At 39.9% G+C, this 257,976-nt stretch overlaps 2 protein-coding genes and 1 long non-coding RNA gene across 4 annotated transcripts; 1 reads left to right on the forward strand and 2 right to left on the reverse strand.

Moving 5' to 3' along the window:
- The first annotated feature begins 3,019 nt into the window (after nt 1-3,019).
- Nucleotides 3,020-158,188, forward strand: LOC145767597 (H(+)/Cl(-) exchange transporter 6-like). 2 transcript variants are annotated; one of them, XM_082579447.1, is made up of 21 exons: nt 3,020-3,175; nt 12,222-12,284; nt 47,540-47,620; nt 77,038-77,104; nt 79,216-79,325; nt 79,621-79,747; nt 108,545-108,671; nt 111,997-112,129; nt 116,079-116,192; nt 116,443-116,609; nt 125,200-125,284; nt 125,511-125,673; nt 127,042-127,195; nt 127,365-127,524; nt 144,737-144,843; nt 145,120-145,315; nt 149,647-149,753; nt 150,186-150,312; nt 150,589-150,696; nt 150,908-151,033; nt 152,884-158,188. In XM_082579447.1, exons 1-21 carry the CDS (start codon nt 3,068-3,070, stop codon nt 152,971-152,973), a joined length of 2,520 nt encoding a protein of 839 aa, XP_082435573.1. In that variant the 5' UTR covers nt 3,020-3,067; the 3' UTR covers nt 152,974-158,188. The 2 variants fall into 2 exon arrangements, with proteins under 2 accessions (XP_082435573.1, XP_082435574.1); XM_082579448.1 differs by lacking the exon at nt 127,042-127,195 and having other exon boundaries at nt 127,412-127,524.
- Nucleotides 103,218-104,637, reverse strand: LOC145766271 (uncharacterized). Its single transcript, XR_014288699.1, has 3 exons — nt 104,324-104,637; nt 103,585-103,791; nt 103,218-103,347 (listed from the first exon to the last, which is right to left on the reverse strand). It is a non-coding gene; the product is annotated as an uncharacterized LOC145766271 (long non-coding RNA).
- A 54,814-nt stretch (nt 158,189-213,002) lies between the features above and the next one.
- LOC145767384 (uncharacterized) lies at nt 213,003-214,996 on the reverse strand. Its single transcript, XM_082579194.1, has 2 exons — nt 214,745-214,996; nt 213,003-213,686 (listed from the first exon to the last, which is right to left on the reverse strand). Exons 1-2 carry the CDS (start codon nt 214,918-214,920, stop codon nt 213,443-213,445), a joined length of 420 nt encoding a protein of 139 aa, XP_082435320.1. The 5' UTR covers nt 214,921-214,996; the 3' UTR covers nt 213,003-213,442.
- Between the last annotated feature and the right edge of the window lie 42,980 nt (nt 214,997-257,976).

The following is a 257,976-nucleotide window of genomic DNA, read 5'->3' on the forward strand; positions in this document are numbered from 1 at the left end:
AGTTAGCCCAGTGAGTTCAGGCTATAAGTTTTACTCTTGTGTGTGTAGTTCATATAGCCACTGGCATTATAATTGCATTATTGCTTACAAAAAGTGTTCAAAAGTCCTGATACTGGATCCAGGAACATTCTATTTGTCTTAGTTTGTATTATGCCTTAGAACTTAGATGCATTGCTGATAAGAGAATATGATCTGGTTAGCCTGGCCAATTAGTGCACAACTGTATTGGTACTAGGTTACCAGTGATATGCCATGGATGCTTTTTCCTACAATTGACTTTCTAAACAATAACTCGTTAAAATATTTTTTTTAATTTTGTAATTTGCGGTGTGCGGTGCGGTGCAGTGTCAAAGTTCCAGATAAATTGCGGTGTGCGGTGCGGTGCGCGGATAGATGAGTCAGTTGCGGTGCGGTGTGCGGATAAAAATTTTGGGTTCGCTGCATCTCTAGTTTGTGTCACGTAATTTTTAGTTAACAGGCAAAAATGTTAAAAGTGTATCAAATTACCTTCCCTTCCTAACTTCTTTAGTGTTTCGTTGGTGATTTCGATAAATCAATGAATGCCGGATTGGATTTGGATGTTGGATGTTGCTGTTTTCGGGTTTGTTACTTTCCTAAAAGTGGAAGTAGACACGAAATCATTAACCGAATCAGCCGCGACATGTAATCAATCTCCTAAAAAGTTGTTATCATTATAGCCTACTATTATACAAGATACATTCTATAAATCTATAAGTTACAGTTATACGTTGGTCGTCGAGTTATTATATTACTGTAAAATTCGTGAATGTTACATAAATTGTCTTGTTTCTCTGAGTTTGTCCTGTTCAAAAAAACAGTTTGCGCTTCGGGGCAGAAAATGATGGTTCGGCACAGACTAAAAAATATTTGTTAGCAACAAGGCTAAGCTAAAACAAAGTTGAAATCAGAAACATAGTTTGACCACACTTCAGCAGAAAAACGTACGGCATTTTACCAGACTTAGGCTAGGCCTACTTGGAAGTGAGGGTACGTTGATAAGCCTTCAACGCCTCTTTTGCTAGCGGGCTGTGTTCTGAGACAATTTTGTCCGTTGAGACATTGCAATTCTTGTGAACAGAACCAATGTGTGCTTTTGATGTTGAAGTATTGAATCTTCCAAACCAAAATTTACTTTTGTTTTGCCCAAAGCAAACTAAGCAAAAGGACATCAACGTTTTTTCATGTCCGCTTTTCGTTCTTTTTTTACTTACTCCTCCAGAAATATCCTGTTTTGATCGCCGTTTAAGAATAAGTATTAAGTACGTCTGAAAAATATGAAAATCATTGAACAACGACACCAGTTTGTCAATGGGTAGCCATCATAGGCGTAAATCCCGGAGAGAGGAGAATTATTCCCCCTAAAAGTTTGGCGGAGGGATGCAAATATTCCCCAAAATTTTCTCTTTGTCGGCAACGTCTTCACAATGATCTGAGACTGGTGAAAAACTTCAAGATACTAGGCCTATTCATGATACTGACTCAGTCTGTGTACAGTATCTATGCTGTAGGCCTAGGCTATAGGCCTACACATACACAGCCTAGCTAGCTCTATTATTATGACAGCATAATAGGTTAGCATAGGCTAGGCTATAACTAACTTTTCTAAACCGGAAGGATACCACTAGCCTAAGCTTATCATGCCTAACTGTAGCCTACGTCGAAGCTCAGTGAACTTTGTCATTGCTACTCAAGTTCAACTGTAAATCAACGGATTACCTGATTTTAACTAAAAGAATTGAGAACTAACTCACTCCCTGCACTCACGTTCAATTTCCAAAATGGCGAAAATAGAAATCAAGCGACAGAAAGGCGAGAATGGGAAAGGGAGTGAGAGGGGGTTCCTGGTGGCGAGTGACGACGGAAACCAGCTGATCATCGTTATTCCAATCATTTTTAGAACTTTTGAAAGGGAATGTTAATAATATTTTCTTTAAAAGTGCTAAAAACAACAATTCCCTTTTTAAGACAAAATTTCCTTGTAAAATTGTTAAAAATCCTTAAAAAATCCTTCCGATCTTCATTTCCTTTTTTTATCCTTCGAAGCGTTGAAAAATCCCAATTTCGGGATAAAATCCTTCAAAGCACTGCGAGGATGGGCAATTTTCGTTGTTACGTCACATAAGGTGAAACAATGGAACATAAATTGTTGATTTTCTCGATTCAACAAAAACTCACGAGTGGTTTTTGCATAAAACGATAGAACTGTTGCGATTATTTAGTTGCATTCTCGCGGCTGGCCGAAGCGATTTTGCGCGGCTGAGGTTGTGATTTTTAGTGAATTGCGCGGCTGCGCTTGTGATTTTTCGTGAATTGCGCGGCTGACACCGCGGCTGGAAATTGAAGTGCGCGGGGGATTTATCCCCCGCGCAGGCCAAACTTTCCAATGTGGGTGTGAGCCCCTGCTGTGCTATTACTTATTGTGATGTCCTATTACTTCATAGATGGTTTTTGATAATATTGTGTCATGTGATTAATTTTGGTGTTGTGTCAGTTGCCACTTATGTTTGGTTGTTCACATGGTATGTTTGGCTATTCAATATTCATGCCAACTGCTTTTCTTATGTTGTGCAAAAATGAAAAAAAAAATGTTTTTGCTCAGATTGTTATGTTGATTTTTGCATTTTTGAATTAAAGTGGGGTATGGCAATAACTTTGATACCCAACAAGCCATGTCTATCTAAAGTGGTTTTTGAGTTATGGCGATTGGAGTAGGCAGAAATTTCGGAGTCGCGGTGGGGGGGGGGTAAACGAGGGGCCATGAAATTAAAAATTATTTCCAGGTTATTTTTTTCCGAAATGGAACAGAATTAACTTAGGGACAGATTAAAATTCAAATAAAGGGAGCAAATGAAACACCCTAACCCCTAGTTTATTAGATCTGTTATGATACCTGAAAATAGGAAGCGGAAGCATTTTTATGAAAATCTTGCTTAAAAAAAGAATTTAATTATGTATATATATATAATATGTCATATATTAAGCTTTCTTTTTTAGATTTGCCTGCTAGTTCTTGAAAAATTCCTTACAACTTTCTATGTAATTTATTATGACCTTGTGTGGCTGGTTCAAAACTTACTGTTGCCATCAACAAAGGTTTGGTGACCCATTGCTTTTGCCTAATTCTCACACTCATCATATTGGAAAGGATTTTGAGGTGCGTTTGTTTTGTCACTTTTGTGTCTTGTTTAATAGGGCTAAATGATTGATTGTGTTGAATTGGTTACATCTAGAAACCTTTGAAAAGACTTTTCGTTCTTAATTTTTTCACTTCTCTTTTCAAAATATCTGCAGAAAAAATCTTTGGAAAAAAATTCCATCACAAAATATCCACCCTGATAGTCATCATGATCATTTGCGGAGATTTTTATGAGCGGATGTTTTATAACAACCACACAAATATTTTTCTAGACTTAATTAAGTTGTCCATGAGCTGTAAAGTCATCAACGAGATTGCACACATGCAATCATGCATGATTAATGTGACTATGAACATGTGAAATAAGAGCATAGGGGTGTTCAATTTCGATTATTTCAATATTCGAAATTCAATTTATTTTCGATTTCCGAATTTCGATTTCGAATATCACAACTATTCACCAAACTGCAAAATGTGTTTTTATTGAAAGAAACGACATGAAAATTCGCTAGAAAACGCTAAAAAAAGCCATGAAAATTTGCAAAAAAAGAACACAAAATATTAAAATAATGTCTACAGCTCCAGGGCCAGGCCCAAGTTGGTGTTTATGAACACAAGCTGATCGACATGATTACCCGTCAGTCGGGATCTCAGCTTCGTGACGGTTAGGCCAGATTTTGAAAACGATCGCTCCGCTGGAGCCGAGGTCGCTGGGATCCCAAACACTTTAAGTTCATTTTCACAGCGAGCGATTCACTGCCGCGACATTTCACTGCAGAGTGCAGAGGTTTCGACTCGAAAGCGACATCGAGTATGTTTGCAAGCGCATAAAGCTAAGCGCACGCTCCGTCTACGTAAGCAAATTATGTTGTTTTTGGGTGCATTCAACATCTGATGACATTGAATCGACACAAAATGTTAGATTTTTGCTATGTCCCAGGAAGCAAAATCAGTCATTTTTACATTGATTCAACGTCTGGGCAGTTCCATCGTGACGGACGTAACATTCAGAGAGTTAAAGCAGTCCATAATTGTGGATGAAATAGAAATCTAGGCAATTCTACTACATAGCATGAAAGGGTACCCTACCACTATGAAATCACCCCAAAAATGATTTCCTAGCTGCTTCCTATAAAATGGATACAGCCCGTTTATCATGCGTGACGGACGTACGCAGAGAAACAGAAAATCATAAGTGCCTTTCGTAAGATACGAAACGCTCTGATTTGTACATGGGTAACTGCAATTTTTTAACTTGATCACTTTAATGAATGAATAAACTAACTCACAAAAGTTGTTGCACAAATTTATTGTATGAATTGAATACACTGTGCCCCAGAATGTAACGTGACGGACGTACAAAATTCTCGTGACGGACGTACGGCTCTGAATTTTAAGCAAGAAAGGTGCAAAAAATCTACTATCAAAGAATTGAAAAATTGCATACACAGTACAAAACTTAATGGAAGGGGTATAATATAAAAGTTTATTGTTCATTACCAGTATAATCACTTGTGTAGTGCCGTACACACATAGTTATAGGTCATATATAGAAAACAGCTTAATTTGAAATCACATTTTGGTAGTGAGTTTCAATTGTTATCAGTGCAGTAATTTCCAATTATTGTGACTGATGTACATTGTACAAGTGTTAAAATTCAGATGGTAGCCAGTGCCGGTATACATACAATAGATCCACGTAACAAGTGTATCTACATGATGCACATTGCACATACAAGATCACAATGCTACAAAATAGTATTTAATCGGCCACCCCCACTAGTGGGGAACAAACCGACGATGGATTATGATGATGACAAAACCCAGCGCTCATTTCCATACACTGAATACTGCGATAAGACAACTTTAACACATTTTGAGAAAAATGAATGAAGCACATACGGTATCACAGTTAAAGCACAGTCTAAACAACATACGTGCAGTTGTGCACAGAGAAACTAACAGAACAAGAAAAACTAACCATAAACAAACAAAAAAACAAACAATAATGACACAAGATGAATCCCACTAAACAATTTTCAAAAGAACTAGTTTGCAGTTTTAGTCAACATCTCTAAACTTCAAACTCCTTCAAATTTAAATTGTCCACGGTATCCAACCACCTCAGGTGGATTCAATTTCTTTGCAACTTTTTCATAAGTGTAAAAAATTTTGTCCTCAGGTGAAGGCCATCGCCACACACTTCCACTTTTGTGCATCACTGAAATTTCATAGTTTGTGCCGGCTACTTGTTGAACTTCACCAGGGTAATATTCACTATCATATTCAACAAGTACCCAATCACTTTTTTGATAGCAAACACTTTCTTCTGCTTCATTCATGTCTTCATTAGATTCTCCATAGTTGGAAGGTATAATAACAACAGTGTGCTGTTTATCATCGGATGTGTAAGCCACAGCGATGCTGTTGATGTCTATGACTGAGACGAAATGTATTTTCTGGGTGTTTGGCACAGACAAAGCATTCTCCCAGCGGTTCGCCATTGTTACTTCAGCCTCCACGTATTGTTTAGATATAAATTTTACATGGATGTTTGGATTGCGCTTAGAAGCCACAGCACTGTATGCTTCAGCATCTGCTATAGAAATACAAGCAGATTTCACATGCCGCCAAACTGACCTTTTCACGGTACCACCTAGTCCGTCAACAACACCCTTGCCATGGGAAGTAGCGAAAAAATGCCAAAGAATTTCAATCTGGAACTGTTCTTGCCACGGGTGAAGATTTGCAAACAAGTAGCGTTGTTTAAATTGAGATGCTGCTCCATCACTCCACACGTTTACAAATTTTATGGGTGGATATTTCTGCTTCAAGAATTTTAAAATGTAGGTAATAAAAGTATATGTATACAGCATCTTTTGTGTGGCTTAAATCATCTGATATAATCACGAAACTTTCTTTGTGTTCGGAATTAATCCATGCATGGGCTGTAAATAGTGTGACCTGGTTATGGTTCCAATGGGCAGATTGAATTTCATTCTGTGTGATCAGGCTTGCATTTTCAGAAAAATCCAATTGTAAAACAATGGATTCCGTGTTGCAGGATGAAATCAAAGTGTCAAATTTAGTGGCTTGTTGTCTTTTAACATACCGATGGATAAGAAATGGTTTGAGTTGCTGTTCTAATTCTCCAAAGACTTGTTTTGGTGTTCCTGTCAGCGCAACTTTCTCAGTTCTTTTATCTTGAGATCTCCATTGATAATATGAGATTTCAGACTCTTCTTCTGATGGGTTTGGTTCAAATTGTGAAAGCAGGTTTTTGCATTTGCTGCATGAACGGTTGATGCAATCCTTGTTACTTTCATCACATGTGATTTGGTTAACAAATTCACCAAAAGTTGTCATAAGTCCAGTATGCTTACTAAGTTCCAACAAAAGTAATCTTATATTTTCATGGTAAACACAAACGCAAACGTTATGTGGCATATTATCAAAAGTTTTGATGTTTTGAGGTCGCAGCTGGCAAAACTTGGATAAACCAACTTTCTCAAGATGCATTTCAATTTCTGTCAAAAACAATTGATGTGCTTCCTTCAGAGACATAGTTATATGCCGTACTTGTTGTGTTTTTTTTTCCACCGTATTTCCATCACCTCCTTTCTTTCTAATAATGATCCTATCTTTTCTTCCAGGAGCTTGCCAGGATACATCGTTTTGGTCATAAAACTCTTGAACTTTCTTGATGGTGTCCTGCGACAAGCCTTTGCGTTTTTTCCTAGTGTTGACAGGAAAATTTAATCCCTCTGCTTGTGCAGCTTTTAAAATTAAGAATCTTCGTTTCCTTGGTGAATGTGGCAAACACCTGGACATTTTGCGCAAAGCGTTTCCAGTTGCTTGATTTGACATATATGGCGACAGAACTCGCGATGTAGGCCTACTAGGTTCTGCAGAAGCAACTTTGTTTTCTTTTTTCTCTCGATATTTTCGGATGCGAATCCTTTCCTTAATTCTGTGTTCTTCAATTTCCTGTTGTGTCATTCGTTCTTTCATGGTTTTTCTTTCTTTCTGTTTTCTGAAACGATCCTTGTTCAAATGGTTCAGGTATAGCTGTGGAGTTTCCTTCAACTTTTTCCTTCTCTTGTCCTGCCGCTGCTTATCGGTTTTAGCCATTGCTAATCACCAATTTCAACTCAGCTATTGTAGTGAACAGAAATTCCTATGACTTACTGGCATCAAGTGCTGGAAAGAGTACAAAACCAGCAACATAATTAAGTTAAAAGCCATGTTTCTATCTAACTTACAGAGGTATCAACTATCATATGCTTAAAACTTCAATTTTTGCTATCACAGCTGTCAACTCCTATCATATTGTGTACATATTCAGTTCTCTTCTTCCTCTACCCTTGTGGTCTTGCTCTGCTGTCCTGCCCTTGTGCTCCTATCCTGCTCCCCAACTGATGTGCTCCTCCTATCCTTGTTCTTCTGAAGTGAAGCTTCACGGCCCTCTTGTGGACCATTGTTGTAACAAGGAGTTCAGTAGGTTACACTCAAGAGCTCATAAAATGTAGAAAGTGTAATTCAAACTTACAGGGTTAATAATAACTTAGATTTGTGGTACCTGGTTCAACTTTTTAAATCAGTGACAACATAAACATGATCCCTGCATTAAGCACCACAAAATAACTAAGTTGAAGTTAGTTAAACAGTATAAACCCCTGTGATTGACACATGTGACGGACGTACGTGATGGACGTTCCATTACAGTGTACATCCGTCACGCATTTTTACTTAGTTAAACAAAAAAATTTTGAAAACCATTTCGGTTGCAGGTTGGTATGTGGGAACTAAAAGAAAAAATGAAGTTTCAAAATTTTAATTCATCTGATAATTTAATAAAATAAAATAAAGGAAAAAATTTGTGACGGACGTACAGGACCCCCCGGTCGAAGTCCAACATGCTATAAGTCCAAGGTGACACCTTGTTAAAAAAAATTTTTTTTTAGAGATTAATCTTACACTCATTTCTGATTGTACAACTCCAGTATTGACGAAGTTTCTTGAACTATCAATCAGAAGCTTCAGAATTCAGTATAATGAGTATTTTTCATGATTTTTTTGACATTTGAAATGATGTTCGCTTACTGAAGCAGAACTTCCAACCGTTTTGGGTGGGGGCCAAATATTTTTATTTTCTAAAAACTAGAAAGAATAAGCTTTCCAGGGATACCATTTTTATTATTATCAGATAAAAAATATGTTTTGATGGGTTGGTTGTCCTTATCATGGAACTGCCCGTCTGCAGACATTAAATCAATGTAAAAATGACAGATTTTGTTGTCTGGTGTTGGATTGTAGCATCGCAACTCGTTCTAGTGATTATTTATCGCGAAGCTGTTGCGGTTTGCATTCAAAAAGTGTTTTCCTGCTGCCGATCGCTAGTTCATCTATTGTTTTATGTATCAATACAGCATAAAAATTTCCCCCCACACAGAAATATGCGCAGGCCCGTAGCCAGCCAGGGGTCAAGGGGGGCCTCCCTCCCTGAAAAAAATTTCGCACCCCCCTTCGCAAAATCTCAACATTCTCGGGCAACAGCTACAATGATAATGATTTTGCCCATTTAAATTTTTTCGCCTCCCCCCTAAAAAAAGTTGCGCCCCTTGCTTTGTGGTCTGGCTACCCCTTGCTCTGCGGTCTGGCTACGGCCCTGCCCCCACTGCTTAGGCGCCTATGGATTCAGTAAAAATGGATAAAACTGCGACAAAGCTCAGCCTACACTTTCTGCTATTGCACAACCTAGCTATCTTCATTCTTAAAGGTGCACTGCAACGAAAATACATAGCTTTTGTATTTGTAGATCTTTCTGAAATAAAACGTTTTTGAACAATTTTTTTATTTTTTGTGTTACCATTAATTAAAAAACCTAAAAAAACTTTTTTGAATTGAATGATTCTGATTGGTCAAAATTTTTGATGACGTCATTGGCTGGCAAAGCGGCATCCAAGATCTATTGTTTTGCGTACAAACACAAGGAACAAATCGCGTAGGCTACCGAAACAGCGAACAATTTTGTGCTAAGGGAGTTTTTACACCCTTAAAATGGTGGCTATACTTGTACGGCTCCCGGTTGTACTAACCGGAAAATCGTCAAATCTTTCATCGTTTACCTCTGAATAATGACGACAAGCTGAATAAATGGATCTCAGCGATGAAACTCAAAAACCCACCTGTAAACAAGCACTGCCGTGTGTGCACCAATCATTTTCTGGCCAGCGATTACCAACGCGATCTACAGGCAGAGCTACAAGGCACCAAGTCCAAACACCTGCTCATCCCTGAAGCTGTTTCTTCTGTCTTTGATTTTTCAAGATATGTGAAAGCCACTGTCAATACAGTACACTCAGTACAGTACCCACAAAACTCGATCGACCTAGGTACAGGTCTGTGAGTACGATCGGGCGTTTGGATCGAATAGCAAAGCGAGAAAACAAGTAAACAACAAGACTTTGAAACAGGTCAGTAGGACAGTAAAACATTGGCAGGGTAGGCAAAGGCATATTAGGCAACTCTGAATACATAGGCTACTTTTAGTTGATATAAACCACTTGGTTCAAGCAAATTATTTTCCTGCATTTTTTTCAATGCAAATTTTTCATCCGATTGCTGTCTGAACTGGTGTTGTCAGAGCACGAATCAGAATGATGTTCTTCGCTGTCAAGTCGCCATCTTTTTGGTTCAAAGAGAAATCCTTGTCTTGTTTCAGACAATCTTGTTTATGCTCAATATACAATGACCTATGCGACGTTTCTAAGGCAAATGCATGAAGCTGTTTACTTGGTTGCCAGCCGATGACGTCACAAGACACATAGCGCCATCAGGTGGCTGATTTTCATTTGGTTATATCTCCCAAACAAAAAGGCCTATCAAAAAAAATTTTTGAAAAATATAATACTTAAACACTAAAGAATCACCAAAAAAATTTTAATTTTTCATTTCAGGTCCCCTTTAAGAGAAATTTGGCATTAAAAATGCCAACCTGGCATCCCTGGTGCAGGACTGGCCGTTGGACCCGCGAGAGCGTGTGATAGTCACGTGATCGACGATACGCATGCGTCGAAGTCTATTTTCGCTTGCAAAATGCGACAAGACAGATGTCACGTGTGAGAGTCACGTGATCGACGATACGCATGCGTCGAAGTCTATTTTCGCTTGCACAATGCGCCTATAGGCGCCGGGTTTTGAAAATTGCCGGGGAGGCAAACTGTCTAGCGGACCGATTGCTTACATTCAAAATGCTGATGTTTGTTTGTCAGCATTGATGTTTGTTTGCGTCTATCTGCCATTGTATATCGCCAAGCTTTACAGTATAATGTAGGCCCAAGCCTCGAAATTCACAGCGGACATGTCTGCCGTCACAGCATGAGATGTCCTCGGGAAGTACCATCTAGATCGGTCATATTTGTCCGCCGAGAAATAACACAGGAACTAGCGATACAAATCGTCATTGCATAGCACGAACAATTGTTGCGATAATATATTTTCCAGCGCATTCTAACGCGCATCTAGAAAATGTGAATACTGTATCCCTTAGATTCCATTCAAGGAGGAAAACTTTCGATTTTTACGTTGCTTCAACAATTGATGACATTAAATCAGCGTAACAAAGGTGAATTCTTCGCTAAGAATCGATAGGAGTACAGGTACTTCTACACTAATCACGCGCAATTTAGTTCAAGGTTTACGTCACAATGTCTGGCTTTGATCTCCGAGTAATAATGATACGGCAAGGTTGGTTACGAAATTAGATTATACGAGTAGGCTATTACAGCAAGATGCAACAAAATTTGTTAAGTTTTGGTATTACAGTAAGAAAGAAAAGACCCAAGGAAAATTCACTTTCGCTCGCATGACACGCAAAAATAAACCTCAAGAAAAAAGCCTGTGAAACTTTGCACAGCGGAAAATAGCAGCGTTGTGTAGAAATTTTCCGACTCCTGCCCAGTATTGTGACGCAATAAGCCACACGACCTCGTTCGGTGGAAATTAATCAGTTATGTGACGTATTGACCAGCTACACGGCGCTTTGACGCTTCAAGCGCAAGTCGTTGGTCTGATGAAAGCCTTTCAGAGTGACTTTATGTACTGATTTTTTAAAAGGCCTTCTAAAACCGTAGTTAGAGTTCTGAAATGGCGAAGAATTATTACCAAGATAAAGTGATTATAAGCATGACGATCGACGGCTAAAACTGGTGTGTCCGCCGTGAGACTTGATTTGTCCGCCGAGATAGCTGCTCAGACCGGACACGTTTGTCCGCCGTCAACAAAAACGAATTTCGAGGCCTGTAGGCTACTTCGAATTATATGCTGGTCACTTTGAACTTTAGCTCTTAATACGCGTAGATACTAAACTGAGCAAACAGCAAACTGCACCTCGTTATTGACACTCCCAAGAAAAAACAAAGCGGAAGAAATCAAGAAAAACGTTTTTCAATCATTGTTACTATGCTTCAACGGCACCATGCTGGCGTTTATCAGCTACCGTACTTCTGTTTCTTTTGTTATCTTAGGAGCAGCGCTCTTGTTGCAACAAGTAGATCTTTTAATTGAGATCGATCCGCAATGAAGGTCAAACTAACGCAAATCTGAACTTAGAAACATTTGATTTAGGATTTTTTTTAAATAATCTGCGGGGGGGCAGCCACCCCGAGCTAAATACATGGGGGAGGCGCCGCCCCTCCGCCCCCCCCCCGGAGTCGGCGCCTATGTTTGCGCCACTCGCGTTACTTTCAACCGCGTTCAGCCGAAAGGGCGGCTATAATTTCGAATATGTCCGATACGAAAAACGAATTTCGAATATCACCTTAATCGAAATCGAATCGAAAATCGAAATTGAACACCCCTATAAGAGCATCATTGATATAAAAAGTTTTGCATGAAACAACTATATTTACAACGTTGTAAGGTTTTTTTTGGGAAAATATACTATGATGGAGTTTTTTGGAGGTAATATTTAATTTATTTACAATTCATATAATTGAAAAATGTTTCAGACAGCCAGCGACCAATCTTTCGTGTACATAACTGATGCTGTATTGTTTTTCAGAGTCTTGATTATGACAAGTGTTATAATAAGCCCTTTCGAAAACTACATCAAGACTTGATACAGGTTTGAATATATTTTAATTAAATTGATAAAGTTATGTAAAGATTTCATTGTTCAACACAATTTTCTATGCTGGAGAAATTTTATTGATTTTGGAGAAGATTTGGGGCACTGAATCTTAAAGGCATAGTAAATAAAATTTTCAAATGGGAATTAAGCATTAAAATGCGTAAACTGAACATTCAAGAATACATTTCAAAAAGAATTACCGAAAAAGAATTGTTTTCAATGGCACTGGCAAGGCCCAAAGTTCAATGTTTCATTTATTTTTAATTATTTTTCAAAATGACTAAAAAGTGCAAACACTGCTCGAGAATACGTCACTATCGACAGCAATAACAATTAAGCCACGTTAACACTAACATCAGATCTGATGTTTTGAGCAACCTGTCTGATGTTTTGTTGTTGAAATCTGCCGTTTTGATGTACATAGCCTACATACATAGCCTACAGTTAAATCGCCCGCAGTAACAACTATGGCGCGATCAACTGCAGGCCTCGAAACAACTTTTTTTTTCCGGCGGCCAAACGTGTCCGACTGAAGCAAGCTGTTCGGCGGCCATCGAAACTTCGACATTGCTGTGAACGTTTATTACGAAACAATTGTACCAAAACATGTAAAACGAGAAGCGAAAAATATACTAGAATAGTCTATCACGACCGCACTGTTTGATTTGTTGTGATGTAATAATGCCAAAAGTAGCGATAAAGCGAGCAACACGATACGCACGTCGCACGCTGTTACAGTAATTCACGTTAAATAACTCACGGGGGGGGAAAGTAAGTTAATTTTGGGTTGATTCAACGTTCGAGTCAGCACAGATCGATTTAATTTTCCGGCGGGTTATACTGCGTAACAACAATGCCCAATAAGAAATTTACGTTTGTTTTACATTAATTCGACATCTAGCAACGTTGAATTATCATAAAATAACCTTAATTGCTTGCTCAACCAGGTAGCCTACCGGTAACAAATTGATAGCTCCCTGCGAAAAGATTGCCTCGATTTACGCATACACTAACATAATTTCGGCACAATTGAGATACTGCGAACAACACTAAATCTGTTTGATAAAGAACTAGCTGTCAGAATCGGAATCATCAGATGCTGTATCGGAGCACGAGGTTGAGCGCCATCACTGGAATCGGACACATCAAGAGGCACATCGTTTGGCTGTAAATCTACAGCGTCTTCGCCGTTCGCAATCAAGCGACCACGTTTGATTGCGAACGGCGAAGCTTCGGCATTTTTATTGCCGTCGCTAGTTTCGAAGACTGAATATATCGCATCAATAAAGTGTATTGTGATGTCACTTGCATCCTGCTTATGTCAGACATCAGCTGCTTGGTCAATCAATAATGTTAACAATTCAAGCATAGACAGTGTGTATTGTGATTCATCGGGTGCTTTGACTGCTTTCTAATCCTTTGTGATTATAAGTGGCAAAGTACTTTATTCACAAGACCGCTTGCGTAAAATTTTCTCGGAACTACATGGCGGACAAAAGCGGCCGACGGAAGGTCGAGACCCGGCGGACAAAATGTCAGTTTTTGTAGGTTAATCGCGGCCATGGCCGCGATGGCCGCCTTCAGTTTCGAGGCTTGAACTGATTGCTCGCCTATAGCGACGTAGACTGTACAGTCGCACGCTTCACTGCTCACGCCCATTCTAGTTTTGAAAGCTCTGACAAAAGCGGGCGTGGAATGCTGATGAGACCGCAATGATGCAAAATTTTATTGAAAATTGTTTTATGGTAGCATGTTAAACACAAAGAACGTGGAAAATTGCCAAGTCAGGTTTTTCCTTTACTATCCCTTTTAAAAAGATTACTCAAAAGGCCATTTGCTACGATGTTGTTTCACATTTGTACTATTACTTCCAAACCATGAAAAGGTATTGTGACTTATGAAAGTTCAGGAAACTCCTCCGCATCCTTACAACCAAGCAGCTTCCATGCAATCAGAGGTCAAGTTTACCTGCTGTGTGAGCAGTATCATTCTCCATTGCTCCGAAACGTGGGAAGCACTAGCAAGCACCACCATGTGCATTGTGCAATGACAGACCACTGGTAACATGAACCTGTCTGGTCAAGTCTGAAGACACCATCTAGTTTGAAACTCTTTTATCTAGGCTTAAAATAAGAGACATTGGTGAAGTCCTCCAATTGAGCAGAATGAGATGGCTTGGGCACTGGGCACGTTGAGCGCAACACTAGCTGGATCTCTCAGATCAGGTGCGTCAAAGTTGCAGCACAACGGGGTCATGTGGTAGATCAAAACTTTCTTGGGAAGAACTTGTTAAGCATGACCTTTCAGCCCTGAACATGGATTTTGCCAACCCAACAGACCATGAGGTGTACACTTGTAGGGGTCTGCTACTATTCGGTGAGTCTGATTCGGTGAGACCGATTCGGTGAGTCCGATTCGGTGAGTTCCTAACCTCTAACCCTAAAACGGCAATGATAATTAGGCTACGGTACCCTATAATTTAAAAAAAAAAGAAAAAATCCCCTGTTAAGGGATCAGACTCACCGAATCGGACTCACCGAACCGGGCCATTCAGACACTGTAGAGAGGAAGACTTCACCCTCTACACACTTTCAACATGAGGATCATGACCTAAAAAATCAAAGCTGTTTGATGATGGTGATGATATATGTCACATGTTTCACTGTTTCAGGTCAAATACAACAAACAATAAACGGACTTAACCCAGCAACAACGGGAGCAAGTCTTTTAAGCGCAGACAGTTAGGCGCTGGTCAAATAGGCGCGCACACTATTTGACACTGTGGCATCAGGATATTTAGGCGTGGGGCACTGTGGCGCATGTATATTTTTAGGTGCTGTTCCTAGTAAAGTCTGCAGATCCCATATCAAGAATAAGTCCATAGTTTCTAAGGTTTACGTCAGCTCCAGCATTCAGTAGGCACAATAAGACCTTTTACTGATTGGTTCAGTGAGGATTAGTCGCCCCGTTGCTCTGATTTTTAGTGAATAGACTCGTTTTCAATTCATTCTTATAAGACATTATATACATAATGAAGTAATATGTGATAATACAATTTGGGTAGAGAGGTAACTCTTTTAAACCATAAACAGACATAACTAAGCAACAACACTACATTTAACATTATAAAAACAAAAAACAACAAGCGAACGTTTTCGGCTAGTCATATAGCCCTTTTCAAGCCTATAAGAAAAATACATTATTGAAAGAAATGCTAAAGAATCATATAGTATCACAGCAAAGTATCACCCGTTTATAAAACATTTAAAGCTGGTTATTATTTTCAGTTAAAGTCCAAAACTCCTTTCCGCTTATGTTCTAACGTCGTGTATAAGTTCACTTACTCGCATGATGCGAGATCGTCATACATTGGTATGACCACGCGACATTTGGTAACGAGAGTGGGAGAGCATTTGAATTTGGCTAATTTTAATAAAAACAGTGCAATTAAAGACCATATTAGAAACTGCCAATCGTGCTCAAATAATAAACCGTCATTGCAGTCTTTCAAAATTGTATGTAAGTGTTTGTCCGAATTCGAAACCAAAATTCATGAGGCATTGATCATCAAATCTTTAAACCCAGGGCTCAACAGGCAATTATTTGCTTGCGGAGCTTCTTACCTTTTAACAGTTTTGTGATTAAATTATCACGTCTTGTGCTTTTCGCATTACTTTGTTTTGTGCCACTATCTCTTGTGCTTCTGTCATTCTTGCGTAATCTGCCTGAGTCCTTGTCTGAACAATCAATTAATTTTACCTCTGAAATACTTGACCCGTTGCGCTGTGTAATTTTCAGTTATCATTTTGTGTGAGCGAGGCACTTTCTCAAATGTTTAGATTTGACCATATTTTTTGCTGTGATACTATATGATTCTTTAGCATTTCTTTCAATAATGTATTTTTCTTATAGGCTTGAAAAGGGCTATATGACTAGTCGAAAACGTTCGCTTGTTGTTTTTTGTTTTTATAATGTTAAATGTAGTGTTGTTGCTTAGTTAAATATGTGATAAGGTTGGAAGACATTACGTCATGTATTTTCAATACAAATTGAAGTTTAAAATTTATTCTTTTGTTCATAGTCGTAATCTGCCCAGACATGATTTAAGCTTGATGAGTTCATTACAATGAAAGGTGAAAATTAAATCACAAACTGATAGAACCAGCTGACTAAAACAACCAAGTTACATGGATTTTTTTGAACGTTTAGCAACGTGAAAGCATGCAAAATTATACATTTTTACTATCTGGGTAGTCTTGGCCTGGCAAAAGCTTCTCAATCAAACGACTATGAACCTTAGGTTGAACGGGGGATATCTAAAGAAGGGGATGCGAATTGCGAAGGCTCACAGTGATTGCCTTATTCTTATGACACTACCAGGGCGGTAGTTTGTAGCGTGTGAAACATGTGGTTCTTTTCCAAATTGCAGAAAGTTTTTTTCATACCAGTACAGTCGAAATCGTTTAAGCGCATAGTCAATTTGTCAAGCTTTTTTATGCGCTTAAACGGTATATGCGCTTAACCGTTTACATTGTTTGACAGTATCCTATACGTCAATACCGAACGTTTATCTAACGCAAAAGCGTGAAAACAGACCGCTGGACTTTTTCGATGAACGAAGGCATTGAGCCTTAATACGTAACCCGGAGTGTTAGGAGATTTACAGAATATTCTAGAATAGTACTGTACAACCGAATTCCAAATAACGGTACTACTTTGTTTGGCTGTTGGTCAGCGAAGTGTGACGCAGCAACAACTGTTCACACGCGTTCCTCGTGGCTTTCGGGTAGCTGCCGTGATCACCCAACCGTAACGAATTCGCTTCAGCGAGCAAGAAAGAAAATTCACTAATCATGCGATTTAGATTTTCCTTAGTCTTGTGGTTCTACAGTTCGTACTGCGACGTAATGATACTTGTTTATGATGTAACAATCCATAAATGAAATGTGGTCTTGTGATTCATACAGCACTGTACTCAAATCATAGAAGAGAAGGCCTTTTTTCGTGCGGTTTTACTTTATTGTTTAAATCATGTAGGCGCTAACTGTCTGTCTTGAGGTGTTATCTTGAGCAACTTTGCTTTGCCAAAGGAAATATGCGGTTAAGTGATAAAAGTCTACAAATCTATCAAGAATTCCTAGTCGCTTAGCCGATTTATGCGATTAATCATTATGCGATTAACCGTTGAATTTTCTTCACAAGTGAATGGGAATGGTTTGGGATTATGCAATGCTATGCTCTAAAGCGATTTATGCTCTTAACCGATATGCGACTAGCCGATTTCGACTGTATTACTTTTAGTATCGCAGCATTTTGATTGAACATCAGCCTATCTTGTTTCAACGTAATTTGTTTAAGTCTGTGGTCATGTAGCCAACGAGGTACTTTTTGTCTATTGTTGAATCTAGTTCGCTATGGTGCTAACTACTAATTTATTCATATTGCTTTGTACCGTAGACCACTATTTTCATAGTAGTAGTCCAGTTTTAATCCGGTGATGTCTCCGTTACTGAGGGTGGCCGGATTCATCTCCATGTGCCGCAATCACCTTCACACCCTGCCTCCACATCAATCTGTCTAGTATGCGTCTTCTCTTGTCAAGCCCACCTTGCTGCTTTCCTCTTCAACTTGCCTTTTCCACGTTTTCTTGGGTCTTTCTTGTTTTCTACAACCCTTCACTTGCAACTGCAGCACTCTTCTCAAAACATCATCTTCATCCCTTCTCAAAACATGCCCATACCACCTTACTCCATTCACTTTCGCCGTCTTATCAACATTCTCATTCAACCTAACCAAGCTCATAAATTCTTCAGTATTTTTTTTGTCCATCAGCTTCACACCACACATTGCTCTCACCATCGCTCTCTCAGTTCGTCTCAAAATTGCCAATTCGTTTTCCCGTAAGCACCATGTCTCACTTCCGTACAGCATTGCATATCTCACACAACTAGTATAAATTCTTACTCTCATTTTCAACGGAAATCTTCTACCACATAACAACTCTCGACACTCTCTGAATTTCACTAAACCTTACTCTTGCAGTCACTGCCGCTTCACAACCACCTCTGGCATTCAATCTATCTCCTAGATAGCAAAAGGCATTCACTGATTCAACTTCGTCATTCAGCTTTTCAACAGGACCAACCATTCCTTCTTTAATCTTCTTGCATCTTTCACATTCAAAACCATCTCCGGATCTGCATGCCACTCGCTTCATCTTTGTACATCTCCTAGAGCTCGACCGATATCACTTTTTCAGGTTGATACCGATATTTATAAAAATTTTAGGCCGATACCGATATATATCGGTCGATATATATCAGAGCTCGACGAAAAATTTGTTACCAACAAAGTTATTAGGCAACAAACCAGTCCAAGAAAGTTTGTGCATTAGTTGCTGTAATGGAAAAATCATTCTTAACACTAATCCAGGGGTCGATCTTAGCTTTTTTTTTCACTAGCCCACCGGACTAGTTGCTCCCCGTTTTCACTAGCCCGCACGATTTTTCACTAGTCCGACCAGTTCACTGACTTTTCTATTGTCTGATGACGTATTAACAATAGCGATAACTACCCAGCTAACACTCAGCGTTAGACACTTTGTAGTAACGTTGAATCAGTATTTGATCACAATATATCAACAACAAAAACGTTAATTTCGCTAACTGCTGCTTGCTGGGATGCTGGTTTCGTGCTGGTGACCTGCAAGGTTGTCAACCTGTCTTCACCAAAAAAAGCCAGACCTAGTCACAAAAAAAGCCTAAAAAAAAGCCAGCAAAAAACAGCTGAAAAAGCCAATTAGTATTCATTAAACATACACATATAAAAGTGCACAACCAAATAGTGTCCCACCGAACTTTGACTTCAGCGACAACGCAGAAACATAGTTAATGAAAAGACAAGCAACTAGAAAATTTTCTAGTTTCGGCTTCAAAACGAAATTCGGTTGGACACTATAACCAAATATAAGGTAGAAATCACTGTTCGAATTGACGCAGATCGAATTTTTTTCCTCAAAAAAATCGCAAAAGAGAAAATTAAGCCAAAAAAAGTCAAAATTATGTTGGCTTTTTATTAATTTGACAAAAAATCAAGGAAACATGAAAAAAGCCAAAAAAAGCCTAATTTTTCTGGCTCTTTTTTATTTAAAAAAAAATTAGCCAAGCGAGTTGAAAAACAGCCAGATTCTCAAAATCTGGCTTCAAAAAAGCCTAATTGGCAACTCTGGCGACCTGGCGTGCTCACTACTATCGTACCACGTGACGTGTCTAGAGAAAATGCGAGAAAAAAGTAGTCACGTGCTCAGTTGACCGACTTTGCAGCCTTCTTCGTGCAATTTCACCTCTGGCAAGCAAATTTCTGCAGTATTTCAGAGTGAGAGTGACGTCGCCAATCGCCATTTTGTAAACCAAAACTTTTCACCGGCGAATATTTTCACTAGCCAATCGGACTAGTACGGCAACATTTCTACTAGTCCGCGCAAATTTTCACTAGCCATTGGCTAGCGGTCTACCGCTAAGATCGAACCCTGTAATGACAACAAAACACCAAACAAAAAAGAAACAACCCAGGCCCCGAAATTCGTTTTTGCTGACGGCGGACAAATGTGTCCGGTCTGAATTCTTCGCCATTTAAGAGCTATGGCTACGGTTTGAAAGGCTTTTTAAAATTTCTGCAAAGGCTTTCATCAGATGAACGAGGTGCGCTTCGAGATTCAAAGCGCCGTGTAGCTGCAATATGCCGCATAACTAATTAACTTCCACCGAACGAGGTCATGTGGCTTCTTACGCCACAATGCTCTGGGCACGGGTCGGAAAACTTCTACAATGACGCTACTATTTTCTTCTGTGCAAAGTTTCACTAGGTTTTTTTTGGGTTTATTTTTGCAACTTTTACAATGACGTTACTATTTTTTTCTGTGCAAAGTTTCACTAGGTTTTTTTCTTTGGATTTATTTTTGCATGTCATGTGAGCGAAAGTTAATTTTCTCTGGGCCTTTTCTTTCTTACTGTAATACCAAAACTTGACAAATTTTGTTGCATCTTGCTGTGATAGTATGTATTATCGTATTGTATTATCTAATTTTGTAACGAATTTTGCCTTATCAATATCACTCGGAGATCAAAGCCAGACATTGTGACGTAAGACTTGAAATAAGTTGCGCGTGGTTAGTGTAGACTGTAGAAGTACGGTACACCGGTACTCCCATCGATTCTAAGCAAAAAATTCACCTTTGTTACACTGATTCAACGTCATCATTCGTTGAAGCAACGTAAAACTCGAAAGTTTTCCTGCTTGAATGGAAGCTAAGGGATATAGTATTAACATTTTTTAGATGCGCGCACTAGAATGGGCGGGATATTATATTCTAGCAACAGTTAATTGTTCATGCAAGCACGTTTGAGCAACTTGTGTTTCTTCTAAAGGCATGTATGGCTGGTTTTGAGTGTGCTTTTGCTGGCCGATGTTTATCGGTGAAAAATAGCCAATACCTGGGGGTTTTTTTTCGGTCATTTATCGGTCATTGACCGATTTTTTAGCAAAATGTCCAAAAAAATTATAGTCAATTCGGTCAAAATGTCCAAAAAATGTATAGTCAATTGACTATATATGACTAAAAATGACCGAATTTTTTCAAGTCATTTCGGACAAATGATCGAAAAGTCTCAGCGAAAAAATAAACCCAGGCCGATACAATATATCGGCTACACCTGATATCGGCCGATGCATACTGGCTGACCGATATATCGGTCGAGCTCTAACATCTCCCATGCACCCACTTCCTGCATTTTGTGCACTTAACAGAATTTTCCATCACTCTTCTTCCACATACACCACATGGGTCAAATTTGCTCATTGTGATTTCCCCTTCCGTTCCACTTATTACGACCTTTGTCTTTTTGATATTCACGCATATCTTTACACTGAAGCGACTCCTTCCACTTCTCAAATTTCTCTCTCAGATCTTCCATTGTGTCACTCAACAAAACCAAATCATCCATGTATAGTAGGGTGGCCCTTAAAAATCATTTTTCTGAAATTTACTGCTCCAAACCCTTAAAAAGTTTCGTCCTTACAAAAAATGAGGTCTTGCAAAAAAAATTTAAATTTGAAGATAATTTGGAGGGTGCACAAGACCCCTCAAGTTCCGCATCCCCCCAAAAATGCAAAATTTGGATATGTCGAAAACCGCTTGAGCTAGAGATGTGCTTTTGGTGTCTAAAGATGCGCAAGACAAGGTTTTCTATATGCTTTCTAAACATTGAATATGCCTATCTTGAGTAGAAAAGCAGTAATTTTGAAAAAATACTTTTTAGGAGTTTTGCGTGTAAGATTCATAGTTAAACAATAATGCAGACCAAAAACCACAATTTTACAATTTACCTTTCTAACCTGTTAAATTGTGATGTTACAAATAAACAAATAGAACATTGCAAACATGTGTTTTAGGGTAGTAGGGTGGTCCTCACACAAATAACAAGGTCGGGTAAGGTGGTCCTTACGAGAAAATGCATGTAAATTCTGAGATTCGGTAATTTGTTTTTGAAAAAGGCTACAAAAGCACTTCTTGTAATCAAAAATAGGAAAACAATGCGCAATGAACTATATGATACAAAGCATAAGCTTAGCATTATGACAAATTATTGGGCTTTATCAGAATATCAATCACTGACGGCAAAATTAACTAGTTTTTCGCATTGCCTTGGCATGAAAATCACATAGTTTTTCTGTCCGCATTGTTAATTGTTTGCCAACACATGCTTGTCAGCTAAAGTGGGTTTGGTTTGGGCCGATACAGAACGATCAAAAAAGGCAAGGGTAGCTAGTTCTTCAGACAGATACCACAGGTGGGAGGAAAACGTGGATAATACAGCATTCGACACTGCAGTGTTAATGTTGGAATATGTTTTAAAAGACTTCAAAAGATTTAGATCGTTATTCGGGGCTGCAGCAGGAGATTCTATCTATGCCTTAAGATACAATTTTGTAGCAAAAATACACGTTTGCAAGAGCCCACTCCTTTCTCTTTCTGCAAGTTTAAACTGGTCATAAAACATCCAAACTTTTAATGAGTACAAAATCTTCGACATCCTTCTAGCATGATGCATTGGGCCAGAAATTATAAAATGAACACCTCTCGGAGGAATAGCTCCCATAAAAATTAATGAGAGCTCTATAAATTCTCTGTATCATCATCATCACGTAAATCTTTTCTTTCCTTCAAAGATTTTTCAGCCCAAGCTATTGTAGATCCACATCGATGACTGTATCAGCTATTTCTTTGTTTTCAGCTATTGTGGTGAACCTCGTCTTGCCTATAAACTCCCAGCATGTTTGAAATCTTTTAAATACCAGAACATCTGGTGAAGCAGTGCTTCTCATGATTGTGGTAAAAGCTGTTTGTACTAGCAGCTCATGAATATGATGGCAGCATGCTAGATACAATAGATCTTTTTGCAGCTCTTGTTCAATGAGGACACATGAGCCAAGCTTTCACCCTGTGTTGGAAGCAGTAGTGTCAAATGATAATGCAATCACTTGTTCTATTAGGCCCCATTCATTGAGAGCTTCTACAGCAACTTTTGCTTGTTTTGATCCCGTTCCGTTTGGGTATTTTGCTTCTTGCAACAGCTGAGAAACCCCATTACCAGTTTCAATAATCGGCAAGCGGTTGACATGCTGTTTGGTTGTTAAGTCTCTGAGAAGCTTTCCATCCCAGTTGACAACCGCAGGAACATTAGGTCGGAACTCAGCTTTAAGTTTTACATGAATTTTATGAAGTTTTACATTAGGCTAATGTAAATTTTTCATTTTTTTTAAATTTACTCCTCCAAACCCTTAAAAAGTTTCGTCCTTACAAAAAATAGAGGTCTTGCAAAAAATTTTAAATTTGAAGATAATTTAGAGGGTGCTGAAGAATGTCTGAAGAAGAGCTGTCTGAAGAACTAGCTGCCCTTGCCTTTTTTGATCGTTCTGTATCGGCCCAAACCTAAAGACTCATGGTCAAAGCAATACAAGAGCGGGAAGAAACTGAGGATGCCCCTTAACGACGGACAATCAATTCTGCAATGACTGATCGACTGGAGTTTTCTGACCAGGTCATTAAGGGGTCATTGTCACTGTTCAAAAAACTGGACATATCAACTGAGTTTTTGGAACAGGATCCAGAAACCTGGGCGATCTGTGATGGTTACTGTGAGGCATCAAACATAGTAGACACTCTAACTGTCACAGATGACCACGCTGAGCGAGGTGTAGCTCTCATAGAGGACTAATAACCGCATCCTCACACACAATGAAGAGCTAATGTAAAACTTCATAAAATTGATGTGAAACTTAAAGCTGAGTTCCGAGCTAATGATTAGCTCGGAACTCAGCTAGACTTAGAGACATGAAAACAGTACTTACAGGTTGTTAAAGGTTATGAACATTGTGTATCTGATGCCCAGGTCGCTGGATTTCTAGTCACTTTAAACAGTGCTATTTGTTTACTTGTAACATCACAATTTAACAGGTTAGAAAGGTAAATTGTAAAATTGTGGTTTTTGGTCTGCACTATTGTTTAACTATGAATCTTACACGCAAAACTCCTAAAAAGTATTTTTTTTCAAAATTACTGCTTTTCTACTCAAGATAGGCATATGCAATGTTCAGAAAGCATATAGAAAACCTTGTCTTGCGCATCTTTTGACACCAAAAGCACATCTCTAACTCAAGCGGTTTTCGAGATATCCAAATTTTGCATTTTTGGGGGGATGCGGAACTTGAGGGGTCTTGTGCACCCTCTAAATTATGTTCAAATTTAAAATTATTTTGCAAGACCTCATTTTTTGTAAGGACGAAACTTTTTAAAGGTTTGGAGCAGTAAATTTCAGAAAAATGATTTTTAAGGGCCACCCTAATGTATAGTAATATAGTATCTTCATCAATGAATCTTCTCTTACATATTCGGTAATCACATTATCAATCACAATGTCAAAAATTAGAGGAGAGAGGACAAAACCCTGGTCCACCTTTATTGAAAACTCATCTGGGAGGGCAGATCCAACTTGAACTCTTGTCCTTGCACCGTCATAAAGACTAATTGTTGCTTGCACGAGTGGGGAGTGCCTCTGGTATTTCTCTGAAATCTCGTAACAGACGAAATAAAAATTTCTCGAAATAAAAAGGCCTGCTAGCGCTTTTCTGTGTTTGTGAATTATAGTCTATGTTATTGCGATGTAAGCTTATTTTTTACGGTGGTTGCACAATTTCATGGGCAAATACAGTTATTTCGCAATCTGAACCAACCAATCTCTCAAAACTCTTTAACATTCTAGTGTTCAACGATAGCAATTCAGTTTGCTTGTATTTCCGACCATCACAACACCACCAATAAGCTACCTGCCAAACATAACAGGGAGGGTAGAAAAAGTAGCCAACAGTAAGATAGTCTCCTACGAGGTTTGGTTTAACATTAAATTAAACGTGCCTGTTTACATCATACCAGTTACAATTACTTGTAAGTTAGAATTGCAACTGGATCCAGAGAAAGAACTTGAAGTACCGTACACCTTAAACACTCTTTATCTTCTCTGTATTTTCTTGTCGTGACTGGAATTTAGGAATTCCTTCACTTTTAAGATAAACATTTCAAGCTCGGCCTTGCAGCCAGTATTTTTTGGTTTGCACTTTCTTTAAAAGTGCTTGATCTTGGGATGGTGTTGTGCTGGCAACGTAAATCAATCTTTATAAAAAACATATTGCCAAATAAACTAGTTGCAGTTACATTTATTTTAGCCTCATAAAACAAGAGACTGGGTTAACATATTTGCATGGGTCTGAAAAAAAGTCCACATGGGTTTTTCACATAAAGAATTTCACCTTGTATTTAACCTTTGCCTTTTATTCGTCTATCTTGGAATATATGCGCAAAATACTGTAGGTCAGCGGCGCAACTAGAAAAAATCAAAGAGGGTCTGCAATGAGAGAGAAAACTAACAATTATTTGTAGAAGCGGATATATCGCAGTTAGATTGTTAAAATATTAGCCTAGTGTAAATTGAAAGAGCAATGATCCAATTCTGTGACGTGCGAAGCGACCTTTTTCGCTCTGTCTGCGCTTGCTACTCACTCTCAAAAAAAGTTTCACGCCCTTTCGAAATTAGGCAGAAAAGTTGTTTGCTCTCCAGGCCCACATTTTAAAACGTAGTCCACACAAGCTTAGGGCCTGGATACACGTCAAGATTGTAAAGAAAATTTAATTGCCGTCTTTTTAATACCAAAATCATAAAATTGGTTTAAGAATGTGTGAAGTTGCGACCATACAAAGATTACAAATCAGACTAGCCTAAAGCCAGCTGCAGTTTCGTTTTGTGGGTTAATAAGGTTGCATCCTAAGCTGTTTTTTTTTGCTGAGACTTTTCGGTCATTTGTCCAAAATGACTTGAAAAAATTCGTTAATTTTTTATTTATTTCGGTCATTTTTTCTGATGAAAATATTTCCTTTCAAATAGCTGATACCATGGCGATCTGTATACACAGGCCTTGACAACGTACGAACTGGAGGGTTGACTGAAGGCCGATGTATTTTCAATTTTGAAGTTTAAGCTAAATTCACTTTGTATTCCTTTTAAATGATAATTTAAACAATTTAAATTGCCAAAGTGTGATCACTGAACCCAAATCACTGCAAAACTCCTAAAATTATGTTGACAAAATGACAATATTTTCCGAAATACTGGTGTTGCCAGATGCTTTTTGGATTTCCAGTACAAGTGCCAAAATCTATTCCGTTATTTGAATGGTAAAAACAGCACAAAAGTAACTCAAACTCTCACAACATATAGACAAAGACTCTATTTATTAACTAATACTCAAACTATCAACTTATACTTGCGATTTTGGCTACTAACAGATCGGCCTTCAGTCAAATTTTAAGCTGCACGTTGCCATGGCCTGTGTATAAAGGTCGCCATGGCTGATACAAACCAAAATTTGCACTTCCTGACTAGCTACAACATTAAGTTTCGCTGAGAAACGTTGTCGTATTTTATCTGAGAAAAGTTAGAACAGACAAATGTTTCTTCAACGTTCATCAGCAAAACTCAACCTTGCAATTTTTTTCCGACATTTTGACCGAATTGACTATATTTTTTTTCCGACATTTTGCTAAAAAATCGGTCAATGACCGATGAATGACCGAAAAAAAACCCCAGATCCTAAGTTAACCAATTTACCAAATTTTAGAAACCAAATTCAAAGAAAGGAAAAGAAATCCTTTTAGTTTCTCCACTCTCATTCTCGTAATCCCAATCAAGACAAAGGATTAGCTATTTTAGCCTGGCCTTGATTGCCTTATCTGTACCCGGACGAAATTATTCATATTAAGCGATCGATACAAATTCAAGAAGAAAATTCTAATGTTTGCAATCTCTAATATTATTTCTAATGTTTACTGTATGTTTCGTCTATTTGTTATAATCTTTTAATGTTTGTTTGTGTAATTTATAGGCCTAACTAAATTGTTTTTTTTAAAGCTGAGCCGGTTTCCCGCACTTCAAGTTTTACTACCCTGGAAAGTCAAATGTACAATGTATTTACATTTGTTTTTCTTTGACCATTGACACAAGTTTGAGTGAATAAATGACGGTCTGTTAATATTTTGTATTACGGTTTATGCAACTTGAGCGTGAAACAAGTTTGGTATGCATAGAACGTAGCTTGAACTGACACACGTTAAATAGTACGTAAGTCTCTGTCTAGTTAGTCATCCCTCTTCTTGAAGTTGCAAATCTTAAAGGGGCCGTCATGCCGACTAAACAGCTCCCCTAGTTGCGCCCCTGCTATAGGGTACCCGGTCATTTGGTCGACAAGACGTTTGGTCGACAGACATTTGGTCGACAGGACGTTTGGTCGACAGGACGTTAGGTCGACAGAACGATTTATTTTAGAGTTAGGGTTAGTTAACTAACCATAACCCTAATCTAACCCTGACTCTAACCCTAACCCTAAAATAAATCGTTCTGTCGACCTAACGTCCTGTCGACCAAACGTCCTGTCGACCAAACGTCCTGTCGACCAAATGTCTGTCGACCAAACGACCGTGCACCTGCTATAGGTAGTACGGCTCATATCTTGGAAGTCTTTTAGCCACCGCTGTGTTTCTTCAGATGTTAACTCCAATTTCAGCTTGGCGGAAAACTTTCCTACTCCTTCCTTTACAGCAAAATTGCAAATGCAGGCCTTAAAGCTCGTGTTTTTTTCCGGCAGCCATCGTGGCCTACCCAGAGCTCCTTCTTGGCGGCCAAATCTGCACGCTTGGAGGCCAAATTACAAATAACGATAGCACACGTAAATAGAATTAAACTTGCAACAATGCCAAAATGATCACTTAATGTTGTTGAAGTCTGGGCGACGTCCTGCTATAAAATCGTTGTACCACGCAATGACTGCTTTATCGGGATTGTAATCCGGCATTGCGGGACCATCTAACGACACTAAGTTGTTTCGACTGCTCGCTGCTCAGTAAATTGTTTCAACTGCATCCGCATGCCGCCTTTCATAAAACCTGACCGTTTATACCATTATGATGTCACCATTTGGGGTGTGAAGTCGCCAACCCACAGCGGAAACAATTTTCAACCCTAAACACGTGTTTTCTCCTCGATGTCAACTAACCTACCCAGACAACAAAATCCGTCATTTTTACATTGATTCTACGTTTGCAGTTGTTAAATCAGGGTAATGACGAATTTTGTTGTCTGGGTATTTCTCCATTTAATCAACGATTCAACGTCCGACAACATTGAATCTACATAAAAATGACAATATGGCCAGCCAATGTAAATTAGCACTTCGGATCAACACTTTGTTAAAATACACCTCGGGAATTACAAACAAGACTTAATATGTTTGCTGGTGATTGCAGCTAGATATTTTCCATACAATAGCAAATGTTTTAGCACACTGCAACAGTGGTGATTATGACGCGCTGACATAATTCTGCATCATTCTTTGATGCTACATATTTTCGACAGTTAATCCACGATCATTCTATTGCAATATTAAACAATTGGCTAGAAGAAACCTGCGGCCAAATTGGCCGACTGAAAAGGTAGCACCGGCGGTCATTCAAGCACTACTTAGCGGCCATGGCTGCCGGCTGCTTCAAGGCTTGAAATGTGATGAAGATAATTAGGAGGAAGCGCAACCTGAAAAGTAAAAGAGGAATTTATCAAAACCTTTTATTTATACGACATTGCAAATGACTATATAAAAGTCTTTCCACATTTGCCTTGACTTTAAAAGAAAGTACACAAGCTATAAATTTAAAATTAAAAAAAAATCCCTTGGCACTCTGCAAACGCAGCCTAAAAACTGTAATGTGCACAAAACAATTTGCAAAAATTTTCTTAGAGGTTGCACTGCCAAAGGATAAAGTTTAAATTAAGCTTAACCACAATGAACTTACCGCTAACAGTTCATCAAACAGTGTTGACATGAAATGGGGATTGATACCTACAATCATCTGTCACTTCACTAATTTTTTTTTATGATAATAAGAAAGCCCAGTAACGTGATCAAGTTTAACATCTTTAAGTTTATTACATATAGAAACACAAAACTACGCAACATATTAAGTATTGAACGTTTTCGACATCACAAGATGTCCTCTTCAGGAATAATATACATACAACTTAACTACATCTGAATAAAATACAATGGTTAAACTAAATCTATAAACAGGAAAAGACAAAAAACTGCACAGTACTTCTGACTAGCTCAAACTCTACGATAGGCTTAACAAGATTCAAAGGTAACTGCATCAGAAGGTGTTAAACAGATCACATGATATGGTAGAAAGGCAAGGTGCGAAAAAACTAATTTTAAAATACAGAGAGCAAGAAAGACGAGCCGCAAGCATACAATTGTCTGTTCAAAAGTGGATTGTGACGTTTTATGTACAAGGCTTCCAAGATCTTAGTTTGATACTCAGACCTGCCTCTGGACATGATCTCAAATTGGTTGATAGAAACGTTATTTTGGCATTTTGTACATGAGAAAATGTGATCTTTAATGGCGCTTTTCTGTACAGATTTCAAATTCAGGTGTTCCCAGCTCTAGTCGATAAATGTCTTGTTCAGGCTTGCATCACGCAAACAACTGAATTTATAAACGACATTAGAACATAGAGCAAAGGGCGTAGGCGACTTCAGCTGGAAATATCTGCCTACTATGAACGTTCTATATACAGGGTAAATGTCACAATCAAATTTCTTTTTGACAATTTTAGCTAGGTTTTTTGAAAATCGTACCGAATCTTTTCCCAAGAATGGTAGGCTACTTCAAAAAAGTTGCTAAAATCGTCTTCTTCGGGTTTATCTTTCGGTTTACCTTTCTACCATATCATGTGATCTGTTTAACACCTTTTGATGCAGTTACCTTTGAATCTTGTTGAGCCTATCGTAGAGTTTGAGCTAGTCAGAAGTACTATGCAGTTTTTTTGTCTTTTCCTGTTTATAGATTTAGTTTAACCATTGTATTTTATTCAGATGTAGTTAAGTTGTATGTATATTATTCCTGAAGAGGACATCTTGTGATGTCGAAAACGTTCGATGCTTTATATGTTGAGTAGTTTTGTGTTTCTATAATATGTAGTAAACTTGAAGATGTTAAACTTGATCACGTTACTCGGCTTCGTATGCCTATGGTTCAACAAGACAAACTCTCTACCGAAGCTCTATAATGAGAAAGCTCGGTAACAGTGTTCTCACAAATGCATACATAAAATTTCCTGAATCTATGTTCAAATTTTTCTAAATTAAAAAAAAAACTTTTGCAAAAATCAAAAGAACTAGGTGTAGTGTTGCACTGTCGCAGCAACATCGATTAAAAGGCTACAAATTGTTTGTTTGCTTAAATGTGATATTGGTGCCTACAACATCTATGTTTTTTGCATCGCACCTAGGAAATTCTAGTTGCTAATAACTATCAAATTCGTTGTTGCAATCTTTCACATATTTCTACAGATGGGGTAACCCAGCATGGCTCAATATCATATTTTTCAGATTGAAAGCAATTCACAACTTTTGCAAATTGCTTTTGCAAGCTCTGGCTAATTTCTTAAGACTATATTATAAAACTTTATATGCCTAAACAATACATGCTCGACTCAACCAACGACTTTCTGGTCAAGCTGAAAGATTTTCAATGTGCTCCTAATCAAGTTATGGTCAGTTTTGATGCACAATCGTTATTCACTAACGTTCCTTTAAAAGAAACTGTCGACATTATCGCGGATTACATATTTGCAGAAGACCAGCCAAATCACGCGCTCATTAAAAAAGACATTTAAATTATCAAATTGGTGCATTTAGCCACAGAGGGCATCTTTCTATACAAAGATAAACTGTACAAGCAAATTGATGGAGTGGCTATGGGTTCGCCTCTGGGTTCCACTTTTGCCAATTTCTTTCTAGCACAACTTGAAAATAAGATTTTTTCTGAAACTACTTTTCAATTTTTTCCTAAGCTGTACTTACGTTATATTGACGACAATTTTGATGGGCAATCCAAAATTTTTTTCATAGTATGTTTTTTTTTTACACCCAGTGGCATAATTTTGGGGGTACTTAGAGTTGTAATCAAAATTCGTATTTTAACATACCCCCCTATTATTAACACCATGTTCAAAATTTGTGTCTGCACTTTTTTCCGATTCATATTTTGTTTGAGTACTTCGGCATACAAACTGCAGTTTTGAAACCAATTTGTTCTTAATGCAAAAAAGCAATGACAAGCTAAAAATATAATTGAGCATCCTCTGTCAATGTTTTGCATCAAATCACAAAGATTGAAGCAAACCCATGGCAATGCTTGTCTAGTAGCCTTATTTAAGCTATTTTGGCCTGTCTCACAGTAACCTTACGGTATGTCACAGCATGTGATATATTGGTGGTAAACGCAACATCAAATCTTCCACTTTTGGTAAACAATTATTTTTTGTTTCTCGGCAGTCGAGTGTGGCAAGAATTCACAGTGATAGACACCTGTTTCGACCATGAGACTGGGCTCATCAGTATTGCACCACTAATTCATGTCACATAGTTCTCAATTGCTATTCAATTCTTACTTTTGTGGAAAGAAAACAACTAAACTAACTATCGCCAACAATATGCACAGTTGAAAAAGAGCGATATGCAGTGCGCGCCAGGAAGATCGCCTTTCTCAACAAAAGTTATTTAAAAAAAAATATTACAAAATTACTTTTGTAATCATATCTCCAAAATTTTATGTGAAAGAACAACGTTTATTACAACTAAATCACAAACGGATCAAACCAGCTCACTAAGAACCATCAAATTTTATGCATGTTTTTTTAACATTTGACGACGTATAAGCGACACAAAAGTTATACATTTTTGCTGCCTGGGTAGTCTTATCAAGCCTGGCAAAAGCTTCAACCAAACTATAAGATTAAGCGATTAAGATTAAGGGTGCTTAATAGGGTGGTCCAAAAAAAATTTTTTTGTAAATGTTAATGTCTCACTCTAAAATATTGTTACCATTGATGAGAAAATGACATATTATGTAAATTTTCATAAAGATTGATTGATATTTAGAGGTTGTTACCGGGGTTCAAAGTTTTGTCGTTTGCCCCCATTTTAACGTTTCGAGGGGATATGATATGATACGGTACAGTAAAAAATATGGTACAGTGCCATGGTATATTGCAAGAAAAAATACAGTTTAATAATTACTCTATAGTCTGTTTATAAACTCATGTGTCTGTATTACGAATTATACTAACTGGTGTACATGTACGAAATGTGCGACTTTGTGTAAGGTAAAGGTGAGTCCCATACTTGAATACAAGCATCAAGGGATGAGGTTCTGATTATACTAAGCCTTTGGCACTAACGAGAGTATGGTGGCCAGTTCCTTTCTCTCGGCCGCCTTTACTTCAGCAACTACGCCCACCCAATATATTACACCCTGGGTAGAGGTGGGCGTGGGCGGTGTTTGTCAACAACCAGTATAAGCCAGGAGTCAAACCAGGATTGCATAATTGGAAAGCGAGCGCGTCACCGCTGCGACTTTATGTACTGTGTTTAAAATTCAGAGACTAAATTAGACATTCATTAACAACTTTAGAATACAACAAATAAAATACATGTACAAATGTACATGTAGTAGTAGAGTAGAGTAGGCATCCTTCCATCTTTTCAGATGATGGTAGCACTCTGGGTACGGCAGCTTCTCATATGGCTCTGAAGTCCAATCCTGGCGTGGCAGTCTCGTCCACAGTTTGGACATATGAAATCAGAGGGTTCTGAGGCTGCTGTCTCTCTTTTCTTCTTTGTCTTCCTTCCTCTAGTTGCTTCCTCCGCCTCGACTGACCCTTTGCTAGACCCGTACTGACTTCGTAGCGCCATCTGTTGCGATTTGCTGCGACCAGTTCCCAGCTGGCAGGGTCTATGTCAGTCTGCTTCAGGTCTCGTTTGCAAACGTCTCTGTAACGCAGTGCGGGTCGTCCTACTGGGCGTTTTCCTGTGGCAAGTTCACTGTACAGAATGTCCTTTGGAATGCGCCCATCCTTCATTCTGGATACATGCCCCAACCAGCATAGACGTCGCTGGCAGAGGAGAAGGTGTATGCTCAGGGAGCAAGAACGTTCCAGAACAGTGGTGTTGGGTATTCTGTCTTTCCAGGAAATACCAAGAATGCGCCTCAAGCAACGAAGGTGAAAGCTTTCAAGGCGGTTTTCTTGTCTGGCGTAAGTGGTCCAGGACTCACTACCGTACAGCAGAGTACTAAGAACACACGCACGGTACACTTTGAGTTTTGTGTTAAGTGTCAAAAGATTATTGTCCCACACTCTCCTCCCGAGTTGAGTCATCACTGCTGCAGCCCTGGCTATCCGTCTGTCGATTTCCTTATCTAAGTACAGGTTGCTGGTGACCGTTGAACCAAGGTAGGTGAAGTGGTCTGTCACTTCGAGCACTTCTGGTCCTATGGTGATGACAGGTGGCTTGGGGACATCTTGGCCCATGACTACTGTTTTCTTGATGCTGATGGTCAGTGCGAATTCCTTACAGGCGTGTGCAAACTGGTTGAGCAACTGCTGCAGCTCGTGCTCGGCGTGTGCTGACAGTGCTGCGTCGTCGGCAAACAGCAGTTCTCTGATCAGCACTGTGCGAACCTTCGTCTTGGCTCTCAGTCGGGCCAGGTTGAACAGTTTCCCATCACTGCGGGTGTGTAGGTGGACACCTTGTGTGGAGTGACCGAATGCAAACTTCAGTAACAGAGAGAAGAAAATCCCAAACAAAGTCGGCGCAAGGACACATCCTTGTTTCACACCAGACCGAATTGCGAAGGGTTCAGAGGTCTCCCCGTCGTAACTGACCACACCCTGCATGTCCTTGTGGAAGGAGATGATGATGCTAAGCAGCTGTGGGGGACAGCCAATCTTCTGCAGTAGCTGAAAAAGGCCTCTCCTGCTGACAAGGTCAAAAGCCTTCGTCAGGTCAATAAAGGCGATGTATAACGGCCTCTGCTGCTCACGGCACTTCTCTTGAAGCTGTCGTACGGAGAAAATCATGTCTGTTGTGGACCTCTGGGCGCGGAACCCGCACTGAGATTCAGGGTAGACCCTGTCGGCCAATACCTGAAGGCGCCTAAGGACCACCTTGGCAAAGACTTTTCCCACGATGCTAAGCAGAGAGATGCCTCTGTAGCTGTTACAATCAGTGCGATCCCCCTTGTTCTTGTACAGAGTAATGATCTTGGAGTTGCGCATGGACTGCGGTACTTGGCCCTCTTTCCAACAAAGACGCAGTAGCTCGTGCAGTGGTTTTAGCAGGACAGGTTTCCCACACTTTATGACCTCGGCTGGAATGTTATCCTCTCCCGGTGCTTTCCCACTTTGCATAGAGTCAATGGCTTTACTCAGTTCTTCTAAAGTAGGTTCTGCATCAAGCTCTGCTATAACAGGTAAATCTTCAATGTTGTCTAGCACTTCTTGAGAGACTGAGTTTTCTGTTGAATATAGTCCCAGGTAATGTTCCACCCAGCGTGCCATCTGCTTGTTCTTGTCTGTAAGGATCTCGCCAGTCGATGCTTTAAGGGAGACACACTTTTTGATTGGTTTGCCTGTTGCTTGCTGTAAACTTGATGTAAACTAATATACATAGTACACATGCATACATACAGGAATTATTGCGCGAGGGTCTTTCTACTGCAGTCTGGATATCGCTGACGGTGATCTGCCACGACACGCAAAAGATACTGTTTTTGTTCTTCGTCACATGTGTGTAGTGTGTTGTATTCCGTGATCAACGCCACTCCACGCTCGGCAATGTCATTTACAACCTTCAGTTCACTCACAATTGCTCTCACTTTTTGATACGCGTCATTGGTTTCCCAGTTATCTGGGTCCATCTCCAAAAATGATGAAGACAAATTCAGAGCCTTAAAAAATCTGTTTGTATTTGATGTAACAAAATCAATGAATGACCATTTTATTTGAAAACCAAAGACTTGTTGTATTTGGCCTGCCGTCATCATATTCACGAGATACTTCTCCAGGCAATATTTTCATGCGCGATGGGTCGCTCAACTAGTCCGGACATTCTACTCTTCAAGCGTTTTCAAATGAAATGGTCATTCATTGCTAAAGATGATGTACAATGTGCGTGAACTGACGACGAGGCTTTAAAGGATGTGACAGACGTAGCAGATGCCATAAGAACCTTCGCTAATGAAAATTGTTAATACAGCAACATTGTGACGACTACAGAGCTCTTTGAGTTGACCATCATATTCTGGGGTAGAGTTTCTCTTCGTGGCATCAAAATCATGGCTCCTGGTGCCCTTCATCGCGCCATGTGGATGGCGAAAGCCATTTATGCACTCAAAGTTGGGATGTACCGAAAATAGTACACGTTGACTAAAATGGACGATTTCGCTTTGTGCAATATCTATGTGTTTGTTGTGAGAGTGTACGTGAAAGCTTGGTTTCTCGCCGCATCGCCGATTCTTGCACTATCTCAGGATCTCGCATTTCTCAACAACTCGATCAGTACAAAGATATTCAATATCATTCAAAGATGGCAAAGGCCGCAGTGAACAAGATGTTGCGTCAATTGTGGTACCTGAGAGAGGAGCTTGTCGCGTTGGCATTCTTTGATAATTCTGTATCATCAGACACTAAACGGAAGATGGTGACTCCAATAAAGACATGTGACGAAGGAGTGCAGCCTAGTAAAAAAGCTGTAAGTGGCCACAAGGAAATTGCAGACAAAAGTTTGAAAGATTTTGCTACATCAAATACAAACCGATTTTAAGGCCGTGAATTTGTCTTCATTATTTTTGGAGATACACCCAGATAACTGGGAAACCAATGATGCGTATCAAAGAGCAAGAGCAATTGTGAGTGAAATGAAGGTTGTAAATGACATTGCCGAGTGTGGAGTGGCGTTGATCACGAAATACAACACACTACACAGTACACACACGCAGGGCTGCGATTTTTGCCTTTTTCGGTGACGAGGTCACTCGACACGCGCCATCACTATTCGACAAACGCCGTGCCTTACGAAAAAAAAACGAAAAAAAAAGGAAAATAAAAAGGAAAAAAAAAAACTGAGAAAGGACTAAACGTCGTCAGGTCGAGGAACAATCGGGGGGCATCACGTGATGCAATCATAAAAGTGCTGACTTACGTAAACTTTCTTGCGCCAGGTACTTCAAAGCAAGGTCTAAACGCGTCGCTTCACACGAGAAACTCCCAAGGCGTCAGCGCCGCCATTTTGAACACTGCAGGAGAATGCTTTGATCGAAGTTCCAACGCCTGGCATCAAACATTTCGCCACACACGTTTTGTGCTATTCGACACAACGGGTTTCTTTTATAGTCAAAATAACCGAAGTAGGCTACTTTAATTGTCAACGTGTTTGCAAGTTTGGATTTATGTCTGACTTATGCACTTGTTGTTCCAAGATTGCAGAAATGTTTTGCAATGTGAATAAAGAATAGTAGACAGATAAACACGGCTGCAACTTGACTTCCATCCACTAAAAGGGTTTCTGTGATTACGTAATGGGCGATTTTGCATTTGCATTCACAAAAGCACACAACCCAGCTGGCAAAACCCGTCGTTTTTACATTGATACAACGTCTGCAGACGTTGAATCGAAAAATCGAGAAGCGAAAAATATACTAGAGTAGTCTATCACGAGTCACAACTGCACTGTTTGATTTGTAGTGATGTAATAATACCAAAATTAGCGATACGCACGCTGTTACGTTGAATAACTCAGGGGGAAAAGTAAGTTAATTTTGGGTTGATTCAACGTTCGAGTCAGCACAAATCTATTCAATTTTCCTGGCGGGTTACATTGCGTACCCAGACAGCAAAAATCATCATTTTTACATTGATTCAACGTCTACAGACGTGAAGTCAATGCAAAAATAACGAATTTTCCTGCCTGCGTAACAATGCCCAAGAAGAAATTTACGTTTGTTTTACGTTAATTCGACATCTAGCGACTTTGAATTATCATAAAATAACGTTAATTGTTCAACCAGGTACCGGTAACAAATTAATATTTCACTGCGAGATGATTGCCTCAATTTACGTTTACACTAACATAATTTCGGCACAATTGAGATACTGCGAGCAAACACGAGTCTGTTTGATAAAGAACTAGCTGTCAGAATCGGAATCATAAGACGCTGTATGGGAGGATGAAGCTGGCGCATCGTCACTGGAATACTTGAAGACGCAAAACTGCCCGTTCATGAACGCGCAATGCCATATGATCAAAAGCATTATTTTTCTTTTCTGCCGAAGAACCGTTTATCCAATTTTGTACTACTTTTTTAACTTGACCCCGTAGCTTTTCTAATTCCGATTTGTTTCCGTCATAATATTCTTTACAAATTTTGCAAAATACCACACTAACTTTTCCTTCTGTTTGATAATCTATAGCAGGTAAATTCCACTTTTTAACTGTATCTTCTTTCACGATGATTTATATTCGCAACGACACCGGTAAACAATAAGCATTCGATGAAAGAATAACTTTTGCGTAACAATAAGCCGGTATTTATAAGGTTGCAAACTTTTTACAGTTCACAAGAGCATTGTCAGCGCATAAAATAGCTTGCGTGATGCTCTGGGCTACCGCCGTGTGACACGCGATGAAGAAGCGCATAAAATTTCGTTTGAGAAAACATTAAAGCATACGGCAATTGTCGCAGCAATCCAAGGTGTGTTGATTTGGCGACGGCAATGTTTTTGCCGTCGTAGATGGAATCACTTAACCAGCGTGCGATTAAAAACTTAAAGTAAGTGACTCTGATACCACACGACTTGTGCGGTAACTCGCGGCCAAACGCTTACAATCTGACTCTTGTGACGTCATATTACTATTCGACAAACAAGCGTAGAATTTTTGGTCGTTCGACAAGAAAGAAAAAATCGCAGCCCTGCACACATGTGACGAAGAACAATATGACGAAGACCTATATGTATGTACTAAACAATAAAAACTATTAATACTACAAAAAGTGCTCAATGCCAAGCAAAAAGCCAAGCAGAGCGAATGAAATCAAATATAGTTATTACTCTCTCAACCCTTGACAGCCTGTTTTAACCTTAAAGGAAGACCTTCTGATGATTACCCTTTTAGGGTGAAACAGGCTGTCAAGGGTTTAGACAGTGGTTCTCAATCTTTTCTGAGTCATGGCCCCCAGACTGTGGCTCTAGAAGACCATGCCCCCCTTGAGTGAAATAAAAATGTATTTGTTGAAAGAACAACGAAACGAAATCAATAAAAACAGTTAACGAGTGATTAAATGATTTAATGCTTTCTTTTTCGTAATAGACTACGCCAGTAAATCAAGCGTATCCTTAATTGTTACGTTACAATCACAAAAGATGATGCAACATGCAGTGAGATAGAACATACAATGAAAAAACATGCTTTTAGCTAGCTTTACGATACTAACACCCAGTGTTTTTTTAAGGTGTTTTGGGGGACCAAAATGGTCCCCCAAATTTCTCCAGCGGTTTCCCAAAATTTCACTTGCAACTACAGTAGAAAAGTAATGGTTGTTTCTCGCTATGTCTTAAGCAAATATGGCTATTTTTTGGTATTTAAATGAAATACTTGCGGTCTCTTAACACTACTTAGCGGTCACCCAAACCAAACCTTAAAAAAATACCTGCTCACACCTACATGAGTGTTTTTTCTGTCAATACATGTTATAATTCATTAATGAAGCCTTTAATTGTGGCTCCCCTGAGAACGCTCTGTGGCCCCTTTGGGGGGCCGAGGCCCGAGGGCCACGGTTGAGAACCCCTGGTCTAGAGGGTAATAACTATGTATGTAAAATGTATATTAGTTTACATCATGTACATGTAGTTTATTTACTGTCTTCTAAAGTTGTTATTGATTAACAAATGTAGTCTCTGAATTTTAAACACAAGTATACAAAGTCGCACATTTTGTATACGTAGACCAATTAGTATAATTCGTAATACAGACGTACGTCGTACATGAGTTTATAAACAGACTATAGAGTAGGCTGGTGCAAAATCTCAAAAAAAGTTTTTTTTTCTTTTAAATTTTTTGTCAGTTTGGAATATTGTTCCTTTTGGTAAATGTATCTCCTACACCAAATTTCACAAAAAAATATTAACGTTTGACCCTGGTTCACCTGGTTTGAATTTTTTCAAAATATCGAATTTTTGCTTATCCCTGAAACTGCTCACTCGCTATCTTCTAATGCACTCTAGCATCTTAATGGACACAAAAAGAGGCAGTAACACAAACTTGTAGCAACCAAAGTGGTTTAATTAGCAACTCCATGAACACTGACACATGTATTACTCTCAAAATGTCGAATTCTACCACATTTCAGACATGATTTTCTTTGTGCACCCTTCACGTAGTAAATATCTACTGCTTTCAGTTTCTTGAATCATTTGACGATGTTTATCGATTTTCACAGGCCAACAAAAAATTTTTTTATATAAAGGCAGGACATGTGAGAGTCATTTTAAGGTATTTCGAGCCCCCTGATTCTGAAAATGCACTAAGTTTTCTCGAATTGGCTTTAGTTTTTGCGTTACAGCAAAAATATTTTTTTCGCAATTTTGAGCCCCTATAGATTTAACGTCGTGTCGTTTACTACATAGACAAAACTAGAAGTAATCCCAGGCACATTTCTGAGTTTGTATAAACGCTATTTGGAACCAATCACGTTGATTACAACCCAAACAAACGGCTATTTAACGTTTACTGGCCTAGTAACAATCAAAATATGATGTGAAGTAAGCCTGAGGGGGGGATGTAGAATATATAACTTGCGTTTTGCATTAATATATTTGTTGATTTCAACAGTCTCAAACTTACTAAGTAAGCTACTAAGTATAAACAAAATGTAGCTAACTGCTCTTGGCTGATGCTGAGCTTCGTCGGAGTCTGCCTCGCTTTCTGACCTAGTCTTATTCTGAAACGATCCCTGTTCCATATCTAGAAAGCTAAAACCTCAATTGCTAAGGTAACAGGGATCAGTTGTCAGTAGATGTTACAGAAAATATTTTCTGTAACATCTACTGACAACTGATCCCTGTTACCTTAGCAATTGAGGTTTTAGCTTTATAAACAAAATGCATACATTGTTTTGCTTAACAAACTAGACATTAGACAAATAAGCAAAACAAAGCTATCGATGAACAAACGCAACTCTTTATTGTGATTGGCCTACTGAGCAACACCCCATCAAGGTACAAAGGCCATTTATATAATTACAGAATACAAAGTTATGTTTTTCAGTAAAGTAGCTGCTTAGAATTTTATCCTTGCTGCGGAAGAACGTAATCTTGGCCTTGGAGTCAAGAATGCCATGTTGATCGAGATGAGGAGCCAAGATTCCAGCTACCACTTTTGATAACTAAATCTTTAACTACTACAGTAGGTGGTAGAAATGGTTTTGAGAAAAAAACTTGACCTTGCTCCAAAACATTAGGCCTACTGAAGGTATTGAGGTTACTCTCAGTCATGCCCGTTTTCCTATTGTTTCAAGCAAATCACCACTTGAAACTAGAGAGGGCAAACAAAAAACAGAAATAGCAACGTCCATGCAATGACTGCCTTGCACACTCCATGTAAACATGATGTTCCAACTTCCTTCGAACATCCTCACCGTGCAAAAGTATCATTTTTCATGGTGATTCCACGGCTTTCTTTATGCCATGGCACTCTGAACTTCTTAGCCTTGAGCCCAGAAACGGGTTTGAGTGCAATGTTTGCATAGTTTAGGAGGAACCCAGGACTTATCTTGATTACCCAGCTTCATGTCAAAGTAATAATAATAATGCTTGTTTTTATGTAGCGCTGTATTTATCGCAGAATGCGTTGGTCCTCTGCGTTGCCTCATGCAGCAAAATATATCTGGGTTGTTTGTACAGCATCCTACTTGTCAAAGGTATATTTTATTAGCCTATATGCCATTTATTTAGCCTATAGACCAGAAAAAAAATTCTTGCAGCAAAGACTTGGCCTTAGCAAAGGCTTAGAATAAAACTTCATTTGTACAAGTATCCATTTCAGTAGGCCTACCTTTTCAATATAAAGCTGCATTCATAAACACATGACTTTCGGGATATTTTTCTTGTGATATAGGCCTACTGATTCACAACTGTTTTCATTGAGTATTTATGTCTTCCTTACGTTAAACACAGTTCATTTCAACCTTTGCTTGCGTTTTGAACTTTCGTGCAATATGAACCAATTGAACTAGACAAGTGCAGTTATGACATCATGATGGTAAACAGGGCTGAAAATAAGTAATTGGCTATTTGAAAGCTATTGAGAAACGATTTCAAAAATATTTTCATTGTCGAATATCTCGAAAACTAGAGCCAATTCGAAAAAACTAAGTGCATTTTCGGAATCAGGGGCCCTGAAATACTCTAAAATGACTCTCATCTTTTGTGCCAAAATTTTTTTGTTGGTCTATATGTCATAGAATAGATTCACTGACTGCGAAAAGGCTGTAAAATCAACTAAAATGACACTAAAAGCATGCACTATTAGTGACTCTCAGACTTGGAGTAGGGTGAAGATGTTCCACGTGGAAGTTAACAGAGGAAGTGACATCAAAATCATGTGGTCAAATTTTGAGAAATCCCCTCTTCAGATACCGGTACTGCTAAACCACTTCGAAATTTACTAATTTTTCAGAAAAATTCAGAATTTCTCCTTGGGTGAACCAGGGTCAAAGGTCAAAACCCAACAAAAATTTTTGGTTTACAAATATCAGTGAGCAAAATGGATCATTATTCCAAACTGACAAAAATTTTAAAGAACATCAAGAAAAATGAGCCACCCTACTATAGAGTAATTATTAAACTGTATTTTTCTTGCAATATACCATGGCACTGTACCATATTTTTTACTGTACCGTATCATACCATATCTGTATCATATCCTCTCAAAACGCTAAAATGGGGGCAAACGACAAAACTTTGAACCTCAGTAGCAACCTCTAAATATCAACCAATCTTTATAAAAATTCACATATGTCATTTTCTCATCAATGGTAACAATATTTTAGGGTGAGACATTAACATTTACAAAAAAATTTTTTTTTGGACCACTCTATTAAGCACCCTTACGTCAAACACTATTTGTCGAATAGTTTTTGTGTGATTACAAAAATGACCTGGTTTAAGTTTTCATTTTTTATACTTAATTATTATAGTTTATTTGGAGACTTTGTACAAATCCTTCATTAAATTTTCAGAAACCCCAAATATGATTATTGATTACCTGCTTCTTCCCTTTACACCGCAGTCCCCAATCATTGTGGCCTTTTATAACTAGACAGTAGAGTAGTAGACACTACTATTTAATTATGACACAACAATGCAGTTGAGATAGGTTTGAATGACTCGTTAAAGAGAGATGATGAATCTTTACAACTGAATTATACCTATTCAAAGCTTTTTTTAGTTGTTTTATGCATGGTTGCTGTGAGGATAATTTAGGCCCGGTAACCATGAGATCCTCGAGCCTCAAATCAAAACTTTTTTAAGAAACACGCATTATATCCAAAGCATACACTGTGGTTTCGTCAACTTCTTAGGCCTTTAAATTCATTTCGGACTAGAGTTCAAAAGTATCTCCCGGACTTCAATGTCAATGTTACCGTACTGATTTTATACAAATAAGATCAAACTTTGCATTTGATTTATCTTTTTACAAATACCAAAACTGCTTCTTTTTGCAACACTTAAGTAATAAGTATCAGCAAAAATATTGGTATCAGTATTGGCCTAATGCCTAAAACTGTGATATCGTTATCAGAATCAGTGAAAATATTGGTATGGGTACATCTCTAGGTCTGTGCAAAACTAAGTTAGAAGTGTCATTGTTTTGCAGTGTTTTAATGTTAAGGTGCTATACGAAGCACAAGTTGAGATTGATGAACAAGAATTTGTTAAAGTATCAGTTCTCAGTTTGGACTGGACGAGTGGACGTGTCAATTACATAAAATTGACTTTATTGACTTAAAATTGAAAAATTGTCCAAACGATAAAAAATTGACTTGTTGTTTACCTATCACATTAAGATTTTGGAACCTACTTCTTGTGTCCAGAACTCTTACTTAAAACCACACCGCAATAGTTACTAAAATAAACTTGACTTTATTGACTTTACTCACCCTAATCATTCGATACATTCATCATCATCATCATCATAATCCATCGTCGGTTTGTTCCCCACTAGTGGGGGTGGCCGATTGTTTCCGCGCAGCAATTGTTTTAATCCCTTTTCTCCATTTCACCCTGTCCCTTGCATCTTCCTCCTTCAGTCCGACTTTTTTAAATTCATCCTTCACTTGTTGTTTCCACGTTCTTCTTGGACGACCGCGTTTCCTCTTCCCATCCACCTTTAGATCTAGTGCCTTTCTAAGAAAACTTCCTTCCTCCCTCCTTATCACATGTCCATACCATCTTACTCCATTTGCCCTTGCCAGTTGGTCTATGGTCTCTCTCATCTCTAGCATATCCAACAATTCTTCAGTCCTTTTTTCCCTTCTCGTTTTCACCCCACACATTGCTCTCACCATTGACCTTTCCGTTCTTCTCAGGATTGCCAGTTCACTCTCTCTCAATATCCATGTCTCGCTACCATATAGCATTGCAGGCCGCACACAGCTCCGATATACTTTCCCTTTCATCCTTAGTGAGAATTTTCTGCCATACAACATTTCCCCACATTCCCTGAACTTTGCCCAGCCCAATCTTGCCCTTGTTGTCACCGCTGCTTCACATCCACCACTTCCATTTATCCGATCACCCAGATAACAGAAGTCTGTCACTGTTTCGATGCCATGGCAGAACTCATCATCATGGCCTTCCACTTCATTCCTTCCTTTACTGCATTTCCCACAAACAAAACACTTCGCCAATCTTGTTGCGGCTCTCTTGACATTAGCACATCTTGCATGTACCCACTTTCCACATTCCTTGCATTGCATTGAATTTCTCATCACTCTCTTGCCACATATTCCACAGGGATCTACTTTGCTCTCAACAACTGTTCCTTCTGCTCCACTCACCATCACTTTTGTTTTTTCAAGATTCACCTTCATACCCTTGGTTTCAAATGCTTCTTTCCATTTCTCAAACTTTCTCTCCAGTCCCTCCACACTATTACTTGTCAAGACCAGGTCGTCTGCATACAAAATTTCACTCAATAAGCCCTCCCTCACTCCTTCAGTTACAACGTCAACCACAATAGCAAATATCAGAGGTGACAAAACTGATCCTTGGTGTACACCAACCTTCACAAAAAACTCGTTTGAATAATTTGATCCAACTCTCACTTTTGTTCTTGCATCCTCATACATAGACATCACAGCTCTCACTAATACCTCCGGTATACCTCTTTTCCTCATTGCCCACTCCATCACTTTCCTTGGTACTCTGTCAAATGCCTTTTCTAAGTCGACGAAACACATATATAGTTTTCTCTGCTTCTCTCGGTATTCCTCCTGCATTCTTCTCAATATAAACAGAGCATCCACTGTACCTTTTCCTGGCATGAATCCAAACTGCATATCATTTAATTTCACCAATGTTCTCAACCTCTTTTCTAGTATTCGCTCCACAATTTTCATTCCATGCTCTAGTAGTTTTACACCTCTATATGCACTGCAACTTCTCACATCCCCTTTTCTCTTGAACAATGGAACAAGAGTACTATGCTTCCACTCCTCCGGCATTCCCTCTCCATCTAATACCCTTTGGCTAAGTTGTAGCATTACTTCAATTCCCAACTCTCCACTTGCTTTTATCATCTCTACGCTCACTTCTGATGGACCGGCTGCTTTACGCAGTTTCATTTGCCCCATTGCCTCCACCACTTCATCACGAGTAACCTTTCCCACTGGACCCTCCACCAGATCAACCTCTGTCATATGATCCCATACATTCTCCTTATTCATAACATTTTCCATGTGTTCCTTCCACACTTCTCCTCTGCTTTCCGGGCTGAAATGCAACTTCCCATCTCCACTCCTTATACATCTTCCCCCTACAATATCATTCCCATCCTTTTTCATTTGCTTTATGAGTCTGAATACTTTGTTTTGGCTTTCCCCCATTTTATTAAGTTCCTCCTCAGCACCATTCTTCATAGCTCTTGCAACAACCCTCTTTGCCTTCTTTTTCATACTCTTATACTTCTTTTTATTCTCTTCTGACCCATTTTTGCGCCACTGCTTGTATGCATCTCTTTTCTGTGAAATCGCATGCTTCACCTCTTCATCCCACCACCATGTGTCTCCACGATCCCTCCTCACTTTCTTTTTTCCACATACTTCATCACATGCTGCTAGGACACCTTTCTGAAATGAAGCCCACAAGTCCTGCGCACTCATGTTTACCAGCTCTTTTGCTCTTTTCATAAACTTAATTCTCGTTTCTTTTTCCTCCAGTTTCCACACATTTCTTACATTCATCTCAAAAACTTGATTTGATAGCATAAAACGGATGCAAGACTTGAATTCATCACCCTACAATTAGCTGCAGTTTGCATGTTCCTGCAAAGTTGAAAACAGCACTTCAGTGTTATGGTTGAGCTTGGGAAGCACTGAAAACTTTGCTGCAGTGAAGACTGTGAAGAGCTGTATTTTTGCTATCCAAAGGATATTTAGAACAGTTTTGTTTGAGGCCGCCTATTAAACAAACTACCAGTTATCATACCTCTTATCTGCCATAGCTACTGTAGGTTATGCTTTAGAGCACTTAGCAAAATTTCGCTTTTTTATAAGTTCTAAATTTTTTTTCTATGTCTAAATGAGATTAAGAAGGTGGTTGTCTTTGTAGTATAGTTAGGCTGCTTTGAGACTTGTTGCAGAAACTGTTAAGACTTGTTGGCTTAAAGCCAAGCACTTCATCAACGAGATCATTAAATAAAATTAGGCGAAAAACTGGTTGATTGATTGAATGTTTTTCCTCGGACTGGGAAACCTTTTTGCAGAGCTTAATCCTGGCAGTTTTGCATACTTGCTGGCAGGCTGTAGAGGCTTTGAATCACTGTCGCAGGCAGGGTTGGCTGATTTAAATCAAATGATTTAAATCATTGATTTAAATCATGATTTAAATCAAACAATAAAAATCAAAAAAATCAATTAAAAAAATCAAATGATTTTTTATTTGCTAAAATAAAAATAAATGCATCAACAAACGTTTTACTGCTTCTTTGTAATACAAAAGTTATATTTAAATACATAAGGCTATGGGCTATGCATGTTTTGAAAGGCAACTTAGTTTACTTGGCAGTTCACACTTGGGACTTGTATACCAGCTCCAACATAGTATATTAGGCTAGAGCTTTTTAGGTAAAAAAAATTACAATCAACGATTCAGAAAAATGATCTGTGACTTAGTAAGGATGGTACTATCATAATATATCTGTGATGTTAAGGACAATAACGTTAGTAGGTGGGAATAATTGCACATGGCCAGGGTGACTGCTCTTGTCATTTATGAGAAAGGATGAGCCTTGGTCTGAAGTTGCAGCAATGTAATAGCTCAAAGTATAGCTGTGATTTAAGATACTGATAATTAAGTATAATACGGAGTTTCAGTTGTGCATTTCAACTCAGACAAAAAATTGTTTCAGCATTTTAATACAAAAGAGGGTAAGCTGCACTATTCTGCATTGAGGCTCAGGGTTTTCAAATGTGAGAGTTTGAGCTAAAAGACACGGCACAGATTAATTTTTATTAGACCTTTTTTAAAATGCCTGTCCAGGTTAAAAACCGTTTTAAAAGATTGGTACTTTTTAGATCATAGAAGTATTTTGCAAAATGTGTTTCTTTCTTTTTTCAAAAACATGTTACCATTCCACAGCTATTGATATTTTGTAAAGCCATAAACTTTAGCGCGATTTTTTCCTTTTTATTCAACACAGATGTTGTCATGCAATGTGACGTCACGATGGGAGTTTTGCGCTCAAACGTAAGGAAAGATCTTAGTGTAGTGAGATGACAGTCTGAGACTCACCTCAATCTCGATATGCACAATTGTGATTTAGTATAAAGCAACATATCACACCTACTTAAAAATATGTGCAATAGACAGGCTAGCCTACAATATGATAATAAAAATGATTAAACACTTGCAAAGCAAAGCCTTTCAATCAATCAAGGGGTTAAAAATGATTCTGCTATCTTACTAAAATGATCTCTTCCCCCAAGTAGACTCGACGCTTTTTTATCTAAAAAAAATCAAAAAAATCTGATTTAAATCAAAAAAATCCGATTTAAATCAAAAAAATCCGATTTTTTTGATTTTTTAAAAAAAAATCATGATTTTTTTCCAACCCTGGTCGCAGGCCCAGTCACCGAGTTTGACAGAGTGAAGTTTTTTGATTGTTTAAGTCTTGTTGTCAGGGATTTATTCCATCCACTAGATGATGCTGAATAGAGACTGGAGAGCAGTTACTTAACGTGCATTGCTCAATCGCACACCTCGAGAGTCGAACCAGTGCCGCTTGATCTTGAAGCTTTGTTGTTCTAGAAGTCACACATTAACCAAGTGAGTTATCTGGATCTCAAACAGAAGTATATATTGTTGTTTCTTGCTTGTCTGGTCATTGGATTTATGTTTTTGTTGGCTGACTTCAGTCTTAGTTTTTTACATATTGCTGTCCAATGGCTGATAGTGTTGATGTCTTTAGGAACAAGGAAAATGGTACATCATAAAGAAAGAAGCATTGAGCTGGGTTTCTATATTCATCATTGGATTCTTGACTGCACTTGTAAGTTCACAAGATTTTTGTTCTAATTTGTTATTGGATATACTTTTTTCGATCCGAATTCTATTGTTTCAACTTTCAATACATCCATGCCATTGCGACCAATACGCAGTCAAATACAAGCCTTAACAATGTGCAAGCCCATAATAATGACTGTAGGCTGATTTAATTAATTGCAAACTCTTTACTAAATATACTTTATATATTTTTGAAGTTGTAGGTACAAGAAATAAAGTGTGATAACTGAATTTCAAATCACTTCAAAATTCCTAGTTGAAATGTCTATTTTACCATTTTTCATGATGCAGAATTCAAAAATGGTGTCAATTTTAGTCTACAAGCATTAGCTCAGGAGTTGTGGGCATCTAAAAAAAATTGGAGACCAAATGCCAACTGTCAAATTTCCATGTGGGTAACAAGATATCCCAATTTTTTTTTTGTTCTTGAAAGTTTCTTGCGTATACTTTATGATTATATTATCTTTTTATGAGACTTCATTTCGTTGTGACATCATCATGATTCCAACCTACATTCAAATTAATGCAATATTTGAACCGCTTGCTAACTTTCTCTGTTCTGGTACTGCACAGTGCACATCAGTTGATTACCAGCACTACAACAGCCTATAAAAACTAAAATTACCCAACAGGCCAGCATCATTAATTCCATTCTTTTTATCTTGAAATTAATCATAAAAGTTAACTAAACTTCTCAAACAATTGAACAACATTGAACTGCCACAATTTCTATAAAACATGAGTACTTGAGTAGGCTGGAATCACAATGATAACACAATGAAAAAAAAAAGTTTTTTGGGTAATATATGCTGTAATTTTTTTCTCGGCAGCAGATTGTAGCAAGAATTGACAGCGATAGACACAGTGTTTCGCCCAAGAGGCTGGGCTCGTCACTATCACACCAAATACAAAATTTCAAAATGCAATATCTCAAAAACCGCTTTCCGATTTTCAAATTTTTTTTTGCCTAAGTTCAAATTTTATAAACAACAAAACATATCAAAACCAACACCTTTTGAAACCTAGTGGTTACATTTCTTCCCAGAAATTGTTGAATTATAATGGAATGCCTCGGCCATTTATATACACCTGCCAATTTAATTTGAAAAAGGCAAAATGTTCAATGTTCATACATTTTAATGCTGGTTGTATTTTTATTGTCTATGTCATTGTCAATGTCAAAATAACATTTTTAAGTTGCATTAAAGATTTCTCATTTTTACTGTCAAAAATTTAAATGCTCTCAGAGTTATAGACCGCTCAATCAAGGCCTATTGAGCTATTATGACGTAAATGCTTACGTCACAGGTAGTAGATACACTAAGGTTGGTTAGCAGCCGGCAGGTATCTTGTTTTTTTACCTTAAATTATAATCACTAAAGTTGTTGCTCTAGTCATCTAATGTAAAAGTGATCTAATTTAAGTATCAAGCGTTCCTTTGACTTCAAATGTGAATACACAGAAAAGAGGAAAGGCATTCTTGTATAGTGCTTTGTCTTTCATGACAAATACTCTGATATGTTTGATATTCTCTGATTCTATTGAGCTATTGAGTATTATTTTTAATTGAGCTAACTGAGCTACGCCTATTGAACGAAAGTAAGGACGCAAGGTGCGTTGTTTTAACGAAAACAAATCAAAATACGCAACACCTCCCTAATAAGAATTATGACTCCCCCATAACAAAGGAGTGGTTGGCGTCTTCTCTGTGAACGCCTCAATGTGTCCTTGGTCCAAAACCAATGAGTCCTTGGTTGCGATCAGCGTCGGAGGATCCTCGGTTGAAATTGGCATCGATAGATCAGAAACCTTGTCGGCTGTCAATGAATCAGGAATCTCGTCGGCTGTCGATGACAACTTGAAGGCAGTCTCCCCTTGATCCCCATCTTCCGGTGAGATGTAACGTGGTTGGTTGATATGCTGGTTGCTGGTTTGATATAGCTGGTTGATATGGTGTTTCGTTATTGGACCTCGAGTCCACTCGAGGTCCACTCAAACCTGTAAACTACGACTCCCATGTCGTTTCACCACGACGGCAGGAACCCAACAAGGGCTTCGCCTTTGCCTCGAACGAAAGTACAAAGCATAACAAGGATCACCAACATTGAAATTAATTGTTTTCCGCTTTTGTTTCCCGGGTGGAGAACTTGTCGACGTCTTGGTGATTTGAGCGTAGGAAGGAAATAAGATATCTAATTTATTACGTAATTGGCGGTGGTTTAATAACACACTGGGAAAGTAACCACTGGCATTAGGCGTACAGCGAAACTGCATCAAGCATGGAGTGGTCACACTTCTAGGCGGTAACAACGAGTTTCTCAAAGCCTGCTTGAGAGTGAGCACCAAACGCTCGGCAACACCATTCGTGGCTGGATGGTATGGTGCTCCAGTGATGTGTATCATGTGTACTATGGTATTCCCCTAGTTTTACAATAATTATGGAATTCTTCTGAATAGACGTCACTACGGAAGAAGTTGGATGAATGGAAAGATACTTACTATAAGCATCGGTAACAATAAGACAATTAGAGCAGCCTTGCTTGGTGCAGCTTGATGCTCACCATAATGTAGTAGATGTTTGGTAGAGGTTAACAATGTCCGGATTGATATTGGGCCATTAAACTGCTGTCTTGGTCAGCTGTTTCGTGTGCTGCATGCCGAAATTACCTTCATGAAAAAGAAAAACGATATCATTGCGGAGTTTAAAAAGAATAACTACTCTTGAGCCATATAATAAACAACCATAACATGTTGTTAGAGAATCAGCCACTCTTTCTGTTCGATTGGATCTTTCACAGGCCATCCTTCTTGTGTGAAGCAAAATTGATGTCAGACCGAATCCTTAGAAGTTTCCTTGTGTAAAGTGGAAGAATCGGAATGACTCACTTGTGAGTCCAATGTATCAATTGCGTAAACAGTATCAATATCATCTGCGCTTTCCTCCCCATCAAAAATTGGGTCATCGGACAGAAGACGGCTTAAGGCATCTGTATTTTGGTGGTGCAGTGTTTTGCGATAATCTATAATATAACTAAATTGACTCAAAAACAACGTCCAACTTGCTAGCCGGTTAGCCGCCAGCAAAAGGGTAGGTTTATTTGGACCAATGAGTGAAAGCAAAGGCTTATGATCAGTTATCACAATAAAATTCCTACCGTAGAGGACTAGTGGTATCGGTAAAATTTCTTCAAAGCGAAGATGATGGAAGCAAAGCCTTCTTCTGGATTTGGCTGTAGTTTCTTTGAGATTTTGTCAAGATTTTTGACACAGTGGCTATTGGCCTCTTGCTTCCATCCTGGGAGCGGTGAAACAATGTGGAGCCAATGCTGATGCTTGATGCGTTGCATGCAATTTCTTGAGGAAGCAACGGGTTAAAGTGTACGATAACATCGTCTGTGGAAAGAAATATTTTCAATTTTGCAAAAGCACATCTTTCTTTGTGTTCCCATCTCCAAGGAATACCACTCTTGGTTAAATGATATAACGGTTGCGCTACTGTAGAGAAATCTGAAGTCATAAACTTAGAATAAAATTGAATCGAAAAGAACATAAGATGCCAACATTGGAAAGAGCAGGCATGTTTAGTACGTCATTGATTTCAGGACCCTTAGAAATCCCCTGTTTAGAAAGAATATGGTCTAGGTACTTGAGATTTGCCTGGAAAAATATATAAATTTTTCTTCCCCACATCTAAGACAGTGGTTCTCAACCTTTTTTCTTTTGTGGCCCATTTTGGTTGCACAAAAATTCTTATGCCCCACTAATTGTTTATGCAAAAAAAAAACTGCAAAATAGATTTAAAAACAAAAAAACAGCAAAAAATGTTCCAAAACAGATTATACCGTGCATCAATCTTCTTCATCGTGTGTCACACAGCCGTAGCCCAGAGCATCAGTCAGGCTCTTGCTCTATCGTTGAACTCGGCCAAATCCTGTTCAAAGCACCTTGCTTTTAGGTCAGGGCATTCGAGTAGATGTTGCATCGTTTGCTCCTGTCCGCATTTGCAACTTGTGCTCCCCATGGAATACCCCCAGTGTCTCATCAAGGTTTTACACCTGCCAATACCAGTTCTTAAGCGGTTGAGGCATCGCCAATACTTCCACGGTTTCTGTTTTCCGGGAGGAAGGCTCTCCATGGGTGTGAGCTCCATATTGGCCAATGTCGGTCCGGCTGCCAGTCCCTCCTGCCATAGTTGAACCCGCACATTGGCGACGACATCGTCTTGACCTAATGGGACAACTGAAGCAAGGAAACTTTTTCTTGACTTCAGACGCCTGTGTGCTGGAGTGTGGCCATACAGTGGGTGTCTCAAATCTATGTCCTGACAAGATCTTTCCTTTCTGCTGGTCACGCTTCTTCTGATGTTGGGGGGAGCAATTCCAGACAGAATGTGCAGCGACGAGATGTTGGTTGGTTTGAGACAATCTGTAATCAGATGGCAGCTTTGGTTCAATATGGGGTCAATTTCCTTGGCATGTGTTGAGCGTTCCCACACTGGACAAGCATATTCTGCAACTGAATAGCATAAGGCTAAAGCAGTTGACCGTATTGTGTCAGGGAAGGCACCCCAATGAGAGTTTCCGAGTTTCTGTAAGATTATTTCTAGAAGCCATCTTAGCTCTTATATTTCGATATGGGATTTGTATGTGAGGGACCTATCTAATTTGACACTGAGGTATGTGGGATTGATACAATGTGCCACTGTGCCAGTTTGGTTCCATTCCAGGAAATGTTTCGAGAAAGACGACAAAATCGAGAAAGACGACCACAGTTTAATCCATGGCAAGCGAAATCCCTAAGCTTAACTTATTAGGGCGTGATGCTATTCAAGCACTAGATATCTCGGTAGAAAAGTTCTTTTTTTTATCTTTACATGCTCTTCATCGTCACAACGACATACATTAAATTTGCCAGAACCGGAGTTTGAGAAAGCAAAGATCTTGTTTTTCAAAGACTATGCGGAAAATAGCGCTTCGGAATAGAATGAAAACAAGTCAATTTGCTGTGGAAAATGCTGGTGAAATGAAGTGGTAAAAAAAGTAAAAAGAGGTGCTAAGCATTGTGAGTCAACACTTCAAAGAGTTGGCTAACAATTAGGGATGCCCAAAGTAGAATAATTGCCTATTCTAGAATTATTCTAGAATTTATTTTCGGATCTAGAATTTCGAATCCTATTCTAGAATCCTCGGCGTAAATTTTAAACTTTTTTTTTTATTGAGAAAATACACATAACGGCATGAAAAAGAAGCTTTGCAAAGCTATCCTTTTAACAAGTTCTCAATCGTTCACAACAGTGATGAATTGCAATGTAGAACGTTTATCTCCTCCAGATGCTGCCCTGTCAGCCTTGTTTTGAGTTTTCCAACAGTCAGTCATGAAAAAGTCTGATCGAATTACAATATGTTGTGCTTCTACTTTGCAGTCCAGATTCGAAAAACATTATTGTCACACTTCTGGTTATCTCATGCAAACGAATTCGTGCTTAACTTTCAAAACAATCGATTTGATGGTAATTGTTTCAACTAGCTCTTTAGAAACGACAGTACTTTTTCATCTCTAGCTTTAATAACAAAGCAAATTTCCCTCTGACATTGATATTGTATGCAAATGGACATTTTTCTGTTTGAGTTGGTTTGATTGCTGTTTTATTCCAATTTTTGTCCTGAATACAAATCATATGCTAAAACCTTGCATTATGGTGCATAACGACAACTTTGGTGAACAAAACGTTACTAATATTCATTCTATTCACTACGATCTTTGGTTGCCGGTCCGGGAACATTTTTTTAAAATTTTGCCGGTCCCCACTGTTAAAAGGTTGAGAACCACTGGTGTGGAGGAAGTCTGAGTAGAGGCTTTTGCACTCCTTATCCCAGCACGGTATGTAGGTCTTTCGTCGGCCACGGCGGATGGCGTGTTTTCACAAAAGTCCTGGTAGGCTTCTTTCACGTTGTTGGTGTGTGGGGATGGGACATACTGTATGGCTTCGTAGGTGAGATAGTACTCCTGGTTAGCCATTCTGGAGTTCCATCGCTTAACAGGCTTGCTCGGACTTTTTTGTACTGAAGATATGGTACTGTTGGGAGTGATCACAAGAAGGTGCTTGTTCTTCCATGTTCTAGCTGTGACTGCATCAATTCTACGACTTTATCCATCTTGAGTAGTTAATTGTAAAGACTAAAACTTGCAGAGACTAAACTGATCGACTCTGCGTTGCATTGTAAGCTTCTCATTCAGTCGATCAGAAATCCCATCCTCGTCGCCAAATAACTCTGATTGTGTTTTTAACTCATTCAACAAGAGTCATACAAAGGTTTTCTTGTATTCAAAATGGCAAAGTAATAAAGAATAAAATGATCCATAGGCGTGCAACCAAAATAATATTGTGAAACAAAATGAGAAATGCTGATTAACAAAAACACAAAAAAGTAGACCCTAAGGAAGAGCGAAAGGTGCGTTGTTTTAACAAAAACAAACCAAAATGTGATGCAAAAAACACAACAGTGATGCATATCTTTAAGAGAATTAAAAGATGCAGTGCAATTCTCCGACGTATTGTTGGATACTATGTTACCACAATGAAATGACCGAAGACCTAAAAGTTAACCATTACATTTATGATTGACCTAATTATTTTATATACATTTCAAGATATGGACAGTGTCAAACATAAAGTATAAGGGTCTTGGTGTATCACTGGGATGAGGATGCCTACCAGAAACACAAGGAGAAGGGAAAAAGGATATTGCTTTGCCATTAATTGTATTGTTAACTGTCACAACACTAATCGTTCAAAATCCAATTACTTATAGAACCACAATAGGTTTTTTAATTAAAGTATTTATGAAGTCGGCTAAAGGCTTGCAAGTGGACAGTATGTGCAGTTGAGCACAGCTGTTTTGTAATTTGAAAGCACACTAATAATCATGAATGCAAAAGCTGATGTTGCACCACTTTGCGAAATCACTCTTTAACTACATTCCCATTCTTATAATCAAAGTAAACCTTTCGTCAACTAAAAGAGAACAGTGTTGTTGCAAGAGATCTTGAAACTTTTGTTTTATGCACGCAAAAAAGGTCTGTTTGACTGTTCAGCTTGAGGAGTCAATGAGTTTGATAAAATGTCTTTTTGAATGGTCGAATAGCATGGCATCATACAATATCCATGCTGCAGAAACGTAGTGCTGTCATGTTTAGATGTTGAAGCAGTATTTTGTAATACCACAAGAGTATCACAAATTTTGTGCACAACTTTAATGGAATCTACTTTTATGGGGAAAGAGAATTTTCCCAATTTTTTTGTTTTTGCTGAATTTAGAAAAACATTAATAAATTAATCTTCTGCTATTGACACAACTCTCTTGACTTGTGGGCGTTCATTTTCAGCATTACGTATAGTAACCATGACAAAATTCTCCCTGCCATTCAACAACTTCCATGGAAACGTTACCTTTAACATGTCTTTGATATTTTGTTATGCTGTGAATAGAGTCAAAAGCGATGCTTTGCTATTCTCTATAACCTTGGCGACATTTTTAATTAGAACTTTTCATTTCTATATGGCCTTGCTGAAGTGGATGGAGCAGGCAAGTACGACGGACAGTTTGGAAGTTGTGATAGTAGCCTACTGCACCTGCTATGAGTCCTTGATACTTTCAAATTATACCACAACAAACGAACACTTTTTTCATCCAATGCAGATGTAGTTCTTTCAATATCTTTTTAAGAAAGTATATTTCACAAACCCATGAAAACAAAAGCATGTAAAATTGTATCATAAATTATATAGCTACAGAGCATTAAACGGTAGCCTAACTATTCTTTAAAACAATATATAGCCTATTGTTAATTGTTATGCTATGCCTACAACCATAGGCGTCGATTTTTTCTTAGAAAAGAGGAATTCTGGGTGGGCGAGAGTTTTCAAACAGATTTCATTGAATGTGTTTTGTATATGTTTGCAAATTCGCAATGGTTCAGTCTTCGAAATTAGCATATTTTTCCTTGGGCAAAAACGTTGCCGAGGCCAAACGGCAAAAGTTGAAATTGCCGCGACAATTGCTGTGAACACTTAGTAGGAAAAGATTGTACTAAAACATGTAAAACGAGAAGCGAAAAAATATACTAGAGTAGTCTATCACGCACGCATTGTTTGATTTGTTGTGATGTAATAATACTAAAAGTAGTGATAAACCGAGTAACACGATACGCACGCTGTTACGGTAGTTCACGTTAAAAAACTCACGGGGAGGGGAAAAGTAAGTTAATTTAGGTTGATTCAACGTTCGAGTCAGCACAAATCGATTTAATTTTCCAGGCAGGTTATATTGCGTAACAACAATGCCCAATAAGAAATTTACGTTTGTTTTACATTAATTCGACATCTAGCGACGTTGAATTATCATAAAATAACGTTATAATAACTGCTCAACCAGGTACAGGTAGCATATCAAGAGCTACCTGCTAGAAGATTGCCTCGATTTACGTAAGCTTATAAGCCAAAATAATTTCGGCACAATTGGGACACTGCGAGCAATACAAAGTCTGTGTGATGAACTTGTCAGAATCGGTATCATCAGATGCTGTATCAGCTGGACGAAATAACCGAAAGCGAGGCACAACAAGGAGTAGATGCTTACAATCAATCAATCATTTCAATCAATCAATAATTTGACGTCTACTGGAGTTTAATCAATGCAAATAGGGTGATATTTCTATAAAAGATTCTCCCAACTGGGCACGTGTCTAAGCGCCGGTGAAGTAGAAAGTAACCAAGGCGATCTCTATAACAGGCTTGGACACCATGCGCTCCCAGTCAAAAACTGGAGGCGGATGGTATAAATACACGTTTCCTCAATAAGACTACATATTTTTGGAGTCAAGATATTTTCTGCTAAGCATGGGTCAATAGCAACTATTTGGGGGTAATGCAGGTTGTTTATGACATCAAAATGATATCATAGAAGATTATAATATTTTGTTTAATTGATGCATTTATACAATATATACTAGGGTGTACGGTTTCTAACCTTTTTTTCAAATTTTCCAACGAAACCAAATTTTTGTCGGGAAATAAGTAGTTATGACCACATGTGAAATATTTTTTCTCAACTCCATGGTTTCGAGGTCCCAACTGCCACTTTTCTACATTTAAACACACCTTATCTACAGTGTGTAACAAAAAAATAAACGCATCTCTTGATTTTCATTAACTGATATTTTTTTTGCTTCAGCTTCAAAGGCACCAAACCCAATATGTTAGCAAGTGCAACAATAACTTCTGTCCATTTTTTATTATTACAAGGACATGAGTACTGAGCACACAAAAAGGTAGATACATTTTTGGTACACACTGTATGAAACCATCAACACTACTACAATGTCCAATGTACTCCTTTGATGCTTGTCTACACCAAAATTTTGAAATATCAGTCGGAAAACAAACATTTTAAGCCATCAAGCATTCAGCCATCAAGCATTCATGCAATAGCTCGGGAGCTGCAAATTTTTAAAAAATTGCTCCAGCGCCGGCTCCATTAAGTATGTTTATTGTTTATGGCATTTACCACAGTAGGACACAACGGTTTAGTAACCCATTCAAATAGCTTTATTTCATGAACCAATCAACATAGTTACAAAAACTAAACTGAAATGGAAAGCTGAGATGTTAGCAATTCTGAAAAACAACATGCCTACAATGTAATACTACATCCACAGTAGTAATACAGCAGTTCATAAAACATGCTCCAGATGGCCACCGTTGCGCTGGAGGCATATTTGAGCACGGCGAGCGAAGTTGTCAATGACCCGAACACATTCTTCCTTTGGGATGGCCCTGATCTTTTGGGTGATGGCTTGTTTTAGTTCAGGGATGGTCTGAGGATTATCCTGGTACACATTGTCCTTCAGATAGCCCCACAGATAGAAGTCAGGGGGGTTGAGGTCCGGGGAATGGGGGACCACTCAGGGTCTCTGCGGTGGCTGATTAGGCGGTCTGGGAACTTCTCATCCAACCACGCCAGGGTGACATTAGCAGTGTGGGGGGTGGCACCATCTTGCTGGAACCATTGCTCTGCTCTTAGGAACGGGCTTCTTCCTCTGGCTCTGTTTCTACGCCCCAGAGCGGTCCAGAACTGCTGGAGGACCACAAGGTAACGCTCCTTGTTGACGGTGACTGCGTTCTCATTTTCATCTTTGAACCAGATTGGGCCAATGATGCCATGGTTTGAAATTGCAACCCAGGCAGTGCATCTGACTGAGTGCAGGGGCCTCTGTAGCACTTGATCAGGAGGAGAGGTGCCCCAGAACACATTGTTTTTACTGTTGACATACCCATACAGGGTGAAATGAGCCTCGTCAGAGAACCAGAGGTTGTCAAGGAAGTCAGGGTCCTCTTCGACGATGTCCATGAACCACTGGCACATGATAACTCGCTTAGCTTTGTTTGCATCAGTAAGTTTATGCTTTATCTGGATCCTGTATGGATAGAGTTTCAAATCTTCCTCCAGAATCCTCTGTACAGAGGACTGGGTCAGACCAAGCATTTGGGCCCGTTTACGGATCGATTTCTTTGGACTTCTCCCAACAGAGTCCCTAACTGCAGCAATGTTCTCTGGAGTCCTAGCTGTCTTTTTTCTCCCATTTTTTGGTGTTGTAGGCATTGTCTGGTTGTTGTGAAGTGATCCAGTAGCTTGAAACTTTTTGACCCAATAAAAAAGGGAGCAAGTCTTTTAGGCGCTGACAATTAGGCGCTGGTCTAATAGGCGCGCACACTGTGGCGTCTGGATATTTAGGTGCGGAGCACTGTGGCGCCCGGTCAGTTAGGTGCTATTCCTAGTAAAGTCTGTAGATTGTAACAGCTTGGCAGCTTGCCAGAAAATTATATCATGGCTTCCGTGAGTGAAGCTGCTTAAACCGGCAATGCTTTTCAACATAAAATGTTATATTGAACAGAAAAATATATTGTTGTTTTATTGATTTATTATTGTTTTATGTGTTGTTAGTCCAGGTTTGTGTTGGTGAAAGCTTTATCAATAAATTATTCAAGCTTCCGAACATTATTGGAAGTAATCCTACGGAAGTATCCCTACGTCATAAATCATGGCAGATCCATAGTCTTTGCCTGTCCTTTTTAGGCTACGGTAATAATATAATATTTTGTGTGAAAAAGCATTGCCGGTTTAAGCAGCTTCACTCACGGAAGCCATGACATATTTTTCTGTTCAATTTAACATTTTGTGTGAAAAAGCATTGCCGGTTTAAGCAACTTCACTCACTGAAGCCATGACCAACAACGCACACGCATTAACAAAACAACATATTTTTCTGTTCAATATAATATTTTGTGTGAAAAGCATTGCCCTACGCCCCTACCTGCCAAGCTGATACAATCTGCAGACTTTACTAGGAATAGCACCTAAATGACCGGGCGCCACAGTGCTCCGCACCTAAATATCCAGACGCCACAGTGTGCGCGCCTATTAGACCAGCGCCTAACTGTCAGCGCCTAATAGACGTGGACCCATAAAAAACGAGTGGTTTTGATGGAAATTTGTTGAAGTCATACTTTTGCCTGAATTTTGACTGCACTTTTTTGTACGATTTTGACTCCAAATACAAAGTCACACAGAAAATTTTCTCTTCCTTGGTGTACTTCATCCTTGCAGATCTAAATTTGTTATGGGCTAATTTAGTTAAATCTGAAAAAGAATGAAAAAAGCATTAAAATTGACAAAGTTATGCAAGGTTATACGGGTTAAAAGTTTTGTGAGACACCCTGTATATATATAAAATTCTGTTTAAAGGGGCAAGCACACTAAAGTAGTAATTTTGCAGCTTCATGTCATCAGTTTATCAGTATTACTACTTGATTTTAAGCTAATCAAGATTAGGCTACCCAACCCTGAAGCTGGAGCAGATAAAATTTTTGTAGCTCCGACTCCACAGACATTTAAAAAAAGGCTCCTGGGTCATTATTTGTCAGCTGTCCCAGCCAGTTAACCCACCATCTCAGATTGTTTTGACATTTTATCAGCAGATTAAGCTCAAAACACTGAACTCAACAAAAAAATTTTTTTTGAAATCCATTATTGTTTGGTGAAGTTATGCGAGTTTGAAATTTTGCATTTATTGTGATCACTCAACCAGAACGCTTGCCCCCATTTACTAGTACGAACACTAAAAATTCAATTTCTTATAATCTGATTATGTTATTACCTTTAAATTTAGCAAGGGCTGTGTCTAGGTCCTACTTGATAAGCTTATAAATGTTTAAGCACTTTTTGCATGTGGCCTGCATAGTTAAGGGGTAAAGATGGAGGTGTATCCATAATGTGCACTCATGCGTAACAACAATTTTAAACTGCTATATCTACATGAGCACACCAGCTAGAACTGCAAGAGTGGGCTCAAATGAAAGCTATTAAATAGCAGTTTATTGCTTCCAAAAATCTTGATTGCTTATTGTGCCTTATTCGTTTTGGAGACAAAATAATAATGAGATTATATTTCCAGATAACTTGCGCCAACAATAGGGTGCACACAACCCCCCTTTTGTTTACTTTTTGTACTATTGAATTGTAAATTTGTGAGAATGTGCCACTAACCAAGAAACTTTGCTGGACCAAAAATCAGTAAAATTGGGGCACTTTTAAGTGGGCCACCATCCCATTCAAACTTTTAGGGTTGCCATTTGGTTAATATTGAATTATTTTCACATTTCTTAGCAGAATTAGTGTGTTTCAACAACATAATATGCATCAAACTCATAAAAGTATGCCTGTGCGACTATTTATTCTACAGGGAATTAAAAGAATATGCTTGTCTGTACGAGATCTCTGTGAATTGACATTTTTAAACGCTGCAATAGCTAAAAATACAACTCCAGTGAGTGGAAGTGGTCTAAAATACTAATTTCGCACTGGAAATAGATCAAATACATATAGAAAGCTAACAATAATGAGTTTGCTACAAAAAAGCCTGGTATTGAATCTGTAGCCTATAACAGTAACTGCAAACTTTTACTAACATATTTTGTAACAGAAAGCAATGTGATCGACTAGCCTAATCTGTGCAAGAGGATATTAGTTTTTTCTCTTTCTCAAATTAGGTGCGTCTTTTCTGTTGGCTTCCACTATTTGTAAAGTGTTTTGATAGTATTTCTTGTTAACTCCACGTTCAGCCACATATTTTGTGACATTGATGGAACCAACAGCTTTCTAGTGAGACTCTGATTCAGACCAATTCTCTACGGGTTCATCATTTATCTCTAAAACAGAAAAAAAAACCGAGAGTCCTTTGTGATAAAATCTGTCAGTTTTGATTCCAGATTGATTTCTGATGGAAACGTGGTTTTCCGTAGCCAGTGCCAACCCGATCTGCTGGTGTAAAAACAGGATGTTTAGGTTTTACGCGTATAAGTTCATCAGCCATCTGATGTTTTTCCTCTTCCTGAAATTCAGAGCTGAACAGTGCGAGTGGTACCATCTCAGCAGAAAGATACCAAAAGTGATGTTTGAAGCTACATTCAACAGCATCTGATATTAACTTATGCACTGCTTCATATCTGAGAAAGTTCTTGTACATAGTCAAAGAGTACCAAAGATCATCTACAGCTACAGCAACTCATTTTACCTCATTACAAGGATAAGATTTTGCATTGCTTAAGTGTTACAATTCGAAAAGCACAGCCTTGGCTCTATAGAGTCTATACTAAATTATGGAAAACGACATTCAAATTTCATGCATCCTACATTCAGAAGACACCAAATAAGCATTGAGGATATTTTGCGACTGAGATCTTCTCAGCCATTGCTTTCCAATGATGTATTACACATGCCAATACCACCTGTGCTCTTCGAGTAAATAGTATTCAAAAATTGGGTCACGCATGAGTGATTTTGAGGACCACTTTCTTTCTTTACCCCCAAATTGGGGTAAGCACATGAATTTTTTGCAATTTTTCTTCATAAGTAAAGAAACGATAAAAGAGGTAACCTTTTTTCAAGATTTCATTATAATAAAACAATTACTAAGAAAGTAATTTGGTTTTGAAGTTAGTTAATAACTTTTATATTAATTGTTCCGCTTCATTGACCACAAAAGTAGCCATTTTATATTGGCTTTAACTTCGTCAAACCTCAACCATTTTCCAAAAAAATTAGTTCTCTGGAATCAGCACGAAAAGTTCTTCCTGCATATTAAATTTGTGCAAAATCTGAGATGTTGGGTTAAAATTTCCATTTTTTTGGGACAGTTGACATGGAATGACCCTCCAGAGAAAATGCTTGGCTCCACAGCCCTGAATGTTGCTGCAATAAATTTCAATCTTGTTGTTCGTTTTTGATGTGATTATGTGCTTTTTGTGTTATGGTAGTGTTTAAAATGTTTGTTTTCTGACTGATATTTCAAAATGTTGGTGTAGACAAGCATCAAAGGAGTACATTGGACATTGTAGTAGTGTTGATGGTTTCATACAGTGTGTACCAAAAATGTATCTACCTTTTTGTGTGCTCAGTACTCATGTCCTTGTAATAATAAAAAATGGACAGAAGTTATTGTTGCACATGCTAACATATTGGGTTTGGTTCCTTTGAAGCTGAAGCAAAAAAATATATCAGTTAATGAAAATCAAGAGATGCGTTTATTTTTTTGTTACACACTGTAGATAAGGTTTGTTTAAATGTAGAAAAGTGGCAGTTGGGACCTCGAAACCATGGAGTTGAGAAAAAATATTTCATATGTGGTATGTGGTCATAACTACTTATTTCCCGACAAAAAACAATGGTTTCACTATAGGTTGTAAAAAACCGTACACCCTAAATACCTTGTAAATGAATGTGCATTGCTTGTTGGCAGCACAAGAAAAACAGAGAATAACACAAAACCTTGAAACTACTGTAACTCAGCTTATTGCATTCCACACAGAACAGGAACAACCAAATTTTTCAGTACACAAGCACCTATTAATTAATGCAACAAACTTCGTACCTCAAACACCCAACATATATAACATTGCTTAATGCTTATTAACACATGTACTTGATATGCAGCTTCTGCCTTTTTAGGCCAAACTTGTACATTTGACATTACAATTCTCAAGGGAATCACTTAAATACAGTAGGTTGTGACAATATTGTTTAATGTTTATACATGTTGGGTGTAATTGAGCAATGATTCATGATATGCATTCAATTGGGTCCACACATATTAGGAGGTTGCTGTGTTAGTGAATATGAAACCAACATTAGAAGTTATATATGTGTTTTTACAATCACAAGTTTTCAGAATGAACAGTTTGTTAGTAGCGTACTGTATATTATGATTACTGCAACTTTAACAGTTTCTGAGATGGTTCTTTGCATGACAATGGAGTCATTGATTTGCAAACTTATTGAGCAAAATATTGGACAAAGTAGTACAATGTAATGAAGTCATATTCATAAAAATCACTTAAATATATATATACTGAAAAATTGTGCTAAGTGCCTTTTGGTAAACATTTAATTTTACAACCAAAAATAAGCTATAGCAAAAACTACACTACTGAAAATCTGACATGTTGCATCGTTTGGTACATTTAATCTTCCCCGATTCAAGTACTGGGTATAAGAGTCAAATTTTTCACAGTAAAAGAAAGTGTCGTCACTACAAATTTCCTCTTTCATTGTTACATATCCATATCCTATACTTGGCTTAATCAATCATTTTATTTTTTGTCATTAATGCATCCGAGACAAAAGAGATACTAAAATTCTACAAAAATTGATATAGACCTACCAGTATGTTAATGAACAGGAAAAGGTGGCAAAACCTTGAAAGGTTTAAAATGTGCCTGAATGTAAGATTATGCAGTAGGCTATATATCAGTAGTTAGCATGGCCACAAATTTCTTTTCTATACTTGGCATTCCCTCAAACACTTCCACTTCTGATAAAACCATTCTGTATGAGGATAGATTGCAAACATGCCTTGCTGGTGCACACACAGAAGAAATGTCAATTCCCTGATGCAAAGCTAGCTTGGTCTTGCATATTGACAGTTTTTCAGAGACCTGATGAACATTTATAAAAATATACCCCACTACCTTGCCAAATAATTTTTCAAGAGGATCTGTTGAAAATAGCCAAACTGTGTTAAAAAATTAGCCAACTGTGTTAAAATCTTCAGCTGAATATCATTGTCAGATCTTACAACATCTTTGACTGGATCCTCAAAGCACAAATTAGCTCCTAACCTTCTCACATTGATAATCTTCCAAAACTGAAGAAACTTTCTTATGAACTTATTTTTGTGTTTTGTCAACCAACGTTTGTTTGAAATTGTTTCAAAATGTTTGAAAAAATACCTATTGACTAGTGAAAAAATACCAATATGTGAACAGCACTGCTCAAGTTTATCGATAATAATAATGATTTGATCGTATTGAAAAGTCTGCTGTTAAATGATGAACTGGTATCATTTTCAATAAAAATTTGGGACCGCTAAAAAATAGCCTACTTAACCATAACTGCTAGAACAGTGGTTGCTAATTGTTTAGAATTATATTGCACTTTCCAAAAAATCTTTCCTCCGTGGTAAGACATACTAGGCTTGAAATAGGCCTATATTTTGTTTATCAAAAGAAATGCCGTATAATACTTGTTTCTGGTGACTCTGCAATGTATCTAAAATAGTTTTTAAGTTAAAACCTTGCATATTATTAACTTTTGATGCAATTCTAGTAAGAGCGCTCTCTCTTCACTATCTTTGGGTGATACATTAAATTTTGTTTATTTTTATCATAACCAGATATGCATCCAGTAACACAACATTTTCTGCCCATTATCACATTAGGGCTAGCGGTGTCTCTAAACTACAAAACATACATGCAATGTTACTTTCAAAAGCACACAATTTAGACTAATTAGCTTGGATTCAATTTTTACTCATGTACTAAACATATCTAACACACTAGCCTGCTGATGGCCTCTGCAGCTTTACTGCCAGGCTAATCTAGTTTCACACATGAAAACCTCAAATTCTCTGAAAAAACTACAGTGCCTAATTTAAATTTATTGTTAAGCATATTTAGCTCCCTGAATAACAATGCACTCGCAAAAATCAAAAGCATTTTGTGTGATAGCTAAAAACCTCGCTTGAACCATCCGCCTCCAGTTTTCGACTGGAGGCGCGCGGTGTCCAGGCCTGTTATAGAGATCGTCTTGGAAGAAACCCAAATATAACATCCAGCAACAGTATGTAAGATTGAATCAACATCCTAGTCTGGTGTAGTCTAAGAATATTAGTTTTTTCTTGTAATCTTGTGGTCCTTACAATCACCTCGGCAATTTCGAAGAGTGTGGTTAGTCTTTCTCACAAAGACTGCGTTTAATGTCGCTGCAGCAATTAAGCTTTAATAGGTTGGATGTTTTTTTTCTTGTACCTTGCGATCTTATGAGCGCTGCTAAACTAAACAAACTTATTTTATGTTTTCCTTTGTGACCTAAAAAGCGCGTGACTCGTGACCTGTTATCTTTAAAGTGGCTTTCGGATTTGCTGCATTTTGATTTGTAAAAGCGATTGTTTCAGTACGTCTTTAGTTTGTATCAGTTATTTTATTGTCATGTTCATTATGATGTCATATTCACATTCCCTTACGCTGACCGGGAACTGAAGATTGATTGTGACGTAACGAAAGTGAGACCATTCAGAGAAAAGATGAAACGTGGTTTTCTCTCACCAGGAGTTGCCAGCTGTGGCAGTTGCCGTAACAACAACAGCGCAGTGAGTAACCCTTTTTTTCCACGCAGCGTTGTTGCAGAATTGCTTTGTTCTCTAGGATACTTAGCGAGAGACATAACGTAAAACAAGAAGTTGCGCTGCAGTTGGTTGGATAATCCAGCGTTAAAGAAAAACGAAAATAATTGTAACGAACACTTCATAAGTGTCATGAAAACAGGGTGGGCGAAAGATATTTTGCCCACCCTCGTTTTACGGCAGGGTGGGCGTCGCCCACCCTATTTCGACGCCTATGCCTACAACCTAAATTGCAAAATTGGAGTAACCTACCTTACTGCTGTTGCTAACTACAAGGTTTTTTTCTCTTTAAATAGCATTAATTGATATTTTTTATAGCTTTTCATTTTTGGGAAATCCAAAAACATGAACCTTTGATCCATTTCTATAGTTGCCTTGACAGTTTGGCACATAACATGAAAAGGGCATATCTTAAGCATGAATTTTCACTCACAGTGTATCAATAAACTGTAGGTAAGCAATTAACTAATTATTATGTTAAACTTACGTTTATGTTTGGAAAATTACTCTGAAAAAAGGAATTTACAAAAAAACAAAAAAGGAATTTACTAAATTTTAAACAAGCTGAAAAATCGAGGCACATCAAAAGGTTTCATCTGATTTCTCTTTTTTTCTCTTAAATACCTTTTCTCCATTAATTACAACATTGATGCAGTCTTTCACTCCTAGTGATTGTCTTGAGATGTCATCACGCTGATAGAAATTACTTATATCCATTTTGTCTATTTCTGTTAGTTTTCTCTTCTTTGGATTGGTTATTTTGACTGCAAAGGTTTTTTTGGTCATTTCTTCCCAGGCAAGTTTTCGAACAACTGCACGCCTTTTGCTTGGGCTATATGGTAGATTTCTTTTCGCACGTGTTACAGCTTTACCGTAGCTTGATCTGCTCCGGAAGGCAGAGTCTGAGGGAGACACTGTAACAGTTTGGGAGGAAGAAGGAGCAGCTGAGTCAGAAATCTTCTGTGCTTCTCGGTACCGGTATAGAGATTTTCTCCGTTGCTCTTACATTCTTTTTGCTTCAACAACCTTATTTTTTTCAATGTTTGACATTTTTTGTGTAATTTCATGTTGTTTTGCCCTAAACTTTTTCATTTTTTCTTTCTGTTGCTTCAAGTAATTTTCATAGGTTCCCTTATGTTTCATTTTTTGAATCTGTTTCCTTTTTCTTTCAGCAGCAGATTTGGCCATCTTTATTACTGCTCCTGTTTTTTCCATGTTTTTAGATGCCTCTAAAGCTTTTGATAAAATTAATCATCACACTTTGTTTAGAAAAATGATTGAAAGAAGAGTGTCTATGCAATTTGTCCGTTTGTTACAGTATTGGTACAGTCAGTGGCGTACGCAGAGGGGGGCCATGGCCCCCCCCCCCTTAAAAATGTTTTAGTAGTTAACGACGTAGATTAAGGCATTTAATATGTTTTGCATTGCTCTGTCAAAGCAATTACTGTAACAATGTTGTTTTATAGACTAAGCCAATACGAAATTACGAAATACATGGCCCAACCTACCCCACCCCAGGTATGCCAATGTAGCATTGTGTTCTGTAAGCCTATTATAGTGATTAGTGAGAGAGAAATGGATAAAGTCTAAACTAAAACCATACTGGGATATCAATGGCCAGTGGCATAGCCAAAGGGGGGGGGGGTGGGCCTTGGGGGCTACAACCCCACTTTGGCACGCGTGTGACGTCACGATATTGAGAATGATGCTTTCAGTTTCTTTATGCTTGGGAATGATGGTTTCAGTCTAAAAAAAACTTGCCTAATTTTAAACAAAACTGCATTAAAGAGCGAGTTTTGCCAATACCAAACATCTCAGCCAGGAATTAACAACAAGAAAACATAGAGACTTAGCTTTATTTCCGAAAAATGCCGAAGAAAACATGATCTTATCCTTTTGCTATGCCACCTGACAGCACCATTTTACAGGAATATTCATACCCACATTTTTGTTGAAAATGCTCTCAGAATGCACCAAATTCAAAGTAATTTTCAAAAATTTCTGGGGGAGGACCCCCAGACCCCCCGCCGCTGGGTGTCGTCTTAAGCGAAAACGCCGTCGGGCTTCGCCCGCCGGTCGTCAAATCCCCCCCTTTCAAAATTCCTGGCTACGCTTCTCTCAATGGCCCCCCCCCTTGAGAAAATCCTACGTACGCCACTGGGTACAGTCATCAAACTATGCGTGTAAAATGGGGTGGCCACCTCTCTCAGCCTTTTCATATTTCAAATGGGGTGAGGCAGGGTGGGGTTTTGAGTCCATACCTCTTTGCCCTTTATGTTGATGATCTATCCAAAAAGCTTAACATGTCTAAAGTGGGTTGCTATGTAGGGAATGCATTTGTAAATCACATTATGTTTGCTGATGACATTTGCTGCTTTTGTCCCAGCCTTGTTGGTTTACGTAAATTGATTGAAATCTGCCAAGACTTTGCTAAGCAACATGACATTACATTTAACTGTAGAAAATTCTTTGAGGTGTTATTTAAGCCCAAACATTTCGATCTGTCTGCTTCCACAAAGATTATTGTTGACCAAGAACCGATTGAGTTTGTTGAAAATATTACGCATTTAGGTGCGTACATCACGTCCTCATTATCATACTGCGACAAGTTAAATGTGTTGTTTCGCTCTTACTGTACATCTCTTTATGCTCGTCAACTTTGGCACAATTATCGCTGCTCTACGATCATCGGATTAGAATTGCCTATAATAATGACTCATTTCGTATTCTACACAATATGCCTCACTTTACTAGTGCACGTGAATGTCAAGTTAATGCAAATGTTATAACTTTTGATGCTCTATTGCGGAAAACAGTTTATGCCTTTGTGCAACGTTGTTACAAATCTCTCAATTTTCTTATCATAGCATTAATGTTCTCAGACGCTTTTTATTAAACGACATTTTTTATGCACTACAATGATTTGTTGCACATGTCATCCAACTGACTCCTTACGTCTTGTCTTTTTGTGTTTTGGTTTTAATATGGACAACCTTGTCTGATACAAATAAATAATAATTACAAATTATTCATCATTAACAACAGATCAGGCTTTTTGAATAGTTATTAGTGTCACTGAAAGACAATATCTGAAAAACAATTTTTCACCACAACATACCAAACTTTTAGTTTATTGATAATAATCATACAAAAGATTGTTGTGGTTGTTTACTTTCAAGCTCTACCAGTGCATGATTACTTATCTAGCACACTCCCCAAGCCCTTAAAACAGTGGTTCCCAAACTTTTTTGAGCGCGACCCAAATATGAGTTTGGTGAACATCTCGCGACCCAAGACGCAGAAAATCTGTATAAACAATTTCAGCAGTCTATACTGTTTTTGCAATGTTTGCCTGCTTCTTCTTCTTCTTCTCTTCTCTCGTTTGACTTGTAGTAGCTTAGATTGGCAATGCCTCATCGTGCAGCCATGATACGGTAGTTGGGTCCGGTTGTCAAATATGGTACCGATGTTTTCACTTGGAGGCCGTAAGATGGGACATTCGTGGAGTATGTATTGCATTGTTTGTTCTACCGCTCCGCAGACACATATCGGCGTATTGTGCAACCCCCACCTAAACAGATTAGCTCCAGTGCAGCCAACGTCACATCTGATCCTGTTCAATGTGACCCATGCCTTTCTTGAGAGGTATGTTCCAGGAGGGATGGAGAGTGCTGGTATAACTGAAAACTGGGGAGGGATATGTGGCAGCTCGTTCCATTCCTGGGACCATGTCTCCATGCAGCTGAAGTTCTTATCCACAAGCTGTGTAGCATATCGATGAAATGGGCGCCTTGATGACAGGCATTGAAGTCTGACTGGTCCATATCTTCGGGAGTGACTGTGGAGAAGGTGTTGAGGATCGAGTCTTGCATGCAAAGCCAGTTTGTGAGAGGCATCTTCCCTACGGACATGAGCAGGAGCAATGCCAGCCAAAGTTGGTAGATAAGCAGTAGGTGTGGGGCGGAGACAGCCAGTGATGATGCGCAAGGTGTCATTAATGCATACATCCATCTTTTTTGTATTTCTGCTACGGTTCCACACAGCTGTGGCATATTCGGTTGAGCTGTAGACCAAGGCTAGTGCACTTGTACCCAAGGTTGATGCTCGGGCTCCCTATCCTGTTCCTGCAAGGCTTCTCAAGAGGTTATTTCTCGAGGTAACCTTGGCACGGAGTGACTCGATGTGGGGTCTGTAGGCCAACTGCCGGTCAAGTTTTACTCCAAGGTACGTTGGGTTTGCAGTATAATATGGTAAAGGATTTCCTTTTAGCGAGACAGACATTTGACGCTGGGATTCCCGATTATTTAAATGCCTGCTATAAACAAGACACAGACAACCAGTTGTAGAGTGGTGTACTGTAGCTCGTCTTGCTCAGAGGGTAAGTAAAAGTGCTGGATTCGTTGGAGAGTCAAACCGGCTTGGCTTCAGTGCCTCTTCTTGGTGCTAAAAAATAGCCTACGCTCATTTTTTTGCACATGTCGGATGTCTCTTCTTGTTCTTCTTTAAGTATTCGTTTGACAACATTTTATAACACAGCCTACGTAGCGGCTTCCCTGCAACCAGGGTCGCAGATAAAAATTAACTTCAAATTAAAAAAATAGTTCAGAAATCTTAAATTGTCAACTTAGAGAATAATCTACGTTTAACGTGATTTGTTGAAGGAAGTGACTTGAATGCCGGTAAAACTGTTGGCCATAATTGATTGATAGAAGAGAAGCCAAATAAAAGTGTAAGATGCAATAATACTGTCGATGTTGGGATTAAAACAACTCAATAGAAGAAAAAAAAGTTTCTTTATAAATTAATTTATAACAGTCCTATTTTGGCAGATTTAGATCGTCTCTGCACGACCCATTTTCTGACCCTTCGCGACCCATGTTTGGGTCGCGACCCATACTTTGGGAACCACTGCCTTAAAAGGTGTATTGTTGGTAGTATCTATTTAAAATGGTACCCACAATGCCTCTCTTTATGAGCATGTGGTAGACTTGAGGAAGCATTAGAGGATGAAATAGTGTGTCTGTTTGCCACTTGGACAGCCAGAGCAATTATTATACAAGTAATTTAGTATTATCTGTATAAACAAGCTATGTAGTATGTATTGTATACATTCGTTTTTGTTTTGTTTGGTACCATTGGACCAGCACCCGCTAAATTCCATATACAGTAGGTAAGCAGCCCTATGCTTCATAACCATACAGAAAATGAGATAAAGCATCAACATTGTCATGAAATAAAAGTGTCTTTCAACATCATATAAATGTATACCCAAATTGTATTAAAATAGATACTTTCTTATGGCATGAGATTTTGTGACTAACGGGACATATTGTGACTAACGGGACAGCGTGATTAACGGGACAAAACGTTTTTCACTAAAATATAGATACACAGTTATTTTTCTTTAAATTGTGAAAGATGTCTGTACAGTACTGTTGTAGTCTTTAATTAACCTGGAGTATGGCATTTGAGGGATTAGACAATTTGGTAAGAAAAAATGTTTTGTGAAAATATGTGACTAACAGGACATTGTCCTTCGGTCTGCTTTATATTGTCAAAAACAAACCATAAAACTATTTTTACATAACTTCACATAATGTTAATCTTTAGAAGAACAGTAATTTCGTTCAGAAAACTAATCAGATCACAAATATATGTTGTTCTATGCCAATTAGGGATTATTTGAAAATTTACTTATTATAGGCCGCCTTCTCGGGAAACGTGCTCGTGGCAGACAAAGAACAACATTTATATCCAATTTCAATACATCAATCAGCCAACCAAGAACACTTTGGGACACTGCGCGACAAAGGGAACACTGGAAAAATTTACGAACTGAGCATCTAGTTCATCAAAAGCCGCATCGGCTATGATACTGTTGATGATGATAAACTTTTTTTGTTTCTTCAAGGTAACTCAGTAGATGCACCAAAAAGACATATTTTCCAAGGTTAAAACTTGTAAAAACTTTTTTTCATGAAAGTTCGAGGTGTCCACTACAAGTTAAAACCTTTCAGTGTTCTATTTTTTTATTTTTATTTTTTTACCACTGGAGTACATTTAACGTGGAATTGCCCTAAATGTTATTGACGACGATTTACTCTTCCATACAATTGGAAGAAAAAAATCTGCACAGCGGTCATACACCAAAATTACAGGTAGTAAAGCAAAATATTTTTCGATCAAAGACCCGGCATTTGCCTACCCCCTGTTCAAAACACACAAACTCACACCGGACAATTTAAAAACCATTAATGTCACTGAAATTCCTGTACGATTGCTATAGGCATCTGGCCACATCACAACATCTCGAATCACCGCTTTAATTGAACATTTGCTTAAACCTGTCAGCATAACCTTTTGTCAAAGTAAAATAAATGAATTTTGTAGAGATAGCAAACACTATCTGGAAACACTCATGCAATGGCAATCTGACAAACAAACCCAAATCACAGAAAAGCTCAAAAGCAATCAATTACATTTAGTCGTGGCTGATGTCAAGGCTTTACATCCTAACGTTAAAAGGTCATTAATTGAAAAGGCACTGAAATATGCTTTGGATCAACACATGACATATCCTCGGATTGCAATAGAAACACTCACAGATTTGACGTTGTATTGTCTTGACAATGTTATCACGCAAAACTGTGAGAGTTTCTATAAGCAACCAGAGGGTATAATAACAGGTGACAACCATTCTGTATCGATCGCCAACATTGCCATGCACTACGTCATCAAAACAGCTTCCAACACACTGAAACAAGCAGAAATATTCAAACGCCTTATAGATGACATAATTTGGATATCATTTGGCCAAAAGACTACAGAATTGATAAAACATAGCTTGATTACAGCATTTCACGATCACGACTTGGAACTTACTTTCAGAGAAATCAACACCTCTCAAACCGATAAAAATGTTGAGTTTCTAGATGTTAACCACCGCATTTGCAAAACTTCGAACTTCAAATTTGTGACCACCAACTACACCAAACAAACAGCTATAGACCGCTTGTACCTCAATGGTAAATCACATCACCCCACATCCACATTCAAGGCAATCATACATGCAGAAGCATTACGACTCAGGATATTGAATGAAACACAACACGATTATACTGCAGCACTGGAACAACTTAAAAACAAAGCTTTGAAATCAAACTTTCCCCAGAAAATTACCAAAGAAAAAATTCAACTTGCTGAAAAATGGACAGAACGACTACCTAAACCCACAGAAAAAAATGCAACCAAAGCCAACAGAGTAATCTGGCCTACATCATTTCCTAGTTTACTCAAGACCACCAACGCAGAGAAAAAACTACAACCCAATCAAATGATTACATATAAAAAGCCAAGCACGCTAGGAAATTTACTTCCAAAATATAAAAAATTGCCCTGAATGCAGAAACACCAACCAACGGCTTCTCCAAACCATGTGGCAAATGTGCACTATGCGATAACCATGGAGCGCATAATAAGCCTATGATAAAAGAATGCACCTCTATTAAATGTAAACCCAACAAAAATTTCAGTCCTAAACAAAAAATAACTTGCCAAAATTACGGAATATACATTGCAACATGCACTATATGTCACGAACACTATGTAGGCCAAACCATCACAAAGTTTTCCACACGTTCGGCCACACACAGATCTATTTGGAACAGTTTTAATCACTCGGATAAATCCGGTGACGAAGCAGCATTATTGAAACATTATGCAAAATTCCACAACAGTGAACTAAAAAAGAAACCAGCTTTGGCAGACTGCTTTGTTGTTACTTTCACCGAACAACCCAGCAAACAATATTTAGACATCGCTGAAAATAAATGGCTACATAAACTTAAAGCCACCATAAACATACAAAAATTGATTCGACCAACCACTTAGTCTGCTTTGTTACTCCCATGTTATCAGCAACCTCCGACCCCTGTAGTGTAGATTATTCAACCATGCCCATCCACAAGTTATTCTTTTTGGCGTTATATCAGTGTAAACTTATGGCAGTGGATTGTAATCTAAATTGCGTTTTTCTTTGTATTCGTCTGGTTGAACGATTGTAATTTACTTGATGGATGATAATGTTCATGTGTTCTTGAATTTTGTACCAGTATAGTGTTGAAAATCGTGGCAGAACACCAGTTTGAGATTTAGGCTTGCAGGTTTTGATTTTAATTTTATGTAACCATCTATTTAGAATAGAATTTTATGCATGTTGATAATATCGGAGTTTGCTTTATTTGTTCGTTTTACGTATTTTCAAATTTTCTTTTTTACATGTGCTAGCTGAAGATGCTATTACTATAGCGATATCGATTCTTACTTAATAAATAACACTTAAGAGGTTAGATTGTTGTGCAAATGCCAGCATTTGATGAATGCAAAATAGCAGTAAATGTAAGTTTGACATATAATAAAAAGTTATAAAATATGATTTCATACAGCTGACTGTGTAACAATGTAACAACCATCTCATTATTGAATTTACTATAATCACCAGTGTGCAAACATATAGAAGCATAATAACACACATATTCCATTACTACCTTACACACTCCACAGCAACAAGCCTAAATTTATCAACAGCGAGACAATGACCATTGAACAAATGCTGAAGATTTTTTGTAGACACACTTTCCAGATTATTTTGTCTGTAACTTTGTAACATGCTGCAGATACGAGTTCCTTGGACAGCACAAACAATAAATAAACAAATTTGGACCAAATTAATCCGGACACATCCTTAGAAGTTCGAATAGGCAAACAGAAACTTTCATATTTTGGCTACATAATGAGAAGCACACCGCTTGAAAAAATACGTCATGCTTGGTTTGGTCAGTGGAGGAAGAGGGAAGGGTCGTCCCAAAACAAGATGGCTTGATACTGTGACGAATGACAGTGGGATGGGCATGGAAGAGCTAAAGGAGGTTGTGATCAGATATCACCAGACGTTCATCATCAGACGTAAACGTCATCACACATACGTTCCACATGCCCATACCTCCGCAAACGGTTCCTTCTAAGAAACTCACTGATGCTTTCTACTTCGGTCATCTCTCGAACACTCTCATTTCCAATTCTATCATTCAAGGTTTTTTTTTACACATCATTTGAACCATTCTTATTTTTGTTGTTTCCACCCTGTTTAAATCTTTAATCGTCATGGCACATTGTGCTTCTCACACATGCTTTATAGGCTATACAATGCCTTTCATTTTCTGGGAAAGCACTCTTTCACACAGAATCCCCGAAACTTTTTTCAATTTTTTCCAACCTGCTCTTATTTTTTATATTTTTGTATTTTGCACTCTTCCATGCATACTCAGGACATCTTCTAGGTAGCAGAACGTTTGGTGGCCGGTCGATTGGTCGAAATACATTTGGTCGACAGTCATTTGGTCGACAGACATTTGGTCGACAGGACGTTTGGTCGACAGACAATTGGTCGACAGACATTTGGTCGACAGGACATTTGGTCGACAAGACATTTGGTCGACAAGACATTTGGTCGACAAGACATTTGGTCGACAGACATTTGGTCGACAGACATTTGGTCGACAAGACATTTGGTCGACAGGACATTTGGGTTACAGTTAGGGTTAGGGTAGGGATGGGTTAGGGTTAGGGTTAGGGTTAGGGTTAGGGTTAGGGTTAGGGTTAGGTTAGGTTAGGTTAGAGTTAGGGCTAGGGTTAGGGTTAGGTTAGGATTAGGGTTAGGGTTAGGTTAGGGTTAGTTAACCCTAACCCTAAAATGAATCGTTCTGTCGACCAAATGTCCTGTCGACGAAATATCTTGTCGACCAAATGTCTGTCGACCAATTGTCTGTCGACCAAACGTCCTGTCGACCAAATGTCTGTCGACCAAATGTCCTGTCGACCAAATGTCCTGTCGACCAAATGTCTTGTCGACCAAATGTCTGTCGACCAAACGTCCTGTCGACCAAATGTCTGTCGACCAAATGACTGTCGACCAATTGTCTTTCGACCAATTGACCGGGTACCGAACGTTTCAACCACTTCCAGTTTATCCCCATCAAGAGTGACTGTCTCTTCATGTCTTTCGTTTATCTTCCCTTGATAATGTTTGCATTCAAAGTCTTTTATTCTTACCATGCTAATTTTTGTGAATCTTTTGTGAACCCATTCATTGCAGCAATTTCATCTCATGGAGTTGCTGCCAACTCCTTTCCCGCATACTAAGCAAGGATCAACCTTAGCTGGATGTACGGTCTTTTTACCAGTATGGAAGGCTTTTGTTTTCCTCACATTTGTCTTTAAGGCATCCTTCAATTTCACATATCGCTCTTCCACGTCCAGCCAGTTGTCTCCATGAAGTACCAGATCATCTGCATATATATATTTCTTTGTCAATCCTTCTCTGGCATCCTTTGTTTGCAGGAGCATCGCAAGGCACTGTACTGCAGCACCAATCTGTATTTCAACGTGTGATATCACAGTCTGACAAGAGGCCTGTTAGGTGATAACGGCTCAATACTTACGACCTGAATTCAACACAATCCCAACAAATTAATTATTTTACTGTATTTTCAAAATAGTAAGTAAATAAACTAAGTCAAGTTCTGAAACTTGTATGATTTATTGATAAAGTACTTGCTACTGTAAAGGCGGCTTTTTCAATATATGATTCAAATAGAATCATTTGGAAATTTTCTGAATGCATCACATTTGACTTATTTCTATTTAAAAGCTGCCTTTTTTTAGGCTTCAAAATGCACTGTACCCAACCCCAATCTTTTTCAAACCTTACCTGGCCAACACTGAGTAAGCTTCGTTAGACGTTCAGATTTTGTTAGATAAAAAGTTTATTGCACTTTACAAAGCAGACAGTGTTTGCCCAACCATATAGCACATTATTACTTTTAATCTACTCCTTTCTGTCCTCTACTCCCTACTCCTTTGAGCAGAAATAAGCTTCATTATCACTTTTGAAAGGGTTTTCGTATGACTGACACACTGACACTATAGCGTATCAAACCCATGTCGACTAAATTAAAGACAAACATCCTTACCACTATATCATCATGCTGGTTCAGTATCTTCATCAACCATTTGATCTACAGGTCATGAAATATTCCGTGTCTGTGTTTTAATAGTTTGATAATACAAGTATTTTTTGATATAAAATGATGTCAAATAAAAGTAGATTAAAATGACTTTTTCTTACGCACAGCATTGAATTAATCTTGAGAAATATTTTGTGTCATAAATGCGAAAGGAAACTTATGGAAAAAGAAGTAAAGTTAGACAAAGAATGATTTGAACAATAAACATCACAAAATGGACAAAACTGAATCATGAAAATTGAAAGTGTTACAAGAAAAGGTCATATTAGTGAACAATGGTGCATGGACTCCAATGCTTAGCATAACAAGGAAGAATGGTCATGACAATGTAGTGTAAAAACTGTGTATGCAGTTCATATGCAGCTCCTAGCGTTGTAGCATAGGCCATGACTGTTGAACTACTATTTGTACCATACACGTTAACTCAAGCAGAGATTATTTTAGGAGACCTTTATACAAAAGACGTTGGTTTTTATATGGTTTATTCACTTTTGCCAGTCATTAATATATCAATATTTTTCAGGTGGCTTTCTTCATCGATAGCGTGATCAAATTACTGACCACATGGAAACTGTCTACCGTTATTCAATGTATGTATATCTCTGTCAGATTTCATAAATACTGCGTTTGAAATCAGATGCATAATTAAAAGATAAAAACAAATGGTTCTAATAGAATTTGAAAAAGAATCCTTTTTTTGTAATACTTTTTTCTTCATTTTTTGTAAACGTTTGTCACAGAGCTCTAGGCTAAGTATTTCTTGGTTGTAGTTGTGACTTTGGTTACCTTGTAAATTTGAGAGAGCAGAACATTCTGACACGGTTGACTTGAAGCTAGACTATTGATCGCAGCCGATCTGTTACAAAGACGTCTCACCATATTGATCACTCGAAAGGGAAAGAAAGGAGAAGCTGTTGAGTTAGGCAAAATGTCGAGTTATTCAACTTCTTGAATTTTTTACTCAAACAAGCCAAATAGTTATATTTTTGGTCAGTAAACAAACGTTTGCCATTTACGTATAATAAGATGAGTTTGATAAGAGATTTGGATGCAATTATGAAAATCAATAGGCTACCCACTGTTAGGAACAAATCGTTGCGCAAACTTCATTCTTCAAAATATGGTATTGAATACCTGGAAGCATAATATTATGTTATTATACAAAACCAGATTTTTGGAACACTGTTCTGGGTGCGAACAAAGTCCTTGGACTAAAATTAAATTTTAATTTACTGTGTCCTTAAATAGATTCAGGAAGTGTTTGATATTTATAGTATTTATAGTATTTATAGCATATTTATAGTATCAAACTTTATCTTTCAGAATGTGTCATCAGTGTATCATAATTTAGCTTTATTTTCAAGTATGAGTGATAAACGTGCAGCTATCATTGAGCTTCATCGAGCAGGCAAGACCAATTCAGAGATAATAAAGCTTCTTGAAGCACCGAAATCAACAGTTTATCACACCGTTAACAGGCTTAATGTACTGAACAGTGCTGAAGATCGCCCTCGAAGTGGGAGACCAGGAACTTCTCGTACTCCAAAGTTCATTAATGCTGTTTGAGCCAGAATCCGCCGCAATCCCAAGAGATCCATGAGGAAAATAGCTCGTGAAATGGATGTAAATGAAAAAACGATGAGGAAGATCGTTAAAACCGATCTGAAGTTGTCCCCCATCAAAACGCAAACTTGCCAACACTTCACAGACCTTCAAAAAGAAAAAAGACTCGGTCGAGCTAAAATTCATTTGAACAAAATGAAGTCAGGTACGGACACAGGAGAGATCATTTTCTTAGATGAAAAATTGTTCAATGTGGAAGTAGTGTGTAACCGACAAAATGATCGTGTCCTTGCTAAGTCTTCTGCAGGCATTCCTGACTCCATGAAAAAAGTTTTTATGTTCCGGAAACCGTCTTCTGTCATGGTGTGGGCTGCTGTCTCCAAAACCTGGAGGTCTCCCCTCATTTTTGTTCCACAGGGCGCTAAAGTTAACACCAATTCGTACATTGAGACAAGTTTGACTCCTGCCCTTGCAGAGGCTAAGAAACACTTCAAAAGGAAGCCATTCACATTCCAACAAGACGGTGTGCCATCCCACACGTCCAAGAAAACCCAGGAATAGTGCCAGAACCATTTTCCTTGTATGTTAAAAGCGGTCAATAATTGCTTTGTTTTAGTTTATAGCCCAAACAGGTTATTTTTGTTACTGAAGACAACAGCTGTTTGCATTATAAAATGGGCTAAAAACTCGATCCATGGCACAGAAGACAACTTGCTGCGCAAAGCAAAAACACAATTTGTTGCGTCTCAAATTTAACACATCCAAGCAATCAGTGAGACACAGCAAAGGTTTTTTCTGCGGTTTACTGTTCTTCACACCGTAATAAGGGTAATGTGACATCATCTAACATTCAGTTGTGGATTAGCCTTTTTGGTTTTTTGTAGCTTGTATTTTCTTGCTTCAAATATTGGATAACATTTGCGTCACAAGTGTTTAGTAAAAAAAAATGTTATGAAAATGCAACACTGAAAATAAAGTTCAATGGATGAAATAGAATTAACACTAAGTAGTTTTGTGGTGAGTTTTTTTTTGATTAGTTGCTTGCAGTCAATTGTCTTACACCAAATGGGCCTCGCCAGAATGTCGTGTATATACTGTATAATATACTGTAAATTTAATAAAAAACCTTTGTTTTCAGCGATGCAAGATTGTTCTGATGGCAACTGCATTCCTGTATCTTTAGCCGAGCTGATTGCATTTAACTTATTTTTTGTTGGAATTGCTGCTGTTTTGGTAGTGTTTGGCGAGGTATGTACATTGCACTGGTTGTGTTGGCAATATGTATCTGTTGTGAGGAGTGGAGAGGGTACTTGTTGTGTTGTGGAGTATTTACTGCTACTATTTGTAGACCAGGGAGGTGTAAATTTTAAATGCAATTTATAAAATTGTTATTATTAAATATAGTTTGATAAAACTTAGACAATGTTTTTCACTACGAACTGCCTGAAAAAAGGTTAAAAAAAGAGAAACCAATGATGTAAACTGCATCATATTGACGAGATTTTATTTTGTCAAGTATATAATTTTCATTTTGTTTGTGTAGCCTTTAGCTGCTGGATCCGGAATTCCTGAAATTAAGTGTTACTTAAATGGAGTAAAAGTTCGTCATGTGACTCGGCTGTGGACGTTGGTCTGCAAGGCGGTCGGTGTTCTTTTTAGTGTATCCGGAGGTAAATTTTCTGAATTATAAAGTATCAAAAGTATGGGGTGTGGGCCTGTTAGGTCTCCAGTCACTTACATTGCACAATTCATGCACTTAAAACTTTTCTGTTGTGAAACTCGAATGCAAGACAAGAAATAAACAGTGACATTCCAAGAATACGTCATTGATAAAGTTGGTGTTTTTTAATCAGAAAGAAAACAAATCAATAGCTTTTTTTCCTAAAAGTCTGAACCTTAAAACATTTGACCAGGCTAACACTCACAATAGTATTTCAATAAATATAATTTATGTTGTGGAACATGTTTTCGTTCATTAGAACTCTTCAGCACAACTGGACCGAAACAAAATTATTCGAAACAAAATTAGCCTACAATATAAAAAGATTTCAGCACTACTGAACCAAAACCAACGAAAATTTACATACGGTATTAATTAGATAAAATGTTCATGTCTTCCATGTTCTTTACTTTTTTTCTTTCTTTTTTTCATTGTTTTAGCAAAACCGCAACTATCGAATACTATAATTTGACCAGGCTAGAGGAAGTAACGGCAAACAGTTGAAAACTCAAATAAAATTTACTAATCAGGAGGATACAGAAATGCTATTACGGTGAAATCTAGAACAAACGCTTCTATTACATCATCATGCTAATTGCTAACCTAGCATAAGCAAAAAGTTGAGCAATCAATGCGGCAGAAATAGGTGACAAGGGATGGGAAAACTAGAAAAAACCATATCTACATGTATGATCAAAAGTGGGAAAGACTAACCGGAAAAGGCGATCTGGTACTATGACACTTCCTCAAATGGGCGATCAACCTATTACAGAAAGTAATCACTAAGAAAACAAATCAATAGCTTTTTTCCCCTAAAAGTCTGAACCTTAAAACATTTGACCAGGCTAACACTCACAATAGTATTTCAATAAATATAATTTATGTTGTGGAACATGTTTTCGTTCATTAGAACTCTTCAGCACAACTGGACCGAAACGAAATTATTCGAAACAAAATTAGCCTACAATATAAATAGATTTCACTTTTGATGTTTTTTAATCATTGCTACCAACCAAGCATTTACAACTGCCTTTGTGACATCATTATCGTCTTTCGGTCACGTCAGAGTTTTGTTTGTTTTTCATTTTTTAGTTATCAACTGAAGTTACTAAGATCAAAACCAGTCAAGTAAGGATTTGCTGTTTTGGTACATGCAAACTTTTAAACTAATTTTAAGGAAAAAATCATTTCTATGCGTGCGTTTCTGCATTGCTAAAATCTTTATATTTGGTCGAAACTATCAACCAGTTTCATTGAGATGAATATCTTAACTTTTTTTTATCATTATGTTGCCATGACGGCTTTCTTTCATAATATATTATCTAATTTTATTAATCACTCATCAGCGCAAATTATCCAAATCACTTTGTCTACATTGAGGTTTAAAAAAGACATAAAGGATGGATAGATGATCATTTTATTTTTGTTGGGATGTGAAACGTACATAAAACAGAAATGTACAGTGTGCATCCCATCTAATGCAATATAAAGTTTCAGTTTGACTAGACCAACAGCAATTGCTTATAGTCTACTACCGTATTAAAAACCCAACAAAACAAAAAAATTAGTTTTAGTGAGAAATAATCAAGTCTCATTTTTATTTTAGACCGGGAGCCAGGTTGATTTATTTGACTGTCTGGGTCAGTAAGGTTTGACAAGCGTTTCTAAACTGAAATTTTGTGTAGATTTCGAAAATAAACCTCTTACTTGCACTGGTCTGACCGTTTTATCTGTAAAGAAAAGACCTGTTGTTATACTCTTATCAAGAAAAATGCTTATTTCATTGTGACATGATTAACACGCTGTGAAACTTCACTGATCTTCGAAATTAAATTCTAGCCTAGCTTGAAATATGATATTAATATTGTTTTCTCGTTGGGTTACTAAAAAAGTCATCAACTCCTGAATTAGTCTTTGTGCTACTCTATCTGGAGACATGGCCACTGTCGCTTGACATAGTGCATAGTTCATGGTCTGTGGTTGCGAGCGCAGTGATTGAAAGTATACTACAACGCTCAGCTTAAATAACTGCTTTTCTACTCAAGATAGGCACAATCACTGTTCAGAAAGCAGATAGGAAATCATGTTTTCTGCATCTTTTGACACAAAAATCATATCTCTAGCTCAAGCAGTTTTTGAGATATGCAGATGGTATTTTGGGGAGGGCGCAGAACTTTAGGGGGGGAGGGCCAATAGGATCATCCCTAAATCAATTTCAAGACTTTTGCAAGAGTTATTTTTTCTGACAACCTCACCATTTAAAAGGGTGTCTTCAGAAAATTTTTCATTTTTTGCCAAATAAGAGCCACCCTACCTCCCCCACCCCCGAGACTTTTGCATGTGATGATCAAGCTCATGATTTCACAGCTGCATTTACTATTAAAGGAGTTAAGTTACATATTTCAAACTTGAACTGTCTATAGCTTAGGCAAAGAAGATTTTTTCCTGAAAGTTTCGACTTTTGAATGACTGTCCACAGTGTCAAATATTAACGACAAGATGGCGCATTTTGAGTTTTTTTTTGCTTGGGCTTCATCTTTGCACCCTCCAAACTTCAATAATTTCACTTTTGTTTGGTGTCAGTCTCATGAGGGTTAATTACCAACTAGTATAGATTAATGATATGCAAAATGGTAGTTCTGTGACTATTGGTTTGGGAGATAGCGGACATCAAAAATTGCTAAAAAAATTTCAAATGTAAACAATTTCAATTTTTGAAACGTTCTATCTCTAAAACTAATTTGAAATTGGCAATTTTGATGGTTGATATGAAAACTAGGGCTGCTTCTTACTCAGAATACCAAATTTCAGTTTTGTAAATGCTTTAGATTAAAAGTTGTGAAGACCCAAACATGGAGGAAAATTAACATGCAAACACATTTACAAGTTTTACATTTACAAGAAAGTCAAATTCCAGTAGCATATTAGGCAACCAGTCATTTTAGGTTGAATGTTCTTTGCTTTCTTTGTACAATGTGCTGTAGTTGTTTATGTCATTTACGATACAACAAGTGCAATTGGCTAACTTAAAAGTGAATGTTCATGTTTTTCTCATTGCTTAAAATGGATATTAAGAGGGGTTAAACATCACTGCATCTCACCCCTTAATAGTTGCGGAACAAAGTTGAAACTCAAAAGATGAGTTCCTCATGAATATCTCTTTGAGATGAAAAAAAAATTTTTTTCAAAACAGTGTCTGACGGGGTCATTTTTTCACCACAAGAAGGCGTATTTTAGCAAAATTTGCTGCTGGTCCATATTTTGACGTGAAATAACTTTTTAATGAAAGCAGTGTTTCTTTCCAAATTCAATGTAGTTGTAATCCAGTAGGAGGGGAGCCTCCAGGATAAATTTGAGAGCAATGCTATGTTTTGTATGGAAGCTACAGCTTTTTTAATGGGCTGTTCCCCCACCCCAGCCTCTACGCTGGCGATTTTAACTGCCACCACACTGACTGGGGGTACAACTCCATCAACAACGACGGAGATAGTCTGGCCGCTTGGGCAACCAACAACAACCTCGCCCTCTTATACGATCCTAAGGGCGCACCGAGCTTCCACTCCGGTCGTTGGAACACTGGCACGAACCCACGACCTGGCTTTCGCAAGTGATGACCCCGATGATCGCCAGCCGGACAGACGTGTGTTAGAGAAGTTCCCAAGGTCTCAACACCGACCCTCGCTAATCACGGCCCCCTTGCTTGCCACACCTATTCCGAGCAAGCCTGTCAAGCGATGGAACTTCAGAAAGGCCGATTGGGAATACTACAGCTTCCTCACAAACGAAGCTACGCAGTACCTCCCACCCCCACACACCATCAAAGTGGATGAAGCCTACCAGGACTTCTGTGATGCAATCATATCTGCGGCAAAAGACTCCATCCCGCGAGGTCGACGGAAAAACTACATACCTTGCTGGGATGTGGAGTGCGACAGGCTTTACCGCGACTTCCTCCGTTCCCCCCAGGGTACTGCCACCACCAACTCAGCAACAGCCCTGCTGGCAAGATTGGATTCAAAGAGGAAGAAGCGCTGGACAGAAGCCATAGACTCAATCGACTTCACGCACTCCAGCCGCACAGCTTGGAGTACACTCAACAACCTCACTGGCAGATCACGTGCCTCTCGTCGCCAATGCCCCATTTCAGCAAATGCCATCGCCTCACAACTTGTGAAAAATGGAGTGCACAGAACGAGAGACCGTGAATCAGACAAGTCCGTCCTCAAGGAAATGACGGACCTCTGGAAGGTCCCAACACCTGTCGAGGGCAACATCTCTGGTGAGTTTACCCCAGAAGAATTTGCCTCCGCCCTCCAGCACCTAAAGCCAGGCAAATCCCCGGGCCTTGACCACCTATGCCCGGAACTAATACTCCAAGCTGCCCCCTGTATGAGGTCCTGGTTAAAAGACTTCCTTTCCTGCTGCTTGCGTCACCTGCGCATCCCAAAAATCTGGAGAAGAGCCCTAGTGGTTGCAGTCCCAAAGCCGAAGAAGCCCCCAGGGGATCCAAAGAGCTATCGCCCCATCTCTCTGCTCTGTATCCCCTTCAAGATACTCGAAAGACTTATCTACGCCCGTGTCGAACCGATAATAGACCCTCAGCTCCCTCGGGAACAAGCCGGCTTTCGCCACGGAAGATCAACTGTAGACCAGGTCACTCTGATGACCCAAGACATCGAGGACAGCTTCTCGGCAAAAAAGAAGGCTGGCGCCGTGTTTGTCGATCTCACGGCTGCCTACCACACTGTATGGCACAGCGGCCTTACCTGCAAACTACTCCGTCTCCTTCCTGACAGGCACATGGTCCATATGATTATGGAACTTGTGCAAAACCGCAGCTTTACCCTTTCCACCGGTAGCGGCCGACGAAGTAGACTACGTCGACTCAGGAACGGCGTCCCACAGGGCTCTGTCCTGGCTCCCCTCCTCTTTAACACTTACATCTATGACCTGCCTGACACCATCTCCAGGAAGTATGCTTATGCAGACGATCTGGCTCTCCTGCATCCAGCCGGAGATTGGCAGTCAATGGAGAGGAACCTAAGCCGGGACATGTCAACTATATCAACATATCTCCAAAAATGGAAGCTACAGCTCAGCAAGGCAAAGACAGTGTCGGCGGCCTTCCACCTAAACAACAAGGAAGCAAAACGTGAGATCAACATTACCACCGATGACGAACACCTACCCTACTGCGCCGAACCCACCTACCTAGGCGTAACCCTGGACAGGTCACTCACGTACCGACGACACCTGGAGTCACTGCGCAAAAAACTATCTGCGCACGTTGCACTTTTGAGGCGGCTGGCGGGTTCCGGCTGGGGAGCTGATGCGAAAACCCTTCGCACAGCCACCTTGGCCCTTATCCATTCTACCGCTGAGTACTGCGCACCGGTGTGGTGCCGCAGCTCTCACACCCGCCACATTGACACCGCCATCAATGACGCACTACGCACTGTGACTGGATGCCTGCGTCCCACTCCAACGGATTGCCTTCCCATCCTTGCAGGCATCCAACCTGCTGAGCTTCGTCGTAAAGGAGCCATGATTTCCCTTGCTCGTCGCGCACTGGACCCCGACCACCTCCTCCACAGTACATTCCAGCGCCTACCTGGAGGACAGCAGCGACTGAAATCAAGACGCCCATTTGTGCCCGCCGCACGACAGCTTCTGAACAACGTTGAAGATCTTGGAATAAGTGCGGCACACTGGACGAACTACACATGGAACATGGAGTGGCAAAACAACACTTCCCGACTCCGTGATTTCCTACCCGACGTCGATCCCCATCCTCCGGGAATGTCCCTCGCAAGACTTGCGTGGGTCCGGCTTAACCGCCTACGAACCGGCGTCGGTCGCTTTCGTTCAGACATGTGCAAATGGGGCCTGGCTCCCTCACCGGGATGCGAGTGTGGCGCCACAGACCAGACAGTAGATCATGTCGTCCATGACTGCCCAATCCATCAACCACCACATGGAGCGCCTGGACTGAAGGCCCTGGATGACGAGACTGTCGAGTGGCTGATGACATCATGCCCAAACATATAGTCCAGAAGAACAGCTCAGACGACGAAGAAGCTTTTTTAATATGGTCCAAAATTTGTCTTTGCATCAAAATGGGGACACTTTGGGCCTCCATATTTTCAAAATGCTTTGAGACAATATAATTTTGAAACTGGATTCATGTAATATACCTACAAGTGTCTCATTTTGCCAGAAATAAAGTATAAATAGATTAAATTTGCAATGAGAGATATATGCTTGTTTAAAAATGGCCGAAAATGACCGAGCGCCCATCAGCGCAGGGATGTACCCAATTTAAAAATGTCATAATTTGAAAAGTACAATAGATTTTGAGCTAAAATTTTCAATTTTTAGCTCAATCATGTTATCCAACCTTTTGTCCGATTTTCAGCAAATTTGGAGGGTCAAACTGGGAAGTTTCAAAATTTCAGGGCGTTTGGCATGGAATGACCCTTTTGTGTCTTTCTTTTTCGCCAACAAAACAAAAAATAAACTGAACTGAACTTTCTTTTCATTTAGTCTCCTTCAGTATGATGTAATAATTGACAATTTTCCACTTGAACCTCTCTTTCATAAAAACCGGCGGTATGTTTTGAAATAAATATCAAATATCGCAAATAGGAATTTTGCTACATCTGATGGACTACTCAATATTGCAAATTTATTATCCGGACTGGCTTCAATCAATCAATTGTTTACTTATCAAAAAACAAAACACAAAAGTGACATAAAACAGTAATATATAGGCTACAATACATACAATGTTTAGGTTTTGTTATTGATAGGGAGACAACAAAACAGCTTTTGACAATTATGATAAATTGACTGAAACATTGGATGTTACCGTTTCATTGGATGAAAGCACCTCTCTTCACGACACCCTCAGTATGGCTTATCAAAATGTTTGTAGGGAAAGAACTGGGACAGTGAAAGACAGAAAGCTGTCTGACAAAACAGAATGTGGTTCACACGCAGCTGAGGATGAAGGTGAATCTGTAACCACATTTGCATGCAACTCTGAAGACACAGATTTTCATTATCAAGCACCAGTAAAGAAGGAAAAAGGGACAAGATCATCTGCTGTTAAACAGAGTGGGATGCCATCAACTGCCAAGCTTGTCTGAAGCGTAGAACTCTATACGTTCAAGATTGTGATATTCCTTACCTTCCACATCAAGTTACCATATTTCAAGTGCTTGGGATACATCTATTCTGGTTCTGGTGGTGACCACATTCTAGTGGAAAGTGGAGTACCTGCATTAGGCTCACTAAATGGTCTTTTGAAAGGAATATTTTACAATCCAGCAAAGAGACTTCATCCCCTCTTTGCAGTCGCTTTCAGAATAATGCATCTGGAAATGTTCCTCTTTCAAGCTGACACATCCATTGTTCCTGTGATGAATCTTCTTCAGCTACTTCTCAACAACCCTTCACCTGGCCTGATGAACGAAACTGAGAGTCATGAAGCATACATAAACTTTCTCTCAGCCTATGAGAAATTCACAAATGATACATTGAATGGCAAACATGGAGCTACAGCTCTGTTTTGGATGCAGTATTGCAAGTTGATGGAGCTCTACCAAATGTTCACAAGAGCTGTGAGGATCAGTAACTGATTTGTTCACTTATTCTCTGACAAGATGATTCCCCTGTTCTTTGCAACTGGTCACCACAACTACGCCAAATGGATCACCCTGTATGTAATGAAGCTGCTAAACATTGAGAACACTCACCCTGGTTTGAAAGATCAGTTGCATCTTTAAGCATCAGACGAAGATCAAAAGCATTCAGTCGATGTTATGTTGATCTTACCTTGGAACAGACCGTAAATGCAGATGCTGCATCAACACTGACAGGGATAGCATCGATGACACTTAATTTTGGTGCATGTAAGAGATGGAATATTCTTAGAGCAACAAGAAGTGCTGTTGTTGGAAGCTTGATGATGAAAGCAGGATAAGCTCAACTTGAAGAACCTGCTCAAGAGCTGAAATCTTCAAGAGTCAAGAGAGATACATCAGATTTGAAAAAAAATCCTCAGTGTTGTGGACACAACTATGAATCCATTTGCAGATCCTGTTGAGAATGATGTTTTGTATTCTATTGGAAGTGGAAAATCTGCATCTGAGGAAGTCACAAGTTAGCTTCTGCAAGTGCAGAGGATTGGCGAGAAGATGTACTCTGAGTTCAAGATAAATTGCTTGATATCCACCTCCAGGTTTGAGTCACCAATCCACAGGAAAGTAGTCAAAAAACTTCTCTTATGATGTTGAAAAAGCAAAGGTGGTGATTAAGGAAAGAAAGAAAATAATAGAAGTGAAAGGGACAAGAGACCTGTTTGGGCGACTACTTTTTCTTGCTGTGACAACTCATATTGAGTTACCAATTGTCTTCAAGTATTCCTTCGGTCCCTTTGTGCCTTGGAAATGTCGATGATTTAATGAGTTCTACTTCAAAGTCTACACTTTTTCACAAATAGGAGGAAAGGTCGAAAGTAGGCTACAGCACCTAAGTCTGTGGATGTCTTAATTATTGATGCCATGTATTTTATCAGATGTTTGAGCAACCTACCTATTAAGTTCAAAGGAGTAGCTACATATATATATATTAACAAATGTATGTAGAACATCTGCTAGGGAGGTTCAGTTTTTCAGTGACACATACACAGGAACAAGTATTAAGGGGTTAGAGCGAGACATGCGTGTCAGAGGCTTCATTGATTGTGGTTCAATGGCTGGTTTCAAGTGTATGTCCCTGATTTAGCTTCTGTTCAGCTTTGGCATAAGTTGCAGTTCTAAGTAGCCTACAGCACAAACGAAATATTTTCTGTAAATACAAACTTTAATCGGTTTTCGTTAAAAGCTGTCGTTTGTAAGCAACTGTCCTATAAGAGGCTACAGTGCCTACAAGGTTCTGTGATAGATTTGTTTCAGGTCTTGGAAGTTTGCTAACGTTAACATTAGGCTGGCGCAAAATCTCGAAAAATTTTTTTCGTCAGTTTGTAATATTGTTCCTTTTGGTAAATGTATCTCCTATACCAAATTTCACAAAAAAATATTAACATTTGACCCTGGTTCACTTGGTTTGAATTTTTTCAAAATATCGAATTTTTGCTTATCCCTGAAACTGCTCACTCGCTATCTTCTAATGCACTCTAGCATCTTAATGGACACAATAAGAGGCAGTAACACAAACTTGTAGCAAGCAAAGTGGTTTAATTAGCAGCTCCATGAACACTGACACGTGTATTACTCTCAAAATGTCGAATTCTACCACATTTCAGACATGATTTTCTTTGTGCACCGTTCACTGTAGTAAATATCTACTGCTTTCAGTTTCTTGAATCATTTGACGATGTTTATCGATTTTCACAGGCCAACAAAAATTTTTTGTATAAAGGCAGGACATGTGAGAGTCATTTTAAGGTATTTCGAGGTCCCTGATTCTGAAAATGCACTAAGTTTTATCGAATTGGCTCTAGTTTTTGAGTTAGCCAAGATTTCAGCTATCACTTTTGATAACTAAATCTTTAACTACTACAGTAGGTGGTAAAAATGGTTTTGTGGAAAAAGCTTGACCTTGCTCAAAAACATTACTGAAGGTATGGAGGTTACTCTTAGTCATGCCCGTTGTCCTATTGTTTCAAGCAAATCACCACTTGAAACAAGAGAGGGCAAACAAAAAACAGAAATAGCAACGTCCACGCAATGACTGCCTTGCACACTCCATGTAAACATGATGTTCCAACTTCCTTCGAACATGCTCAATTGCTCACCGTACAGAAGTATCAATTTTAATGGTGATTCCACGGCTCTCTTTATGCCATGGCACTCTGAACTTCTTAGCCTTGAGCCCAGAAACGGGTTTGAGTGCAATGTTTGCATACTTTAGGAGGAACCCAGGACTTATCTTGATCACCCAGCTTCATGTCAAAGTAATAATAATAATAATGCTTGTTTTTATATAGCGCTGTGTCTATCGCAGAATGCGTTGGTCCTCTGTGTTGCCTCATGCAGTACAATATATCTGGATTGTTTGTGCAGCATCCTACTTGTCAAAGGCATATTTTATTAGCCTATATGCCATTTATTTAGCCTACAGACCAGAAAAAAACTTCTTGGAGCAAAGACTTGGCCTTAGCAAAGGCTTAGAATAAAATTTCATTTGTACAGTATCCATTTCAGTAGGCCTACCTTTTCAATATAAAGCTGCATTCATAAACACATGACTTTCGGGATATTTTTCTTGTGATGTAGGCTAGGGTGTTTTTAATTTTCTCATATCGTAAGTTTGATTTGTACAGGGCACCAGGTTGTTACAATTGGTAAGAAAACAATGTCTTTCAAACTTCAAGACATTATTTCAACATTTACAACTTGCGCAAGGGTACCCGGTCATTTGGTCGACAGGACGTTTGGTCGACAGACATTTGGTCGACAGGACGTTTGGTCGACAGGACGTTAGGTCGACAGAACGATTTATTTTAGGGTTAGGGTTAGTTAACTAACCATAACCCTAATCTAACCCTGACCCTAACCCTAACTCTAACCCAAAAATGAATCGTTCTGTCGACCTAACGTCCTGTCGACCAAATGTCTTGTCGACCAAACGTCCTGTCGACCAAATGTCTGTCGACCAAACGACCGTGCACCTTGCGCAAGGAAGTTGAAAAATTTGCAAAATCAATAAAACACGCAACTTTACAACACGCAACCAAATAACCAGCTTTATTCAGTAGGCTACTTTTAATATGGTGGGATGGTGCAACGGATAAGGCGTTGGCTTTCCAATTATGCAAACCTGGTTCGACTCTCGGCTTCAGCTGGTTGTTGAAAACACCGCTCACCTCTACCCAGGGTGTAATAAATTGGGTGGGCGTAGTTGCTGAAGTAAAGGTGGCCGAGAGAAAGGAACTGGCCACCCTACTCTCTTTAGTGCCGAAGGCTTAGTACAATGAGAACCTTATCTTCTCATACCCGACACTTGAATCAAGTATGGGACCCCCCTTTACCTTTTACTTTTAATATGCACGCATTTCAGGCACGTTTATAGGATAACAAAGCAAATATAGCAACAAAGCAACTATTCCTCTAACAAGCTTTACACCATGTTTCACCCATAACCGAGATGATCAGAAGCAGTGGCGTATTTAGAAAGCTTATTAGGGGGGGGGGGGGGGGGGCAATACATTGTGTCAGTCAGCCGTGTAGGCGTGTAGCGGTACAAGGGGCGGCATCAATGATGGTGTGAGCCGCAGTCAACGAATCAGGAAGGAGTCCATTGATTTTTGTGGACCAAGGAGTGAAGTTGAACCAAAAAAAATACCGACATGATATTCTTGAGGGTTCATTGTTGCCAGGCAAAGAATCACTTCAAATAACGTAATTGGTCATTCCAACAAGATTCTGCCCCTTCACATGGAGCTAAGAGAATGCAAAACTGGCTTTCACCCAATGTGCCGTTCTTTATTTCAAAAGAAGAATAGCTTCTTTCGTCCCAGACCTGAACCCCCTAGACTTTGGCATCTGGTCTTACCTGGAGGGTAAGGTTTCTACTAAACACCACCAAAGTTTGGAAGCGCTGAAGGCTAATCTGATAAAAGAATGGACCAAAATACCTCAAAAAATTATTCATGACTTTTGCAGGTCCTTTTTGAAGCGTCTTCGACTTGTTATCGACGCAAATGGCGGACACATTGAGTAAAACTTGTTTTTCCTAAATATTTATCTATTTGAGAATGATATTAATTATTTCCCTAACCACGAATATTTAGTGAAATAGCCCAAAACACAAAATTCAAAATAAACAGGCTGATGTTTGTTTAAACTCGAAAACTTAAATGGCACAGGTAAGAAGGTAGCTATCCTATTTCTGCACTAAAAATTAATCCAAAACTGCTTTTCAGATTTCAGCAATCAGCAAATGTTTGACCTAGGCCCAAAAAACTTTCCCAAATCAAATTGAAAAGTTTCTGATTGTCTGCACTAACTTTGCCGTAAATTCTCTTCTGATGATTCTATAATGACCAGTGAAACATCAATGGAATCAGGAAGTAATACTCTAGCGCAGTGTTTTTTAAATTTTTTTAGTCCATTGCCCCCTTTTCGTTATTAAAATAAAATTTTCCCCCCTAATTCTTTAAGGTAAAATGAACATTGATAGTAGAGTGATAGACAAATTTAGTGGGAGCAAGTCTTTTAGGCGCTGACAGTTAGGCGCTGGTCTAATAGGCGCGCACACTGTGGCGTCTGGATATTTAGGTGCGGAGCACTGTGGCGCCCGGTCATTTAGGTGCTATTTCTAGTAAAGTCTGTAGATTGTATCAGCTTGCCAGAAAATTATATCCTGACTTCAGTGAGTGAAGCTGCTTAAACCGGCAATGCTTTTCACACAAAATGTTATATTGAACAGAAAAATATATTGTTGTTTTATTGATTTATTACTGTTTTATTTGTTGTTAGTCCAGGTTTGCGTTGGTGAAAGCTTTATCAATAAATCATTCAAGCTTCCGAACATTATTGAGTTCATTTTTAGTTAACTCTTTCGCGACCACGGACGTATACACACGTCTTGGGATTTTTGCCATGATGACCAAGGAAGTATCCCCAAGTATCCCTACGTCCAAGGTTGAAAGGTAGCCTATTTCAAGCAAAAAAAAATGTAAATGATGGCAGATAAAAATTTTCTCATGTGCAGAATTGTTTTGGAATTCGATTAAACTACATATATTTTCATATTATTGTATCATGCTTGGGTAGTAAGGATTATAATGAAGTAGGCTACACTTTTCTGCCAATTTTTAATTTTTTTAGAAATTAGAAAAAATACCGTGTGGAAAGTTGCTAGTTGTACATTGAATGTTTTAAATTTTATTGCAAAGCTTTGCATCTTCGGATAGCTGAAGATGTATGCTTTCATTTGATGTCAAGATTGTGCGTCTATGTCGATCACATGAGATGTTTTTACGGCGTAAATACAACAGATTTGTGTGAAAAATGTCTGGTACTATGTAGATTAAACGTCTTGACCTTGGTGGTTGCGAAAGAGTCAAATAATAACTACACTAAACATCAGTAAAAAAAATATCATGCCGTGGCCTATATTGAAGCGGGTGGTTAAAATTTTATTACATGTAAACTAAAACATTACATGTAAACTAATAGGAAAATCTATCTAATAGTTTTTAATGTAGGCTACAGTTTTTCAGGCTATAGCTTAACCGCTTTGGACATCTCAAGTTTGTACACACTATAGCATTAATTAATCAAAGTTGTGCTCTTTTAAACATTTTGAAAGTCATTTAACAAACAAGCACTGGTTTACTATTGACCTAGTCAAGAAAAGCATTTATGTTGAAAAATAGTCTACCTGAATACACTATTACTCAGCGCTGCCACTCAGCATTACTCAGCAACTTCACTCACTGAAGCCATGACCAACCACGCACACGCATTAACAAAACAAATTTTTTTCCTGTTCAATATAATATTTTGTGTGAAAAGCATTGCCCTACGCCCCTACCTGCCAAGCTGATACAATCTACAGACTTTACTAGGAATAGCACCTAAATGACCGGGCGCCACAGTGCTCTGCACCTAAATATCCAGACGCCACAGTGTGCGCGCCTATTAGACCAGCGCCTAACTGTCAGCGCCTAAAAGACGTGCACCCAATTTAGTTTTGGGAATTTAAAATTGACATTAACATGATATGTTCAATGCGATGGATGAGTTTGGCGACTTTTACAAAGTTTTGAAATGTTTGGCTACATCTTTGTAAGATAGAGTCGAAGATCACCCCGTTTATGAACTAGCAAGCGATTTCTTTGCTTTGAAAGCATCAATGTCACAGCCGAAAACCCCTTTACAACCAGATATGAAGTAGGAAACGACAAAATCCACATTCTAGCTTCTTTCCAGATAAGCTCATATTTGCCAGCAACCTGGTACCAAAACAAATCGTATCGATCATTTCTGAATTTCACTCTTAACACATCATCTGGTTGCATATCAATGAACTGCTCTTGAAGTCCCACTTCTATGTCTGTTGGTTCGATAGAAAATGTTTGTACCACCCAGTTTGGAACATGTAGGTCCACGAGATCTACAAAGCGAAGTTTCATGTCTCGCAGTATTTTTGCCGAACTTGTTCTTCTGTAATAACATTCTCGCTCAAATTGGGAAACTGAGGAGACGTTTCGACTCAAATTTTGTGTGAATAAAGATAGCTTTGCAATGAATGAGGTAATTACGCTTTTGCACTTGATAAGTTAGCATTTTTCCCTGAAGCTTTTTGTTTACTTTGTTTATGGCATTGAAATTGTCTGCCACACCTTCAGCTAATGTAGCATCAGTGCTTGATAGGAATTCGATAACTGAAATAAAAAGGGCATGAAAGCGGCTCAAACAAGCACCTTTTGAAAGCCATCTTACTGCGGTATGCAATAAAAGACGTTCAAATTGTTCATCATTTTGGCAACAAAGTGAATGAAATAATATGCCGTTGAGAGCATGCGCTTTTATCTAGTTGACGCATTTTATCACAATATTCAGTAATTCATGCAGTTCTGGCCTGAGATTACGGGCAACCAAATGCTGACAGTGAATTACACAATGTATTGCAGTAAGTCCAGGAATTTCTCTTTTCTTCAGTGCATTAAACCCTCGATGCTTTCCAACCATTGCTGGAGCACCATCAGTTGCGCATTGTAGAATATTCTTCAGTGGAATCCCCTTCTCTTTGTAGACGTTTTTCAGTGCATTGAAGATGTTTGATGTCCGAATATCTGTAGGAAGACTGAGCGCAAAAATCATTTCTAACAAAACGCACATATCCAAGCAGCAGCGATACATTGTCAATCAAATTGGATTCATCCATTGGCAGTGAATGGCTTACGCGTTGGACTGTTATTGGTGGTTTGATAAATTTGCCCCTTCGAGTGTTTTCGCCCCCCGATCGCCCCCTTTGATTTTTTTGCCCACTTTGAGAAACGCTGCTCTAGCGCCATGTGACAAATAAAAGTTCAAAAAAAGCAACTGCTAGATAGAAATAATAAGTTTTGAGGTTCGGGATAGTTTAAGATTGCGCAAGATTTGTTAAGTGACCATGCTTTTAGCATATCGGGTTTCCTCAGGTCATGAAAAAGGTAAGTAAGTGTAATGAAGAGTGCTCTTTTCCTAGGATGCAGACATAATTCAGATATATGCATTGGAGAATGTAGAAACTTATTTAAACATGTATATTATACAGGCTTGTGTGGGGGTGTTCAGAGCTGGAGGCAAATTTACAAATGTCTGAATATTGAAAGCTGGTGTAAATTCGTTAGCAAGAGAGGTAGGCGAGTGGTTAGCTTTTTAAATTTGGCGTGAAAGACTTGGTTTCACATCTAAAGTTGTTTAAGCCTGGTAGAGTTAGTTAGTTTGATGAGTTTTAGTAACGCAGAGCGAATCAAGATATTGGAAGACTTTTGTCATATCATTTTAAATTTCTTTGTGTTTCTTCTGCTGTGTTGTTGATTTTAAATTGTTTAATAAATTTTGCATGTCAACTGCTGCGTTATGTAATGGCATTGATGAGTAATGTCATCACTGCTATTGTGTTCTAAAGTCTTTAAAATGTTTGGATTGATACTTCTTCACTAAATAAATAAGAATTAGGAAAATTGCGGATCCCGCAGTAATTTATTTTGTCCTTTGGGCCAACATCGTTTTTGGGATCCATTACGCCAAGTTTTTTTTTTTTTGAATGAAATCATCTGAAAATAATCAGTAGGTATGCAGGAGCTAACCATGCCAAATGTAAGTAAATTTGTTCCAAAATAAACAGGCAATTTGAAAGATTTGTTGTATCCACGAATTTCCCCAACTGCGCAATTACGCATTAGGGATTTTTCTGTAAACCGCAAAATCCTTTGCAAGAGGAGAAAAACAGCGGGTGGTTTGGGGGGGCTCCCCCACCAAAAAAAAGAAGAAAAATTACAATTAATTTGGTACACAGGGTTCCCACGCAGTCGGGAAAGTAGGGAAAAAGTAGGGAATTTGAAAACCTGTTTTCCAGACCGGGAAAAGGTAGGGAATTTCGTGAAACCTCCTCGTGGTATTGAAAAAGTATGGAAAACCTTGATGACTAAATTGTAGATAAAAAATCATGCGATATGGACTGGATTAAACCGGATACAATACCGTCCTTGTCAGCTGGATCAGCTGTTAAAATAAATCACTACTGCACCAAGTGTTTTTTCTGCGTTTGGGTTCAAAGGTCAATCCATCTAGCATGGTTTTACCATAGATATCTTATATATAGATATGCAACTCAGTGGTGCGTAACGATGTTTGAAGGCTAACAGCGTAGCTATGGCTGTATGCATTGACTTCAAACTTGGCACAGCAAAACAACTTTATTTTTAATATATTTTTTTGGTTTTTGTTTAAATAAAACTTTCTTCGTTTTCAAGTTGACGTATGGATTGCTTGTGATGACGTCACATTCTCGTTCCGCATGGACTGCTTTATGGAGATTCTGGCGATTGAAAACAAATCACAGTCACAGAGGGTACCTCTAAATACCCATTGTCTGGCATTGTAGGCATTGTCGGGCATTGTCGGCTTTTTGGGGGGTTGTGGAGCATTTTCAGGGGTTGTCGAACATTTTCAGGGGTTTCAGGTATTGTAGAGTAGGCTAACTACTTTCAGGCATTGTTGGGAATTTTTAGGCATTGTGTAGGATTTACAGGCATTGTCGATCATTATCAGTGGTTGACAGGCTTGTGAGGCATTGTCGAACATTTTCAGGCATTATCGAACATATTCAGGGGTTGTCGAGCATTTTCAGGGGTTGTCAGGCATTGTAGAGTAGCTACTTTCAGGCATTGTTGGGAATTTCCAGGCATTGTCTAGGATTTCCAGGCATTGTCGATCAATATCAGTGTTTGACAGGTTTAGCAGTCATTATGGAACATTTTCAGGCATTGCCGAACATTTTCAGGGGTTGTCAGGCATTGTAGAGTAGCTACTTTCAGACATTTGTTGGGAATTTTCAGGCATTGTCTAGGATTTCCAGGTATTGTCGATCATTATCAGTGTTTGACAGGTTTGGTAGTCATTATGGAACATTTTCAGGGATTGTCGAGCATTTTCAGGGGTTGTCAGGCATTGTAGAGTAGCTACTTTCAGGCATTGTTGGGAATTTCCAGGCATTGTCTAGGATTTCCAGGCATTGTTGATCATTATTAGTGGTTGATGGGTTTGTCAGGCATTGTCGAACATTTTCAGGGGTTGTCTAGCATTTTCAGGGGTATTCAGGCATTCTAGATTAAACTACTTTCAGGCATTGTTGGGCATTTCCTAGCATGTCTAGGATTTCCAGGCATTGTCGATCATTATTGGTTTTTGACACGTTTGTAAGGCATTGTCGAACATTTTCATGCATTTTTATTCCCAGCTCTGCATGCGCAGCAGAATGATCCCTTTCTATTTTGCGTAGGTTGTAAACGTATTTACGGTATACACAAACACAGCAGCGTTTAAATGACCTGGCTATCATTAGTATCGACAATGCCTGACAAACCTGTCAAAACCTGGTAATGATCGACAACCCAAGAAAACGTTCGACAATGCCTAACAAACCTATCAACCACTGAATATGTTCGACAATGCCTGGAAATCCTAGACAATGCCTGAAGATGTCCGACAATCAGTGGCGTAGCTAGGGGGAGAAGGAGGGGCGGACCGCCCCGGGCGGCACGTCTGGGGGCGGCACTTTCAGACTACGATATTTGATTTTGATTATAATCTGATAAAAAACGCCGGATTTAACTGATGGGGGGCCCGGGGCACTTTTAGATCAGGGGCCCCCGTGAAAAAAAATTCGCCTATGGCGCGAAACACCCCCTCGACGTCTACAGTAGCATCAATCCAGCACTGCACAGCATTTTGCAGAAACCACCAAAGCTAAAAGAAAAAAAATAACACAAAATTACATTTTTTTCACGTAGGGGGGCCCTTTAAAAGTCGGGGGTCCGGGGTACCTGCACCCTCTGCCTCCCCCTAAATCCTAGACAATGCCTTGAAATTACCGACAATGCCTGTAAGTAGCTACTCTACAATGCCTGACAACCTCTGAAAATGCCTGACAACCCCTGCAAATGTTCGACAATCCCTGAAAATGTTCGACAATGCCTGAAAATGTTCCATAATGACTACCAAACCTGTCAACTACTGATATTGATCAACAATGCCTGGAAATCCTTGACAATGCCTGGAAATTCCCAACAATGCTTGAAAGTAGCTACTCTACAATGCCTGACAACTCCTGAAAATCCTCGACAACCCCTGAAAATGTTTGGTAATGCCTGAAAATGTTCTATAATGCCTAACAAACCCGTCAACCACTGATAATGATCGACAATGCCTGGAAATCCTAAACAATGCCTAAAAGTAGCTACTATACAATGCCTGACAACCCCTGAAAATGCTTGAAAATTTCCGACAATGCCTAACAACAAGCCTGTCAACCATTGATAAGTAGGTAAAGACCTTTTTTGGAGCTGTAGTTCCAGGACAAGCTGAAGTTTTATTCAATTAATCTACTGAGTGTTACCAAAATGAAAGTTACTGCTGGCTACCGAAAGCTGTGCTATAGCATTTGGTAGCCTAGTTATGGTGTGTACCAAACATTAAAATTGTCTTGGTTTGGCGGTTGGATCCGTGATGCTAATGAAGCTGTCTCAGCAGGGGGGAGGATGCCCCCTGCCTTCAAATTTTCTCTGGATGGGGGGCAATGGTGCCCTTTTAAGGTCATGTAAGCTACTGCACATTTTGCAATATAGGCTAACAACTTCTGCTATTCGCTTTTAGCCAAATTATAGGGCCTATAGCCTACAGTAGGCCCACACAAATTATCCCGTGGACACATTTTATACTTAGCAGCAGATTGTGATGCTATGAATGTGAAATTTACCTTTCGTTTCTTGTTCAAGTTATTGCAATTATTTATCTGTCTCACATTTCGACTTTCATGGCTAATAGCGGGAAAACGAACGAGTTGCCCAGCATTATCGCTACCGTATATCTCACCCTAAAATCGTTCCGGCGCCCCTCTATCTCAGGTTTGTAAACTGCCTACAACAAGCTTTAATGAGTCACTGGAAATAAGCTTAAATGGTAGTTCCAACGATCATGAAACAGAAGTTGCATAACCTACGTGAAGAAAGATTATTGTCTTGATTTTTCATAGTAGGCTATTCTGTGAAAACTTGAAATATACGCCAAACAAAATATTCCAAAGGAGCTCAAAAGCCTCCACTCGCCAAGCCCAAACCGTACAATAATAGCCTACCATAGATACGCTAGCCAAGCTGGCAACCTTGATTGTTGATTGTGTCCATAAAGTCAGTCGAGCGTGACGATAATTCCACGATTGCTGAGTTGCATATCTATATTTAAGATATCTATGGTTTTACTGATTTGACTGATCACAATTAGAGAAGTGCCTGCCGTTGTTCAGACGTGGAGTGCTGGTAAGCTAGGCCTAGGTTATTAACTGATGTTCAGTGACTATGTGGTCAGATGGTAGGAGAACTAACCCAACTACGTGTAGACTAGTTCAGGGCTTCCCAAAGTTTTTTGCTCGGGACCCCTTCTTAAAAAATCCTAAATTCTAATCTGCCAAAATTTTCCACGACCCTTTACGGTTAAAAGGATAAACAATGCAAAATATACGTTTTTGATATTTATTGAAAGGCTTAATTTAAACAAAAACTAACAACAAGCTATCCGTAATCGAAGTCACTACTTGTAGCCTGCTGGAAACAAAACCAAAAAGTAAACACATTTATTCAGTGTGATGGGTGCGACTGTTCTCTGCTACAAAGCAAGCCCAGCCTTGGCTCGATGTTTGTCAATGCTGGTCTCAAGGCGGTTCCAATGTTACTTATGCTAGAACGGTATTTTATCAACGTTGAAAACACTGACACGCACATATACGTGGAGACAAATGGCAGGAGTGTGGTTACTGCTAAGCCATGTAATGGTGAATATTCCGCTCTAACGTTAGGCTAAGCCAAAATGTGTGAAACTTTTTTCCAGAAAATTCAAGCCACAACTTAGAATCAAAAGATAGATCTGCAAATTTTTCCAGAGATTTGAAAGAGAGGTGTTTGGTAGTTTGTTTTTGCATTGCAAATGAGTTTTGGATCCAATGTAAATTGGTATTGTCCAATTCTAGAAAAACATACTTTTTAAACTTCTTCAACAGTCTTGACAATAACCAGAGGAGTAGCCTAATAATGTTTGATTCCATGCAGTGGCGTATCCTGGTCAGTTGAGCAAGGGAAGCAATAGAACTCGTGGGGGGCTGGAGCGTGCCGAAGGCACGCGTATTCTAGGGGGGTCCGGGGGCATGCCCCCCCGGAATTTTTTTGCAAAATTACACTCAAATAATGGATTATAATGCTTTCTGGAGACACATTTAGGGCAATATTTGTATGAAATTTATTACCAAATAAACAGCTATTCATTGGTGGGCACCAGTTACTTTGCTCAAAAAGTAGCTAGTTACAGGTAACGTATTTTAAAAAGTAACTGGTTACAGTTACTTTTCAAGAAAGTGGGTGTGGACTGACCTACAACTACTCTTCTTCGCATGAAGTACATGTTGAAAAATACATGATAAAGGGCAAGATGATACTTTGTTCGTAGCTATTGCCAAACTACAAAACAGCGACCACTCTGCTAGCTGTCCAGTGTCCACTTACTAATAATGCTTCTAAAAATCCATAATCTACACCCAAAACGTCCGCCTACCGAATATAAAAAAACGACATGCACAGAACACTCCGCATATAAGCAGTAGGGCGTGTCAATATGTTTATACGGGTATCTAAAATGAACGAAGAGGCACAACATCAATTTTTTTTTACTTCGACCTAACGTCCTGTCGACCAAACGTCCTGTCGACCAAACGTCCTGTCAACCAAATGTCTGTCGACGAATTGTCCTGTCGACCAATTGACCGTACACCTTTCAACAGCAGCACTGGAGGGGATAGGGGTAATATATTGCAAGAGCATACACCTCTGTGGTTCTGTAATAGGTTAACCATTCTGAGATACAGAGCCGTCTTAATTTCTTCACCTTCGTCAAGCCAAGAAAGTCTGAATTGTGGGTGAAACGCAGCAGCTAGCTGGCAGCCACTATCACGAAAAAACATGACCAAATCTGTTTTCCAAAGATTCCAACAATCGGGCAAGTAATGGCAAGCAAACAGCGACCCTGTTGCTGTCCCGAAGTTCTTGTAGTCTTTTCCGCGTCATGCCCAAGGTTGGTAGTAGTATACCCTTCTCTTCTGATTGCAGAATGTCCAGATATTGGCATATTAGTCGCATTACCAAATGGTGTTCTTTCAGGAAAGCCACATCAACTGAAATAACAGACAAAAGAGTTTTAGTGAAACTGTCGAGCAATTACCCTAACTCACTTTCGTAGAAATTAAGATAATTGCAGTCTGCTTGACTTGTTTATTAACTATTATACGAGGTCCGGCTAAAAAGAAACGAGACTGGTGAATTTTAAAGTTTATTAAAACCCATAGCAAGTGAAGTTCACTTTGAATACGAAGTACAACTATAATGTGACCTCGAACGGTCACCTTCAAAATATTCGCCATCGGCTTCCACGCACTTTGTCATTCTTCTTGACCATGCCCTGAAGCATTCTTCAAATTCCCTTTTTTCTATTGATTTGATGTGTGCTGATTGGTGAATTCATAGTTTTCCATTGCTGGCTCTGTCTTTTTGTCTCAGGATCGTATTGAAAAATCCACGATTCATCTCCTGTGATGACCCTTTCTAATATTGTTTCATCTGCATCAATTTCTTCAAAAATGTCTTGACACACATTCAGACGACGAGCTTTCTACTCTTGTGCCAAGAGCCGTGGAACCATTTTGGCACACACTTTTCGCATGCCCAACTTTTCTACCAAAATGCTTCTGACTGTTTCTTTATCAAGTCCAAGTTCACCAGCCATAATTCGAATAGTGATCCGGCGGTCACTGCGAACCAACTGACGAATCTTTTCGATGTTTGCATCTGTCTTGGAAGTGGAAGGCCTTCCTGATTTGGGATCATCATCCACATCCTCCCTGCCCTCCACCAATCGCTTGTGCCATTAAAACACTCTTGCTCTCGACATGCAAGAATCACCATAACCCTCACGCAGCATCTTCAAAGTCTCTGTTGCAGTTTTTACAAGTTTAACACCAAATTTGATGTTGATTCTTTGTTCAGTTGTCATTTTGCAAAATTGAAAACAAAATCACTTTATTCAATAAAAAAGTTTAATGGAAATTGTTAACAGATACTTTACCACCTTCACTTAACTCTCCCTAAAAACAAACGCAACAATGTCATTGTGACAACACATCTGTCGAATACTCAACAGATGTTATGAAACTCTGTGAAAGCATTGATTCGAGTGAAACTTTTGTATTACGCAGTCTGTGGCGTCAGTCTCGTTTCTTTTTAGCCGGACCTCGTATGGTTATAGCCGTTAACTAAATTTGAAACTCTGGTTGCCAACCAGAGGTAGCTACCACAACATGCCTTTCCATGGGGGCCAGGGCACTAAACACATGACGCTCACTCGGAGGTGAACCGTAGACCAAACAAATTTTCACTTATAGCCAAGCTACTGAGATATGCCACTAACATTGCACATAGCGATAAATTTTTTTGCAAATACAGTAGCAATATCAGTAACGAATATTCATCACTCACTTTTGGCAAAAGCTATTAAACCAAGATTGTTGCATGCTCGTTGAAGCCCATCATGTTTTTCTCGGCTGTCAAATACTGTGAGCAAACCTGCTACAGCATCAAACACAGAGTTCCAGCGATTGATTGTAGGCACTTTGAGCAATATCCCAACTTCACTCTGAATCTCATCGCTACCTTGCTACTCCTGCAAAACAGGTAGGTCTACAGTAACAGTGGAACATTTCTTATTGAATTTCTCCAGTAAGCATACGGACGCACATTGAAACATCTGGTCAGTTTGTACGAGTGCACCAGCTTTTCAAACTATGTTTACAGCACATAAGAATGTTACAACTTAAGTTCGAGAATTATAGAAAAGTAAAGGCTTGCCTGGATTGTTCCACAAGTTTTGGGCTTTTGCAAAAGCACTACCTACGACATAGCTTTTTGTATATGCAGCATTTTCCCAGAGCTTTGTCAGCATCGACTGTCGCAACAAGCTTCAGTGTGTGAGCAGCACACCGCCAATGTTTTGGTAATGCAATTCCAACATCCTCACAACGACCCACTGCAAAACAGGAAGCTATAATACAGTACTGTACACTACCTTGAAGTGGTTAACTATACTATAGGCCTACTTGAAATGTGCAACAGTATTAATGTTCATACTTTTCAATGTGGATGTTATTTCTTCAACAACGTGATCTTCAGTAACTTTATCTGACACTTCAACTTCATCATCATCGTTGTTGCTTTCCAGCACTCCGAAAGCACTACAAAGATCAAATATCAATGCTTTTTCACCAGAGTCCTGACTGTCACGCAAGGATAAATAGTGTAGAATTGTACATTATATGATAATTCGATAAAGTACAATGGTATTAGTAGCAGATTGCAATGCTTCAAAAACTAGTTTTGGCCTCTCTCCAATTTTTATTGCAAGTTGTAACCAATATTTATATATATATATTCCTTATTTAGAAAAAATTTGATAAAAGCATGATATTTACTTGAATGCTTTTACGAAGTTGGAACCATTATCCGTTTTGGTTTTTGTAACTTTGTTTTCTATGTGGTAATTCCAGTGAATTTCAGACATCAAGCCGGCCAATATGTTGTAAGTGTGTGATCCGTTTAAACGCTTGCGGGCCGGTACCCCCTTCGTTCTCTGCAGAGTCACTTCATCAGTTCAGTGTACTGTCATACCCAAGTATGATCTAAAGATTTGGTTTAGAACAAGTGATAGTATCAATAGAACAGTATGTGTAAATGATTTTCTTCTATTTGGACTAGTTCAAATACACCTTGTGTGTGTTTGTGGAATATCTGAGTCTTTACAGCGTAAGAGGCTTCAGACAATATCATACAGGACATGGGAACACCAATCGATTTAGCAAAAGCTAATTAAGGCTTAGACGTAACAAGTCCTACAGATAACACACGTAGAGTGGACATGGAAACGCAGTATTAAATGTATACATACAATTTAATACAAAACACCTATCCATACCGAGATCTGCATGCCCACACATCTGCAGTGGTTGCCACCAACTTAACTTGTGAAAGTTTTTTCTTGCAGACCTGTGGATTGCCTTCTCATGGTATATAAATCATAGTACAACTGTTTTACAGAATGCAAGAAACAACTTCCAGTAATATTTTCTCATACTTGTTGTCTTTTAATGGTATTCATACTAACACTTACATATATATGTATATATTATATATAATATATTTATGATGACATACCGATCTTCAATTCGTCTTCAATGCATAGCTGGAATCTTTTGCAGGCATGTGGGTGACTAGACTGCACAAGTGCATATGTTACTTTAAATTATTTAAAGTTGTAATACTAGCAGACAGCTTCTTCAAATTCGGCAGATTAGGCATTAAAGGTAGCTCTTACACACAATTTATGGGCAAAAACGGCTAAAATTAGAGAACATCAACAGTGGTAACACACCCCTCAGCAATGACCTTTTCCTTCACTGATACTGCAACTCGACGACGCTTCCTGCAAAAAATCTCAGTAACACTGTTATAAAAAGTTTCAGATCTTGACATCATTTTTTTCAAAAGATCTTTTTCAATTGACATCAATGACAAGTTAGACAGCCTTTCTTGTCCTTGACTGTTTCTCAAATATGTTTTGATCCTCTTGAGAGCTGAAAACGATCTCTCGACTGATGAAGTAGAATATGACAAAGTTAGAATCAGCACTACCAATTTGTGAACTTCCTTAAATCCATGATATAATTGATTTTCAGTTAGAAACTTATGCATCTGCTCAACACTTTGCTTTCGGAAGTGTTCATGCGCATATAACACAGTGAGTTCAGATCGAAGACCAGAAAAATCAAATGTCCTAAAATTGTTACAAAAAAGTCTAACTTGTGCTGTACCAGTACTGGCTTAGCCTACCAAGAAGCAACATAACTGATCATTTGTTGTTGTGATTATTCGTTTTTTGCTTGTGTGCTTTTTTATTACTGTGTTACCTGCAACAGGCTAGGGTAGCAGCTGACATAGATGACCTCACAGGTCTTTCGTTGCCATCCTGTTGTGCTAATGGACACTCAATTTGTATGTACTTTTTGTTTGTTTATTGCCAGCAAAACAATAAACTGAACTAACTAAATTTGTATACCGCACAGACCTCAAAATAGGATTAACTTCCACTTTCATTGATTATTATTCAGCTGACTGAAATGTAATTTGTCATTTTAAGTTACAGCAATCACAAAAGCCTATAATAATACATAAAATTAACTGTTCAGCTACCTACTGCTGTAATAGCTTAAGTCAGTATTCATTTCAGTCAAGTCCAGCCTAGACCTCACATATCCTGTCTTATGCCAAAGTCTATCCTGCCAGGGTAACAGTGCAAAGCTAACATTAGGCTCAAACTTTTCCTTAGCAGGCTGATATGTGATAACAAACCCTGAAAGCGCCTTCGATTTTCTCATTTTAAATACCGTACCTGCGCAATACCCAACAGAGCAACGGAAGCGATTCAGAAATTGCATCCGCGGATTTGTTAAAAGAAACAAAAATCGCTTAAACTTTGCGCTGCTTTTTTCCTTTCTCTCTCACTTGTTTCTCCTTATAGCAAGAGCAAGGGAAGCGATACGAATCTCCGCTTCCCCAAGCTTCCAACTTTTTTTTTAAATTAAAACCAAGCTGAAATCATACGGGAACATGAGTTAGAAGCTATTTTAATTCGTATTCAAGTAAAGAAATTACGAAATCGTTTGACTGAAAAATATCATCTTCTCTTTTTTCAATTTTGACAAGGGAAGCAATGCTTCCCTTGCTTCCATTGAGGATACGCCCCTGATTCCATGCCATTGCTTGCCAAAAACGTGATTCATTGTTCAGTAGCTTTTTACTTATTTCATTTTTGCCAGTAGTGTGATTTTTAATTGTATAAAATAGAAATGTGATAGTTTATCCGGACTGGTTTCAGTTTAGGTCTTTTGAAAAAAAAAACAGTTTTTTGTTCCAGGGATATCTAGAGAAGGGGGTGTGAAGGCTCACAGCGATTGCCTTATTCTTATGACACTACCAGGGCGGTAGTTTGTAGCACGTGAAACATGCCATTCTTTTCAAGATTGCAGAAAGTTTTGCAGTGCAGCTGGTACAGTCAACTACCAAAGACAGTTAGTAAACGTTACATAGAGCATATTTAAAGAATACTTGTCGACAGTTGAAAAGTTACCAGTAAGCTGTTTTTCTTAACAAAGCCTTTGCAGTAGGCGAGATGTGAAGCAACTGTACGGGTACTTGAATTAACAAGTAACCATGAGCATGCAGTGAGCATCCAGGCTTGATGCTAATAGCGCAATGCAGGTTATAACAAGATTTATTAAACTACTATCGGTGCCAATTGCCATTTTATGATAAACACAGATTATTAACGATAAACAAAAGCCCTTCTATTGTCAGACGTATTAAAAGCCTTCGTATCCCCTTCTCTAGATATCCCTGTTTTGTTCAAACAGGAATCTTCTGACAATATTATTTTTTCATACCGATTCGGATGTAATAGAGTCCGGATATACAATTTTAAACCTATGCCTGATCGTGTTTAGAAATACAGTAATACAGCACAGAAATTTTCATTGATTTAGCACTGCTAATGCGCAATTTGGATCGAAATTAGGTAGGGAATTTTTAAAATTTAGTATTGAATTAGTATTGAAAAAGTAGGGAATTTGTTCATAAAAAATGTGTGGGAACCCTGGGTACATTCTAAACGCATTTTCAGCTCTAAATTGTGATGAAAAGTTCAGATAAAACTTTTACGGTTTGCACTTTAGAAGATTGGCTTTTTTTGCGAGCCAGATACCGTCGTCAATAGAGCCACGTTTGCCTCGCGAGCCATAGGTTCCCGACCCCTGCTATAAGTGATTACCACCAAAAATATATCTATTCAGAATTAAGAAGTGGGTGAAAAAATATTTCGTGTTTCATCATCATAATCCATCATCGGTTTGTTCCCCACTAGTGGGGGTGGCCGATTGTTTCCACGCAGCAATTGTTTTAATCCCTTTTCTCCATTTCACCCTGTCCCTTGCATCTTCCTCCTTCAGTCCGACTTTTTTAAGTTCATCCTTCACTTGTTGTTTCCATGTTCTTCTTGGACGACCGCGTTTCCTCTTCCCATCCACCTTTAGATTTAGTGCCTTTCTAAGAAAACTTCCTTCCTCGCTCCTTATCACATGTCCATACCATCTTACTCCATTTGCCCTTGCCAGTTGGTCTATGGTCTCTCTCATCTCTAGCATATCCAACAATTCTTCAGTCCTTTTTTCCTTCTCGTTTTCACCCCACACATTGCTCTCACCATTGACCTTTCCGTTCTTCTCAGGATTGCCAGTTCACTCTCTCTCAATACCCATATCTCGCTATCATATAGCATTGCAGGCCGCACACAGCTCCGATTTACTTTTCCTTTCATCCTTAGTGAAAATTTTCTGCCATGCAACATTTCCCCACATTCCCGGAACTTTGCCCAGCCCAATCTTGCCCTTGTTGTCACCGCTTTGCTTATTTTATGTTTTGCTTTGTTTATGATAAAATTTTGTGGTTAGGGAAATCACTATAATTATTATGTTTATTACTCAAAAATTGCCTACCATTTGTTAAATGCAGTTGTTTGAAGTTGTAACGTTTATTGGGGTCTGCTACTATTCCGTGAGTCTGATTCGGTGAGTTCCTAACCTCTAACCCCTAACCCTAACTCCAAACCCCTAACCCTAAAACGGCAATGATAACTAGGCTACGGTACCCGACAATTTAAAAAAAAAAATTGAAAAAATCCCCCGTTAAGGGATCGGACTCACCGAATCGGACCCACCAAATCGGACTCACCGAAACGGGCCATTCCGCGTTTATTGATGACTCTGTATTTAAATGCACTGCTTCTCAAGTAGGTGTAGAGCTAGTCATCGAGTTTTCATAGGTTGACAGTGACGCTCATACTTTGTCTTGTTGGTGAAAAAAAGATTCCGAATGCGAGGGAAGAGAAAAATGTTTCCAATACCAACGGAATGGAGAAATATTGGCTTGTGGAAGCCGGCAACCAAACATGGCCTACCGGTGTGGTAGTTTTTGGAGGCCATTTAATGACTTTAAATTTTAACATTTAACTTTAACGACGGAGATTAGAGGCCTGTTTGTTGCAGTATATACATTTAGTGAAGATATTGTTAAGTAATTTAGTAATTAGTTTGTAATTGTGCAAATGAAGTGAGTGAAACATCTTACACTACTTTAAACTAATATTTTTACAATTAATAATATTTGAATAACATTGATAAAAAAAGGAAGTCAGAGATAACTTTTCCCCACCGTCACATACAAGGAGTTGTTCCCTTAACACACGGGATCAACGACTATGTTGATATGATTTGTAGTTGATTCATGATATTTCAGACGTTGGTTTGACCATGCACTTTCACGCAGGGTTGCTGGTTGGCAAAGAAGGCCCTATGATCCACAGCGGGGGCGTGATCGGTGCCGGAGTTCCACAATTTGAATCACTTTCATTTAAAAAGTTAAAGCTGAAGATTCCTTTCTTTCGTTCTGACAGGTTATGATCTATTGTTTGTTGAATATTATTTTGGTATCTTCTGGCAACTTTAAAGTAGTCCTCGAGTATTGTCTTTGTTGCTTGCATGGTATGCTCCATATCGTCTGTATACTTGTGTTTGTAATGTTGCAGTAGAGCCGTATGTGGTGTACACTGTACACATTTCAGATAAAGGTTTTAGATGCTTTGGCCAGAGATTAAAAGTATATCCGCACATGTAAAATCGATTCACAACCACCATTGATTTCACCCAAAGTGTAATGAATCAAGTGAATCAAAGGTGGATATTTTAATCTACACATGTGACGATATTTTTAAGCTCTGTCAAACATCTAAAAGGACTTGTCTGAGATACGTGCACCATATGACTTTACTACTTTGCAGACCAAGTTGTGACAACTAGATGCGGTTGATTCGATGTCGCCGTTTCAAAGATGCTTTAGCGGATGACAGTAATCTTGCCATATCCTCCTACACCAACGGGCTGTCTTCACAGCCAGAAATAGAGCAATTGAGTTGTGATCAAAGTGCATTTTTTTCCATTTAGCCGAGAGGGTTATTTGAACATCGCACAGGCAGACTTTTTCTTGTATCTTTTGATCGAATTGCGATAATTTGTTATGATATTTTTCTAAAAATTATAGTTATGATCGACAAATGACAACAAAAATTAGCTGCTGGCAATGCTGATGATAACAGGTAATCATTAGGGTGCATCAGGACTCAGGAGCCCCGACCATGCAATTTTTATTTCTTCTATTGTTTAAATTGTTAGGCTATATGAATTAGAATGTGTGGTAAAATATTATTTAATTCTTCCAACGTTTAGGTATGCCACACAGAACATAAAGATTGATCCAGTACAGGCCGTACAGGGTTGCCACTTAGCAGATTTTATTGCAAAATTTGAGAAATTTAGCAGAATTTTAAGCTGTTTGGCAGCGAAATTTTGAGTTGGCAGAATTCTTAAGTTTGGCAGATTCATAAAACTCCTAAGATTAGTTGAATTCCATTGAATTTGTGACAAAATTGTGGTTCTATCTTGTTGTTTGTGAAGTAAATGGTGGTTATGTTTCAGTTGTAATCATTTGCTTTTAACAAAGTAACTATGAAATCTAAAAATGGAAAGTATATTAGTTCATTTTAGTAGGTTTCATTTCAGTTTATCTTAGGGGAAAACTAAGCATAATTGGTTTGGCAGATTAAAGATGATTTTGGAAGATTTTTGGACACTGTTTGGCAGAACATCAAATTTAAATCTGGCAACCCTGATCCAGTAACTGTGTGCAATTAAATTGCTAGGTGCTCAGATAAACTGTACTAAGGTAATATCGCTGATTTTCGTTGTTATATTATATAGTGCAAAACTGCAAAATAGGATAGGTTCAGGTATGGTAGATACCAGTTTCAACATCCTTTCAGCATTTTCTGTTGCTTAAAATTGCTTTTATTGTGATATCAGGTGAATTTTTAACTAACAGTGATTTTTGGGTCGTGTGTTAAGAAACAAGCTTATTTGGATCAGCTCTGCCAAGCATGCAAGGAGGCTGAGAGAGACTCGACATCATGAAAAGCACTTTCTGATATGAGTGCAAACACCAGCACAGCAGTCTTAGACGATAGTGAAAATACATGTACCTCGTCCGATCAAGCAAAGGTTGGCCAAGCCACAAAGGTAGCAGGTACACAGGCATTTATACCTCACTATATTTTACAGTCCCAAAAGCTAGTATCTCTTGCGACACGCACGAAAATGATCCCAGCTCAGCAGGTTGCATTTGAAGCTTTTACAGAAGAAGTTGGAGGTGACACATCGAAGATAGTGACATCATATTCTTCAGCGGATCGCACCAGACGAAAGGTGGGAAAAAAAATAGCAAGTTCTGTGAATGAAAAATGGAATCCACCAAAACTGTTATCCCTCCATTGGGATTCGAAGCTGCAATGCAAACTAACTTAGGCCTATATAAATGAGAAAGAGGAGCGAGTAGTTATAGCAGCTGGCACTACAAAGGAAATGAAAATTCTGAGCATCCCTAGTTAATAGATATGAACCTGCAACAGACCGTAAAATGGGTGAAATAGTTGCAAAAATTTCAGCTGATTTGATTAAACAATGGAACTGTTCGAAGTGCGTTGTAAATTTAGTGTTTGATACCACTTCAAGTAACACTGGACATATATCGGCGGCATGTATTAGCCTGCAGCAGCAGTTGGATCGACCGATTTTATGGTCTGGATGCAGGCACCACATAGGTGAAGTGGTGATCACTCATGTTTTCAATGAGCTAAAAATAGAGACATCAAAATCCCTTACTGTGATGTTGTTTGTAAGACTACGCAAAAACTGGGGAATGATTCCACATTGCTCGGCTGAAAAACTAGCTACATTGGACATATCTAATTTTGATGAAGAAGCGAAAGTATTAGTATTACAGCTGAAAGAAGATGTTCTCAGGTTATGCAGAGCGCAGGAGAAGTTTATACGTGATAACTATGTATAAAGAATTTATTCATTTGTGCTTGGGCTACCTTGATCCAAATCAACCAGTCAATTTCATGAGGCCGGGTGCTTTAAAGGCACGTTGGATGGCCAAGATCATATTTTTTCTTAAACTTTGGCATATCAAAATCATCACTCGAGTCGAAGTCGCAATTGGCCAACTTAAAATACACCAAATCACAAGTGAAATCGCCCATCTTGGTGATCATCCTTATTCTGCACAAACGGAGCCGAGGGTGTGTGAAGGTTTTCGAAGGTTACTGGAACACCAGATTATTCGGAGCCTAATTTAGCTACCCAAGACCGTAAATGTTTGTGCATTGCATGATTTTGCATCCTACCCTGCTATACAGGACGGAACCCAATCATTATGATATTCTAAATATCAATTAGTATAAAATATTGTTCCGTACACGCATACTATAGTGGTGCTAAATTCAGAGTTGTGAACTAGAACGTGACTTTTTGAGTTAAAAGAGGTTAAATTGGACAAGAGTTACCGCTCAATAACATTAGGGCCACGTGGCATACCTAAATGTTCACGAAACTTTATACCATTTTCACACACTGATTTTCTCACCCAGTCTAACAGTTTAGGCAATAGAAGAAATGCGATGTTAGTATTTTTCAAAAATATGGGGCAGCTGATGCACCCTAGTAATCATGAAATGCCATTTACTGCATCAAGGGATAACGCTTTTTTTTTACAATAAAACACGCTGCGTTGCAACAAGCAATTATAATGTGTATGTAGTGATCAAGAAATCGTCTTGATGTGCTATGTATTCTCTTTATTTATATGACTGTGGTTTTGCTGTGTAGAGACAAAAGAGACTTTGTATCGGCTGGAGCAGCAGCAGGCGTTGCAGCGGCGTTTGGTGCTCCAATAGGAGGAGTTCTCTTCAGCCTAGAGGAAGGGTGTTCATTTTGGAGCCAATCTCTCACATGGAAGACGGTAATAACTCTACATTTATATTTTTATGGTGAAAATGTAACGATTGTTTGGGAATATAAATGATACACCTAGAAACATGACATTTTGAACACGGCTGAGATATACGACAATTTAGCAATTATTTTGTAGTCAAGACTGTTTGACATTTGTTTGCTAACAACCAACAACAACCTCGCCCAACCAACAACAACCTCGCCCTCTTATAAGATCCTAAGGGCGCACCGAGCTTCCACTCCGGTCGTTGGAACACTGGCACGAACCCACGACAAGTGATGACCCCGATGATCGCCAGCCGGACAGACGTGTGCTAGAGAAGTTCCCAAGGTCTCAACACCGACCCTCGCTAATCACGGCCCCCTTGCTTGCCACACTAATTCCGAGCAAGCCTGTCAAGCGATGGAACTTCAGAAAGGCCGATTGGGAATACTACAGCTTACTCACAAACGAAGTTACGCAGTACCTCCCATCCCCACACACCATCAAAGTGGATGAAGCCTACCAGGACTTCTGTGATGCAATCATATCTGCGGCAAAAGACTCCATCCGCGAGGTCGACGGAAAAACTACATACCTTGCTGGGATGTGGAGTGCGACAGGCTCTACCGCGACTTCCTCCGTTCCCCCCAGGGCACCACCACCACCAACTCAGCAACAGCCCTGCTGGCAAGATTGGATTCAAAGAGGAAGAAGCGCTGGACAGAAGCCATAGACTCAATCGACTTCACGCACTCCAGCCGCACAGCATGGAGTACACTCAACAACCTCACTGGCAGATCACGTGCCTCTCGTCGCCAATGCCCCATTTCAGCAAATGCCATCGCCTCACAACTTGTGAAAAATGGAGTGCACAGAACGAGAGACCGTGAATCGGACAAGTCCGTCCTCAAGGAAATGACGGACCTCTGGAAGGTCCCAACACCTGTCGAGGGCAACATCTCTGGTGAGTTCACCCCAGAAGAATTTGCCTCCGCCCTCCAGCACCTAAAGCCAGGCAAATCCCCGGGCCTTGACCACCTATGCCCGGAACTAATACTCCAAGCTGCCCCCTGTATGAGGTCCTGGTTAAAAGACTTCCTTTCCTGCTGCTTGCGTCACCTGCGCATCCCAAGAATCTGGAGAAGAGCCCTAGTGGTTGCAGTCCCAAAGCCGAAGAAGCCCCCAGGGGATCCGAAGAGCTACTGCCCCATCTCTCTGCTCTGTATCCCCTTCAAGATACTCGAGAGACTTATCTACGCCCGTGTCGAACCAATAATAGATCCTCAGCTCCCTCGGGAACAAGCCGGCTTTCGCCACGGAAGATCAACCGTAGACCAGGTCACTCTAATGACCCAAGACATCGAGGACAGCTTCTCGGCAAAAAAGAAGGCTGGCACCGTGTTTGTCGATCTCACGGCTGCCTACGACACTGTATGGCACAGCGGCCTTACCTGCAAACTACTTTGTCTCCTTCCTGACAGGCACATGGTCCATATGATTATGGAACTTGTACAAAACCGCAGCTTTACCCTTTCCACCGGTAGCAGCCGACAAAGTAGACTACGTCGACTCAGGAACGGCTTCCCACAGGGCTCTGTCCTGGCTCCCCTCCTCTTTAACACTTACATCTATGACTTGCCTGACACCATCTCCAGGAAGTATGCTTACGCAGACGATCTGGTTCTCCTGCATCCAGCCGGAGATTGGCAGTCAATGGAGAACCTAAGCCAGGACATGTCAACTATATCAACATATCTCCAGAAATGGAAGCTACAGCTCAGCAAGTCAAAGACAGTGTCGGCGGCCTTCCATCTAAACAACAAGGAAGCAAAACGTGAGATCAACATTACCACCGATGATGAACACCTCCCCTACTGCGCCGAACCCACCTACCTAGGCGTAACCCTGGACAGGTCACTCACGTACCGACGACATCTGGAGTCACTGCGCAAAAAACTATCTGCGTGCGTTGCACTTTTGAGGCGGCTGGCGGGTTCCGGCTGGGGAGCTGATGCGAAAACCCTTTGCATAGCTACATTGGCCCTCGTCCATTCTACCGCTGAGTACTGCGCACCGGTGTGGTGCCGCAGCTCTCACACCCGCCACATTGACACCGCCATCAATGACGCACTACGCACTGTGACTGGATGCCTGTGTCCCACTCCAACGAACTGCCTTCCCATCCTTGCAGGCATCCAACCTGCTGAGCTTCACCGTAAAGGAGCCATGATTTCCCTTGCTCGTCGCGCACTGGACCCCGACCACCTCTTCCACAGTACACTCCAGCGCCTACCTGGAGGACAGCAGCGACTGAAATCAAGACGCCCATTTGCACCCGCCGCACGACAGCTTCTGAACAACGTTGAAGATCTTGGAATAAGTGCGGCACACTGGACAAACTACACATGGAACATGGAGTGGCAAAACAACACCTCCCGACTCCGTGATTTCCTACCCGACGTCAACCCCCATCCTCCGGGAATGTCCCTCGCAAGACTTGCGTGGGTCCGGCTTAACTGCCTACGAACCGGCGTCGGTCGCTTTCGTTCAGACATGTGCAGATGGGGCCTGGCTCCCTCACCGGGATGCGAGTGTGGCGCCACAGACCAGACAGTAGATCATGTCGTCCATGACTGCCCTATCCATCAACCACCACATGGAACGCTTGGACTGAAGGCCCTGGATGACGAGACTGTCGAGTGGCTGATGACATCATGCCCAAACATATAGTCCGGAAGAACAGCTCATACGACGAAGAAGAAGATTTGTTTGCTAATCTGTTTTGACACCGTCATATCTGTTTCAGATTTGTTGATCGCTTTTGAACACAAAGGCTGACATGCTCACCATTTGACACTCTGACAATAATATTTTCCACCATGAATTATTTATAACATTGAAATCATGCTTAAACTGAATGTTGATAAAATGTTAAATTGTCATGACCATATTTTAAATGCCATGCCTGTTGCAACATCATCATAATCCATCGTCGGTTTGTTCCCCACTAGTGGGGGTGGCCGATTGGTTCCGCGCAGCAATTGTTTTAATCCCTTTTCTCCATTTCACCCTGTCCTTTGCATCTTCCTCCTTCAGTCCGACTTTTTTAAATTCATCCTTCACTTGTTGTTTCCACGTTCTTCTTGGACGACCGCGTTTCCTCTTTCCATCCACCTTTAGATCTAGCGCCTTTCTAAGAAAACTTCCTTCCTCCCTCCTTATCACATGTCCATACCATCTTACTCCATTTGCCCTTGCCAGTTGGTTTATGGTCTCTCTCATCATCATGAAATACAACATAAAAGTTGTATTTCATTTTGATGTAACAAAGTTACATGCAATATGTAAAGATTGACTGTGACCAAATAATCGCCACAGGCGCACAACTTGTCTTTGCACCTGGTTGATTGTGTGGGTGATGGCGTCCAAACACACCGAACGATGTCAGATTGAAAGCAAAATGTATCGGTCTTGGTTTGTGAAGAAATGGTTTAATTTCAGGTGTAAAATATTTAGTTCATAATCCCCTAGACAACAGACTTCAGGTGTAAATAGGTCTTCGTGTTAGCAGCCAACTCAGAATACAACTTTAGAGGTTAATTGAGCTATGAATAGTAAATAATTGAGCTATGTTATGGCAATGAATAACATGTGCAAAATAAGGATATGTATTTTCCGAGATGCCTAATGCTTAATTAATATCACAATTAAATAAGTTAAAGTTAAAAACTTTGCATACTCGTAATCGAACCGTTGCTGTCTCGGATTATCCACAGCTTGCTTCCACCAATAGCAAGTGATCCATGTGACGTCGGCCAGCATTGTGGCCCATACTGCGCTGGGAACACCTGTGTGAACTTTAAAATAGATTGTTACCATATGTCTAGCTAAGCACAGGAACAACTGTGTTTCCTCTGATGTTTTATTTTTCATCTCATCCATGATTGATAGTAGTGAATTTTTTTTTATTTAGTTATTTTGCACCATGACATCAACCTTCACTCTTAACTTCTTTTTGTCGGGAACTCGCAACAATTCTTGGGGGACCTTTTCTCAGAATGGTCTCTTGACCTTTGGAGTATTTGAGGTACCGTACATGGAATGTTGTAAGTTTGTTTGATTGCTTGTAAGCATAATACTGAGCCGACAACCAAGTCTTTTGCTGCTACAACCTTGAAGTATTTTCTAGTTTATAGCCTATTGAATTAATATTAACTCTCTGAATCTAAAAGGATTAAGCTTCAGATAGATTTTTTTGTTCTAATTTTATTATTTGATTGGATGTAAGCAATTGATATTTGGGCTGAGAACCACTTAATCAGCCGCCTTTCCCATAGTGTCAGGAAACAGATGCAGATTGCCATTTGTGGACAGCTGTTGACCTCCTTATCTTCATCTTGATCGGCTTCGGAGGTGGATTGTTCGGGATGCTCTTCAACTTCATCAACACCAAGATCACTCTCTTCAGACTTCGTTATTTGTTTAGAAAATCTAAAATAGCCAGGTGATTTTTGGAACTTTTCTTCAATAATTTGGTATCACACAAACAATACAAAAGAAATGTTAGTCCTGGGTATGACGTTAAATTGCATCCTTGATGTCAGGGGGGGAGGTAGCACCTTACTCCAGGTCTAGGCCCGATGGCACCGGAACACATCCCTCTGGTAGTTCTGGCTCTCACTTCTGACAATGATGTCTGTGTGCAGAGGAATCCGGTCAGCATATTTGTAAAACCTACTGTTATTCGGCACCATAAGGTAGAATTGACCGACCCGAAAGCAGGAAACCGTTCACGCCTCTCAAGAGGAGAAAATTTCTCTTTGACGTCATTTCATTATGATACTACAATCTCACTTCAACTGTGTGCCACTCTTGCGAAAAAAACACTACAGCAGGCTTGTGAGTTGTGAGATGACAGAAAAATAACTTTTTACAGCATAAGTAACTCGTTGAGGAGATTTTAATTAAAGTTCAGACTTTTTTTACTGTATTTTTAAGCAAGATAGATGTCATCTTGAGCTGTCTGCAATGTTATTTTTTCACTAAACTGATTTTTTTTCCTTCATCTAGAACTAGGCACAGTTTACCCATAAGAAAATTTATGATGATAGAGTAATCTTGATCACCGTGATGAAAGGTACCAGCAGGTAAGCGAAAAAATGACAAGTTGTTTATTGCATAGCCTACTAGCTAAATGTTATTCTAAATTATGATGAAAACGATCATACGAAATAGGCTACCCAGTCTAAATTTGAAAGTATTTGTTGCTTACCTAGTAAGTTCCTTTCGTGGTATAAAAGTAATCAGTCATTGAAAAAAGTCATTCTGGTGTTGGCTGATGTTGCAGTTAGCTCTAATTGTAATTTGGTCCAAAATGTTTCAAAATTGCAATTACATTACACAACAACAAGACTTTTCAATTATAATTACATTCAATTACAATGGATCCAACTCTGCTCTTGGTCACATTTTGCTGTGAGCATAAAATCTTCATTTATGTGCAGGCTATCCCCATTGATTACACATTGATTTGTTTTGCAGAATTATTTTTGGATTTATCGGACTCATGGTGATTCTTTTGCCGCTTAAATTTCAAGTGTCAATACTTTCAACTCCATCAATGTGAAGTCCACGATAAAGAAGTTGAACTACATAATCCTTGTTATTGTCTATTACTGTTATGAATGATTCGATTATAAATGCCATTATTTCTAATATAAATGATTATCTCAAAATTTTCATGTTAATTTTTTATTTCGTTTGATCAGGTGATATCTATCAGAATCAATGGCCTACACTAGGCCTACTCTGGTATAGGCTACTACAATATTTCAAAAGTATACTATAGCCTATGTGACGCGATGTTGTAGTCTTGACATCAATTATGCAAACTTAGACATTGACTTATGAATTGATTTCATAAAAACATAAGCTTAACTTACATTACATTTGTAATATGATCATGAGACAGATTAATGAAAGAGAGTTTGTTTGCAAAAAAACTATTTGTTGTGAATAACTGTCATCGCAGGCCTAGAGATTTGGTCAACAACAGCCATGTAAACTATCAAGTACTGTATACAGTAATTACAATTCAACTAAATCTTTTTTGTGTACACTTTGCAACGTTTCTAATTCTATTCGCATTAAAGTGTTGTGCTTTCACCGGATTTTCAGCATTTACCATTTACATTATCTGTGCTAATAGTAGCCTACACACAAATGTACAGTCAACTGCTAACATACAAATTTGCTATTTTATTTGTATTGGCTTTTTCATCTTTCCAATTTGCTATTAATACTGTAAATAAAATCGAATTTCATTGGTCATTGGAAGTCTTTTATTTTGTGGCAGGGTTGAGAAAAACCCGGGTTTTTTTAAAAAAGCCCAACCCGCCCGTTTTTTTTTTTAAAAAAACCCGGGTTTTTTGGGTTTTATTGGGTTTTTTTAAAAAAGATGCAAAAAAAGGTAGATTCATGCTTATTTCACCTCAAAACTACATTTTACGAATGAAGTGCCTTTCACTCACAGTACATGCTTGCATAACTCAATAAGATAATGCACTAGGGCTGTTGTTGCTTGAATGTTGCACCATCCATTAATTTCAAGATCAAGTTGGATGTTGCATCATCCACTGATTTCTATACCAAGTTGATGCTACCGTGGTAGAAATCACATTATTGCATCATTTGTTTAGATTTGAAGGCAAGGAGCATTTATGCCATCATGTTTAAATATTTTTTATCATTTAAATATATATTATATATAGTAATGGATGAGCAATTGAGCGATTGCGTGGCCATTTAGGCAAATGCTCTGAAACAGCCATGCGTTAGAATCCAGAATCTGTAATTGGTAAATAGCCTCCTAAATTGTATTTCACATCATATATACAGACTACAGTAGAGTAGTACTTTCACCAGTTTAACTATAAGGCCTTCTTGCATGAATGAGTTTTAATGTCCGCCCCGATAGCTCAATTGGTTAGCGCGTCACTTCTGGAACGAAGAAGCTTCAAGATCAAGCGGCGCTGGTTCGACTCTCGGGGTGTGCGCTTGAGCAACGCATGTTAAGGACTGCTCTCCATTCAGCGGCATCTAATGGATGGAATAGTTCCCCGGCAACAAGACTTCAACAATCGGAAACTTCACTCTGTCAATCTCGGTGACCGGGCCTGCGTCAGTGATTCAAAGCCTCTACAAGTATGCAAAACTGCCAGGATTAAGCTCTGCATTGAAGCTTTCCCAGTCTGAGGATAAAAATTCAATCAATCAATCAATGTAGTATACATACACAAAGTGGCATTACTTGATTTTTGTGTACTGTACAATATCCACTGCGTTTTCAGTTTATTCTTGGAAATTTTCTTCATAATCACATCCTTAAGTCCTAATTTAAAGTTTGTTTTAAGTGCCTTGTGTTTTTGTTCATTTTTTTTTAATTTTCTAATAAAAACTGGACAAATATGATGCTCTGGGTTTTTTTATGGGTTTTTTTGGTTTTTTTTAAGTGGGTTTTTTCAAAAAAACCCACCCGGGTTTTTTTGGGTCGGGTAAAATACCGACAACCCTGTTTTGTGGTATGGTCTTTCTCCACAAGAATTTTGCATTTAAGGTAGGCTAACGTGTGAATGAAGAGTTGAATCTACCTAAAAGCAAATAAAGAACCATGGTTATTTCAAATGAATGTGAAGAGTGAAGGCTTATCCAGAAATTGCAATGTGACAGTCTTGGTGTTGGCCAGAGGCCGCAAAGTTTATTTCAGCATAAGTACCGAACGAACTACCTGCATCCTAGCAGGCAACCAACCTGCTGAGCTACGTCGTGAAGGAGCCACAATTTCTCTCACTCGCCGCACCCTGGACCCCGACCATCCTCTCCACGCAACACTCAAGCAACCACCACCTACAAAGCAGTGACTGAAATCGAGACGCCCCTTTGTGCCTGGCGCACAACAACTGCTTAAGAACTTGGTTAAGTGCGGAACACTGGACCAACCACATGTGGAACACAGAGTAGCAAAACCACACCTCCATGCTCCGTGACTTCATAGCCAATCCCCGTCCACCAGGGATGTCCCTCGCAAGGCTTGCGTGGGTCTGGCTTAACCGCCTGCGAACTGGCGTCGGCCGCTTTCGTTCGGACATGCACAAGTGGGGCCTGGCTCCTCCATCAGAATGCGAGTGTGGTGCCACAGAACAGACCGTGGACCATGTCATTAACCACTTCCCAACCCACCGGCCTCCACACGGTGCACATGGACTGAGGACCCTGGACGACGAGACTGTCTGGCTGAGTGTTGTTAACTTCTTTAACTTCTTCTTCATCAGCCACTTGGCTGAGTGTTTGTAATTACTAGCCCTGCAATCCTGCATTGAGCATTTTGTTTTGCATTTGCTACAATCTATTCTTGGAATATTGCCAAATTTATATAAGTTAGGTATAAGGCAGTGGCTATTTGACCGGCTCTAGTCTTTTAATCTAAAACACTATTTGATCGGTCATGACGTATTTTTTCTTTCAATCTTCTCTTTCAAAGCAAAAAACGAGAGGAGAAAAAAAAGTGCATATATAAGTTCTAAATTCGACAATTTTATTCAACTGGATCAGTGGTGCGTACGATATTTCTCGGGTTGGTGTTCCCGAGGGAATGAGTTTGATACTACCCGGAAGCGCTATTTTTTTAACTAAATTTTGACCCGAAGTGACTCGATCGTTAGGCTGCTGCATTCTGTGGTCAATTTTTAATAGGCCTATTATATTTTCATAGCCCAAAAAGAGGACACGTTTCACCATCAAGTAAAATGCAAGTAGAATTTTACGTTTGGACAATCTTTTACATCCTTTGGATAGTTGTAAGCTTATGCAGCAAAAGTTACAACATAAAAACAAGATAAATTTATATGCCAGATTTGGCCTATGAATCTTTTGCAGCCCCCTTACACGACCTGATTTGTTAGCCTACATTCTGCAACACGTTTCCAGATGTTTCCAACTTTTGATTACTGCCTGAGTAAATTTTTTTAAAATTATATTTTAATACCTTTTGCTCTCTTCCCCAAGTGACACAATGAGTTTCAGCATCATAAGGGTTGGTAAAACGAAGAAAATTTAATCTATAAGATTTCAGTCAGACTGGTAACAAGACTTGCTAACAAGGACTTTTTAACAGTCTGCTTGAACGTCTGTTAATATTATACCATAGATACTTCACCACATTCAATTTATGTGATTCTGAAGACAGCTCCTGAAGAGAATCAAACGAAAACTTGCTGCTTCGAGCTATGAACAATCTTTTACTTGCTATTGTTAACTTTTGTAGCCTATTATCAATCAACTTTTCAAAAGCATCACTTGAGTTGCTCAGAGTTTGGAATCTACAAACAAGCAGCTAGGAGTCTCTAGGTAGAAGGACACCTCTTGTTAAATTTTCACCCAGTAGAATCATAGTTATTACTGCCACATCCCTGTTTGCTCTTGGGAATGAGGGCTTCTGAAAATTTTCATGCAGAAGATGTGTTTCTTTTTTTTCACTGGTCCATAAACTATAAAGTTTGTCAGGTTCAACTTTCATTAACTGTGGGCATTCTTTATTCATTTCTGACCATTTGCGTGCAAGTTCTTTACACCATGGATGTTCAGGACTTTTCACTCTACCAAGAACAATATCCTACTCTGCACTAACGATTACCTCCAGCCCAAGTTCTTCCTCCAAACGTTTAGCAGCATTCTTGTGAATTCCACTGTTATTAGCATATGTATCACTTACCAATGCAACTATATTTTTCTTAGGTCCCATACGCTGAGCAACTATCAAGTGATGCTTTTGCTTAAGATTCACCAAAAGAATCTCTGAGGTTTGGCACACTCAAGATTTTTCCTTCTTCAAATTGTAGTGTCCCAAACTTTGATACTGTCAAAGTGTCATAAGCCTGACCTGGCTGCGAACCCAGCATATCTCAAGAAAAGAGTTTGCCACTCAATGAAGAACATAATGTTATGTACATGCTCTCGAAATTGGTTCATGTAGGTAGGCTTAAGTAGTAGGCTACTCTAAATTGATTCTTTTCTTGTCGATATTGCGATTTAAAATTCATCAAGACTTGTACCACTAGCCTTCGATACAGTAGCATCTATAGCAGTTTGACTATTTGACATCGAAGGATGAACAGCTGTCGTGCTAATGTTTCCATTGGCTATAGGCTACTTGTTTTTGGGAATGCCAATACAATTGTTTCTCAGTTAGTTGATGGCCTGCATTCTGTAACATAGTCGTCACGACTGTTATCAGTCGAATCTCTATTCTTCTCTCATGAATATTTCAACGGCCTCATCTCCAATCTTGTTACCATGCATCAAGTTACAAAGCTGACAAGTTTGAAGCAGTAACATTGTGTAGCATTGCATATCATTGTTTTTGTATGTAAAGCTCGACCGATATATCGGTCGGCCGATATCAGGTGTAGCCGATATATCGTATCGGCTATTTTTCGCCGATAAACATCGGCCAGCAAAAGCACACTCAAAACTAGCCATGCATGCCTTTAGAAGAAACACAAGTTTCTCAAACGTGCTTGCATAGCACAAACAATTGCTGTGAGAATATAATTTCCCGCCCATTCTAGTGCGAGCATCTAGAAAATGTTAATACTGTAGGCCTATCCCTTAGCTTCAATTCAAGCAGGAAAAATTTCGAGTTTTACGTTGCTTCAACGATTGATGACATTGAATCAGTGTAACAAAGGTGAATTTTTCGCTAAGAATCGATGGGAGTGCGGGTGTACTTCTACACTAACCACGCACAGCTTATTTCAAGTCTTACGTCACAATGCCTGGCTTTGACCTCCGAGTGATATTGATAAGGCAAGATTCGTTACAAAATGAGATCATACGAGTAGGCTATCGCAGCAAGATGCAGCAAAATTTGTCAAGTTTTGGTATTACAGTAAGAAAGAAAAGGTCCAGGGAAAATTAACTTTTGTTCACATGACACGCAAAAATAAACCCAAAGAAAAAATCCTAGTGAAACTTTGCACAGAAGAAAATAGTAGCGTCATTGTAGAAGTTGCAAAAATAAAGAAAAAATCCTGGTGAAACTTTGCACAGAAGAAAATAGTAGGGTCATTGTAGAAGTTGCAAAAATAAATCCAAAGAAAAAAGCCTAGTGAAACTTTGCACAGAAGAAAATAGTACTAGTAGCGTCATTATAGAAGTTTTCCGATTCGTGCCCAGAGCATTGTGATGCAAGAAGCCACACGACCTCTTTCGATGGAAGTTATGCGGCGTAATTAAGCAAGCAACCACCTGCGCCGAGTCCCGGGCGGGTGGGCCGCGCCCGCCGGACATTTCAGGAATTAAAAAAAAAAATTAATTCAATTTTAAGTCCAAAAATTTCTGTAACCATCTGCCACCTTCTAATACTAGCCTACTTACCTTATTCGCAAGGTTTTGTCGCCATATGATAGGCCCTACTAGACCTACTAATTAAGCGATTAGTTTTCGTCAATTATTGCCATGTTACATTCATGCAACGTTAAACAATGTTGATTCGCCGTTAAACGAGCAAAAGTGTCCAGCCGCGCCGTTTGTCTCCACTCTGCCACTCGTAAGCCCAGTGCTATAAATCAAGTAAATTGCGCAAACCTGTGAGGAACTTCATTCGCAGCAAAAGTCTGACCGCAATTTCCACTGCTGTTACATCGTTTTAACATCGCCAGATGTTAAATCGGTGTAAAAACTGTAGCATTGTTCTTCAAAGGAGTAATTTTCTCTCAAACGACGTCATCAATTAACTCTGCTGCTAAAATGCTCTATGTTGTCGTCTCAACCATCACACTTGCGTCTGTTACGTCACTGATATTAAACTGTGCACTACTGAACAGTGCACACGTGTTGGTTTGGCCGGATGAAACCGTTGGTTGTCACTCATTAGTTGCAATTCAGCTCCTTCGTTAACTGTTCTATTGTAGATTCAATGTAAGCTCGGTTCAATAGCGCAGTTTATCGCTAGATATTTGCAATTTATAGTAGTAGGAACTAGGAAGCCTAGATCTTGGACCTTGGTGGCAGGAAAACAACAGTGGAGTTCTACATTATTATTGGTGATAACGACGTGACGTGACAGTAGGCTATGTGTTCGCCCGCCCAGCTATTTTGAAAACTCGGCGCCTATGACAGCAACCAATGCATAAACTTTCTTGGACTGGTTTGTTGCTTAATAACCTTGTTGGTAACAAATTTTTCGTAATTGATATATATCGGTATCGGCCTAAAAATTTCATAAATATCGGTATCGGCCTGAAAAAGTGATATCGGTCGAGCTTTGTATGTATATTTTAGTAATGGTTAACTGTAATTTATTTTCTGAGCTTTATTTTCATGCATGAAATATAGTTTGTTTTGAAAAACGGTAGTGTCGATATTGCAGCTACAGTTTCTCTTTCAGAGTGAGTGTTTTTCCTTTTTGCTCAGTTCAATTGTTTTCACTTTTGCAATTTGACCGGGATTGGAAGTAGCAATAACGTAATGTAGCCTACTAATTTTACTGTCTTACAGAGTAATAAGCTAATCTCTTGCCTTTTAATAGATCTTTATTGTACAAGTTCAAATTTTAGGATGACTTTTATGACTTCACCATGATGTTAGAAATAAATCTGAGGTCATTTTCTGTCAGACTAGACCCATTGATAAATTTCAAAAGATGTGTATAGGTCGCTTAAAATAAGCAAAATACCTTTTCACTTCTAGTGGCGCTAAGTGCTGTTTCTTAATCTCCCCACACTTCTCAAAATCATGCCAAATATCCAAAAGTTTATTTTTACTTGTAAGCCATCTGTAAGACTTGAGATAAAAATGTTTTTAGTTGAAATAAAGTTTCACCGTGAGGATCATGGCTTAACAGGCCAGAAATTGGTAGCTTTGGTAAAAGTAGAAATCTTGAGGCCTCTTAAGGCAGGGTTTTCCATCATCTGAGGGCAAAATGGGGTCATTTTCGGATTTCTCTTAGTTAAAACCATGGGAAACAAGGTGAGAAGCTTAAGAAAATGAAAATCTTTGAACAAGTCTATTCACCCATTGATGTTATTTGTCCTCAGGTTTGTTGAAGCTCTTTTTGTCGGGTTGATCACCACGTTGGTAGCCTTCCTTGCCCCGGTATGGGTGGGCCAGTGCAAGCTCTTGGTGAGTGATGGCTGATGCTTCAGGTTAAGTTCAGGTTAACACCTATTACCGATATTTGAGTAGAGAGACAATGCTTTTGTGGGGCATCGACCAACTGTGACTGGCAAAGTACAGAGTGCGTTGATGAAACAATTTTAAGAATGTTTGCAACACAGGAAGTTGCAAATAAATTGGCGTAGCATTTCGTCAAACGATTTCTGATTTGTGAGATTATTATATTCTGTAGAACCCAGTCCCGCCAAACGCCACCCAAATGACGTCATCAATATTGACATCATCCGATGACGAAGTGCGACAGTTCTTATGTCCCAATGGTTCCTACAATGACATGGCAACGTTGTTCTTCAACGGCCAGGAGACGGCCATCAAGCAACTCTTCCATCACTCAGGTGAGCCGCAACCAGAGGTGGGTAGTAGCGCGCTACTTTTCTGGTAAAAGTAGCGGTAGCAGCGCTACTTTTTAGTTGGAATAGCGGCGCTATTTATATTTCAAAGTAGCAGTAGCGTGAGAGGCGCTACTTTTTTCAGTCGCACTCCCGCTACTCGCTACTTTTTAATTTAAATTGAAAAAAATGCTTGTTTTTTTTGCAGTACTGGCGTGGTCAAGCAGCTATATAATCGGCTTGGTTGCAAAGTTTCGGTCTTTTCTAGCTAACGTCAACTTCTTCCTCGAATATCTCCGTGTGATGAAGCCTATCTGCCAGGCTTTAGACATTCTCCAGGGCGAGTCCAAGGCATATTACGGAGTCTTGCTTTCCAACTATCACAATTTGCGGGAAGAAGTTGACCGAGATCAGTGATCTTGTGACCTGTGAGGAGTTGAAAGTGGAAGTCCTTGAAGGGGTGAAGAAACGATTCAACAAGTGCTTCAACAACATGCGTTATGGCATTACAACATGAAATGCGTTATGGCATCATGTCTTTATCCCTCCTTCAAGACGTCGTGGCTACAATTTCTGCACTACGTTTCCACGGATGATGCTGACGCACTGCGAGAAAAAGTCAAGACAGATGTAATTGGACTGTTGCGGGGACATCAAGCCAGGATGATACCGAGAAGAGTGACACCGTCACACCGACTCCGAAGATGTATTTTTAGAGTGTTTGCACCATCCCGTGAAACGTCGGTGCAGAAGGAAGCAACATTTGTTGACGCCTTTTTTTCGGACAAGAGCAAGTGCTTGAGCTTTTCGAATACCGAGTCAAAACATCTGTTTATTAAATACAACACCCCCATTCCTTCCAGTGCTGCGGTGGAGAGACTTTTCTCTGTTGGAAAAGATGTGCTTAAGCGGAAGCGGGCAGGACTTAATGACTTTCATTTTGAAATGCTCGTGTTTTTGAAAGATGCGTAACAATCAATTTCCCTTAGAATGTGTTTTCTATAACGACGTTAAAATGACAGCGTAAACGAACGATAACATTCGTTTTCAATGTCATTTTTGCATCACTAGGGACTAGTGTGATTTTAGACATTATTTTCTAGTGTTATTTTAGACAAAAGTAGCGGAAGAGTAGCGGTAGCGAGTAGCGCGCTACTTTTGTAAATTGGTAGCGGTAGCACGCGCTACTTTGGCCCAAGTAGCGGTAACGGGTAGCGCGCTACTTTAAAAGTAGCGGGTGCCCACCTCTGGCCGCAACACTGCTTACCACTCATGTTGAGTGCACAAGGACCCACAGTGGGACCATAGAATGCATCGCAGTTTGAATGTTTCCAACCAATTCCTTTCCTGGTTCAATGTGTTATTTTTATCCAGGTGAGTTCTCTCTCCTCACTCTTGGCGTGTTCTTTGTCTTGTTCTTCTTGTTATCGTGCTGGACTTATGGAGCGTGCGTGCCAAGCGGCTTGTTTGTGCCCTGTATTTTGTGTGGTGCGGCCTATGGAAGGTTCGTTGCAACTTTACTAGACAGGTAACTCCGCTCATTATCTTTTTGATTTTTTTTATGGAGTCGATATCGTTGTGATGTAATAATGTGCATTTTGATATAGTGTTGTATGCATCGTAGATATGTGCTGCTCCCATTATTCTTCTATCATTGCATACAGTTTCTAACTGTTGCATTTAACTTGTTGTTCCAGTTACTTTGGCATGCACCACATCTACCTTGGCACATTCTCGTTGATAGGGGCTGCCGCCTTTCTTGGGGGAGTGGTCCGGATGACCATCAGCCTCACTGTCATCCTGATCGAGTGCACCAACGAGATCACCCTCTCCCTCCCCATCATGGTCACTCTCATGGTAGGTGATTTGTTTTAATGTTTTTTCGACGTTTTGTCCGCCCCTTTTAATATTTGTCCTCTCCAATAGCTCAGTTGGTTAGCGCGTGACTTCTGGAACGAAGAAGCTTCAAGATCAAGCGGCGTTGGTTCGACTCTCGGGGTGTGCACTTGATAGTCCGGCAGCCCGTGACGTATTTGTAACATCATAAGGTACAAAAGGTTTGAGTGTTTTATCAACCTTGCCCCACTGTGGGATGTTCAGAAACCCACATCCGAGGTTTCACTGCTGGGGCGTTTGGGGGCTACAGCCCGGTGAAAAACCCATTTTGGGGGTCAAAAAAACATCATAAGGTACAAGAAAAAAACCTATGGCCGCCATGTGCTTGTGATTGGCCGCTGAACAGCTTGCTTCAGTCGGACACGTTTGGCCGCCGGAAAAAAAAAGTTGTTTCGAGGCCTGTCTATGGTGGATTTTCAAGCCGGAACCCAGGTTGCTCTTTTGAAAGGAACGGGTCGATGAGTGGGTTCACATTGGCATAGATCAGCATTTGAAAGGAACATAATGGACTGCTATCGGATAGTAACTCCTTGGGTCCTCTGGTGGCTTGTAAGGCTTAGGGATCGCAACTACTAAAGCTCTTGTCCAGATTTTTGGGATTGAGAGGTGGTGCAGGCAGGAAGAGAGCAATCTACGTAACCAGGACATTAGGCAGGGCCAGCATGGAGCACAGGAGACTTGTGTGGTTTCGCTAGGTGGAGGGCAGTGGCAAACTGCTCTGGATTGAAATCTCCAGAGATTGTTTCTTGTGGTGTTTCCACTCGCCACAGGGCAGATACTTCCTTTGTCTTGTAGACCTCGTTTTGCACTAGATGGGAAGCGATGGCATTTGCAGAAATGGGGCACTGACGAGAGGAGTTTGCTGAGCGCCCAGTGAGGTTGTTGATGATGCTCTATGCTTTACGGCTAAAGTGTGAAAGTTTGATGATTTGGATGGCTTTGTTCCATCGCTGAAGCTTCTTTGGGTCCAGCCGCTCAAGTAAACTGGTGGCGGTGGTGTTAAAAGCAGCGTTGCCTGTCGTTTGGTTGACAGGACATTTGGTCGACAAGACATTTGGTCGACAGGACAGACATTTGGTCGACAAGGCATTTGGTCGACAAGATATTTATTTAGGACATTTGGTCGACAGGATTTTTTGTAATGAACAAAATTTTTTTAATGAACAAAACATTTTGTTATGAACGATACATACAATACGATACATTAATACGTTTTACTTATACATAATCATAAGTTGTGCGCGACGGCACGTAACTAAGCAACATGGTCATTATTATGCACATCAATGTTAGCAACAATGTTTTTCAATCAGTCGTTAACAATCTTCTAACATTTATTCACGGGAACAGGGTGGGTACCGGCTACTAGTTGCTCTAGTATGAGTTCATTCTAGTCCTGTTCTTTCATGATTTTGACTACTTAGCGTCGAATGGGTGACTCCTACGCGCTTTGCAAAAGCATGGTGCCACCCTTCGATGGAGTTATTCGCTCGTGGAAGATTGTCCACTACTCTCTCGTTGACATTCCGGAGGGCATGTTCGAACAACGGATGGCGTCGCCGTCTCCGTTGCATGACACTGATACAAGTAGTCTCAAAGTAGACCAGAAACTCCTCCAGCGCTGTATCAGTATCGTCGTCCAACGAATTTATCATTGCTTCAAAAGCGACAACCACATCGGCCAGGTACCACAAATGCCAGAGACTGAAACATTTTAATTGTGAGTGAATGACTCGGGTCTTCCACGTACCAGGCTTTTAGACCAACCCCTTGAATCTTACACCAAAGACACTGTCCAAAATGAAACAAACATCCTTGCATGTCCGATTGTCCGCGGTTGGAAACGCAATTCTCAATGCCTGGCCGGCAACCACTGCAAAATCTAAAAGGACTGATATGGGTGCTAACATGGCCCTTCGATTTTTCAAGTAATCGAAAATGCGGTGACATGTATCACGGTTCTCATTCCGACAAATACAATACACTAGACTGCAGCGGTCGGCAACCTGCAGCGCGGCTCCAGAGCCGCATGCGGCTCTTTTACCTCAGCGCTCTGGCTCACGCGGTGCCGGATGCGCTATACAATGAAATTCAGGAGCAGAAATCACATTAACTGTGTGAAATAAATCATTAAAAGAATATGTGTATGTTTATATCTGTCCATGAACCGATTTATTGTGTTTTCCAGTCATGTTAAAAGTTGACAGCTGTTGGAATGGTAACTACAAATCAGTTCTACAGGGTGCAGCCGAATAACTCGAACAAAAGGCTTTCCTGTAAGCGTTAGGTTTTTGCTGTAAGCAGTCAGTTAGATGGTGCGGCTTCGAGCAGGTTTTAGTTTAATGGAGACGAGACCAAATGGCTCTTTCAATGCTAAAGGTTGCCGACCCGTGCACTAGAGGCATAGGCGCCGGGTTTTGAAAATTGCCGGGGGGCAAACTTTCTAGCCGACTGATTTCTTACATTCAAAATGCTGGCTCAGCACAATCATACTACTTCTCCATTTTTGCTAGATTTACAAAGCTCCATTTTGTTGTGTACATTCTACACGGAGTGAAGCAATCGATGTATGGTTTTCAAAGTAAAATGGGTTGAAAAGTTTCCCTCTCAAGTTAGACTGCGCTTGGTATTTAGTTACAGAATCTGCAGTGTCATCTTCAGTAACACTCTTTAGCCAATCCAGTAAATTCTCATATTCACGTTAAAAGGCATCGATTGCGCCGAGTTTCAAAACCCACCTAGATGGGCACAATGGTCGTAGTGATGAGTGATGGGACTGATGGCCACTTGCGTCATTGCTCAACTGAAAGTTACGGAATTGTGCCAATCGCTTTGGGGATGCAAGTACGAAATTCACAACAATTTGAAGTACAGCCAGAGCATTTCTACCATTGTGACTATAGTTCAACACGTCCTGTACAATTAAATTTATCTTGTGTCCAGCGCAGCACACGTGCACCATAGAAGGATTGTCAAGCTTGAAACGTGCTTGTAGGCCAATGAAACGGCCATTCGTATTAGCAGCTCCATCGTATGCTTGACCACGACAACGAGTTAAATCCAGATCAGCGGCAATTATGGCGGAACGTATAACCTGATGTAAGGTGGCAGCATCTGTACGATCGGTTTGAACCACACCAAGTGGGCATTTTACAATGTTTAGTTTGTCGTCAACATAACGAACACACAGAGAGATTTGTTCCCTACAAAAAATGTCTTGCGTTTCATCAGCCATGATAGCAAACCAAAGACAAGAATTAATTTTTGCAACAACGTTGCCCAAGACATTTAACGAAACTAGTTCTAGCATTCATTTTGAATATCATGGGTTTCATTTTGAATATCATGGCGTCTACCAGCCTAGCTTCATTGCATTCCCTGTGTGCGGTACTAATATCATGCTTTTTTAATGCATCTTTCCCTTTTTTCCGTTTGCTGAAACCTTCGATCCAAACCTTGTGTTGTCCTGAAGACAAAACAGTTTTGTTCGTGACGAGACTTTGTTGTGATCCACAGCCCATTTGCACGATGTGCAATAAGCTATTCCTTTCACGGAGTCAAAGGTTATCCAAGGATATTTCTTTTCCCCATGAACGCTGGTGCTTTTGACCTTTAGACTGAACATTCAACCCACTCTCTCCCACTTCGGACGAAGTGGTAGCTTTCTCACTTTCCCATCTTTCTTCACACACATCTTCACTTGGTTGATGTTCACTACTGCCGCTACTTTGTTTAGCAAAAAATGAAAACATTGATGTTTGTTTGCGTCTATCTGCTATTGTATATCTCCAAGCTTTATAATGTAGGCTACTTCGAATTATATGCTTGTCACTTTGAACTTTAGCTCTTAATACGCGTAGATACTAAACTGAGAAAACAGCAAACCGCAGCTCGTTATTGACACTCCCAAGAAAAAACAAAGCAGAAGAAATCAAGAAAAACGTTTTTCAATCATTGTTACTATGCTTCAACGACACCATGCTGGCGTTTATCAGCTACGTACTTCTGGTTTTTTTGTTATCTTAGGAGCAGCGCTCTTGTTGCAACAAGTACATCTTTTAATTGAGATCAAACCGCAATAAAGGTCAAACTAATGCAAATCTGAACTTAGAAACATTTGATTTAAGATTTTGTGGGGGGGCAGCCACCCCGAGCTAAATACACGGGTCTAGTCACTAGTCACCCTATGAGTCTAGAGCAGGGGTTCTTAAACTTTTTGAGCCGCGCCCCCCTTTGACGTGCCATCCAAACTTGCGCCCCACCGAACTACAAAATTAGGAAACATTAAAGTGTAATGACTACAGGAATTTATATTTAGCTTTCATCAATGTGAGGGATGTAATTGTTTTTCGGAAACCAAAAGTTTAATTCGAGGCTTTGTAGCTGATAATGCACACCTCAGATCGGCTTCACAATCAATAAGTTTGTTTCGATGTTTTGTTTTTATATTCAAAAGTGTAGAAAAGCCACTTCCGCACAGATAAGTGGACGAAAACGGAAGAAGTGTGCGTATCGCCACGCTACCCACTCCCTTGTATATATGCAAATATTTAACCCAAAAATCAGTTAGTGGCATTGCTTCATAATCGTCTTTTGCAGTGGAGTTACACTTTATTTCCAAGAATTCCTCTTGCAAACCGTCGGGAAGAATGTCCTCGTTAACACGAAAGGGATTTCTTGTCATCTTCCATTCTGGAAGGTCGGTGTCACCCAAGTCTGGGAAATAGCGTTCGAATTCTTGTTTCAAAAGCTGAAGGTGAGCCTCCACTTCAGCCTTAAGCTCACCTTCCAGTTCAAGTTGCTTTTTGTCAAGTGCAGTATCTAGGTTGGGAAATGAAGCTGCATTTCCTATTTGTATTCGGCGGTGCCACAACCCCAGCTTTGCCACAAATGCTCGAATGGCATTATAGCTATTAATCCGGTTAATATTTCTGCCCTGCAAGAGCAGCAAACTTAGTCTAGGTTCCTTCAGAAACTAGTTGCTAGGCTACTTTGAAATCATACTGCGAGCGGTAATGTCCGTAGTTACTTTTCATAATGTCTTTTTACACATTCTTTTTGGGTCAATAATGTCTTTTTAGACATTACTTTTAAAGAAATAAAAAAGAGTCAAAAGGCATGTAAATTTCACTCTGTGTGGAGCTACATGTAGTTGAGAGGTTAACTGTTATTTTTTTATTCACTTGCGAGCGGTAAGGTTACTTTTGGTCAGCATGTTACAGCAATGATAGCGTAACAATGCATCAATATTGTTACGATTGGTTGTATTTTATCGTTCGACATTTCATACCGACGGTTGCGGTCAATTGACATCATGGCAAGACTACAACCTACCGGCACTAGACTAAATTAAACTATTTCATTACGACCCCAAAATTTCATTACGCGACGTTTAGTCACATGCGTTTTTTAGTTACATAGTTGACATTGCTCGCGCCCCCCTTGTGAACCTTTCATGCCCCCCTTGGGGGGCGCGCCCCCAGTTTAAGAACCGCTGGTCTAGAGGCACAGTCCGCGAACCAACTATGATAGCATGAATGGTGTACAATTGGTAATTGTTTGGCGCACTGTCAAAAGTGCCATTGCAGAACCAATGCGTATTTCTCTCCAGAAGATCTAAACTCCCATCAGTTGTAAAAATGTACAAGTCCAGATCCTTGTCGTAAAGTGTCAAAAAATCATCTCTTCTGGTTGTTGTGGATAACTCGTGTGGAACGTCGTCACCGTCTGGGGCCTTTCGTTTCCGTCTCACCATCCGCGCTAATGCTTTATTCGATAGAGAACCTGCAGTGGCTAGCGGAAAGTTCTGTGTACAGTTCTGCACTAACGTACTGGTGGCTTCTTCGAAGTTCACGGCTCGTTCTTTTATGGCAGTAATCGTTTTTAGAGCGACCACACGGCTAGGCTCGCCTGCATGTGTATGTTGAGATGGTCCATTGCAGATTACGTGGCCAACTGTCGTCGTCCTGCCGGAACATATTTTTCGCTCCTTGCACTTCCAGTACACTTTTGTAGTGTTTAGCTCTATTCAATAACTCAGATACTAGTAACTAAAATGGCTGCTGATGGCGACAGCGTATGTATACGCGAACTGTAGGTCACGTGTTCTATGGATGAACACACTGGGAGGAGGGAGGTAATACTACATCTCCCCCTCAAGAAACTTCAACGTTTAAAAGAAACAACACCAACGTAGAGAGAGGAAGGGCTACATCTCCCTTCGAGAAAAAGATACAACTCCACGTATAGTCAAGAAGAAGACTGAGGGAGGAAGGGCTACATCTCCTCTCGATAGAAAGAAACCTCATAAAAAAAACAACAACAACACCGAAACAATTACACAATACTATTGCCAATTATCAGTATAACGATCTGGTGGCTTTATAGTACGACCACTGCGGATTCTATACAAATCAGAATTGGGCTGATCATGGTCAGCCTGATTAGTTTTTGACTCTATAACCGGGATTTTGGTCTTTTGGTTTGCCAGTCTTATTATTAAACTCTGGCGGTTTCGTCTGATAATGCCACGAGGAGTTTTGACCATGGAAGAGCGAGGGGATGGAGCTTGTTGAATTATGTGTCCTTCATCCAAATCTGGCTCGATCCAAACACTTGAGTTTGGAGATAAGGGAGGCAGCACCGTTGCTCTATGTCTCTTATCGTGATCTAACTTTTGCTGTTGTTTTAGTTCTTTATCACAAAGGCAAAATTGTTTTAAGATAAGGCTAGGCCACTTTGGATCATATATTTTAGGATCAGCGGGAACAATCAATCGCAGCTTGCGTCCCATTAATAGTTCACACGGACTGAATCCAGACTGCAGTGGAGTGCTTGCGTAATTAGTGGATCCGTTGATTTGTCAAATAGCGATTTCAACCCATACTCCTTGGAGAATCTGCAAAAGATGTGAGAAGAGTATTGTGGGCCATTATCGCTGACGAGTATTTCGGGGATTTCGTGAGTTGAAAAATTTTTTTTCAAATGTTCGATAACATCAAAGAATGCAGTGGAGTGGTCAAGACACGACACTTCAATAAAGCGCAAAAAATAGTCGACCACGATCAAATACTGTTCTGCCATTGGAACAAATCACAGCCAACTTTCTGCCAAGGATAGTCCGGCAAACTCGAAGGCATGAGAGGTTCTGGGCTGCAAACACGGTGTTGATATGCTTCACCGCATTTACACTGGCCATCAAGGAATAGTCAAGTGTAGATCCCTGGCTAGATCTTGTATATGGTGGCCTGGTATGAATGATGACCTTTCCAGTTTTGTAACCAAATGTTCTGCTTGCAACCAGCCACTGCGTTTGACAGTAATCAATTAATTTAGCACATACCGGATCATCTCGAATTTCGGCGCGAATCTGATCTAAGTGTTTGGACGAGGCAGGCAGTGAAACAATAACGGCATCCACATGAAGTTCTGCCTCCTCATGCAAATCATCTTTGTTGCCTGTTGAGGCAGGGCTTTTGGAAAGCATGTCTGCTGAACAAAGTAATTTTCCTGGAACATATTTAATCTCGTAAGAATACCACATCAATCTCATTCTGAAGCGTTGAATGCGAGGAGGCAACTCGTCAAGACTTTTGTTGCTCAGCAGCGATATTGACGGTTTATGATCAGTGTTTATTTCAAATAAAGTGCCAATTAAAAAGTTTCGGAATTTTTCAAATTCCCAAGTTACAGCCAATGCTTCTTTTTCGATCTGGGCATATCGAGTTTCAGCCGGAGTGAGTGATCTTGATGCAAAGGCAACAGGATGCAATTGCCCAGATTGCATTTGCCACAATACAGCCCCTAACCCATAAGAGGACGAGTCTGCCAAAAGAACAGTTTTAGCTTTAGGGTCATAGTGAATTAACGCAGGGGTGTCTGTTAACGCAGACTTGATATCATTGAAAGGTTTTTGTTGGCTAAGGCCCCAAACCCAAGAGGTCTCTTTGCGTAACAACTCTCGTAATGGTTGTGACAATTCTGCTAGGTTAGGCAAAAACTTTGCAAGCTGATTAGCCATGCCCAAAAACCGGCGTATTCCACTTGTGTCTGAGGGAGCTTCCATGTCTTTAACAGCCGATATCTTTTCAGGGTCAGCATGTATACCCTTGTTATCAACTATGTGGCCCAGGAATTTTATCGATTGCTTGGAAAATTCACATTTATTGTCATTAAGAGTCACTCCAGCAGCGGACAGCCTAGCCAAAACGTCATTCAGTCTTTTATCATGTTCACTTTTTGTCGCCCCAAATATCAACACGTCATCCATAAGACATAACACGCCAGGTAATCCTTCCAGAATAGACGACATTTCGCGTTGAAAATGTTCTGGGGCTGATTAGATTCCAAATGGTAATCGGTTGAAACAATACCTCCCAGATGGACTGATAAATGTAGTCAGCAATCGTGATTGTTCGGACAGGGGAATTTGCCAAAATCCTGAATTGGTATCAAGTTTTGAAAAATACTGGGCACCCGAAAGTTTGGCCAGGGTTTCTTCAACGGTGGGGAGCATATGACATTCTCTTTGAACACTTTTATTTAGCTGTGTAAAGTCTACACAAATTCGTACCCTACCGTTTTTCTTTGGAGCCACAACCATTCCAAAACACCACTCTGTAGGCTCCGTAAGTTGGAAATGACTCCAAGTTCCTCCATGCGCTTCAACTCACCCTTTACCTGGTCCTCCAACGGCCATGGAACTCGTCTCGGAGCTGAAAGACAGTAAGGTTTCACCTCAGCTTTTAAGCTGATGTTATATTCGCGCCCCAGTTTGCCTAAACCTGTGAATAAGTCTGGATATTGTTCGTTAAAAGTTGACTGCTGTGAAACCAAAAGTTCCCTGACATTATTAAAGCAAGCAAAGATACCTAGTTCTGTTATTGCAAGCCAACCTAGCAGTGGTTGCGTCAATCCTTTTATGACAAACGTCCTGTGTGCCGGAAATGTTGTTACACTGAAAGTAGCAGTGAATTTGCCTTGCAATTGCAGTCGCAGTGTGGATTGCAGTGTGGATTGAGGGCCGACTTGCAGTGTGGGGCCGACTTGCAATGTGAGGGCCGACTTGCAATTGCAGTGTGGATTGAGGGCCGACTAAGTCAAGATATGACGGGCGTAGCAAAACTTTAATTTTTTTACTGTCCTCTAGGGACATCGCCGTAACGTCAGCTCCTGAATCAATTCGAAACCACATCATTGCGTCATACACTTGAGCGTTTTCTTCGGGTCTGTCGTACATTGTACTATTGTTCAAATTTCCAAGCATTAGATCAGATTGTGAGTTGACAACTAGGTGGGACACTTTGTTGCGCTTACTTCTGCACACTTTTTGGAAGTGGTCTAACTTACCACAACTGTGACAGTTAACATTGCGAGCAGGGCAAATCGTTTTAGAATGAGCCGCATTTCCACACTATGAACAAGATTGTCAATTAATTTGATTTGGTTTGCGTTCAAATCGTTGTCGCACTGCGCTCACTGCAGGCATGCAATCCTCAAAACGTGCACTGTCCACTTCTAAAACGCTTGTTTGCTGCAAAAGCTTTTGCTGCTATTTCACCGATTCGGTGTCGTGAACCATCCGAATTGCTTTATCAAAGGTCAATTCCGAATCTAATTGCAATCTTTCAGACAAGTCTTTGTTTGTAATATCAACTACAATTCTATCACGGATTAGTTCATCACGCGAATTACCGTAATTACAGTTTTCCGCCAAAGAGTAAAGCGACGTAATAAATTCATCGGCTGTTTCATGAATTTCTTGTTTTCTGAGGTTAAACTTTGCTCGTTCATATATGACCTTGCGGTGAGTGTCGAAATAATTGTTAAACTTTGCTATCACCGTGTCATACTTGTTCCTGTCCTCTGCACTTAACCCGAATGTTGCCAAAATATCGTCAGCTTTATCTCCGATCAAATATATCAGAAAGTTAACTTGTTCTTTCTCAGGCTTGTCACTAACTGCTTAAGCAATTTTGTATCGTTCAAATCTGCGGCTCCAACCTCGCTATTCTTCTGACTTATCAAAACTAAACTGGTCTGGAGGTCGAAGATTTCCAGCCATTCTGACACCATGTAGTGTTTAGCTCTATTCAATAACTCAGATACTAGTAACTAAAATGGCTGCTGATGGCGACAGCCGTATATATACGCGAACTGTAGGTCACGTGTTCTACGGATGAACACCCAGGGAGGTAATGGGGTAGTGCGAGGCAATACTGGTTACATTTTGGTATTATTGTGTATATCTTCACATAAAGTTAAAAATGTCTCAATTTTTAGTGTTAAACAATTACATTAAGGCTTCCTTAAACAAGATAGAAAAAAAAGTGAAATTTATTTTTAAGTTATGTTAATACAACATCATTTTTACGACAGAGTCAAATGACTGGTTTTGCCCCTAAGTAAGGGTAAAACAGGTCAGTGTTTTTTTAATGAAAGAAAGATTATATTTACACATACAAAGTGCAGTTACACATACAAAGTACACTACTGCAAAACATTTGTTCAGAACAGACATCAGCAAACATGCTGGATTCCATTTTATGACATTATTTGTTCAATTGCTGTGCCGAGTATCCATGGTTCTTCTGGATGACAAAACAAACTGAGCAAGGAAGATTATGACAAAATTTGCCATTTTGTTCACTGACAATGAGGTCCACATGGTACATTACAGTTGTCAAATGTTAGAACAATTGTTTTTTTCTGACAATGACTGGTTGTACTTCAGGGTGACTTTTTTTTGGAAGAAGTGTCTCCAAACTGCTCTTTGAACTTTTCTGAGAGGCGCGACATCTTTGATGCAGCCAGGAAAAACCGTTTGCCGGGCATTGTTGTTAGAAATGCCAATTAGTCCAGAGCGGACTTTCATCATCTTGGTGAACTGCTCGAATGCACGATCTGTACTAATGGACACAAATGGGATCTCACCCTTGGTAACAGACACATTGCCTTCTTGAAGTTCACACCAAGTCTCTGGGTGGTTGATCTTCAGGTCATGCATATCTGCAATATACCGTGACCAAAGGCGCTTGTACTTTTCCAATCTAGGGCTTATTCAGTTCCTCACCAGCTTGCAAATGGAGATTGAGATCTGCATTCCGGGATGCCTCGACAAAGAATAAGATTGTTTCCACACCGTGAACATAGTTCATCATTGACTTGAACATCGCATTAGAGGACTTCTCCGTTTCCCATGCTTTCGATTGCTGCATCCCATCTTCATCTATGAGGATTCGTTCCAGATGGTCACGAGCAGTCGAGATGGATTCAGGAGTAATGTTTTTGTTGTCAGATAACGATGTCCATGCCTCCTGGACCTTATCTGTTGATCTTGAGCAGATAATTTTCAGATGTGACTTCTCTATGAAAAAATAATCCAAGGCCAGTTCATACAAAGCTATGTAAGTGTGGATGTGTGCACCAAGAGTTCTCTTGTAGTGCGCACACTTGAGAATTTGTCTTGTGGTTGCAGATCCATACACATCGGCTTCGATCCAGGCATCAACAATCCCAGAGTTCTCTATGGAAGTTCCGAGAGCTCTTAGTGCAGCCATCACAGCATGCAGCTCACCCAGTCTGGAAACAATTTCTCTTTTCAGGTCGACCCGTGCGTCTAGCAACTGCACTGCCTTTTCGTAGAGGGCCATGTCGAAGGTTATCACAGTTGAGTACCCCTGACCAACGACTAACGTCTTCAGCTGTGATACTTGTAGAATCACAGTCAGCACAGTAGGCCACTCGTGAGCAACTTCAGGTAGCAGGGGTAGTGCACCAACGCGAGTGAGTTGTAGGCAAGATGCGATAAGTGGCTTGTATCCTGCCCATCCGGGGATCTTGCTCTGTTCATAATTTTCTCTTGCTCTGGACAAAGTAGATGCTGTGACCTACCCTAACTGGGTCAGTTCATATGACTGAGCAACACCTGTTGTGTTGGCCTCAAATCTCCGCGCTCTGTTGTCAAGTTCTAGTTTTGGCTTGGCACATGGCTTAATGGGCACATGATATGGAAGGATTGATAAATTCTTAGCTGCAGTAAGTTCGAGCTTTGGTGCGACTAGTTCTCCTGAAACATTTGCTTTCTGATACACTGCAGTGATTGTTCCATGTGTGGTGCCTTTCCAGTAGGCGGACAACAAATACGAATAAACACTTTTTTTATTTCATTATTTTCATTTTTTATACTTAATTGCAGACAAATACTTTTTTGTAGGCAGACAAACACGACGTAACACTGTATATAAGTAGTAATGTAATAATAATAATAATGTTAGTTTTTATATAGCGCTGCATCCAACGCGAATGCGTTGCTCCTCACCGCTTTACAAAGCAGACAGTGTCGATGCAGGGTTGTTCCATTATATTTCAACAAATTTTTTAGCAATTGTATACCCTATGTCTGGAAAACTTAATTTTGTTGATTGATTTGGTAAGGGTTTGACATAATGATGATAAAAAAAATTTTTTTTTTGAAATTGGGCCACCTGGTGGTGAGATATTGAAGTTTTAATGAAATTTCGTCTGTCAATGCCGACGCGAGCCCCCAAAATTAAATTCTTAATTTTGGGAGTCATACTCCACCTAAAAATTTGATGTTGGTGTCAAATCCTATGTTTTAAAGGTCAAGGAATCTGAATTTGAGGTTAAATTAAGGATAAATCCACAAGAAAACATTGTTTCTTAATATTTTTTATTTTAAGGGGGACTAATGGGGACCCCAAAATGGGAATGAAGGATTGAGTGAAAAGAAAAAATTGTTTTTAGCATGTCATCTACATACCTTAAACCATTCACCAATATGATGTTTTTTGATTACAATTGTAATCTTCACAAGAATTTTCAGTCTTTAAATAATGCAACCTGAATTTTTCAAAATTATCAATTTTTGTCTGGAGAGAAATCTGAGTCAAGAAAAAGATTAAAAACCACAATATCTTGCATTTCTGCAAATAAAAGTTTTTCAGGTTTCAAACCAACTAAAACAATTTCTTATTTGTGGAACTTTTCTTTCCAACTATTGATCTGGAATTTGAACTACTATTTATTACTTAGTTGAACTTGAAGACATTCTGACTTTTCAGGAGTCAACCACGAAGGACACTCGATTATTTTTCAGGTTTTAAAGTTTATGATTTGGATGAAGAAATTAGCTTTCAACAATGGGTTTCAACAGACAGAACGACTCTAATCACACAATGCTTGCCTGTAACAGAGTACATTGGTTTATTGAGCACTAAAATTGATGATTTAACTAGTCATTCTTATATAGCCAAGAGTCAGTCAAGTTATTTGAAAGACCGAAAGAGCATGTTGCAACCGGATGAAGCACTTGTGCTGGAAGATTTTGCTAAAAATTTCCAGTTTGTTATTCAAGATGAAGTACAGTCTTTTCATTGGTGTAAGGATTACTGCACTCTTCATCCTTTAGTTTTGTACTTTCGAAATGGCACAGAGGTACAGTCCCAATCCTTTTGTGCTATTTCAAATGATCTAATTCACGATACTTGCTTTGTGCACTATCTTCAAAACATTTTGTGTAGTTATTTGGAATCCAATCTCCCCCAGGTACAACATGTGAAATATTTTTTAGATGATTGTGCTGCACCGAAATGGCCCGTTTCGGTGAGTCCGATCCCTATTCAGTGATTTTTTTCAATTTTTTTTTTTAAATTACCTTGTACCGTAGCCTTATTATCATTGCCGTTTTAGGGTTAGGACTTAGAGGTTAGGAACTCACCGAATCGGACTCACCGAATAGTAGCAGACCCGTGCTGCACAATATAAGAATTTTAAAAACATACTGAATCTTACATTTCACAAAGAAGATTTCAAAATCAGTGCTAGTAGGTCATTCTTTGCTTCCAGCCATGGTAAATCTCCTTGCGATGGTGTTGGAGGCATTGTGAAGTGCCAATTACGAAGTGCAAGCTTGTCTCGTCCAACAACAAACCAGATTTTGACAGCAGAAGCAGTTTATCAATATTGCCAAGAAAGCATAAAAGGCGTTACATTCTATTACATTTCCAAAAATGAATTGACTGATCACCGGCAACAATTGGCAGACCGTTTTTTGTTGGGAAAAACCATCCCAGGAACAAGAAGAACGAACATCTGATGATTCAACATTTGCTGGCAAGCACTGCTTTTTCAGAAAAGCACGCAAGTACACTGCATCTGATGTTGCACTAATGACATATAAAGCATGCAAGTATAACCACTGTTGGTGGCTTGGTTTAGTGGAAGAAGCAAGTGAAGAACATGCAGATGTGCTTGTCAACTTTATGCATGCCAGCTAAGTGGATCTTTTACAGAATTTTATCTGGCCACCAAAAGAAGATAAATGTTGGGTGGATTGCAATTCAATCATTGCAAAAATCAGTCCTCCCACAACTCAAAATGCCAGAACATACAACTTTGACAAGGGAGAATTGGATAATGTTGTACAATTGTTTGCTATTATGACATGAGGTTTTAAAATGTAGGCTACTCATAACCATTAACCAGTTGCTGGGTTTTTTTTTTCGCTGAGACTTTTCGGTCATTTGTCCGAAATGACTTGAAAAAATTCGGTCATTTTTTATTTATTTCGGTCATTTTTAGTCACTTTTAGTCATATATAGTCAATTGACTATAGGTTGACTATATATTTTTTCGGACATTTTGACCGAATTGACTATAGGGTCATTCCATTGCAAATGAACAAATTTTTTTGAAAAATTACACCACATGTCATAGATTTTATTGAAATTTGACATACTTGTAGATGGGTCATTCCATGCCAAATGAGCAAATGGGTTACACCACATGTCATAGATTTTATCGAAATTTGGCATACTTGTAGACGTCAAAGAAATATTAAGAATGCAAAAAAAATTTTTGGAAAATTTTAAATATTAGTAGAGTTATGGTCATTAGAAAAATCACCATTTTTGCCTGTTCCGCTTTAGTGATTTTGTCCAATTTCTTATTATCTTTCTAATTTCTTAACCTGTGATCAAACAAAATGGCTGAAAATTGCTAAACATACATTTAAAGACCCAAGGAATCCAAAAATGTAAATTAAAACGTTGACAGAGAACTTCTTGATATGATTATAAAGGTTTCAATTTGCTACATGCATTTTTTGGAGGCCAAACTTTGGGGGCCTATAAAAAAAATGGGTATAAAATTTAAGAACTGAAATTCACATATTTTATACTTATATCAATACTCTTTCATTTCAAATAAAAAACATGAATTAATTTTGATAACTACTATAATAAAAGCTAAATTTTCTGACTTGCAAATTTTGTACTTTTTTACACTCATTGTTCAAGATTTTTGTCTATGACATCACAATTTACATTATTGCTTGTTGATGACATCACAATTTACATATTGTTTGTCATGACAATTGTTCAAGAAGAAGAAGAAGAATCACTAGATGCTTATATTGGTACTAGTACCATAAACTGTATCTTTTTTGTTGTTGTGACATGCTGTACTTTTTAATTTGTAATTTTTGCTTTGTCGCCTAATGTTTGTGACAGGGCTGGGCACATATCATTATATACAATACAGTATACAACTATACATTTATACAATAATTCATGTCGAGTACAAAATTAGTAGTTTTATGTGATTAGAAGCTGCAATGATACAATATTATACAGTATCATACACCAGGCATGATAATTAAATGATTTTTTTTTTATACATTCTAGTTGGAAATGCTTGGTATAATTTTACATTTTTTTCATGATCTTATCAATTGTAAAGTCCAATTACTTATTAAAAAAGAAACATGCAACCTTAGCTATCCAAAAATATCTTTGTTCAAAATTTCATACTGCCCTTCATCCCCATTTGGGGGCCCCATTTATCTCCTTTAAATCTTTAAAAACATTGTTTTCTTGTGGATTTATCATCAATTTAACCTCAAATTTAGATTCCTTGACCCTTAAAACATATGATTTGACACCAACATCAAATTTCTAGGTGGAGTATAGCTCCCAAAATTAAGAAATAAATTTTGGAGCTCACGTCTGCCATCTAGTGATGAGTTTCACTATCTCACTAACCGGTTGTCCGATTTCAATTTTTTTTTTTTGTTAGCATTAGTATGTCAAACCCTTACCAAATCAATCATCAAAAACAAAATTTTCAAACATAGGGTGTTTGGGGTTTGTTGAAATATAATGGAACAACCCTGCAGCCGTATAGATGTGCAACTGAGTACATTATTACCCGAATCCACTCCATTGCTCAGTGCCTAGCAGGAATGAAATTCAGTACCATTTTAAAAATGTCTTTGGTATGACCCGACAAGGTATCGAACCCATGCCAACCGATTCAGAGGCTAATTTCGGCGGCCATTTTGAAAACCAATATGGCGGATAATTGCAAAGTGGTTAACGCTTGGTATCTAGGTATGCGTCTAATGGATTTCTTGACCCTTAAAACATAGAATTAGCATGTTTGATAAAGTTTCTAAGTTTATTAGGAGCCAAGATATATCAATATATATATTTTGCGGCGGCCATTTTGAAAATTCAAAATGACGGCCATGGGGACATCTCTGCAAATGTAATCAAAGTTTTTCAGAGTCCTCATGGTCTAAGCTTTCCGAAAATGTATAGGTTTGCTAATCTCCAAAAATTTTGAACGAAATTACATAACGAACCTGACTAACATTTAGGTTTATTTTATTCTGACGATATCAGTTCAGTGGCCGAGGGGTTTCGTCTTTGGAGCTGGTAGATCTGGGTTCGATTTCAGATCGGGTCATACCAAAGACTTTAAAAACTGTACCCATCGTGTACTTTCTTGCGTGACGCACAGTGAGGATAAGTCGGGTAATGACATCGTAAATCTGTGATGACATCGTAAATCTGATATAAAATTAAAAGTGAGCCCTGTCGTTAAAAGACCCCAGCAGTTGTAGAGCAACAATAAATAAAACCATAACATTATTATTATTCTGAAGAGAGTCAGACGAAAACTTGTAGCTTCGAGCTATGAGCAACATTCTACTTTTAATTTTCAAGTTCTATATCACCTGTCAACTCTTCATAAAACGATTTCTTTCGACCTGAACTATTGAATATATCATGCACAATTGGACATTGTACAGTAGATCGTTGTGTGACGTTGCAGCCACGTTGTGATGCGACCTGAGTATTAATGTGTGTAGGTGGCGAAGTGGGCTGGTGATCTCGGTAATGAAGGTCTCTATGACATCCACATCAAGCTCAAATCTGTTCCTCTACTTGAGTGGGAGGCTCCGCACTTCGCTGTCAAGTGAGTTGTCGCCCTTCTTTTGATGCTTGAATTGGTTTTGCACTAATGTCAACAAAAGTAGCAAACATGTCGTGAAGGTGTTTGCTATGGTTGACAAGATCTGGGGTATGATATTACAACTTGACAAAGTGTTGCATGTCTATCATGTGGTAAAGTGTGTGTTTTGTTATGTGATAATTTTGTCAGTAAGTAATCTTAGAAAATTAATAAATATAAAAGTGCTTATTTTAATTGTTTTGAATCAACAGAAGATAATAACCATGAGTGCATTGGCAGCTACATGGCATCGGACATCATGAACACGAGGTTGAGCTTTGTCAATCCACACACTTACATCCGATCCCTGATCAACCTCCTCTCCACTACGGCACACAACTCCTTCCCTGTGGTTACCCGCTCCACCCACGTCCCCCTTGTACCTGTCACCCCCGCGAAAAATATGTCCTTGGACACAGCCAACCTGCGTTATCGTGTAAGTTGAAGTTGACGTTATATTGACGCATATGTACGACCAAGTTTTCGGTTATCTAGCCGTTGTCAAGCATCAAAAACTGATTCATTGAAATTTAATTCAATATAAGAACCAGTAGAGAATAGATTATGTAACAAAACAGATGGCTGAACATGTGATGATTTAATTGTGAGAAGTTGCCCACTTAAATACGTTTAAAAAAATGCCGGCCCTCCGGCAAGCAACTGCCTGTTGAATTCTTGATTGTACGGCGCTTGTGATGTACACTTTAGCCATATTTAAAGTCATTCCGCTGTCTATGACTCTGTCAACTCTTGTTGATTATTCCACAAGCGCAGATAAAAAAAAATTGTTGAAGTTAGTAATTCGATCAACGCATCATATAACAGCCGTCTTTTAACGGGACACTCCTGATGGAATATCAACATTTTTTTTGTCTGGATTTTAAATATGCTCAAATTTTGACTTTATCCAATAATTTGTGTGTCAAAACTTACTTAGAAGTAAAGCTCTCCGGAATCTCCAATGAGAGAGTATTTTTCTTCAGTTTATTTCTTCAATAGCATGACTAATTGACTATGTAGGTAAGGGATGGAGATCATCAACCAAATTTTATTTTACAGGCCATGAGTTAATGTTCGTGTTGAAGGTGTGGCCTGCATTGTCTGAGTGTCGAGAGCGATGTCTTCCTTTCCGCACCTCGCGGTCTGTTGTGTTGGCAGAGTCCATGTTCAGGGCTGAAAGGTCTCGCTTAACAAGTTCTTCCCAAGAAAGTTTTGGTTTACCTTGACCTCGCTGTGCTGCAATGTTGGTGCATCTGACCTGAGAGATCCAGGTAGTGCTGCGCTCAACGTGCCCAAGCCATCTTATTCTGCCCTATCGGAGGACTTCATCAATGTCTCTTATTTTAAGCCTAGATAAAAGAGTCTTTAAACTGGTTGTTGTCTTCAGGCTTGACCAGGCAAGTCCATCTTACCAACGTTCTGTGATTATGTTGTAAGCGCTTGATGATGCTTGCTAGTGTTGCCCACGTTTCAGAGCCATGGAGCATGACACTACTCACACAGCTGGAGTTAACTTGATCTTTGATGGTCGCAGAAAGTTGCTTGCTTGTGAGAATAGAGAGCAGTTCTCTGAACTTTTACCAGGTTGACTTGCACCGTGTTATGGCTGCAAGCTCCCACCCCTCTCCAGAAGGGGTGGGAGCTTAATCATGGCATAACACTTAATCATGATTGTATCTCCAAGGTAGCAAAAGTCAGCTACCATGTCAATTGTCAAGTGTGCCACCTTCAACCTCAACCTCGCTTACTGGCCTACTGTCTATGGGTCTTGATGTGCCCTTATAGCGTGGGCATAGGTATTGTGAGTCCGGTCTGAGTGGGCCTTTTATTCATCTGCGATTCTTTTGGAACCAGTGAGAGCAATTAGTGCAAAAAATAGAGTTTTTTCTCGTTCTACTTAGGCATACCGAACAACGATACTTTCCTGATTTTCCCAGGAAGTTCATGTTGAGACCAGTATCGTTACACTGGTCTTTCTTATGTTCACTCTTAGGTTCTTTGCTTCCTTTCCTTCCTCCAGGATGTGGTTCCATCAACTGGTGTTTCTAATGAGGTGTCAATGTTGACAAGGTCGTCAACGTACAACAGCTTCCAATGACAACCAGTGCGCAGCTCATAACAGGACTTCTGGGACGATGATGAAGAGCAGCGGGCTCAATACAGAACCCGATATTGTATATCTACCGCCACTCTGAAAGTGTCACTGTATCCGTTTCCAACACGCGCACGGCTCCAATCATTCAAGTACATTGATTGTACTTTTCGTACTAGCCATCACTCAACATTCAGCTTACGCATGGCCAGGTTTTTTTTTAAGGTTTGGTTTGGGTGACCGCTAAGTAGTTTTAAGAGACCGCAAGTGTTTCATTTAAATACCAAAAAATAGCCATAACTACATACAATCAACGCAACATAAAATGAATTATTCGACAAGGCACAGCTTAAATGATTGTGACAGCGACCAAACAGCCTGCCCAACACGGCCGCCAAACAAGTTTGCTGCACAATCAAGCAAAGTGTGCTTGTTGGCTTCTGCTTGTTATGTTTCCACACGTAAAAACTGATCATTATGCGCCATAAATCAGAAATAAACATTGACGAGTATCGAAGGTGCACTTTTTTTGTGAATAACTCTTTGATTCAGCTGTTAGCTGTACCTCCACTTATTCTTTTTTCCGGACGTGAACTATTGATCGTAGGCTATATTTGTATTATCGACAAGACATAGCGAGAAACAACCATTACTTTTCTACTGTAGTTGCAAGTCCAAATTTTGGGAAACCGCTGGAGAAATTTGGGGGACCGTTTCGGTCCCCCAAAACACCTTAAAAAAAACACTGCGCATGGCCCATCAGATCACCTTCCTCGGCACTCGATCAAAAGATTTTTCAAGGTCTACAAAAGCCATGTAAAGAGTTTTATTTACGGAAAGGTGCTTTTCTTGAAGTTGACGGATGATGAAAATGGCATCAGTTGTACCCTGGCCTCAGTGGCCTGTCGTAAAGACGAATTGCATTTCATCGATCTGCACTTGCTTCCTAATCAGTAGTTCTGTAATTCTCTCAAGTGTTTTCATGGTCTGATCGAGCAACTTCAAACCTTTATAATTTCCCCTATCAAGAGCATCTCCCTTTCCTTTGTAGATGTAGATCAGAGGTGACGAACCTGCGGCCCGTCAAAGAATCTTGTGCGGCCCGCAAAACAATTTGACAATCTCAAATGGTCATGTGTTTTCGGCAGCACGCACCTATGCGAACAGTTCTTTTCTAAAATGCACTTTACAAAAAGTCGTTACAGTTCGAGGCTGACAGATGAAAATCTTAGTATGTAGTTGAGAGTTGCCACATCGTCTGTTCGACCTAATATTGAACCACATTGAAAGTTATCATCTACATTGTAGATGATAAAGCTTTCTTATAATAAGAGATAATAACAGCAAAAAGTTATAAATGATAAAAGGTCTCATTTAAAATGAGACTTAATAAATTTATCCATTTACATTTCTAGACCAATTTATTTAGGTTGGTGCTGAAATTAATATCATAAATGTCTTCAATCGTTCATTTCAGCATGTCCGTGCCTTTGGTTCCAACCTCTGTTGACCTCTTGCGGAGGACACTGGTACAATTCTCTTTAAACTTTTACCGGTAATTCCAGTCACACTTAATCAGATAATTATGCCCAGTGTTTTTTTAAGGTGTTTTGGGGGACCGAAACGGTCCCCCAAATTTCTCCAGCGGTTTCCCAAAATTTGGACTTGCAACTACAGTAGAAAAGTAATGGTTGTTTCTCGCTATGTCTTGTCGATAATACAAATATAGCCTACGATCAATAGTTCACGTCCGGAAAAAAGAATAAGTGGAGGTACAGCTAACAGCTGAATCAAAGAGTTATTCACAAAAAAAGTGCACCTTCGATACTCGTCAATGTTTATTTCTGATTTATGGCGCATAATGATCAGTTTTTACGTGTGGAAACATAACAAGCAGAAGCCAACAAGCACACTTTGCTTGATTGTGCAGCAAACTTGTTTGGCGGCCGTGTTGGGCAGGCTGTTTGGTCGCTGTCACAATCATTTAAGCTGTGCCTTGTCGAATAATTCATTTTATGTTGCGTTGATTGTATGTAGTTATGGCTATTTTTTGGTATTTAAATGAAACACTTGCGGTCTCTTAAAACTACTTAGCGGTCACCCAAACCAAACCTTAAAAAAAAACCTGATTATGCCCACTCTGCATTTGGCCACAAGGGCCGAAGAAGCCCTTCAATTGGTAAGATAAGACTGGGACGATGGATGAAAACGAAAGTAGATGAGAAGAGGAAACGAAGACTTTAAAAACGATCGTGAAAAGTACAGGTGAAGAGTGAGGCAAACATGATCGGTCTAAAGGAAGACTGATGGAAAAAATGGGGTGGAGAAAAGAATGAAGAAAATCGCTGCAAGGAGGGAATCTGAAACCCCTATTAGTGGGAACAAAGCCGACTTTGGATAGCGATCAAACAAAAAAGGCCTATACAGCTTATATTAGCAAATACTTTTCTCGGTTCGACACACATATTTTCGAAGCCTTGCTTACCAAAATTAACGACACAAAACTAAAATTTTAAATCTCTGAAATATAACTTCATTTTTTTTAGGGCGGTTGGGGTAGGGTAGTATCTCTTGTCAAGGTTCTGGCCGGAGCTGTTGGCCCATGTACTCCAAGAATTGTTGTTTGAATAGCAGTTGTTAAAATTAAAGTCGTTTAATTTTTAATGGTTTTTCAGTCTTCCAGCCACGTGTCTCGGATGCAGATAGAGAGATCCCGGTCTGAATCCCGCGAACTGATCAGTGTTTCACTTGAAGGTGAAGAAAAGGATTTGCTGCATGCGAGGTAAGAAGGTTTGACAGCTTATCACTCCAACCGAGACCACAGCTTCTGACTTTGCAGTGGTTTATAAACCAACAATTAAGTCGAACAAATAGTGATAGCATCTTGGCTCCACACTGAAGGAAGTCAGTATGTTGTCATGGGTTTATGGAAAGGTACCAAGGCAAGTTTTCTGTTCTGCCAGTTGAGTAGTTACAGGGGATGCTGATTGTCTGATATCAACACTGGAGAAAACTTGAAAGTTTTTTTTATTTATGTTGTCACCACGCACAAGTTTTAGTAAGTCAAACTAAACGTGCACAAACAATCCGTTTTTGTTGGTTTTGATGTAAATGTAAATAAACTCAATTCTGTAAATAAACTCAATTCTGATGCAACACAGTATAGTGGTTCAGGAGTTATCTCTCTGCCAGTGACGATTCGTTGAACTTTTAGTTCCAGCCAGGAGAGCTGCGTGTCGCTGGAGGACAAGCTACGACCTTTGACATTTCACGGGATGATATTGAGAACCCACCTTGTCACTCTAATCCAACAGAACGTCAGCTACCCCATCAAGAACGGGGTGAGTTAACCAAACAACTCACTGAGTTATTTGGAGCGATGACGTCTTCTATCTCCTTCGTTTTGTTATTTACTGATGCAGTTCTGTTGGATACGTGCTGTAGCGACTTATTTTCAAACTCAGGATTAGATTTTACCAAGCCTGGTTTGCATCCGCTGCGCAAATACAAATTTGCCAGCAAAGTCTCAATCTCCTTGTACAGTTGTTGGAAGGTATTCCGGGGCACTGAACATATTTGGATAATCCCGACAACTAACGATGTTTGGTTACTTGCAGCCTAGGTCACAACCGGAGTTGAGTTACGAAAGCCTCAATAAGGATTACCCTCGCTTCCCTTCCATCCATGACCTGGATCTCGATGGGATTGACACCAAGAACATCATAGTAAGGCTGTCGCTTCTGGTGTCAAGATATCATTCAAATGAATAGGTTTTCTAAAGTGAACACACAAGCGTGCTTCGAAGCCATTGTTGTTGTCTGGCAACGTGACAGCGGCAATGCTTGTAATTGATATCATGAAATGTTTCATTGATGGTTGCTTATTGTGTTAGTAACAAGTGATATGGAGTTTCAGTTTTGTTCTGGTATGTTCTAGGATTTGACCCCATACATGCACCCTTGCCCCCACATCGTTCACCCAGACTCCCCCGTCTCCCAGGTCTTCAATCTATTCCGCACGATGGGATTGCGCCATCTTCCAGTCATAAACAGTTCCGGAGAGGTGAGCTCATGTGAGACGTCATTGGTTGGTTGATTGTGTGATTTTTTTATCTTTTGACTGAGAAAGCTGCTTAATCCTGGCAGTTCCACATACTTGTAGAGGCTTTGAACCCAGTGCTTCCACTTCTGACAATTGATAAATCCTCTTCAATTTCCTTTTTTGTCCTGAAAAATCCCTTTTTCCTCAGTCGGAAATCTTTCAAAATTTCCTTCATAGGCGAGGTTATTTAGGTTAAAAAAGGTGCTAATACAACTTTAAAGTTATTATAATCTCAGTTAAAGCTATTTTAATCTCGATTTTATTCAGTAGCACCGGTACGGTATGTCGAAGCAACGTTGTTTTATTAGAACAGTAGGCTGCACAAAAGTAGCCCATATTTTACAATAACATGGTTTACTTCCTTTGTTCACTGTTCAGCCAAAAAACTGCTTGTCAGTTAGTCGGTTCTGGGACATTTACCACCTGGAGTCCTGGACATCATTTACCAATTACCACTCTCATCTTTCCTACCCGGAGTTCCTAACCTATCCCTAACAGCAAAAATGTACAGGTGGTAAATGTCCAGTTTCAACGAATTATCCATCCATTAACAAATTTATTTTTGTGTTTAGTTTAGTTTTCCTTGATGCGCTAAGCCGCTAACTTAACACTATTGGCTAGGCTATCTCTTTTTTCCCCTTGTCAGTAACGCCTTCACAATCATTTGAGACTGACGAAAAACTCCAGGATACTAGGCCTATTCATGATACTGACTCAGTCTGACTGTGTACACTATACATGTTGTATACATACTACATAGCCTCTATTATTATGACACCATCAGTTAGCATAGGCAAAAACTAACTTTTCTAAACATATCACTAGCACTAAAGATATCACTAGCCTAAGCTTATCATACCTAACTGTACGTCGAACCTCAGTGAACTTTGTCATTGCTACTCAACTTCAACTGTAAATCAACGGATTACCTAATTTTAACTCAAAGAATTGAGAACTAACTCTCTCACTACAGTCTGCAATCACGTCCAATTCCCAAAGTGGCGATAAAAGAAATCAAGCGATAGAAAGGCGAGGATGGGACAGGGAGTAAGAGGGGTTCCGGATGGCGAGTGACGATGGAAACCAGCTGATCATCGTTATTCCAGTCGTTTTTAGAACTTTTGAAAGGGAATATGAATAAAATTTTCTTTAAAATTGCTAAAAAGAACAAATCCCTTTTTAAGACAAAAATTCCTTGTAAAATTGTTAAAAATCCCTAAAAAATCCTTTTTTTCTTCAAATCCCTTTTTTATCCTTCGAAGCGTTGAAAAATCCCGATTTCGGGATAAAATCCTTCAAAGTGGAAGCACTGTTTGAACCGCTGACGCAGGCCTGATTACCGAGATTGACAGAGTGAAGTTTCCGTTTGTTGTTGAAGTTTTGTTGTTTGTAAATAATTCCATCTGCTAGGTGCCCCTGAATAGAAAGCTATCCTTGAAGTGCGTTGCTCAAGCGCACACCCCGAGAGTCGAACTATCTTGTTACTTTGTGCACAAAGTCGGCCGTGTTGGCTGTGGACTTTGTCAACACACAACCAATCATCCCAAGCTGTTGCAATTATTCAGCGAAACGCGTGACAAAAAGAGCAACAGAGAGGACAAACGGTTACGGATTGTTTGTGACAGAATTATTTAAGACCGTGGCAGTTTTTTAGCAAACTCATCAGCCACAAAATAGTTCTGTCCCACCAGCCAGCTGTGCAAATTCTCTTGATATTTTTAACTTGCTTGAGTAAAACGTAGGCAGACGCTTTACTCAAGCAAGTCAACGGCGCGCTTGTCCTGTCAATCAAACGTGGTTTGTGCTTCCAGATTCTCGGTCTGATCACCCGTCACAATCTCACCCATGAAGTTCTGGAGGAGCTTCATCACAAGAAGGAACGAGACGCGCGCGTTGAGTGACATTGCATCGATCAGTGCTAGGGGGGATTTGAACGTTGCTATTTTCAATATTGTTGCTAGCGTCCATGTCATGCGATTGTTAACTATTAGGGAAGGTGGAAGTTTCATCTTGGCTAAATATTTTTTAGGCTAATTTTTTTTTTGTAAATGAAGTTGTTCCGAGTTATAGATTTTACTCTTTTTTTTCTAATTTTGTCAAAAACAGTACTTAACTTCGTAGAACCCATAGCGATCTATAATATAAAGATCGCCATGGTACAAACTAAGCTTATCTTTGCTTTTTTAAGAGATTGCTCTCTTAAAGGAAAGGTACTCTACTATTTCATTTTTTCTTGTTTACAATGATCATATGTTGCATAACCGGCTGCATAGCCGAGTGGTGAGAACACTGGAACGGCAATCGAAAGGGCGCCGGTTCGACACCGCTCATGAGCATGCAGCTGTGTCTTTGGCAGGACACTTAAAGGCATGCCTGAAGGTGGACACGAATATTGGCTTCCTTGCCTTCCCGCCCACTTAACCTAAATCTTCAACAACCGGGTTGTAAGCCTGGATACGACAAAAAAATATGCAATTAATTTGGACATAGTTTTTGTGTTGTTAGCTTCTTAAAACATTGATCATAATTGAGTAACCCCAATGTCCGCCGGGATAACCTTCCAGCTTGGTCGGTAATGTTTCGAAATTACAATCCGATCTTTGTTAGAAACCACAACGAACCTGCGTCTTCTTCCGGCTGCTCCCACTTGATTTTATTTTTATAAGCTTCGTAATTTTTTAAAAGGAAATCATGTTTTTCAATATTCGCTTCACTATTGGCTGCTTCTCTGTACCATTCAGTAGCGTAGTGTGTAAGGGGCACTGGGGAGCACGTGGCGCCCAATCATTTTAAAGTTACAGAATTTTTTTAAATATTTTTTATTAAGGTTTGGCTTAAAACTTTTATGGATTTTGAACTATCAAGGGTGTTGGGGGTATGGGGGTCACCGCTCACTTAAATCTCGCAATTTGTGCATTTAAAACTTTTCTGTTTTGAGAACTCGAATGCAAGACAAGAAATGGTAGTGACAGTCCAAGATAATGTCACAAATGAACTTGGTGTTTTTCAAAACAATGTGACCAACAAGTATTTACAAACGCGTTTATGACATTATTATAGTCTTTCGGTCGCATCGAAGTAGCCTGCTGTTCTGTTTTCAACATTCAGTTGTATGCAAAAGTCAGTACGTTTAAAATCAGTTTGCTGTTTTGCGACCTGCAGACCACTAATTTTAATAATAAAGGTATTTTATGAGTTTTTGCATTACTAAAACCTTTATCCTTATTCTTTTACTGTAGTAGTTACATTATTTATTATTCTTTATCAGCGCTGACTTAATTGTTAGACCTAATTATTTTTGTCTACACTGAGGTTAAAAAAGACAGAAATCTTGTTTTGATAACATCAATTATAGCCAAAGCATTTTATGTGACAGGAACAAAAAAGTAAAAATGTGTTGGTGGTATCAAAATTTCTAATTTTTGCCGTCTAGCAAATTTTTTGTACATAAGCCTATAGTTGGACTGTGTGAACCAATATAATATTGACCCATGTAAACTACCCGCTTGAATAAGCTTAACAGGTCTATTTTTCACTTTTGGCTAATCTAGTTTCTACAGGACTACAATTTTCACTTGTGTTGAAACTACTCGCTTTAAAAGCTTTCAGACCTATCACAAAATTTCGTTTTATTTCAACGCAAAAATATTTTCCGTTTTTCATTTGGACATCGTGACAATTTAGCTTCGTAAAAGTGCTCAGCCAAGATATATCAACTACAGTTTCGCGTAAGAAAGTTTCATGCAAAATGCTGTATATTCAAAAACATTAATTCTTTTTATCGTATACTATAATTCTTTTATCTTGATTTTCTTTTGGAGTTAAACGTCTTAAACGAAAATAGTCCTTTGCCTGATTTGCTTCAAACACCCCTGGTTGAAAGTGATTTGATTACGTTTCAGCAAAAGCAATCAAACCTTTTTTTAACAAAATAAGCCTATCGCAAAATTGTAAACTAGGCTGGCTCAAAATCTCGAAAAAAAATTTTTTTGTTTTAAATCTTTCGAAAGTTTGCAATAATGATCCTTTTGGTAAATATATCTCTACACCAAATTTCACAAAAAATATTAACGTTTGACCCTGGTTCACCTGGTTTGAAATTTTTCAAAATATCAAATTTTCGCTTATCCCTGAAACTGCTCTTGCTATCTTCTAATGATCTAGCATCTTAATGGACACAATAAGAGGCAGTAACACAAACTTGTGGCAAGAAAAGTGGTTTAATTTGCAACTCCATGAACACTGATACGTGTATTACTCTCAAAATGTCGAATTCTACCACATTTCAGATATGATTTTCTTTGTGCACTATTGTGAATTTGGTTTCAGCAAGAGGCTGTTTTGTTTTATCGGAGGTCTTTCACCACCTGATAGAGAAATTGTTTTTGATCTTGTGATTTCGATAACGCAGACTGATGGTAGTCTGTGACAAGTCCAAGAGCTCGATCTGAAAAGTCATTTACAACCTTGCGATGAGAAAGTCGTCCTTTAATGCGGTTATAATCCTTATCTTTTTTCCAGAGAAAAGCCCGTTTGGACAAAGATAGGCTTCTCGTTAATAACGTTGAAAAGAAACCAAGACTGTGCCAAATAAGTCCCTTCCGCTGGGTGGAAAATGTAATGGCAGGCATCTGCTGCTCAGCACTTTTCAAAGAAGATTCTTTGCTACTGTATATCTCTTCATGGCCCTAGCCATACTTTGCTTTTGTTGCACATCGACGTCACTGAATAGAAAAGGACGACCAAACGCTCTGTCAGATACCAAAAGTGGTTTTCGAATTTGCTAGTCATTCTGAATTGTCAAAATTTTTCAGATTTATGTTCTTTTACATTGGTGAGCAAGATTTTGTATGAATTCAAATCCTCGACAGGAGTTTGAAAGGGTAAGGCTGCTCTTGACCATACCTTGACATAGACCTGGCATAGAAACTTAGGCACGCTTAATGGAGTAGATTACCTTCGCCATCCAGCGTGCCAAATGCCTTGCACCAGGTGCATTTATTCTAAATACTTTTCCTTCTGGCAACACTCTCCCTGCAATATCAATTATCATCCGTAAGCTATTTACCACAGAAACGTGATATATCTGCAATAATGTAGAGGCTACAAAGTAAAAACAGGATACTTACCAAGAAAGATGAGAGTCAGCTCTAAAATTTCTTGATAATCTTTTCTAAAATTATCATTAAGTAATGCAGCTTGACAAAACGAAATGGTGTTTTCATATTTAGTCTTTTCCTTCCTGCATTTTACTTCACGCACTTGGAAGTCATGTTTGTCAAGGGAAGGCCGGCGATCGAGAAGAACTTTAAAGGCTGCTTCATTTGGTGATTTTGTGGTGCTATACACCAAATCAGCAGCCGCTCCACACGAAAGTTCCAGCACATGATGTCGACAAGCTAGTTGCAATAGACTACTTCCAAATGCTCTTTCCAGGCGCACAGTTACTCCTTTATGAATTCCTGTGTTAACTGATGTATCAAACACCAAACCGATTATCCAAAAATTGAGAACTTGTTCATCCCAGTTAGGGCTCAAAGGCTCTAAATACTGACACATCCATGGGTTGAAGCTCGTGAGTTGTGTTAGATGGAAGACAAAACAATACTACTTCATACTTGTCTGCCTCATCCACAATGTCGAAACAGGTAACATTTGGCCCCATCAAAGACCAGAAGAACCTTCCCGGGCAGCTTAAACTTGGCAAAATATTGCAGCCACTTTATGAAATAATTCATGCGTCATGCCGCTCTTTTCTGCCATCTCAAAACATGATAGAAGGGGTAGATTGTCACCAAGGATTTCTCATCTGTTCTTCTCCTTGAAAAGAATCATGTGTGGAATTGTTCCTTCGGCAGCATTGACACAAGCTATAACTGTTGCATTTTCACCATGTTCGGGTGCCACAAGATGGACTCTTTTCTATTCCTCTTGTGCAGTTACTGTCTGCTGATGATGCAAGAGCAAACGGTGAGGTTGATCAAAAAGTTCCATGTTTTCCAATACGTTTTTAGCTTGGTATAGTAGTCCTGTACAATGAACTGATTCAACTTTTGTGCATGGGCATGATGCATATGCTGAGCGTCGTCGTAGTTCTAGCCATCGCTGCTGAATAGACCATTTTTCACCTGCCAAATAACCTGTGAATGGGGTGTTCCAGGCCATTTTTATCTGCAAAGCCAAAAACAAACTTTCGAATAATTTCCGCAGTTAATGGTAACCCAATGTTTGAAAAACGAATAATTCTCTCTACGTGATTATCGCAGCCAATCAGATTACAACAGCTGTTCCTTGCTTGCTTTGGTTTTCCAGATATGAAAGGGTGGGCCTTATTTGGGCAGAGTACCTTACATAAAATTGACTTTACTGACCAATTTTGGTAGAGAGGTGATTTTGTTTTCTTTTTTTATGTCTAAAATTGACCAAACGATAAAAAGTTGACTTTTTATTAACTTATCGAATAAAGATTTTTAAACTTACTCCTTCTGTCCAGAACACTTACTTAAAATAACACCGCAATAAGTTTCTAAAAAAAAACTTAACTTCATTGGCTTTATTTGCCTTACTTATAATTTTTTTTCGGCTTATTTTATTGAGAACACAGTAGCCCACTTTGAAAATAGTGATATTATGAGGTCTATAATGAACATTTGCAGGCAATACAAGAGAAATAGCGAAATACTCAAACATTTTCCCGCTTGCCTTGTGCGCCGCCTCATTTTCAGTTGTCTGCACGTGTACCCTGGCGTGAAAAAGGTTAAGAAACACTGCCTTATACGTTTGCAAATAGGCCAAGTTTAGAAAGGTAAAAATAGCAAGGTTTTATTACAAATGCGTTCAATAGATAATGGGTAAATTTAGAATGTCAGTTTGGCATAGACCAAAAATTTCCTAAAGCCAAGCTAAACTTTCATGTCGAGTTAAATAGTTTTGCTTCTGGAGTGCCCCCCATTCAAATCAGTCACGCTACGCCACTGGCACCATCTATAGTTCAATGCAGTATATTTGCTCTGCTGCCTTGATATAGTGCCACATTTTTCTCGTCTGTGCAATAATTTCATGGCTGCCTCCTGTGCATGTATTGTGTTTCCCTTTAATAAACGCCATATCCCATCACGTCTTCTGCTTCATGTGCGATAGATCGCTATTCAATGGACCACTAAACGATGTGGCAGTGCGCCCTGGCAAAACCACTGTCGCAAAGTAACGTTAATACCACATTGAAAAAACATGGTAAAGTAACATTTAATTCAATTTGTCGGCTGCATAGCCGAGTGGTGAAGGCGCTGGAACGGCAATCGAAAGGGTGCCGGTTCGACACCGCTCGAGAGCATGCGGCTGTGTCTTTGGCACGACACTTAGGCATGCCTGAAGGTGGACACGAATATTGGCTTCCTTGCCTTCCCGTCCACTTAAATCTAATCCCTTCCCGTCCATCTAAATCTTCAACCACCAGGTGTAACCCTGGATAGACAACAAACAAATTCAATTTTGTTTTTCTTTGACGGAATCCAACAGCAAAAAATTCTGAAAAGTTTGGGTGTTCATCAAGATTGTTATCATTTTCCAGCAGTAGCTAGTTTCATTTGATAAAAAAGGAAAGTGAAAGTAGAATCATGCGAGTTGTTTTATTGCTTCACTGACGTTTCGCGCACCATAACAATGCACACCTTCAGAGCGAATAACATACAAAGTAAAATTTACGAAGTAGTGTACTGCATATGACCACCCCGATAGCTATGGATGTGCACTTGAGCAACGCATTTTCAAGTAGGCTACTGCTCTCCATTCAGCGGTACCTAATGAATGGAATAATTCTCCAGCAACAATAGTGCAGTCGTGGGAGATTTTTTGTGAGAAAAATTTTTATCAAGCTGATGCTTTGCTCAGACCTTCCCCATATTATGCAGATGGCTCAGAAAAAATCCCCATCAATCAGATAATGGGAAACCACCTTTTGGACCCTTTTTTCCAGATGACGTCACAATCCCTTTGGGTCCAACAAATGAAAATTTCAAGTTTTTCAAAATAGGACATATTATACATCATTTTTTAGCTTTTTTCAAGGGGAACAACTTTTTCTATTAACCAGAACCCTGAAAATGTACAGAAAAAAAGTTATTACCGATTAAGTAAAAGGAATTTCAGGCAAATTTGAAATTATTTGTCACTGTTGGACTTATTCTTCTATATTCTTTAACGAGAATTAAACAAAGTAAGCGAAACATAAATTGAAGCTATCATCATCGTCAAAGATGTTGCTTTCCTCCTCGTCTTGTCCCGTTTCATCTTCATTGTACGAGCATTCTTCGGTACCAACATCGACGTTCTGCAGAAGTCAAAAAAAGTCTTCATTCTTAAGTTTTTCGTCTATAGTCTCTGGAGTATGTCGTTCATACTAATTATTACTTAGATACGAAAAAGATGTGAAACTATCTTTGTATTTCAAGCATACTTACTATACCGTACTATTACATTCAACACCGTGACTCCAGATATTGCTGATAATTGCAGAATTTTCTTTTCATCTATGGTTGTACGATCAATTATTCCTAACCAAGCAGCACACAGTAAACAGGACAGCGAAAAGCTTCACCGGAATTTGGACAGATCTTGGATCGAGCAAACTCTTATGCGCTCAATTAAGTCGCGTGGAGGATTGACGGAAGGAAACAGTATGACAGAAAGTGTTCGACATCTTTGGGTTTTGAGTGTGAGTCACTCGGCAAGTATTCATGAAGCAATGACGCAACTAAGCAAGGCTCAGTTTCTATGAAGTAACCAGCATGAAGAGCTGGGTGCTACAAGAAAAAAGAAGGATTATGAAGATTGTGAAAAGTTTCTGACCTGGTTAACAACGAAAAACCCACTTTTGGTACCAGATGGAAACCTATTTTCTCTTTCAAACGGTCTAGTGTCCATCGCTGGAAAAGATGACGTCAATTGTGAACAAGCAAAGCAAATTGGTCAAAATATCCAGAAAGGTTTAGATGGGGTAGCAATTACTAACGCATCAATCAAACGCAAAGATTGATCAAGCCATTAGAATCCTTAATGGAAGTAAACAAAACAAAAAGTGGTAACTTATTGGTTCGAAAGTCATGTTCAATAGGATGATTGCTGTTGCTGAAAGAGAGGAAAGCCTTGAGCAATTTTTCGAAATCAAGTTGACTTCAGAGCCAATGTCGATGTTCAAGGAAGGCATGATGAGAACGCCTGACAAATCCTCCCTTCGAACAGTTCTTCTGCCTGGTTCTTCGTCGCATGCCTTGGAGGAAATCAACAAGCAAGTGACTTCTATTATTATCGATGGTAGTGCATTACTACACAAAGTTCGCTGGAAAAAAGGAATGAAGTTTTTGGAAGTTTGAAATGCGTATGTGAAATATATCCAAAACCATTTTACCCATGCTGTTATTGTTTTTGATGGCTATAATGACGAAAGTACTAAAAGTCACGAGCACTTGCGCCGAAATTCCGTTTCACAGAGCACGTTTGTGAAAATTGATCCGAGCAATTCACTTCCTTTTACTCAAGATCGCTACCTCAGCTGCATCGAAAACAAGGCTGGATTCATCAAGTTTGTTTCTACCCTTCGGAGACAATCCGTAGTTTAAGTTCGCAACGGCTCTGATGATGCTGACAGTTCCATTGTAGCGAAATCCCTTGATTATGCTTCTCTTCGAAAAGGTCCAGTAAATGTCATTGCTGATGATACTGATGTAGTTGCTATGTGACTGCATCATTGGAAGACTGACACTAATGATGATATTTACTGCGACCAGGAGCGTTTCAACAAAGCTTGGAGCATCAAAGAAGCCAACCCAAGTATTAAAGATATCAAAGAAGATCTTTTCCTCCATGCATGGTCAGGTTGAGACACAACGTCATCGATATTTGGAAAAGGGAAAGGAAGTTTGGTTACGAGTTTGCGAAAATCAGAAACGCTGAAAGAGAATTCTGCAATCATCAGCAATGTCTGGAGTTCCCAAAATGAGGTCGGAGAAGCATCTATAGGCCTAGCTGCATTCAAGATCTGGTATGGTGGCTATGAATATTCAACGCTTACTACACTCAGGTATGTATTTTTACATTGGGATTATATAGTAATGTTAACACTTTTAAGATATTGTCCAATTCTAGATACCCTGCATCTGCATGTAATATTTATCTTTGTATACTTTTAGACACAGCAAATACATGCATATGGCATGCAAAGGGATAATTGCACCGAAAATGCTGCCAAAGAGCCACCAGCCTACTTCCATGGGCTACGTCTTTACTTGGTGAAGAATTTAAATTCAATGTTTGTGAATGGGGATGGAGAAACAATAGCAACAATAACGAACTTGTCCCAATAATCCCAGCCAGCAAGCCTATATGGGACCCATGTGAGCTGCCCATATGGGGCCCATACACATTGTGTCCGCGGGCATCACATTGCCCCCATATAGGCTGCCCATATTCATTTATGGGTTTCATGTGGGTTGCTCACACTCAACCCATGAATCTAATATGGGCTGCCCATATGTAACCCATAAATCTAATTCAGGCTGCCCATATGTATATCAGGTATTATATAACTGCAGACAGATGCTAAAGCGCTCAAACTGCAAGCAGTGAACTTTGCGCAATGCATAGCAAGGTGCCCTAGTAAAGTGCTCAATCGGCGTAAGCCAAGAGCGTCAACAGACAGTGACCACTGATGATGAACTGTTTTATTTTGATCAACGACGCACGAGTACAAAATAATTGACACGGCGAGAAGAACACAATAAACATAGCCAGGTCAGAGACTTTAAAGAACCGGCCTGCCACGCCCCGTGGAGGCGGGGAGCGGCGTGATTATGGGGTGGCGATGCACCCGGAAGGGAAGTCCACCAGCTTAGGTCGCGGGGGCCAGGCTGGGGAGTCTAGGTACCTGTGGAAGGAAAGTGTGAATCGAGAATTTTGTGCGACTCGTCCTCAAAAGTTAGAATGGCGGAACGGGCCAGGGAGACGGGCTTTGCTTTCTGCAAACGCAAAAAGGTCAGCTCACGATGGGCCGGCGACAGAAGTTTTATAAAACCAGGCAGCGCCCACGTCTCCATCACGTGACCGTAACACAGGTACGTTTAACTCCTATACCCGGTCTGCCCGTAGGCAGAGCGGATAAACTTTGGGGTCTACCACGAGGAAGAGAAGCTTAGCTACAAGGTCGATTTGAATACTCGTGGGAGACGAAAATTTTATAAAATCTGGAGCAAAGGCTCAATTAATTGGTGTAAAAAAAAAGATGGTAAGTGGGAATATATTGTATGCTTTACCTACCGAAAAAGTGTTGACGTTGAACCAACGAGCACGGATGTGTTAAACTGTTTTATTCGCATCAACAGCGCACGGGTACAAATAATTGACACGGCGAGAGAGCACAAACAAACATAGCCAGGTCGAAGACTTTCAGAAACCGGCCTGCCACACCCCGCGGCGGCGTGATTTAGGGGTGACGATGCACCCGGAGGGGTAGGTCCACCAGCTTAGGTCGCGGGGGCCAGGCTGGGGAGTCGAGGTACCTGTGGAGGGAGATTGTGGATCGAAAACGTTACATGACCCGTCCGCAAATTTAGAATGGCGGAGCGAGCCAGGGAGACAGGCTCTTTCTGCATTGCCCAGAAAGATGGCCTGCGACGGGCCGGGCGACCCGTCGCGTGTGGACGCTGGAACCGGCAGTAATTGACCGCCGGGCGGCGCCCACGTCTCCCTCACGCGACCTCGGCGCAGGTACTTGACTCTTATATCCGGTCTACCAGTAGGCAGAGCGGACAAAATTGGGGTCTACCACGAGGAAGAGAGTCAACTATTTAAGGATAATTTGGCTCTCGTGGCAAACAAAATTCAAATAAAAATGTGGAGCAGAGGCTCGATTAATCAATAGAAACAAAAAATATAGGTGGGATTGTAATACATAGGGGAGAGAGGGGCTAAAAGTCACACGGGTAAGTTGTCACAAGCCTGAGTTTAGCGCACCAGTGTAATAAACTTTTTTCTGGCGTCATAAAAAGCGAGTAGCCTACTACTTCCCTGGTTACACGTTGAGATCGGCCATGTTGGTTTAAGCAACAGAAGTGAACAAAATCTAGACAACAACCTGTAGTGATTTTCTGCTTCTTGCGAAGACGAATTGCCCAAGGTAGGTATTTTGATACAACTTAAACGTTTCTGAATATATGCGGAATCTTTTTGTTTCTGTTGGTAGTGACTAATGTCAGTAATATATGGATGAACTTATCGTATAATATGCTGAAGCATGTTGACCAAAATTTGGAATTTAAAAACTAAAGATGCTTTGAGGTAAGTTGTCACATTGTGTGACAATTTACCCCGAGGTTCAATACTAATACTTCATTAACCATCTTGTTTCAACCAGAGTGTATTTCTGTAAATTCTGTCATAAATAAGCTAAACCTACTGTATGACCAATAATTCTTGTTTCTTTCTCATATAAAACCAGTACCGGTAGCTTAATTTATATTTTGGCAGATGCGGAACTACCAAAGGAAAACTGAACGTGGACGGTATTCGAAAGACGCGATGGAGGCTGCTGCAGAAGCGGTTGTGAATGGTGGCCTGAGCATTAGAAAATCTGCTAGCAACAATGATGTTAACTACAAAACATTAAGTCGTTATATTCCAATCTAAACCACAAGTCAAGCCTTGTTTGAAGACACACATGTGCCTTCTTCAGGCTCCGCCTCATCTACTCAAATCTTAATTCCTCCACAAACTCTACGACCATTTGGGCACCTCAAAGCAAGGAAGAAGAGCTCCAGGAAAAGGAAGAAGAGAAAATCTGAGATATACACAGACTCATCTGTTATGAAAAAGATGGCAGAAGAAAAGAACAGAAAATGAAAAGGAAAAAAAACAGCCGCTAAAAGAGTGATAAAGTTTCAAAAGAAGACCAAGACTCCAGCACCAGAATCATCAAGTGAGGACAATGAAAGCTTAGATGAAACAATCTTGTGCGATGATACCACCGATGAAGACTCAGATGATGAAAGTTGTGTCCAGACACCACTTAGTCTTGATAACATAGATATGGACAACCACATTGTTGAGAAATTCGAAAGTGATCGAGCCACACAATATTACGTTGGAAAAGGTTTAAAATTCACCAAAGATCAGATTAGATCAAACTTCATGCGGAAAAAATGCCTTGATAAATTTGGAAACATGCAGTTTCATTTTCCTGAAAATCCACTAGAGGATGTTGTCTTCAAGCTTCCAATTCCACTTTGTGGACAAACAAAACGAGGAGCAAACTTGTTTAGCTTTCACTGCTCTCAATTATCTGAGTACAATGTGCAGTAGTTTTGGACTCCACACAAAAGCCAATTTTAAAAGTAACAACAAATACCATACTTGTAAAGTGAATACTATGTATAATTGGCTTTTTAATGTAGCCTATCTGTACTATCTTATTAATTCCATTGTACTGCATCCTAAATAAACTTTACGCGTTACAAACTGCATGTGACAATTTACCCCAAGGTTTGTAACAACTAACCCGGAGGCGGGGGAAAAAGTCTCACCTCAGTGCTCATTCAAAATGTCGAAAATTTTTGATAAAGAATATAGTTATGTGGAATATTATATGTACTTCAAGTACTCGAAGTGCGACAGTAAACCTTAGTTTGTAAATGTTTATGAAATTCCCACCCAGGGCGTGTAGATGGTTCAATTAGTAAATTTTGTGACTTCTTTCCCCTCCTTCCCCTACTCACTGGAGAAGAGTAAGCTTTGATTCGGCGAGCACGGATGTGCACTGGCCAGACGTTGACGCAGGTTCGCTCAGCTGGGTCGGGGAGGCTAGCGATTGAAACCAGAGGCACTGATAGGCTACATTACCAGGAAAAAGTAGAAAATTGGGGTGGAAATTTTGAGGCTGCATCGAGTTGATCAGGGGATCGTGTTGATCAATGCGTTGAAAGCAGAGCGAGGTTGATCCGAGCGGGCAAGAACAGCGTTACAAGGCGAAGGCAGCGTAAGATAATTCGAAACAATTGATTGATTAATACATAGAGATATAGTGATGATTGAAGTTACTTAATTGCTGTTAAACCAGTCTCGATTCACAATGTACATTAGACATTTTATTCCTTTCCTTTGTTCATTTTTGAATGCTTGGGTTTGATGAGACTGGAGCGTTATAAAAAAGATGACACTGGTTTATAGACATAAGTTGATGATATAAGGTGATGAATTTTAAGACAATTGATATAAGGTTATGACGTCTAAACGGTTTGCTGTCTTGCGCGCTCGGATACTCACTGCAACGTTTCTGTTATTGGGGAATAAGTTTCTGATCGCTGAAGTCGTCTTTTCTATGACGTAGCCCCTCTACAAGTGAGCCCGGCGTTCCAAGCTTTCCAGACGCGGAAGGATCCTTTGATTGAGAGGGAAGCCACTTTTCTAGCCACCTCTGCTACCCCACGAGAAAAAACGCCCAAGGCCGTCAGAGCTCGAGTGCTCGTCGGGGCATAGCTCCCGAGGGAGCCTACGACGGACGGAAGTGACAGGACGTCCCTGCAAGGGCGCTTCCTGTCTTCCTTTATGTTGACACATAACTCGCCGTACTTGTCGTGTTTCCTGTCGGCGGCTTTTCGAAGAGAATCCGCGCCGTTGTCGAACGGACATGTGACATCACATACGACCGTGACACCGTCAGGGCGTTGCAAGACGATGTCAGGACGCAGATCGGCACCGCCCGCTTCCACGTGCTGTGGAACCGTACTATCTATGGAAAGCCCGGGTTGCCATTCGGCAGGCACGTGCCCCACGATCTCCCTCAATACTGAATTGTGTCGTTCCGTGACGACAGTCATCACGGTAGGGCAGTGATTCAATATGTGGGAGAGAGTCTCTTCCGCTTTCCCACAAGCACGACACATGGCAGGTAGGTAACGGCGGCCATGGCTTGGTTTTGATTTAAGTGGCATTAGATTCAATCTAGCTTTGTACGCAAATACTCGGTCCGCGTGATCCAGGAGCTCCGGGCACCGGGTCCAGGAATTTGAAAATCCGGACAGGCAGTGGGCACTGACCGTCTTGCCTTGGTCAGGTTTGGATTCCCACTGTCTCTTCCACCACAAGTCATTGTGTTGATGGAGGGTCGGCACCACTTTTTTCCTTATAGGAGGGGTGATTGTGGAGCTCCCGCGGCCAACTCAAGGCCGCCATCCGAGCGGGCGGACCAACGTACGTTCAGGCGACGGGTGGCCGCCGGGACACGGCCCCACAGGCTCTCGCCTGTAGGGCACGGTCTAGAGCGGGCGCCGTCAGGAGGGGGGTCACTATTCAGATAACTGGCCAGGTGGTCAGTCGTGGGATCTGGAGTGCCGAACCTCAGACAGGCATAACGCCTAAGCTGCCCGAGAGCGACGGCAGAGACAATGCTGTCAGGTGACGTCAGCATCTTGAAAGCATGAGCTACCGAAAGCGTGTCACTTTCGCGACACAAGTTCGTGATGCCCAAACCTCCCAATGCAGGCTTACAGTAAAAGAACGCGCTGCAGGCCCACTTGGGAAGACGCCACGCCACCTTCAAACACCGCAAAACCAGTCGGTCAAGCTTCAGAAGCTCATACTGTCTAAAGCGCCGCACTCGCAGATGGTATGATGCGGACGGGAGAATTATAGAAGTGAGTGCCAGAAGTTTCTGGCTTGGGGTGAGAAAAGATTGCATTAAAGAAGAAATGTGTTTCTCCAGAGTGGAGATGAAGGGTTGGGTTAGGGATGCGTCCGAGGCGTAACCGGTTCGAGCGCCGAGGTATTTATACGTCTCGCCTTTGGGGATGATACGAATTTCCTCCCCGGCAAGGGAGAAAGGTTTCGGGTCGACCCGCAGACGGGACGCCGACACTTTCCCATAGGACAGGGTGCCACACTTGCGTGGGTTGAACCGTAGCCCGGACCAGGAGGAGAAGGGTTCAGTAGCAGATAGGAGAGAGATCATCTGCTGGCGATCGGAAGAAACGAGACAGATGTCGTCCGCATAGGCCATACAACGTACTTTAATATCTTCTTTGGCAGGAAGGTTGTAGCCGCAATCCGTTTTGTCACGGACGCCCCTGAGGAGCACCTCGATGACCAAATTGAATAGCAGCCCCGACAACGGGCAGCCCTGACGGACTCCCCGCCCCACAGGGATACGGTCGGTTTCACCATTGCCGCAGCGGACGGTGCAGGTGTTGTCGACGTATATGTCGGAGATGCACTCAATAAGGTCTGTGGGGGCGTCAAAATGACGCAGGACCTCGGCTATGCATTCGTGCCGGACACTGCCAAAGGCGTTTCGAATGTCCAGAAACGCAACCGACACAGGCCTTTTGCGTGACTGTGCATCCGAGAGGATGGTGTCGAGCATGAACACATGCTCATAGATGCCCTCTGTGGGCATGAATCCCTTTTGCTCTCGACTGATAACATTCCCCTCCACCGCCCATCGCTGCAGGCGCCGGGCCAATACGGCGGCGTAGATTTTATAAATATTTCGGCAGATGGAGATGGGCCGCCAGTTGCTGACGTCGTGCAGGTCACCTTCAGGGTCTTTACATATGAGTGTGATCCTGCTGGTTCTCCACTGGTCCGGTACACGACGGTTAATCCGGCAGGTCTCGAAAAGGCTGGCCAAGAGTCCCCCTCTTGGGTCCAGGGTCTTCCAGAAACCGTAGGACAATCCGTCAGAACCAGGGGCGGAACCGACATCAAGCGACTGGAGGACCGCCTCCACCTCCCGGGCCGTAATGGGACCTTCACCGTCATCGACGGGGAAGAGGTTCACACTATCATGCTCGTAACGGTGGGAGTTCATCCACTCGGGCATCTGCGAGCAACTCCCAGCTTCAGGAGCGGTCATGTCACGTCGAAATCTCTCCTCAATTTTTTGAGGTGGGATTTTGCAACGACGGTCACTGTTTTTTCCTTCAACGATCCGGCGGACTGTTCCCTTCGCGTCCCGCGAGAAGGCGGCTCGCAACTCCACGCCCCTACGATATCGGGCTCCGTTCCCGCGCGAATCCCCGCCGTCCGACCGAGGAGAACCCCCGTTCGAACGACGGCGAGCCGAGCGAGCCCGGGCGCCACGATTGAGGCGTGGTTTGCGAGGACGTGTCCTCTTAGGCGGCGAAGTGCCAGCGGTCCACTCTTCCAATTCAATGCAGAACCGGTCGAAACTTATGCCACCCGCTAAAGTAAGGTTCACTAAACTGCAAAGAACCCGCCTGGAGCTTTTCGTCTTACTTTCCCTAACTGGTTTAACAGGGTCTTGGATGGATCGTTGAATGTTGGGTGAGATGGACATCCCTGGGGTAGTCTGTGGGAGTCCGGAGTCAATCGTGGCTTGGTTGCATATCATGGTGTCACTTCGGGGTCGAGTCAAGGTTTGGGAAGAGATAGTTGGCAGGAATTTAGAGTGGGTGGTTTGGGTAGGTGGGATAAAAGGTTGGGCTTCAGCAGACAGCGTCGAGGTACAAGGTTGTATAGGACAGATGGGAGCAGGATTAAAGGGTAAGGAGGAGTGAGATGAATAGCGCTGAAGAGAATTAGGAGAAAATGTTTGCATGGGCGGCTTGGAGGAGCTGATGGGGTCCCCAGCTTCAACTCCGGTGGTAGCCGTCAGAGGCAGAGAAGAAGAAGGGCGCGAAGCCGGCTTGGATAAACCGAGCGAGTCCACTGCCACGGCTCCGGTGGAGGTCGGCTTGCGCAGAGGTACATGTAGAAAAGGGTTCGCGCTAACAGTAGGGCCGTAACAGTCCGTGGTCGGGCTATCGGGCGAAGAATTGGAGGAAGAGGAAAGAGATTCGCTGTTCCACGAGTCAGACGAGTCGGAAAAGTCCCCACTTTCCGACCCAGGTCCGGCCGAAGACATATGAGAAAGAAACAACACATCTAGGTCAGGCAAGCTGTCAGTGTCAGCAGGGCTGAGCGAAGTCTTGCCTGGATGAGATAGAACAGTACGGAAAAGTTCAGGCATAAAGTCAGGTGGGGGGGGGGGCAAAGTGGAAGTGCTGTCTAGGCCTTGGCACCAGAAGACTTGAGAACTGATGACAGAGGAAGGGGGAAGAGGGGATGACTCCTCGACCGATGCGCCTGCAGTCGAGGGCCGGCGCCTTCCACGCCTGACAACAGAGGCGTAGGAAAGCCCAGGCTTGGTCATCATAGGGGGTCTGGTTTGGCTCTCCGAGGGTGTCGGGTCATTGCTCGGCCAGGGAAGGCAGGTTGGCAATTGAAGACCTTCGGGGCAGGATCGCCAGTGCTCTTGGGCCCCATCCAGCTTTTAAACTCGAGGGAGAACACGGCAGCACCTGCTGCAGGTGATTAGGAACTCGGCGCGCGAACCATGAAATGCTCGCATATGGTCCTGATACGCCTGCACATCTCGGTAAGGTTGAGATGCCCTCCTGCAAGTGGAGAAAGGACAGAGAAGGGGGAATAGATTCGGGAGGGTGAGGCAAATAGGGCAGACGGACTGCAGTCTATTCGACCTCGGGAAGGGTGACTCGAAATGGGTGGGGTAGCCACGATGTGGTGCGGAATTGCGGATCGGACACTCGTCACCGTGACGAAGTGACGAGTTCGCAAAAAGCAGTGAGTCTACCGGGGAGGCTTCACAATCTGGGTTGAATGAGTGACCACTCACAGGAACCTGCTTCCTCGTCGGCCAGCCTAAGCTAGAGGACTGAGAAGGTGGGGAGGAGAAACCAAAACCGGCCAGGTTATCTCTAGAAGTCTTCAAGCCTGCACTACTTGAAAAGCGAGACATAATTCAAATGAAATAATTATAAAAAGCTGGTTATTACAAAGATTTAAAGTTTACGGCGACGTTTCTAAATTTAGAGATTTAAAAGTGACGATATAAGAACTGGTAGCAGATTGTGATGAAATGAATTTAAAAACCAACGATTTATTAAAGATTTGACTGATAAAAAGCAATTTACGTTGATTTAATGTTACAGGATAATATTAGAATGTAAAAATGTTAGTGACAGATAAATAAACTAAAAAAAATTTTTAATTACGAATTGGTGGGAGGAATAAGAGGAAAATGATAAAGCTTTGAGAGCAATTGAATTAATGCACAATTGTGACGTCAGTTCGTAAACTTTACTCCAGCTAGCAGAGTGGCCCTGCGACGATTAATAAAATACAACAATTAAATATAATAAAATTAGTTTGCGTTCTTCTGGTGACTATATACTAGGTTACCTCGTGATGTTAAAGATGATAACTAGCTTTTGTATTTCCGACGTTTCGTCAGTCAGCACGACTGACTTTATCAAGGTGGCTAAAACAGGTTAACACAACCTGTTCAGCAACGATGGCACAACACAAAAACATACTGATAAAATGAGTAAAGTAAAGCAGCAAGAATCAGAATTAAAACACGCAACGATACCTAGAGGTTAAACTAAATGCAGTAAATGCCTAAAACCAGTAGGCTACTTTCCAACAGCGTAAATTTATCTATCTATTGGGCCACTGTCAAGAAACGTTGAAAAGATAATTTGATACCTTGATAAAGCCAGTCGTGCTGACTGACGAAACGTCGGAAATACAAAAGCTAGTTATCATCTTTAACATCACGAAGTAACCTAGTATATAGTCACCAGAAGAACGCAAACTAATTTTATTACCAAATGCCTGGTGAACAGTCTCTCTCTGTTTTTAATTAAATATAATATAATACGCCAAAAGTCGTTACAATTGATTGGAAATAAATCAGTTAAATGGTTTCGGATCAACGATTAAGGATTCAGTATAAAACAATTAAAAGCGACACGTAATTCAAGCTTAAAAAGAGAGAATATGAAATTGAATTTGGGGAGCACTGGCAACACTAAATTTGTTTTTTTTTAAATTGATGCTAAAAAGCTATGGTGAAGAAATAATCAAAATGGGTGGAATTTGGGTAGCCTAATTAAATGGGAAAAATAACTTATTTTTACAAAAATTTGAAGACACAACAGGCTGGTTATACAAATTAACTAAAATTATTGAAATTGGTAAAAACTGAGCGACAATATTGATACAGAGAAGGTCAAAAATTAGGCTAGGATTTTTTTTTTAAATATTGCAACTGTTTTTAAGTTTACAAATCAAGGTTACTATTAAAATGGAAATAAAACACAAATAATTACAGTTTTAAAGTCTTTTTGTCCTTTCTTCTTAAGCTAAAAATACTGTCTTCGGGGTAAAGATGGAGGGTAACAAGACCGGGCTGGAATTGCGAATCCCGGTGCTTGTTAAGGGTGGGAAAGGTTAACAAGGGTAGAGGTTGGGTACTGAAGTCTTTTCCGTTGATTGGGTAGGAGTTGATTATTAAGCTAGTCTTCTTGGTTGATTGCAGATGAATTTTTCTTGAGCTTTTTTTTTAGTCTTTAATTTTTCCGAATGGCTGAAAACTGTGTAGGCTAGTTTTGTACTTGTGTTAAACTGTTTTATTTGCATCAACAGCGCACGGGTACAAATAATTGACACTGCGAGAGAGCACAAACAAACATAGCCAGGTCGAAGACTTTCAGAAACCGGCCTGCCACACCCCGCGGCGGCGGGGAGCGGCGTGATTTAGGGGTGACGATGCACCCGGAGGGGTAAGTCCACCAGCTTATGGTCGCGGGGGCCAGGCTGGGGAGTCGAGGTACCTGTGGAGGGAGAGTGTGGATCGAAAACGTTACATGACCCGTCCGCAAATTTAGAATGGCGGAGCGGGCCAGGGAGACAGGCTCTTTCTGCATTGCCCAGAAAGATGGCCTGCGACGGGCCGGGCGACCCGTCGCGTGTGGACGCTGGAACCGGCAGTAATTGACCGCCGGGCGGCGCCCACGTCTCCCTCACGCAACCTTGGCGCAGGTACTTGACTCTTATACCCGGTCTGCCAGTAGGCAGAGCGGATAAAATTGGGGTCTACCACGAGGAAGAGAGTCAACTATTTAAGGATAATTTGGCTCTCGTGGCAAACAAAATTCAAATAAAAATGTGGAGCAGAGGCTGGATTAATCAATAAAAACAAAAAATATAGGTTGGATTGTAATACATACTCACTGGAGAAGAGTAAGCTTTGATTCGGCGAGCACGGATGTGCACTGGCCAGACGTTGACGCAGGTTCGCCCAGCTGGGTCGGGAGGCTAGCGATTGAAACCAGAGGCACTGATAGGTGTTACGGCCAATCTCTGTACAAATCAAACGTCATATAAAACCGTTTAAGTCTACTGAATATTACGTCATGGAAGTTGCTAGAAAATGTGCCAAAATTGCACCATCGTTCATAGACTTGTGTCAAACTTGTTTGGACTTGTTTGGGCCTGTTTAAACAGGAAATATTACATCAGCTTTAAACACCTGTTGGAATGACTTCATAATTGTCTTTCATTTATTGCGTCACAGTTACTTTCTACGTGAATTTGAGATATTGATATCTATTCTGGTCATTCGTAAAATGATTGTTTGAAAGTTGGCCGCACATTTAACTGTTGGCTTAGTGCTTGCTAGCTGGACAAAAGTTCCGTCTTTTATCCAAGTAATCTGTTGTGTAGTGACAGTTTAAGTGGTGTAGGCGTTGCACCCCCTCGTTTTCGGTAGCCTCGGGCTAATTTTACAGGAATACACTGTTTGAAAAGAAGTTCAAGTGTGTGTTTCTTCGGTCATTATATACAGACGAACGGATTAGGGAACTTTATGTTAAAATTTTCCCAAGAAGAGATTATGGTTTACCGCTGTGACCATAAAAAATAAAAGACGATTCTCTGTCTAGTGTTTGGCACAGAAGCACTTAGAAGCAAAGAAATAATAAAAGAAGATCTTATTGGTTGGTAGTCTAAAGAAGCAAAGAAAATTAAAGACATTTCTTCTCGGTAGGCAACTGAAGAACTTTAAGCTAAAAAGTAAAGACATTTCTTCTCGGTTTGGTACAGAAGAAAAATAACTTTGACATTTATTGGCAAGAAAGAAGATTAAAGGCAATCCATCTGTGCTTGAAGATTCAAGTGGAAGAATCCAAGCAAGTTTTGTGGACGTTTGGACTTCACATACTCGTACAGCTACGGTATCGTGCATTTAAATTCTTTTTTGTATTTTTACGGTCTTTGCAGTTAAGTTTTTTATAACTACTGTAATTTTGTGTGTTTGTGTAACTTAATTTTTTAATTGTTAAATTTAGCTCTAACATTTAATATGTCTACACTCGGTGGTGACAGGGACTCGACCGCCGTCGACTCGACTGAGTTTAAGCCTGATGATGTTCTTTGCGGTCGGGCAGGCCATTCTGGGGAGGGACCCATTAACGATGAGGCTAAGTCAGTTCGAGAGGCCCGGCATCTTAGACGGGATATTTTGACTCAAATTGGGAAACTTTCTGTGGCCCTAGGTTCTTTGAGTGATAAGCAGGAACTGTTAATTTTTAGATCTAACTTATCTACTTTAGAAGAGGAATTAAGGCATTTCCATGCTCTTTTGAGTAAAATTGTTAACTCTGCAATCTTGGCAGAACTTCGTGATAGGGTAGATCCCGAATTTAACTCGTTAAAAAATAACTTCGAACAAAAAGAAAGTGATTTCTCAGATAGGTTAGATGCTGACATACATCCTGAGGATAGCGCCTCAAATGTAAGCACTAGGATGTCTGAGAGCTCGTCACGGATAGTTGCACAAATTAACCTACAGCTAAGACGAGAGGAGCTCCAGATCCAAGCCGAGGCCGAAGCAAGAGCTGCTGAGGCCGAAGCGAGAGCTGCTGAGGCCGCCGCGAGAGCTGAGACCATACGAGTTGAGGCCGAAGCGAGAGCTGCTGAGGCCGCCGCGAGAGCTGAGACCATACGAGTTGAGGCCGAAGCGAGAGCTGCTGAGGCCGCCGCGAGAGCTGAGGCCGTACGAGCTGAGGCTGCCGCGAAAGCCGAAGCGAGAGCTGCTGAGTTCGCACTCAAAGACGCACAGTTGAGGGCTGAACAACGTAAGGAGGTAGCTTTAGCTGAATATCGTTCTGAGTTGGGCTCCCGGCGTAGCTCTAGGAAGGGCTCTTCTAGGCATTCCAGAAGTGAACATCAATCGCAGTTTAATTTACCTAACCTTTTCCAGACGCCTGTTCAATCTGTAAGTGGACCTGTACAATCCACATGTTTTCCAGCTGTTTCAGGAGGTCTCGGGGCCGCGGCTAAGGGTCTTCCGAAGGCTGTAGAGCCAAGGTCTGCAAATTACAACCGAACTCCTCCCCCAGAGCGTACAGGTCACGGGGCCGCCATTAGCAGTAATGCTTTGCCCCCTTCAAAGTTTTCTGCGCCGCTAGTTGCTGATCGCCCAGCTACACGTAATTTAGGTGGTTGTGAGAGGCGTATCGTGTCTCCTGATTTTAACGTGTTTGAGGATCGTGATCAGGCTGTGCATGTGACTGAGCCCACTCAGCCCCTTAAGGGATATAGCTTGTCTTCTCCCGCTAAATCGAGTTCTCAACAGCAGGATTGCTTTTTTGAATACCAAAATAGTAGGACGTTCTTCGATAAGGCGGCCTTGATTGGTTACGATGGTAATAATATGCCATTTGTCTTCTTTAAAAATCGTGTTATGGCCTTGATGGCAGCTTCGCCCTTTAAGGGAACTCGTTTGACTTTGTTGCAAGCAGCTTGTGTTAGAACAGCTGCACAAACGATTGCTAATTTGGTTTCCGACACTCCTGGCTTGTCAGAGGAAGACAGGATAGAAATGTCGTTATCTCGCTTGTCCCAACGTTTTGGAGTTCGTGGAGGTCTTTTCGCAGAACCAGAAATTAGAAAGTATCGCTATGGTAACAAATTGACTTCTATCTCTTCCAGTGATTTGAAAGAGTTTAAAGATGAATTGTCGCAGTGTTTGCTTTACGCGAAAGCTTATGGTCAGCGTGATAAATTAGAAGGACGTTTTGTTTTGGATTTGGCTAAACGACTCCCGTTTGACGCTAAGCAGCGTTATCTTGACTTTTTAGGTGATCAGTATGGTAGCACTGAGGAACCTACTTTTCAGAGTTTGTTTGATTTTGTAGTACGGGAGGAAACGCGCAAGTCGACTGATTTTAGCATTATGCTAATGGGCGATTCTGGTGAGTCGCAGCATTTTAAAAAGTTTGGCAAAGGAAAATTGCCTTCATGTCCGGTTAGGCAGACGTCGGTAAAACCCCATGATAATGTAATTTCAGGGAGTTCGCAGTACTCGACTGCTGTTGGCGCACCGCGCGGCGGTGTGGCCAGACATAGTGACATACCGGCGTGTTTTTGTTGTTCGTCACGTGGTCAAGTTGAATATCATTTTTTGTCTAATTGTAAAGAATTTTTGCGCTTGACACCTAAAGATCGGAGAGATGTCATTGTGAAAGCTGGCAAATGCTTGAATTGTTTGCGCCAGCATATGGTTAGAGACTGTAATCATGCAAATAACTGTCGTAAGTGTGGACCTACCAACGATAGGAAACACTATTTTCTTCTGCATGATTTTTATGTGACGTCACGTGATTCTCTGGATTTGGTCGGTAAAGATGAGGCTGGTGCCAGAGTTCCTGTGCGTAATGTTAAGATTGGAAATGTTAAAGCAGCCTTTAACCGCGTTACTGCTGCTCGTGTTTTGAATCCAATGACTGGCAAATCGAAGTTGGTGTATTGTCAGCATGATCCTGGTTCGCAGTTGACCTTTGTTTCGAGTGACTTGGTGTGCGAACTTGGTCTTAAACCGTATGATAAAGCGTCGTTTAAAATGGATACTCTGGCTGGTCAGAAAGCTACTTGTGCTGACCTTGTTAAACTCAACATTCAGTCGTTAGAGACTGATGAACTGTTTTGTGATATAACTTCGGTGGTTAACCCAGCTTGGGCTGACGATGTTAAAACTTTACCCCATAAACAAGATTTAAGTGGTTTCCGTCATTTTCATGACGTGAATATGTTTCATTTGAATGATTGTAGTACTGTAGATGTACTGATTGGCAACGACAACGCTTATTTGATGTGTGCAAAAGAAGAGCGTGTTGGTGACAATCGTAGTGAACCGCATGCTTTGCTCACTCCTCTCGGTTGGTTGGCTTGTGGTGGTAAGTCACCCTTAGTTGAAAGCGTTGCTAAAGTGTGCAGAGTGCAGACGTCTTCAGAGTCGGATGTCATCTCTGGCTTTCAGCGTAAAATTGAGTCTCGCGATATGGAAATAGCAGACCTGAATAAAGTCATTCAGGATTTGACCTTTGCAAAATGAAACCTGTGAATTGTCTCGCAATGATATTTTGGCTAGAGAACTTGTCGAACCGAATATTGAGTTGAAAGATGGTCGATTTGAGATACCTGTTCCGTTGAAGGAAGATATTGATCTACCTAACAATTTTGTGTTGGCGTCAGATAGAGCTGCTGCTTTAAGAAAGAAAGCTTTAAAACAACCTGAACTTCGTGATTTCCTTACTGACACCATGAAAGATCTTAAATCTAATGGCTATATTGAGCGCGCGGGTGAAGCAGGAAATGTCAAGGGATTTGAATGGTATTTACCATACTTTGTGACGTCACAATTAAAAAAGCGCATTGTTTACGATGGCAAGTCTGAATTACGAGGAACTTGTGTTAATGATGTAATGGTTTCGGGTCCTGACTTGTTAAACCCTCTGGTAGATGTCTTGGCTAGATTTCGGCTTGGTAGATTTGGTCTCATGGCTGATGTGACTAAATGCTTCTTTCAAATAATGTTACCTGAGTCGCAAAGGGATTTGTTTCGTATATTGTGGTTTGAAGATGATGACCTTAAAAATGGTAGGATGGTACCATTTCGTTTTTGTGTACACCCTTGGGGAATAAAGAGTAGCCCGTATATCGCTTGCTTGGCTATAAAGAAAATGATCGAGCAGAATCCCAGCAGTGCTGGTGAATTGACTCTCTGCAATATTGCAAATAATATGTACATGGATGATTTTATATTTTCGGCTGATAGCTTAGAGGAAGCTCAGCAAATCACTCATGAATCAATTGCTTTGTTTGATAGCCGTGGGTTTAAACTTGTTAAGTGGAGTGCTAACAAGGAGGCTATGATTGTCTTGTCAAATTTGGATAATGAGATGCTTTCACCTTTGATTCGTGACATTGACTTTCAGACTGAAAATATGACTTTGCCATCAGCGAAGACATTGGGTTGTGTGTGGCAAACTGAGTCTGACGAGATGCGTATCGCATGTTCCTTAAAGCCCTTAGCTAAACACACGCGCCGAAGTATGCTCAGTCAGCTTGGACAAAATTTTGATCCGCTAGGCTTTGGAGCGCCATTTTTTCTAAAAGCACGCCTTATACTTCAGCAATTGGCGATAGACAAGTTTGATTGGGACACCGAGGTCCCTGATAGCTTTGTTAAAGAGTGGGAGTCGTGGCTTCGCTCTTTGGACCTGCTTAAGGATTTTTCGTTACCGAGATGGTATTTTGCAAACTCTGGTGTGTGCAGTCCGGATGATATTGTTTCATATCAATTGCATGGGTTTAGTGATGCTTCGAATCAAGCTTTCTCTTCTGTTGTTTACTTACGTAGACTGGTTAACGGAGTTCCGAGTGTGTCTTTCGTTCTGGGTAAATCTACCATTGTTGTAAAAAATCAGTTTTCTTGGCCGATAGCTAGGAAAGAGCTTGTTGCCGCTTTGAATACAGCAAGACTCGTGAAGCAGGCCTACGAGGCATTGAAGATGCCCGACTGCAGTAAGTATTTTTGGTGTGATTCTCGGACTGTGTTGCAGTGGGTTAAGAACCCTGATTTACGTTTGAATAAGTTTATTACGCGTCGAGTTGAGCATATTTTATTGTTGTCTGGAGCCCAGGATTGGCGTTTTTGCTCTACCGGTATGAACCCAGCTGATGTTGGCACACGGCCAAATCTTATTACAAAGAAAGAATTTCGAGAGTTGTGGTTGAATGGTTCTAGTCTTCTCTATCAATGTGAAGAAATTCCATCTGTAGAAAACCCCACTCCAGTACCTGTCCATAGCCTATATCTTCGTGACGAAGAGGGGTCGCTTGACGTTGCACAGGGTGGCCTTCACAGATTGATCGAGGCCGCACCTTCTTTGTATGTTATGAAAAAGAGAATTGCTTATTTGGTTGCTTTTGTTGAATTTTTGTGCTGTAAAACGAGAAAGCGTAGCTTTATGAAGCCAAAACTGGACGCCTCTTATCTTAATAGAGCCTTAGACTTAACTGTGAAGTTTGTTCAGAAGAGCGTGTATGGCGATGTGTTACATTTAATGACCAAACGATCGCCGGATGCACTTGAGGAAGTGATAAAGCGGGGTAGTGTTGGCGCTTCGCAACGTGAGAAGGAACGCTTGAAGGAATTGCGTTCACTTAAAAAGTACAGACCTTGTGTAGATGATGCTGGTGTAATCCGCATTGAAGGGCGCTTAAGTAATTCTCCCGAGATTTCTCTAGAAGCAAAGCATCCGATTGTTTTGCCTTCGAAACACCCCTTCACTAGGCTTGTTGTACTGTCGCATCATAATCGAAATGCGCACTGTGGAGTACAGCACACTTTGTTGTCTACGCGACAGAAGTTTTGGATCGCTAATGGTAATGCTTCCGTGAAGAGGTATCTTAATGATTGTGGTGTATGTGCGATTGAGAAAGCTCGGCCTATAAGGCAGCTCATGTCTGATTTACCTTTGTCTCGCACAACTGCCCATAGGAAACCCTTTTTTGATTGCGGCTTAGACTATCTTGGACCATTGACCTTTGTTGAAGGTAGGAGTCACAAAAAAGCTTGGGGACTCTTATTCACATGTATGGCATCTCGCGCTATTCATGTTGAGCTGGTCACGTCATTGTCGCTGAGTGATTTTTTACTTGCCTTTACAAGGTTTACAGATTTACGTGGGCAGGTTAATGCTATCTATTCCGATAATGGAAGTACCTTTCAGGCAGCATCTAAGAAGTTACCCGAGTTGATAGAATCAGCTGAATTTCACAACGCCCTGAGACAGAGAGAGATAAACTGGGAATTTATACCTCCGTATGCTCCGGCGCAAGGTGGCGCCTGGGAGGCAATGGTAAAACAATTTAAAATCGCATTTTTTCACATTTTGGACTCTTCAATTCGTAAGCCCAATTTTATTGAACTGCTTACGTACACAGGCAGTGCCGTTCGGATCGTGAACGAACGCCCTTTGGTACCTTTGAGTGACGACCCTAGGGATTTTACTGTCATCACCCCTGCCTCACTTTTGACCCCATACTTAGACCCATACTGTGCTGTTGGGCAACCACATGATCGTGACCAATTAAGAAGGGATTATCGGTTCAATTTGTCACTTTCTCAGCAGTTTTGGAATAAATGGATCGATTTTTACTTGCCAGGTCTTCAGGGCCGGAAAAAATGGCTAAAAATGGCCGAGAATTTGGAGCCTGGTCAACTTGTAGTGGTAGGTTCTCTCCAAGACATTGGTAAACGTGGGAAGTATCAACTTGGGAGGGTGCATGAGGTAGTTCCACAAATTAGGAAAGGGAAGCCTGTGGTTCGTAGAGCCAAAGTTGCCGTCTGCAACTATGATGAGAGTACGGGGAAAGTGAAAGTAGACTACGTGTTGAGGGATATTTCGTGCCTCGCCCCCGTAAAGAACACCTAAGTGTTAGGGTTTGAGCCTGGTTTTGTCTGCGGTGGCCGATACTTGTCTGAGCCCGGAACAGTCGGTTATTATCGCAACTATTGTATATAGCGTCATTTAGCGTGTACCTATGGTACCAATTTCATGTATCGTCGTGTTTATTCTTATTGCTGTTCATTCTTTGCATGCCCTTTGTATTTGCGTATTAACTTAAACGTGAGTGATTCAAAAAATTTGTGTATCGTGTGTTTTATTCATTGGCTCACGATTGTCCTTCAATTCTTTTTTAGTTATGCCATGTTAGACTGTCATAACTAGGGGCCGCTATGTTACGGCCAATCTCTGTACAAATCAAACGTCATATAAAACCGTTCAAGTCTACTGAATATTACGTCATGGAAGTTGCTAGAAAATGTGCCAAAATTGCACCATCGTTCATAGACTTGTGTCAAACTTGTTTGGACTTGTTTGGGCCTGTTTAAACAGGAAATATTACATCAGCTTTAAACACCTGTTGGAATGACTTCATAATTGTCTTTCATTTATTGCGTCACAGTTACTTTCTACGTGAATTTGAGATATTGATATCTATTCTGGTCATTCGTAAAATGATTGTTTGAAAGTTGGCCGCACATTTAACTGTTGGCTTAGTGCTTGCTAGCTGGACAAAAGTTCCGTCTTTTATCCAAGTAATCTGTTGTGTAGTGACAGTTTAAGTGGTGTAGGCGTTGCACCCCCTCGTTTTCGGTAGCCTCGGGCTAATTTTACAGGAATACACTGTTTGAAAAGAAGTTCAAGTGTGTGTTTCTTCGGTCATTATATACAGACGAACGGATTAGGGAACTTTATGTTAAAATTTTCCCAAGAAGAGATTATGGTTTACCGCTGTGACCAATAGGCTACATTACCAGGAAAAAGTAGAAAATTGGGGTGGAAATTTTGAGGCTGCATCGAGTTGATCAGGGGATCGTGTTGATCAATGCGTTGAAAGCAGAGCGAGGTTGATCCGAGCGGGCAAGAACAGCGTTACAAGGCGAAGGCAGCGTAAGATAATTCGAAACAATTGATTGATTAATACATAGAGATATAGTGATGATTGAAGTTACTTAATTGCTGTTAAACCAGTCTCGATTCACAATGTACATTAGACATTTTATTCCTTTCCTTTGTTCATTTTTGAATGCTTGGGTTTGATGAGACTGGAGCGTTATAAAAAAGATGACACTGGTTTATAGACATAAGTTGATGATATAAGGTGATGAATTTTAAGACAATTGATATAAGGTTATGACGTCTAAACGGTTTGCTGTCTTGCGCGCTCGGATACTTACTGCAACGTTTCTGTTATTGGGGAATAAGTTTCTGATCGCTGAAGTCGTCTTTTCTATGACGAAGCCCCTCCACAAGTGAGCCCGGCGTTCCAAGCTTTCCAGACGCGGAAGGATCCTTTGATTGAGAGGGAAGCCACTTTTCTAGCCACCTCTGCTACCCCACGAGAAGGAACGCCCAAGGCCGTCAGAGCTCGAGAGCTCGTCGGGGCATAGCTCTCGAGGGAGCCTACGACGAACGGAAGTGACAGGACGTCCCTGCAAGGGTGGGAAGCCCATGTCTTCCTTTATGTTGACACATAACTCGCCGTACTTGTCGTGTTTCCTGTCGGCGGCTTTTTGAAGAGAATCCGCGCCGTTGTCGAACGGACATGTGACGTCACATACGACCGTGACACCGTCAGGGCGTTGCAAGACGATGTCAGGACGCAGATCGGAACCGTAATATCTATGGAACGTTGAGGCAGGTTCGCCCCGTTTAGCATTTATACACCGGAAAGGCCATGAAGGTATATACCGCTATGGGACATTTTCCTATTTGTGGTACGTAAGCACCAAAAATAGTACTACTGGCAACTTTGCCAAAGTGCTCCAACTGCAAGCAGTGAGTTTTGCGCAATGCATAGCAAGATGCCCCCAGTAATTTTGCTTGTTCAATTTCATTTTGTGTTTGTTTAAAAGATCTCAAAGTCTAGACAAATGCTGATCGAGGTGTAGGTCTATATCATATTAGTATGGGTTGCCCACAAACCTTTGAATCACTGTGTGGGTAGCCCATGGTCTGCCCATAAAAAATATGGGCAGCCCATGGTCTGCCCATAAAAAATGTGGGCAGTCCATGGTCTGCCCATAAAAAATGTCGGCAGCCCATGGCCTGCCCATGAAAAATGTGGGTAGCCCATGGTCTGCCCATAAAAAATGTGGGCAGCCCATGGTCTGCCCATAAAAAATGTGGGCAGCCCATGTTCTGCCCATAAAAAATGTGGGCAGCCCATTATCTGACCATAAAAAATGTGGGCAGCCCATGTTCTGCCCATAAAAAATGTGGGAAGCCCATGGTCTGCCCATAAACAAAGTGGGCAGCCCATGGTCTGCCCATAAACAAAGTGGGAAGCCCTGTTCCAGACAATTGTTCACCTAATCAAACGTCATATAAAAACCGTTCAGGTCTACTGAATCTTAGCGTATTACGTCATGGAATTTTTCCTAAACATGAGCAGAGATTGCACCATCGTTCGTACGACTTGTGTCAAGGATCACCAGCTTTGAACACCTATTTGAATTGCGTCACAGTGCGGGAGAGGGTCGCTACTCCTCACACCCGTTGAAGTTGCCTTCCATGCGAGAGTGGGAGCTTCCGATGTTGGGTTGCTCAGCGAAGGCAAGTCGACCCTTGTGTTCTATCAGAAACAACTTAGGTTTGTGGTACGTAACGAAGTACAACAAAATCCCGAAAACGGATTTAGCTGCTTCGCTGCTCGCTACTCCTCACACCCGTTGGTCGACGTTGCCTTACATGCGAGAGTGGGAGCTCCCGATGTTGGGGTGCTCAGCGAAGGCAAGTCGACCCTTGTGTTCTATCAGAAACAACTTAGGTTTGTGGTACGTAACGAAGTAAAGCAAAATTTCGAAAACGGATTTTGCTGCTTCGTGCCACAACAGTACTGCGAACGTTAGTTTGAGATATTGCTATCTATTCTGGTCATTCGTGAAATGGTTGCTTGAGAGTTAGTCGCACATTTAACTGTTTGCTTAGTGCTTGCTAGCTGGACAAAAATTCCGTCTTTATCCAAGTAATCTGTTCTGTAGTGACAATTTTTAGTGGTGTACGCGTTGCACCCATTTTCGATAGCCGCGGTCTAATTTTACAGGAATACACTTTTGAATAGACGTTTCGAAAGAGTGTTTCTTTTTCGGTCATTACATGCAGACGAACGGATCCGGGAATTTTATGTTACAATTTTCCCACGAAGAGATTATGGTTTACCGCTGTGACCATAAATAATAAAGACGTGGCTTGTTAGTTGGTAGGCCAAGAAGCACTTAGAAGCACAAAGAAATAATAAAGACGTTAGTCTAGCTGGTGTTTGTACGGAAGCACAGGCAGCATAAATAATAAAGACGAAGTTGTTGGTTGGTAGGCTACAGAAGCAAAGAAATAATAAAAGAAGATCTTGTTGGTTGGTAGTCTACAGAAGCAAAAGAAAGTTAAAGACATTTCTTCTCAGTTTGGTACAGAAGAAAAATAACTTTGACATTCATTGGCAAGAAAGAAGATTAAAGACAATCGATCTGTGCTTGAAGATTCAAGTCGAAGAATCCAAGCAAGTTTTGTGGACTTTTGGACTTCATATACTCGTACAGCTACGGTATCGTGCATTTAAATTCTTTTTTGTATTTTTACGGTCTTTGCAGTTAAGTTTTTTATAACTACTGTAATAATTTTGTGTGTTTGTGTAACTTAAATGTTTAATTGTTAAATTTAGCCCCAACATTTAATATGTCTACCCTCGGTGGCGACAAGGACTCGACCGCCGTCGACTCGACTGAGTTTAGGCCTGATGATGTTCTTTGCGGTCGGGCAGGCCATTCTGGGGAGGGACCCAGTAACGATGAGACTAAGTCAGTTCGAGAGGCCCGGCATCTTAGAAGGGATATTTTGACTCAAATTGGGGAACTTTCTGTAGCCCTAGGTTCTTTGAGTGATAAGCAGGAACTGTTAATTTTTAGATCTAAGTTCTCTACTTTAGAAGAGGATTTACGGCATTTCCATGCACTTTTGACTAAAATTTTTAACTCTGCAATCTTGGCAGAACTTCGTGATACCCCGAATTTAACTCGTTAAAAAATAACTTTGAACAAAAAGTAAGTGAGTTCTCAGATATGTTGGATGCTGACATACATCCTGAGGATAGCGCCTCAAATGTAAGCACTAGGATGTCTACGAGTTCGTCTCGGATAGTGGCACAAATTAACCTGCAGCTAAGACGAGAGGAGCTCCAGATACAAGCCGAAGCGAGAGCTGCTGAGGCTGCCATGAGAGCGGAGGCCATACGAGTTGAGGCCGCCGCGAGAGCCGAGGCCATACGAGCTGAGGCTGCAGCGAGAGCTGAGGCCGAAGCGAGAGCTGCTGAGGCCGCCGCGAGAGCTGAGGCCATACGAACTGAGGCCGCCGCGAAAGCTGAAGCGAGAGCTGCTGAGTTCGCACTCAAAGACGCACAGTTGAGGGCTGAACAACGTAAAGAGGTAGTTTTAGCTGAATATCGATCAGAGTTGGGCTCCCGGCGTACTTCTAAGAAGGGCTCTTCTAGGCATTCCAGAAATGAACATCAATCGCAGTTTAATTTACATAACCTTTTCCAGACGCCTGTTCATTCTGTAAGTGGACCAGTACAATCCACATGTTTTCAAACTGTTTCAGGAGGTCTCGGGGCCGCAGCTAAGGATCTTCCGAAGGATCTAAAGCCAAAGCCTGCAAATTTTAGCCGAACTCCTCCCCCAGAGCGTACAGGTCACGGGGCCGCTATCACAAGTCATGTTTTGCCTCCTTCACAGTTTTCTGCGCCGCTAGTTTTTGATCGCCCAGCTACACGTAATTTGGGTGGTTGTGAGAGGCGTATCGCGTCTCCTGATTTTAACGTGTGTGAGGATCGTGATCGGGCTGTGCATGTGACTGAGCCCCCTCAGCCCCTTAAGGGATATAGCTTGTCTTCTCCCGCTAAATCAAGTTCTCAACAACAGGATTGCTTTTTTGAATACCAAAATAGTAGGACGTTTTTCGATAAGGCGGCCTTGATTGGTTACGATGGTAATAATATGCCATTTATCTTCTTTAAAAATCGTGTTACGGCCTTGATGGCAGCTTCGCCCTTTAAAGGAACTCGTTTGACTTTGTTGCAAGCAGCTTGTGTTAGGACAGCTGCTCAAACGATTGCTAATTTGGTTTCTGACACCCCTGGCTTGTCAGAGGAAGACAGAATAGAAATGTCGTTAGCTCGCTTGTCCCAGCGTTTTGGGGTTCGTAGAGGTCTTTTCGCATAACCAGAAATTAGAAAGTATCGCTATGGTAGCAAATTGACTTCTACCTCTTCCAGTGATTTGAAAGAGTTTAAAGATGAATTGTCGCAGTGTTTGCTTTACGCGCAAGCTTATGGTCAGCGTGACAAATTGGAAGAACGTTTTGTTTTGGATTTGGCTAAGCGACTCCCGTTTGACGCTAAGCAGCGTTATCTTGACTTTTTAGGTGATCAGTAGGGTGGCACTGATGAGCCTACTTTTCAGAGTTTGTTTGAATTCGTAGTACGGGAGGAAACGCGCAAGTCGACTGATTTTAGCATTATGCTAATGGGCGATTCTGGTGAGTCGCAGCACTTTAAAAAGTTTGGCAAAGGAAAGTTGCCTTCTTGTCCGGTTAGGCAGACGTCGGTAAAACCCCATCATAATGTGATTTCAGGGAGTTCGCAGTACTCGACTGCTGTTGGCGCACCGCGCGGTGGTGTGGCCAGACGTAGTGACATGCCGGCATGTTTTTATTGTTCGTCACGTGGTCAAGTTGAATATCATTTTTTGTCTAATTGTAAAGAATTTTTGCGCTTGACACCTAAAGATCGGAGAGATGTCATTGTGAAAGCTGGCAAATGCTTGAATTGTTTGCGCCAGCATATGGTTAGGGATTGCGTTCATGCAAACAACTGTCGTCAATGTGTCCCTAACAACGACAGGAAACACTATTTTCTTCTGTATGATTTTTATGTGACGTCACGTGATTCTCTGGATTCAATTGGCAAAGATTGTGCTGGTGCCAGAGTTCCTGTGCGTAATGTTAAGGTTGGAAATGTTAAAGCAACTTTTAACCGCGTTACTGCTGCTCGTGTTTTGAATCCAATGACTGGCAAATCGAAGTTGGTGTATTGTCAGCATGATCCTGGTTCGCAGTTGACGTTTGTTTCGAGTGATTTGGTGTGTGAACTTGGTCTTAAACCGTACGATAAAGCGTCGTTTAAAATGGATACCCTGGCTGGTCAGAAAGCTACCTGTGCTGACCTTGTCAAACTCAACATTCAGTCGTTAGAGACATAATGAACTGTTTTGTGATATAACTTCGGTGGTTAACCCAGCTTGGGCTGATGATGTTAAAACTTTACCGCACAAGCAGGATTTAAGTGGTTTCCGTCATTTTCATGACGTGAATATGTTTCATTTGAATGATTGTAGTACTGTAGATGTACTGATTGGCAACGACAACGCTTATTTGATGTGGGCCAAAGAGGAGCGTGTTGGTGAAAATCGTAGTGAACCGCATGCTTTGCTCACTCCTCTCGGTTGGTTGGCTTGTGGTGGTAAGTCACCCTTAGATGAAAGCGTTGCTAATGTGTGCAGAGTGCAGACGTCTTCAGAGTCGGATGTCATCTCTGGCTTTCAGCGTAAAATTGAGTCTCGTGATATGGAAATAGCAGACCTGAACAAAGTCATTCAGGATTTGACCTTGCAAAATGAAACCTGTGAATTGTCTCGCAATGACATTTTGGCTAGAGAACTTGTTGAACCCAATATTGAGTTGAAAGATGGTCGATTTGAGATACCTGTACCGTTGAAGGAAGATATTGACTTACCTAACAATTTTGTGTTGGCGTCAGATAGAGCTGCTGCTTTAAGGAAGAAGGCTTTAAAACAACCTGAACTTTGTGATTTCCTTACTGACACCATGAAGGATCTTAAATCTAATGGCTATATTGAGCGTGCTGGTGAAGCAGGAAACGTCAAGGGATTTGAATGGTATTTACCATACTTTGTGACGTCACAATTAAAAAAGCGTATTGTTTACGATGGCAAGTCTGAATTACGAGGAACTTGTGTTAATGATGTAATGTTTTCGGGTCCTGACTTGTTAAACCCTCTGGTAGATGTCTTGGCTAGATTTCGGCTTAGTAGATTTGGTCTTATGGCTGATGTGACTAAATGCTTCTTTCAAATAAAGTTACCTGAGTCGCAAAGAGATTTGTTTCGTATATTGTGGTTTGAAGATGATGACCTTGAAAATGGTCGGATGGTACCATTTCGTTTTTGTGTACACCCTTGGGGAATAAAGAGTAGCCCATATATCGCTTGCTTGGCTATAAAGAAAATGATCGAGCAGAATCCCAGCGGTGCTGGTGAATTGACTCTCTGCAATATTGCAAATAATATGTACATGGATGATTTTATATTTTCGGCCGATAGCTTAGAAGAAGCTCAGCAAATCACTCATGAATCAATTGCTTTGTTTGATAGCCGTGGGTTTAAACTTGTTAAGTGGAGTGCTAACAAGGAGGCTATGATTGTCTTGTCAAATTTGGATAATGAGATGCTTTCACCTTTGATTCGTGACATTGACTTTCAGACTGAAAATATGACTTTGCCATCAGCGAAGACATTGGGTTGTGTGTGGCAAACTGAGTCTGACGAGATGCGTATCGCATGTTCCTTAAAGCCCTTAGCTAAACACACGCGCCAAAGTATGCTCAGTCAGCTTGGACAAAATTTTGATCCGCTAGGCTTTGGAGCTCCATTTTTTCTAAAAGCACGCCTGATACTTCAGCAATTGGCGATAGACAAGTTTGATTGGGACATCGAGGTCCCTGATAGCTTTGTAAAAGAGTGGGAGTCGTGGCTTCGCTCTTTGGACCTGCTTAAGGATTTTTCGTTACCGAGATGGTATTTTGCAAACTCTGGTGTGTGTAGTCCGGATGATGTTGTTTCATATCAATTGTATGGGTTTAGTGATGCTTCGAATCAAGCTTTCTCTTCTGTTGTTTACTTACGTAGACTGGTTAATGGAGTTCCTAGTGTGTGGTTTCGTTCTGGGTAAATCTACCATTGTTGTAAAAAATCAGTTTTCTTGGCCGATAGCTAGGAAAGAGCTTGTTGCCGCTTTGAATACAGCAAGACTCGTGAAGCAGGCCTACGAGGCATTGAAGATGCCCGACTGCCTTAAGTATTTTTGGTGTGATTCTCGGACTGTGTTGCAGTGGGTTAAAAACCCTGATTTACGTTTGAATAAGTTTATCACGCGTCGAGTTGAGCATATTTTATTGTTGTCTGGAGCCCAGGATTGGCGTTTTTGCTCTACCGGTATGAACCCAGCTGATGTTGGCACACGGCCAAATCTTATTACAAAGAAAGAATTTCGAGAGTTGTGGTTGAATGGTTCTAGTCTTCTCTATCAATGTGAAGAAATTCCATCTGTAGAAAATGTCACTTCAGTACCTATCCATAGCCTATATCTTCGTGACGAAGAGGAGTCGCTTGACGTTGGACAGGGTGGCCTTCACAGATTGATCGAGGCCGCACCTTCTTTGTATGTTATGAAAAAGAGAATCGCTTATTTGGTTGCTTTTGTTGAATTTTTGTGCTGTAAAACGAGAAAGCGTAGCTTTGTGAAGCCAAAACTGGATGCCTCTTATCTTAATAGAGCCTTAGACTTAACTGTGAAGTTTGTTCAGAAAAGCGTGTATGGCGATGTGGTACATTTAATGACCAAACGATCGCCAGATGCCCTTGAGGAAGTGATAAAGCGGGGTAGTGTTGGCGCTTCACAACGTGAGAAGGAACGCTTGAAAGAATTGCGTTCACTTAAAAAGTACAGACCTTGTGTAGATGATGCTGGTGTAATCCGCATTGAAGGGCGCTTAAGTAATTCTCCCGAGATTTCTCTAGAACCAAAGCATCCGATTGTTTTGCCTTCGAAACACTCCTTCACTAGGCTTGTTGTACTGTCGTATCATAATCGAAATGCGCATTGTGGAGTACAGCACACTTTGTTGTCTACGCGACAGAAGTTTTGGATCGCTAATGGTAATGCCTCCGTGAAGAGGTATCTTAATGATTGTGGTGTATGTGCGATTGAGAAAGCTCGGCCTATAAGGCAGCTCATGTCTGATTTACCTTTGTCTCGCACAACTGCCCATAGGAAACCCTTTTTTGATTGCGGCTTAGACTATCTTGGACCTTTGACCTTTGTTGAAAGTAGAAGTCACAAAAAAGGTTGGGGACTCTTGTTCACATGTATAGCATCTCGAGCTATTCATGTTGAGCTGGTTACGTCATTGTCGCTGAGTGATTTTTTACTTGCCTTTACAAGGTTTACAGATTTACGTGGGCAGGTTAATGCTATCTATTCCGATAATGGAAGTACCTTTCAGGCAGCATCTAAGAAGTTACCCGAGTTGATAGAATCAGCTGAATTTCACAACGTCCTGAGACAGAGAGAGATAAACTGGGAATTTATACTTCCGTATGCTCCGGCTCAAGGTGGCGCCTGGGAGGCAATGGTAAAACAATTTAAAATTGCATTTTTTCACATTTTGGACTTTTCAATTCGTAAGCCCAATTTTATTGAACTGCTTACGTACACAGGCAGTGCCGTTCGGATCGTGAACGAACGCCCTTTGGTACCTTTGAGTGACGACCCTAGGGATTTTACTGTCATCATCCCTGCCTCACTTTTGACCCCATACTTAGACCCATACTGTGCTGTTGGGCAACCACATGATCGTGACCAATTAAGAAGGGATTATCGGTTCAATTTGTCACTTTCTCAGCAGTTTTGGAGTAAATGGATAAATTTTTACTTGTCAGGGCTTCAGGGCCGGAAAAAATGGCTAAAAATGGCCGAGAATTCGGAGCCTGGTCAACTTGTAGTGGTAGGTTCTCTCCAAGACATTGGTAAACGTGGGAAGTATCAACTTGGGAGGGTGCATGAGGTAGTTCCACAAATTAGGAAAGGGAAGCCTGTGGTTCGTAGAGCCAAAGTTGCCGTCTGCAACTATGATGAGAGTACGGGGAAAGGGAAAGTAGACTACGTGTTGAGGGATATTTCGTGCCTCGCCCCCGTAAAGAACACCTAAGTGTTAGGGTTTGAGCCTGGTTTTGTCTGCGGTGGCCGACACTTGTCTGAGCCCAGAACAGTCGGTTATTATCGCAACCATTGTACATAGCGTTATTTTAGCGTGTACCTACTACCATGGTACCAATTTCATGTATCGTCGTGTATTATTCTTATTGCTGTTCATTCTTTGCATGCCCTTTGTATTTGCGTATTAACTTAAACGTGAGTGATTCAAACAATTTGTGTATCATGTGTTTTTATTCATTGGCTCACAATTGTCGTCAATTCTTTTTTAGTTATGCCATGTCAGACTGTCATAACTAGGGGCCGCTATGTTCCAGACAATTGTTCACCTAATCAAACGTCATATAAAAACCGTTCAGGTCTACTGAATCTTAGCGTATTACGTCATGGAATTTTTCCTAAACATGAGCAGAGATTGCACCATCGTTCGTACGACTTGTGTCAAACCTGTTTAAACCTGTTTCAGTGTCAAACCTGTTTAAACATGAAATATTGGATCACCAGCTTTGAACACCTGTTTGAATTGCGTGACAATGTCTTTCACTATTGCGTCACAGTACTGCGAACGTGAGTTTGAGATATTGCTATCTATTCTGGTCATTCGTGAAATGGTTGCTTGAGAGTTAGTCGCACATTTAACTGTTTGCTTAGTGCTTGCTAGCTGGACAAAAATTCCGTCTTTATCCAAGTAATCTGTTCTGTAGTGACAATTTTTAGTGGTGTACGCGTTGCACCCATTTTCGATAGCCGCGGTCTAATTTTACAGGAATACACTTTTGAATAGACGTTTCGAAAGAGTGTTTCTTTTTCGGTCATTACATACAAACGAACGGATCCAGAAATTTTATGTTACAATTTTCCCACGAAGAGATTATGGTTTACCGCTGTGACCAAGCCCATCAATATTTCATGCTTAGCCCATGATCAATAATTTTATGTGGCTAAATTTATTAAAATGCATTTATATGATCACGCATTTGAAGACTGGAATTTTTATATTCCACCTTGTCATTTAGCAACACATTCTGCAAGAAAGCCCATATTGGACACATATGGCAAAAACACAAAAACCCACATAGAACCCACATGCCCACAAGCCCATTAAAATAGTATATGGGGCCCATATGGGCTTGCTGGCTGGGATGACGGATATGCCTATGGCACCAGAAGGATTGACCAAAGTAATTAGATGCAGATGTAAGAAATCAACGAAAAATCGATGTGGTACGAAAACTTGCACCTGTCTTAAGTATGGTATGGCATGTATTTCTTCGTGTGGTGAATGTCATGGTGTTGAATGTAATAGTATAGTAAGTATGATTGAAATACAAAGATAGTTTCACATCTTTTTTGTATCTAAGGAATAAATAGTATAAACGACATACTCCAGAGACTATAGACGAAAAACTTAAAAATGAAGACTTTTTTTGACTTCTGCAGAACGTCGATGTTGGTACCGAAGAATGCTCGTACAATGAAGATGAAACGGGACAAGACGAGGAGGAAAGCAACATCTTTGACGATGATGATAGCTTCAATTTATGTTTCGCTTACTTTGTTTAATTCTCGTTAAAGAATATAGAAGAATAAGTCCAACAGTGACAAATAATTTCAAATTTGCCTGAAATTCCTTTTACTTAATCGGTAATAATTTTTTTTCTGTACATTTTCAGGGTTTTGGTTAATAGAAAAAGTTGTTCTCCTTGAAAAAAGCTAAAAAATGATGTATAATATGTCCTATTTTGAAAAACTTGAAATTTTCATTTGTTGGACCCAAAGGGATTGTGACGTCATTTGGAAAAAGGGTCCAAAAGGTGGTTTCCCATCATCCGATTGATGGGGATTTTTTTCTGACCCATCTGCATAATATGGGGAAGGTCTGAACAACGTATCAGCTTGATAAAAAAATTTTCCCACAAACACCACTTTTTAAGGTCCCACGACTGCACTACAACCCTTCAACAATCGGAAAACTTCCCTCTGTAAATCTCCATAACCGGCCCTGTGTCAAACGCAGGCACTGCCTACATCTGGCAAAGCAAAAGTTATATCAAAGAAATCGTTATCACAGAATACACATTATTTGCTAAAAAGTAGTAAAAATTGCACGTTTTTAGATGCTTTAATTTGTATAAATTGCTGTAGTTGTGCCCCCTCCCCAAATTTCACGCTTCTATGCCCGAACTGTGCTTTAACTTTTTTTATTTCTGTGGCGATATTCGTATCAAGCGTTCACGTGGTCAAAGCCGTTGAAATATGTGAAGAGCCAAGCTATGCCCCTTTCCCTCTCTCTTGTTTCAACATCCAGTGATAATGTTTGGACTAAAGAAGGGATTTTTACAACAAAGTCACAGATCTTTTTGTCGTAAAGGATAGGCGCATGGATTTTATTTTTAAATAAATGTTAGGGGAAAACGGGGCAAAGCGGTACGCGGGACATCGCGATTTCTCACGTTTTGTATTCTTTGGTTCCCTCTAACCGGAAGCACTAGTTAGGCAACTATAAACTGTATTTGCTGTGAAAAAATGGCGACTTGCAGAGCACAACGCGTGTCGTGAGGAAGTAAAATGTGTTTTGGCATGGTTTGTTATAAGAAAGAGATGGAAAAGTAGCTACCGTACCACCTTCGTTAGCATAAGCGAATTTGTTGGTAGCTTTGTTTTTATCTTAGACATTGAGACAGTATTTGAAGAGCCCAGTTCCAAAACCGCTTAGGCGCCACTTTTACCAAAATTGAGTTTAGAATGTCATTAGGTAGAGTATTACCATAGGTACCTACTATCCATTCCTTTTTTCCAAAACCTTCTCTTTCTGCTTCAAATTCGACACTAAATATTGCGTTTTCTTCCAAAACCGCTTACGCGCCATCACACTTTGTTTCCAAAACCACTTGTATCCACAATTAACCAATCATATTAAGCCATTGTATCACATGACATATCGCTGATTGTTAAACCGTTTTCGTCATTGTTTCGTGATAAGCAGCAGTGTTACCATTTGGTAAATTTCACTACCAAATTCGAGATTTGGCAGAATTTTACGTTGTTTGGCAGTAAAATTTTGAGTTGGTAGAATTTTGGAAAACATTTTTGGTGAGTTGACAGTCAGTCTCTGGTCAGTTTGGAAAAATTTGAAATGTGTTTGGTAGTTTGAAGCATCTACTATCTGGCAACACTGATAAGCAGTGTTGTAGGCTTGCAGCCTATTGTTGCAGTTACCAACGGTGCTTAGTAGCCTACTTGAGCTTTATAACTGTGTTTTTTTGCTTTGTTTAAAGTGGATTTGGGTTGTGGTGATGAATTAGTGGTGGTCAGCTTGGAAAAATGGTTTCAAAAATTGGTTTCTTTCATTCTGGCAATTTTTATTCTCCAGTTTATTTCCAAAACTGCTTATATCCACATTTCTAATTTTATAAAAAGGCGATTCTAAGCATTCTAATATTCCTTAGATCTGGACAAACGTCATGGCTCAATTCAGTAGGTAGTTATACATCGTCAGAAATCAAAAGCGCATTACATTTACCAAGCGAAACTGTCATAAACGTTTTTCGTGGTTTTCTCGAAATCATCGAAAGTGGATGTAAGCGGTTTTGGAAACAAGCTCTTCATTTGTTGGTAACAAAAGCAACTTTTATCTAAAACTTTACAGGTTTCAGCAGAGATGTTATTTTCTAAAGGCTATACTTTGGGGCAAAGTGGGACAGCTGTATTAGGGCAAAGTGGGACAGTGCATTAGGGAAATATGAGACTCTAGAAGTCTAGATTGTATCTGTGGTTCTTCTGTTGATTGAATTTTTGTTTATAACTCTTTTAGCCTTCAAGATTGTAAAATATTTATCAGCATTCATTTATATTGTACCGGTAGGCCTATACAATTTAATTCTGACAATGGTTCGTCGCTATAACAGAAAAACTGAAATAGGTAAATGGACGGATAGGCTATCAATATTAAGAATGCAATAGAAGATGTGAAAAGCAAGAAGTTGTCTTTGAGAGAAGCGGCTAAACAGTACCAAATCATGCAAAAATGAAGTGTCCCGCTTTGCCCCACGGCTGGGGCAAAGCGGGACATTTAAAAAAAAAATCTTTTTTGATTTGTACTATAACAGTAGAAAGATTCCGCTTGATCTTTGAACCAAATATGCTGACCAACTAAGGCTTTCGATTAAAAAAGAAATTAACTAAATCCAGCCATCACTGTTGCTGAAATTACGTTTTTACAAAAAGTGTCCTGCTTTGCCCCATCTTCCCCTAAAGCATGCTGCTAATTTTTTTTTTTTTTTATTAGTAGGCCTACGATACGGTTTTTGTTATGTTAAAGAACAGTTATTTTAAACGTGACTTGAAAAAATTAGTGCCTCACCATCTAGGTACCTCACCGCACGTCACTGGTCAAAGGCCGCTACAGGCAGTGGCACGAAAACTATTTTTTTCTAGGGGGGAGGGCTGAAGCTGCTGTAGCGCTGTCAGTTTCTGGGGGTTGAAGCCCCCCTTATGTGGGAGAACATTTAAAACTTGTAGCAAGCATTTTGTCTTCTCCTGTGTAAAAATAACGACGCTAAAACACACACACACATTGTAAATTGTAACAAATGAGGAACGGCAACAACAAAGCACCTGTTCAGGAAATTAAAATGAAAACGAACAAATTAGAAAGTGACATGAAAATGACAGTTTGTGGAAATGAGTTCTCACAAGCTTCCAAAGATTGCTTTTCGCTCAAGTGTTTTCTCTATGAACTGTGTCATGAGTTCTTTGATATCGACAGTGTCCAAAATGTTTTGGTAGACATGCATCAACGCAAGATGAGTAGGCTAAGTCTTTTTTGTGTCATTGAGCTTCTCAACCACGTTTTCAGGCGTCTTAGAGCAGAAAAAGAACGTTCATGATCATAGCCGTAGGAGAGTAAAACATTTTGGGGGGGCGAACAAAATTTGCCCAAATTTTTCAAATTTTGCCCAAATTGTATCTTTGCGTAGGCTATATATTTTCAAAAACACAAAATCACTCACAACCTCTGAGATAGAGCAGTCTAAGAACTCCACAGTCATCAACTTGGCGGTGTACAAAAACACAGGCAGCAAAACGTTTAACTTAGCAAAACAAGGCTGAATTAACTTTAAACTAAACAAACCATCAAATATAAATAATTTTCTTGTGGCACAAAAATATGTATTATATATATATTGGGTCTGCTACTATTCGGTGAGTCCGATTCGGTGAGTCTGATTCGGTGAGTTCCTAACCTCTAACCCCTAACCCTAACTCCTAACCCCTAACCTTAAAACGGCAATGATAATTAGGCCACGGTACCCGATAATTAAAAAAAAAATTGAAAAAATCCCCCGTTAAGGGATCGGACTCACCGAATCGGACTCACCGAATCGGACTCACCAAATCGGACACACCGAATCGGGCCATTCCGTATATATTAGGCCTACCTGGATTCAACAACAATTTAAACTGAGAACTCAACAATAACTGGACAACAGTGGCTAAATATTCATGTCATCAGATCATTTCAAAATCTCTAGCTCAATTGCAATAAAAAGTCAGACCAAAAGTAGCTGAATCTTTTCATTATAAAGATAGTTCAAAAAATCACGTCAAGATTCGTAAATTTGCATTGAAAAAATCTCAAATGACAACCTATTTACTTATCAAACTAGTAACATTACTTAATCTATGCTACTTAAAACCTTACAACCTGAAAAGAATTCTACAGTTTATCATACTATGCACATCAAATTTGCACCTTTGAACAAAACTAAGTTGCTATTAGTATGAATATTGATCTCATATTACAGTGAAGTTATAGCCAATGTTTTTTCATTAACATTATTACTGTACCAACTACCAAGATATTCTTAGTTCATGATGATGCAACTACTGAAATCGCAGACACTGAACCACAATAACTCATATAGGTAATAACTTCAAACTCAATCCTTGCCAGAAAATACAGACAACATCATCAATACTGTCTACATTTCCTGATATATTAACTGCATGAATTGGATGCCAAAGCAACATAACACTTGCCTATATATTTGATCATTGATTACTATAGTATGTACTGTGTCATATATATATGGTAAATAGCCGAGCATATCAATCCTAGGACTGGCAAAGACAAACAGCAGTTAATACAAAAAATAATCTTTATAGAAAACATTTCAACTGTAGCCCACAAGTTCAGTTCACAAAAACATGAAATCAAACACTGGAAAATTTACAGATACTAAACGAAGCTTAGCATTCTCTACAAATTGCAACATACCAAATATAATACAATATATAGTTTCCAAAATTGAAGATGGCACAGTTTACATTCATGGGAAAATTTTAATGTATTTCATACAAAATATTACAAGCACCTGCAGCTAATAAGGCCCGGCCAGTAATAAGGCCCACCCCCTGCATCTCCGTTGTTACAAATTTTTTAAACAAAATTGGAAGCTCTGATTGCTGCTATGGTGAATTGAGACTAACTGGTAAAGTTTCACAGCCTAAAGTTGAGAACTTTTTGAGTTACGGAAAGTTGAAGTTTGGGGGGACTGAAATTGAGTGGTTTTATTAATTTTCACATACTTTAGAGTTAGACTGTTCTGCAGTTAACAAACCGCTTTGACTGCCGTTTTTTTGCATTTTATGTGAAAGATATGTGCATGCTGATGCAGTAAAACCAATAAATTTGAACTTTTTTTCTAATTAAAGCAAGACTGATAATGATGATCAGACTAGGCTAATTTTGGTAATGAGGCCCATGGGCCCCTGGGATAACGTTGTGCACCTCTGGTTAAGAAAGTGAGGGTTAAAGACTTGAGTGACCTAAACAATTCTTGTTACACCATTAATCCAATTTGTTATTGCAATGGAAATATCATAATTTCAGAATCAAAATACTTTATCATCCCTACCATATCTAAAAACACCATGTCGCTTTTTAAAAAATGGAGCATGGGGCGGGGGAGGGAATAGTTGTCTCTGTGTATTTAATTATTAGTTATGTGCCTGTGTTGTCGATTAGAAGTTGTTTTGTGGTGTTGTTATTGCGAAAATACACCTTTTTCATCACTTTTGGTGCAAATTCAAACCGGGCCTTATTCACAACACGTGCATCTAATAAGGCCCACTTGAGATTTTTTTTAATATTTTACAACCCCTTTTACTTAGAAACTTGTTTCATAGATATGTTGTGTAGATAGACCCAAAGTATCCTCATTCCAAGTTTCGTTCAAAATTATGCAGTATTTAGTAAAATATTGAGGTTTGAAAATTAGCGGGCCTTATTAGCTGCAGGTACTCACTATAACAAATATATATACAAAGTTTTTAAACTGGAAAGATGTTGAAAACTCATAGTAGCCTAAGATTGATTTGCCCAATAACTGGTAATTTTTGCCCAAATATTTTTACAAATAAATACATCAGTAGAATATAGAAAAAGAAGCAAAAAACCTCATAAGATTATCAGTAGACTGCCCAGCAGGGTTTCAAAATTCCACCAATGAAGAAATCTAGTGCATATTATATATCCTAATGATTATATTAGTAATAGCTTACCTCTGCTTGCTAATTGCATTATTTTACATTTTGCAGATACAACCTTAATCGAAGCTTAACATTCTGCCCAAATTGCAATACACCAAATACAAAAGTTCCAAAACTGATGACACTACATTTAACATTTAAAGAAAAAATCTTAATGTATTTCATACAAAATGCAACACTATAAACAAATTCCTAAACTAGAAAGATTTTAAAAACTCATGGTAAGATTGATTTTCTCAATAACTGGACATTTTAGCCCAAATATTTTTACAAATAAATACATTAGTAGAATATACAGAAACAAGCAAAAACCTCATAAGATTACCAGTAGACTACCCAGCAGGGTTTCAAAATTCCACCAATGAAGAAATGTAATGTATATCCTAATGAACATCAGTAATAATAGCTTACTGGTACCTCTGCTTGCTAATTGCTTTTTCTTACATTTACATTTTGCAGATATATACTGAATCGAAGCTTATCATTCTGCCCAAATTGCAATATACCAAATACAAAAGTTCCAAATTTGATGACACTACATTTAACATTTAAAGAAAAATGTTAATGTATTTCATACAAAATGCAACACTATAAACAAATTTCTAAACAAGAAAGATTTTGAAAACTTATGGTAAGATTGATTTTCCCAATAACTGGACATTTTTGCCCAAATATAATTTTACAAATAACTACATTAGTACGACATAAAGTAAAAAGCAAAAACCATTTAAGGTTATTAGTATGCTACCTAGCAAACTTAAAAATCTCACCTGTGGAGAAATGCAGCCTACGTACATGCTGGTGAATATCAGTACTAATAAGCTTAACTTTGCTTGCCAATTATGTTCTTTTACACTTTACTTTTTGCAGGTGTTGAATTGAAACTTATCATTCTGCCCAAATTGCAATACGTACCACAACTACCATACTACATACAACAATTTTCAAAATAGATGAAAATGCATTTTACATAATAATTGATCGGAAAATATTAATGTATCTCATAAATTATAACAATTACGTAAACTTTCTAAACTGGTAAAATGTCGAAACATCACGATAAGATTGATTTGCCCAAATAAGTGCAGTTTTTTGCCCAAATTCGCGGCGTTTTTTTTTCAGCGGGGGAGCGACCGCCCCCCCTGCCCCCCCATCTCCTACGGCTATGTTCATGATGATGCAGCTGAAACCGGAGGCAAAGGCAGAGCTCCACGCTCTCGCGTTTCTTTGAAAAAATCTAGTGTTTGAGGCTTTAATTAGTTTCGATGATATCTCAGCAACCTTTTGAACGGAGTCTTCAGTTTTTCCACTTACATCATCGCTGAGCAAGGTAAGTTCCGTTTTTAGGCGATCTTTACTGATGGCATCGGGTAAGCTGATCTCAGTATCAGATCTTTCCTCACCGTTTGTAGCCTACATCTCAGAAAGGCCTTCTCTCTGTTGGCTGCTGCAAGCAGATCCGCCTGGTCGAGTCTTCGATCAAGTTCAGCTTGAGCCAAATCAAGGGCTTCGATGCATTGCGGTTTCCACGCTCCTTCTCCCGCAGACGACACAGCATCCGATTCCTCTGTGTTTCAAAATCTTGCTGGAGTTTAGCTCACTCGTGGATCCTTTGGCGTCTTTAGGTTATTGGCAGACGCAAAGACGTTTGCTGCTTCTATAAGCTTGGAAACGGATTCATCTTTTCTGAGATTTTTGATCCGTTCGCGGAGAATGGTGATGGATTCCAAAGCTGAAGATTGATTGATTGATTGATTGAATCTTTATCCTCGGACTGAGGAAGCTTCTTGCAGAGCTTAATCCTGGCAGTTTCGCATAGGCTACTTGTAGAGGTTTGAATTACTGACGCAGGCCCGGTCACCGAGATTGACAGCTAGTGAAGTTTCCGATTGTTGAAGACTTGTTGCCGGGGAACTATTCCCAGAGGCGTAGCAACCGTCCTTCGAACCCTCCGATCGAAGGGGGCCCCGCAAGGAATGAGGGCCACTCCGCCGAAGTTTTTGGAAGACAATCGAAATACCGGATATAGGCTATAACCACGTGGTCACAAACGCATGCAACATAGCAGAGCTTATTGGTATTGAGCAGATGTTTTCAAAAAACACGGTACGACGTAGGAAGAGAATGTTTGATTACGAATGTGCTGATAATTCGAGTCGTCTTTATGCTGAAGAAACATTCAAATTGCATTTTTTTTTTCTTGTTCTCACTGAGTGATCAGGCCATGTCTTCTGTTTCTTTGCGTTTGACAAACTCGTGGAGCACCTTGTAGCCTACAAGTTGTTTGAACTTCTGTACAACGGTAGCAGCCTGAAGAAGTCAATCTGTCAATCTCGGTGACCGCGGGCCTGCGTCAGCGATTCAAAGCCTCTACAAGTATGCGAAACTGCCAGGATTAAGCTCTGCAAGAAGCTTTCCCAGTCCGAGGATAAAAATTCAATCAATCAATCAAGTGTCTCAGAGAAAATGGCTGGGTTGGTTGGTTTTGAATTTTTATCCTCGGACTGAGAAAGCCTTGATTGGTTATTCATGGTAGTTTCGCATACTTGTAAAAGCTCTTGACGCAGGGCCGGTTACCGAGATTGGCAGAGTGAAGCTTTCCGATTATTGAAGTGTTGTTGCCAGGAAGTTATTCCATTCACTAGGTGCCGCACAATAGAAAGCAATCCTGAAAGTGCGTTGCTCAAGCGCACACCCCGAGAGTCGAACTTGCGCCGCGTGGTCTTGAGCAGGCACAAAACCACTGAGCTAATGGGGCGGACAATGGAACTGGACAATCACTGCAAAAAAATTAAAAGAAAAATGGGAGACATTGATGCCTGGTCACAGCGGTAAACCATAATCTCTTCGTGGGAAAATTGTAACGTACGATTCCCGAATCCGTTCGTCTGCATGTAATGACCGAAAAAGAAACACTCCTTTGAAACGTCTATTCAAATTTGTATTTCTGTAAAATTAGCCACCTGGCTGTCGAAATTGGATGTAACGCCATACACCACTAAAACTTGTCACTACAGAACAGATTACTTAGATAAAAGACGGAAAATTTGTCCAGCTAGCAAGCACCAAGCAAACAGTTAAACTTGCGACTGACTTCCAACAAACAATTTTACGAATGACCAGAATAGATAGCAATATCTCAAATGCACGTACGCAGTACTGTGACGCAATAGTGAAAGACATTGTCACGCAATTCAAACCGGTGTTCAAAGGTAGTGATGCAATATTTCATCAGGTCTTACGACCGATGGTGCAATATTTGGACATTTTCTAGCAATTTCCATGACGTAAGATGCCAGCTAGGTTAAGTAGACCATAACGGTTTTATATGACGTTTGATTTGGTGAATAATTGTCGGGAACATAGCGGCCCCTAGTTATGACAGTCTGACATGGCATAACTAAAAAAGAATTGACGACAATTGTGAGCCAATGAATAAAAACACACGATACACAAATTGTTTGAATCACTCACGTTTAAGTTAACACGTAAATACAAAGGGCATGCAAAGAATGAACAACAATACAAATAATACACTACGATACATGAAATTGGTACCATATGTACACGCTAAAATGACGCTATATACAATGGTTGCGATAATAACCGACTGTTCTGGGCTCAGACAAGTGTCGGCCACCGCAGACAAAACCAGGCTCAAACCCTAACACTTAGGTGTTCTTTACGGGGGCGAGGCACGAAATATCCCTCAACACGTAGTCTACTTTCACTTCCCCCGTACTCTCATCATAGTTGCAGACGGCAACTTTAGCTCTACGAACCACAGGCTTCCCTTTCCTAATTTGTGAAACTACCTCATGCACCCTCCCAAGTTGATACTTCCCACGTTTACCAATGTCTTGGAGAGAACCCACCACTACAAGTTGACCAGGCTCCAAATTCTCGGCCATTTTTAGCCATTTTTTCCGGCCCTGAAGCCCTGGCAAGTAAAAATCGATCCATTTACTCCAAAACTGCTGAGAAAGTGACAAATTGAACCGATAGTCCCTCCTTAGTTGGTCACGATCATGTGGCTGCCCAACAGCACAGTATGGGTCTAAGTATGGGGTCAAAAGTGAGGCAGAGGTGATGACAGTAAAATCCCTAGGGTCGTCACTCAAAGGTACCAAAGGGCGTTCGTTCACGATCCGAACAGCACTGCCTGTGTACGTAAGCAGTTCAATAAAATTGGGCTTACGTATTGAAGAGTCCAAAAGGTAAAAAAAGTACTTGGTCATATCGGCCACGAAACCAAATCTACTAAGCCGAAATCTAGCCAAGACATCTACCAGAGGGTTTAACAAGTCAGGACCCGAAAACATTACATCATTAACGCAAGTTCCTCGAAATTCAGACTTGCCATCGTAAACAATGCGCTTTTTTAATTGTGACGTCACAAAGTATGGTAAATACCATTCAAATCCCTTGACATTTCCTGCTTCACCAGCACGCTCAATATAGCCATTAGATTTAAGATCTTTCATGGTGTCAGTAAGGATATCATGAAGTTCAGGTGTTTTAAAGCCTTCTTTCTTAAAGCAGCAGCTCTATCTGACGCCAACACAAAATTGTTAGGTAAATCAATATCTTCCTTCAACGGTACAGGTAGGCTATCTCAAATCGACCATCTTTCAACTCAATATTGGGTTCAACAAGTTCTCTAGCCAAAATATCATAGCGAGACAATTCACAGGTTTCATTTTGCAAGGTCAAATCCTGAATGACTTTATTCAGGTCTGCTATTTCCATATCACGAGACTCAATTTTACGCTGAAAGCTAGAGATGACATCCGACTCTGAAGACGTTTGCACTCTGCACACGTTAGCAACGCTTTCATCTAAGGGTGACTTACCACCACAAGCCAACCAACCGAAAGGAGTGAGCAAAGCATGTGGTTCACTACGATTCTCACCAACACGCTCTTCTTTAGCACACATCAAATAAGCGTTGTCGTTTCCAATCAGTACATCTACAGTACTACAATCATTCAAATGAAACATATTCACGTCATGAAAATGATGGAAACTACTTAAATCCTGCTTATGTGGTAAAGCTTTAACATTGTCAGCCCAAGCTGGGTTAACCACCGAAGTTATATCACAAAACAGTTCACTCGTCTCTAACGACTGAATGTTGAGTTTGACAAGGTCAGCACAAGTAGCTTTCTGACCAGCCAGAGTATCCATTTTAAACAACGCTTTGTCATACGGTTTAACGTCAAGTTCGCAGACCAAATCACTCAAAACAAAAGTCAACTGCGAACCAGGATCATGCTGACAATACACCAACTTCGATTTGCCAGTCATTGGATTCAAAACACGAGCAGCAGTAATGCGGTTAAAGGCTGCTTTAACATTTCCAACCTTAACATTACGCACAGGAACTCTTGCACCAACATCATCTTTACCGACCGAATCCAGAGAATCACATGACGTCACATAAAAATCATGCAGAAGAAAATAGTGCTTCCTATCGTTGTTAGGGCCACATTGACGACAGTTGTTTGCATGAACGCAATCCCTAACCATATGCTGGCGCAAACAATTCAAGCATTTGCCAGCTTTCACAATGACATCTCTCCGATCTTTAGGTGTCAAGCGCAAAAATTCTTTACAATTAGACAAAAAATGATATTCAACTTGACCACGTGACGAACAATAAAAACATGCCGGTAGGTCTTTACGTCTAGCCTCACCACCGCGCGGTGCGCCAACAGCAGTCGAGTACTGCGAACTACCTGAAATCACATTATCATGGGGTTTTACCGACGTCTGCCTAACCGGACATGAAGGCAATTTTCCTTTGCCAAACTTTTTAAAGTGCTGCGACTCACCAGAATCGCCCATTAGCATAATGCTAAAATCAGTCGACTTGCGCGTTTCCTCCCGTATTACAAATTCAAACAAACTCTGAAAAGTAGGCTCATCAGTACCACCGTACTGATCACCTAAAAAGTCAAGATAACGCTGCTTAGCGTCAAACGGGAGTCGCTTAGCCAAATCCAAAACAAAACGTTCTTCCAATTTGTCACGCTGACCATAAGCTTGCGCGTAAAGCAAACACTGCGACAATTCATCTTTAAACTCTTTCAGACCACTGGAAGAGGTCGAAGTCAATTTGCTACCATAGCGATACTTTCTAATTTCCGGTTCGGCGAAAAGACCTCCACGAACCCCAAAACGCTGGGACAAGCGAGCTAACGACATTTCTATTCTGTCTTCCTCTGACAAGCCAGGAGTGTCGGAAACCAAATTAGCAATCGTTTGCGCAGCTGTTCTAACACAAGCTGCTTGTAACAAAGTCAAACGAGTTCCTTTAAAGGGCGAAGCTGCCATTAAGGCCGTAACACGATTTTTAAAGAAGATAAATGGCATATTATTACCATCGTAACCAATCAAGGCCGCCTTATCGAAAAACGTCCTACTATTTTGGTATTCAAAAAAGCAATCCTGTTGTTGAGAACTTGATTTAGCGGGAGAAGACAAGCTATATCCCTTAAGGGGCTGAGGGGGCTCAGTCACATGCACAGCCCGATCACGATCCTCACACACGTTAAAATCAGAAGACGCGATACGCCTCTCACAACCACCCAAATTACGTGTAGCTGGGCGATCAAAAACTAGCGGCGCAGAAAACTGTGAAGGGGGCAAAGCATTACTGCTAATGGCGGCCCCGTGACCTGCACGCTCTGGGGGAGGAGTTCGGCTATAATTCGCAGGCCTTGGCTCTACAGCCTTCGGAAGACCCTTAGCCGCGTCCCCGAGACCTCCTGAAACAGCTGGAAAACATGTGGATTGCACTGGTCCACTTACAGATTGAACAGGCGTCTGGAAAAGGTTATGTAAATTAAACTGTGATTGATGTTCACTTCTGGAATGCCTAGAAGAGCCCTTCTTGGAGCTTACGCTGGGAGCCCACATCTGATCGATATTCAGCCAAAGCTACCTCTTTACGTTGTTCAGCCCTCAACTGTGCGTCTTTGAGTGCAAACTCAGCAGCTCTCGCGGTGGCCTCAGCAGCTCTCGCTTCAGCCTCAGCTCGTATCTGGAGCTCCTCTCGTCTTAGCTGCAGGTTAATTTGTGCCACTATCCGAGACGAACTCGTAGACATCCTAGTGCTTACATTTGAGGCGCTATCCTCAGGATGTATGTCAGCATCCAACATATCTGAGAACTCACTTACTTTTTGTTCAAAGTTATTTTTTAACGAGTTAAATTCGGGGTATCACGAAGTTCTGCCAAGATTGCAGAGTTAAAAATTTTAGTCAAAAGAGCATGGAAATGCCGTAAATCCTCTTCCAAAGTAGAGAACTTAGATCTAAAAATTAACAGTTCCTGCTTATCACTCAAAGAACCTAGGGCTACAGAAAGTTCCCCAATTTGAGTCAAAATATCCCTTCTAAGATGCCGGGCCTCTCGAACTGACTTAGCCTCATCGTTACTGGGTCCCTCCCCAGAATGGCCTGCCCGACCGCAAAGAACATCATCAGGCTTAAACTCAGTCGAGTCGACGGCGGTCGAGTCCCTGTCGCCACCTAGTGTAGACATATTAAATGTTGGGGCTCAATTTAACAATTAAAAAATTTAAGTTACACAAACACACAAAATTAAGTTATAAAAAACTTAACTTCAAAGACCGTAAAAATACAAAAAAGAATTTAAATGCACAATACCGTAGTTGTAGGGGTATATAAAGTCCTAAAGTTCCACACAACTTGCTTGGATTCGTTCACTTGAATCTTCAAGCACAGATCCATTGTCTTTAATCTTTTTTCTTTAAATGAATGTCAATGTTGTTGTTTCTTCAGAACCAACAAAGAAACGCCTTTAATTTTTAACTTGAAGTTCTTCAGTACCAACTGAGAAGAAATGTCTTTAATTTTCTTTTGCTTCTGTAGACTACCAACCAACAAGATCTTCTTTTATTATTTTGCTTTAATTTCTTCTTGACCTACCAACTGACAAGAACTCGTCTTTTATTTTTTTGTGCTTCTAGTGCTTCTTGGCTTACCAGCTAACAAGTCACGTCTTTTATTTTTTATGTGCTTCTAGTGCTTCTTGGTCTACCAGCTAACAAGTCATGTCTTTTATTTTTTTATGTGCTTCTAGTGCTTCTTGGCCTACCAGCTAACAAGTCACGTCTTTTATTTTTTATGGTCACAGCGGTAAACCATAATCTCTTCGTGGGAAAATTGTAACGTACGATTCCCGAATCCGTTCGTCTGCATGTAATGACCGAAAAAGAAACACTCCTTTGAAACGTCTATTCAAATTTGTATTTCTGTAAAATTAGCCACCTGGCTGTCGAAATTGGATGTAACGCCGTACACCACTAAAACTTGTCACTACAGAACAGATTACTTAGATAAAAGACGGAAAATTTGTCCAGCTAGCAAGCACCAAGCAAACAGTTAAACTTGCGACTGACTTCCAACAAACAATTTTACGATTGACCAGAATAGATAGCAATATCTCAAATGCACGTACGCAGTACTGTGACGCAATAGTGAAAGACATTGTCACGCAATTCAAACCGGTGTTCAAAGGTAGTGATGCAATATTTCATCAGGTCTTACGACCGATGGTGCAATATTTGGACATTTTCTAGCAATTTCCATGACGTAAGATGCCAGCTAGGTTAAGTAGACCATAACGGTTTTATATGACGTTTGATTTGGTGAATAATTGTCGGGAATAATGCCATCGGACTAATAATGGAATTGAATCGTTTTATTTGTCATCGAGAAAGAGATAGCCTAGGACTTGTCACGGCAAGCATTTTTTAACGTACAGGAACAGCCTTCAGGAGATATATCCGAATCTTTGCATTTGCACCAGAATTCTTCCGACCACACCAGTTACTGTCGCCAGTGCTGAAAGGATCATCAGCAGAAGGAAACCGATCAAGAATATCCTACGCTTAACTGTGGCAGATGACAGGCTTTCTGCTCTTGCAATTACCATCGAAAACAAGATTGTCAAATCCTTGGACTATGACCCATTACAATTTCCGCAGAACAAGGCTCGAAAGAAGCGCTTTGCGTTATTATGGAATAGATGTCCACAATGTCACTTTAGACCTATGTATACACAGTGGTAGTCCGAGCTAATGTAAAAGTTAGCTTTCAACAACAAAAAATCAGCGGATTTCCAATAAATTTACTTTCGCTAACGAGTCCGCTAAAGTTTCTAAATATTTGCAAAAATGCTAATCCGCTAACCAAAGCGTTAGCTTCGCTAATTAGCGGTTAGCGGGACTGTGCCCTCTACTGTGTATGCATCATATGAACCCTGCATGTTGTGTAAAACAAATACCACATTCCAGTTTCTGTGTTGGAAGGGGCCATATCATAAATTATTGTAGGTTCAGAAGTAGCCTACAGCATGAAATGTAAATATTGCAAAATGATGTCCAATAAATGATGGACCGCCGTGTTAATAGGGAGGATTGCTAGTACCGCTACTGCGAGGTAGGCTATATAGCTCCCTGTGATTGACAACTCTTTATTGCAAATGATGAGCGCGACCACACATACCAGGAACTCGATTCATCGTAGCAATTATTGTTCGAATAATTTTCTGAAAATATGTTATTTACCTTTAATTTTCAGAATTTTCTAGAGGGGGCTGAAGTAATTATCGAAAATTTCAAGGGCGCTGAATTAGCTCTAGGAGGACTGCAGCCCCTTGAAAACCCCTACTTCCCACGCCCCTGTCTACAAGTATGTTAAAATACCAGGAATCACCTATCAAGGCTTTGTCAGTCCGAGAATAAAGATTCAAAAACCAACCAACAATGTAGACACTAACGACCTGATTCAGCCTGATGCTGTGAGTTCGTTGTGGTAATGGTATCCGGTCATTTGGTCGACAGACATTTGGTCGACAGTCATTTGGTCAACAGACATTTGGTCGACAAGACATTTGGTCGACAGGACGTTAGGTCGACAGAACGATTCATTTTAGGGTTAGGGTTAAGGTCATGGGTTAGGGTCATTTTAGTTAGTTAACTAACCTTAACCCTAACCCAAATGTCCTGTCGACCAAATGTCTTGTCGACCAAATGTCCTGTCGACCAAACGTCCTGTCGTCTGTCGACCAAATATCTGTCGACCAAACGACCGGCTACGGTGGTAATGGGGATTTGCACTAAATTTTAGAACCCAGTTTCTTAGTCATAGCCTATGTGCTATGACGAATGGTGTTAGAGAAGGAAAAAGTGCGCTTAAAAGAGGCTATTTTCATTAGTAGACAGAGTTCAAAGATCAACAAACGTGCCGAAAGGAAACAATTACGTTACCTAATCTATTATTCAACGAATTCGACAAAATTTTACAATGACATCGCCTGACGACACATACTCCAGACAGCAATCCAGACAACAGCTTCAAGCTAAAGAAAAGAACCGCATAAAACAACGACACACTAACAGCATTCGTCATAGCACATTTGGGAACTGTGTTCCGAAAGCTAATGCAAATCGCTATTACCACAATCGAACTCGCAACATCAGACTAAAACAGGTCGATAGTATAGCATACATTGTGAAGTATTTAAAGTTAGGTTTACGTTAATGACCACCTAAACCAGAAAAATCATTTACTTTTACTGCAATGTAAAAGATGTGCCTGCTTTTGCTCACCAATAGTCTTGATTTAGAGCTTGACATCAGGTGAGAGTGGTCTGATTGACGCAGTTAACTTTGATCAATTGTAACACGAAAGCAATAATGCGCCTTTCCAAACTAATTTGATATTTCGCAACTTTGCGTGAGGGCTTCAACCAGGGCCGGATATAAATAAAGGCACTATGCTAATCCCTTTTTGAGGCCCCCAACCTATAACAGCCATTGAGACGAGTTTTTTAAATAACCACTGACGACTTAGTGAATTATCAGTGATGGAAAAATATGCACGACATTGGTATATAAAAGTTGACTGAAATCGCGAACGAGATTTATGACAACGGAAAAATTCCTGAGGACCTCTTCAAATCGATCGTTATCACTTTACCAAAGAAGCCCGGGGCGGTTGATTGCGAACTACATCGCACAATCAGTCTAATTAGTCATGTCATCAAAATTTTTCTGACCGTTTTACTCCATCTTCTTCATCGTGTGTCACACGGCCGTAGCCCAGAGCATCACGCAGGCTCTTGCTCTATCGTTGAACTCGGCCAAATCCTGTGCAGAGCACCTTGCTTTTAGGTCACGGCATTCGAGTAGATGTTGCATCGTTTGCTCCTGTCTGCATTTGCAACTTGTGCTCCCCATGGAATACCCCCAGTGTCTCATCAAAATTTTACACCTGCCAATACCAGTTCTTAAGCGGTTGAGGCATCGCCAATACTTCCACGGTTCACGTTTTCCGGGAGGAAAGCTCTCCATGGGTGTGAGCTCCATATTGGCCAATGTCGGTCCGGCTGCCAGTCCCTCCTGCCATAGTTGAACCAGCACATTGGCGGCGACATCGTCTTGACCTAATGGGACAACTAAAGCAAGGAAACGTTTTCTTGACTTCAGACGCCTGTGTGCTGGAGTTTGGCCATACAGTGGGTGTCTCAAATCTATGTCCTGACAAGATCTTTCCTTTCTGCTGGTCACGCTTCTTCTGATGTTGGGGGGAGCAAGTACAGACAGAATGTGCAGCGACGAGATGTTGGTTGGTTTGAGACAACCTGTAATCAGACGGCAGTTTTGGTTCAATATGGGGTCAATTTTCTTGGCATTTGCTGAGCGTTCCCACACTGGGCAAGCATATTCTGCAACCGAATAGCATAAGGCTAAAGCAGTTGACCATATTGTGTCAGGGAGGGCACCCCAATCAGAGTTTCCGAGTTTCTGTAAAATATTATTTCTAGAAGCCATCTTAGCTCTTACTTTTTCAATATGGGATTTGTATGTGAGGGACCAGGGGCGCCGGAAGCGGGGGGACAAGGGGAGCAAATGTGCCCTTTTAAGGTAATGTGAGCTACAGCACATTTTTCAATATAACAATTTCTGCAATTCGCTTTTAGCCTAATTACAATCTTTAATTTTTGCCTCAAAATAATATTCACACACAAAATTCTGTATCACAGTAGGTTGCATCATTATAACATAGCTTGATGCCCTTGCATGCCATTGTTTTTTGTATAGCAGTATGTAGTTCTTGTATCATTACTCGATAATGAGCTATTGTGTAGGTCACAAACATAATTTATTGAAATTCTACCACTCCTTTGCTTCTTCAAATACGGTTTTGTCACAACCATGTTTGATGTTACTACCAAGCTGTGAAAATCAAACGCCAATGATTCGAGGCACCTCTAACGACCCTTTTGCATTGCATAGAACCAGTCCAAAGGTGGGCCGGATGGCCGGGTATTGTTGATGACTGATTTATGAGAAAACAAAATGTTCCTCGTGGTCTTGGTTTTAGTTTGAAAAAAGATCTGAGTTATACAGAATTGTAGGAAAGTTAAGGTATAAACGTCTTAGCGCAGCAAAGAGTGTGAGAACCTGGAAGTTAAAATTTTTTAGAAGGAAAAGTGTAAGTAAAGCCGTTATGACATAGGGTCAAATTAGGAAAGGTGAATGCTGAACGCAGTTTTAGTGCCATGAGGAGAGTAAAAATGTGGCTTCGTACCACAATGACAGACAACAGTTTAAACAACCGAATGTTTGCGACTATTCACAAACAGGTGATGGATAGGCTACCATTGAATTAGAAGCTGTTGCAAATGAGCTCATTCGAGCAACTGACGCGTGTAAAATGTACTTTGGATTGGTTTGATATTTGTCTATATACACATACAGTAGGCTATACAAATTACCCCGTGGACACATTTTATACTTTGCAGCAGATTGTGACGCTATGAACGTGAAATTTGTCTTTCCTTCTTGTTCAAGCTATTTCAATATATTTTATTCATTTATCTTCATCTGTCTCACATTTCGATTATATGGCTAATAGGGGAAAAACGATTAACGAACTGCCCAGCATTATCGTTATATCTTATCTTAAAACTTGAAAAAAGTGCCCTTTTTTCATAATCCTGCCCCCCCCCCAGTCAAAAATCGTTCCGGCACCCCTGTGAGGGACCTATCTAGTTTGACACCGAGGTATGTGGGATTAATACAGTGTGCCAGTTTGGTTCCATTCCAGGAAATGTTTAGTTTTACTTTACTCCATCGACTACGCAGATGTATCAATCCCGAAATCGCAGATGTGCAATGCAGATTTGTGAAAGACAAAGGAATTAGGAACGCCACATTCCCAATCAGGTCACTTGCTGAAAGGTCGATAGAACACAGGGAGATCTGTACCTCTGCTCTCTGGCCTACAGCAAAGCCTTCGACCGTGTTAGACATGAGCCACTTATGGAGATGCTTGACAGCTTAGACACAGATGATAAAGGTCTCCGACTTTTCAGAAATCTCTACTGGGTTCAATCAGTAGCAGTCCGGATAGATGGCGAGCTAAGTAAGTGGACACAAATTTGGAGAGGGGTTAGACAGGGCTGCGTAGTCTCACCTGATCTTTTCTCACTCTAAGGCGAAATGATCTTGGGACATCTAGATGAAGAAGAAGGCGTCTCGGTAAGCGGACAACACTTCAACAACATAAGATATGCAGACGACACGGTGCTAATCGCCACATCAAACTCCAGTTTACAAAACTTGCTCGACATAGTCATTAAGCAAAGTGAGAACCTTGGACTTAATTTCAATGCAACGAAGACCTTCTGCATGACTGTCTAGTCAAAGGAAAACTCCTGTATGCACAGTCAAAATACAGAATGCACCGGTCTCACAAGTAAATAGTTTCAACTATCTGGGTTCTATAGTCACTTCGAATGGTCGATGCTGGAGCGATGTAAAATCAAGAATTGCACAATCCAAACAAGCTTTCATCAAAATGGCCAAAATACTGAAATCTAAATCAATCTCCCTAAACACTGGAATAAGAATTTTACATGGGTACATTTGGTCAGCTCTTCCATACGGCTGTGATTCCTGAACTATATGCCCGCAGATAGAAAAGAAGATTAACAATGCTGAAATTTGGTTCACATGGAGAATGATGGGAATTAACTGGATAGATAAGATCACTACCGGTAACGAAGAAGTTTGGAGTAGTAGGCCTACTCCTGGAGTCCTCATCACAACTATCAAAAAAAGACAAATGGCATTTATCGGGCATGTCTACAGCAAACGCTCAAAATTAAACACTCAAAATTGAACATTTATTTCACTGCTCCATGAGCAAGGACTTGGTTTCATCCTTGGAGGGCGAGAATGTCACGAGGAATATGTGCTGCCGCAGTCCCTTGGCACGCTCCACTTGTAGCTCCTTCCCATACTTGGAAAGAAAACCGCCTTTCATAAAGAAACTTATGAAGGTGTTCATGTCGAGCCAGGTCTGGCTTTTAGCTTGCACCACCATACTGTAGTTCTTTGATATTGAAACTCTTTGGCCTTAGAGTCGCCCATGAGTCAGTAGTTTTGAAGTTGTTTAAATTAGGTAAGTAGTACAGAAAATTAAACAGACTTGCCGAAATCCAAACTCTAAAAGCTAACTCGCTGCAGCTAGCTGGCTATTCTCACCTGACCTGTCTACATGGAAAACAGTTGATTCTCTTAAAGGGAAAAGGCGCTACAAAAAAATCTAGGGAGGGAAAAAAAGCTAACTACTCGCCTTGATCAGTGGTTTCCAGCAGGGGAGAGTCACTGATCTAGCTGACATAGGCTATTTTCTAAACTTTCTAGTAATTTGGTTATCTAGCTAACTTTTTAAAAAATCTAAAAAGGCTGGCAAACAGTGGGGCGGATAGCGCTCTCACTCGCTCGCTCTAGCGAGGAAAGCAGAGGTTTTCAGATGAGCACTTTTGGCAGCACTGTGGTAGTTGCAGGGAAAACAGAAAAAAGATATAGGCCTAAACTAAATTAAGTCAACGTTTCGTCTTCCGTAGCTTGGCGTAGCCGGGTTACTCAACTAATGTTAACAGAGGTCCAGTTTGACAAGTTGAATATTTTTAGCTGTCCGGTGAATAATCGAAGCCCCCCCAGCAACTAGGATAATCACAGTAAAAATTGTATCCTCCCAGTAGAAATTTGTTTAAAGAAGCCCTGCTCAAGGTCACTCAAGGTCCACCACCAACATCCAGAAGCTCCGGATTGGGACCGCGGTCCGCCAGTTGAGTAGCCCTGCCTTAGAGGGTGAAGGTAATAGAAGTTATTTCGATGACGCGTGTTCGATTCCTACCCAAACCATAAATCTTTTTCTTCTGTAATTACCAAACAAAGTGCAAAGTAGGATCAACTCTCTGGCTGAATGCTAGAAGAGTCACAATTGGACGGTAGTCACACATGTTCTGATTGGTTAGCGGCGTCATCGGATCTTACAGGGAATTTTCATGGCTACTATAACTTGACGACGTATTTTCGATGATTCTTTTCCGAGTCTGCATCTTGCGTAAACTAATAAAAAAAGAAATCTACTTGTAGGCTACCTGCTGTCTACACTGCGTAATATTTGTTCATCACATAATCGACTAGTAACTAGTAAGTCGTAACTTTTATTATTATTTCATTCACAGTTTAAACAAATAATAAATCAGAAAGATTTTTTCGTCATTTAGTTTTGCCAAACAATTTTTGCCAGTTTTACAGTGCTTTTTTTGCACTTTGTAGAACTTTTACTAGAGAATGACGACCTCCTTGGTCAGCTGTGCGGCTTGCGCGTTATACCCATAGAAATAGCCAAACGGCCAAAAGTTGGGTCGCGGTCCTTCATTTGCTGACCATCCCGCTAATGTTACGAGAATAACTAAAAATTTGAAAACTTCACAGTGAGACTTTTTGCATTACGGTCACGGTAGTTATTTTGCTGGAAAGCTTCAAAATGACGTAACAAATGAAACTATGGCAACAAAGCATTAACAAAAATGATAAAACTCTCTCTGTCTGATATTTTGGTAGACTGTCTGATTGTCGTGCATTCAAAAGCTAGCCCATTGGTTCTTTCTTGATCTGGACACGTTTCATCCCAGCCGGCTTTTGAAACTTTTCTCGATCCGACGTCACTTGTTCATTCGTTCGCAGCTTCAATGCTGTCCCCTGGACACTTTGCACGAGAATTTGTGAAGTTTCCATAACTCTGGTATACGCCGCCTGCGTTTCAGTTATAGCTTTGTCAAATTCGTTCTGTGAAGACATTTTTCTTGCTATATCTTCGTTCAAGGTTGCAAGCCTGTGACGAAATGAAAGTAATATAAGTTATGAGCGCCGATGTTTTGAGCAACCACGTATATTGCGCAATCACACAATTTGTAAAATTTAGATATTGTTTAGACTCAGAAATGTATTCGTCGTGTATGCTATTTTTTCAACTGCTGATTCTTCACAACTACTTTCAAGCAGGAAACGTTTTTGCAACTTAAGTCAAGGTATTTGTTTTTAAAACGCTCATCGTACATTTTCGGAGGTTCATCATTGAAGCTAATTGTTTTATAGCAACTGGACTGGGCCTGCTTTGTCGAAGTCTTTCAATGTGATCCCACATTTGAAGAAGGCGGCTCTTCGCGGTGCAACGGGGGCGCTGGATGTTACAACAGAGACTATAATCGTGGTTTTGAATCAAACCTTACATAATTTTTAAAACATTACGTTTTTAGCAGATTTTTTTTTTTATGTAACATAACATGCGATACGAAGCGCACACTTTTGTTGGTAATCTTTATTTAAGTTACTTACCAGTTAGGCTACTAGCCTATAGGGGAATGGCAACTACCAAAGCTTACAATTACACATGCTAGTTTTTATTTCTTTAACAGGCAAGACATTAAACTGCTATGAAAGACATTTCTTGCATGGGTCATTATTTCAATACAAGCTTTTTCTTATTCACACATTGGTTGATACGTGATTGCAAGTCAAAAGTTTGGATAAGAGATGGTTTCAATAATTGTTTTATAACATTTTAATGATGTCCATTGAGGGTTTTGATTGATTGATTGGCGTTTCTTTTTGTTGCGAGTATAAATACACACGACCAAAGCAAAGTCAAATACTACAAACGATCACATAAAATGTGTGGATACTGCAAAGTGACCTGGACGGTCTTCTAGTCAAGCAGCCACCCTCAACAACCTCAGGTTTCACAAACCTAAATTTTGTATTGATTCAACGTCTTGACGTAACTTATCATATTTTATTCACCCAATATTTTGTTGTTAATTAAAAGTTAATCTTGTGACTTCAGCATTAGTTTAAGAACATGCAATGACGTAACGTCGACACGTTCCTTACCGTCCAGTGAGCATTTTGATGTCGTGGTGGAGCTTCTCCTTTTCCTCCTGATCGTTATGGAGTTGCCTTTTCAGTTCCTCTCGACGGGAAAACAAATCTTCGATGCACTTTATCATCTCATTGTTGTAAGTTTGTAAGATCGAATTGGCGTTGTTTGATGGATGGTTTTGAGCCATTTTTTCAATTTCCTTTGATATACCAGTATTCTTATTATTTTACTAAACCTGGTTTACGATCGATAGACATTCAAGCAGCTACAAATTGTATAACGTAGAGCCTTCAAAAGCCTTTTCACCCAGCATAAACATTTTAGAACAGTGATTCTCAACGTGGTCCAGGTGAACCACTAATGATCCACAAAGATTTTTACTGGTTCACAAGTTGGACAAATAGCAGTGAAATTATCAGATTAAGACTGAATAAGTTTGCCAAAACTTAGCTTTAAATTTTTGTGTCAGAAACAACAAACTTAAGTAGAAACTATAATTTTTTTAAGTTTTCGTATTGATTCTACAGAGTAGGCCTATATTGCACAAGTGCTATGTGTGTGTGCATAATCTTTTGTTATAATAAAATTTAAACTATGCGCCTCCAACTGTAGCGGTATCAAAGCGGAGGCACGTGGTCACGTGCCCTTGCCATAAAAATCCGAATAAAAATTGTATATTTTCTGCACTTTGCAGAAATTTTCCGCTAGCTCAAAGCTGTTTTATTCACCCAACGGGTAGCATATAGAAACGCATGGTTTCAGCAGTGGAAAACTTTCAGCAAATAATTTTTTGAAATCTTTTTGCGGCCATAAAAGAAAAAAACATTTAAAACGTTACTTCAATTTTAAACCAAAACTTGTAATTCAAATTTCTAATGAAATTCAATTTTAATGTGATGAATTTGGTCAACTACAAGGTGTGCGGCTGAACAAAAGAAACGTTAGGCTATTATTGGGCTTAATAATACGCAAAAAGCGATCAAAAACAAAGTTAAAATTGTCAAAATTTTCTAGAAGCAAGGCCCCAAACCCCTTTCTACAATTGTTTCTTTTTCAGACCTAAACTTTCCATTGTTTATTTGGTCTTGTGAACTTTGATTTTTTTCAAATATGGTGTCTGCCCCAATTTTTTTCTAGATCCGCAACTGGTCCTCACACAGCTTTTAGTTGCTAAAATTGAACAGGTAATTAAACAGTTTGGTTGAGTGTGCAATTAAAGGATAGATACTCTCTGACAGCGACTGAGTAATTCCCACAAACTCAAAGAGAAGGTGCAGCTTGTCCAGGCAATAACGTTTTCTTTATGGGTGCTATTAGTATGTCCTGTGGGTGATCATGACAAAAATAAAAGACATAACACGAAAACATAACATTTTTTTGTCATCTGACACTTCCATTCCTTCCAAACCGCCTCCTCAACTCAGAAAAAAAAAAAAAAAACAGCCGAGACTCTCTCCGCCCTTCTCAGCCGTCTTTGATGGTAGGGACCACTGATTGAAGCGGTGGGTCTCACTAGCTCAGTACGGTCGTAAAACATTCTTGAAAAATTCTAGACAGCCAAGGGTGTAACAACCCATCTTTAACCTGTCCCTCTCACGCATCTGAAACGGCCTGATGCCAGAAGAGTGATTGCAGCGGGAAATCTTTAACCATCCCTCTCCGTCGTCCCACTCGCCTGGGATGACAGGATTGTAGCGGCCCATCCAAAGAAGACTCTATGAAATGTCAGACTGCAGTGACCCTTTCCACACGTCGGTGCCCTTCTTCAAGCGGGCATCAAGAAGAAGCATACACACAAACAAATTCAAATTAAATTAACATCAATTCTCTACCAAAACGCGCTAATTCTCGAGCTTGACCCACCACCTCCTAGTCAGCTCCAACATCAGCAAGAGGAAAGTTGAGACAGATTAATAAGCTTGAGGCAGCCAATAACCATCATTTTTTCTATATATATAGATTACCATCTACAATGGCAGATACCTACCATCCCTGGTACAGTGCCGGTCTTTGGGGTGTGTAAACCGTGCGATCGCACAGGGCCCGCAAATTAGGGGGCCGCAATTTACTCAGAAAATGCAGTAATTTTGTTATTTCCAATGGAAAAATTCAACAAAGTGAATTCAACAAAGAAATTAACAACAAGAAAACATAGAGACTCAACGGGTGCAACCTATTTTCTTCCCTAAACATTTCGTACCCTGAAAAGATCGAGAAAAAAACAGAGCCGAAGTCGCTGATCGGAGTTGCCGCAAACATTTCAAAATTTCTCTCGATCTTTTCAGGGGACAAATTAGGTCGAAATTTGATTTTTTTATTCCGATTTCAGGGAACGGAATTGGGGTAAGAATTTTTTAGAGACGAAATAGGTTGCATCCAAATCAACATAGAGACATAACTTTATATTTCCGAAAAATGCTGAGGAAAGCATGATCTTATCCTTTTGCTATGCCACCGGACAGCACCATTTTACAGTAATATTCATACCCAAATTTTTGTTGAACATGCTCTCAAAGTGCCCCAAATTCAAAGTAATTTTTCAAAAATTTCTGGGGGAGGACCCCCAGACCCCCGCCACTGGGTTGACGCCGTCAGGCTTCGCCCGCCGACCGTAAGACCACCCCCCCTTTCAAAATATCTAGCTTCGCTACTGAATTGGATCATTGTCATTGGGGCCAGTAAAATATATTCCGCACAGGGGCCGAAATACCCTTGTAACATGTACCATGTTTTAAGCAACAAATTTATATTTTAACATTTTGGTTCTGTCCCAGTCGCTATATAAAATCTCTGTTTTATAAGTTAGGTGTTATCAGCATTTTCCAATTCCCCGCTTCTCTCATAATATGGTGCCTTTTTATCAGTAATAACCTATCGTGAGAATTATTAGCGAACCCAGTTACACAATTATATCGCTTCAGAAATACAAATGCGGTGAACTAACTCCGTGAGAGCGGCATTTGTTAACAGGAAGCGGGGCCTAAATTTCTTGAGAACGTTAGGTTTTGAATTTGCAGCGTTGAAATGCATTTTGCAATTCTGATAAGTTTCGGTTAAATGTTAAAATATAAATTTGTTGCTTAAAACATGGTCCATGTTACACACTTCCCTCCTTACGGCAAAATAACGGATAAATCATATTACGATAACTCGGTTATTCAAGATGCAAATAATATACAAGTGTATAGATGTGTGGTTATAAGATACTTTACAACAACTCTAACAATTGTGGGCTAACAATTAATAGGGGAAGACACATGACCCCCCTCCTTTTGTGGGATGGTGAGATTAAACGCACACATAAGCAAGTAGATAACACATACTGTTACTGAATTATATTGTTGCAGGGGTAACACTCGTTTATCATAAGAGATAAGGCGATGTCGTAATTCCCTGGGAGCCTTTTGGCTTAGGACAATATACACAAGTTGCAGGGGTAACACTCGTTTATCATAAGAGATAAGGCGATGTCGTAATTCCCTGGGAGCCTTTTGGCGTATTTAGGCAATGTAATTATTTTATCTCTTGATAAGGCAGAAGCGCTGCCACGTACTGCGATCAAAAAAACAGTACCATTCATCCCACGTCGTTCAAACGTTGAGTAACCACTAAAAAACATTCTAGCCGCTTTAGGCCTAACGATTTTATCTCGGTATGTTCTATTGAACCATTACTGTTTCCTGTTACATACACCCTATTAGCCGTAAGCTTAGCCTATGCCATGACACTGTCATGTTACGTAGTATTCCCATTTATCCTATGTTATTATTTACCTCTTTTACATATGGTACTTCAAGCTACGCCATGTCTCACTGACATTGTTCATTTACTGATATCGCATCACCACCAGTTTTTCACTGCACTTTATTACAATTTTAGGTGCTCATCATTTCACCTAGCCTACGTTAACTAAGCTATTCGTTCTCAACGACTTCGCTCATTCACTGACATTGTATCCCCTGTATTGTATCACACTGTACACACTTACAGTCTACCAATTCTTCCTGCCTGTTTTCACACTTAAACAGCTTCACGTATAAGCTGGCATCTGCCGCCATGATTAAATAATGTTGCCTAGACGTTTCAACAATTTTTATGCTATATTCTTTGTTATTGTGTTATACTACCGTCAGGGATATCTAGAGAAGGGGATATGAAGGCTTTTAATACGTCTGACAATAGAATGGCTTCTGTTTATCGTAAATAATCTCTATTTACAGTAAAATGACAATTAGCACCGATAGTAGTTTAATACACCTTGTTATGATAACCTGCATTGCGCTATTATCATCAAGCCTGGATACTCACTGCATGCTCATGGTTGCTTGTTAATTCAGCTAACCGTAGCCTATACTTGCTTTACATCTAGCCAACTGCAAAGGCTTTGTTAAGAAAAGCAGTTTACAGGTAACTTTTCAACTGTCTTTCCAAACAAGTATTCTTCAAATATGCTCTACGTAACATTTGCTAACTGTCTTCTGTAGCTTACTGTATCAGCTGCACTACAAAACTTTGTGTAATTTTGAAAAAAATCGCATGTTTCACGCGCTTCAAACTACCGCCCTGATAGTGTCATAAGAATAAGGCAATCGCTGTGAGCCTTCGCATCCCCTTCTCTAGATATCCCTGACTACCGTGTACGTACTTTACTTATTATACCGTAATTATGTATCTTGCGGATGCTACTCTGTATCGAATTTTGCAGATGTGTACCGACTGCTGTCTTATATTCGTCATTAGCCAATATTCGGCAGTCCAGCGTTCTCATAATTCAACTATTTCAAGTTTTATTAATTCATTAGCATTGGGCCTGGCAGCACTCAGCGGATGAATACTTTCGTGTATAAAAGAGACTAGCGTGGCAATATTCGCCCTTTTTTCAAATTGACACAACTTGGCGTCTTGTGCTTTTGTCCTGGCTATCTGGGAACATCGACACAAATGCTGCGTAATCAATAAAGAAGACCTTTTGAGAAGCAAATGTAGTGCTTGATCTATGTATACAAAATGTTAGCTTAACCACTTCTGTCACAATGACATCTGTTACTTTGACTTCTGTTACAATGGTGACCCCGAGTAAATTTTCTGAATTCACGACCTTTAACAAAGACATCAACGCCACCTGGTAATGTACCACGTTTTTGCAAATTTTTCTTAACTTTTTGTGATCATCTAGCAGCCTACTGCAGCATATATCAATCATTTTCAACCATTTACAACTTCTATTCTCAATGTACCTTACCCTTCTTGTTGCCATAGAAACCACCGCATGCCAAATTTTTTAACTTTTTGTAATTACCTCCTACTGTAGTCTATATGCATAGTTTCTAACTTCTATTTCTACGTACCTTATCCTTGTGGTTGCTATACAAACCACTGCATGCAACATTTTTTTTAAAACTTTTTGTAATCAACCAGTACCCACTGTAGTCTACAGGTAATTGCCAGCCAGATTTCTTATTAATCTTCCCACTATGCCTCGATTTCGTTCAGTTCTTACTGGCATAACTCAACATTCCACTCCCGCTTGCGCTGCGGCCACACATTCCTCCAATCTCTTTTCAAACTCTCAAATACCAATTCATTCCAACAACTCCAATTCCTTTTACACTTTACATAGTACAGCCTCCACCAACCCCATAATGACATCCCACACAGATGCAACCTTCACCACACCCATGCGCTCCTCAGTAACTGCGCCACATGATATCACTACAATAGGTTCCACTTCTACGCCTACCTACTATTCACCCGTCAATATTAAACTTCCTCAATTCTGGACAGAGAAGGTGCCACTCTGGTTCAGCACGTGCGAATCTCTTTTTAGGTCTCACAACCTCAACAATGAACAGATCCAGTTCGATCTCGTTCTAAATACTTTATCATATGCTCAATTGCGTGATGTTGACCACGCCATCATCACCAGTCAACACACTCATCAGCCCTATTCTACACTCAAACAAGCCCTCATCTCAGCACATCAGCAAAGCTTTTCCCCACGTCTATCCACCCTTTTCCACAAATGCACTCTGGGTGACAAAAGACCTACCGTCCTCCTAAATGAGATGCGTAAGCTGCTGGGTTATGACAATGCTCACAATCCCACGGCTAATGCCATTCTAAAAAATTTATTCCTGGAGCGCATGCTGTCACACATACGACCCATCCTGGCTGCCACCACGCATCTCGATCTAGATGCCCTGGCCCTTCAGGCCAACAGCATCTTAGATGCCTTTACTTCACAACACGACCATCTTACATCAAACGATCATTCCTCTCAATCCTTAATCAATCAGCTCTTAGAACAAAAAATTACTTCACTCACGCATTCTCTTAATACCTTCATGTTGCCGCCCAATCAGCAATCTGCACCTTTTCCAACGCAAAGTAATGGTCCACGACCACCCTCGCGGCCACGTTCTTATCCTCAGGCTATGCCACCTTTCAACCCTCATAGTCGCACAGATCACAGCACACGCTTCACCCCACCTCTCTGTTATAACCATCACAGGTTTGGCCACAAGGCACGCAACTGCTCCCCTCCTTGAGCATTCTCTGGTCCACCAAAAAACGGCACCGCCCCGCTGCCTCGTCAATACATCCTTCATCGCCTCAACCTTTTTACATTTACGATTCTATTACTCAGCTTAATTGGCTTATCGACACAGGTAGTCCTTGTTCCATTTTTCCTGTGCAACATACACCTTCTCAACGTAGTACATCCCATCTATATGCTATTAACAATACCAAAGTCCCCACCTTTGGCTACACTAAACTGCATCTCTCTCTAGGGTTCGATAAATCATTTTCATGGAGTTTTCTCATCGCGGATGTTCTTCATCCCATTATAGGAATGGATTTCCTTGAACACTTCAAAATTTCACTTGGCATCCCTAAGCGTAAATTAATTCTACCGGCTGATAAGCATCCTCCATGCTCAAACGCTAGCTCTTCCATTGATGTTAATATGTGTCCCAGTAAACTGCCTTCAGCAAAGTCCATTCATGCAAGTCGCAACATTAATCGAACTTCTACGGCGTCACCACATAAACCTGCCTCTCATAGCATCTCTAGTACAGTTCCTGCGCCATTTTCCATTGATTCTCTCCTGGACTCGTTCGCTGACGTTTTTGATCAATCGTCCTTTACTAAATCTATTTCTCACCACGTACAACATCACATCATCACCTCAGGGCCACCAGTCCGCTCACCCAAACGGCGCATGTCTCCAGAAATGCTCGGCACATTGTCCAAGTAATGGTCCACGACCACCCTCGCGGCCACGTTCTTATCCTCAGGCTATGCCACCTTTCAACCCTCATAGTCGCACAGATCACAGCACACGCTTCACCCCACCTCTCTGTTATAACCATCACAGGTTTGGCCACAAGGCACGCAACTGCTCCCCTCCTTGAGCATTCTCTGGTCCACCAAAAAACGGCACCGCCCCGCTGCCTCGTCAATACATCCTTCATCGCCTCAACCTTTTTACATTTACGATTCTATTACTCAGCTTAATTGGCTTATCGACACAGGTAGTCCTTGTTCCATTTTTCCTGTGCAACATACACCTTCTCAACGTAGTACATCCCATCTATATGCTATTAACAATACCAAAGTCCCCACCTTTGGCTACACTAAACTGCATCTCTCTCTAGGGTTCGATAAATCATTTTCATGGAGTTTTCTCATCGCGGATGTTCTTCATCCCATTATAGGAATGGATTTCCTTGAACACTTCAAAATTTCACTTGGCATCCCTAAGCGTAAATTAATTCTACCGGCTGATAAGCATCCTCCATGCTCAAACGCTAGCTCTTCCATTGATGTTAATATGTGTCCCAGTAAACTGCCTTCAGCAAAGTCCATTCATGCAAGTCGCAACATTAATCGAACTTCTACGGCGTCACCACATAAACCTGCCTCTCATAGCATCTCTAGTACAGTTCCTGCGCCATTTTCCATTGATTCTCTCCTGGACTCGTTCGCTGACGTTTTTGATCAATCGTCCTTTACTAAATCTATTTCTCACCACGTACAACATCACATCATCACCTCAGGGCCACCAGTCCGCTCACCCAAACGGCGCATGTCTCCAGAAATGCTCGGCACATTGTCCAAGGAACTGAATAGCCTACTCTTTTTGATCTTGGTATCATTGAGTATTCTAATTCGCCTTACGCTTCACCCATACACATGGTTAAAAAAAAGGACGGAATGTCCCATCGCATCACGGTTGACTATCGCAAACTTAACCTCCAAACTCAACCGGATCGCTACTCACTTCCCTTCCTTCACGATTTTGCTAACCGCATTAATGGCTGCAACGTTTCTTCTAGTTTAGACTTACTCAAGAGCTTTCATCAAATTCCTGTAGCACCTGAAGACATTCCCAAAACTGCTGCCATCTCGCCGCTTGGCTCCATTCTATTCCGTTTCATGCCCATGGGCCTATCGAACTCTAGCCAAACCTTTCAGCACCTCATGGATGAAGTTTTACGCGACTTACCCTTTATTTTTTGCGACATCGACGATATACTCATTTTTTCAAAATCACATGAAGAGCATTTATTTCACCTGTAAGAAGTCTTTTCACGCCTTGCCAACTTTGGCGTAACCTTTAACAAAAACAAATGCACATTCGCAGTATCCAAATTCACCTTTTTAGGTCACTTTCTCTCATCGCAAGGTATTCAACCCAATCCTGAAAAGGTAGACGCAATTCAATTGTTTCCTCAACCAATCACGATGAAACAACTACGCAGTTTTGTAGGTATAATCGCTTTTTATTCCAAATTCATTCCCAACTGTGCTGACACTCTGCGACCGCTACATGCTTTGCTCACACATAACAAAGCCAGTCGTAAACGTCTCACGTGGACTCCTGAAGCCGAAGCAGCGTTCGTTCAAGCAAAATCGTTCTTATCCAAGGAGTGTCTTCTTGCATTTCCCGCACATGAAGCTCCCACTTTTCTTGCGGTGGATGCATCTGCCACTCACATAGGTTGCGCACTGCAACAAACCGTACACGGCCAATCCCGGCCCATAGCGTTCTTCTCAAAATCTCTAACTACTGCACAACGCAATTACTCAATGTTCGACCGTGAACTTTTAGCCGTTTACCTCGGCATACAACATTTTCGCTATTTTTTAGAAGGTTGCACCTTCACCGTCCTCACGAAACACAAGCCCCTTATCAGTGCTCTCCACCGTCCCACCGCATCACACTCGCCGCGGCAGATTCGCCATATGTCTTATATCGCTCAATTCACTAAGAATCTTCAGCATCTTGCCGGTGAAGACAACATAACCGCCGATTGTTTCTCCCGCCCTCCCATAGCCGCTATTTTTGAGGATGTTTCATCCCTTGATTATAATCGTATGGCTATCCTGCAGAATCAAGACACTACACTTCCGCCTCTCCATGACAATTCATCGCTGAATCTGACCACTCGACCTGCCCCGAATGGCCTCTCCTTGTTAGGCGAGACATCTACCGGCCGTTTTCGCCCTTATGTTCCTCCGCTCATGCGCAGACAGGTATTCGACATTATCCACTCTCTGGCTCATCCAGGCATCAAACAAACACAGCGTCTACTATCTGACCGCTTTTTCTAGCCTAAGCTTAAAATAGATGCTCGCGACTGGTGCCGCACCTGCTTACACTGTCAACAAACTAAAATCTTTCGTCACAATCTCTCACCCTTACAGCAGTTTCGACCTCCAGCTGGTCGTTTCGCTCACATTCACCTGGGCCTCATTGGCCCGCTGCCATCTTCCCAGGGCTTCTTCTACATTCTGACCATCCTGGATCGCATCACGCGTTGGGTCGAAGCCATTCCGTTACGTGACATGACCGCGAAATCATGCGCAGACGCTTTTCTCATGCACTGGGTCAGCCGATTTGGCGTTCCTGCCAGAATTACCACTGACCGGGGCGCTCAATTCACTTCCACTCTATGGAAAGACATTGCCCAATTTCTTGGATTTAAGCTCTCACATTCCACTAGCTATCATCCTCAATGCCAGGGCGCTGTTGAAGAATATAACCGCGTGATCAAATGGGCTTTAAAAGCACAAACTACCTCTGCAGACTGGGTCTCCAACCTTCCATGGGTTTTATTAGGTTTGCGCTCTGATTTGAAAGAACAAATCGACTGTTCTGCCGCAGAATTGACTCTTGGCACACAACTCCGTCTGCCGGGCCAAATTTTTACTCCTTCTCATGACACACCTTCATCTCACACTCCACTCGTGAATGACTTCATCAAGTTCATGGCCTCATTGCGTTATGCTCCCACCCGCGTAACGCGCAACCGCCAAACTCACATCGACGACGCCTTATTTATCTGCTCCCATGTCTTCATTCGCGACGACTCAGTTAGATCACCACTTCAACGTCCTTATCAAGGACCTTTTCGTGTTCAATCACGATCTGACAAATATTTTACCTTAGACCTTGGTTCGCGCATTTCCAACGTATCCATAGATAGACTTAAACCATTTTACCCGCTTGCACCACCTGACGTCACCCTTTCACCTACAAACACACCTCGTCCATCGTCCGCATCTTCTAATAGTGAAGACAACTGTTCTACCTTTTCTCAATTGCCCTTCCCCCTAGTAGAATCCATCGTGCACAAACCTTCGTTCATTCGCTTTCAACCCAAAGCGACTCGTAATGGACGCATCATCGTCCAACCTTCCAGGTTTACAGACTAACCTACACCTGACCAATTTTTCTGCAGTAGCATACCGTCCTGGGCAAGACGTCAAAACTGCATCCATTCTGTAGCTTACCGTCGTGGGCAAGACGTCAAAACTGCATCCATTCATTCATTCTATAGTCACTCGTTTAACTACAGTCTCGTGACGTTGCAACAACTTTTTAATGCTTGTGTTTGTCACTTTTTTTAATAAGTGCTGAGCCTACTCAGTACCTATGTACTACGACTCTCATAGTTTCATGTCTAGTTTCCTACCTATCATCAGCCGGAATTTGCCGCCATGACCACCTCATGCCTTGTAAACTTAACAACTTGTATGCCTGCATGTATCGCTATATATATTTTTTTTTTCTTTTTTTTTTCATTATGTGTCCCATCATCAGCCGGCATCTGCCGCCATGGCACTGCCATGCAACATATTGCAACTACTTGTATCCCCGCATGCATCGCTTTTTTTTAATGTGTCTGAACTGCTTATGTGTAACTTTCTAGCGGTCGCTACTTTGTATCAATTTGTTTCAGACGCGCCCATCAACACGGTTGCTGCGAGACTTGATGCGAGACTTCAAGGGACTTTAATACAGCACCACCATGATGTCACGACAGACTCTCTGATGAGAACACTTCAACATGGCACCACAGCACCCCATGTTCTCCACGACTTGCACTGACTTGCACAGTCCCTCATCACATGCCTCAACAAAAGATGCCTCCACGGAGATGATTTCAATACGGCTATCCACAGCCACCGACACAACTCCAACATGGTAAGCCCCATGTCTGCCGCTACTTCCTGCGACACACCTTCGACGTGCAATTGCTGCATCGTTCATCACTCAAGCCTTCTCTGCGTCAGAAGCAAACCACAACTTTTTAAGCCTTCTCCACGTCAGAAGCACTTTTAACGTCAACCAAACCAGTGCCGCTATTTGCGCCACTTTCAACATGCAATGGCTGCATCGTCACACAGCTTGCAATTATACAAGCTGGCCTCTTTCGTGTCATATTTGGCACACATCAACGGACTTCCAAATCAACTGCTGTCATGCTCATCATATATCACCGAACTTCCAAATCAACTGCTGTCTCGTCCTCCCTCATCAAAATACTCGAACTAATAGTATGACTCTCGAACATCCTTGTCTCGCACAACCGCGCGCGCACACCGTTAGGCTACATACAGTTTTTTACTTTTCTGGTTTGCTTCCATGGGTGTCAGGTCCTATCTCTTCGGAGGCAGGACATGGACAGCCATGGACGTTTACCTGTTTGTATATATGCTTAATTTTTTCTCTATAAACGCTTGTAAATATTTTTCTCTCATGGCTGATTTTACAGTTGCGCCCCAGTATTTAATTTCAGTTCCTAACACTAAATCATAACTTATTGTTTTCGTCATTCACGACATCTCTCCTACGTTTCAATGTCGTTTTGACTGGGGCCAACGTATGTACCGACTGCTGTCTTATATTCGTCATTAGCCAATATTCGGCACTCCAGCGTTCTCATAATTCAACTATTTCAAGTTTTATTATTAATTCATTAGCATTGGGCCTGGCAGCACTCAGCGGATGAATACTTTCGTGTATAAAAGAGACTAGCGTGGCAATATTCGCCCTTTTTTCAAATTGACACAACTTGGCGTCTTGTGCTTTTGTCCTGGCTATCTGGAAACATCGACACAAATGCTGCGTAATCAATAAAAAAGACCTTTTGAGAAGCAAATGTAGTGCTTGATCTATGTATACAGAATGTTAGCTTAACCACTTCTGTCACAATGACATCTGTTACTATGACTTCTGTTACAGATGCGCCACCTCACCGCATGGTTGCTGCTAGATGAGATGCGAAAGACCTTGAGAGACTACGGCACTACGACGGATGACACGACAGAGTTCTCTATCGCCACCACACAGTGACTCGATCATCAACTTACCTCCACGTGAGATGCCTCTATTCAGAGATGCCTTTTCTTAAAGAAGCTCTACCAAGACAACGTCAACTCGGCTGACCTCATTGCTGCCTATATGCACCGAAGCTGCATCGTTAACTTTCAACATGGTCAACCCCATGTCCGCCGCAAAACTGCGACAACCGTGCACAGTAGTTGCATTGTTACGCACTCAAGCCTTCTTCACACAAGAAGCACTCTACTTTAACAATATCGCCGCAGCATTCAGTTGCTCAAGACGTCTGCTTTACAGCTTGCGACTTTACAAGCTGGCCACTCCCATGTCGTGCTCATAATCTGTCAACAGACAAACTTATCTGCTCATCAGCACTGCTGTCATAGTCTCGAAATCAACATGCTCGAACTCTATAGCATATCTGGTCCTCAAAGACATTACTCTCATGAACGCCATCTTAGTCTAGCACAACCTTCGCGCACGCGTAGCTCACCGCTATCTATTATTATTATGGTTGCTTCTATGAGTGTCAAGCCTATCTCCCCGGATGCGGGGCATGAACAATCAAGGACACTCACCTGCCTATATAGCCTACTATATTTGTGTCTTTTATTTTTCAAATTATTCGTAATGCTTACTCAAGAATGACGCAGCAACGTAGCAGTTGTCCTATTTCTTAACTCCTCCTGAGCATGAGGTGAAACTGCATCCCTCCTGGACAAAAGATAAAACTGTACCCAACCCATAGCTCCTCCTGAGCATGAGGTAAAACTGTATCTCTCCTGGACAAGAGGTAAAACTGTACCCAACCCATGGTTAAGCCACTACTGTCTTGCCTAAATAAGCCAAAAGGTTCCCAGGGAATTATGACATCGCCATATCTGTTATGATAAACGATTGTTTCCCCTGCAACCGCAATTACTGTATTACAGCCATGCAAATACTGTAGGCCTATATCGTGCTAAGCCAAAAGGCTTCCTGGGAACTACGACATCGCCTTATCTCTATGATAAACGAGTGTTACCCCTGCAACAATATAATTCAGTAACAGTATGTGCTACCTACTTGCTTATGTGTGCGTTTAATCTCACCATCCCACGAAAGGAGGGGGGTCAAATGTCTTCCCCTATTGACTGTTCGCTTTCAATTGTAATTTTGTTGTAAAGTATCTTATAACCACACATCTGTACACCTGTACATTATTTGCATCTTGTATAACCGAGTTATTGTAATAGGATTTATCCGTTACTTTGCCGTAAGGAGGGAAGTGTGTAACATGTAGGCTACCATGTTTTGAGCAACAAATTTATATTTTAACATTTAACCGAAACTTATCAAAATTGAAAAATGCATTTCAACGCTGCAAATTCAAAACCTAATGCTCTCAAGGAATTTAGGCCACGCTTCCTGTTAACAAATGCCGCTTTCACGGAGTTAGTTCACCGCATTTGTATTTCTGAAGCGATATAATTGTGTAACCGGGTTCGTTTCATAATCCTCACTGATAAAAAGATGTCATATTATGAAATAAGCGGGGAATTGAAAAATGCAAACACTCAGAGACAGACTTGCAAAGAGAACAGACTGAACGCCAGAACGAGAAAGTTAAATTCACGACTGGAGAATGTCGCCCATATGACACCGGTCGCAAGAAACTAAATCGGTTAGACCTATTTTATAATTTCTCGAACTTGTAACTTTGATTAATAATAAAATATGTTTAACATTCCATTTTACTTGTTTAATTTTTGCAGAAAATTATACCCCTAGACAGAAGCCTAAATTACCCTTTTTTAATTAGAGACTTAGACTCACAATAACCAAAAGCCAGCTTCAGATTAAGCAAAACCCTACACTAGGGGACCTAGAATAGGCAAAACCCTACACCCTCATACCAAAACTCAAAACCCAAACCCTACACGAATAGGAAAAACCGCACTGCCTGGTAGGTAACTTCTATGTTAAGTATTGTGTGCCAGCTGAGTGTTTGGGTGTGTGGAGTGTGGACGGCTCCCGGAGCGGACGCATTAATGATGAAACAGGTAACAATTCCAATTCATATGGAAAATTGTAAACCTGCAAGGTATAGTGGTACCCACCTTGAACTCTAAGCGTTAGCGAAAGAAAAAAAAGTCACTGTCAACCCAGAACCTGAGACCTACAGACAGCTAATGCCAGTACCGGTACTTGAAGAACTGATGCACAAGTTAGGTGGAGGCTATGATGTTCCATTATTATAGATTTTGCCGACGCATAAAACCAAATACCTCTTAGCCCAGAAAGCCAAAAGCGTCTAGCACCTAGCACATACGAAGGAGTGTTACTACAAGTGCGCTTGCCTTTGGGCACTAGTTCAACCCCAGGGTACTTCCAGGAGATCGTGTCCCAGTTAACCTTAGACCTGAAAGATGTTGCTATATATATTTGGATGACATACTTGTCAGTGGTGATAATGCTCAAGAACGAGTGCATAGTGTACGTCAATAGTTACTGAGACTACAAGACAAAGGAATGCGTTGCAGACTAGAAATATGTACATTTGCACGGAATAGTGTCGAGTAGTTGGATCATACCTTATCCCACCAAGCAAGGGCGCGGGAAGTAGGGGTGTTCAAGGGGCTGCAGCCCCTAGAGCTAAATCAGCCCCCCCCCCCGTGGAATTTTTGATAATTGCTTCAGACCCCTTTTGAAAACTCTGACAATTTAAGGTACATAATATATTTTCAGAAAATTAGTCGAACAATAATTGCTACGATGAATCGAGTTCCTGTTACGTGTGGTCGCGCTCACCATTCGGAATAAAGAATCGTCAATCACAGTGAGCTATACCTCGCAGTAGCGGTAGCCTACTAGCCACCCTTCCTACTAACACGGCGGTCCATCGTTTATTGGACATCATTCTGCAATATTTGCAATATCTGCAATATTTATTTACATCATTTAGCCTACCGTACCTGTTGCAATGTCGGACCGACATGACAGAAGATAGTGCATTGAGAGGAGACGCACGTGCAAAGATATTCGGCTTGGCTTGGTAAAACAAGCACGCACGATGCGGCTTTATTTTGCTTTTACCTGCAGCGGTGAAGTTTTTCAGCCTGCAAAAGCTGTCGCAAGACAGCTCCAAAACAAGAAGATCTCTACTTCTTCAGGTTTGGAATCCATCACCATTCTCCGCAAGCGGATCAAAAATCTCAGAAAAGATGAATCCGTTTCCAAGCTTATGGAAGCAGCAAACGTCTTTGCGTCTGCCAATAACCTAAAGACGCCAAAGGATCCTCGAGTGAGCAAAACTCCAGCAAGATTTCGAAACACAGAAGAATTGGATACTGTGTCGTCTGCGGGAGAAGGAACGTGGAAACGGCAATACATCGAAGCCCTTGATTTTTTCAAGCTGAACTTGATCGAAGATTCGACCAGGCGGATCTGCTTGCAGTAGCCAACAGAGAAAATGCCTTTCTGAGCTGTGCAAACGTTGAGAAAAGATCTGATACTGAGATCAGTTTATCCGATGCCATCAGAAAAGATCACCTAAAAACGGAACTTACCTTGCTCAGCGATGTTGTAAGTGGAAAACCGCAAACTCCGTTCAAAAGGTTGCTGAGATATCATCGAAACTAAAGCCTCAAACACTAGATTTTTTCAAAGAAACGCTAAAATTCGTAGAGCTCTGCATTTGCCTCCCGGTTTCAGCTGCATCATCATGAACTTTCTTTTTCTGCTCTAAGACGCCTGAATACGTGGTTGAGAAGCTCAGTGACCTAAAAAAGACTTAGCCTACTCATCTTGCGTTGATGCATGTCTACCAAAACATTTTGGACGCTGTCGATGTTACAGTACTCATGACACAGTTCATAGAGAAAACACCTGAGCGAAAAGCAATCTTCGAAAGTTTGTGAGAACTCATTTCCACAAACTGTCGTTTTCATGTCACTTTCTAATTTGTTCGTTTTCATTTTAATTTCCTGAACAGGTGCTTTGTTGTTGCCGTTCCTCATTTGTTACAATTTACAATGTGTGTGTGTGTTTTGGCGTCGTTATTTTTACACAGGAGAAGACCGAATGCTTGCTACAAGTTTTAAATGTTCTCCCACATAAGGGGGGCTTCGCCCCCCAGAATCTGAACACTACAGCAGCTTCAGACCCCCCCCACCCCAAGAGAAAAATAGTTCCCGCGCCACTGCCACCAAGGCATTTCCAAAGGATACAAAGCCGATGCTGTACTCAGCATGCATCAACCAAATGACATTTCAACTCTCAAATCATTTTTTGGATCCATTCAGTTTTATAGTAAGTTCTTACCTAACCTTGCGACTATTACATAGCCTCTTTACCAGTTGACTAGGAAGGACATTGAATGGAGTTGGGGAGAACAGCAAGAAGTAGCTTTCACTAATCTTAAGGAAAGGTTGAGCACAGACATAGTATTAGCTCACATTGACCCTTCACTTCCAATTGGAATAGCATGCGATGCATCTGGGGGTTGGAATTAGAGCTGTTTTATTTCATCGCCTTCTCAATGGTAGTGAGCAATCAATCGCCAATGTTCCAAAAAATCCAAAATTTTTCAATGTTCCAAAATTTTATCTACCATATAACGAAACTACAGTCAGATTAAAAAGGAAGCATTATCGATTGTATTTTCCCTTCGTAAGTTTCACCAGTACTTATATGCTTGCAAATGCAAGTTTATTTTGGTCACCGATCACAAGCCACTCTTGGCATTGTCGGTCCAACTAAAGCCACGCCGCTAATCGTTTAGAAAGATGGGCACTACTTCTTGGACAATACAGCTACATCATCGAGTATAGAAAAACCTCTGAACATGGTAACACTGATGCCATGAGCCGTTTACCTAGTGTTCTTGAAAACCAAAAAGTCGATGTCTTTAGGAAAAGTGCTGAGTCATTGTCAGTGAAGCATGGATGTTTGTTATATGGATCGAAACTAGTGATTCCCCAAAGTCTACAAAGATGTTCTTGAATTATTGTAACTTGGACATTTTGGCATGAAAAAGATGTGGAATAGATCCAAGAACGTTTTAAAATCATGCCTTTTTTATGTGAGTTCTTTTCAATTGTGGATCATGTCGTCTTGATTGTAGGATATGAATTCTGTTTTAGTTTTTTCATTTGCAGTCCAATGTCTAATGCAGCAGATTCTACTAAGTGTAAAAGCTTTTCGGCAATCATAAGTTAGGCTGTAGTGTACAAGATCTGCTTTTCTATTAGAAATTAACATATCCAAAACTTTGTAAAACACAGTGATGTTAGTGTAAAGGATGAAACTGACGTCTTGGTTTCTATACCCAGGTCAAGTCTGGTTTAAGGTTAATGATAAACAAACTAAAAATATCACGTTGATGGGAGTCGCTCAGCTTTGATCTCAAGCGGTTCTTATTCAAGTTCATAAATGAGAACGTCTGCTCATACAAATATGTCGAACCGAACAAACTCAACATATTTTTTTGCAAAGTTTTGCATTTCTGAAAATTTGTTTTATCCAGATGCTGATAAAAGACACCAGAGAAAGATGATGCTGTCGGCTTCACAGAGAAGCTCAATCATCAGAGGGCGTTGAATTTGCTAGCAAGAAAATGAATGAATGCTCGACTGTATCCTTCATTACAATACTCTCAGGCAATCAAAGTCGATTTTGCGATTATGGCGCAACAATGATTTTAACTTTTCTCGCCTGGATTTGTGGGTGAGAAAATACTGTGTTGTATGAATGATTTCTGTGTGTCTGTGGGCGTAAAATAACACATGGCGCAGGCGCAGGCCATACAAAAACGTCTCGCGAGCCTGACTTTGGACACCCCTGGCTTAAAGCAAGCGAAGGGTATAAAAATTTTATATCAGCCACACATCTTTTCATTTTTTTATTCCATCAAAAAAAAAAATTGGCTATAATTTCTGTTATCAACCCATTTATTACCTCTCCTAGATTTTAAAACAATTAATATTTGCGCTGATAACGAAAAACAGGTAATAACTCAACTAAGTAAAGTAACTTTAAAAAGATAAGAAGTTCAGATATATCACGCGCAATGGGTGTGGTTGACCTTTCAACCATGAGTGATGCAGAAACTCATGAGAATACCTTTATCTTTGATATTAGTAAAGTCTGCACGTCGTAAAACAGCAAACTTCTATTTCTCTGATTTTGAACTTATTGACTTTCATCATCATTACGTTCCTTCCTCGTATTGAGGGTTGGATACAATGCGCCATTGTTCTCGACCATGAGCTGTTCGTACTGCATTTTCATAACTTAATTTTATCCATCTAGTGATGTTTGTTCTCCAAATCATTCTTGGTCTACCTTTGTTTCTTTTACCGTTTATCTTCCCTTCTATTAATGATCTTTGTAACGAGTTTTAGCTTACCAAATAAAAGGTAAAAAACGAACCAAACTGATGTGACCGAAAGGCGATAATGATGTTATAAATGCGTTGTGAGTGCTTGGTTGGTAACAATGTTTTCAAAAACAGCATCTTCATCAGTGACGTATTCTTGAATGGTCTCTGTTATTCCTTTGACTTGCATTCGAGTTTTAAAACAGAAAAATTTAAAATGTAGCCTATAAATTGCACAATTTAAGTGACCGGACCCCTTACCTCCATACACCTGACACTTATAATTTATAAATTTTCAAAACGTTATAAAAAAATTAGAACAAAATTTTAAAAAAAATGCTTCAACTTTAAAAGGATTGGGGGCACGCAGTGTTGGGCGCGATAACTCATTTTTCAGTTAAGCGATAACGATAATCGATAAACGAAAAATGCCTAAAGCGATAACGATAAACTATAAATCAAAAAAAAGTTAAACGATAACGATAAGCGATAAATTATCGCCGATAATGTCCGATAACGATAATTTTTTTTCTTGATTAGCGCTGCCCCATTTCATGCAGCACGAACTGTTTTCATCAACATGACGAAAAATCGAACATAATATACTGTAAAGGGACAAAACTTTTTGTAAGTTATGCATGAATAGAATCGCAACAGCGGCAGTAGGTATCGAATCTTCAACTTCTTGATCCAGAATCAAACCACTGAGGTAACCGCCGTGCTTATAATTATACCTTCAGATACCAGTTGGATGCTTTTATCAATTGAGTTACACTGCCGCTTACGTGCAGTGGGAAAAATATAATTAAATCAAATGAAAATACCATAAAAAATTCCAAACTTTGTATTTTGCTTTCTGCTTAAAGGACTGTTTACAGCAAAGTCAGCAATAATTGAAAAAATTCCAAAAAACGCAAATTGCTTGAAAATTTATCAGTAATCTTAAGCGTTATTAGTAGTAAAAATGTGCATACTATAAAATCCATCCAGCTTGTCAAATTAGTCGTGTTTGTTTAAGAACAATAACATAACTATCGTAATTTACTGATAATTTCAGATAATTTTTTTTGTTTTCTTTGTGAACACCATCATTAAAGCAATGGCAGAACGCTGAGTTGTTGAGATAAGAATTACAATATAGGCACTGTATTAGTGGGAATAAAAATATTTGATTGAGGTAGCCTAGGTCGCATAGGTAAATGAGAAAGGTTATACTGTATTTAGCATAATTTTACCACGCAACTCGATTGCGCCTATTGTCGTGCAAAAACTACTACAAGATGCAAAAAATGTGATGTCGGTCTGCATGTCAAATGCTTCAAGCAATATCATATTCCGCAATGACTTGTTTCAGTGATATTGTGTTACTTTGCTAATTTTCATCTTCATATTTTTTGAACTTTTATTTTAATAAAATGCTCGATGACAATAATGACATGACAAGACATGAACAAAACATTTCCCATTTATCACTTTGAGCGATAAGTAAAATGTAATAACGCTTAAGCATTACGCACAAGAAACTTGTGAAATTTGATAACGGATTTGCCTAGCGTCTTATATATAGGACGGTTTTTTTCTCAAAAAGTACAAACACAATTAGGAAAAAAATAATTGTGATATGTTCTTTAGGTCATAATTATGCAATGTTTAAATTTTCCGAAAATTTTTTTTTAAGTACTTTAACTTTCGGCACAAATGGGTTAACTTTTTAAGTTAAATGGCACTTACAAATTTGTTTATTATTTTTGGATTAAAGTTATATCGCCAAGCTAGAAAAAAATCGATCTTATAGTCTATAACCGATCTTGTGTTGTTATTGTGTGTGAATTTTGTCTTTTAAACTGAGTCTGTGACGTAACCGCACGTCTCAAGGCAAGTTCTTGCAATTTTAGTTAATCTACTCATCTAAAGATTTAATGCGCTTAAAACAGTAAGTTTCAGGTTTTGATGAGAGGGATTTTATTTTTTTACGACAATTAGGCTACTAAAAACTAACACTTTCAACGAAAAAAGAAAACACAAGAATAAAATAGTTGATCGTGAGGTGGCGCGAAAGACCATGTTTCCGATGTAAAAGCGGCCTCGTATTGCGACACTTTCACAAACCACTTGCCAATTTCTTTCGCTTCGCTTCAAAGGAATCTGTACTGTCTGACTGTCTGTGCGCTTACATTTTAATTGTAAAATTCACTCGCGATTGCCGATTGCAGCAAAACAACAAGAGACTTGTTGCATGCATTTCATTGCATTGCAATTTGCAACTCTAAAAATTATTGTGTTGTCAGGGCCGTCGCTGCAGGGAGGCGTGCTTCCTCCCTTGACAACGACCTGTGCACATACACTTCAGGCACTGAAGAAGAACTGGTTTTAATTTTAGTTTCATTAACTAGGTGGCTAGTAAAAATATTACTTTTCATGGTCTTTCCACTTGTGCGTTGATCCGAAATAAAATTTATCGGCGATTAATTATCGGCGATAATCAAATATTGCCTTTGGCGATAACGATAAACGATAACTGAAAAAAAATAATTGAGCGATAACGATAAGCGATAAAAATTTATCGCCGATAATGCCCATCACTGGGGGTACGTGCCCCTCCTGCCCCTTAGACGCTACGCTACTGGTCAATAGTTTATTACATTTTAAAATTACCTTGTTTATACACTGCCACAACAGCTATTTTTAAAGTATCAGGAAATGTGCCAGTTGGAATGGCATAGGTTAAATATATCAATTAAAAATATTGATACTGGCGAACTTTAGAAATTTAGTTTTGCAGTCACTTTTTCTAGTAGTTTTTTGTTTTTAAGATTTAAAAGTAGAATTAAGGACACTTAAAGACATGCCTGAAAGTGGACACAAAAATTGGTTTCTTTGCCTTCTCGTCCGCTTAATGCAAATCTTCACCTACCCGGTATAAAATTGGATACGAAAAAAAAGTCTGATAAAAACGCGTAAACCTAGAATTTCAAATAAATTAAAAAGAAAATTGAATCAAGCGTTTTGAAATCACCTTTTGTACAACAAATAGTCACACAACATGCAAGACTTGAACGCACACTATAAGCTATCCATTAGATAAGTGATAATTAAGTCTTCGGCACTGAGGAGAGTAAGGGTGGCCAATTTCTTTTTCTCGGCCGCCTTTCCTTCAGCAACTATGCCCACCCAATTTATTACACCCTGGGTAGAGGTGAGAGGTGTTTTCAATGACCAGTTTAAACCGGGAGTTAAACCAGATTTGCATTATTGGAAAACCAACAGCTTATGCGCCATCATATCGATTACCTTATTTTGGAGTAGGCCTACACCTAAATGTACCGCGTTTTTATGTTTTTTAATGCAGCTTAAGCTGGAAACGTTTAAGAACCATTGCTTTAGACCTTCAAAATTTTATATTTTTTTTCTAACTAAATCCTACTACTGATGGATATCTTCTAAGTATTTGCAGATAATATAGTAGACTGCTGCTGATCCCTTTTCAGTTGCTCAAATCGTTACATTTTGTCAAATAAACCTCTAATGTTGACAACAAACTGACAAAGAAACCAAGCGGTGTATGATGTCGTCCAATTGTTAATTCACTGATTGCCCATCTCGAATAACAATGCGCCTGATTGCTTTTCTCCCAACGCCACTTCAATCGTAACTGTCTGTTGACGTCAGACTCATATTCACAAAATTCTACTGAGACAAAGGTTCGCTCACTGCAAGCCGATGTTTTTGCAGAACAACTTTTGCAAGTTTTTGATTTGAGATATCGTCATAATATGGACCAGAGCCACGTTAAACTGTAGGGTAAACTCCGACTAAATGGAGTGGCTGTATAAGGACACACTCATTTTAGTCTGTCTAATTTTTTTATAAACATGATGAAAATACTGCTACAGAAGCTCGATATTCGACAGCTTCCATCATGCAAGGCCACATTAATCGCTTTACACATACCTGACTGGGGAGCCTACTTATTTTAAGTGTGTCTAGTTGTTTTTGTATTTCAAAAAAAGGTGAAAATACTACTAAATAGTTCGATATTTAACCCAAGGGCCTGCTAACACTACAGTTATTTTCAGCGAAGCAAAGCGTATGTTTTGCCTGTCTTATTATGACACGCATTCGCTTGGTGTTACATTTTTGTGGTTGCTTTCTTTCCTTGCGCTTAGTTTCGAAACGATCCTGAGCAATTTTTGTTGGTTAACTTCACCATCGTCATTCTGGCAGAATAATTTTTCCTCCATCCGCCTGAAAAAATATTTCACAATTAAGTGAGGGCCTTAAAATGAGATATGATCCACCACATGATATTGAAACGCAAGCAACATCGTTCTTTAAAGTTAGATTTAAATAGACCTAGCATTTTATGATTGTGTTCTTTGTGGTCACCGATTAACCGATTGTGTTCTTTCTTGCATAACGCATTGAGGATAAATCGGGTAATAATCTGGTGACATATCACCCTCTTCCAATCTGCCTTGAGCCAGTATGGAAGCAGTACGGCTCATAAAATCACATGGAACCCTGTCAAGTAACCCATGTTGATGCGGAATCTGCTGCAAGCGGAGATAGCGAATGATTATTAACTTTTTATGAAGAAATCGATTGAGACGAACGAAAAGAAATAAAAACACTAAACATTGTCATCAAAAACTACTGTGTCCGTTTAAAACAAGTAACAAAGTTTTAAAACATCAGAATCACCGAAAATGACAAGAATGGACGACAAGTGGCTCCCGTGGCCCATCCTGTGAGTAACATCGCCTTTTAACCAGATGAGATACGAAACGTCAACCAAGAGCTTCCACCCGGACGGCACAGCCGTAGGAAGCAATGGACAAGTTCAAACGCCCCACCATCCTGCAACTCAACATTGAAGGCTACATAACAAGCAAGATCAAAGTTGTTGAGCAGCTTGCCCATACCAACCGGGCACTTGTCATCCTCCTCCAAAAGACACACTGCACCTCTGCAGACCGGCTAGCTATTCCAAATTACACTCTAACCGGGTCTATCCTAAGCAGGAAGCACAGCACTATCACGTTTGTGCATAAGAGCCGGAAGTGGACCTTCATCGATCAATTTCACGATTCAAATTTTTCGATTTAGAAAGCAGACTTACGCTTTAGCAAGGCTTATACTCGGCTTAAAAGCCAAAAGATATAAGCCACCTGCGGAGGTGGTTTAAGCCTCTGTTGAAGGAAAAAGTGTTTGGCTAATACTGGAGGTATTGAAAGTAGGAGGTTTGTTACAGCATTTCTTTTTAAATAGACCGTCTGGTGCAAAGGCACGAAACTTTTTTGATAGGTTTTAATGTGAAACAGGTGTGCCTGTTATCTTAACCAGGTCGCAGGCAGAATTTCGGTCTGACAGTTGGCTTTATTGTTGAATGACTATACTTCTTTCAGACGCTGACAATAGTAGCTTACTAGTGTTATTGCTGGTGGTGTAAATTTTGAAATGCCTATTTTGTGTTGTTGAATAACCAGACGCTGACACGCAGTTTAGTAATACTGCTTGTAACATCACTTTTGCAAACATACAATTGTGATTGGTCATACTTTTTCCTTCGTCTGCAATGCCAGGAAAAAACAAGTCTATTAACTATCTTACATTTGACAGTTTTCAGACTAAATGGAGCCTATGCGCCCTTTTAGTCATAAACTGGCGACAGTATTTCTAGAATTGTACTATTTTTAACTTTCAAGGCATCAAAAATAACTTGAGTTATCTGATTCTTTCAAATTGATGAATTGTTGCAAACGAAAGCCATGTGCATATTGGCATAACGTTGTTTGATTGCTTAATGAGTATTACTTGCGTGTGAATGAACTTTTTGTGCCAGATCTGTTGCATCATGGATTACTTGGCACCTACGTTAACGAACGACTTACTGATGCAACTATAACGTTTCTATTTCAACGTCACAAAAAAAGACTTTTTTCTAGTTGTAGGTTTAAATAGCACAGCATTGCATTATTTTTTGATTCAGCAAGAATATAGCTCAGCTATACGCAAACATTTCTTTGCGTCAGTTTTATACGTTGATAGAATTACTTAGTAGTTTCAAAATATCGCACCTATTAAATGAGCTATTGAAAAGAACTTTGATCGTACTGTAATTTCAGACGCCATATATAACTATTGCTAAGATATAAACTGTTGCTTTAAATTCAGTGGGAAACTTGATTAGCGAGTTTACTGCGTATTTAGATAAACATAGTTTATGAAAATTCCCGTAATCCTTTGAAATAACTTGCATTATCATTTCTTATTTCAATAAAAATGCCAAGAGGATTTAATTACAACGATTCTGAATGCCAACTGCTTATTGACCTCATCAAAAACTTTCCAGTGGTGGAAAATAAATAAAAAACTAATAAAAAATCTTTTCCAAAAATTATCAAGCGCGAAATGATTTAACTAAACTTTTTTAACGCAAACAGCTCCACTGAAAGGACCACAGATCAGCTGAAAAAGCTAGGGTTAGTTAATCCATCTGAAACAAGGCGTTATTGACACAGGTTTTGGTTTGATACTTAGGTCACAGTATATTATTGCATATAATTGTATTTTCGTTTTCTCACAAATTTGCAACGATGGCTGCCATTGCTATTAGGCAACTCTTTGATGAAGAGTATGCAAATATTCGCATTGAAAGGCCTGTTCGAGATCATGCAGATCCGTTTAATCAACTTATCGACAAGCAGATGATGCGTTGCCGTGCAGTTCATCCGGCTGGTTTTAGTGTCTGGGAACAGCTACAATAATTGTTAAAGAATTTTCCAGTTGTGTTCGAAACGGGATGGTTAAGCATCGAAACCCCATTTTCAGCACCCCAAACGTCTGTGCAATACCCGACCGAGTATAAATATGTGAAGAGTTGTACCGTCCTTCTGCATTCCCAATAGGATTTAGCAAGGGCGTCATAAGGTAATTTCGGCAGGGATACCCATTCTCACCCAATAAGATTCCATTAATTTCTCCATTCTCAAATTTATCTCGAATGATGCTGTTGTCAAAAATCGGCGCATGGTGTGTCGATCCTGGCCATGATTGTGCAAGCAAAGTCAAAACTTTCCTATTTAGGCATCAAAAATAATTTGAGTTACCTGATACTTTCAAACTTATGAATTACTGTAAACAAAAGCCATGTGCATATTGGCATAACGTTGTTTCATTGTTAAATGAGTATTCCTTGCTTGTGAATGAACTTTCTGTGCCAGATCTGTTGCGTCATGGATTACTTGGCATCTAGGTTAGTTAACGAACGACTTGCTGATGCAATTATAATGTTTTTCAACATCACAAAGAAAGGACCTTTTTCTAGTTGTGAGTTTAAAGCACAACATTGCATTATTTGTTGATTCAGCATGAATGTAGCTCAGCGAAACAGCCTTCAGTTTTACACTTCATTACCTCAACCGAAGAGTTGCTATAGCAATTTCTTTTTCGCGCGAAAAAAGAGAAGTTTAGCACGGTCTTATAGGGGAGACCGGGGATAGTTCGGACGCGGGGATACCTCGGATAAGGCATCGTCACAGTAGAGTATTGTTAAATCACGTTTACCAAAGCTTTGTGGCTCCATTACAAATCAGGATAAAGTTTGCAAGTATGTCTGGTTTTCTTAGAAAGTTGAGGCCGAAAAAGTAATTTTATCAGTGATATCAAGATTTTAAAATTGTACATGTAAGGTCATAATTGCGTTGCAGTTAACCAAAACAAACTTTTTATTGACTGAGTTTGTAGTTAGAAAGCTATACTCAAATAAGCAAGTGATGATTTTGACCAGCAGTTAATCAGGTAGCCATATTTTCTTCATTTACCTGTAGTCACGTGGTCGGGGACACTTCGGACACAATGAACGAAGTATCCCGTGGAAAAAATTAAACTTAAACAAAATCTTATTTTCAGATCTTTTGAATAATTCATTGGATTTTAAAGACATAATGGTTCGGACATAGAAAAGAAAAACAAATATTCTGTATTACTGTCAAATCAACTCAAAACGTCTGCATAAAATTGCTGTCCGAGATGACCCCAGGCATGTCCGAAATTACCCCGGTACCGGGGTGACTTCCGACATTTGAGGACCGTAGAAATTATGCTTTTTATAAGCATTTTCGGTTTTCTGAAACAAACGATACTCCTACCCTTTTTTGGCAAAGCTTTAAGGTTTACAACAAAATAACATTTACGAACTTGCTGTGTAATTTAAAAAAAATATGGGCTGTTTTCAAAAAATCGTCCGAGCTATCCCCGGTCTCCCCTATAAGTCACGCGTAAGTCGAGATCCTGCATCGCAAATAAGCTTCTCGTATAAGCCTGGCCTATATAAGTCCGTCTTAAGCGTAAGCCTGACTTATTTTGAGACACAAATCTGAATTCCGCCCTTAGACTACAACATGGCATATGCATATGTATCTTAGACTACAACATCGCCAACATCTACAAGCAACCACCCTCGCGAATGTTGCCATCAGGCATCATCCCTTCCAACGTCCCCTCCCCCAATTTCTACGTTGGCGATTGCAACTGCCAGCACACCGACTGGGGCTACAACAACACAAGTAGCGACGGATAATTGCTGGCTGACTGGGCCTCTAGAAACCATCTTGCCCCCCTATTCAACCCAAAAGAACCAGCCAGTTTCCACTCAGGACAAACCTTGACTTGGCCTTCGCGAGTGTCGACAGCTCTCTTCCATACAGACGTGTTAAGGAAATATGGGAATTAAGGAAATATGGGTTCGTTTTTATACAAATTAATCAGTGTAACAGATAAATTTTGAAGTTCGAATACAATACAAGACAATGTATTAGGATTGGTATTGGTATAAAATAATTTTCGTTTCCAAGACCTGCTTGTGTGCTTCCATCTAGCAATGAATTGAAGTGAAAAAATTTAATTGTGGATTGATACTCTTAGAAAGTTGTTGGTTTAAATATACCTCACTGAAATTAGGCTATAAGTTGGTCACAACGGTAAACCATATATCTCCGTGGGAAAGTTGTAGGATAAAATTCCCAAATTCTTCATCTGTATGCGATGACCGAAAGAAACACTCTTCTGAAAAAGTATTTTTACGAATTGTATTTCAAGAGAGCACAGCAACACGGGCTGTTAAAATAGCACGCAACACGGTACGCACTAACGCACAAACAACTTGTCATCACAAGACAGATTTCTGGATAAAGAACGGAAATTTCGTCTAGCTAGTCTGCAAAGCAGAACTGTTTAATATCTGACCAGCTTTTTCATCAAAAATCTGCAGAATGACGAAACTCATTGCTACATTCCAAACGCACTCAACTCGCCTCTGTGACGTAACAGTCAGTTGATTTGTTGAGTAATTTCACAGGAGGTGAATTTGGCTGATGCAATATTTCATAATTCAAAAGTTTTTCGTTTACAGAAATATTCCTTGACGTAGACGCCAGGTAAATTATGACGTTAGAGGTTTTATGTTTTATCTGGGGAACGATTGTCCGTAACATAAGTATATGTAGAAAAGTCATTACATAAAGTTGCATATAGAACGTGTTAACAATGGGTTGCTAGAAAACATCTTTCAATGTGATAAAATAGTTTAGTACATCTGTTAGAGTTTACCTATTAGGTAATATATAATTACAAACAGTTTAAGTACTGAGCTTTATAAAAGTGAAGAACCCCAAGGAAACAGCAACCTGTTTTGTAAAAAAAAGTTCATGAACAACATTGATTAGTTACTTTTGCAAGTCAACTAAAGTGAATCTTTTGTTATAAACTTATAAGCTACTAACCCTTGAATGGTAACTTTACGTCAATAAGCTACTACAAAATTTTACCTTTCAAAGCATTTGATCAATACAATGCACCTTCGTGACTTCCTTTGTTTCTTTAACAATCTTGTACAGTGGTTCTGGAGTTTGCAAAATGCAACGCATATGTAGCCTACTTAAGATGTTTCTAATAACACAGCATTAAAACTGATTTGTGCAATACAACTTACCACGATTCAAAAGTATTGTGTTATTATTTTAAAAATTAAAACAGTAAGTTATAGGTATAATCATTATAGATGAATTGTACTTATAGCATAGGAAGAGTATACATGAAATTAAATTGCAGTTGTAGGCTAGCAGGTAGAAAATATAAATCACTTTATTCAAATCACCAGAAGAGATCGAAGCCAATTTGCTACCATAGCGGTACTTCCTAATTTCCGATTCAGCAAAAAGACCTCCACGAACTCCAAAACGTTGGGACAAGCGAGCTAATGACATTTCTATCCTGTCTTCCTCTGACAAGCCAGGAGTGTCTTCCTCTGACAAACCAAATTAGCAATCGTTTGAGCAGCTGTTTCAAACGCCACATGAATGCCTTTTGTATATCAACGAAGGTCAACGACGAGAACTTCCATACCTTCATGGTTGACGACGCCAGGCCCCGTTCTATTGAAACGTCACGTTCGAGCATCAAAATATGATCCACTGGCAGAGGAAGTTAAACTCATTGAAGCAAACCCCTAGTTCGCTCATATCAGATTCCAGAACGGCAGAGACAGAGAGGACATATTTTCTCTTAAAAACCTGGCCCTAACTTATGGCAAAGAAGCAGAGATCAGAACCAGAGTCACCAGAGAATACGAATGTTGATGTTTCCAACTGCTTTGATGACCACTTGAGTAATGACTAGGACGATTTTTTTTGTAACCTAAAAAAATTAAAAAAGTGACTTTATTTTTTCAAAAAGTAACTTTATTCAACGAAAACAAGAAAGCGAAAGAAAAAGCAGCAATTCAACATAAAAAAAAACATTTAAGCTAGTTTCAATTTGTGCTCAAATTACAGTTGCACCATCAAATTACACATAAAGTATGTAATGTTTTACATTCTCTGGCAGAAAGTTTCTGTCAATCAAACACTTTAGCTGTTGCAGGGAAAACAAGTAGTTAAATGTAGTTAACACAATTTGTTTCATCGAATAATTACTTTATGAGTTTTTGGAAATACACGCGATACGAACAAGCATGGGCTCGTGCAAACCTAAAATCCGTACCATAGTAGAAGATATATTAAAAGTCTTGGCATTAGGCCTACATAGAATGTAAATTCATATCTACAGTAGCGATGAAGGATAAATAAATAAGGGAATTAGGCAAAAAGTATGCAAAATAAAGTGACCTAACAAATGAAAAGTCACCTCAAAACACAAAAAGTGACTTTTGATAACTTCTTAAAGGGATACTAAAGGAAAAACCTGACTTGGCGATTGTATACGTTCTTTGTGTTTAACATGCTATCATAAAACAATTTCAATAAAATTTTGCCCCATTGCGGTCTGATCAGTATTCCGCGCGTGCTTTTGTCAGAGCTTTCAAAACGGGAATGGGCGTGAACAGCGAAGCATGCGACTGTACAGCTACGTCACTGCAGACTAGCAATCAGCTGATCGAGCAATAGCTGTTACGGCGGGCGATTTAACTGTAGGCTATGTATGCATGTAACTTCAAAGCATCAGATTTTAACATCAAAACATCAGACAGTTTGCTCAAAACATCAGATCTGATGTTAAATAAAACATCAAATGTGGTAACGTGGCTTTTGTTATTGCTGTCAATAGTGACGTATTCTCGAGCAGTGTTTCCACTTTTTGGTCATTTTGGAAAAATTAAAAATAAATGAAACATTGGACTTTAGGCCTTGCCAGTGAAAACATTTTTTTTTCGTTAATTTTTTTTTTTTAATGTATTTATGAATGTTCAGTTTACGCATTTTAATGCTTAATTTTAATTCCCGTTTAAAAATGTCATTTAGTATGCTATTAAATATTGACTCCATAACCATGAAATTTTAGTTTTACATTTCTTTTGTTAGTTGGTACAATAAAAAAAAAAGTAACGTTAGTAACAAAAAATCGCCCTAGTAATGACGAAATTCACAGAGTTTCTGAGATCAAGGAAAATGCGTCAAACGGGCCTACTGTTTGAAGTCCATCAGATAGGCTACCATTACACAAGTTGAAAACAACTCACAAGGAAAGACGGGTCTTTGGCGCTCTCAAAGCACAAAAAGACCTCCTGACCGATTCATTCCTGACCCATCTATTAGCCTACCTGTAACTTTAAGACTATGGTGATAATTTGGTAAAACATTTTGAGGTAAGAATGTGGTAGCCTACTCAATTTCGGACGTTTCTGTCCTGAAGCGCTTTGCGCTGACGCTAATTACTTTGTACGCTTATTTTGATTGCCACTACTTCTGGGGGGCAAAGCCCACAAACCTCCATGACATTGTTGCATTCCTAATACTTGAAATCGTTTATACTGTGACATTTGGCTTCGATCACCGCAAGCTCGCGTGAGAAACTAAATTAGTCTCGCGCTTGCCTTCAGATTTTATTTGAATAAGGGAATGCTGGAGTAGCAGACATTGTATAGGTTCCTGTATTTTTACTGATAATATCATATTAAATAATAAAAAAATATATATATTGAACTGCAACATGACTACTGAGGACAAGGCAAAGATGGATAAGATACTGACTGGAATGCAAGAGATCATGAAAAGTCAAAAAAGGTATGAGCAAAACTATGATAATGTCCAAACCACTGCTGCACCCCTGCTGTTGCTGTGTCTGCTTCTTTTACAGATGGACTTCAGCAGGCCCAACACTTGGAGCTGACGGAGCTATCTAAACAAGTGTATGCTCTTCAAGAACAAGTTTGGGAACTCCAACACTCTGTTTACAGGACAGAGCGCAAGTTAGATGACCTGGAACAGTATGGGCGAAGCAATTGCCTCATAGGCTAGTGCATGGATGTAGCCTACTGATGCCCCAAACAAGGGAAGTAATGTTGATTACTCGGAATATGTGATAAAAAAAATTAATCAAGTTGTTAAACCAACTAACTGCCTTACTATGAGTGACATTGATGCATGCCACCCCTTGCCATCTAAAAAACTAAACAAACCAATAATTATTAAATTTGTTAGAAGGATGACAAGGGACGAAATTTTTTATTTAAAAAGCAAATTAAAGTGATGATGGTCCTAAACTATCGATCACAGAGTCCTTGACCAAACGACATCTGTCATTACTTCGTCAAGCAAGAGATGCTTTTGGTTTCAAGGACGTCTGGACATCCAAAGGAATAGTGTGGTGCTTCTGGAATAACAAAAGGCAAGTGATAGATGATTTTTCAGATATTCCAAAAATTGTAAACCATAAGGCATTTTAATCTATTTTGTTAGGCTATAACATTATGCAGTTTTCAATTATCATTTTGAAGCTAAACAAACCATATGATATATTATTACCAATCACAGAAAAACCAAACTCATGAACCTTTTTACTTTATACATTCTCTTAAACCTTAGCTTAGCTATCTTTTAAGCTTAGCTTTCAACCACCCTATTTTATACCTTTCTGTTTTTCAATTTCATGTTTATACATGATAATAAAACCAAAATGTAATTATTGCATGAAAACAATCAGTAAAAATCAAAAATTTATTAAGTGTTTAACTTGTCCCATTGAAGTTCATGTCAAATGTTGTAAAAAAGTGCGAATTGTCATGACACACAAAACTGGACATGTACCTTGTGCAGTGACTGGAATCCTCCTTTTGTCCATCTATCCAACACCGAATTACTTACACTGGTTGGAAGCCACAGTGTGTCAAATCTTACCTTCAAGCCTGACTATCTGAATGATATGTTTGCTAGTACAACTTACACAAACAACAATGACATAGATGACCTTTTTATGCCTAACATATCTGAAACATATGTAGACTCAACAACTGTCAACAAACTAAAAATGGATTGCTCTCTGGGGCCAGTCTTCTCTTCATTATGTACCAATGCTTGGTCTATTGTCAATGTAAAAATTTTTATCAAACTTGAGGCCCTGCTGATGTCTATGAACATTAGTCTTGATTTGTCGTATCCAGGCTTACACCCGGTGGTTGAAGATATAGATTAAGTGGACGGGAAGGTAAGGAAGCCAATCTTCGTGTCCACCTTCAGGCATGCCTTTAAGTGTCCTGCCACAGACACAGCCGCATGCTCGAGCGGTGTCGAACCGGCACCCTTTCGATTGCCGTTCCAGGGTTCTCACCACTCGGCTATGCAGCCGAGAGTCCTGATTTAATTTCTGTAGTCGAAACATGGATTCAGCCTAATTCGAAAGGTCCTTACTTAAACCTATCGGGCTATACATTTATATCAAATGCTCGGATAAACAGTCGCGGTGGAGGGGTAGGAATATACTTAAAAAGTGATATTATGTATACCAAGCGTGATGACCTAACCATTATGAAAGAAAAAGTATTTGAGTCTATTTTTGTTGATATTTTCGTTGGTGGTAAACAAGTGACCTGTGGTAGCATTTATCGAGCACCTGCATTGGATGCCAAGTCAAATTTGGAATTTCTTGATCTGCTTAGTGAGTGCATTAATAACATAGGTACATCAAAACAATGCTACATAATGGGAGATTTTAATTATGATTTATTGGACTATGAAAATATCAATGTAGGCAATTTTACAGACTTGATGTTTTCAAATTCCTTTTACCCACTAATTAATAAACCTACCATAATAACTGATACCAGTGCAACAGTCTTAGATCAAATATGGTCCAATGTGCAAACAGGTAATGAAAGTCGGTGTGGAATTCTAATTAATGCAATCTCAGACCACTTCCCAGTTATGCATTGTACAAAACATTGGAAAACCCTCTGTTACATGTCATCAATAATTCAATATACCAGATCATTTAATCTCTCAAACATACAAAATTTCTCAAATGCTCTAGAAAATGTGGACATCACTTGTTGCTTAAATCAAACTGATGCTGATAAAGCTTATGAGTCATTCATAGGAGAATATACCAGTCAATTTGATAAGCATTTTCCTTTACAACAAACACCTTTAAAAAAGATTAATTCTTGGTTTGATAAAGAACTAGTACATCTATTACGAAGAAAAGAGCGTTTGTTTAAAAACTAGGCTACATATCAAATAAAACTATTCACTCCAAAAAGAACTACACCTCTGCAAGAAACTTATACTTTCGCACAGTTCAACAAAAAAAGAAAGAATTTTATAAATCTAAATTTGAAAAGCAAAAGTTTAATATGAAAGCTACTTGGCAAACAATTAACAATCTATTAGGTTAATCCCAGTCTAAGACTAACCATGGCATCAAAATAAATGATAGGCTAGTATAGTCACTGACAGATTAACTATTGCAAATCACTTCGATGATCACTTTTCCTGTGCTGCCCATTCCCTTACAAGAAAAATTCCCAAATCAAATACAATATTTTCAACATATCTTGATTCTCTATGCTCTGAGACAATTTATATTTATCAAACTACTTTGAATGAAATTAACAATATTATTCATGCTATGCCAGCAAAAACTAGCAGTGGCATCGATGAAATACCATCCATAGTTGTAAAGTCAACCCCAAACAATATACTGCATGCTTTACCTCATATATTTAACTTATCTTTAACAAGTGGAAAATTCATAAATTCCTTTAAGTTGGGGAAGGTGATACCTATCTTTAAAAAGGGTAGCTGCAAAGATTCAAACAACTACAGACCAGTCAGGCTACTAGGTTACCTGTTTTTTCAAAGATATTAGGAAGAATCATGTACAACAGATTATACTCGTTTTTAATTAGACATAAATTTTTCTATAACAATCACTTTGGTTTCAGAAAAAATTATTCCACAAGCCATGCTGCTTCAATGCTAATAGAAAGTATCACTAGTATACTCAATGACAACCATCTGGCATTAGGAATCTTTCTTGATTTATCTAAAGCATTTGACACCATTGACCATAAAATATTGCTTACTAAATTGTATCATTTCGGAATAAGAGGCGTGGCCTATGACTGGTTCATGAGTTACCTGAGTAATAGAAAACAAAGAGTGGTTTTCAATGGCACACTATCTTCTAATGTTGACAACATATCTTTGGGTGTCCCACAAGGGTCTATCTTAGGCCCTCTTCTATTTCTGATTTATGTAAATGACTTTCTTAACTGCCTTCAACATGGAACTGCAATTATGTTTGCAGATGACACCACCAGTATATATAAAAATAAAACCGTTTCTACTGTGTATGATATGGCAAATCAAGAGCTTGTACGCATAGATCAATGGCTATCAACAAATCGATTGTCTCTAAATGTCACCAAAACCAAACATTTATTATTTTCAAGTCAAGGAAGCAAGTCACTATCATGCAACCCACCCTTAAATATTCGAAAAAACAACATAGAACAAGTTGCTTCAATAAAGTTTCTGAGAATAATTGTAAACGAGCATTTGTCATGGAAATCTCATATGGAAATCTTGCTTCAAAAAATAAGATCAACACTCTGCGTGACAAAAAAAAATTAAGCATTTTCTAAACAAATAAGCACTTTTCTCCATTTACCATTCTCTAGTTGAAAGTCAGATATTATATTGCATCTCAACATGGTGTCATGAAAACAAAACTACATTGCAAAAGCCATGGGCGCCGATCGCTCTCTAAAATTGGTGGGGACATTTAGGCTAGCCTACTAGGAACGGTAGGAAGGGGCGACGAGCGATTAAGCGAGCTAGAAAGATCGGGCGTCTGTTTTGACAAACAAACTAATACAGTAGATACAAGTCTGATGCGATGTGTATATATTTTAATTGTCAGTGTCAGCATTGGACAGCAGCATAAGCGTAGCCAGGGGGGGGGGGGGGCGAAATGGGCCATGGCCCCTCCCAAATTTTCAGTTTGGATTCCAAAGTTGAACCCTTTGTTGAAAATAGAATATAATTTGAATAAATTTATATCGTTTTCCAAGACATCTGGCTATTAACACCCCCAAAGACTTGTTTTAGACACCAATAATTTTTGCAAATCGTAAATCGCGCAAAGTTTACGCGATTTACGCTTTTTTAACTAATCTGTGGAAGCAATTTCAGAATCGCTTACTCTGTTGGGTTTTTCTGTAGCTGAGTTTTTTGTGTTCTCTAATTTTAGCAGCAGTTTTTGCCCGTTTGTGTGTAACAGCTACCTTTAATAAGTTAATAGCTGTTTATCTGCTAATAAATGTCATACAAATATTACCCTGAAAGTGTTTCCAGAAAGCGCTATAATCCATTATTTGAGTGTAATTTTGCAAAATTTTTCCGGAGGAGCATGCCCCTGGACCCTCCTAGAATACGCGTGCCTTCGGCACGCTCTAACCCCCCACCTGCTTTATTGCTTCCCTTGCTTAACCCATCAGGATACGCCACTGCACATCAGGTAGCGATGTCTTAAATCAAACACTTTATCGTTCTCTTCAATTCATCAAATATTTGGCCCCCCCCCCCAAATTTTTTTTCTGGTTACGCCACTTGACAGCAGACGTCCCAACACTCGGCAACGAGTCTCCGGCGAATTAAAAACGCAGTCCTTGGAGAGTTCATGAAGGTTGATCGAATTCAAAACCGTGTTGTGCCATTGCATGATTTAGTCGTTTCTGTGTCATAGTAGATCGTAACCAAGTTTTGACACGTCACAGAGTTGAAAATGACCATTCAGCTGAATTTGCCGAACATCGGATGGCATCTTCTTGAATAGCCTATCATTCAAAAATCTTCCACCCACTTTCCCTTGTAGGCTACTGCTTTCGAATGAAGCATAACGTAGTTCTTGTGCAAGGGATTCTGTGTCAGAGAACTCAGGATAATCGTCTCTACCACATGTGATTGTATCTTTCCACTAAAGAGTGATTCTTGTAGAATTTTGTAGTGCTCTAGAACGGTCGCTTTGAAATAGTCAGTAAGATTTTGCTGGGCGCTGTCAATGACTGCAAAATACTCTGACCGATATTTCGTCTCTGGTGTTTGAAAGTTGAGGAGGTTATATTTTATTTATTTTATTTATTTATTTGCAATCAGACTCAAAGTCCATAGAATTTAAATTTTTTAACAGTCATCACACAAAATATCAGACTAACACAACATCAAGTAGGCTACATCAAACAACGTACAAAATACTGTTGTAGTGAATATAAAATGTAGAATTAAAGTAATAATCAGAAGACATAACATTGCGCAAAAGTGGATTAATTGATCTTTTGCAACGTTCTACAAATGCATAGCAATTTTTTCTTAATAGAGCATCAAATGTTAACACGTCGTTCTGTACCTGATACACTCTAGCACTGTCGCATCTCGACAAATTGTGGATAATTCTGTACGAGTCGTTGTAAGCAACTCGTATGCGATTTAAAGTAGAAGTTTTATAGTTACACCATAGTTGCGAACCATACATTGGCATACAATATGATTGGTACATTACATTTTTAACTTCGGTAGAGCAATTTCCAAACTTGGACCTAAGCTGATTGGCAGCGACATAAAGAGATCGCACTTGCCTTTTAATATCTGCGTCATCACTGATGATATCATTAATCAGTATACCTAAATATTTCACTTGTCCAACAAATTTAATTTGTGTATTGTACAACCGCATGCATGGAGAAGTCAAAACTTTAAATTTGCGACATTGATGGACCAATCCAGCAGTTTTGTTACAGTTGAAAATAATGTCATGTCTAGAAGCATAGGATTCACACACATCAATGAGTTTTTGGGTACCTTTAGCACTTGGACTAAATACACACAAGTCATCTGCAAACATTAGGTGATTCAATGTTCATGCTGAAGACGATTTGGGATCTTTTTGGGACGTGACAGTTTCAATGACTCAGGGTTGCAATCTTCCATTAGCCTCTCAGCATTTACAAAGACACGATGAAATTCTTCTTGATTGCGCAGATGGCGGAGCAGTAGCCTACTACAAAGTTCAGCACCTTCAAGCATGCCAGCCACAGTCACCTTGCAACCCTGCAAGGCTTTGTTAAAACGTTCCAGACACTGAATGCAGACAATGCCGCTAATAACCTAAGCACACTTGACCCACGAAAAAAAGGTTTTAAAAGCCAAATAGAAGTTGTTGCTACATTTGAATCAAGTTGAGTCACGGCTGCTTTCAATACCTACTGACTTATTATTATACTGATGTTAGAATCATCAAGCACTGCTTTTACAGCAGCTGCACGTGTGAGCAATCTGGTTGGACAAATTGGTTTCAGTTTTGATGCAGCCTGAAGCAAAGACTCTTTAGAATAAAGATTCAGGTAGGTACATATGCTTGAATTTTCCAGAAACCTTTTAGCCTATATAGGCCTTAGCTTTCCAAGTTCTTGTGTGGAACTTGGAGCATCTCGAATAAACGGCGAAGCTACAACAGCTTTTGGTACGATTAGATTAGTAAATATGTGCCCCACAATGCACTTATTTAGCAAGAGGTTGAGATTTTTTATTTCAGCTTGACAGCTACGGGGTTTACTCGGTCGGGGTTTCCTCCCATAAAACAAAAATGTTGTCCCCTCCTTTCAATAGATTTTAAACGTCTGACTAATAAAATTGTGACATTCGGTTAATATTTTCCCTTTTACGTTATAAAAATAATGAAAAAAAATGGTGGGGACATGTAAAAAGATGGTGGGGACATGTCCCCGCTGTCCTATAGGGATCGGCGCCCATGCACCAATTGGCCGATGCTCGGTGTAAATTTGCTAACAGCGCATCTAAAGTCATTTCCGGGCGCACCTAGTCGGTTTCGATTTTTTAACTTAATGTTCATCATGACTGACAATCCCTGCTGCTCGCATTCTCACCTGGAAGGGAAATTCAGTAGCTGTAAAACAGCATGGGAAGCTAGCGTTGAATATGAAAAAGCCATATTGAGCCAGAAGTTTATTGGAGAACATTCCTTGTAACTATTAATCTATTTTTGAATATTTTATTTCGATATATTTTTAGCTTGCAACTAGCATTATTCAACGCTATTTGTAGCTTAAGCTATAAAACAGTAGATGATATCTATCAAGAGCAATCATTTGACATAATTAACGCCCACTGTCCCACAGCGTTGTACGACTTTTCAAAGCAAATGTGCTCCTTGTTGACAATTGACATGACCTGTATTTTGAAGATCGTAATGACACGAAACAACAAGAATAGTTACGGAGCCTAACAAAAAAATTAGCTTCGGGAATTTTTTTGTAAACAAAATCAGATAAGCAAAATATAGCCTAAAGTTGTTAATTCACGTTTTTGTGAAAAAAGGAAGCTACCCGCGTACCACCTGAAAAACCTTCGCGTAGCCTACCACCAATCCATCAAATAAAAACAAACTGAACTGATTTTTAACGTGTTGACGGGGGGTGGTTGGATGGAAATTTTAATTATTTTTTGATCAGGGGTCTTAGAATATACTGTTGTATTCTAAAATCATGGTTAAAGTTGATATTGAAAAAAAAGCTGATTAACCCGCCCCCTTAAAAGGCCAAACCTTGCAAATAATTCTTTTTTGCGCCTGTGTTTTTGCTGCATAGACCTATAATTATGCAAATAAAACAAACGTTAAAGATTTTTCAAACGTAAAATTCTAGTATGGATGGTAGAAGTAGGGTATTCCACTGTTCCTAAATTCTACTTGCACGTTAGTTGCTACTGAAACTTCTCTTTTCTAGGGCGAGGAATATATGGTTGACCTATCTAAACATAGCAACATTTTAAATAATTCTTTGGGACCTGCTCTTTAGCTAAACTGTTTGTGCTATTAGGGCTTAATTTTAAATTTTGTGTTTTTGTTTGAATTTTTTGTTTCAACACAAACTGTAGCACTACCTAAAAATAGTCCGATACGACTAAAACGACAAAGTGACACTTGCTTTTCACGATTTCTATGTAGATTTTTGTAGTTGTCGTGGTTACCTAAATATTGTGTAATCAGCGACAAAACAAGAGGTATTGTTGCCAAGTTCTTACTGAAACTGGCTAAGGCTTACAACAGACTGTGGCAACTGGCAAGTGGCAACAGGGAAAGTGAATTTGGTCTGATGTGTGAGTGGTAGTATGGTACAATACCAATCAGCATGGAAAATATAGCACCATTAAATATATTTTTATTGAACTACAGACAGGAAGAAGCAAAACGAAATAGGCTAAATCATCTATTCAGCTTCAAACGTAAAGTACCCTAGCCCAGTGTTTCCCAACCAGTGGGTTGCGACCTATTGGTGGGTCGTGAAACTATTTCAGGTAGATCGCGAAGCATTTCTAAATGTTACTGAATGTTAAAATTTTGGCAGTGGCTATTTGACCGGCTCCGGTCTTTTAATCTGAAACACTATTTGACCGGTCGTGATGTATTTTTCTTTCATCTTTCATTTTCTCTTTCAAAGCAAAAGACAAGAGGAGAAAAAAAGTGCCTATATAAGTTCTAAATTCAAAAATTTTATTCAACTGGATCAGTGGTGCGTACAATATTTCTCGGGCTGGTGTTCTCGAGGGAATGAGTTCGATACTACTTGGAACAGGGTTGAGAAAAACCCGGGTTTTTTTATGTTTTATTGGGTTTTTTTAAAAAAGATGCAAAAAAAAAAGGAGATTCATGCTTATTTCACCTCAAAAGTACTTTTTACGAGTGAAGTGCCTTTCACTCACAGTACATGCTTGCATAACTCAATAAAATAATGCACTAGGGCTGTTGTTGCTTGAATGTTGCATCATCCATTAGTTTCAAGATCAAGTTGGATGTTGCATCATCCACTGATTTCTATACCAAGTTGATGCTACCGTGGTAGAAATCACATTATTGCATCATTTGTTTAGATTTGAAGGCAAGAAGCATTTATGCCATCATGTTTAAATTAGAGATGTACCGATACCAATATTTTGGCCGATACCGATACCGATATCACTTTTTTAGGCCGATACCGATATTTTGCCCGATACTTTAGTTTAGTGTTACAAATAGAAGCAATTTTGGTATTTGCAAGGAATTGTATCAAATGCTAAGTTTGACCTGTTTTTTTAAAGGTCCCTTACTCAGATACTTATTTATCTTTATCCTGCATTGCGGGAAAGCGGACTTGAGCGCTATGCATCGGTGTACGCCTTTCGACATACACCTGACCCACGCTGCAGCCGACGGCAATGTCTGTTTCCGGTTGTCTACTCTACTTATGACTTAAATTTGGTACTACCCATTACTCGAAATCGATCACTGGGTAGAGGCAATTATCGTAAAGTTTCTTGCCCAGAGAAACAACAGCAGGTACGGGTGGCTGGAGTCGAACATGCAGGCTCTCGACTGCGAGCCCAACGCGCTAACCACTCGGCCACTGCTGCCAACCAAGTCAGATACTGAGCTTTGGGGAATGAGAAGATATAAGGTTCTCATTATACTAAGCCTTCGGCACTAAGGAGAGTAGGGTGGCCAGTTCCTCTCTCTCGGCCGCCTTTACTTCAGCAACTATGCACACCCAATTTATTACACCCTGGGTATAGGTGAGCGGTGTTTATCAACAACCAGCTGAAGCCGGGAGTCGAACCAGGTTTGCATAATTGGAAAGCCAACGCCTTATACGTTGCACCATCCCACCGCCAAGTTTGACCTTATTTGCATATAGAACTATTAAAAAAAGCCTTGAATTGGCATAGTTTATTAAAGATTCAAAAATTCAATCTCAACCGCATTGTTGTGTCATAATAGTAGGTTTTGGTAATGAAAGGCCACCGTAATTGAGGACTGGGGTATAAGGGAAGAAACATTACATCATAATTGGGGTTTCTGAAACATTAATATTTTAGGGTTTGCGTAAACTCTCCAAATAGGCTATCATAATTCATAATAAGATGTAAACCAAGTCATTTGTGTAGTCGAACAAAAACTATTAGACAAGTAATGTGCAATGTTGTTTGGTTGAGAAGCTTTTGCCGGGCCAAGACTACCCAGGTAGCAAAAACGTATAATTTTGCATCTTTTTTATGTTACTAAACGTTTAAAAAACCCATGTACGGTAACTTGGTTGTTTTTATAGTAAGCTGGTTCTATCAGCTTGTGATTTAATATTGTTATTATTATTATTAAGCTTAAACAATGTCATGGCAGAGTAAGTACGCTGCGCAACGAACTCCCATAGTTATCCCCACTTGCTGCTGACAAGTCAAAGAACATCTATGTCTTGTGATGTTGCCGATTTGCGTCACATTTTTGTGTTTTTTTATAGTGATAATTGCTCTTCACTATTTCTGTTGCGTTACTTGGTGTGGTGTAGCACGTGTCATCACACACCACCATCTCTCTTGATAACAGCGCAGTGTGACTTTGCGGATTGCCTGGCTTGACTTATACTTGTTTTCTTTCGTGTTGATTCATTCTTTATTTTCAGTTAACAACAGTGTAGCAGTGCAATCGGAAACTTAAAGACTTGTTTAGTTTGTCATTTAATATTCCGTTAACATTCTTTACAGCTTGTTTTCAATTGCATGATAATCATGTTTTAAGTTTATTGCAGTAAAAAAGCCTACTTCACAGAAATGAGTTCGTTCGTTACATATGATACAATGTAGGTCATGTCAATTTATTAAACGTAAGAATCTTAATTTAAGTAAGAATCTGAAAGACAGCAGACATCTTCCTCGTCCTAAAGACCTTTCAGTTGATCCTAACTCCGCTGATGTCCCTACCATTTCTTAATTTTGGTTTCAGGCTGTCACTGACGACATGCGCTACACCACACTTGGTTTGCGTTAATTTAATGTAACGAAATGTTGGTCCGCAAAAAAACTTCAACAACAAATTTATGAATGCTGATTACGAAATGTTGCATTGATCACTTGATGTATTGCAATGTTAATATGTTGTCCAATGTCCAGTATAACAACAACCGAACCAAAGCATGCAGCAATTGAAAATTACAAACTTAAAAAGTAGACATCACAACGTTTCATTCAAATTAACAATAAATAATTACCTTAGTGTGATAAAGAAACCAGGACCGAAAACTTCCACTGATTAAATTATGAAAGTCTTGTGGTGGGTTAAGAACAGTTTACTAACTCGGAGCGTTTGTATCGGAGAGCAAGGTTTGCTCAACTCAATACTAAACATACATAAATCAAAGCCAAGAAACATTCTGTTCTGAGAAAGTTTTTTTTTATGTGAGACTACGTTCGTGATTCCTTCGTCGAGGTGAACCGAAGTTATGCATACATTGCAAACCATTTCACTTTATAGCCTACTACGAATTAGCCTACTTCGCATTAGTCAACCAAACAAAACAAGCGAAGCATATCAGGATAATGATACTGATGAGCTCAAAGAAATGGAAGCACAAGATACGCATAACCCACTCTAGA

Source organism: Aplidium turbinatum, chromosome 3, assembly GCF_918807975.1.
Source record: "Aplidium turbinatum chromosome 3, kaAplTurb1.1, whole genome shotgun sequence".
Taxonomy (NCBI): Eukaryota; Metazoa; Chordata; class Ascidiacea; order Aplousobranchia; family Polyclinidae; genus Aplidium; species Aplidium turbinatum.

Excerpts from the sequence above, each read along its gene's own strand:
- LOC145767597 (XM_082579447.1), top strand. The coding sequence starts at position 3,068 with ATGACCTTGTGTGGCTGGTTCAAAACTTACTGTTGCCATCAACAAAGG. Across the intron at positions 47,621-77,037 it reads TTGGATTCTTGACTGCACTT|GTGGCTTTCTTCATCGATAG; the intron begins GTAAGTTCACAA and ends AATATTTTTCAG. Across the intron at positions 149,754-150,185 it reads AAGGATTTGCTGCATGCGAG|TTCCAGCCAGGAGAGCTGCG; the intron begins GTAAGAAGGTTT and ends TTGAACTTTTAG.
- LOC145767384 (XM_082579194.1), bottom strand. The coding sequence starts at position 214,920 with ATGGCTCAAAACCATCCATCAAACAACGCCAATTCGATCTTACAAACT. Across the intron at positions 213,687-214,744 it reads ATCAAAATGCTCACTGGACG|GCTTGCAACCTTGAACGAAG; the intron begins GTAAGGAACGTG and ends ATTTCGTCACAG.